Source organism: Xiphophorus couchianus, chromosome 4 (assembly GCF_001444195.1).
Source record: "Xiphophorus couchianus chromosome 4, X_couchianus-1.0, whole genome shotgun sequence".
Lineage (NCBI taxonomy): Eukaryota > Metazoa > Chordata > Actinopteri > Cyprinodontiformes > Poeciliidae > Xiphophorus > Xiphophorus couchianus.
Genome location: NC_040231.1, coordinates 12,929,329 through 13,216,405, shown reverse-complemented (window position 1 = coordinate 13,216,405; position 287,077 = coordinate 12,929,329). Strand labels below are relative to the sequence as shown.

The 287,077-nt window shown below is 38.2% G+C and overlaps 16 protein-coding genes and 1 long non-coding RNA gene across 23 annotated transcripts in view; 7 read left to right on the top strand and 10 right to left on the bottom strand.

Moving 5' to 3' along the window:
• The window catches only part of dldh (dihydrolipoamide dehydrogenase), an 8,380-nt gene extending 6,458 nt beyond the window's left edge, over positions 1–1,922 (top strand). Inside the window, exons 11-12 of the mRNA XM_028015508.1 lie at positions 22–277; positions 382–1,922. Of these exons, the coding sequence (XP_027871309.1) occupies positions 22–277; positions 382–387 (262 nt within the window). The 3' untranslated portion in view covers positions 388–1,922. The remainder of the gene's footprint in view (positions 1–21; positions 278–381) is intronic.
• A 20,350-nt stretch (positions 1,923–22,272) lies between these two features.
• LOC114143460 (uncharacterized) lies at positions 22,273–25,266 on the bottom strand. 2 transcript variants are annotated; one of them, XM_028015531.1, is made up of 2 exons: positions 25,164–25,266; positions 22,273–23,925 (listed from the first exon to the last, which is right to left on the bottom strand). In XM_028015531.1, the coding sequence occupies exon 2, from the start codon at positions 23,864–23,866 to the stop codon at positions 22,826–22,828; it is 1,041 nt and encodes a 346-aa protein (XP_027871332.1). In that variant the 5' UTR covers positions 23,867–23,925; positions 25,164–25,266; the 3' UTR covers positions 22,273–22,825. The 2 variants fall into 2 exon arrangements, with proteins under 2 accessions (XP_027871332.1, XP_027871333.1); XM_028015532.1 differs by having other exon boundaries at positions 22,273–23,920; positions 25,159–25,264.
• A 5,531-nt stretch (positions 25,267–30,797) lies between these two features.
• Positions 30,798–33,024, bottom strand: mis12 (MIS12 kinetochore complex component). Its single transcript, XM_028015587.1, has 2 exons — positions 32,582–33,024; positions 30,798–31,300 (listed from the first exon to the last, which is right to left on the bottom strand). Exons 1-2 carry the CDS (start codon positions 32,984–32,986, stop codon positions 31,001–31,003), a joined length of 705 nt encoding a protein of 234 aa, XP_027871388.1. The 5' UTR covers positions 32,987–33,024; the 3' UTR covers positions 30,798–31,000.
• Positions 33,025–34,824: 1,800 nt separating this feature from the next.
• On the top strand, positions 34,825–47,584 carry ppm1g (protein phosphatase, Mg2+/Mn2+ dependent, 1G). Its single transcript, XM_028015520.1, has 14 exons — positions 34,825–34,975; positions 35,233–35,361; positions 36,561–36,630; positions 37,277–37,362; positions 38,340–38,469; positions 38,557–38,671; positions 38,758–38,948; positions 40,453–40,637; positions 40,734–40,859; positions 42,051–42,153; positions 43,651–43,782; positions 43,894–44,023; positions 44,105–44,204; positions 46,075–47,584. Exons 2-14 carry the CDS (start codon positions 35,251–35,253, stop codon positions 46,243–46,245), a joined length of 1,650 nt encoding a protein of 549 aa, XP_027871321.1. The 5' UTR covers positions 34,825–34,975; positions 35,233–35,250; the 3' UTR covers positions 46,246–47,584.
• Positions 47,585–64,833: 17,249 nt separating this feature from the next.
• rhoua (ras homolog family member Ua) lies at positions 64,834–71,400 on the bottom strand. Its single transcript, XM_028015544.1, has 4 exons — positions 70,848–71,400; positions 70,355–70,413; positions 67,890–68,078; positions 64,834–66,598 (listed from the first exon to the last, which is right to left on the bottom strand). Exons 1-4 carry the CDS (start codon positions 71,101–71,103, stop codon positions 66,314–66,316), a joined length of 789 nt encoding a protein of 262 aa, XP_027871345.1. The 5' UTR covers positions 71,104–71,400; the 3' UTR covers positions 64,834–66,313.
• A 2,841-nt stretch (positions 71,401–74,241) lies between these two features.
• Positions 74,242–80,622, top strand: pdcd2 (programmed cell death 2). Of its 2 annotated transcripts, none has more exons than XM_028015529.1 (8): positions 74,242–74,651; positions 75,442–75,550; positions 75,709–75,765; positions 76,846–76,980; positions 77,063–77,212; positions 78,585–78,685; positions 78,763–78,876; positions 79,859–80,622. In XM_028015529.1, exons 1-8 carry the CDS (start codon positions 74,472–74,474, stop codon positions 80,036–80,038), a joined length of 1,026 nt encoding a protein of 341 aa, XP_027871330.1. In that variant the 5' UTR covers positions 74,242–74,471; the 3' UTR covers positions 80,039–80,622. The 2 variants fall into 2 exon arrangements, with proteins under 2 accessions (XP_027871330.1, XP_027871329.1); XM_028015528.1 differs by having other exon boundaries at positions 74,244–74,651; positions 76,792–76,980.
• A 208-nt stretch (positions 80,623–80,830) lies between these two features.
• Positions 80,831–86,644, bottom strand: tbp (TATA box binding protein). Its single transcript, XM_028015535.1, has 9 exons — positions 86,505–86,644; positions 85,932–86,132; positions 85,097–85,250; positions 84,165–84,342; positions 83,888–83,975; positions 83,622–83,713; positions 83,328–83,495; positions 83,148–83,242; positions 80,831–82,026 (listed from the first exon to the last, which is right to left on the bottom strand). The coding sequence occupies exons 2-9, from the start codon at positions 85,980–85,982 to the stop codon at positions 81,947–81,949; spliced, it is 906 nt and encodes a 301-aa protein (XP_027871336.1). The 5' UTR covers positions 85,983–86,132; positions 86,505–86,644; the 3' UTR covers positions 80,831–81,946.
• On the top strand, positions 86,528–89,644 carry psmc3 (proteasome 26S subunit, ATPase 3). The gene is made up of 2 exons (XM_028015524.1): positions 86,528–87,600; positions 89,202–89,644. Exons 1-2 carry the CDS (start codon positions 86,656–86,658, stop codon positions 89,538–89,540), a joined length of 1,284 nt encoding a protein of 427 aa, XP_027871325.1. The 5' UTR covers positions 86,528–86,655; the 3' UTR covers positions 89,541–89,644.
• A 928-nt stretch (positions 89,645–90,572) lies between these two features.
• Positions 90,573–93,793, bottom strand: psmb1 (proteasome 20S subunit beta 1). The gene is made up of 6 exons (XM_028015585.1): positions 93,586–93,793; positions 93,154–93,261; positions 92,633–92,714; positions 92,126–92,255; positions 91,138–91,244; positions 90,573–91,058 (listed from the first exon to the last, which is right to left on the bottom strand). The coding sequence occupies exons 1-6, from the start codon at positions 93,684–93,686 to the stop codon at positions 90,873–90,875; spliced, it is 714 nt and encodes a 237-aa protein (XP_027871386.1). The 5' UTR covers positions 93,687–93,793; the 3' UTR covers positions 90,573–90,872.
• Positions 93,794–95,037: 1,244 nt separating this feature from the next.
• On the bottom strand, positions 95,038–110,327 carry phf10 (PHD finger protein 10). The gene is made up of 12 exons (XM_028015523.1): positions 110,167–110,327; positions 109,239–109,348; positions 108,984–109,114; positions 108,091–108,174; positions 107,890–108,014; positions 107,643–107,792; positions 106,175–106,284; positions 105,870–106,017; positions 104,783–104,923; positions 98,660–98,768; positions 97,310–97,498; positions 95,038–95,949 (listed from the first exon to the last, which is right to left on the bottom strand). The coding sequence occupies exons 1-12, from the start codon at positions 110,236–110,238 to the stop codon at positions 95,855–95,857; spliced, it is 1,464 nt and encodes a 487-aa protein (XP_027871324.1). The 5' UTR covers positions 110,239–110,327; the 3' UTR covers positions 95,038–95,854.
• A 1,778-nt stretch (positions 110,328–112,105) lies between these two features.
• On the top strand, positions 112,106–119,903 carry rab4a (RAB4a, member RAS oncogene family). The gene is made up of 8 exons (XM_028015601.1): positions 112,106–112,283; positions 113,601–113,681; positions 113,850–113,964; positions 115,489–115,551; positions 115,627–115,781; positions 116,597–116,692; positions 117,439–117,582; positions 118,654–119,903. Exons 1-7 carry the CDS (start codon positions 112,268–112,270, stop codon positions 117,552–117,554), a joined length of 642 nt encoding a protein of 213 aa, XP_027871402.1. The 5' UTR covers positions 112,106–112,267; the 3' UTR covers positions 117,555–117,582; positions 118,654–119,903.
• A 643-nt stretch (positions 119,904–120,546) lies between these two features.
• Positions 120,547–124,178, bottom strand: LOC114143515 (uncharacterized). Its single transcript, XR_003595258.1, has 2 exons — positions 123,811–124,178; positions 120,547–122,230 (listed from the first exon to the last, which is right to left on the bottom strand). It is a non-coding gene; the product is annotated as an uncharacterized LOC114143515 (long non-coding RNA).
• Positions 124,179–124,600: 422 nt separating this feature from the next.
• ccsapb (centriole, cilia and spindle-associated protein b) lies at positions 124,601–131,516 on the bottom strand. Of its 2 annotated transcripts, none has more exons than XM_028015538.1 (5): positions 131,377–131,516; positions 128,768–129,135; positions 128,602–128,685; positions 125,987–126,201; positions 124,601–125,919 (listed from the first exon to the last, which is right to left on the bottom strand). In XM_028015538.1, exons 2-5 carry the CDS (start codon positions 129,117–129,119, stop codon positions 125,737–125,739), a joined length of 834 nt encoding a protein of 277 aa, XP_027871339.1. In that variant the 5' UTR covers positions 129,120–129,135; positions 131,377–131,516; the 3' UTR covers positions 124,601–125,736. The 2 variants fall into 2 exon arrangements, with proteins under 2 accessions (XP_027871339.1, XP_027871338.1); XM_028015537.1 differs by lacking the exon at positions 131,377–131,516 and adding an exon at positions 129,229–129,487.
• A 2,345-nt stretch (positions 131,517–133,861) lies between these two features.
• acta1b (actin alpha 1, skeletal muscle b) lies at positions 133,862–137,791 on the bottom strand. Of its 2 annotated transcripts, XM_028015526.1 has the most exons (7): positions 137,659–137,791; positions 136,643–136,779; positions 135,981–136,305; positions 134,985–135,146; positions 134,706–134,897; positions 134,439–134,620; positions 133,866–134,343 (listed from the first exon to the last, which is right to left on the bottom strand). In XM_028015526.1, the coding sequence occupies exons 2-7, from the start codon at positions 136,769–136,771 to the stop codon at positions 134,200–134,202; spliced, it is 1,134 nt and encodes a 377-aa protein (XP_027871327.1). In that variant the 5' UTR covers positions 136,772–136,779; positions 137,659–137,791; the 3' UTR covers positions 133,866–134,199. The 2 variants fall into 2 exon arrangements, with proteins under 2 accessions (XP_027871328.1, XP_027871327.1); XM_028015527.1 differs by lacking the exon at positions 137,659–137,791 and having other exon boundaries at positions 133,862–134,343.
• Positions 137,792–144,248: 6,457 nt separating this feature from the next.
• On the bottom strand, positions 144,249–156,552 carry abcb10 (ATP-binding cassette, sub-family B (MDR/TAP), member 10). Its single transcript, XM_028015518.1, has 14 exons — positions 155,557–156,552; positions 154,265–154,471; positions 153,389–153,591; positions 150,940–151,074; positions 150,555–150,701; positions 149,433–149,568; positions 149,260–149,355; positions 148,276–148,485; positions 147,091–147,170; positions 146,807–146,987; positions 145,779–145,822; positions 145,502–145,536; positions 145,315–145,373; positions 144,249–144,797 (listed from the first exon to the last, which is right to left on the bottom strand). Exons 1-14 carry the CDS (start codon positions 155,948–155,950, stop codon positions 144,604–144,606), a joined length of 2,121 nt encoding a protein of 706 aa, XP_027871319.1. The 5' UTR covers positions 155,951–156,552; the 3' UTR covers positions 144,249–144,603.
• Positions 156,553–157,168: 616 nt separating this feature from the next.
• urb2 (URB2 ribosome biogenesis homolog) lies at positions 157,169–188,495 on the top strand. Of its 3 annotated transcripts, XM_028015497.1 has the most exons (13): positions 157,242–157,268; positions 157,350–157,400; positions 157,606–157,733; positions 159,150–159,326; positions 160,513–161,549; positions 163,064–163,202; positions 164,262–166,572; positions 167,777–167,937; positions 169,061–169,171; positions 174,010–174,252; positions 179,407–179,503; positions 181,527–181,660; positions 187,680–187,877. In XM_028015497.1, exons 3-13 carry the CDS (start codon positions 157,608–157,610, stop codon positions 187,875–187,877), a joined length of 4,734 nt encoding a protein of 1,577 aa, XP_027871298.1. In that variant the 5' UTR covers positions 157,242–157,268; positions 157,350–157,400; positions 157,606–157,607. The 3 variants fall into 3 exon arrangements, with proteins under 3 accessions (XP_027871297.1, XP_027871298.1, XP_027871299.1); XM_028015496.1 differs by lacking the exon at positions 157,350–157,400 and having other exon boundaries at positions 157,169–157,268; XM_028015498.1 differs by lacking the exons at positions 157,242–157,268; positions 157,350–157,400 and having other exon boundaries at positions 157,608–157,733; positions 187,680–188,495.
• A 3,594-nt stretch (positions 188,496–192,089) lies between these two features.
• Positions 192,090–265,661, top strand: galnt2 (UDP-N-acetyl-alpha-D-galactosamine:polypeptide N-acetylgalactosaminyltransferase 2). The gene is made up of 16 exons (XM_028015519.1): positions 192,090–192,561; positions 230,779–230,866; positions 241,563–241,716; positions 248,340–248,438; positions 248,521–248,588; positions 248,676–248,741; positions 248,835–248,956; positions 253,387–253,474; positions 253,570–253,657; positions 253,750–253,853; positions 256,357–256,483; positions 259,726–259,818; positions 262,001–262,084; positions 263,112–263,238; positions 263,946–264,065; positions 264,594–265,661. Exons 1-16 carry the CDS (start codon positions 192,466–192,468, stop codon positions 264,747–264,749), a joined length of 1,680 nt encoding a protein of 559 aa, XP_027871320.1. The 5' UTR covers positions 192,090–192,465; the 3' UTR covers positions 264,750–265,661.
• Positions 265,662–287,077: the final 21,416 nt, after the last annotated feature.

Below are 287,077 nucleotides of genomic sequence, written 5' to 3'. Positions count from 1 at the left end.
TCTTTGTTGTTCATCCTACAGTGATGGTTCGGAAAAGAAAGCATCGGCAGAGTCACCAGGATGCAGTGAAGCAAAAGATCAGGCATCCTCTGATTTAAACTGTCATACAGCGAGGGATCCTCAGTACCAGTCAACCTGCGACCTCAAATTCCAGCCAACCAGTGAGGCTGTGTACCCTACTCCCAGTGACAGCCGGTACCCCTGTTCCAGCGATACCAAATACCAGTCTGTTTACGTCATATCAGACCAGAAAGATGAATGTATCATTGCTACAGAGGTGAGAACACAGTCTGTTTTATCTGTTTGAGCTACCACACCAGAAAAATAACCTTCCATCTGTACTGGTGCCCCAGGACTAACTTTGTTTTCTTTGTTTTCCAGGTATAATTACGGTACAAGGTTTCCTGTTAGTCCACACACACCAACCCTGAGCAGTAGAGCTCAGCTTGTTTCTGGGAGGTTTTACTCCTGCTGTTTGCTGCTGTTCCCTGGGATTTCCTAGAGGACTTTGAGCCAAGGTGATGATGTGCCAGTGCAGACGCATCACCTGCTTGGCCTTGACTGAGGACTACAGTGATACTACGGGTCAATTTACAATATCCTTGGCCTTCGATGGACGCAGGTCTTTTGGTGACTCTATGCTATGGATGAAGCGCCAGAACAAGGTGCCAGCACTTGTACAGACATTGTACAGACACAAGGCTGTCTCAGACAGTCAAAAACTGCTGGAGAACTGATGAAGAACTTGCTTGACGTCTCCTTGCAGCACTGGAAGATTTACAGCTCATCAGTGGATGAACTGTTCTCTCCTGATAAGCAGCGGAGCATTGACTTGGATATTGACCGATGATATTGTACGGTGATGTACCGACTGAATGAACAATGTAGTACCTTTAGTGTACTGAAAGCCTTTAAAGTACTGCTGTAGTACTGTTACGTGCTGTGGTTTTACATTGCTGTGTAAAATCTGTCCTGGATTTCCGGTAGTTTATGTTCTGCACAGTGCTGCAGAGTAGAGTGTGGAGCTGTTGCAACAGTAGGAGTCCCTGTAATTTTAGGCTGACCATTTTTAGAAATTTATTCAAGGCATCACAAGCAGAACTTTCCATATCCGATTATCTAACTTGTAGGACAGCCGAACACCTTCAACTCTACAGCACTGGCAGATGTAGCTGAGCTGGTTCTCAGCAGGAAACAGAGAACTGAAAACTCCAGTAGTGACTGCCGATCGATCCACCATGGATACTGTTGGGCCATACTGGCCTCTGAGCCCTGAAACGTCTGATAGAAAGGGCAATACTTGGGGTAAGGGATATAAATCAGACCAATACATGCATCATATTTAATTATCAAATCATCTGTTCAACTTAAACCTGACTGTTTGGCTTCTTTTTTTCCTGACTTCGTAATGATGTTTTTCCAAGAGAACAAGGCCGCGCTATAAAGTCTTAACTGCCAAGACCTCATTGCACTATAGAGGTGTGTGTGCAAGTGTGTGTGTACAGAAGAAGTAAATGGCCGCTTTTGGTGTCGATGTATGCACTGTCCTCTCCCGCCCTAGTCTTCCACTATCAGCCAATTCAAGGACACCATGACTCCTCCTGCCGCTGGTTAGAATTTTTTGTTTTGTTTTTTAAAATTTATTTGTTATCTAAAGAAAGATGTATGCATTTAATTTAATTATGTAATTATTTTTGCTTCTTTTTGTTGTGTTGTTTTTGTTAATCTTGTTATAATTTAAGTTGTGCTGTTTTTATTTGGCAGATGATGTATGTATGTAAGTATGTATGTATGCATGTCTTAGGCACTTGAGACCACTGTGACTGTGTTGTATTTAAGAGAAAAGTCGTATGTACAGAGCCTGTCATTTTTATAACTGGAAAATGCGATATTTTTCCAAAATAAAAGAGAAATGAAATCTACTCTGGTGCTGGAAAATATTTTCATGCTAAGGCACTGGATTAACTCGGAAGACGGCAACGAAAGCACAAGCACGTTAAAAAGTTGTCGAACAAATTTAGGCAGAGGGATTTGCCATCACAAAGTGATTGTGTAAGTAGTGTTTGCATGGTGTGTGTGTGTGTGTGTGGGGGGGGTGCCTGTGTGTGTGTGTATCTGTCTGACACAGCAGAAGACTGTCTCCTTGTGGAACCACTAAATGAGACAAAGACACACCCCATAATCATAGACCGCTTAGCAAGCCTCCTCTGAGGCCAAAGTCATTTCTCTGTGCGGATCCAAATGTTAGTCCAAATGTGTGTGTTTCATTTCCTTAATGTGTTTGTGACTGGATCTCTTTTTGTCTATGAGCCTCTTTATTTGCGTACAAGTTCATGTGTGTGATCTTGTTTAAGAAGAGGGGTATTTATAGCTGGAGATAGAAACCACCAGTCTGGATTTAGTCCCAGTTGCCCCTGCCTGACTACACTCTGTATATAAATGTGTGTGTAAGTGTGTGTGTGTCCCATTTAGCGACCACTGAGAGAGTAGAGGCAGCCATCAAAGAAACTCATATGGTTTGAATTCTTTTATAAACACACACCAGATAGGCTTTAAAACTGGATGACGGATGATCAGAACTTTTAAAAAAAGATGAACTGGATTAAGTGTTGACATTCGTCACATTAACACAGAGACACAGAGGTCATAATGATCTGATCTCAAAATAAGAAATAGAAGAAATTAAGGACAACTCTTTAACATCGCTTTGCATTATTTTTGCCAGCAACATAAAAAATAAGTTAACCTTGTGTTGCTCGCAAATATTTTTACATTTTTATGCACTGTACATACTGATGTGACATGTAGTTTACATTTATTCTTTCCTCATTTCATGTCCTAAAAGTCTTCTTTTATATTACAGTTTGTGTCTCACACTTTTAAATGTGAATGCAGAAGGCCTGATAAGACTCAGAGTCATATAATTTCTCATTGTTTTCAAACTGAATCAGTGTAAATCACATTAAAATTAACAAAAGCTTCAAAGTTCTGGCTCATTTTTGAAGTGGGGTTTCAAGCAACTAATATTTTATCTTCTCTAGATAACTTTAAGAACCTGGATGATGTAGCTAACTGCTAGTCTGTAGGGTGCAAAGACCAAAGACCGAACCTACCAACCCCCCAAAAAATATTTTTTAAAACAATTATAAACAGACACTTCAATAAGTACAGCTGGCTAATTTGAGATTGGACCACATTTTGCCTTCTCCATGCCTTAAATCCTCATGTTATAGATTCAACAAGGTGCTGAAAAGGTGACAAATTATGCAAAGGTCACATTTTGCAGGTTTTATACTTTCATTTGGTTCTGCTTCTAAAAACAACCAAAGTTGTTTTTTTTAAAAGAAAAAAACATAAAACCATTGTTGGCCATTAAGTCAATTTCTTTGGTGTGCGAGCAATTAGTTGTTTCAAAAGTCTCCTCATTATTAAGTCACATTTAACAGGCAACTCCAGCAGAGCTCAGCTCTCCACCTAGAAATCCAAGCTGAGCTCCAGCACGTTTGGTCAGACGGTATTACCGCTGTATTCGCTCTACAATGGCTACGGGAAAAGACAAGTGTTTGGTTGGACCCACCAGAAACCACTTGTTGCATTCTTGTTAGTTGTGTATGAGGCTCCACTTCTGCTTTTCAAAGATGTACAGTTGTATAATTGTGCATCTGTTTGCAGGCATTTTCACAAGGCAGTGTAAACATGAAGTTAGTGGGCGTGGTCAACAGCAGCTTATTTGGATTTAAAGTGACAAGAGATCATAAAAGAGCTCATTATGAGGAGCTCAAAATAGGCAGAACTGAGCAGATTGATTTTGTGCAAAAAAAAAATTAATGAAATTAATGTTTTGTACAGCTCATAGACCCATACTAACTTGTTCTAGGATGCATAATAGGTCACCATTAAATACATGTTCTCAGAGATGACCTGAGATATTTTTCCAGTGTTGACTGGTACCTTGGTATGGCCATAATTTACTCTTCTTCTGACTGAAGGGCCATATGTTGAGCTTATGTTGATCCTGGAAACTATGGGTGTAGATGAGGGATGGAAATGAGAAAATCTGACTACGACTCCAATAAATTGTTCAGGGTTCATTGGAGTTACCGTAGTTCATGGTGTCAGCTCAAGAAGACCAAACATTTACATGTTATTATTTACACAATAATAATATCATGGTATCACGTGAAATTCTTTCACAGCAAAGAATTTATTCAATAGTGTACACACTTATGCAAGTAAGTTATTTCAGGTCTTTAATTCATATTCTCCCCCCTAACAGCTTTGTTTGTTTTGTAGCTGAATTCTACTGAACTAGTGTCACAAGTTATATGGAAAAAGTTTGGAAATGTCTCCCATCAAGTCTCAAAAAGCCGTAATTTTGACGGGGGTTTGCAGCTTTTTCAGCGCCTCCTTAACCGAACCGTCCATGCAGCCCATCAGGCTCTGGAGACCAGAACGTTGAACCAGTGACCTGCACACCGGCTGCAGACACGGTGACGGTTACCCTTCTAAAGACTGCCACTGTGGCTGCTCAGAAAGTATTTGCTTGTATTACATGAGCAGCAGGCAGTTGTTAGCACATACCATGCTAAGCTTTTTAACTTAACTTTTTTTCAGTGCCACAATAGCTTTTCGCTGAGTTGGAAAATCACAGGAGACAGGCTTAAAGCTGGCCCTTTGTTGTTGTCAGGCTGTCCTCCGGCCCCCGAAACAGTCGCAAACACTCGTGTCCTCCCTCGCGGCATCTATCTGGTGTCAGTAGTCAGACAAAGCCCTGGTCACTGGCTGCCATATGCTGCCCTGCTGCACATAAAGAGCAGCACTCTTTGAACCTCTGGGGTGAAATCGAAACTTCTTCATGGTCAAATATATAGAGAAGTACTCATTCACTCAACAGAGCTTGCTTCTAATTTTCATCTGCTGCTAATATTTAGCAAGAGCTGAGCTTTTCCCAATGTCCAGGCTGTGGCTTTATTTAAATTGTAGGACATGGAACAAAAACAAAACTAAAACATGGGTAATACTTCAAATAAATCAGACAAGTTTAAATGTTTTAATATATATTTTGTGTGATGATCTGATCTCTCCTCTTGCACTTTTCATTGTGGTGAAGTGTAGGCAGGACCGTGGCTAATCCAGAGAACAGCCTGTTTAAGTGTGTCACTGCTATAATCTGATTAATTTGTCCATTCATGAACCCCTCTCCACTCCTCTCTTGTTGCAGATCTTTTAGAAAATCTAAGTGTGTGTATATGTGTGTGTGTTTGCTGGTGCAATCTGAAATCCCATGTGTAAAAATCCACGTTAATGCCTGCTGGTGTGTTTGACAGGTAACCAGACAAAAGGACAGTCACTGGCCAAGTGGGAACTTCTTTCCTCCTCCCTTGTTACACTCCCAAACAATCTCTTTGCGTCTCTCCCTCACACACATACACACACACATACAAAATACCATGATGAAAGTTTTGTTGAAACTGGATTATGGTTCTGTAATGACAGAAGAAGATTTCTGTGTCTCATACTGTCAAGCAGCATCTGTAGTGACCATGAACCCCAGTTAAATCTGACCTTTCACACACATTTAACTGATTGCTTCTAGCGTTTAGAAAACACATTCTTGCAGGATTCTTAGTCAAAACAACCTGTAATCCCAAGTGACCAGCATCTGTGAAATATTGGTATTAAAAGAAGTCAAAATGCAATTTCCAGTTGATTTCTGGGCGTCGATTTTTTTAATTTTGGCGGATCGTTATTGGCCGATACTTACATGTGAAGCCGATCTCATCCCCTAATCTTATCTTTGTCAGCAAAGGTTTAAAAGCAGTCTCTGTCCTCGTCTGCTCTGCAGTGAGAGGTTTGACTGAGATTTTATACTGTATTTTATTTTATTCTGGAGTAACCTCACAACATTGGAAGCTCAAAACACTATCCTGAGCCATATGCAACGAAATTTCGTTCTGTATACACCCTGTGCATGCAAAATGACAATAAAGTCAGTCTAAGTCTAAGACTGACAGACCGACCCACCAGGTCAGGTCTGCACATTTACAGTTAACAATATTCACCCCATTGTTGCCAACTCAGTGACTTTCTGGCTATATTTAGCGACATTTCAGACAAAAAAATTCATATCAGTCAAAATCAAAATGGGCAAGTCAGGCTTTTTAAAGATCGGTAACCAGGGATCAGCCAGAAAACTGCAATCGGTGCAGCCCTACACACATATTCATGACATTCTTTGATTAAATTAATTTCTCTTAAGCGTTACTCCAATGGCTAAAAATGTAATTTATACCAGGTGAGTTTTTCTCCCTGAGAATGTGGACCAGTACCGGTACTGGACTGATTCTGAGCTTTCAAATGATTTTCACATAAGTTTCACATAACTTAGTAGTTGATGTAAAAATAATGTTTGTTTTAGCCACAAAATGATTTTGCTCAGTAGCAAACAAAATATCCCCAACTACAGCATCAACGTAGTTCATCGGTGTAGCAGCTATGTAGCCTGACGTAGAAACATTTTGCTAAACAATGTTAAACATTGAGAAGTTTTAATTATTATCAAACATTATCAAACATCATTGAAGCCAAAATACCTCAGAAATATACAGAGCCAAGCAGGAGAATCAACTCATTTAAAGTTTAAACTCAGTCTCACACAAACACAAAGACCCTAGCAAGATGTTTGGCCTTTTTGAACTGGACCGTTCCAGGTCGCTATCAAGCTGATTTTCTATTAGCAGCTTTACAAATCTTTTATGTTACATTACCAAGACAGATTAAAACAAACCTTTTTCTTGGCTTTTTTCTATTCTTCCTCTTTCTTTTCTCCCTCCCTGAAGGATAAGTCGTTTCTTGAGACATTGATTTGCTTATTTAACTTCTGACTGGAGCTTTGGATGTTTGGATGCTCTGCACAGCAGCTCATGTTACCGGCGAAGCATGCGGTACCTACCGCGACCACCAGGGGGCCCCAAGATCAATTTTCTTTTTTCTTTTTATCGGTAAAATAATAATTTCTACATACATTATCAAATATATATTATTGTAAAAACAAATCACTTCATAGTGAAATTGTGTGTTTTTGACATTATAATGACAAAAATTATTACAAAAAAATAAATAAATAAATCAGCTCCACTGAGGGGGCCCCTTACTGGCCCTGGGGCCCTAAGCGGCTGCTTAGGTTGCTTCTGCCTTGGGACGGCCCTGCAAGACAGCGGCGACGTAACTTAGGACTCAGCGCTCAATGACGCATCTACGTATTAATATCTATGGTTCCGCCACTACAATTTAGCTGACCTTGATATTTCCTGTGTTTTATTTTGGTCATTATTGTTTTACTCAGTGTTGATATGTGTTTGATAGGTGTGTGTATCGGACGTTTATAGAAATACGGAACAAATCGTATCGGTTCACGCAACATTTAACAGCCAAATAGGATTCCATATTTTAGGGGACGGGTGGCAACACCATGCCCTCATGCTAACATTAGCCTTGTAAATAAAATACAAGGCATTTTACATAATTTCATATGTATTAGCTATGTTTATCATACTGAATGGATTAAGTCACTGTAAATTAACATGCTGGTGCCACACATGTTACAGACAGCATTTAAGCTAACCTTAGCATTTTGAATAATTTTAATTTATACACTAATATTGGCATAAAGAGTGATGTCAGTAGCACGTGTGATGTCACCAGCATGTTTACTTACATTGACTTAATCCATTTAGTATGGTAAATATTGCTAATAAATATGAACTAATGTGAAATGCTTATTTTAGTTACAAGGCTAATGTTAGCAGGATGGCTATCATTAGCATATTGAGTCACCAGCATGTCGATATTGCATCAATTAAGCTAAATTTAGCATTTTGAATCATTTTAATTTATACACTGTTAGCATACTGAATGGAGTAATTTTGTGTTAGTTAACATGCTAGCAATAACCCTCATCCATATGGTAGTATCAACATGCTAGTGACTCAATATACTAATTATAGCCCGTATGCTAACATTAGCCTTGTGCCTAAAATAAGCACTTTGGCTCATTTTTTATTAATTAGCTATCTTTATCATACTGAATAGATTAAGTCTTGTTAAAAACAAACAAGTTTAAAATAACTACTAAACAGTTTTAAAATGATCTAACTAACTACTAAACAACTACCCAACTACTTGTCATTTTAAACAGTGAGTTCTGAGACGTCCTGGTAGACAGGCTAAAGCCAAGGATAAAAGAGAAATGGTCAAAAAGTGTAATAGAAAATACATATCTAAATCTTTCACATTCAGAAAAAACGTATATTTTCAGCAAGTTGGGGCTCGTAGCATCTTTATAGTTGAATACTGACATTGTGAAGCTGAGCTGTGAAACAGAAGAACAGCAGCTCCAGCTCTGATCCTGACTGACCTTTCCTCACAAAATCCCCTGATCTTTAATGCACTTTCCCTCTAACAGTGGTTTCTCATCAGCTCTCTCATTAGAAAACACAGTATGAAAATGTTAGCTACGCTAATAGTCAGTGGTTACTTTGGGCCAATTTAGCTACATAGGAAATATTTCTCTGTTGTTTAGAAGCGAGTTTTTGACTGCAAAGTCAAGTAATTCTGCTCGTAAAAATTATGTTATTTTCTTTCATCCTGTGAAAGGTAATGCCAATGAATCCAGTTTGTATTGTAAAAAACAAGTCTGCACAGCACATGACTTAGGAGCTCTGACCGCTCTACTGCCACATTCAAGATGGCATCGGATACGCATCAGATATCCAGGTGGTCTGGGTCGCATTCGAAAAAAATCCCACCTGTGTTGTTCAGTCTGTCATGAAAAAATCAGATACAGGTGACATTACGGCAAACAAAAACAGAAGTCAGACTTAGGTCATTCAGGCTGCAGTGTGAACACAGAGGTTGGGTGGTTTTTAAGTGCTTGGACTGTTTTTACAAGCAGTTGGATTTTATACATCCAAATAGATCTATAAAATCCATTTGGATGGATTTTTAAAAATGGGCAAAATAAGAATTTTGCATTATAGATCCACTTAAATAATTTTTAATTATGGTGTCTAGCTCCAGCAGTCATTTGGCCATCCTGGACAGGTCGCCAGTCCATCACAGGACAACATGGAGACACACAGAACAAACAAGCATCCATGCACACACTCACTGGATCGTAGGAGGAGGCCAGCGAACCTGGAGAGAACCCAACTACCCAAATAGATCACACCATGAGGAAAGAATATTATGTGGAAATGTTGAAGTAACAATTCAAGCTAGGAAGTTAAAGATGGGCAGAAATTGGTTTCCAAGTTGATAAATGGAACCCAATATATCAGAAAGTAAGTTATACAGATTACACAAGATGCTAAAGTCACTGTTTTGGAGTGGCGTCATAAAGCTGTGGTCTCAGTTCAGCAGAAAACGTGTAGAAAGAGCTGAAAAAGTGTGCCAGTTACACAAGTTCTGCCAGGAGGAACGGGCTAAAATTAGACTAAACTATTATGAGAAGCTTGAGGAAGCATATCCTAAACGTTTGACTCAAGCCATAAAGACTAAAAGGAAACAATAAAGGTTTTGTTCTGGCAATCCCACCTGAACTAAAACAGAAAAGGTCTAGTCTGTTTTAATGTCAGACGGAGAAGAAAACAAACTTTGTTTGCATATTAATAATACAAATATCACCATAAGAGATCATGTTTATAAAATATATGTATACCTAAAAGTGATGCAAGTAATTCAATATGGCTGAGCATAAATAAATAAATGAATCACAAGCATGCACGTGGAATATGTTAATCTAAAAATAATCTATAAATGAGTGCAGAGAAAACTAGATTTAAGTTACTCAGTGAGATATTAGCCAACATGTTCTGAAATACGTTTAACTATTAGGATGTAAAATGTTTGTTTTAATTTATCTGCTCTGTCATCACCAAAATACAATGAATGTTTGTTCATTTATCTTTGAGATATTAATTACAGAATCACTGTAGGAATCAAAACAAACCAATCCAACTCAATCAACTATGAACACAGAACAACTGCACTGAAGAGATTATGGGCTTTTAAATGAAGTGCTTCAACCTCAAAAGTTGTTTCCATTACAAATCTGTTTGTTAATATTCTGCAAATGCCAAAAAAGATACACAATTTTACAAATGCAATTAAAATCACATGTGAATAAGTTTGTGATCCTCCAAACTGTTTCCTGTCATTTTCTTCTTCGTGGTTTGTGAAAGTGGCAACATCCCGGTGTTGATCATGTGATGCGAAAAACAGTGTTTCCATTGATTGCAAAACTGTATATCAAAAAATTTGAGTTTTTTCAAAATTGGCATGTTTCCATTAAGTGAATTAATTTTCGTAACTATGTGGTCAATGTAAATGTATCTAGTAACTTCATACTTCTCGCCATTCTTGTCTATTATTAGCATTTCGATTTGCTATCAGAACAAATCCCTACACACACTCAGCATCCCTGACTAGAGATTTTCTAGGCTAAATCTTGTGGGAAAACAGAGGTTTCTCTCTCAGCCATCCTCCATTGTTGAGTCTGAACAAACGAAGTGACCACAGCAGTCCAAGTCACACAATGACAGACAGCTTATTCAGCTACTTCATCTGTCGCTGCTCCCCAGGGACGAGGCTCTGATCTTTTCCCAGAGCTCCATCTCCTTCACGATTGTCTCTGTTAATATTCACACAATATAATATTCCACTCCCACTTCTCTTACAGTCAAGCGTTTTCTTTTTAAATTACAGGTTGTGGTGTGGTGAATTAGCAATTAGAGCCTTCCTCGTTCCTCTGCTGTCTTTGGGAGAACTGTTTTTGTTTATGTTTTGTTTTTTGTCTCCTCTCCCTTGGGGGCTAAAACGCTTTGCAAAGGACACAGTCATTCCTTCAGAGACACCAGCTCCCATGAGCACCTTCTGGTCATTACTGGTGCATCGTGGGAACAGCTTTTGGAGGACAATGATTGGCTAGAACAATGAAGCTTGGGGGGCAACACAAAGGACACGCCCACTGCATGATGGGAAAGAGCAGCGGAGGAAGCAGATGTTGCTACCGAGGAGGAGGGGACAGAGAGATAGAGGGACGGCAGATGTCTCTCTATCTCTCCCTGATGAGTTTGAATTGTATTCAGCTCTGCTCTTTAGCAGCAGGTGAGCAGAGACAGAAGCCTTACCTGCCTTTCACTGGTCCACAGCACAGCAGGCTACTGGTCAGTCGCTTTCTTTTTGCTGCTTTGAGATCAAAATTCTTTTTCACGGTCCAATCTCCAGAGGTCTCTTTTATAGGTCCTGTCAGACATCAAGCTTGTGACAAATAAAATAGGCTTAACTGATAAATTATTAAACAAGAAAAGGCTGGGATACAGGAGGACAGAGACAAGAGGGGTATTCTCCTGTACTCTTAAAAGATAGTTGAAATCAGATATTTACATACACCGAATAAAAACAAAAGACTCGTTATTTTAGGGTGCATTCACACTAGCCCCGTTTAATCCGCTTTAATAAAACTCTAGTTCGTTTGCATACAAAGTCCGGTTCGTTCATGAAGGTGTGAATGTGCAACCGAACTTTAATGCAGATCAAACAAATGAACTCTGATCTGCCTGAAAACTTCGGCTGAAGTGAACTCTGACGCGGTTTGAATGCAGTGTGAATGCAACCGGACTGGAGACCGCTCCAAAAGCAGGAAGCTCCCTGAATTGCAGGGCCTTCTGGGATATTACTCTTTGCTCTTTGGGTTAGTGGAGATGTTATGCTTGCTGCCATGGCAACGAGTCTACATAAAGCCAACACAGAGAGCGTGGAAAAGCAGAATATAAGTGGTTTACTGTTGTTTTTCACCTGTTTACCACTTTATTATCCCACTACAGCTGTTGTAACTTTTAAACCTTCAATAAACAACAAACTGGACTAATTGCCTCCTTTGTAGAACGTGGCAGTAGTCCTAACTATCATCAAACAGAATGAAATATTTCATAAAGTATAGGAGGTTTGTTACATTTTAATTAGTTTTAACAGCGGGAATTGTGTAATACTAAATTATTGACCGATATAAGAGAAATTTGCTTAGTTCTCTCTTGCACCTTGACAGAAACCAAACTGCTTGTAGATTTATATCAAGGGAGAGAATACATATTTTACATATCAAAACATCAGCAATTTCCTCAGCTTTAATTTAAGCCATATTTATAGAAAACGGGTAAGAAATGAGGGCGCTACGATAATTTTTGTGACAGATTCCTGCTCAACCCTCATCGGAACAGTCTGGTTTTCTGGACAGACTCACCGCGTAGTAATGGCGCCTGCAGGAGCGTCGCTAGCATTAGCGTCGCTAGCATTAGCGGCTAACACGCAATGTTCAAACCAATAATGTATATCAAATCCTACAACCGCTAAAATATGACACAGCTCCATTTTTGTTTACATTTTGTGAAGAAGGAAGTTGCGCTGGTCTTCTTCAGAGGTTTTGTGTGGATTCCTTCAGTGGTTCTTGGTACAGCGCCACCACAGGCGACGGGGGGAACAGCCTTTTCAGTTAGTTTGGGTCGTTTGACACAATGCAGTGAGAATGTGAACCACAGCAGCTGAAAATGTAATAAATGTGGCAACTTTGGCCCCCAATCAGTTATGTTTTGCCATGTTTTGTAAGTTAATGTTGATGTGTTTTGTGAAAGTTTACATCTTTGATGAACATGACTGAACCTGAAACAACATTGGTGAAAAACCAAATGATTTTGTTTTGCTCACTTGTTCCATCTTTTTCTTTTCTTTTTGTTTAAGTTTCATTTCATAGATCATAGAGCCTAGAACACAATCTGTAAATGTATTTATTTTCAAAGCAGCACAATTCAAGTGATTTCTGTCTGTAACTCTGTTACCTCGCCCGTCTGTCATTAAACGCCGCTCTCTCTCCTGCTGCTAGTTCATGGGAATCGTTCTTCTCATCAATGTGGCCATTCATGATCCCCCAGACAAATTAGACAGCAAATTCCCACAATAATACTTGCCAATTCAACCTATGAAGACAAAGGAGAAAACAGCTGATGGGAACAAATCTTTCTGTGTTCGCTCAGAGTGCCACGAGGGAGCAGTCATCACTGGACGGAAAGAGGCGATTGAGACATCACAGGGACGGCAGATTTGATGGACAAAAATTTGGGTTGCCAGGTCTGATCCGCTGAGACGAGAGGAGTGGTCGAGATCAAGCAAAGTGTGCTCTGGGATATGTGTGTGATTAAGGGCTGGGTGTGTGTGAGCTCTGGCTTTTGTCTTGGTGTGTGTGGCGTGTATGTGTGGGAATGGACCCTGGTCTGACTTGTTGATTAATGGCCAGTGTGTGTATGTGTGAAAACGCTCCTGGTCCTGTTTCCATGCTAATGAGCAGCGGCAGATGGGAGAGAGGAGTTTGGAGCAACAATGAACAAACACACCAGCAGACGTACAATTAAATTAGAAAAAAAAACAAAACAAAAAAAACAAACAGAAGCTCCAGTATGGTGAGCTTCCTTTCAGACAATATACTCCAATATTATGTCCTTTCTTCCTGTCTGTGGCAGCATGTAAACAAAGTACTATTTCACGTAGAATATGACGATGACTAGCTGGTCTTCAGTTCTACATGGAGAAAACATCTTAAATTAACATATACCGTTAAAAACAGATATTTGTACGCACCACATGAAAGAAAAAAAAAACATTTTTCTCACTGTCTGAAGCTAAATCTAACTAAACTGTTGCTGTTTTAAGTCAAATAGGGTTGTTTTTGCTAAATAGCATGATAGTTAATGGAAAAAATGCTTATTTTCTTTATGTCAATGTTTTCTATACATTTGTGTTTGGTAAATTTAACTTTTATTCTGTTTGACTTCAGATGTTTTGGTTTTCTTATGTTTCATGCTTGTTGAAATTTTGTCCTATTCCTCCTGACAGATATGATGAAAATGAGTCAGGTTTGCGCAGCTTTTCAGTTCTGCTCACAAGTTTTCTGTTTGTTTTGGTACAGTGACGGCCACTAAAACACATGAATTTTGTTCCCAGTTCATAACTAATTTGACTGCTGTGTATTTGGAAGATCTTTTTTGTTTAATATCTATGAAGGTGTAACCCGTTTATGTTCGTCTTAGGTTCAGTAGGTCGACTTCATGACAGAAACATTCAGGTTTAGTGTATTTATTCTAACAAAAGAGGAAATGAAGTTGGTGGTTAACATCAGTCCAGCAGCTTCTGCCTCTACACATTAAATAAAATACAATAAATAACCTTAAACAAACTACAGAGCAATATCTTCCAATGAACAGTTAGCAGTTGTAAAATTAAACATAGCTAAAAAGCATAGTAACACTTAAAAAATATACAAATCGTAGAAAAATTACTCTTGAAACACTGTATATTATTAAATTTGTCTAAAATATATGTTAATAAATAACATTTGTGACGAAAACACAGAGTTGATCCTGATACGTACCACAGGTACAAATAGCAACAGAAAAAGGGGGGAGGAGCTGTCAGTTACCGGTTGCTATGGTAACCACCAACTACAAACTTCACATCTATAATATTGTTAAAATAAAACCCTGTTACATACGTAGTTAAAGGTACAGAAGTTGAGAGCTGTCGCATGTCTTGACGAAATATATACAATATATGACATAAGGTGAGATTACGTTTCAGTTTCACATTTCATTTAATTTTATTCTTTATTTCATCCATCCATTTTCTTACACCCTTATCCCTTCATGGGGTCGGGAGGTGCTGGTGCCTATTACCAGCTAACGTTCCGGGCGAGAGGCGGGGTACACCCTGGACAGGTCGCCAGTCTGTCGCAGGGCAACACAGAGACAGACAGGACAAACAACCACACACACTCACACCTAGGGAGAATTTAGAGAGACCAACTAACCCGACAGTCATGTTTTTGGACTGTGGGAGGAAGCCGGAGTACCCGGAGAGAATCCACGATGCACAGGGAGAACATGCAAACTCCATGCAGAAAGACCCCGGGAATCGAACCCAGGACCTTCTTGCTATAAGGCAACAGTGCTACCCACTGCGCAGCCTTCTTTATTTCATTCACTCAATACTAAGTATGGATAGCTTATGTAACAACTAAAAGAAATCTTTTTGGAAAAGTAGGAGAAATAAGTATAAACTTGTAACATGTGGCAAAAAAAAAAAAAGCCACAATTGTGTTTTTACGCTAGATAAAGACAAAGACTAAGCAGTGAATTTATATTTTATTTCATTCTGTGAAACTTGTGACTTTTTAAACCTTTCCTTAGGTAAAGCAAAACAATAAATCATGACAAAAACAACCAACGACTTTGCACTTCTTTGGTAAGGTTTATGCTGCTCGATTTGAAGTTCAAACGTTTTTAACCGCATCCTGCACACAATAAAGACTGAAATGGTTTCAAAACAATAACAGGGGGTAGAAATGTGGAATTTGACTGCTTTTAAGTTATCTAAAACAGATATTTTTTACACATATAAACACACACACATATTTTATTTCCTTGTTTCTAATTTTACAAATCACAACCATGTAACATTGTCCCCAATAACAAGTGTTTACTCTTAGCTGTAGAGAATATTTAAATGTGGAAGACATAAACATGTTTCCATAAACTGCATATATTGCAGTAACTGTATATGCATGAAGACAGTTTCTACATACATTTATAGAAGAATGTGTTACTCTTAGAAGCTCGGTGTATACGATGCCATCTGTCAAATATCTATCCTTTCATGATTCTTTTTTCTTGCTGCTAAATATTCTGCAGCACGAAATATTGCTTTTGAACAAACTTTATGGCACAATAAAGTTGTTAGCAGCACTGCAGCAAAATCACAAACTTTATACAGAGGCAAAGGTTCATACCTCCAAACCTTATGCTGCCTTTAGATTAGCTAAAACTCATGTGGTGGTTGCCAGGGAAACAGTAGTTTGGTGGAAGGAAGATCATTTTTGCTTGTTTAACAGGGGTTAGCAGAGAATGCAATATACCAAGATATTTTTGATAATTTCATGCTCCAGTTTAGAGGTGACCCCGTGTAGTTGGAATAGGACTGCGCCAGTCCTGAAATCTATAGAGCTATATTGGTGCCATAAAGTTTGTTGAAACAAAAAAATAAAATAAAACTGAAAAAATATATATCTGTAATTGAAAAGGTATTCTGAAACTGAAAATAAAGATTGAGACTGGAAAGAAAAAAGATTTGAAATTGAAGAAAAACGTAAGAGACTGGAAGAAAAATCTGAAACTAAAAAAAAACCTTGAATCTGAGAAGTAGCTTTGAACATTTTTCCAAGTTGCACATTTTATTTCAGATTCAAAAAGTTTTGTTTCAGTTCAAATATTTATTTTGAGTTTCAAACATTTTTCAGTTTCAATTTTCTTTCTTTTGAACAAACTTTATGGCCCCAATTTAGCTCCATAGAAAGCAGGGTCCTCAAAGACATGCATGAGTGTCTGGTGTTGAGGAACGTGACTGATCTCTGACCTCAACTTAACAGAACGTCTTTGGGATAAATTGGAGCAATGATTGGGGATTAGGCCATCTTGTCCAACATCAGTGTCTGACCTCACGACTTTCTCCTGAAAGAACAGTTTAAAAAATCCCATCAACACTTGTAGGCACAGAATATGGAGCAGAACCATTCTCTCAGACCAAAGTAAGACTTTTGTGCCTCACCCCTAAAAACAACAATAAGACAAAGTAAAGTTTCCTGTCAGACCTCCCAATCAGTCTAAAATTAGATTTAGACCTACAGTCTTTTGCATCTTTTGTAAAATCAGCAGCTTAAGAGAAATGTGGGCAGAGTTGACAGTTTGTCACCTTTACAAATGCAGGGAATACTGCTTCCTGTCCTGGTACAGTGGATTTATGTCGCAGTGAGTCGATCCCTGTCAGAGATGATTCTGTGTGCTGATCGATAATGCTCTGTGTGTCATTTGCAGCACTGCATGGTGGTCCGGCCTTTAAGACAAATATAAACACTTCCCCCTCTGCAAGTCCAGATAACACTGCCACTGATTAGCTACAGGCATATGTGTGTGCGTGTGCGTGTGTGTGTGTGTGTGTGTGTGTTGGGGATCTCCTCTGTCATGCAGGCTTGTGGTATTAACATCACAGGAAACCGTGCCTGTTTCCTGCCAAGAACTTTATATTTTTCATTCTTACTTCCCTTATCTTCACTCCTTCCCCTGTGATTCACCACCGTTCATTTAGAGCCGACATTTTATTAGCAAAACCGTTTGTGCTCAGTTTAAGATTACAAAATATAAAAAAGCAAAAGAAACAAAAATTTTGAGAAAAATAAATCATGCTCTCGAATCCATAAAAAGTCTCAGATATTTTGATTTTCACATTTGTTAAGCTTCTTATTATACATTCATAATTACTAACAAGTAAAACAATCCCAACATTTTTACTAATGAGCAGTGAGCCGTTGTGAAAGTGAGTAAAAAAAGGCTGAAATTCCTGAGAAAAGCTGTGATATCTGTGAGCAGGAAATGGATTTCTAGCGCCAGGAAGTGACTTCGGGGAGAGAGGAAGTGTTTGGCAGCATCCGCCTTCTGTCTGCAGGAGGGGGAAGGAAGGACAGGGTGGTGGAGGAGAGAGCAGCAGGAGAATGAAACAGAGAGTTGATTTTAGGGAGTGTGTGCGTGTGCAGGTGCATCTGAACACCTTTTAAATAAACAAGCAGTTAGTGTTCTTGCCCCATGATAAAATTGTTTCCCGTTTTTTCAAAAATCTACAATCATCTCCTTTATTTTGTAATTTCTTAAGATGAAATAATTTTTCCCACTGCAGGGGATTTGTTTGGGTCTGACTAACTTTTTGTCCAAATCCCCGCAGAACTTTTAATCCTGACAATTTACCAACTAAATCAGGTTTTGCTTGTGCATTTCATCAAACCTGCCATCTTTAAAAATAGAAAACTTTTTCCTTTTGCCATCTGTGTCGTGCCTGACTGAAAAAATGGCAGCCAGATTTACGCGCAAATATTTACTTTTTAAGTTGATAGACTTACAAATGTGAGCAAAATCTTTGTCAACATTCTGCTAATGTTGAAAAAACTAAATTTTGCAATTGCGACGTTCCCATGAAATAAACGCAATAAAAATCACACGTGAATAAGTATGTTCACATGATAATTAAAAAACATGCAGCTTCATTGTCGTCCTGCCACTTCCTGCCGTCTTCTTCGTCTTTTCCGCCAGTAGTGACATCTAGCTGCTGATCACATGACTCGTGTGACGCAAAAAAAAACCAAAATCTTTTTATCAAACATGTTTGTTTTATTTCAGAATTGGCCTGTTTCCATTAAGCTAATTGATTTTTTTATGATTCCAGTTTGTGCAATTTTAAGGTCAATGGAAAAGCAGAAAGTGTCCACAAATTTTACTCAAGTAACAGCAGCAATTCTTTATAATAATAAAATTACTCAAGTAAAAATAAAAAGTACAGCATAGTAATAAATACTCCTCAAAGTAAATTTTTTCCAAAAGTTTCAACCCAACTCTGGTGCTAACCTTTGCAAACATAGAGAGAAGACAATAAACTATTACAGAATACAAAGACATCAAAGCAAATGGTCAATATTGTAATTTTAATGCCATCTTTTTATTTTGTCATAATCAAAAAAGAACAAAAAAAGCCACAAAAAGTAACTTTTTCTACTATTTGTGCTACAACCACAAACTTCAAATGTCTTTACTTGGCTTGTGTAAAACAGGCCAACACAAAGACAAAGCTAGTACAAAGTTTTCAACGTTTTACAAAAATAAATCTGAACAGTGTGGAGTGCTTGTTTTCAGCCCGCAGAGTCAGGAAGGTTTTACAATGAGTCTATAGTGAACATTTCAGATACTGTTCAAATTCAAATGAAATAAAATTTAAATAACATAAAACTATCAGCATTGATTGAATAATAAAGCCAATTGTGTGTATGGATTATAAGCTAAAAAAGATATTTTCTAAGACAAAGTAATCATTTTTAAAAAGTACAATTACGTAGATAAAAAAAATACGTTTTGTTAAAACCTGCATTTGTATATTTAAATTTTTTTTTATGCTAAAAAATTATTAAAATTTACTACTTACCCATTACTGCAACTACATAAATTCCTTAAGAGATAAATATTAAAATTCAAGACTTCTTGCGCGTACCACACTCATATTTTAACATCACTCCAGATGTAAATAAAGTGATTACCTAAGAAAAAGTTAAAGTCATTTCAGTAAATGTAACTGAGTAAATGTAACAAGTTACTCCCCAGCTCTGGTCTTTCTCCAGAGATCAGTCGCCGCATGTGTGAAGTTTTAACATGTGTCGTCCCAGCGCTGCTCACACTCTTAAAAAACTCCCCAGAGAGAGATTGTTGGAGGTGAAAGGTCGGGGGTCAGTACGGTGTGTGTGCATGCGCTCAAGTCTTTCTTGGTAAGTATTTGAGGCACTTGAGTTCAGAGGAGAAGCAGCATACCACTCACACACACACTCACACACACACGCCCACACACCCTGCCTGTTTTGTCATCATGGTGGCATCTCCTGCTCTCGCTCTGGGCCATCAGCAGGACTTTGTCGGCGGTTCCCTGCTGAGGTGAAGCCACAAATCATCCAAAGCTGGATCTCAGCTAACACAGTGAATCAAACACACTTTGATGATTAAACTTATTCGACCAAAACAAAAGCAACAAACAGGAAGGACAGATAAAGCCGTGTGGAAGCATCTTTATTGATTTAAAGAAGAAAGTTTAACGTAGCGTGTGTGTTGGGGGAGATGGCACTCGATGGACAGATGGTCCTTTGTGACTCCTGACACCTGACAGCTGCTGCTTTTCTCCTCCTTACCTCTTTTTTCTCCCCCACCTCTCCTCTCACCTCACTCTTCTGCTTTTCTTCTCGCTGCTCCTCTCTTTATCTTCTTTTGTCCTCACTATTCACTGCAAAGGCATTTAGAAGACAATGGAAAACAACTGCAGCGTGAGGAAGGAGGTGTGGCGCATTGATAGGTGAAAACTCTGATCGTTGACTCTTTTGTCTCTGCACTTGTTACAAATAGGGGACAGGGCAGCATCAGGACATCTGGCAGATACAGCACTCATCCTAAATATTGATTATGACATGCTTCAATGCTGTGTTGAATCATGATTTACCCAAAATACAGCTCTGGAAAAAAAAAACTCTAGGTTTGTGATCTTGTCTGGTTAAAACATGTTTGTTGTTTTTACAGTGAAGTTACTTGCTGTGGGTAAAGTATTCAGAAACTTTACTTAAGTAAGAGTAGTGATACTTCATATTAATATAACTCAAGAAAAAGTAAAAAATACTGTTAATATTGGACAATAAAGACTTAAATGTCAGTTAGAAGGTTGGTGGCTTCAACTCACTCACTCTCTGGTTACCTAGCAACTCACTCATTCTTTGGTTACCTAGCGACAACCTGCTGAGTAACTTGCACAGGTTTGGCCACTGTGCCTTACTTATAACTGCTTAAAAATAAAAAAAAAACAACAGTGTGGATTGAAAACTGGATAAAACAGGAAAGGTTACGTCACCAGTTTGGGAGTGTTTCAGATATTTAAAACAAAAGAAATACTCAATAATGACTGATATGAAATATTTTTTCAGATATATCGTTCAAACCTATACTGTGTTTTAAAACTACTGCTAAAGGAACATTTTTCTAAAAGAAAATTACTCATGTAAATGTAACTAGTTACTACCATCTCTGTTTACAACAGACATCTCTGGAAAAAATTAAGAGTCCACGTAAAATGATAATTTTCTCGGTTTTTACTCTTTACAGGTATATAATCTTTTACCTAATTTATAGGAATCCGGTTCTTCTGGATAAAGCGGAAGAAAATGGATGGATGGATGGATGGATGGATGGATGAATGAATAGGTATATGTTTGAGTAAAATGAACATTGTTCTTTTAAGTCTATGAACTACTGACAACGTGTCGCTGAAATGCAAAGCAAAAAGTTTGTATTTATTTGCAGAAAATGAGAAATGCAAATAACGAAAAAAGATGCAGAGCTTTTAAACCTCAAATAATGCAAAGAAAACAAGCTCATATTCATTTAGAAACAACAATACTAATATTTTAACTCGGGAAGAGTTCAGAAACCAATATTTGGTGGAATGAATATAAAGGTGGGCATATCTCAGCTTTTTAGAACCTGGGTCACAATAGTTTTATTATAGTTTAATTTCATTGTGACTTTTTGTTTGTCTAATTCATTTAGCTTTAATTCGTTTTTAGAGTGTTTGCTAGCTTTTATTGGTTATTATTAATTATATAGGCCCCTTCACCATCCATTTTTAAAACCTGGTTGAAAACATATTTTTACTTATTGCCCTTCAATTCAACTGAACTTTTGTTTTACTTGATTTTTACTGGTGTTTCTGTTTAACTCTGCCATTTTATTGTGTTCTTTATCATCTCTCTTTTATCTTATTACTGATATGCAGCACTTTATTTCAGCTGTGGCTGGTGTTGGAGCTCTTCATAAATAAAGTTGATGAAAGTTTCAGTTTAGTTTTGAATTTTTATTAATTAGAGCAGTAGTTTTAGTTTTTGTTAGATAGATTGGTTAATTTATGGGTGCAGAATTTAAAAATGCCAAAATATTGTTCTGTGATTATTTATATATCTGTTGGGTAATAAATACCTGGCAGAAGATATTTTCACAAAAAAAAGAACAATTATTCAGTTATTGATGAACTACCAACTGACGTGTTTTGTGCCAACTTTTGCTGCCGCCATTTTGTGGACTACCATGAAGTGCCACCAGGGGGAGTAAAGAGAGCTTTAATTTGTGGACAGCTGACGTAAACTCTTCAGTGGTGGGCAAATCAATTTCACATCAGTTCTAACCTAATAAAAAGATTCATAAACATGAAAAAGAATAATAATATATCTCAGTGATTCTTGAGATAAGGGACAAAATGGTTTTAAAATTCTTCCACCAAAAATGTTATTTATTCCTGAAGTTATGTATTCATACATGACAAATAATGTTTTGGGAATGTAAATATGTTAAGGTGCAGGCTCCCAGCTGCAGCATTTTCTTTTAAATTACATTTTTACTGGATCTGACTGAGAAATTTGTCAACACCATCAGACAAAAATAAATTGGTATAAAATTATTTTTTAATGAACTTATGACTGATATTTTTACTCTCTGTGGTGTCTTAATTATTTTAATTATGTCCATGTTTTTTAAATTAATCATACCACAATTTAAACATTTATTTAGTCTGTATTTAATTACTCCAGTTCAATTGATACAAAAAACAATTTTGAAAGTAATCACCACAATGAACAGTGTCATTTATTAGTAAAAAACACATATGCACCAAATACATGAATTCAGACATTTCACAAACAAATGCCTATCAAGAAACAAAATAAATGTTATTTTAAACAAAATGCAACATAAACTACATCTGACAGAGTTGACGGCACATGACGGTGTTGACACAAAACTGATGGTGGTGACAAACTAGTAAGTTAAAAGAAAACACTGAACTTGAAATGACATTTAAGAAGAATTAAATGCTGAAATGTTGTAGAATGTGAAGATATGAAGAAAAAATGTGAAATAACCATATTTAGATTTCAAGGAACATCTAAATTTTTGAGAATGTACCTTTGTCACTGAAGTCATCAACCAGGACGATTTTCAATCAAAATGTAAAAGATGAATACAAACAAAAATATACACGACAGAACTTTTTGAAATATATTGTGAACTAATTCATATCTTTCTAAATCGCTTAAAAGTCAGAATATTTAATCCCCAGGCAATAGACGTGTCACATATTCTCCTTCAATAAAATCCATAACAGCTGGTGAAATGCGGTATACACCCCTGGTGCTGCTTGTGCGGACTGGTGAGGATGGTTTTCTCAGCCTAACTAGGACATCCGAAAATGGCACAAAGCAGATATCCCGACGACCTTGTTTTTGCTTGAAGCTAAGAGTTGGTCCATGAGGATGAAAAAATTCCACTTGTACATCTTCGTGCTCTTTGTCAATTTGTAAGGCTTTAGCCAGCCACCATTTTCCATCATACATCACAACAAGCCAGTCTTCACTTTGGACATCACAAGGATCTATCAGGGTTGTTGTTCCTTTAGGTGTCTTGCTCGGCTCCTTCTCCATTTCCTCCATCAGCATTTCCAGAGGATTTTGAACTTTAGCAGTGGTTGAACTTTCATGGACATCTGGGTCCTGTGTTGTGTTGCCAAAAGAGTGAATGGTGGGACTGAAGCACTTGCAAATCTGTGGCTCTCCGCAAAAACATGAAAGGAACCTACAATGGATGACATTCCCCTGAGCTAGCACTTGGTGAATGTTTCTTGTTCCTGGAATTGATTTCAGGGTTTGCAGGAGGAGAGAGTCATAAGACTGAAAATCTTCATTTGTCACAAATTGCAGCTTGACACCACTTAAGCTGTTGGACACCTTGTCAAAGAATAATTTGCCATCTATGATATCCTGACCTCTCAGCACAATACTGTCAGCACATCTCTTCACCGTCGCCCCAATGCCATCTGGAGCGCCTTTGCCATGTGATGTTGGGAAGAAATTCCATGTAGCTTTCTCAAATCCCAGACGTTGCGGGACAACACAGAGGAGAAAGAAGTTCTTCTTATTTTTATATTGTTTGCTTGGACCATCAGACCAAAAGTGGATAGTGTTTATAGCCGGATATCTGATGTGAATATCTGTGAGGATTTGATCCATATAGGTCCATATGGCTGCAGCATCCCGACGCTTTGACTCCGAGATTGTGCAGAATCCTGCTTTTTGTTGCCCAGTGTAGAACATGCCTGTGTGAAGTGTGATCTGCGGGAGATTTTGTCCATAGTGACAGGATTGTACTTCTGAGCTGAATTTACATTTCCAGGCCTCAGAAAAGTCAACATGAACAATGGCTGTATTTTCATCACAATTTGCTATCATATTCCGATACTCCTTGGTTTGATTTCGAACCAAGTGGACATGAGTGGTTGTCTCATTTTTTAATTTGTCTTGGTAGAGACACATAAGCTCTGACAAGGTGCCAGTATATTCCTGCAGTTTGGTGTGAAAGTGAGTTCCAACTTCTGTTTGCTCCTCTACGCGTTTCCACTGTGACCATTTTACTGGTGTTGTCCCTTTTTCTGGAGAAAGACTTGAGCATTTGTTTAAACAGCGGGAGCAAGCACACAAAAGACAAGACTCACTTGCTGGAGAACAACAGATAAGTTTGAAACTCTCTTCAAGGTTGCTGGTTGCCACAGCATTGAATGATTTCAAGACCTCAAGCATCAACATGGCATTCTCATGGTACTGACACAGACAGGTTTTTCGATCTGAGGCTCTGATAGGTGTGATGTGGAAAGGACGCAAGGCACAGAATGATGAGTAACTAAGCTTAATATTTGGGTTTTGTTGGAGAAATACACCATGAAGGTTTTGCATAGTATTAGTTAGAATCATTCTTTGACGTTTTACTTTATTTCTGGTGATGGTGTCTTGCTTGTCAGTCGTCACCCTTGAATTGTTTTCCAAAAACATGTGCACACTCCGGGAGATGCGCTGGAGAAAGCTAGGCTTCCTTTGTTTTTGCATTTTTTCTCTCAGTGTTTTGTAAGTCAAGCCAAACTCATGAACCCGATGAAGTAGCCGATATTTCTTGAGAATTCTACCAGACAAAGAAAGTTGTGCGTGCTTTGCTACAAGTTTGCTTCTTCTGGGAATATGATGGGCATTGCTTTTCAACTCTGCAGTCAAGGCATGGTGGAAAACTAATGATCTTTTGATTAATGGATTCCTTAGTTTGCTCCCTTGAAGCATCTTTTTGGTCTTAGTCTGAGGTGAGTCTTTTGTTTTTTTCTTTTTACGTCTGTTTTTTTCTTTTATGCGTACAAGTCGCTTTTTTAGAGTGCTTCTCTCTTTTGATAACTTGTGAATTTTGTCTTTTAGTTCTTTGACCTGTCTTGAATGCCTTTTCCTCATTTTAGATCTTTCCCTTTCCCCTGCTGCCCGCTGCCTAGTGCTCCTTGGTTCTTCAAAATTTAAATCTACAGGACTCTGCGGTGGGGTATCTACACTTTTCTGGCCTTCCTTTGCTCTGTTTCTGCGTTCTCTTGCCTCCTTTTGTTTTTGCTTCCAAAGTCTTCTCTTACGTCTCTTATCTCTTTCACCCAGATTATTGATATGTTTTATTTTTCCCTCTTCCACTCTCTGTCTCCATCTTTTCCTTTCCTTTCTTAAAAACTCTTCCTTCAGCTCAGGCTGGCTATTTATTTTTTCTCTCCTTCTTTTCTGATACTCCCTGTTCCTTCTCTTGCGCTCCTCCACTGACAGCTTTTCTCTGGCCATTGTAGCCTGAAATATAGGCAATTATCATCAGTACACTGCTTGTCATGGGATAAACATACCCTTCCCTTACAAAATAAACTACATCTTATTAATTTTAAAGCACTAATAAAATTGTATTAAATTTAAACCATTAAACTTTACAAGTTGCTGAAAATAATCAGAAACATTTTTAAAAAGAAATACATGATGAATGTGAAGTGCTGTCAATTATGTAAAATACAGTAAAATGAATTAATTAAGTGACATTTGTCAACACCATCACTAAGAGAGTCAACACCGTCAGTTAAAAAATCTGATGGAGTTGACATCTGACGGAGTTGACAAAACGCCATGCTAACTTCATTTATATGATGATATTCTGAAGGAGGCCATATTGTAGCTCATCAGTTCTTTTAAATCCTTAAAATATACTAAAATTAAGCATTTATTTAACAAAATTTCATCAAAATTTTGAAAAATGTTACTTATGGTGTTGACACTTTATGGTAGTGACAAACAACTTAGGAATAAAAAAGAAGAAAAAACAAAAGAATAATATAAGCTTACCAGAGCTGCTTATCCCCCCAAGCACAGGAAGAGAAAGGAAGTGGTCATGGGGTCCTCAGAATTTCTGGTGCCCTTCAATAATGCCTGATTTTTTTCACATTCTTTCTATGTCTGACGGTGTTGACAAAAACTGAGGACACAATTTCAATTGAATTTGAAAATACATTAAATGACTTTTAATTGCATTCATTGATAGTTATGAAGTTAGTTGTTTGAATACTTATAAAATAATATATTATGACAACTAAATATAATTATTTTAGTTCTTTTAAACTATGATAATGTATTGAGTTCTACACCAGGACAAGGGCTTTTACAGACACCATTCACCTACTACAATGTTTAAAATAAAAAAATATTCAGCAAACACCAGGAAAACATACATTGTTGTGCTCAGATGACCCAGGTTAGTTTAGTCAGATATTTAAAAAATATATATTTGGTGTATATTTTATTCAAATTTTGTACTTTATCCATGGGACCTGTTTTGTCCCTATTCTCAAGAATCACTGATCTATAAGTTCAGTATGTCTAGTATTATCTTGTCAAAAAATGTCTGTTCTGCCTTTATTTCAATGCTGAAGGGATGTAAAAATTATTTGGATAAAACGGTGGTCGGTCTGAAGGGGTTAAAATGTTTTTGTTTATTTGCGCATCTAAGATAAAAGTAATTCAATTTTAAGAATATTCTAAAGAAAGACAAGTCCCTATGCCCGATTGTTTTCAAGTTATCTTTTAATTTCCACACACCAAAGTTCCTGGAGGGTTTTTTTCTTCTCTCCGGTCAACTTGTGATCATCCAGATCTGTTTTTTCTTCTTTACTGGTGACATCTCATCGAGCAACATGTGTTTAAAGAAGGAAAAGAGGTTCTGCTGCGGTGTGTTGGTTTTCCTGCTGGGTGACACGTGGGTTAAAGAAAGTCTCAGTGGATTCCTGAGTCGCTCTCCCTCTCAGCCTAAGCAAACAGCCGCTCTCCCCTCCTCTCTGCGCAGGACGCGCTGGCGGTGGGGACAGCTGGCCGGCTGGGAGTGGACATATATCTGAGGACGTATGTGTAGGTATCTGGGTCTCCGTGTGTGCATGCCGTTTTCTTTGTGTGATCCCGAGAGGTCAAAGGTGAGGCTGTGGTTCACAGAGAGCCACACTCGTCCCCTCCCAACAGGAAGGAGGGCACTGTCCATATGTTGTCTTCACTCAGACACTAATGTTGATTCACACGCTCAGTCACTCTGCGGCCCGCAGGTACAAGCTCACGATTAGGATGAAGACACTTTCTGCACACACTCACTGAAAAAATGTGCAGATAAACTCATGGTCACTCAGTGAAGCTTGCTGATGCTGCATATAATTATCACCGTCTCTGCACAAACGGCCAAGACTAACAATGTGAGGATTCTCCTCCTCCGTCAATACTTTCAGTTTTAATACAGGAAAACCTGAAGAGTCCACTGCACTGAGCCCCATTGAAAGCCTCCTGGTTTTTACACCAAATATTGATTTCTGAACTCTTCCTGAGTTAAAACATTAGTATTAAATGAACATATTACTAAATGAACATGAACTTGTTTTCCTTGCATTATTTGACGTCTGAAAGCTCTGCATCTTTTTCCTTATTTTGACCGTTTCTCATTTTCTGCAAATGAATAGTTAGGTTGCAATAAGGTTATGTTTTAGTGAACCGAGCAGATATTTGAGACTTACACACTTACATTGTCGCCTAAAAACGTTGTACAAAATCACGTGTCACTTAAAGTGTAATGTAACAAAATAATTTGTCACTCTTCGCCGCTATTGTCGCTCTCCCGGAACGCCCGGTTTGGACCCGCAATGAATTATGGGACATGGTGGGTCGTGAAGGATACACATGACCCATCCTTCAAATGTGGGGAAAAGAAGGACACATTTGGAGGCCGCATGTGAAGGAGTCTTCGAATTCGGACAGGCCTTGTCGCCACGCTATGACGTAATCGGCCTACAAATCCATCCTTCGAAGGATGTGGACCCCGGATTCGGACACAGCTTATATTAAAGTGTGACCTGTTTGTTGAAATCTGCTGAATTTGCTATTTTGTACAAATTTATTTGTCCTATTTTTTTCCATTTCAGTCTTTAAAATATCAGAATTCGTGCATCATTTTAGATTTTCCTCCGACATTTTTAAATGAAGCATAGAATCAGGTATTTTAATCAAATAATCAATCGAGTAGCCTTTTTATAAAATACTTTTTACTATAACTTGAGTAATTTCTTGGATGGTTACTTGAGAACAAGATTTGAGTTCTCTACCATGTCTGATTGTATATTAAGACTCTATAACAAAAGAGTCTTTTTACAACTAAAACTTTTGTGGGCTTTAATTAAACTGTATGTGATAGGCAGATATAACAGTGAAATACAAGGAAAATATTGTGTGGTTTTCACATTTTCACACATAAAAATGTAAATAAATGTCTCAATAAAATGGCACAAGATCAGATTCAAGTAAATACAGCAAAGAATGTGCTCTTCTAAATGTTGCTGGACCAAAGGTGAACTTTTTAGCCTACATAAAAAAAGTTATGGTTGAACACAGCAATCCTCATCTGAAACATGGTGGTGGCTGCATCATGCTGTGAGGAAGCTTTTCTAAGCAGAGTAATGGCTGAGAACAGCTTTCTAGAGGGTACAAAAGATTTGAGCTTGTCTTCCAGCAGCACAACGACCCAAAACATACAATCAGAAGAAGAAAATAATGGTTCAGATCAAATTATATTAATGTTTGAGAATGGTCCAGTCAAAGTCTACAATCTCTAGATGTACAAAGTTGGTACAGAAAACCCCCAAAAGATGAAGCTAACTGTAGTGAAAATCTGCTAGCATTTTCTTGAACGTCACTGTCACATAAAACGTTTGTGGTTGTGACATGACTGAATGGGGAACATTTATGGGGTATAAAATAAATTTAATACCATTGAAATAGCAGACACAAAGATTAAAGAACGACAACTAGTCTAGACTGTGAGGTAATTTTTTTTTTACCAAACAGCAGCTTGTCTGGATAAAAAGTCTTCATGGCTAGGCAGCAAGACAAGAATTTTGATCAAGAGGTTGGAGCGTCATGTAAATAAATTTACGGGAATCAGAGGATCATCAAAAAGACGCAGGACAAAAATAAAACCTTACAGAGTAAGAAGAAAATCTCTGGAACAATTAGATAAAAATCAACAGAAACAGAGAGGAGGCAGAGCTTATTTCTACTTTTACTTGTAAAACATGTTGACAGCTCTGCTGCTGTATGACTGAATCTAAACCAGAAATTATGACTGGATTTCACCGCTGCTGAAAGACACTACAGCATGCATGAATATTTCACCCATTTCTTTTTAAATCAAAGAATGACATTTCATAAACCATCAACTGGCTGAATAAATTTTTACTTAGAGGTTTCACGTCTGAAGAAGAAAAAACAGGGCGTTTAATATGAGCAGTACCGACTCTGAACGCAGCTCTGTGGATTTTACATCCATTAGAGTTGATTTTAAAAGAGTAAAATTAAGCACAACAATTAGTTTATTTTAAACAGTTTATTTTAAACAGTTTATTTTAAACGCCTGCTGCTTGTATTAGATGTTATTTCCAGACAGTCGCTTTTGAATGAGCGATCGTTAGGATGCAGAAAGCTCTAAAAACAGAAAGTGGTTCTCACACCTCTCCATTTGGACTGATCATTTTTCATGTCAGCCACAACTTGCAAACACACAAACAGACCTGAAGAACGCTACAACAAATGCTGCCTGTTTGCATTCGACCTGTTGTTGTTTCTCCACTAAGTTAGTTCTGCTTTACTTGGTTTAGACAGAAAACATGCTCCATCCGCTTTACTAGTCTAACTATCCTTCAGTATTCGCTCAACAAAAGATTAGAAGTTTATCATTAAGTTTGACCACAGTGTTTTTGCTTGGCTTTATTTTTCCACAAAGATGTGACACCGCAGCATTACATTAAAATAAGAGACATGAAAAATACTTCAGTTTTAACTGTAGAAACTTTCATTAAATGAACAAAATTCCCCCGTGCATAAGACATACTACCTTATTTCAAGTCTATTTATTTACACTGAAAAATATAATAAAACAAATAATCATTCCCATTGACATGTCATTTGACATAATTTGTTCAAAAAGTTTCAAATCAGTTTTTTTATAGCCTGAATTTCAATATTTTACTATGTATACAATGGATAGAGTACGCAAATGCTGCCCCCTACTGATGAAAACGTATATATGTTGAATTTTTCCACACTGTGGAGGATCTTTGCATCTCCTCCAGAGAGTATCTTATCTTCTTACCTTGTAAAAATGTTCACTGCAGATCCGCCGTTACGCCGAGGGCTGGCTGCCAGTCATTATCATTAACGGCTGCTATCCGTCACCGCCATATTTTTCCTCATTAAAAGTTATAAAATGACAAGTTTGGTTTTGCATCCTTGTCTTTTTCAACACCCGACCGCGCATCAGCCTATGACCATTTTTAAAGTGAAATCAATAGAAGCGATATTAGGATACAGATGTGTTTTCAGACTAGCTTTAAAGGAGCTCAGGTTGTTTTGACTGCCGTCATGGCGGAGTGGGCGGCATTCTGGAGAGCGTGACGTCACGTGCAAAGGAACAATAGTTATGTCATACTGATGCAATAGTGTATGGAAAAAAATGCAATTATTTAAATTGTTAAAGGAGAGGGCTGTGAACCAGTTTGTAAAATGTAAAAAAAAAATATTCAAATCATCAAAATCCAGTATCTGACGGTCATTTAACTGCAAAATCCAAGTAATTACAACATATTGACTAATTATGCAACATTCTGGGTCAACTGGGAAAGTTCATTTATTTGACACAGATGCATTTCTCCAAACTGAGTAACACATGGACACGGCGCCCCCTACTGGAGAACAATGGCATTTCTTCTTGTGAAAAAATTGACTCAGAAATCAGTGAGCTTCTGCATCTGTCATTTTATTGTGTACATATATAGCTCTCTAAACATTAAAAAACATCCCCTCAATGTTCTATTATTTACATTGCAGCTCAGCTCTCAGCTCAGTGTTTCTGCTGTGGACCAGAACCTCATTGACGGCCTTCTGCAGTTTCTTGACGGACTGCATGACGAGGCGGAAGCTTTCCTGGAAGTTTCCGTTCCCTTCCTTTGCCCAGGCTGCCTGCGTCTCTCTGACCCAGGACAGGATGTCGTCCAGCTGCTGCTGCACCTCCCTCTGCTCCTCCAGCTCGGCCAGCAGAGCTTGTCTGGCACAAACCTCTGCCTCGTAGGCTCTGTGGAGGTCTGCCAGCGACGACTCCAGCTTCAGCACTTCCTGGATGGAGCAGCACCAACAGAGAAGTTAGATTTATCACGTAGAAACGATTGAGACACAAAACAACTACAGATGTTGTCATTATTTGTTGCTGAACAAGGAGCTAGATAAGACCAGAGCCGGGCAAAAAGTATATTTTATCAATTAATCAAAGTTTTGGTTTTTGAACATTTAATTTTTGGAAAATCTGGAATTTTTTTCCATTGAGTTTCCATCATTCAGAGTGATGTCAGCATGCACAGGGCCACCATCTTGTTTTTCAAGCATGTTTTAAAACTTTTATTTTAAATTTAGGTCAATTTTACAATGGAATATTATGACCAGGCTAAAAATTACTGATTAATACTTAATCTTTTAACACATCAGTATCAAATTATTATCAGTAGCATGATTTGAAACGATCACACAAACAACTATTTCAAAGAAATAACCACATGAATTGAGTTGATTAGATCATGTTAACTAATGTTTGTTCTCATAAAAAAACACCTTATAATTTCAATAAGATTTTTCTGTTAGAATTATAACTGTATTCTTGCAATTAAACAAAAATTATTGTAGTCTGGCCCTAATAATCCATTGTACAGAAGGATGATTTTAGAAACCAAGCAAAACAAAAATTGTCCCTATAAGGCAGAGCTTCACCTGCCAGCATAACAACAAACCTTCACACACAGCCAGAGCTGAAATTCAATGGTTTTATATTTTTCAAAACAACCCAAAAGCAAGACTAAAGTTATTAATAGCATAAAATCACAATAGACTAACAAAATGTGAAAAGTATTTATCTAAATTAGTCCAACTTAGGCCTGCCACAATGACAGATATTGTGGATGATATTGTTGTTGCGATAAATGATACTATTGTTGCTTTAAGATATTTTTAGTAATATACCAATGATGGCTTTAACGATACAAGAGAACGCATTCTCAGAGATCAATAATCTTTAAATTCTAGTCAACATTTAATACTGGAACTGGAAGACGTTTTAAATATTAAAAATCAATAAAGAAAACAACAGAAACAACAAATATAATGAATTATGAAGTCTCTGTAAACAAAATTGTCCTTCAAAAAAAAAGGTCTAGTTCAGATCGAAGCACCAGACTGAAAACTTTTGTCATCTAATTTTTGACCAAGTGAAAAAACGATAAATCGTTCAAAAGGAAATTACTGAGCTGGTTTTAATCATGCGATTAATCGACTTATTGCGACAGGCCTAGACTCATATTCACTGTTGTGAAACAGAGACGGTATTTATTAACCCTTCCGTCCCCTCACCTGTACATCCTGGGGGTATTTCTCATGGGGCTGGTCCTCGGGCAGCAGGACATTCGGTGGTATGGTGAAACATCGGCTCATTAGCAGCGCCTCCATCCGCTCCGACAGCTGCTTGAAGCGCTTCTCCAGGAACTGCTGCAGCTGGCGGGTGCACTCTCTGGCCCGGGTCCGGAGCAGCTCCTCGGACACATCCGTCCCGCTCTTCCCCAGCTCCCTGACACACACCTTCTCCACCAAGGCTAAAGTGTCGCACAGGCTTTCGTGGAAGGAGCTGTGGATCCGAACCATGCAGGTCTGAGGGGTGAAGCTGAAAAACTGCGTTTCGTAGAGTTTTAGTGCCGGAGAAGAGAAGCGGTCACTTTCTTCCTCGTCAGTTTTCATATCTGACTCCGTTTCCCGCGCCATATTGAACTAGCGACGACGCTACTTCTTCTTCTTCTTCTTCTTTAGTCTTTAGCGGCAGTTTACATCCATTATTGTAGCACTACTGCCATCTGTTGAATCCCCAAATTGTCGTAATGAGCCCAGTATTTTAAAAAAAACTAAAAATCTTCTCTTTCCCCTCATTACTATTTATCTGATCAACCACATTCTCAAATTTCAATCCCCTATTAAAACCTATTTCGTTTGCAGTAATCTTCTTTGATTCTCATATTTCCTACAACTAATAAAAACATGTTCCAGTGTTTATACAGTATTACACCAACTACATAAACCAGTAATATGTTTCCCCATCTTAAAAAGAGTGCTATTCAAAAAACTTTGACCAGTTTTTATTCTATTTATAATTATCTCCTCCCTCCTGTATATTCCTCTAATTCTTACAACATCAACTGTATTTTGTATCCTATATAAATGACTTTCCATTCATTTCATTGTCCCACCTAATTTTCCATAACTTCTTACTTTCTTTCCAAACTATACTTTTGCCTCTAGATTTAGATAACGTTACTGGCATATCAATATCTTATTTTTTTAACAACCTCCTGAGCCAACCTATCTGCTCCTTTATTACCCAAAATACCTACACAAGCAGCAGATAAGGAATCACTACAAACTATTATTTTACTTATTTTAGTATCCTCCACCCATTCTAAAGCTAGTAATATAGTACATAAATCTACTGCATATGGACTCAGATAATTAGATGTTATTTTTGAACTATTAATCTTTAATTCAGGAACCACTTCAGTTTTTTGATCTTTTGAACCATCAGTATACATTTTTAAATAACAATTATATTTATTCTGTATTCAATTACAAAATTCTTGGCCAATATTTTTGATATTTGTTTTCTTAATATTTGATAATGTATTTCCATGTCCATGTAGGTCTCAAAGGCCTTTATGTGGAGTAAATTCTTTGTTATATACATTAAATCCCCAACTCATCCAAAACTATTGACTTGTTCATTTCCTCTCTCCCAAAACCTTTCTGATACTTTCTTAACTGGATGATCTTCATTAAATTTATCCAATAATTAACCATTATCTGCTGTCTTCTGATACATAATGGCATTTCTCCTGATTCTAATTGTAAAGTACTGGAGTTGACTCATCAGAAATTTCACTCAAGAGTAATACTTCATAATAAAATTACTCAAGTAAAAATATAAAAGAAGTACTGAATAGTAAAAATACTTCTAAAAGTAAATTATAATGGCACAAATGTAACAAGTTACTACCCAACTCTACCAGTCTATGGTTTGACTTGTTGGAAAAAGGGATCTGTTTGGAACAACTGATCAATTTATTACAATGGTGTATTAGGGCCATTAAAAGAAGAAGAGTAAATTCCCCCTAGAAAACTCAGCAAATTTTTTGATTAAATTCAGAAATTTTCTAGAAAAACAAGAAAATTTCAGAGTTTGAAAAGTCAAAAATGTGAAACTCAGAAAGGCCCATGTTTTTTCTAGAAAGTTTCTTAGATTAATCTCAAAATACCTTAGTGTTTTCTAGCACATTTTTGACTTTGTAATCATAAATTTCCTTTTTTTTTTCTTGAAGAATTTCTGAGACAAATCTCAACATTTCAGAGATTTTTTTCCAGCACATTTTCGACTTTTGGAGCTCAGAAATGTCCAATTTCTTTCTAGAAAATTTCTCAGTTATTTGGTCTGAAATGTACTCATTTTTTCTATCTACAATGGTTCTAATACTGCATTACAATTTATGAATATTTTGCGTATTTCACAGTCACTCCGGTAGGTGGCGGTAATGCGCCTTTCAAATGGTTTACCAACCAGCTCGAGGTGAACAGAAGAGGAAGTAAAAGTAGCAGTAGCAGAAGGAGAGGGAGGAGAAGACAGCGGCTTTTATCGCCACACGTGTAATAATTTCTATGTGAATCTACCCTCTTCACCTTTTATAAGCTAAACCTGCTCGGACAGAAAAGGTAGGTTTGCTGCGGCTCAGCGTGCCGCCTCTCGGAGGCTGCTTTCGGGTCCCACTGGAAGTTGAGCCGGTTTGGCTGCTGTTAGCACCGAGCTGGTGCCTTTTTACTTTTTGTTGTGCAGTTGCTAACTGCAGCTAGCTGGTTAGCGGCGGTAACCTGCGGAGCTGCTCAAATAAGACCAAACTTCACCCACTGATACTCCCGTGTCTTTATTAAAGGAACTAACGTGTGCTGTCACCCTCTCTCCCGGTGGGAAGCCACTGTAGACGAAGACCATGGGGGCATATCTGTCGCAGCCGAACACGACAAAGACCTCCTCCGACGGCGGCAACACCAGCATGAGCTACGGCTTCTCTGCCATGCAGGGCTGGCGGGTCTCCATGGAGGTGAGGCAGAAAGTCGTTCACCCCTCAACCATCATGGCAGCTCGTTCACTGAACGATGAGAAATCTGCCTTCAGTGATTAAAAAACCAGCGCATCAAAAACATGTTAAACGCCTGTTTGATTATATCGAGGAGAGGTGTTTTAAAATAAACCCAGGAAAACATTTATTCAGACATTTCACTAAACCATCTGACCTCGTGTTAATAATACCTCCCATCCTCTTAATATCCTCTGTTAGGCAGCATTCATGGACATCAGTCATTCCTGTAACTGGGATCCATCTATTAGACATGAAACATTAATTATTGGGTTATCTTTACATGCCAACTTACATTTAAAAGAATATTGTTGGCAAATTAAAGCAAAAAGTCTGTATATCATTTAATTACTTCAAACAAGATGTTTGAATCTTGAATTTTGCATTTGCAAACATAATTCTCAAAATGTATTAATTTATAGCATAAGAGATGCATTTAAAAAATTTTAATCATTCCTAAAAGTATTTTATTGTCAAATATTAATGAATCACAGACACTTAACATATTATGAAATCACCAGCCTGTCTGGAGAGTTTAAAATATCTGACAGGGTTTCCCCCAGTGTAATATAAGCCTGGTGGGCCACCAGACTACTAACTAAATTTATGTAGAAATGCCAGTTCTTTCATTGCATCACCATCTCTAGGTGTGCAATGGAAGAGGAAATTGATCCATACTTGATCATGGACCCCCATCTAGCAAAACATTGTTAGACTGAATGAGCTCCTTTGTTTGGGTTGTCCTTCACAAAGAATGTTATAATGTTTCCCCATATTGAGCACATGTTTTGCTCTTTGCTGTTCTTGTGGTATGCAGAGAAAAAGTAAGGAAACCGTTATAATGGAAGAGAGCGCGCATTTAATGAATCACATGGAGCAAACGCTAGCAAAACAAACATATGAACCTAAGAGTTGCGCAACTGGGTGAGTTGCACTCTTGCTGTAGAGATAAACAGTCAATACAATGAAGAAAGTTGACCCTAAATTTGATGTAATTTTCATATTTATTTCTGAAGGCTTATGAAATTTAGATTGAGTCTTAAACTATTAGCTCTGTTTTTTTTTTATTATTTATAAAATGTATTTGTCACTTCTGAACATAAAATTGACCCCTTTTCCCCACCAGCCTTTTGTTGATGTTTTGATTCATTTCATTTTTTCAGGACGCTCACAACTGCATCCCAGACTTTGATGAAGAGACGGCCATGTTTGCTGTGTATGATGGCCATGGAGGTAATTAAATTTAAGTATTGTTTTTTTAAGTGTAATCGAAGTTTATACAGATTATATCTCAGTTTTCTTCATTTTGAATGCGGCTACATTTTCTATTTAATTTTATGAAGTTGCTCATTTATTGATGTTGGTTAGTTTGTGTTTATTTTAACTTGTGAATGTTGTTTGGATAACTTCTACTGGCATGTTTCCATCTCAAATGTGACGCACAATAAACCATGTTTATACCATTGAGTTAATAATTTTTAAAAATCTTGTATATTGAAACCACAGGTGCTGCAGATGCTTCAGGTTTTACTCATATGACAAAGATTCATCGTTAGACCAAACAATATAGAAGTGTTATGCGTTTCCTTATTTACAGCTAGTTTTCACTTCCTAAGCTTTGTAAAAACATTTGGTGTGAATTTATACATAATAAATGTTTTTATTATCTGAAACAAAGAAATCTGAAGAAGTGTTGTTCTAAAATGGAATCGGGGAAACTCGTGCAAATTTTATTGTCTGATTAGCAAACTTTGTTTTAGTCTGTTTACTTTATGACAGCTCAGCTGTTTTTCTGTAGTTTCCATGGCGATCTGATTTGTTTGCTTTACATGCCACTCTCCTATCCTGAGGGTTTATACCGCCTGCTGCTGTCATTTAGGTGAAGAGGTGGCTTTGTTTTGTTCAAAGTATCTTCCTGACATCATCAAGGAGCAGAGGACATACAAAGACGGGAAGCTGCAGAAGGTGAGGAGCTGATAAATTGGAAACTAATTAAAAAGTTGTTTAATCTCAAATGAGAACTCGTATCACTTTAAAGTTAAAAACTTGACTTTTTAATCCAGGGTTTGTACGGGTCCTTGAAATACTTGAAAATGCTAAAAGATTAGTTGTTGTAAATGTTTGGAAAATGTTTGATATTTAAATCTTAAAGTTGGAAAACATTAGGTATTTTCATACATCTAATACACATTTTTTTCTCACTGTCTGAAGTTAAATCAGATTAAACTTTTCTTATTTATAGAATTACCAAAATTATTTCTATTTGCTAAATACCAAATAACTTAACAAGAACATTTTTAGAGATTTTTTAAAACTTTCTTTGTATTTTTTTAAATATTTAATTTGAACATGAAAGTTGTTTACCTTTACATGATTATTTTGGAATATTTTATTGTAATTAATATTTGAGTCAATAACTTACTGATCTGTGTAACTGTTGGCTAATATTTCATATATCAAACAACGTTATTGAAATTGTGAAAAGATAAATCTTTTCCAATGCCTTCTCTGTGTTGCCAATGAAGAGATGCAAAAACAACCAATCAGAGCCGAGGGGAGGGTCTTAGCGCTGTCAATCAACATCTTGAACACGCTGCTAAATGTACATACGTCGAACAAACAGCTCTTCGTTACAGAAAAACAGCGATGCTAACTAACCTTAGCATCCACAACAAGCTATTATAGGTGCAGCTTAGGAGAGGGGGTTGATTGACAGCAATAAGACCCGCCTCCTGGCTCTGATTGGTTGTTTCTAGATGGCACTGGTAGAAGAGGAGTTCAAATAAAAAATTTTAAAAATCCAGCAGATTATCTCTCGCTAACAAGTTATGCTTGTTACGCTAACAAGTTTCAACAAATATGTAAAAAACAAAAAATTTATAACGGACACATACTGCAGCTTTAAGGACATTTTCCAAAGTGGACATTATTCATGCTTGCAGGCGCTGGAAGACGCATTTCTAGCCATCGATGGGAGAATAACCACAGAGGAGGTCATCAAGGAGCTGGTGCAGATCTCCGGTCGCCCCGTCGAGGAGCCGCCGTCTGAGAAGGTGGCAGAGGAGGACGACTGTAAGCTCATAAAACCTCTGATGTCTATAAGTCTATAAGTGCAACATCAACACAGTTTGACTGTGATCCTGTTTCTCCTTATGTCAGTGGACAACGAGGAGGCAGCGTTGCTCCATGAAGAGGCCACCATGACCATAGAGGAGCTGCTGGTTCGCTACGGCCAGAACCTCAATGCCGTCAAACACGCAGCGGCAGCCGCCAGGTACTCCAGAAACGACATTCACAGGTTTTACTGCAGCAGAGGGAAGGGAGTCCCTGAAGTTCAGTGTTCTTTTCCATTTTCCTCAGCGGTGCAGCTAAGAAGGCCTCCGCCCAGAACGCAGAGGTCTCAAAGGATAAAGGGGAAGATCCTGAGAAGAAAGGAGTGAATGGAGAGGTGAACGAAGAGGAGGGTGATGGGAAAGTGAAGGAAGGAGCGGCATGTGGGTCCAAACTGAGAGCCTGTCGGAGAACGGGAGGCAGTGAGGGGAGCGGTTCAGGTAAAATTACATTTCTTCATTCATTCAGGGTTCATACGGGTGCTTGAAAATACTTGAATCTCAATGAGGTGTTTGTTTGGAAAGTGCTTAATTTCTGTATGAAGTCTTTGAAAGTGCTTGATATTCAAATTGCACAGTTTTAATAATAAATTGCAATCTGTTAAATATGTTTAGATATTTTCATACACCTAATAAAAAGACACTTTTTTTCCTCACTGTCTGAAATCAAATCAGACTTTTGTTTTAGAGAATTACCAAATTTATTTCACTACGCTAAAAGCCATAAAACTTCACAAGAACTTTTTATTAGACATTTTTTTTGTAACTTACTTTGTATATTGTGTTTAAAAACTTAATTTGAACAGGAAAGTCATTTACATTAGCACAATTAGTTTGGATTGTTTAAATATAATGAATATTTATTCTTAATAACTCAATGAGTTATTGGTCTGTATGTTTAAATAAAGTTTGGCTCTTATTTTATGTTAAACAACATTAATGAAAGTAACATTAATTTTGTGAAATTAGTGTTTTGTAATAGGGTGTGTGAGAGAGACATTTCATTTCCAAACATTTAATTTTATTTTAGTTTACCTTGTCCTTGATGTAGATTGTAAAATACAATTATAAGACATTATTAATAACAGTAATAAATTATATTATGTGTAATCCTTCTATGTTCGTCTCATGTCTAGTAGTTTGACTTCATGACAGAAACATTCAGGTTTAGTGTATTTATTTTAACAAAAAAGGAAATCAAGTTGGTGGTTAACATCAGTCCAGCAGCTTCTGCCTCTACACATTAAATAAAATACAATAAATAACCTTAAACAAACTACAGAGCAATATCTCCCAATGAGCAGTTAGCAGCAGTTAATGTTTGTAAAATTATAATAACAGTAAAAAAACATGCCAAAATTACTCTTGAAACACTGTGTATTGTTAAATTAGTCTAAAATAAATGTTAAAAAATAATATTTGTGACAAAAACAGAGCTGGTTATAATACATATCAGGTACAAATAGCAACAGAAAAAGGGGGAGGAGCTGTCAGTTACCGGTTGCTATGGTAACCACCAACTGCCAAGAGCAGCCTAACAGAACTTAAAGCAACAATAAATGTCTGATGAAACAACTTGTTAACTATACAAAATAAAGTCAGAGAATGAATAAACTAATTTTGAGAAACTTCACTTCTTTAATATTGTTAAAATAAAAACCTATTACATATATAATACTGGACTTATCAACTTTTAGTTGATGATAAACTTAACTTAAAAAGGGACAATACAATTCAAACATTAATGTCACCATTTGATGACAGATTATAGCAAATGCTAATTCACATCTGCAGTTCATTAGTATTTTTTACCTCCAAAGTGTGGTGTTGGGGGAAAAAAAATACCCAAGTGTTTGAATTTTACTGTGAAAGTGTACAAAACCTGTCCAGAGGTCTTCATAAAGTAGAGATTTATTTCTTCTTATTCTTCTTCACTTTGTTGCAGCTGTGAGCGGAGAGTCGGGAAGCTCCAACGGAGAGGAGAAAGCTGGGAAAGCAGAAGGAGACGCCGGGCCTTCCTGCTCCTCTGCGTCGTCAAAAGCTACTGGAGACTCAAAATCCAGATTCTTTGACGACAGTGAAGAGTCTGAGGAGGGAGAAGAGGAGGAGGAGGAGGGGAGCGACGAAGAGGTGAGAAGAGCAGACCAGAATAAACTGCGAAGGTTCACACTGAATCACTTTGTTGAGCTTTGCTTCGACTTTTTCTGTTCTTCTGTGTCCTCTCAGGACGGGAGCGACGAGGAAGAAGCAGACACCAGTGAGCTGGAGGAAGAGGACACAGAGGAGGGAGAGGAAGACTCTGAGGATGAAGAGGAGGAGATGTGTCTACCAGGAATGGATGGAAAAGAAGAGGTCTGTAGAAACATTAGATATTGTGCTCTTGAATTACAATATTTAGGTGGATTCATTACAGATTCACAAATACAGATTGGATAAACTTTGAGGAAGAGTTCATCCACTTCTTAATGAACTCAAATTAGCTACGAAGAGCCTCAGTCTTCTGTACAGACAGATGTTGCTGCACATCTGCTTCCTGATTAGTCCAAGCTGTGATGTTGACGTGTGAGGAGCAGCTGTCTCGTTTTGCCGCCGCTGGGAAGTTACAACATGATGCGCATCACAGAATCAGAAAATGAAGAAAAAGATGGTGTTTCTGTTCAAGAGGCTAAACTACAAGACCCATAATGCAAAGCAGCAGAAAGCCACGTTGGAGGGATTTATGCTCATTCGATCCGTACTGTTAGCTCATTTGCACTGAAGAAATATTTCCAGATTATCCTTAAAGGTTTATCAATTAAAACACTACTTGTTATATGATTACATGTTTCCTTAATTTTCTCGATGAATAGTAATCATCATTAGAATTGTCACAATAAGCAAGAAATCAATTAATTGCATAATAAATTGAAGTAAGCTCAATAATTTTAACTTGGACAACAGTCTTTAAAGAGAGGCTCCCCTTTATTATTGTTGAAAAGCCGCCATTTTGAAAAACAGTGAAAACATTTGACACCTAGCACTTGGTTTGCACTACCTGCCTCTTTTGCCTGTTTTCCTTCTCTAAGCTAAATTATTTTTTTAAAATGCTATTTTGGTTACCACGGCTTCATTGTCCATGTTAATTATTATTGTTTTGGATATTTAAAATGTTTTCCAGTTTCAGTATTAAATATTCTTTAGAAATTAAAGGTTTTTTTTATCTGAGTGGGAATACTTGGAAATTATTATGGAAAATCAACATTTTTATTATGAAAAGATTTTTAGCTCGATAAATGTTAAATGAAATCATCCCTATTTGGATAAGAAAAGGCTGTTGAGAATGTTTTCCCAATCTTTTATCAGTTGTAATTTAAACAAACCACATACAGTATCTGTTCCAGCTAAACCTGAATTACACGCTCTTCATATTTTCACTTTCTTAAAAAAAGCAGATTATTGAAGCAAAACAACTGGTTTAAAATATTTAGACTTTAGTTGACTGGTTAAAATGTTTTTTGTTCTTGTATCTTTAACGGGCCGGCCCGTCCTCCATGTTTGTTTCAGCCCGGCTCGGACAGCGGCACCACAGCCGTTGTGGCTCTGATCCGAGGGAAGCAGCTGATCGTGGCCAACGCCGGTGACTCGCGCTGCGTTGTGTCTGAACGAGGTAAATCCACTCTGCTTTTCAAGTGTTCATGTTGTGAAATGGCAACAGGGAAGCAGGAGTGTGCAGTTAAATGCAGCAACTTGAGCGTTGCCATAGTGACCCTCACCCACCTAAGCTTCCAAGTGCTTCTATATTCTGGATTTTTCTTCATTTCTCCACTGGTTTCTTTTTGTCTGAATGCTATTAGCTGGTTTAGTTGCAAATGTGGAGGGATTGTAACATAAAAATAGATTTTAAGATTACAAATTACACGCAAAGAGCCCTATCCCACATGGAAAACTGATTCCGGCTGTTTAACTCGGAGAAGTCAGACTTAATTTAAAGGTATTGTAAGGATTTAAGGTGGTATTACAGAGATAATGGTTAACTGTAGCAAACTTTTTTCTGAAGAAAAGTTGGGTAAGAAATCTGATAAATGTTTTAAATGGAACTTATTATGCAAAATTCACATTTTTGTACCGTATTTTCCGGACTAAGAAGTGCATTTAAAAGCCTTTAATTTTATCAGAAAACAACAGTATGCCTTACAATCCGGAGCACCTTACATATTGTAATGGAGTAAAACAGCACCTTCTAGTGAACTAATATGGATTTATTCTGGTTGTGCTTTAAAAAAAGAACACCCAGAAGTTTTTGTGCAATTAGTTTTTGATGTCTAGAAAACGAGCTGTCTCAAGTCACAGCACTGTGCCGTTGCATAGCAACCCAAGTGGAGTGCTAGCACATTTGATCAGTTGGTTTTACTGCTACGTGAGCTCTACAATGGCTGCTGGGAAAGTCAAGTGTTTGGTTGTTGACTTACCTTCCAGAAACCACTTGCTGCTTTCTTTTTCTTAACATTGTTTTTTGTCATTTTGGAAATTTACATAGATTGAACATTTATACCCCTTCTAACAAAACAAATACACAGCATCTAGTTGGACAAAGGCAGTTAAATGATAATAAAAGAAGAGCATAACCTAATATGAGTACATCACCATTAAATAAAGAGATGATTACAATAATCATAAATTTGGTGCCTTTTATTTCTTTGGTTAGCTGGTTTTACTTCTGTATTTGTCGTACAATGGCTGCTGGAAAAGACAAGCGTTTTCTTGTTGATTTACCCAGAAATCACTTGCTGTATTCTTGTTGGTTGTGCAGGATGCTCCACTTTTGCTTTTCAAAGATGTATGGTTGCATAGTTGAGCATCATTTTGAAGCCATTTTCATGTGCAAATGGAAATGACTTCAAGTATAAACATTGAGTTGGGACCAACAGCAGCTTATTTGGATTTAAAGTAACAAGACGTCCTAAAACAGCTCAATCTGAGAGGAGCTTCACACAGGCAGAACTGAGCAGAATAAAATCTCATAATCTAAGAATAATTTTGTGCATAAATGTAATGAACATGTTTTGCATAGACCAAAACTGAACCTGTTCAAGGAAGGATAATAGGTCTCCTTTAAAGACTTCCAGCTGCTTTGTATGAAATAAAAAGAGCTGTGTGTCTCCAGGCAAAGCAGTGGACATGTCCTACGACCACAAGCCAGAGGACGAGGTGGAGCTGACGCGCATCAAGAACGCTGGAGGGAAGGTGACCATGGACGGACGGGTCAACGGAGGACTGAACCTCTCCAGAGCCATTGGTGTGAACCTTTTAGATTCAACTCTGAAATTAATTCAACTCTTCTCAAACTTGTTTTTGCCACCTAAAACAAGCGAGTTGGTCAATGTGGATTCTTCACGTTGACTTTCAGGCGACCACTTCTATAAGAGGAACAAGTCGCTGCCGCCAGAGGACCAGATGATCTCTGCCATGCCCGACGTCAAAGTTCTGACACTGAACGAAGAGCACGACTTCATGGTCATCGCCTGCGACGGCATCTGGTGCGTCAAACGTTACAAATGTGTTTCATAGTTAAAACCTGCTTGGAGGAGCGTCTTTAAGGGCGTTTTCTATGACTGCAGGAATGTGTTGAGCAGTCAGGAGGTGGTGGACTTCATCAGTGAGAGGATCAAACCCGACCAGGACGGAAAAACCCGAGCCCTGTCTTCCATCGTGGAAGAGGTGAGAGCTTCTCACCAACGATTATTTTATCAATTAGATTTTTAAAAATTGGCACGATTTCTCATTTAAGCACTTTAAAGATTTGCATCTCTAATAAAATGATTCAATTCAGAAACAATTTTTAAATCACAAACCAATGTCTTTATTGAGGCTGAGATTCTGTTTAAATTATGTGACCCTATATGAAAAGACAGCGTTAACAAATGAAACATTAATTTAAAACAATTAATGTTCCACACTGTATCAAATTCAATCAATTTATGCTCAGACAAAAATAGGTATGTGCTTGAAATTCTGTAGCTTAAATGACCAGTTTTGGGTCAGCTCAGCCGTCTGGCTTTTTATCAAAGAATTATTAAAAATATAATCAGCAGACTGCGACAGACTGGCAACCTGTCCAGGATTTACCCCACCTCTCACCCAGAACGTTAACTGGAGATATGCAGCATCACCTCCCGACCGTGATGGGGACAAGGTTGTTAGAAAATGGATGGATGGATCATAAGCAGATAAAATGGGTTGACTGTTTTCTTTTTTTTTTTAGCATTTTGAATTGATTCAAAATTCCCAGAACTAGGATTTGCAATTTTCTGTAGAATCAATTTATTTCCTGCATCGCTTTTTAGAAAATATATTAAAGAATGTAAAAGTTTAATAGCCTAAAATGCATTAACAGAGCATTTTTTTAGTGAACGTTTGATCATTTCTAGATTTTAATTTTTAAAAAGACGCTCTGTTTATTTTATTTTAATTTTTTACAGAAATTTAACCAGATGAAGTTAAAGTTTTGCCGCTTTGGGTAGAACAGATTTACAAAGATATTTTTTAAAATCTTAAATGTATAATATATGTTTTCTTTTGTTTGCTTTTTTATTTCGTCTTAATTACTACTCAGTGTTATTTTTTAGCAAATAGTCTTTTCAGTTTCTATTTAATCTAACAATTATTCAACTATTAAATTAGTTAATGATTACTACTTCAATAAGCCTTAGTTTTTGTGTCGGGTTCATCTTCCTCAGCATTCTCAAACTGAGAAAGAAGAGAGAGACAAGTGAGTTTTAGATTTACTTGCAAGGAGAACAGACAGGAGCGTGCTTCAGTTACAATCTCCTATCCGCTCTGAAGCAGCTCCTCCCGCACCCTTTCTTTTTATTTCCTTAGGGCGGTCCTAGTTACATAGCCTATTTAATTATCTTGAGTTAATCACATAGCATAGCTGCTTCTTCTGTTCTCTTGAGTCACAGGTGTGTTGCACCTACAAGCTGCCGTAATGTAGAGTGCAAAGTTCAGAGTTCTTGTTTACTTCCTTCTGTAGAAACAATGCAGGAACTGATGAACCCACAGAACAATGAGGTGTCCTGTGTATCCGTGGTCTCATGTACAGTTCCTCTGTCTCTGGTTCATAAACTTCGACCCTTAATCGTCCATTGTTTATTCTGCCACGTCAGTCATCACTCTTGCTGCAGACCATCTGGTATCAGCTCCCAATTTGACACGTTTAGATGTCTTCCTGCAAGCATCTCTCACATCACACATTCCAGAAGCAAACAGACATAGAGTATTTATATTTGTAATTAATTTAAACATATCATTTTGTTTTGAAACGTTTCTTATTTTTGCAGTTTTTGAATTATGCAAACATTAAAGATTCAAAGACAAATAGAAAAAAAGTATAGAAATCATGAAAATGTTCAGTCATTTGGCATTTCTTCTAGTATTTCTTGTTTTTATTACCATTATTATTTAATGAAAAACTCCGTCTCTCCATTGTGTGAATTTCCTTAATTATTCCTTCCAGTCCAAAGGTGTTGATGCGTTTCACTATTGGTGCTGGCTGGTTCTTCACATTGCTCATTTAAATCCCATACAGCTCCTGGACCACTGCTTGGCGCCGGACACGTCTGGAGACGGAACGGGATGCGACAACATGACCTGCATGATCGTGACATTCAGGGCGCAGTCGGACAACACAAAGAAGAGGATGCTGCCGGAGGGCGGCGAGGAGGCCGGGAACAACAGCAAAAAGGCGAGAAGCGACTAAAGGAAGAGAGGAACTCCCCCAGAGGGAGCCGCTGGTCTCACGCTACCACAGACGCATTCTGTACAAAATGAAATCCTTACCTCACCGACATGATTTCCTCCCCGACGCCACAGAGAGCAACATCAGCTCCCCTGAGATCGTGTATTTATGTTTTTTATCACTCACGCTCTGTTCTGGGTGGATCTCCACATCGACTCGCAGTGCAGCCGTTTCGTTTTATCGGTTCAGACTCTTTCTCTGGCCAACTCACCTTTCCTGCTTCAATTAGCTTCAGTTTCCATTAATTTCTCAACTGAAGGCTGCAGTGCAAAGAGGAACCAGTCCACCGAAATAAGATTATTTCTCGACGCTCCAGTCGTTTCCCTGATCGGTTTAGTTCAGACTCGCCTGCGTCTGATTGGTGTGTTACTGTCGGACCTGCCGTTCTTTGTGGCGCTGCACCGTCACAGTGTCCCTGAAGGTGGTGCGGAGTATCCTGTAGCTGCTGTCAGTGAGTGAGGCGCACCATGTTCCGACTTCGGGTCGTTCCGTGTCCGTCTGAATGTGTCGGTTCCGTGTTCCGGGTTCCTCTCTCGTAAAATCCCAACTTGTGGCTCTGGTTTCGCTCATCACAAAGAGAGGGATGGATTATTTGCTCTTATCCTTCGTATATCTATCTTTCCATTTAAGCATCCATCATTCACTAATAATTTTGTTTTGTTTTGCTGATCTTGTAAAATGCCTTTTTCTCATTCCTGGTTTGTTTGTGTTGTTGAAAAGCCTGTAAATGTTCATGTGGGGAAAATGTTGTCGTTTATGAAGCTCATAAAATTTCCACGGCAGAAAAACCGGATCGTCTTCAGCACCTTCCTTTGTTCCCACTGTAAAACCTTTTAAGGATAATCTTTAGGACATGTATTTTAAGTAAAAAGAGATTATTTTTTTTCATTTTTTTTGGATGAAATCAGTCCTGTGGCGAATTTTAAAGAAGGATTTTCTTTTTCGCAAGCACATTCTGATAAAACCTTTGATAAAACCTGCTGGACTGTAGGAAGAAAGCACAAGGTTATTTTTTTGAGACGGAAACATTTTGAGGTTCAGAGCACCAAGGCTGTAACTGTTATTATTTTTCCTTTAGATTTTAATTTTCAGAAGTCTGACTTAAATTGATGTGACTGTAAGTTTCTAGTGTACTCTCTCATCAGCGTAACCTTTTTTCTGTACATAGGTTTTTCAATACTTGCAATCAAAGAAAGAAATGCTTTTTCTTTGTAATTGTGAGTCAGTGTGACATTTTGGTGCATACTCTTTTGACACCAGTATGTAAGTACATACAAATAAATTTTTTTAAATAATCACATTTACTCTGTGTGTTTTATGAATGCATTAAAAATGCTGGTTGATGTTTCTTGTAGAAAATAAAATGAATATAGTTTTAAATAAACTATATTTATACGGAGGCAAAGAGACCGTGGCTTAACAAAGTAATTGCTCCATTTCTCATTAGAATTAAAACCTCATAGACTTCAGATGACAAGACCTGTTTTCTGTTGATAAAAAATGTAAAACTTATCTAACTTTTTATCTGCTATAAGGACAGTCATGGTTATCTTTCCTTCTTGGTCCTTTGGCTCCACACACTGTCTGAAGCTTTTAGAGCTGCAGGTGTCCAAACTCACAGAACAAAAAATAACACATTTTTTAAAACCTAAAATCACAAAAGGTTTAATTGAGAATTTTTTTCTGCACAACAAATTAAGCATGAAACAAAGCAACAAAATAAATGGGCTGTATGTCTTGTAATGTGTGAATTATTGCAGATCCAAACTTTCAAAAGGGTTTCACGTTTTCATTACTGAAAGAATGGTAACCAGTTTACGAGTTTATTTTGAGGTCGAGTTTGTCTCAAATGCTTGCAACTCGCTTTCCTAAAGAAACTGATTTTTAATGGTGTCATTACCTGGCAGCAGAGTATCTTTTATACAGCTCTGGAAAAATTAAGAAACCACTTAAAGAGATCAGTTTCTCTAATTTTACTCTTTATAGGTTTATGTTTGAGTAAAATGTACATTGTTCTTTATTCTATGAACTACTAACAACATGTCTCTAAAATTCCAAGCAAAAATTTAGTATTTATTTGCAGAAAGTGAGAAGTGGATAAAAATGAGGAAAAAGATGCAGAGCTTTCAGACCTCAAGTAATGCAAAGAAAACAAGTTCATGTTATTTAATACTAATGTTTTAACTCGGGGAAGAGTTCAGAAACCAATATTTGGAGGAATAACCAGGAGGTTTTCAATGGAGCTCAGTGCAGTGGGCTCTATTTTCCAGAGCTGTATAATCAACGATGTGCTAATTGGATGCAACAGATCAGTCATTGCTGAGGACTTTTCATTATAGTTCCCAAAAAAGTTTTTTAAAGTAAGTACGTCCTAAAATTGTTCTTGCATGAGAAAAATCAATTGAGATGTCTTAATCCCTTCACTTCTGAAGTAAAATTCACCAAATATTAAAATTTTTCTAACGTCTGGTGAGAGTTGTACTATTAACACTAAATTCATCTAGATAACAGTAAATAGACAATTTTTAGTCATTTGTATTTTTTGTTGTACCTTTTCTGTGTATGCATATCTACTTGTATTTAATATATATTTTTACTGCTGCTTTAGTCACCGGTGAGTTACTATGTCCCTTTTCCGCCACCAGGGGGCATCCCCGGCTTAAGCGTCTCCACTCTGCGCTCTATTGCCTGCTGTACCCAGATTGTTCACCAGATGGCGGTATAAAAAAAAATCATTTAGTTCGTCCATGAAACGCCAACATGTCGCTATGAAGCGGGCAGAGGTATGCCTGTGGCATGAAGGGTGTAGTCAGCAGGTTTCCACCCAGTTAGAGAGCAGCTGTGAAACAAACCAGTCACATCAAACCATTATGAAAAAAACAAATCATGAGTCTCTAAATATCTACTTCCTGTTTCATCAGATATGAAACTATATTATAAAACCATGAGATGTTGGATAGACTAACGCTGCTCCCTGAGGATCGCTGTCGTTGCAGGAACAATAGAAAGCCAAACAGGAAGCATCCACTGTCCTTGGGATCTAAAAATGGCTCCCAACACACCCCAACACATTTCCTTTTACACACTTTTACACTTCCTTTGTTGGTTTTCAATGCACGGATGAGCAATTTTGTTGTTTCAGTGGCATTGTTTGTCCCGATTCTTCCTAAAACAGAACTACAGACATATTTTGGCATAGGTTTCTGTTCCTTCCTATGTAAGAAGGAAGGACCATTGGAGATTAAACTGGAGTAAATATCTGCCGAAAAAAGTCTCTGAGATTTTCTAGACAAAAAACAAGAACATTTCTGAGTTTGACTTTTGAAACTCAAAAACTCCACCATCCAGCAGCTAAAGATATTGTTATTCCCACAGGCCTTTAACTGGGCTGCTACATTTTATTAACTTAATTAGCTTTTTTAAATTGAAGTGGATTCACTCTGGTAGATTTTCTACTGGCCCATTCAGCGAGCAGAAGAGGTTGTGAACGATGACGTCGATTTTCTGCACTGTTTTAGAGTTGTAGTCTGTCTGTAGTTTTAGCAATAGCACCAGAGGAAGTAAACAAAGCCGTTCAGTCTGTGTTGGCCACGCCCCCAAACAATGAGTTAACGCGAATAATCGCCATGTTCAGATCAACACTACTCTCTCCGAGTACACCTCGCTGCAGCAAACAGGAAGGGGCGGGACGGACCACTGTCAGTCTCATACCTTATGGTTGTTCACAGCGCAGGCAATTTCCGGTAAGACGCATACCGTTGAACTGGTGCATCACATACGTCACGGCAAACGTTAGCGACTGGATAAAATTTTAAACTCAAGTAGAGTCCAAGAAGCAATCGTTTTAAACATATAAAGGACCTACAAACGCTTCCCATGAATAACAAGGTTCTGGTTGCATGTAGTAACATGTAGGCTAGCTAAGCTATCTTTGCTAGTTTGACAGACAGTAAGTGCTACAGTAAATATCACTAACATTTTTGTTAGTATTACACAGGCGGGTAGTGTACTCAAAAATTGTAATGGAGTAATAGTTGTACTTATGTTGTTTATTAGTTAGAAAGGGAGGAGACCAGAACTAGTACTGAGCTCGTGGCTTTTTTTATTGTTGCCATAGCAACTTCCTGCTACGGTTGTCAGTTACAAAGGTCACGTAATGCGTGACGTCACATGAGAACTATGTCTGTACGAAGCAATTAGCATAGAGCAAGGGGCTGGTTTTTACCAGGCTAGCAGTTTTTATATTCTTGTTTTTATGTTTGTCTTTTTGAAGCAGATTTTAATGTCTGATATGTAAATAAATGTTACTTACTTTTCTATGCTGTTTCTATGGACAAACTCTAAAGAGGTCCAGCTGTGTGTGCAGAGGAATCTGTTCCCGTCTCCAGACTCTTAAACCTGAATGCGGGTCGGGCTGAACCGCAGGAGACCAAACTGGACCCGGAGTTGTTCATATAACTCTGTGTGTTGTCTCGCCAGCGGGTCTCATATAGAAAGCTGGACCACAATAACAGGTTGTAGTTCAGACACTGAAGGCCTTCATCAAGACTTACAATCTTTTTCTGTCCTTCCTAAAAACTGCACTAACCCTGCTGCCTTCACTCAGCACGGGCGTCAGCAATGCTGCAACCAAGGCACAAGAAACAGACTCATTCCTGTGGTCACACAAGGACAGTCAAAGTACTGACTGGCATTAAGAAGAAGTTTGAGTCCACTCAGCTTCAATCTGGCTGAGTCCTTATTGTCAGGTTTGCATCATTTATGACTGCATGCTGTTTTCCAGTCCTGCATCATTTGGGATTTTCAGAGTGTAGGCACCTCAGGGTCAGCTTTATTTTTATTTCTTATTGAACCAAATGTTTTCACAGGGTGACAGGTCAGGACAACAGGGAGGCTGTTTGGGCCCATGGATTGCATTGTAACGTGACTTAATAATGCTATATATATATATATATATATATATATATAGATATTCGTCTCAGGTCCAGTAGTAAGTTGACTTCACGACAGGTACGCTCAGGTTCACTGATTCTATTCTAAGAAAAGAGGAAATCAAGTTATTGGTTAACATCTGTCCAGCAGCTTCTGCCTCTACACATTAAATAAAATACAATAAATAACTCTGAACAAACTACAGAGCAATATCTCCCAATGAGCAGTTAGCAGCAGTTAACGTTTGTCAAATTAAACATAGCTAAAATGGACAACATTAATAATGAAAACAATAAAACAAATATACAAAACATGGCAAAAATACTCTTTAAACACTTTATTTTATTAAATTTGTCGAAAATATATGTTAAAATATTATATTTGTGACGAAAACACAGAGCTGATCCTGATAGTACCACAGGTACAAATAGCAACAGAAGGGGGGAGGAGCTGTCAGTTACCGGTTGCTATGGTAACCACCAACTGCCAAGAGCAGCGTCACAGAACTTAAAGCAGCAATAAATGTCTGAAGAAGCAACTTGTTGACAAAACTACATTAATTCAAAGAATAAATAAACACATTTTGACAAACTTCACATTTATGATATTAAAATAAAACATAAAACTACAAGGTTGTGGAATTTTAAAATCTTGAATTATGTTTAATTTTTTAAAAGCACTGTGCTCACACTGAGATTTTCAGAAAGTATCCTGAGTCTCTGCAAAACGTTCTTCCACACTCCTCTCCTCTGTGCATGATACACATATAGCATGTTTCTAAACTCCTAAAGCCACATTGTGTTTTCTGATTTTCTCTCTTTTCCCTGTTGTAAATGATCATTTACTTACAGAATATCCACTTGCATGAGTAACATTTTGTTTATTTTTTGAACATGTACAAAAAAACACTAAACACCCTGAAGCATAATATAAAAACTTTTGTTTTACATATTCAGAGGAGTTGGAAGTCTAAACTTATGTTCCCACTCTGTGTTATCAGTTTGGACCTTATTGCTGATGCTTGAATCTGCTGAGGATTCAGATAGCCGCCGTCAGCCGGACGCATCAGCATCATTCACTTCCTGTTGCTGTGTGTTGTCAGCCTTAGCATGCCAGATAAACTGATAGTTGTGGAAAAACTCCCAGAATGCATTTGATCTTTTCCGCTTTCCCGTCACTTGGTACCATCTTTCAACTTTTTATCCACTTCCCGTCTCCCCTTTCCTTCACCTTCTCATCCTTCCTCTGCAGCCTCTAATTTTTTCTTTCCTTTCTGATAACTTTGTCCTCCCTTCCTGTCCTCATGTTCATCCTCTCCCACCAAATTCATCTGACATTTCAGATCACTATCCTGGTAAAAATGCACAGAAAAGAAACCTGTGTGAAAATGTAGTTGCTCTTTTGCAGATTTCTTCTGCTCCAATCAGAGACATTGTAAATATCAGACAACAATAACTTGAGTAAATACAAAATGCAGCCAAACAAAGTCCGTGTTTTGATGTTGAGTTAAATGTCAGCTTTATCTATTTGCCTGGTTTTTTCAACTCTTAAAATGTATTAATTTTGTCACATTGGAAGGCTTCAAGTATAAATCTCAATCAGATTTAAGGTCAGACTTTAGCTAGGCCACACCAAAAAAACATGATCTTATTCAAAACTTATCCTGCCTTTCTGCTCTCTAATGTTTACCAGACGTAGCATTTTGCTTGAGGAAACATTTTGATTCATGTATGAGACATGAATCATCTATGATTCATGTATCATACATTTGATGATACATGATCAAATGTATGATAGATAAAATGTGATAGAAGATCACATTTTATCTTCTATGTGATGAAATGCCTGTAAAAATTGAAATATCTTTGCTTTGTAAACATTTTACTACTCCTTTAAGTTTTTAAGTAAACCTTCGTTCTATTCGTTGAAAGGTGAATTGCTGGTGTGTTTTGAATCATTTTCCTGCTAAATTAGTTTGCTTCAGGGTTTTCTGGAAGACGGTAGAAATTTTTTATTTTAGAAATTACGACAAAGCTTTGGGATCCTGAAGAAGTAAAGCAGCAAAGCAGCTACACACCATAATATTGCCACCACCATTTTTGACTATTCATAATATTTTTTTTCATAATATGCTACAAGATACACACCTTTGAAAAAAAGTTTTCTTTTTGGCTCATTAGTTCACACAACATTTGGTTAATTAGGGACAATAAATCAATAACAATATATATCACGATCGATGCGTGCAATATGTATCTGATATATAGTCACCAAACTCCAATCCAGAACCGCACGGCATTCTGGGAGATGTAGGCAGAGGAAAAACTTTCGCTGCTCAACCTCTCCTGGTGGGTTAAGCTAGGTTGGTGGAATCAATTAACTCACTCACTCTTTGGTTACCTAGCAACAACTCACTCACTCTTTGGTTACCTAGCAACAACTTGTTCAGTAACTGACACAGCAGCCATTTCAGGTTTTGCCCCTTGCCTCATAATTCCTTAAAAACAAAAGACTGTGGATAAAACAGGAAAAGTCACGCCACCAGTTCGGCAGCATTCCAAATATTTAAAACAAAATACTAAATCCTTATTGACTAATATGAAACCCTTCTATTGTGATAAGTTTTTCAGCTATATCGTCCAGCCCTATTGTAAATGTTAGACTGACAAATACATAGCATTCATTTCATTGCGTAGTTTTAGATTCCTTATTGTAATCTTTAGTGGCTTTAAATCAACCATTGTAGAGTTCACCAGTGCAGACCCTAATAAAAACCTAAACCACAAACTTTAGCAAACACCCCTGGACACACACACTCATGCAGTGTATATACTGGAGCTGATGCACTTCCTGTATTGCAGGACAAACCCACACATTCCCGTAATGGTCAGATAAGAGATACTGGGAAACCAGCAGCTGTGTGACGAGTTGACATTGTGTAGCTCTTACATCACGCTACATTTTTCCAGCTTTCCCAGTAAATACTTTACCTGCTCCTGCTTTCTGGATCTGAAAACTTTAGCGTGATTCTCAATATAATAGAATACAGTTTAAAATCATTTTTTATCATTTGTTCCTCACAAGCAAAAGAAAAACAACAATAATTATGTGACTTTGCAATGTTTTGGGGTTTTTTTGTCATGCCATTCATCACTTCTCCTCATTAAAGCTTTAAATGCATCTCGACATCCAGAGATGTCTAGCAAACATTTATGTAGTTTCCTCATTCCTGTCCACTCTGATCGTTTTGGCACATGATGCTGCTGCAGCTTTATTTTCTGTCACATTTTCGTTTATCTCCTCCATTCAGTCTGGTCACGAGTGTAGAATGTGATCATTTAGTGCCTCAGATATGAACAGAAACAACAAAGAGCCTGGGGTAATGTTTACATCCTACAACCTTTTAAAAATATTCTAAATGTTGCTGAGATTTACAATTTAAACAGATATCCACTTTATGAGTAGTATTTTATGTAATGATTTTGGTCTCTAAAACATTAAATAGAATCTTTAAACAAATATAAATTTTACTTAAAATTTATTTTAAATAAAAATAAATTCATTTTTATTTTAAAAAGTTATCTTAATTTGTAGATTGAATCTAATAATTTAATTTACAAATCTACAATTTGTAGATTAATTGTGCAAATTACAGATTTTCACAATTAATTTAAGAGTTAGTTATGCTCACCTAATTTAAACATTTTCAGGAGCAAGCACTTTAACTTTATTACTGAGATTACATCTCAACAGTGAGGTTTCTTTTGTGGTGAAAATGTCAGTGAAAGACACATTGTTCAGCCGTCATACACATTACCACAGAGAATCACAACTTCCTCATTCTGCTGCAGGAAGCTGCTCTGACTCCAACATAGCGCCCAAACAGACCAACACATAACCCATAGACACTCACTTTTACGACTAAAAGACACTTTTTGACTCGAGGACAGGATATTTTAGTCTAAGAAGATCTTGTGATTTGAAAGGTTTTAATTCTGACTGCGGCTGTTTGTCTTGTGACCTGTTTAGAGAGCATCAGCGACAACTCGGTGGTCTATATGCGGCAAAAACACGATCATATGAATAGCTGTCTCATGACAGATGTGCCTCTGATAACTTTAACACTAAAAGTTTTAGTAATAATCTTCAGTAAATGTAAAAGCCAACTGAGTAGATTTATCTTTGTTTATTGTAACTATCGTAAGTTTCTTGTTACGGTAGCTATGGTACCGGAACAGAGTTCTACCGCGATAAACAGAAGCCAGCGATTTCCTTTCCGATCCAATACGTAGTAAAATTTAGTAATTTGAAATATTGCTAGAAAAATTTGACTGTTGTGTTAATCGAAAGAATTGTCCTAATGTATTGAGCTGTGCATAACAAGAAATGACAAAAACAATCGTAATTATTTTATTTGTTCTTATCTAGCTCTTCCGTTGATAAAATAATCATTTGATCATCAGTTCTGACTTTCTCAAAATTGACTGGATTTTGAGAATGCAACAACAGTAAAGCTGCTGTTGCATTCTCGGGTGTGACCAAACTAGGCGTGTCTGTAACAAACCGAGGACTCAGCAGAAACACATTAGACTCCCTGTGTTTTCAGGGATGAGCCCAACTCCCCTCATTCTGAGAGTTTCAACATCACTCCCTTTCTCTCCCCAGCTGCATGCTCTGGGTTAAACAAACAGATTTGAACATCTTGTGAGAAACTCAGATCGCATTCTCATACAGAACATTTTCTCCTCCGGTGTTTAACTTTGGAGAAAAGTTTCATCTGTAGAACTGAGCTGTTGCCATCTATAGCAAAGATTCACCGCCCATAAAGATGTCTTGAAGCACAGCTGAAACTGGGCCTCCTTCTTCTGGCTCCATTATGAGTCCGCTCGCCCAGCTGAAATAAAAGGACAAAGGTTCTGGCCAAAAGCCTGCTGGTCACTGTGTGTGTTTGTGTGTACCAGCTGGTTACATCTGGTCCAGGAGGCCAGAGAGGGAGGCTGCTTTCACCCACCTCTAAAGATCAGTTACTAGTCCCTGTTTCCCAGAAGTCTGTGTTTATGTCAGACGGAGAGAGATTTGTAAATGGGATGTCTTCCTTTAATGCAAAATTCACATGTTGAGGGTTTTTATACTTCCATTTGGATGATTTAGCTCTGTGATAAGAGATTTTGTTTTTCACAGTATGTGACTTTTGGGGGGTTGGGAGTTGTTCTATTGCTTTTATTTTAAGTTGGTGGTTTATTCCCTTTGTCTTTTTTCTGTAAGTCTTCTTGTTTTCATTACCGGTCTGACCATGGGGGCAAAAATGTCCATCAAAACAGCTTTGTTTTCTGTCTAAGCAACGTGTAAACAGATTTGAAAAGAAAAAGAGACGATCAAAAGAAGTTGTCAGATATCTAAATATCACTGGAAATCATGACCTCCATCTTCATGAGACTGTCTTAGAAAAACAGAGTCTTCAGTCAGAGGTTTCTTCAAATTCACTGTAATACAGACTGCTACGGGACAACTTTTCTGCCAACAGCCATCAACATCTACAATAACTATTTGAAGAATTTGAATGAAGACATTACAACAATATTTAATTTCCCTTTGGGATCAATTACGTATATTTGAAAATGAACTTTGTTGGAAAGTTATGAGAGCTGATTAGCTAATTTATGACAAATTTTCAGCAAATGTATTTTTTGGTGATGCTGTAGTATCTTTGTCTTGTAGGTATTTCTTGTTTTACCATGTTACCAACATTTAACATACTTTCATAAACGTTTCACTTCTGTTTTTTTTTTTTTCAGTTACGGATGTCTGCCTATTGAGTTTTATTTTGTCGATTTTACATAGTTTGCTTTAATTGAAAGTGAACACTGCTTTGAGGCAGATTCCTGTAACATTAACTCTTATCTTTAAACTGAACAGATTCAGGCTGACAAACCCTTCAGGAATCTTGACTGAGCAAGAGAAACCGCTGCCTAAGTGCTTTATCTCAGTTCAGTCATTCAAACACACTTTATCTTCTGAGTCCTTCCAAATCTTCTCGCCTCTCTTTTTGCATTTCCTCATGAAACCCCGTCCTCACCGCTCCCTTTCGCGTTGCCTTGTGTTTGCTTTAGGATGCGTGTTCAGAGTTCACATACGGAGTTGTCTGGCTGCAACAGCTTGGGACGCATGCAGAGCGAAGCAACTATTTAACAACAGCTGACTGCTGTGTTTACATTACAGCTGGGGACACAACTCCCTCTCCTACGCGTTTGCTTCAACATAAAAACAAGCTGAGTGAGAACTGTTTTCTGGATCATAACAGCTTTTATTGATTAGTCAGAATGTATTGACTGGAAAGCCTGGAAGCTCAAGATCAATCTCTCAAACGTTTGCCACCCAATGACCTTTTAGTCCATTTAACAAACACTTAACTTGAAATTGCCCCTTCAGTAACACAACATCTTCATATATACAGCCTGAAATTAAAATATTAGTCTCTTTACTCACTTATTGTTGTTTCCTTTGTTCATTTTAAGAAATATTGTTTATGTTTTATAAATGTGACTCGCCACAATAAAGCCCTGAACACGTCAGCTAGGGACGTTTTGAGTTATTTACAGATGATGAAAGTTTGTATTCTTAGCTTTCAAATGATCGAAAACATATGGAAATCAAAAACGTTCCTCACTACAAGTATTGTGTGCATTAATAACATTTTAGGACTATTTGTGATTTAGAAGACAAGAAAAGAAAAACAGACTTAAGTTGTGTTGGCGAAAACAGACGTGTTCTTTCAGCCATTAGACAGCCAACATAAATACCGTAATTAAATTTTAGGTGTTAAGATGCAGTTAGTCAGCATGGAGTGCAGTGCTGCTCACTGCCTCGTTACAGTCATATCTCATTCAGCACAGCCACAGCCCGAGATCTGCTACATATCGTAATGTTCAAAAACAAAAGTTCTGCAACTCACCCTGAGAAACTGTCCAGCAGCATCTTCAGTTTTTCTTTTTAGTGACCTAGTTTTAAGCCATTTATCTATTGTTATTATTTTTAAACACAATAAGTTGATGCGCTAACTTTGAGCCAATGTCATGGCAAATAAACTGATATCTACATGCAATACTTTGCGGACCACTATGGGCCGCCGGCGGGCCGCCAGTGGCCCAGTTTGGGAAAGACTGCTCTAGAGGATCTAACCCTGCTGAAAGTGCAGCTGTCACCGCAGCTGATTTACAGAAAAGCTCCAGACTCTCAAAATAACACCATAGCTGAAACCTGGCGAGGCCTCAAATTACTCGTTTTATATGGTAGGAACAATACACCTAAATTCATTTCAAACCTTTACCATTGATGTGAAAACCCCCCCCAAAAAACTCATTGGTTCTCTCAATATGAAGCGATTAACAGCATAGAGCAGAATTAGCTTCCTGTGCAGATGTTTTCATTTACAGCGGCTGATTTAAACTCTTGGGCTGCGTCTTGGCCAAAGATTGACTGCTTGAGGACGTGACGCAGCTCGTTAATCAAAAATAATGAAAAACGGTAACTTCTTATGTGTAAATTAGGCAAGAGAGTTACAGAAATACTAATCAAGCACAGTCCTTCAAGATAATAGGTTACTAACCCATCACAGCGCTTTATTAGATTAAAAACATATGTTGGAATCATTTTCACTTAACAAAAGGTCACAGTGAACTGAAACATGACCATTTCTACCCCTATAAAGCTGTGAATGACACTAAGTTAAAATACTATAACGTTTAAAAACTTTTAATAAAAACTGAGGAAATGAGGTTCCTCCATTGTTCCTCTAACTATAACAGTTAATTTCATCAGGACACCAGACATGTCTTCAAAAACCGAGCTCTTTGTCCCTGAGGGCTTTTAAACTGTAATCTATTTTTATGTGGCTTTTCGGGTAATTGCTTCTTCCTTTCAGCTCATGGTTGTAGGTGAAAAACTTTGGATTGACTTTTATCAGCTGCAGCAGGACCATCACCAGGTCTTTTACTTTTGTTTTGGGGATGATGTAAACAATGGGCAGAGTACCCAAAAATTATACTCAAGCAATACTAGCACTACTTCAACATATTTTTACTAAAGTAAAAATAAGAAGCAACCATCCACGAAATTACTCAAGTAAGAGTAAAAAAGTATTTGGTAAAAATTCTACTCAAGTACTGAGCAACTGATTAAATTATCAGTAATTTAGTATTTAAAAATTACATAGTCAGACAGACCAAAATATGAAGTTAAAAAAAAATTTATTTTAAGGACTAAAATGACAATAGTTTATGTAAATAACAAAAATAATAAAATCAGGCAAAAGAAAATGTTGATGAGCCTTTAATAAAAACAGCAGGTGTGTGTCTAAGTCTGGTGAATTTTTGATCAAAACATGTTTGTTCTTCCTTCAGTGGGTAGAAATTTTACTCAAGTAAGAGTAGTGATACTTCCTGATAAAATTACTAAAGTAAAAGTAAAACATACAGCGTAGTAAAAATACTCCTAATAGAACATTTAAGAAAAAAAGTTGCTAAAATAAATATAACTGAGTAAATGTAACAAGTAAAATACAACTCTGGTTTTTGGCAATAAGTTGATGTTTTTTGGGGTCTGGAAATTAGGCTTTTCAAAAACCTCATGGATGTAACAAATCAGCAGATACTGCCCCTCACCTAGTAACCCCAGTGAAACCCAACCCGTTACCTAGCAACCCTCGTGAAGTCTTCCCCGTCACCTAGCAACCCAAGCTGAACTCCAACGCATAGGTCAGCTGGTTTTACCGCTGTGTGCGCTTTGGCTCCTAGTAAAGACAAGTTTTTTGTTGTTGACTTACCATCCAGAAACCACTTGTTGCTTTCTTCATTCATAATGTTGAATTAGCAGAAGCTAAAGCTACTTAGTGGAAGCTGTGTAAATCGTCAGCTGTATCGACTGATTATTGAAGAAAATGTTTGCTATGTTTACATGAAAACTCAGTTCCCTTTGGTTAATCGTGTTTTAGTAACTGTTGCTACTTTCTGTTAATTTGGTTGAGTTTTTTTGTATCCTTCATTTCGGTTTCTCCCCTATGTGTTGCTGTCTCCACTCCAACTTTCTTTCGTTACTTTAAGTCGATACACACATCGGCTCTCACACAGCAGCTGCCTGCACACACACACACACACACACACCCACACACACACACACACACACACACACACACACACACACACACACATACGTCGATTGAATTTACAGCTTGTTAGAAAACAGAGGGTTGTATTTCAGCTTTGCTTGAAAGCACTGATGTCACTAAACCTCTTTTTTATATTACGTAACAACACACACACGCCCCCCCCCCCCCCCCCCCCCCCCCCCCGCCACACACACACACCAACACACACACCCCTTCACCCCCACACACCCACACACACACAGAGGCTATAAAGTTATACAATCGGCCAGAACTGAATCTCTAAACTGTGATTTGAATGCTAGCTTTTGCGCAATTTAAATATGTGTGTTTACACTCTATGTTTCCCTTTTCAGAATAAATTATAAAACTTATTTTGTGTGTTTTTTTTCCCTGCCTTCCTGTACATGGAAAAATTAAATTAAAAAAGTAAAAGTTAAACTTTCTGGATAAATATTTATGTATTTTTGAGTTTGGTTTGAGTAATCATATGTTTTATTAAATTAAAGGTAGATAAAATATCTGCAAAGCATGATGTTGGAAACCAACTGTTATGAAAAGATTTATTTTAGCGATTTTGCTGCTTTAGAAAAACTGCAGCATCATTGTGCTGCCTTTAAAGGCCCTTTAGCTTTGTTATGTGGAGATATTATTTTTTTTGGACATTGTAAGTAAGAATGTGTCATTGATTTGTAGCAGATTTAAAAACGCGTAAGAAAAAGTCCTCTTCTTGTTCTTAATTTGTACCAGGGAGCTTTGACTGGAGTTAGAAGGACAGCTGATGTAACCAGAACAAAGTCGGTCTTCTCATGATTCACTGCTGTCTGATAACGCAGTGAATCACATACACACTGCGTCCCAGAGGAAAGACAGACCCCTCACCAAACACCACTGGACAGCCTTCAAAATAAAGCTCTTGTGTAACGACGGAGGCCTAGAAGCAGGGAGTCTCCTCACAGTGATCCAGACTGCAGTCTGGTGACTTTCTGTGTGTGTTTGGTGTGTACACTTGTGTTTGTATCTTCACGTCCTCAAGCGTGGCTTGCATCTCTCCTGATGTTCAGCTGAGCGCAGCATGGTTGTTTGACTTTAAAAAGCAAGCTCCGCAGCACCAAAACAAGTCAGAAGAATCCATGTTTGAGCTAAGAATGAAAGGAAATAATCAAAATACAGCAAAAACACAAAATCTTACCAAGTATCTGGTCTAGTTTCTAGCACAAACATCTGAATATATTTGAAATAAGACCAAACTAACTTATAGATAATCTTTATGCAAGATATAAGGGCGTGTTTTCAATCAATAATTTGTTAATATTGATCAAAAAGTTTTAGTTCCACTGGCAGATTAATTAACTTATAACAAGGAAAAACATCTTTTTATAAGTGAACTTATCAGCCAGTGGAATTAAAACTTTTTGATCAATATTAAGAAATTATTGATTGATTGAATGCTCCTATATCTTGCTGAAACTTATTTCAAATGTATTAAGATGTTTGCACTAGAAACCAGACCTAAAATACTTGTGTTTTTGCAGTGAAGGTGTTTTCTTTAGAAACATTTTACAGGATAATTTCCTTTAGATTAGTTTTTGTATTTTTTTTTTTTTTTTGTTGAGAAATGATTAAGTCATTTTGGTAGAGAAATAACACGTACTGTAAACTTGTTCATCTTATCTCAGTAACATTTTGTAGCTTTCGCTACATGGTGGTACAAGGTTGCTCTGAGCTCTGAACACTCACACTTTGGCAAAGATCATTGTTCAGTAAAGACAGCTTATCTACAAATGTACTCCTTTTTCATAAGAAAAATATATTCACTACTTTCCAAGCTGGCTTTCGCCCACACCTGATTAAAGTTTGGACACCAATGTGGCTACTGGAAAATTGGGTCCAGATTGTTTGATGCCAAACTGGTTCAGATTTCATTTGGTAAACTAGAGCCCCAGCGTGTCATTTTGAATGTTAGCAAATAAAGATCACATGTGGGAGGCTCTAATCTTGGGCCACTTTTATTCAACAGCTCTAACTTCTCCCAGCTTAAAGTGTATTAAAACTTTTGATTCCAAAAAGGCAAAAGTTGCAGATTTAAGGTTAGAGAGCATTTAGCTAATCACCATAAACCAGTAAACATTCCTGACCAAAACCAAGAAAATGTATCCAATTACAGCAGTTATTAAATCACTGTCTTGAGTGTAAATATATTTCAGAGTTGCTTCGCAGACATGAACCATTTAGTTTTCTAGTTTTTTAACAGACTTGGTGATGTAGTGTTCCCAGGACTAGAATTAAAGAAACTGAGATGTGCAGTTAGTTCCTTTAAATCATTTAAAACATTAACCATCTCACCTATTAATGTGTTTTAAATTTGTATTTTAATCTTACTTTCTGTGTTCATTTTAATTATTTTTTATTTCTTAATTTTATTATATATTTTTTGCCTTTTATTACCTTCTATATCATTGGTGCTACAAATCAACCTCCTCAGCAGGTTTCAGCTCTTGGTACCAACATACCACACGTCTTTATTACAAATATTCTTTATTTCTCAGAGTATAACAGATCTGTACAAACACATCCTCCTTTTACTGATATTTTCAGGTTGACGACAAGCTTGAGATGAGCCGATTGCAGCAGCGTATTGTCTGTTTTTGTTTTTTAACCAGTGAAAACAGGAGTGGTGGTTCACACACAGGCTGCGGTCGGCTGGTTTTCTGAACGAGGCTCTGAGCTGGTGGCCCCTGTAAGATCTGTACGTCCTCAGATTAGATATCTGTTTTTGTTTGAACTCACAGTCACAGGACGTAGACTGGGACGGACTCAGAATGGGCTTACAGTGGCGGTAGCCCAGGGCTCCATGTTTTGGGCGCCCCAAAGATTTTTGTAATGAATTAATGTTTTACATTGTAGCTTATATAAAACTCATAAGCCCATCTGAAATGTGTTGTTTTGGTATTTTTTTGATTGATATTAATGTTAATGTATACAACACTCAAATATTTGAAAATTCTGAACTTATAGTGCATCTATTTGGGACAAACATGGGTCCATCTCACATGGGAGGTTTTGAACCTGTTGATGTATAGGCCTAACCGTTCATCACCTGTAATTTTCATGTGTAAGATGCTTGTTTTTTTTGGGGGGGGAATTTTGTGGATAGGGTACCAAAACCGGCTCTAGCCCCGGGCCCTTATCCTTCTAAATTCGGCCCTGGACATAGATGAATACAATGACCAGTTTCATTTTGTGCCCTAAATCAGACGTATTTATGTGTATTTTTGTGTTTCTTTGCTTCACATCCAATGAGACCAAACACCAGCTGGCTGACGCCGCGTCTCTGAGTCACGTATTAAACATACGTACAGCGGAGGCCCGTCACAACAACGCCCAGTAAATCAAAGTCACAGATTTATGAAGTTTTAGCTCTTACACAGTTCTACAAACCTCAACAACAGCAACAAAGAATAATCATGCTTTACTTTCAACAAAACAGAAAAACCCCAACATTCATCACATTTGTTTTCTGTCTCCACGTGCGGATAGCCATCTGCTCTACGTTACGAAGCCCTTCGTCTGTCATCCTGCTCCAGCCCTGCAGCAACCACCTGAGAAGAAGTCAAAACGAGGGAAACCCTCTAACCTTTCATAGCCTCAAAAGTTGGCATCACAAATGAATTTGTGCCAGTGTTGTAGCGCGTTGCATTGCTTAACTATTATCAGTTGGGGTCAGAGTAGCTTCTGTGGTGATTAAATAAAGCAGAATCTACGGGATCACAGTATTTAAAAGTTTATAACGTGAGCATCTCATCTTAAGGTCATTTTAAAATACAAGTCGGGCGTTTTCTGCTGATTGACACGGAAAGACAAGACAGAACAACACGATTAACGCCACTGTTCTGCTAAGACGTTTAAACCGGAGTGAATTAAATACAAAACTAACTTGTTAAACTTGACACAGGAAATGCCAGCTATCATAAGAGTGTGTGACCTTTGGCCCACTTAGCTTCACAAGACAAATAACCTATTATGCCTTTTCTCCCTGCAACACACAAAGCATTTGCTATCAGCAGTTAAACATCGACACAGTGAACCCATTGAGTTGCATCAGAAACAGCAGTAATTAAGCCAAAACTGTACAAAAATATATACATTTGGCATTTAAGATTTTTTTAAAAAAACAACTTTTATTTGTAAATATGTTTTACCCAGAACTATTCAAGTGGCAGGTTTAGCTTCACCTGGTTCAAATTCTGTAAAATAAAATCTCATATTAATCACTTTTTGCTGTCCAATTATTAATTTAAAAAATAGTCAATAGATCAGCTACATTTTATTGATATTAAGTTGATTTAAAAGGGCTGAGCTTTTCACATGCTTGTATTTTCTTAGTTGCAGATGCATCCTTTGCTATAAGTAAAATAATGCTATTACTGCATTTCAGGCAATAAAATGTTTGCCTCTTTATTTAAAAACAAACTGTTTATTTGCGTCTTTTGATGCATTGTTATCCCCTCTGTTGACTTAGAGGAGCTGGGCACAAATGCCCACCGCACTTTTTAGATTTTCATCTGTTGAAACAAACTGAAACGATGATTTACTTTTGTTCTTCCTATCGATGCATCACTGTATCTTGGTTTGTCGCAAAAAATAGAAAACATTAAAGTTTGTGGTTTTCATTTGATGAAATATTAGAAAGTTGATGAAATATTAGAAAGAGAAAAACACCAGGTTTATAGATTATTTATGCGTTATAGACAGAGTGTCAGTAACTAACAATAAAATCCAGTAATATAACAGAGAAAATAGATTTTTCTTAAGAAACAAAGATAGCCAAATGCATTATGAATTAATTATAGCTAATTTTAGATTTAACCATGGAGGATCTGATTCAGCAAACGCTCATAGTCAAGTCTGAAAGGATAAATCACATATAGCAGTGGAAATGTTTGAAACCACTTTGTTTAAGTTACAAGCCAAACACGTGTAGAAGAAATGATCCCGTTTTCACAGCTAACCAACCTGAACCGGCATCGCTCTGTTTTCACTGTCAGTCCTGATGAGTTTGAGAGGAAAAGATGATAAATTACCTTCCAACGTAGAGACATGAAATAGTTTGTTTGCTGCTACAGAAAAAAAAAGATATGAAGAATGTGGGTTGTTTGGAAATCTCAGTTTTGATCAAAGCGGGAACAGTTTGTGTCTTCTGATAGGACAAAAATGTGCATGAGTTCGTATCAAGATTAGATATGATTTGAGCGCTTGCATAAAAAAATTAAGCCTGAATTTGGTACAAATTGTTCTGTTTAAGACCAAACAAAAAGCTGATTCATAATCAAAACTGAACGTGTAAAATCAGGATGTGGTTACTCAACGAGTCCTCTCATCAGAGTAACAATGGCTCTGAATTAAAGTCAGGACGGACTTGTTTTGACTTCATGTGTGTCTGGCGATCTTGTCTGGGTCGTAAAATCCTCCGTGACAAAGTCTGCTCTGAGGGCGACTCTCTTTCTATCAGCAGCTCTTTCTGATCTTATTTTAAACCAGTCCAGAATTGGGAACAATTTACAGTCAGCTGACAGTGTGTTGTTTGGCTTAGATCATCGATTATAATAATTACATCCAACAAAGATTCCAGTTTTCCTCTGGGATGCATAAAAAGGCAGGTTGTTTTGTCTGTTTGTTTATTTTTTCCTTGGTATTTGTGGACCAGAAATCCAGAGAAAAGCAACCTGGATATGACTCTGTCACATCTTTTACTGGTCCCAGAACAGAACTGGTGTTTAACCAGTCTAAGTGAATAAACACCAGAGAATCCTCCAGGCGACTCAAAGCTCAGTAGTAAATCTCATCCACAATATTCCACGTTCCAGTCAGGGTTTTATATAGTTTTCTTTAAAACTCCAGCCCAGAATTAGAGCCGGATCCAGTCCCAGGTCTGCTCTACGCCACGCAGCAGTACCGTTTCCACCAGGACTTGGACAGACTCTTCACCTTGTCCGGGGTCTGCCTTGCCTTTTTTCGGTGCTTCTGTTTGCCTCTCGAGCGTTTCCGTGAGCCGTATTTCTGCAGGCTGGCCAGGATGGCCGTGTCGAACACCTCCTTTAGGTTCTTCTGGGTCAGAGAGGAGCACTCCATGTAGGCCACGGCTCCGATCTCCATGGCACAGTCCCGGGCATCCGAAGGGTCCACGGGCCGCTCCCGGTACTTCGCCAGGTCGATGAGCACCTGGAAGGAGTCGACAGCAGTTACCTTGGAGAATTATCCCCACTCCACAAACTGTTCCACATTTCGTCACATTAGAACCACAACAGTTTGTGACAAGCCCTGAGGAAGGAACAACCTTTTAGTCAAAATGCTAAATGTGGCTAAAAACTGACAATGCAAATTCCAATGGACGACATGACTCACATAATATAAGCATTGCCTATATTGATAATTATTGATTAGTTTTTTGTCTTAAATATCTGAGATACTGCCAGTTTTACAGTTTTTATTTTTAAGCAGTTATAAGGCAGAGTGGCGGAACCAGTTACTCAACAGGCTGTTGCTAGGTAACCAAAGAATGAGTGAGTTGCTAGGCAACCAGAGAGTGAGCGAGTTAGTTGAGCAGCTAAAGCCTTTCCTCTGCCTACATACCAAAAAAAAACTTTGCCTGAAAACTGGCTTCACTACTCCGTCTGGACTTTCTCCCACTGAAACTGATTTCTCCAGTAGAATTCAACCAATCAGCAAACAGAAGGGGAAGTTGTGAACAATGACTTTGATTTTCTGCGCTGACTTAGAATTGTAGTTTGCCTGTAGTTTAACCAGTGGCAGTGTTGGCTTTGTTTCCAAATGTTGAATTAACAATAATGTTTGGACGGACACTTCTCTCTTCGCAGTGGAGGTCAGTTGTTTACAGCTCAGGGAATATCCATTCAGCTTCTTGGCGTTGATCTGGTGCATTAAAGACGCCACGGACAAATGTTAGCAATTGGGTAAAATTTAAAACTTCAACAGAGATCACTATGACAGCGTCTTAGATCAATTTAAAAGAGTAACTTTCTGGCAAAAAATTCTGACATTTTATAGGAAAGAAACTGGGAAATTTTCAAGTTTTTTTCTGAAAACAAATTCTGAGATTAATGTCAAAATGTCTGAGTTATTTTCTAGCAAATTTTTACTTTTCAAATTCAGAAAGTTCCAGTTTTGTTTCTACATTTCTGAGATTAATCTCAAAACTTCAGTTTGTTTTCTAGCAATTTTTGACTTCAATTTTATTTGATTTTTTTTGCTATTTACAATGAGCCTCATACGTCCCTGTAGTTCACATCTCCAAAAAAACAACTATTTCTGTACTCAGCAAAGCATTGGACAAGGGCTGTTTTTTACCAGGCTACCCAAAAATCTATTTTCCAGGCTTTTGCAACTCTAGAGAGGCGTCCAGTTCTCATCCGGATGTGTTTATATTTTAACTATAATACCATTAGAAGCAGTAATTTGCTTGTTGTGTTATCGTTTGAGTAAAACTGCGTACCTTGACGTCTTCTCTGAGGTCGCACTGTGTCCCCACCAGGACGAGGGGAGCGAAGGGGGCATGTTTATGGATCTCTGGGGCCCATTTTTCTGGAACGTTCTGGAAGGAGGCGGGACTGACGACGCTGAAGCACAGCATGAAGACGTCTGCACTGGTGTAGCACAGCGGACGGAGCCTGTCAAACTCATCCTGGAGGACAGAAGGGACGAAACCAAACCACATCAGGCAAACTTTGGTTCAATGATAGAAATTCAGACAAAAAGGTCAGCATGCATCTTCTAGATCTGCATTTTTGTGAAATTAAAATCACACATTTCAATGTATTTAATTGAAACTGCATGTAATAGAACAGCCTTTTCAATTCAATTTCCCCAGTTGCTACAAAATAAAATGCTTAGAGGTGCAAAAAGAGATGTAACTGATATAAATTTGTGCTAAATGAAAAACCAGGGAAATTTAGACTGATCTCAAACCTTCAGATGGTGTGAAGTATGAGAAATGTAAATACTTAATTGATAGCCACAACATGATATTTTTTATTGATAGATGATTAAATTTGATTATTTCTCCTTGCGGTCTCTCAAAAACTCTTCCTCCTCATCCTTTATTCATCTGTGGTCATATTTGTGATAATAATATTGTTTATTCCCTTTATTTCTGTGCATACATCTTGTATTTACATGTTGATAGATTAAACTCTTGTGCCATCATCGACTAGGAAGGATTTCTTTCCATTTCTAAAGCTCTTCATTTCCCCCTGTGAGTTTTAAAGTATTTGTTTCTCTTATCAAACACGTGAAGCTCGGCATCCCGGGCATATCTGAGTTTCCTTCAGCCGAGAACAGCGGTTTCATAACCTCCAACCAGAAGCTGCTTGTCCCACATGATATGGATCTTCTACTATCTTCTAAAGACAATCTGCTGCAGCTGTGGACAAAATGACATCACTTCCTGCCTACGAGGGATTGTTTTCTTTCCAGGGAAAGACCCATCAAACATAGCTTCCTGGACAAGGACTGACCTCACTTAAGACATTTTATAATTCCACTACACTTGGTTTCAATGAACAGCTCTGTTTGCTCTCTAGCAGTAAAACTAGAGGAAAACTCATCTGCCACTGTGTGAAAACGTCCCGGTGGACGAGACGGGGAAAACCATCCGAAAGCACAACCTCACAGTGTCCTATTTCAGCTCCAGACTTTTTTTTAAAATCCCTTCCCTTACGGGTCACACACATCCTGTGTTGTTTCATAGCACCAAACCTTAAAAACTTTAAAATGGAAAAAACCCATAAATGGGTGCCATGTAAGCTCTAACAACACAATAACAGCCCAACAACACAATAAAGTCCAGCACATTTATAAAATCTTGAATTTGTTTTAGAATTTTGTCACATTAAAACACTAAAGTTTAACTTGTTTTATTGAGATTTGATTAGATTCTTTAGTAGTGAAAGGAAAATCAAACATCTTATTAACATGGTTGATAAACCTAAAAAAGTGACTGGACTGTGACAATAACAAATTCTGCTGGACATTACATTTTCCCACAACGTATCGCGATAAATGATAAAACTGTTGTTTTGAGAACATTTTTAAGTAATATAATGATAATGGTAAAATAATGCAAGCTTGCCCTTTCAAATATCAATAAGCTTTTGTAAAGAACACTTAATTATGGAGCTAGAAGATGTTTAAGTATCCAAATAGATAAATACAATTATCAAAAACAATAAATAAAATAAAAACCACACACAATCAAAACAATAAACGAAACCAAATCTCTGTAGACAAACTTCCTGTTCAAAGAAATATTAATTATTGAGCTCAGTTAAATTTATTATGCGATTAATTTATAGCAGCTGGCTAAATGTGAAATGTCTTTGTATTCAGCCCCCTTTACTCTAAAGCCCAAAAATAAAATCCAATGCAAACAACTGACAATCCTAATTAATAAACAATCCACCTTTGAGTAATTTAGTCTCAGTCAGAGAAAAGCAAACAAACAAAAAAAAAAAGCCACAGCAGTCACTGATACTGTGTGGAAGACGCTACCACAAAACATGGTGGTGGCAGCATCATGCTGAGGGGTTGCTTTTCTGCCTCTGGTCAGAGTTGAAGGTAAGATGGATGAGATTAAACACGGCTGGCGCAATTCTGTAAGAAAACCTGTTAGAAGCTGCAAAAGACTTAAGGCTTTTATGAGGTTTTTATGTGTTAGAACGGCCTAGTCAAAGTCCAAACCTAAATCCAAGTGAGAACCTATTCTCACTCGGTGATAAGCTAAAGTGCTTAAAATACATACAGATGTTAAACACATGCCACACTTTTAAGATTTTCATCTGAAAACTTCGTCTACGTCCGTTTTAGAGCGATGAATTAGAAATGTTAGAGTTTGTGGTTTTAATGAGACGAATGCGAAGAAGCTGAATACTTCTGTAAGGCGGTGTGTGTGTTTTCACTCACCTGTCCTGCTGTGTCACACAGCTGCAGCTTCACCGGCTGTCCGTCCACTGACACCACCGCTGAGCAGAAACACAGAAATCATTCAAATGAAGCCAAAAATAGAAAAGTTTTATTAAAGAAATGAACTTTAAATCCAAATATCATAAGATAAAAAAATAATATACCATAATTATTAACACAGAGTTATGATATGTGTTTAAATTCACATTTATGTTTACAGAGACACTGAGGTGTTTGGAGTATTTGTTAAATAATTACAGCTAAATGTAAAATAAAATAAAAAAAAGTAAAAATGTCTGTCTGATGTTGTAATTTGTAAATATTAAATGATTAATCGGTTATTCGAGTAGCTTTTTTCCCCCCAAATACTTTTTCACTCTTACTTGAGTAATTTCTTGGATGGCTACTTTTTGCTTTTACTTGAGTAAAAATATGTTGAAGCGTCGCTACTCTTCCAGTTTTCGGGCTTTCTGCCCAGCTCTGCTCCTTTTACCTGAGAAGTTGTCAAACGCCGTCGGGACGTACTCGGTGGGGTATCCGTTGGTGGTGTAGCTGACCACCAGGCTGGTTTTCCCCACCGCTCCGTCCCCAACCAGCACACACTTCACCCGCCTCTCCGGAGCGGCCGCCCGCCGCGTCCTCCCTCCGGAGCCCTCGTCCCTGCTCCGGACCCTGCGCGGCGGGACGGGCGGCGCGGGGGCCGCCGGCGCCGGCTTGTAGCCCTCCTGGCAGGGAGAGGAGGGCGACATGGCGGGGATCAGTCCACCTCGGTCGGGTCAGTTTTCACTCGGTCCATTCTTTTCCTCCACGGGGTCTAGTGGCGATAAGCTGTCCGCTTCCTCTGGGCTTCCATGGTTCAGAACCAAAAAGCAGCCTGAACTTTTCTCTCTGGGGACCTGAAGTACTGGAGTTACGCAGTTCGGTGATTATTAACCACAAAATCCCGATTTAAAAGAGGAGATTTAACTATCATTCAGTTGCAGTGAGTGTCCGTCCAGGCGTCCGGCGCACAGACCCGTCCCAAATCAAACTCCCCCTCCGTGACATCACTGTGCTGTGCTGTGTGTGTGTGTGTGTGTGTGTGTGTGTGTGTGTGTGTGTGTGTGTGTGTGTGTGTGTGTGTGTGTGTGTGTGCGCGCGCGCTCCCATTTACTCTGGTTGTGAATAAGCCTGTTGCAAAAAGCAGTATACTTAAATTAATCGCATGGTAAATCAAAATGATTTCGATCATTCTGATCATTTCTCGATCATTTCCATTTTGATGATTAGGGTAATATATTTTGAATGTATGACGTCATAATCCGTTTCATACATATATGGTTGTTTGTGGTTTTTATTGTTTTTGGTCGTTTTGTTTGTTTGTTTTGAATATTTAAAATATCTTCCAGAGTTAAGTGTTCTTTCCTCAATTAAAGTTTATTGATATTCAAAATGGTCTCAAAACAACAATATTATCATTTATCGTAATAACTTCTGGAAAATGTATCGTTCTGCTAGGAGTTCCCTAATTCATTCATCTAAATCTATCTCTAAAAATGTTATTAATTAATTTAAATATGAATCATCCAGTCACTATTTATTAAATATATTATTATCTACCACAAAAACCATCTCATTATTTGACTAATTATTTTCTATCTCATCACCAGAAATGAATAATAATTACTGATTAAATTAAGGCCAGCTGAAGATTGGTTTGATTTTTATACAACAAACTCATAATTGTGATCAGAATATTATCTTACAACAACAAAAAAAGACAGAAAGTACTGGACATATTCTGCTAGTTCTGAGCCTACGTGGGTTTGCTGAGTGTGAAAAGTTGTAAGTTAAACAAAAAAATGTGTAACTTTATTTCCATAGCATCTGTGCAAAGCAAAATTTTTGAGCTGGAAGTATTTGTGAAACAAACAAAAGTCAAATATTTAATTAGATACGGTACACAGACAAAATACATCATGTGTTTTATTTTAATAATACCTTCTTAAAATATTTTTTTCAATGTAAGAGTATAGCAGTAAGAAGAATCTGTAATTCATTCTAAGCAACTGAAGATTCATAACACAACATGGGTTTTGCTTTTTTGCCTTGCTAAATGAAAGATATAACTTTTTTTGTTTAATTGTGTGGATTTTAACCCAATTTTCTTGCAGTATGAAATTAATTCTTACTCAAAATTTAAGCTAGTAGGTTTATATGTGTACTTAGATTATAAATAGTTGAAGTAGTTTGTTTTGATTTAAATTTCTTTAAATTTTTCTTATTATTCATTTACTATGTTTGTTTTGCTAAAGATGCTTTAATTTTACACAAAGATTCATGCAGTTTTGTTCTATAACTGTGATGTTTCTTATTTTTGTTTTTCACCTGTCATAAACATTAGAAAGTTTGAGAACAGTGGGTTCCTGGAACTAAATAGAGACATTTTGTATAATTACCCGTTTTTGTTTGGACTTTGGCCGCTTGGCTCATACTTATCTGAAGATTTTTCCATTGTCTTTTGTAAACATATTTCCAACCACACAGCTTTCTTAATTTTCAAGACTATGTGTTTTTTTTGTGTGTGTGTTTTTTCTAATATTTGTTTATTTGCTTGTTTGTTTCATCCAACACTTCACTTTCCCCTCAAAATTTCACTTAAAATTGCTTTCACTCATGTGTTTACTTGCCGGATGTTTATACAAAACGTACACTCAAAAAACACTTTAAATTACAAAATCCAGCAACATTAAGATCAAACTTAAGTTAACTTTGATGAAATTTTGTTTACAATTCAGTCACAGTTTTTTTGTTTCACAAATACTTCCAGCAGTTGTTTTTTTTTTGTTTTGTTTTTTTTTTTGCAAAAATACAACATTTAAGCAAATTTGGTTAACCCTCCTGTTATGTTGGGAGTCAAATTGACCCGTTTTAAAGTTTAAAATATTTTTTTAAATAGTTGAAGTATTCTTTTTTGCATGAAACTTTTTCTATTTGTCTTAATAGGTGCACGCTACAAATAAATTAAAAATTTATTCATTTTACACATTTGTACCAACCCCTAGGTCTACTTTTTACATAGATACTGTTTGGGTCAATTTGACCCGGTAGTCAGGTTAAAGTGCAAAAGAAGATTAAAAAATGTCCAATTCTATATGTTTCCTTGCAGCTATGAACCATATTTCACCACACACACACAAACACAACACATGCACACACACAAACACACCCCACCACACCCCTACATGCGCATGTGCACGCCCACAAGCCGACTTTCTCACTATTCTCTTTACTTCACTAGGAAACTGCGAGAAAGCAGGTGTTCACACAACGTTTGACAGGAATCTTTTCTGTTCACGTGGACAAACTCCACCCACACTGAGTGGACACTCAGCAGGAGTGGAGGAAAACATAAATATTCTCTGCATGACTAAATGATTTTTATCTGTTCTGGGTCCATTTGACCCAGAACAGTATGTGTGTCTCAAGTTAAAGATCACCCATTGAAAAAAAAAAAAGTGTAATATAAAAAATTTTATCAAAGATCAATTTCAAGGAAATTATAGTTTTTTATTTTTAGGTTTTTTTCAGTGGACATTAAAAATGTAAATTCCATTTTTTATGTCCAAATGAGTAAATGAGTAGGTTATCGTCATCGATCCTTAATTTTTGAGAAATAATAAAACATCATTGCACAAATATTGATTGAAATGGTTAGTATTGGAGTTACTAATCAGATACAAAAATGTTTTGGAGGAATTTTTTGGTTTCTGACACTATTGTATGATTAAACACTCCCTGGGTCAAATTGACCCATGAACAATTTGGCTGTACCTCAGAAACGAACATAATAGGAGGGTTAATTAATACTTCTTCTGTGATAAAATGAGTATTCTTTTTGATGTGCGGATTAATTTGATTGTTAAAATCTTCACTAAATAAAGAGAAGCAACGGCGCCATCTAGTGGACGATGCTAATTTAACCGTTCACCGCGGAACTAAACCGCTGCTAATGTTTCCTCACGGAGAACCTTTGCAGTTGCATCAGCATGTGTTGTGAGAATTTCTGAAGAGGAATTTTTGCCTTCTCGTTGTCAGTGGGTTGTTTTGGTTAAGTTAGTTTTTAGAACTGAAAAGTATGTCATCTCCCGAGGTGGTTCTGGGTTTCCTTGAAGAAGCAGAACCGTGGCGGCTTCAGTCTCAGCAGTTCCCCAGCAAGGTCGGAGGGAAGCCGGCGTGGCTCAGCCAGACGGGCCTGCCCCTCCAATCGGATCTGGAGTGTGAGAAATGCGGACTGCCCATGGTCTTCCTGTTGCAGGTCGGTGCCTGGAGGAGTAAAACCTTCCAAGACTCGTTAATTATTGTCATTTTTAGAGAAAGAAGCTGTTAGTTTTTATTTTTTGTTGTTGTTTGGTTGTTTATTTTGTAGATCAGTACCTATGTTTGTCAGTCTGTAATGTTTGTGTTGTATGCACTAATTGGTGAATTACTAATACTAATAACAATAAAACAAAGAATTTAATTTAGACATAAAGAAACATTGTGATTAATCTAAACAGAGAAAATGGTCACAATAAACTCTTTATTTTATAGATTTGATACACAGTGACAGATTTCAAGTATTTTTGTTCATTTTGGTGATTAACACACGCCATTGCTAAAGAAGTCTATCACAGCATGTTGTAGTTAAGTGGAAGGAAAAAGTGCAGGATTGAGAGATTATTATGTTTCCGGAAGATTCACAGTTTACAGATGTATCCAGGACAAAGGCTAAGACTGTCACCTCTGATAGAAATCCACTTCCAAACAATTTAAGAAGCTTACTACAAAGACTTTAATAAAATAAAAAACAGTTTTGGCTCAATTGAATAAAGTCTTTTTTTATTATTTGAAACTACTTTGCATTTCATTTGGAATCAAGTTTCCAGAATCTGAATAAATAATGGAGCGTCATAAGTTGCTTATAGTCCAGTCAAAAGTTTCCACAGTTTAATAAGAAAAAAAGTGCAAAATGTGTCCTGAAAACTTTAGAGGGCTTCTTGCTTTCCTGAGACGAACATGTCATTTTCTCTTCAGTGTTGAATTGTACCATGTGGTCGTTTCTGCAGGTGTACGCACCCATTTCGGGTCAGGACAGAAGTTTCCACAGAACGCTTTTCCTGTTCTGCTGCAAAACTCCTGAGTGTTACTCCCACAACGACAGCCGCTGCTTGAAAGGTGCCTGCTGCTGTTATTACAATGTTTCTATTTTACCACTTCTCACTTTCTCCGCGTTCAACAAGTCGGCGCTTCTTGCTGAATTTCTCTTCGTGCCACTGTTGGTTTATTCAGTGCCATTCCAAGCTTTTTTTTGAATGATTTCTCCTCCACGTCAGTTTTCAGAAGTCAGCTACCCAGGAAGAATGAGTTCTACTCCTACGACCCTCCTCCAGGTTTGTTTGAAAGATTTTTGAGTTTTTATGGTGTTGTTAGGAAACTACATTGGAAAATTAGGGCCTTTTTGCGTGTTTTGGAATGAAAATGAGCCGTTTTAATTGCCTTTCGAATGCCGAGTCATTCTACGGACATTTTGCCGTTACCTAGCAACCCCAGCCGGTGCTATCCCGTTACCTAGCAACTCAAAGGGAGCTCCAGTAGGTTTTGTCAGCTGGTTTTAAGGCTCTAAGCGCTGTTACGATTTGCTGCTGGAAAAGAGAAAAGTTTCCTTGTTGACTTACTTCAAAGGTGGTTGTACCATTGCACATTTTGTGTGCCGCCATTTTCATGAGCAAGTGTAAATGTTGATTTGGGGGTTGTGGACAACAGCAGCAGCTTATTTGGATTTAAAGTGACAGCTCATTCTGAAAGGAGCTCAAAATAGGCAGAACTTAGCAGACTAAACTCTTATTATCTAAGAGTGATTTTGTGATTTTAAAAAAATGGAATGAATGTGTTTTTTTTACAGCCCATTCAAATTCAGAAATGCTTTATTTAATTTCCCCAAAGGAAAATTAAACGTTGTTGTAACTTATATTAATTTAAAATTCTTCAAAACACAGAGGTTGATGGCTGTGGGCAAAAGATCTCCTGTAACAGTCTGTATTACAGTGTATTTGAAGAAGCCTCTGACTAAAGACACTATGTTTTTCTAAGTCTCATGAAACGGACGCTTAGACCTCTTATTTAAATTCAAGAAATACTTTATTAATCCCAAAGGGAAATTACACGTTGCTGTAGCCCATTAATTCAGACTCTTCAGAGTTATTGAAGATGGTGATGGCTTTTGGCAGGAAAGATCTCTTATAGTGTTTTGTATTACAGCGAATTTTACAGTTCAAGGTTGAAGGAATCGTAAAAGATCATCTTTGAATAAGGGTCAAAAGTTCAGGCACTAACATTTTTTCAGTACCTTAGATAACAAAATAATCCCACCCAAATAAATTTTCATCATCTGGAATATTTGTCTCCATTGTGTCCAGATGATGAACCACAGACCGTCTCTAAAGAGGACAACAACATTTTATCCCTCTCAGGAGTCAAGCTGTGCTGGGTGTGTGGTTGCCCTGGAAACAAGGCCTGCTCCCGCTGCCACACTGTGACCTACTGTGGTAAACACCACCAGACTGTCCACTGGAAACACTCCCACAAGAAGGAGTGCCTCAGCGCAGGTACAGGTCCACCCAGCAGGCCAGAACCGACCCCCAGCCTGGAGGATTGACCCGCTCTGCTGCTGTGTCTCTCTGAGTGTAGCGCTGCCCTCGGCTTCTGCCTCTCCCTTCCTGTTCCCCGAGTCTGAGCTCGTGACTGAACCTGAAGAGGGAGGGGAGGAAGGAGACGACGCACAGAGAGGAGGAGGAGAGGAAGAACAGAAAAGTACTGAAGGTCCTTCCTTATCTGACAGTAAGTTTTCAACCGTGTTTGAAACAATTAACCAGGTTAATAGTAATTAATTAATTATTGAAATAATCAACTAATTTAGTAATTGCTCAATCACTAACTGGAGTATACAGGCTCAAAAAAGGCTGTTTGCTGAAGAACATCATATGCAGAGGACTAATTGAGACAAAACAGTACAAAAAATATATATATATGTTTTGCATTTTAAATAAAAAAACAAAAACTTTGTTTTCTATAAATACAGCTCTGTAAAAAATTAAGAGCCCACTGCACTGAACCCACTGAAAACCTCCTGGTTATTCCACCAAATATTGATGTCTGAACTCTTCCTGAGTTAAAATGTTAGTATTGTTGTTTCTAAATGAATATTAACTTGTTTTCTTTGCATTATTTGAGGTCTGAAAGCTCTGCATATTTTTGTTATTTTACCCACTTCTCATTTTCTGATAATAAAAACGAAATTTTTGGTTGGAATTTCAGAAACACGTTGTCAGTAGTTCAAAGAACAATGTTCATTTTACTCAAACATAAACCTAAAGAGTAAAATCAGAGAAACTGATAATTTTAAGTGGACTTAATATTTTCCACAGCTGTTTGTTCAACCCAGAACTTCTCGCATGGCAGTTTTAACTTCACTTAATTCAAATTATTTGTACAAATATTAATAATCAGACCAGCCCCACAAAAATCTCTTAAGCACCTTTTGCTATCCAATCATTAATTGGTGATTTTTTTAAAAATCACCAGATTAGCTCTACACTGTATTCATGTTAAGTCAGGCATGGAGAGCTTTTCACATGTTGATGTTATAAGTATTTTTTTATCTGTAAATTCATCCTTTGCTACAAATGAGCGAGCATTCACTAAACGTTATTTCACTTTAGGCAAAAAAACTGTATTTTTTTAATTCAAAAGACCATTTGCTGAAAGAACGATGCAAGTAAAGCACTAATTAAGCCAAAAATATATAAATGTTGCATTCAAATGTAATTAAAAAAAAAACAATCTTAATCTGTAAATATGTTCCACACAGATCTCTCTACTGGCATAGTGTTTAGCTTCACATAACTCAGATTTTGTCCTATTATTCACCTTTTGTTATCCAATTATTAATTGGTAATGCAAAAAATAGTCAATTAATTAACAAATGATCAAGAGTACATTAAAGGTTATAGCATTTTTGGCAATAAAAGAATTGCATTGTTTATTTACATCTTTTCAATTTATATAAAAATGGATTAAGTGGTTAAATGAAAAATCTGCAGTCGATAACTAAAATAATTGTTAGTTGCAGCTCTGTCTGAAGCAACAAAAAGCAGATCATTTCATATATGACACTACGGATGTGAATAATTGCCTGCTGCTGTCCTGTTAGCTCTGGCAGAAGCAGATCTGGAGGAGGTGGCGTTGCACGAGACTGAAGACAACAAAGTGTTCCAGCGGTTCAAGAAGAAGATCGCCTCAGAGCCGCACCAGGTGCTAAATCAGCCAGGAGACTCTTTTCCTCTGTTTCCCTCTGTGTACGCCTGACGCTGACATTCTCTCACATCCAGGTGATTCGTTACAGTCGAGGGGGCCGACCCCTCTGGGTCTCATCTAGTCACGTCCCTGCAGAGGAGGAGATCCCACCATGCACCTGCGGCGCCAACAGGACCTTTGAGTTTCAGGTGGGTCCTGATGTTGAAACCCCTCATGAGATCTCTACATGCATTTTCTATGTAGTTTAGAACCGCAGATAATGATTATTTTAGTTATCAGTTAATCTATTAATTATTTTTGATGATTAATTAAATTTTTTTTAAACTGGCACATTCCGCAGATTTTTCATTTTGTCTTTTTCATACAATATTAGAAATAAATCAAAGATGCAATTAAACAATTCCCTTTTAAATAAGAAAACAAGCATTTGCGCAATAACAGCATTTCTTCAGTGAACGCTTGATTATTTGTTGCAAAGAATGTATCTCCAGCTAAAAAATACTTCTGACATGAAATTCTCAGCCCTTTGTTTTTGACACATTGCTGATCTGTTGACTATTTTTTGGATTAACGGATTAATAATTCGATAGCAAATAGTGATTAGTAATTTTTTTTGACAGCTAAACTACACCACTCGACAAATTTTGAATCGAACATGTTGACAGACAAATATATTTTTTTTTTAATCTAAAAAAAGGAATATATTTTTTGTACAACTTTGCCTTAATTACTGCTCTGAGTTTTGAGTCTCTACACTCAAGTAAACATTAATATATTGCTAAATTAGTTTACAATAATCAATTAATCACGAATAATCTAGATAATCCTTTCCGCGGTTGTGTAGATTATAGCGGATGAAAACAACTAGGACTGAAATTGAGAAAAAAAATTTTTGTTTACTGAAATAAATAAAAGCGGTAATTAATAGGGACAAACTATAACTAACCGGAACTATATAATGCGTTTATAAAACTCGCTGAATCATATTGAAATTATAGATATAACACCTTTCGTTTTCGTTTCGTCCTCGGCACTTTTTTTCAGCCGTTACAGCTGCGGTAAGGTTATTTTCCGAGCAGTCTTTAAACGCACCTCGAACGTACCCGGACAGACGCTAGCGGTCGGGTAAAGAGCCAGCCGGCTCGGTTCTCAGTACGTTTGTTTGTCCAGGTGATGCCTCAGCTGTTAAACAACCTCTGCGTGGACTCGACCGGAGCCAGCATCGACTGGGGAACCGTTACGGTCTACACCTGCTCCGCTAGCTGTAACCATGGAGACCAGTACCGCTCGGAGTTCGTCTGGAAACAGGACGTCAGCGCAGATCAACTGACTAAGCATAGAAACACGTAGTATAGATATGTTGGTTATAGTTGCAGAAAACAGAAGATAGAGTGCCCAAATTAACTCAACAGTTTCAAGTCCTTTGAGATTTTTTTTAATTTCAATTTAAAAATAAAATAAGCTAGTATTTAACGGAGCCATGAAGCAAACAATTATAAAATTTTATTGAAAACTTTACTTCAAATTGATGTTGTGATCATTTAGATATCCAGGTAGAGCTGGCTGATAAATCGATCTTATCAAAATTAATTTTCTGTTTAATCTTAATCTAATATATGCTTTGGGTTTCAATGTTTCAGAATAATAACTGCCATCTTGTTTGACAAATGTGCTTTACAGCTATTTATTTCAAAATTAAATTCAGGTCAACTCAAAGAATGATTGAAGTAAGAGTTTTTTTAAAGATTTGTATTTTTTTTTAAAGGAAAAAAGTAAGTGGTAGAGACTAAAATTAGAAATATAACTTGCTGTAAAATCTGATGTTCTTCAGGATTTTCTGCCTTCAGTTTTGGATAATGGCTCTGATCGATTTGTAACAATTTTCTAACTGCTAGACGTACAAAATAAAACTTTTCTCTCCCATTTTGAATTTATTTAGATCAGGACATGTTTTGCTTTTTGAAATATTTTAGCCTAGTTCATGCTAATCAGGCTCAGATGTGGTTAATGAACCCCTCCACAAACTTTAACATGTTTTCCATAATTAAATGAACAATGGTTTCATTCACTTGTTATTTTAATAAGAATGTGACTTAATAAAAATAGAGTGTTACTGTAAAGGAAGACGCAGCTTTAACTGGAGGCGGTATGTACAGATTTTATTGTTGCAGAACATTGACAACTTTAGACGATTTGAAAACATTTCTTGATCTATTCTGCAAAACGAGTCAATACATAAATCTGATTCAGGGACTTTGATTCAAACTATGAAGCAAACATTGAGCTTGTTGACAGAAAAACGTTTAGACGGCTGCAGAGTTAAACTGTGTTTAAAACAGACATGAAGCAGGAAAACAACTCAAAATTTCACTTGAATGTCTTCAACATTGGGGAAATCCTCAAACTAAACTTTCACATGGGCAAAAATAGACATTTATATACTAAATATGTAACATTTTGCCACCATATTTATGCTAGGCAGCATGTTTCCTTCACATTTAAACCTTGAGTCCCAAGTTGTCCTTATTTGCTCAAACAGGAATTATCTGCACCCACCTTAAGATTCCACTCACTTCTCTATATTTAGAATATAAAAAAATATGCTTTGCTCCAGTTTACCCATTAAAAATTTCTATGTAAATACAACGATTCCCTCTATTTGACTTGAAGAGGACCAGAAGCTGCAGGACCAACAACTTGGTTTAAATCACTTTTACTGCAACTACAAATACAGAACCCGACTTCAGCATTTGGTTGGATCAAACCTAAAAACATAAATCAAGATTCAAAGATGGAGACTTAAACATCAGGCTGGCCGATTTCAACACAAAGTATCAAAAATTCAGACGTGAGCAAAGAAAGAGCTAAAAACGCAGCATGGAAAAGTAGTTAAAACATTTTAAAATGAAACCAGGAACAGTCCTCTTCTGAGTGCTTCTCCAATCGTCAACAATATCTTACATTTTCTTACAATGCTATATACAAATCAGGGATGTGAGGATGCACTGAAAACCTGAAACTACAGGAAACATGGAAATGATTTTAACCAAGACGTATGAAGACGGCCCTGAAAATCTTGTTTAAAAATTCCTTGGGGATGAAAAACGAAACAAAAAAATAAAAATCAGATGAGATCTCAGTGTGCAGCATCCCGTTTAGTCCATGTAAAGAGTTCAACATCAATGAGTCACTTTGATGCAGCTTAAAAAATAAAAATAAACCAGGTTGTGGAGACTGGAAATAAAATAACTCCAGGTTCTACGTAGTTTTACGAAAACCTTTCAGGATGGGGTAAATGTTTTCAAACGCTTCGTAGATCTCTGCTCTCACCTTGGCTCCTTTAAAAACAACAACAAATACACAAATTAATTAATTTCTCCATGTTTGAGGCACATGACTCATAAAACATAAATAAAAATAGGACTAGATCAGCGTTACTCAAACCGAGGACCACTAAATCAATTTAATAAACTCACGGACCATCTAGTTTTAAATTCCCCCGCAACAACACAACATCTTAATATATACAACCTGAAATTAAAGTGTTAGTTAACTCTTTGTCTTTGTTCCTCCGAATGTGAAGGGTACATTTGACCGGCCAAAATAAAATAATTAACACGTCTACAGGGGACGTTTTGAGTTATTTACAGATTCTGAACGTTTTTAATTCTTAAGTCAAAGGTGCATTAATAACATTTCAGGGATATTTGTAGTGGAGAGTCATAATAAAAGAAGTTGCATTGGCAAAAACAAACATTTTCTTTCCACCAGTAGAGCCAAACATAAATAATTTTATTTTAGGTGTTAAGATGCGGTTAGTCAGCGTGGGGCGCAGCGCTGCTCACCGCCTCTGTTCTGCAACTCACCCTGAGACTTTCCACCAGTATCTTTTTACTGCCCCTGTCTTAAGCCACTTATTCATTATTATTTTTAAACACTGTCCTTTGGTAATCTGGCTGTAGCGTCGCACTTTGAGCTCAAGTCATGGCAAAGAAATGGCTGTTTATCTCTTGAACCAGTAAATTTAAGAAAATATGGAAAATCTTTCATGTAATCCTTGGAAAGTAACCAAACTGAAATGACTGAGCGAAATGGAATAAAATAAAAGAACAGAACCTAGTAAGATTAATATTAATTCAAATAACTAATCTAATAAGAGAGCAACACTAACTAGGTATTAGAGTTGAATGATTGAAACTTTATTTTATTTATCTATATACATGTGTAAATATACTTTAAGCATTGATACTCCCCCACCCCCCCCTTTTTTTTTAGTTGAATTTTATTTTATACCCTCAGTGTTCATTGTGGCTGGGAAGTGTCAATGTTTGTCTGAGTTTAATTTTCTATGTTTCATATATTCAAAATTCAAATATATTGTTTAAAAAAAGTAGGACTAGAGACAATGATGCAAGTATGAACTATGTTTCTCCATCCTTACAGCTATCAGAGTCCTTACCTGTGAGAACGACCTTCCCAGAAACAAAGATTAGCAGGACAATTCGGGGTTTGATCATCCTGTAAATCAACCCTGGAAACAACTCCGGCTCATAGCTGCAAAGCAGAAGGCGGTTTTAGTTCATTTAAAACGGGTGGAAACTTTATAAATGGGTGTTGATTCAAACGAACTCCAGTCAACCTGCTGAACTGCTGGTGTGTGAGCACCAATCCCTCCAGCCGGATGGGGAACTTCACGTCGCAGCTGCCCACCATGTTCTGAATCTTAAAGTCCAGGAACTTGGCAGGAAAACCCAGTTTCTGCACAACGCGAGCGTACTTCCTGGCTGCTAACCGCGACTCCTCCTCACTGGAGAGAGGGACACAGAAAGCAACACAAACATTTAAATAGAAGAGAAATGTGAGCGGACTGTTTTGCTGGAAAGATGTCACCACTAAAGTGTTGAAAAATAAATTGCGTTTGTTGGATTCTGACCTTTTAGCTCCGGTGCAGACCATCTTCCCAGAGCTGAAGATAAGCGCTGTAGTCCTGGGCTCCCTTATTCTCATGATGACGGCAGCAAAACGCTGGAAAATTAACAATTTAGCTTGTTTAAAAGATAACAGTGGTTGGGTTTTATTTAAGGGTTTCACATCATTTGGTTATTCTTGTGGAAAGGGTTAAACAGATTCAGTGAAGATGTTCAACATGCTGATGATAAAGAAAGTCATATTGAATGTTTAAACTTTGGGTTTGTTTACTTTGGGGTTGTACTCTGCATTCCTGGCTCTCAGGGCAATGGTCTTCAGATCCAGTTTACAGCCCAGATTTACAGTAGATACGATGTTTCTAATCACAAACAGGGAAAAAAAAGCTGAAATAAATGAACTCAGAAAATGAAAACAGAAACAAACACTAACTGAGCTTAGAGAGAAAACAGTTCACACCAACAGATATGAATAAAACCAAGGTAGCATTTAGCAGGAAGACCAGAAATTCAAGATCTGATCATGTAAATCAGGTGAATACGAGCCGTACTGCAGCGTCGGCACGATGCCTGAGCTCTCCGAGGCAGGAGTAGCCGGGGTCAGCGGGGTCATGGGGCCGATCGAAGTGCTGTAGAGCCCGGTGCCTCCTGGCAGCGCCGTGGTGGTCGAACCCGCCGCCGTCTGGGAATGATACAGCTGAGGCGTCTGCCCCGATGTTCCTGGAAGGCCTGAAGTTTCAAGGATTTAAGGCTTTAATAATAAACCAAACTGCAGGGTTTATAAAGTTTTCAAGCATTTTCAAGGTAAGTTTTCAAACTTTTCCAGCACCACACTGGAGATAAAAGCTTAAAAAAAAAAGACAGTTTCAATAATAATGTTTTGTGATGATCTACAGTATCACAAGATAAACAAAATCTAACATTTTGTGTTCTTAAATGTCTCCCTTACATAAACAAAATACTAATTTAACAAAAAAGTCTGCCAATTTAAACAATATTGTTTCATATTTAAGATACAAGCCAACCTCTATTTCAACCACACAGATCAATAAGTTATTGAGCCATCAGTAAATATTCATAACAATGAAAGAATCTGAATGAATCATGTTAAGGTTTAAGACCAAACTGCTCAAATTAAACACAAAAAACAAAGTTACAAAAAAAAAAATCTCTAACAATGTTCTAAGTTTTCTGGCATTTGATAAATAGAAATAATTTTGCTATAAATGTGTCTGAGTTTTTATTAGATGCATAAAAATATCTGCTTTCAACTGTAAATAAATTTAAGCTTTTACTTGGGTGTTAGATTGCACTTTATTACCAAACTGCAGTTTAAATATTAAGCACTTTCAGGGACTTTGTACAGAAATCAAACATTTTCCAAACCTTGAAAACCCCTCAATGATTTCAAAGCATAGTCAAGGACTTCAAGCACCCATGTGAGCAATGAACTGATTAATTTTATCTGAGTGATCACAGTTACCTGCACTGGGCTGCTGTTGGTGCTGCTGCTGCTGCTGCCTCTGCTGCTCCTCCAGGATGGACAAGCTGTTTGTGTTCTGCACAGGCTGCGGCGTCAGGCCCGAGCCATAAGGCATCATGGGACTGAACATCGGCATGCCGGGGGTCATGGCACCCTGAACGAGGACACACGTCATCACACAGACGGGACATTAGTGCCTGAATGTTACAGAAATCAATTCTGGGGTAGATTCTATTGAAATATACATTTCTGTAATTGAGTATTAAACTGTAGATGCACAAAGCAATTAAGACAAAATCACACGCTGATACTTTGTATGTTTCGAGTTAAATTTTGTTTTTTAGCACCATCTGAAACAGTGAGTTTACAAAACTGAATTTAAAACCTAAACACCTGTTTTACAGCAACCACATAAAAAACAGAAATGTCAAGAAAAAGGAAAGTTTATCCGTATGTCATATAGGCCTGTCATGATATCACACTTTGCTGGGCAAGTTATTCCGAAAAGCGACAATATTGTTGTTTTGAGACAATTTTCAGGTAATACAATGTCAAAATTACACAAGAGCACATTCCCAAAGGTCGATAAACTTTAAATTTCAATGAACATTTCAAACTAGAACTGGAAGATATTTGAAATATACAAAATTATTAAACAAAAAAAGGCCAAGTTAGAATCTTTACTGGTCTTATATAATTTTCTAATAGTCAGAGAAACTGAATTTATTATTTTTTTCTGTAATCAACAGTTATCAAAATGACATGTGACTGTAATTAGTCTTTTTTTTAAATTATTATTATATTCTAATTTATGGAGATAAATCTGAGCTCTTACCTGAGGGGAGGCCAGCCCCTGGAAGGGCGGTATGCTGTTGTTCTGGTCCATTTCTGTGACACTGCCACCCGAGAGCAGGCAGTCAAGCTAATCTGAAGCTCTTCACGCAGCAGGTGTCTCCAAGCAGCAGGATATCAATGCAACAAAAACCACTAAAACACCCAATCCCAGCGCCTCGTCCTTTACTTCCTTAACCCTCATCTGAAAATGCAAACAGAGACACAATTTTTCTTTAAGAATCTTTACAAGAGCAATACGAAACAATTATATAGCAGTGGCACCAAAAGCGAGCGTTTCTTATTGGTCATGTTTACAGTCTTAAATGTTTTGCAACACTTTTCTAAACGTTTATCGCCATAATTAAGATTATATGGCGTGTCGATGCTAAGGGCTTCCCAGCAGGGTGAGTTTAAAGCGTTAACCCAGTGAAACTCACCAGCTAGCTAACGTTAGCCGCAAAGCTAACATCAGCCAACGCGAAGCCGCAATAACTAATCGCTTTAAGTCACAGTGAAAACGTTGGTTTTATCATTTAACGACGTTTAAATTAACCACATTATTAAGTCGACTTACACACTGGTCGTTCTTTGCATTTGACCGCAGTCTGTAGCCGAAATTAAGTTAGCTTTAGCTCCGTGTCGTCCCCCAGGCTGCTCGTCGGCGCTAACCGGAAGAAGAAGCTTTATCTTCCGGTGAGTCACAGTTGAGCGCAGACACAGCAAAGATGGCGTCGCTGAGTGACAAATCAGTTTGGGATGAAGTGGAAGACGGAATCGGGGAAGAAGTGTTAAAAATGTCCACAGAGGAAATAGTCCAGCGGACCCGACTTCTGGACAGCGAGATAAAGATCATGAAGAGCGAAGTGCTGCGGGTGACCCACGAGCTCCAGGCCATGAAGGACAAAATCAAGGAAAACACGGAGAAGATAAAGGTGAACAAAACGCTGCCCTATCTGGTCTCCAACGTGATCGAGTTGCTGGACGTGGACCCCAACGACCAGGAGGAGGACGGGGCCAACGTGGATCTGGACTCCCAGAGAAAAGGAAAGTGTGCCGTCATTAAAACCTCCACTCGGCAGACCTACTTCCTGCCGGTGATCGGGCTGGTGGATGCCGAGAAGCTGAAGCCCGGCGACCTGGTTGGGGTCAATAAAGACTCCTACCTGATCCTGGAGACCCTGCCCACCGAATACGACTCCCGGGTGAAAGCCATGGAGGTGGATGAGCGTCCCACGGAGCAGTACAGCGACATAGGAGGGCTGGATAAGCAGATCCAGGAGCTGGTGGAGGCCATAGTGCTGCCGATGAACCACAAGGAGAAGTTTGAGAACCTGGGCATCCAGCCGCCTAAAGGGGTCCTGATGTACGGCCCACCTGGCACCGGGAAGACCCTCCTGGCCAGAGCCTGCGCCGCTCAGACCAAGGCCACCTTCCTGAAGCTCGCAGGTCCACAGCTGGTCCAGATGTTCATTGGAGACGGAGCCAAGCTGGTGAGGGATGCCTTCGCCTTGGCCAAGGAGAAAGCCCCGTCCATCATCTTCATCGACGAGCTGGACGCCATCGGGACGAAGAGGTTCGACAGCGAGAAGGCTGGAGACAGGGAGGTCCAGAGGACCATGCTGGAGCTGCTCAACCAGCTGGATGGATTCCAGCCCAACATGCAGGTCAAGGTAAACGAGCTGCCAACCACACAACACAGTCAACAGGAAAACACCCATAAATCGGCCCGATTTTATTCATTTTGGGAGATCGGCCAATACCTATAATCAAATCTTATCTACTTCAGCAAAAGTCTAAACATCAACCTCTGTCCTCTTTTGTTCCACTTTGAGAGACTGACAGACCGGTCCACCAGGCAGGCAACAACGGTCACTCCACTGCCAACTCATTGGCTTTATTTGCTATATTTAACGACATTTTAGACAAAAATCAGCAGGTCAGGCTTTTTGAAGATCGGCAGTCAGCCAGAAAAGTGCAATGGGTGCAGCCCTAAGGAAAACATTTTGACGTCCTGTATATATGTAGGTCTGTCACAATAAATAATAAATCAATTAATTGCATGATAAATTAAAACAAGCTCAATAATTAAAATTTTTAAATCATTTGTATGATTTATTATTTTTCTCTTTTGTCTCTATTTCCACAAAAAACTGGATGATGAAAGTCTTCATTCTGGTCTTTTTGGTCTCAACTATCACTTTTTGTTTTGTTTACATAATTCATTTGATTGTTTTGTTTATTTATTTTGGATATTTAAAATGTCTTCCCAGTTCCAGTGTTAAATATTGATTTGAATTTAAAGTTTATTGATCTTTGAGAATGTGTTCTTGCATTGTTATGCCTTTATCATTATATTATTTGAAGATGGTCTCAAATCAACAATATTATCGTTTATTGAAATAACTTCTAGGACAGTTTATTGCCCAGAAAAATTTGTTATCATGACGGGGTTATGAATAAGTAATCAAAAAGTATTATTGTGTCTATTCTCCAGACATCTATCCAACTACTGGGAGAAAAAAACGTACAATAAAATCTAAATTAAGAAGCTGAAAATACCAGAATATACATAAAAAGTTCACATGTCTGTATTCTATGCTTTTAACATGTTTGTCAATTTAAATTAAATTACAAACTTAACAGTTTTTTCTCTTTTTAAGCCTTTTTCTAATGCCAATAAATTCCTCACTAATTGGCTCCGACACAGTTGAGGCATTTTAGGAATGAAAATTATGGAATAATATAAATATTGCTAATAAAATGTTGAACAAATAACCTTTTTAACTTTTGGTTTAAATCAGATAAATGACTAGTAAAGGTTAATTTATGTTAAGTTTGATTTTGTGGGAATAAAAAAAAAAACAGTCCTGCTTTAAAATAGTTATTCCCCATAAATTGTAATTTAGAAATACCAGTAAATTCTCAATTAGGGTAATACATTTGTCAGATTTTTGATTGTTTTGACCTTGTGTTATTTGGTAAAAATCATTTCAAATATCTTCACCTTCATCAAAAGTGATGATATTCTGCATTCTTTGGCAAAAAATGCCATTGTTTTAGGAAGGTGGTGATATGTAAAGAGTAAATAAGACATTTAAATTGATTTTAAAACTTCTGCAGATCAAATATTGCAGTTTAATCAAACCAAAACTTCAAAAATGTTTATTTTTATCGTCCAAAGCCTAAAAATGGTCATTATATATTTTAATCTGATGATTAAAAAGACAATGCACCCAGATTTGACCCCTATGTGTTTTTTTGTTTTTTTTAGGTGATTGCTGCCACCAACAGAGTCGACATCTTGGACCCGGCTCTGCTGCGTTCGGGTCGTCTGGACAGGAAGATCGAGTTCCCGATGCCAAACGAAGAGGCCCGAGCGCGCATCATGCAGATCCACTCGCGCAAGATGAACGTGAGTCCGGACGTGAACTACGAGGAGCTGGCCCGCTGCACCGACGACTTCAACGGCGCGCAGTGCAAGGCCGTGTGCGTGGAGGCCGGCATGATCGCGCTGCGCCGCGGCGCCACCGAGCTCAACCACGAGGATTACATGGAGGGAATCCTGGAGGTGCAGGCCAAGAAGAAGGCCAACCTGCAGTACTACGCCTAACCGCGTCTCTGTTTGTGTGAGAGAGTTATTATTTTCTGATTGTTGAAATAATTGTTAAACATTTAACTGATTTTCTTGGGTTAATAAAAAGAGGGAAAGACTAACTGGCTGGTTTGTTTGTTCCTTCTGGTTTCCACAGTTAAACATACTTAATATAACATTAATATAACATGTTGTCATAAATGTACAATTATAACACTTTATATAGTAAAATAAGCAGAGCTCTTTTTAAAGCGCCAACGTTTGTTACATGAAGGAAGTGAGTGGTCTGTTTTCTTTACCTGAGCACAAACTGGATTTCTTATCAGATGCAGCAGAAATAATTGGCACATTAGAAATAAAAATATAATTCACAACACCCTCAGGTAAAATAAACCTGAAATATTTTTAATACGATCAGTTCAATTCCCTTCGATCTTTGAAGTGTTTGGACTTTTAATAGTTGGATTCATATCACCATTAGTGGGGTTATACATCAATATTCAAGTTCATAAGTAATTTATTGATCCCAAATGGAAATTAAATGATATTGCAGCTCATTAATTCAGATTCTTTAAAGAGTTATAGATGAGGAAAGGTCTCCTGTAGCAGTCTGTATTACAGCAAATCTGAAGAAGCTTCTGACTGAAGATACTCTGTATCCTCAACAGTCTAATAAAAAAAAATATATTTTCATTGACATTCAGACATTTGACCGTCTTTGTTTCTTTTTAAATCCATTTACATGTTACTTAGAAACCAAAGCTCTGCCGATGGAAAGTTTTACCTCAATAGTAAGTCAGGCTTGTCCGTAACTTTATTGATGAAGAAAATTATATAAATTTAAAACTATAAAATTATATGATATATAATTTTATGGTATCGGTCGATCTTAGTCATCTTAGTCATCTTAGTCAAAGCGGCATCTGTTATGTAAATAAAACTGGGCCGATATTAACAACCGATATTTATCTCCATCTTGTCTGTTTCTGGTCATTTCTTAGAGATTCAGAAGTGAATCTTGAGTGCAAAAATAAGCAGCAGACAAGGAGAGTTCCTGAACTGTTTATATTTATTAAGAATGTAAAAAGAACAGCTGAGCATGTTTCCTTCCAAAACATAAGAAATCATCCGGAGGAAGAGTTTAGGCCAGGTGGGAAAAACAGGAATGCTGATCCAAAAGAAGGCCGGCGACTAAATAAGCAGAATATTTGGGACCAAAGAATTGACAGAAATCCTCCCTTCAGTTTGGAGCCAAACCTACATGGCAACTTTATCAACCTGCGGATCAATTTATGTAAAATGCTGAAGACGGAGAGGAAACTGAAGGCAGACAGAAACACTGTGTCCTCTCTAGTCCTTCCTCAGCGGTATCGTCTGCTCGTTGATGCCGTCCTTCGTGATGACGCAGACGCGAAGGGCGTCTCCGGTGTAGACGTCTCTCTCTGCGGCCGAGATGAAGACGTCTTTGACCAGCTGCACCGCTTTCTCCTGAGTCAAGGGAAGGTGCTGCACACCCTCCATGTTCTTAAACCCGATCTGTGAAGCAGCATTTTGGAAAGAGTCAGACTGTGTTCATAATGAGGATGAATAAAATGGTCTGTGTGTTTTTATCAACCTGGTTGTCTAGCAACGGCTGCAGCATGGCGCTGGCGGACCCTCCGGCCTTGTAGGTGTCTCTCTGGTAGGAGCCGACCGGGTCGAAGCTGTAAACCGCTCCTTTGCCTACGTTGCACATATTCCAGGTTGTACACAGAAAAAAAAAATAAGACCATAAGACAAGCTTTAAGCGTTATTAAAACAAAATAATGTACGTAATAATAAATACCCTGATTACTGCTGGAGACACAAAATATTTCTACTGATACTGATCCACTTGAGAAAAAGTCTGAGTTGTTTTTGGAAGAGTTTGAAAATTATTGTCGTATTTAATGACGCTATTTGATGAAGGATAACTGTTAAAGGGACGGCGTGAAATACCGTCGAAATAATTTCTGACCAAATTCTACAAATTATGAAGGAAAAACTTTTATAACTACAAAATAATAACAGGGCTGCAATTGTTTTAGTAATCTATTAATTCATTAACTAATTGGATAGAAAAAATTTTAGTTAATCACTTTTTATACGATATTACAAAGGAATCAAAATATGCAAATTAATGAAGGCTTCCACAAGAAAATAAACATGTTATTGCCTAAAATGAAATAATGCAGCATTCCTCTAGTGTACGCTTGATCATTTGTAGCTAAGAATGGATCAGAAGGTTAAAGAAAAACACATTAACATTTAACATATTATTTTTTTCTTCAGCTTAATTACTGCCATCAGTGTGTGGTATATCAGCAAATGGGCTTTTATTAAGTCTATGTTAATTGAAAATCATTTTAATAAAAAATTCTTAACGATTAATTTGATGAATCATCTTAGCCAGAGCTTTATTTGCTTAAAGATATGGCAGTAAGATGTGATGTTTGACCCATTTCAAACAATTCTTGCTCTGAAGTGTATAAAATACAACAATGAAGCCAGCTATGTTTACTGTAATATGTATTTCTAACAGCAGAATAGCTGAACGGTTTGTACGCTAGAACATAAGAGCCCACCTTCTTCATCCAGACCCCCAATGATGTTGTAGACGTAGTAAGGGAAGAACCTCCGACTGTACAAGATGGTGGACAACATGGCTGCAATGGCTCCGCTGGTCATAGTTTTGTTGTTTGAGTGTTTGTACATCTGAGAAGAAGAGAAATATTATTTTATAACTGAATGTAATGTTTAAATCAGTGTGGCATTATGATTTATATTCCTTCTTCATCCAAAATTGATTGTAATTTCTACTTGCACAAAGTTGCAAAGGACACATAAACACGCAAAAATGAAAAACTAATGACTTACACTAAAAATGTTTTAAAGAAAAATATCCAATATTTCCAGTTTATTTTATGTGTATTACTTTGGTGCCTAAAACAAAACAGGTGTCTGATTTTTTTTTTCCTCCTCCTCCACCGTCTCAGACAGCATTTTGTGAATTTGGTGAATTCAAGCAAATGCGACAAGTTGTTTATAAAGCAGGGTAATTTAAAACCACAGTGAAACCAAAAACAGCTCACCTTTAGCCTGGCGTCAATGATTTTTGTCAGCGTCAGACAGTCGCCATGGAAACCACTGCAGCCAATGACAGTTGTGTCTGTCCTGTAAGCGTGTGAAAACACAAAGACTGGAATTAGTCATTTAAATATTAACATCTTTAATATAAAAAACATGAAATATACATTTAGCTATATACATGTCCATTTAGCACCAAAAAGATAATGTGATGGGTTTTAAAAGCTTGTTGTTATAACTTTTACTTTTATTTCAATAAATACCACAAAATATTATGTTAAACTTTTAAGTCATAAAATATTATGTTAAACTTTCAAGTCATTTTCACCCATTATGGTTAAAAGGACAGTGCTGCAGCGGGAGAAAAAGCATTTGGTTGGATTTAAGTCCATCTTTATTCTTGCTGGGAATATTAAATGCCATCTTCTAATGAGTCTCGGGACATAAAGACAACATATCAGCCGAGACGTGAAGCTTTTTATTGCGGTCAGTCTTCATAACATCCGTGATCAGAGGAATGACTTACAGCTTGTAGCACTTCGGGGAGTCGCGGCTGTGGATGGAGTAGCCTTCACTAAGCCTGGTGTCTGATGCTACGACGGCAAAATCTTCTCCAGCAACAGCTAGTACGGTTCTGAGAAGAAGAGGAGAAACTGGTTAGCTCCAAAATCCCTAAAACATCAAGAGTGAACACAAACTACTATAGCCTAGCTAAAGGATGCTAACAGAGCAGATTCGAAACTGAAAGTGTTGCGTTTACTCCTTTCTTCCTTTTTATGACTTAACATCATGAATTAAATAAATACATTACTACATCGTGTAACATCACAAATGTAAAGTTTATACTAAAACCTGATTTATTAGCTATAGAACTGGTTTGCTAAAATTAACCGGATAGCATAAGTAGTATGAGCTAGCTTCAAGGCTAATCTGACATTAACAGAAGATTCCCACTGACCCTCCGTTGAAAGCGTAAGGTGAAAATCTGTTCTCTACAGCGCCGGCATAATGATACTCCTTCATCTTGCCAGGGCCTCCAAAACCTTGAGCTGAAAGCATCTCGGAAACAAAGCAAGGGGGAAAACTCAGCTTCCCTCGGCTAAACTCGCTGTATCACTGCAGTATGGCAGTCTCTTCCTCTGCACTCACCAACCGCCCGTCTGGTGAGGCTCACAGCTGACCAGCGCCCCTACAGGGTGATTGAGGTACGACATGCAATTCAGCTACTTCTGGATTACGGACATTTGTTTTTCACAATTACGTCATTAGCGCTACCAGATCTGATTGTCAGAAGTTTTCTGGTATAGCTAAGCCCAATAATGAACCCGTTATAAGTTTCAAAAAAGTTTTATTGAGAAATATCTAAAACTCATACAAACCATCAGTGCTAGTTCTTCCATAATATGAGTATACATACATAGCAGAGTGGGCAAGCCCTTTCTACTACTATTTAATGTAAAATGATGATAGCACTTGATTTTTGGGAGGTAATCACCATTGTTTTTAAGGGACTCTTCTGCTCTTCTTATTCAATGAAAATAACGGTGTAACATTAGCACTACTCATTTTATTAATGAGCAAAATCAGAGCAGATATTTGTGAATTTCAAAAACTTCAACTAATTTTGCAATTAATTGCATCTTAGATTTTGTGCAAATCACCAACATAAACACTATAGCTTTAACGTTGATGTAAAAAATGACTCCATCTCAAAAACTCGACATCATGACAGTGGGTAGGATTTTCAAATATTTTCAATTTTAGCCCAACATCTGTGGATTTTAGAAAATTAAAAGACCAACTGAACACTAGATTATAAAAAAAAAATTTATGGCCACATTGTTTTTTTCTGTAATGCTCACACAAAAGTAACAGCACCTGGCAACATAAACGATGTAGAAACGTTTATATTTTTCCTATTATTGCATAACTCACCCGGTGATCAAACTTAAACATTGTGCAGATCAGTTCAAACAAATATGTAGAATATAAGTGTATACGTCAGATTAACTTCTTATAAATTCAAAACAAGATTATGGGACAAGTAAGCAAAAAATAAAATAGGTTTTATGTATTTAAATCCCAACCTCTCAACGTGTAATTATTTTTCAGTTGTTGGCCACTTTTACCTTATTATTGAACATCAATGTTTATTTTCTAAACATAAAAAGTTACCATTTACTAATATAACATTTTGACTGCTAACTTAGCTTTCATTTTGTTACGTTAAATTCCTTTCAAATCCTCAACATTTAACACAAAGAACCTCGTCAGCCATCTTATATAGGAAAAAGACACAAAAATGTGAGATTTGAATAATTATTTACAAAAACATATTAGTATCAAAGCAGTAGAATTAGCAGAAAGAGATGATAAGGTTTCCAACATGATACATATGAAAAGGGAACAATTAGCCCTTTAAAGTGGATTTTATTGTAAAAAAAACAACAAACAATTTATTTACTGTGACATTAGAGGCAACAAATAACTATTTAACAACCAGTTTAGAGGACAATATAATGCAAACATAAAATAATAATAAAAACTTCAAAACACTACATTTAGGCTGATTTCAAAATCATCAAGTCAATGTAAACAAATGTTAGAATAATTACCTTTAGTGTAATTACAAGTGGTTACAATTGCATCTTACGATTCTGAGAACAGTGAATGTTGGAGAAACTTAAATCTGAAATATAGTTAAAATAAAACTTAAAACTCCAGTGTCCGTAAACACACAGGAAGAATAGCGCCACTTGTTTAAAAAATATTGACCCAGACTGCTTTCTCAGTCAAGGAGTCATTAAAAACACAAACCACAGATAATAAGACGTAAAACACTCAAATTAATTTTTAAAATGTGAATGACGTCAGTAAGTCCTTTAAAACCCTGCATTGAATGAGTTTAAATGAGTTTCAGCACCAGATTTATATAACAACAGAAATATATGGAGAGAAAAAGCATAGTTCACTGGGAACCATAACATTTTCCAGTCATAGAAATTAATTCAAAGTTTTGTAAAAAATAAACTTAGCTCTTCATTACCAAGCAACAGCACGTTAAGCGTTCATTTAATTTTTTATTTTGCTTTTCTTAATTAAATACAGCATTTTAAAGAACACAATGTCCAAACAAAGCTTTATTTAAGAAATAGAAAAAACAATTAACATTTTCCAGAAATGTTGACAGAGGATTTGTGGACAAATTAGCTAAATTTTTACGTTGGTCATTTCTGAGCCGATTTAGACTTCTTCGGTGTTTTTACTCCTTTCTTCTTGGGTGTTGCGAAGTCTTTGTCACAAACCTCACACACCCAAAGACCTGAGAAGACAGGATGAATTGTTGAGCACAAATAAAGACAACAAACAAGCATAAAATGGTTAAAGAGAATGATAGAAAACATTAAAAAATTCGTATTCGATAAAATTCCTAAGGGATCATCAAAAAACTTTGAGACGAGTCACCAGGTTGTTTAAACTTTATGGAAAAACGCAAACATAAAACCTCTTTGTTCAATTTAGCTGAACCTAAAGTCTGAGAGAAAGTGGAGGAAATTATGAAACATTCAAAATGTAGATAAATGTTGGAGAGAAAATCATATTTATGTGCATCCAAATCAACAAAAAATAGTTTTATCAGAAGATGAATATTTTGAACTGAACCCAGAAACTGTTGGGTGATTCGAAGAGACCCCCTCTCAATCTGATCAACAGCAGGGTTTCCCCCAGTGTTTTATAAGCCTGGCGGGCCACCAGGCTTTAGTTGTGCCCCCACCAGGCTAAGCACTACTTATTTAAGTCTTTTTAAAATGTTTGCATTTTTTAAGATTTTATAGTTGGTGTTCAGGTGTTAATCTTTTAATAACACATAATTATCAAGTGATATTTTCAAATTTCCTGTCAAATTTAAATGTTTTTTAACTAAAAAACAAGACGGGCTGCTGGATGAATGACTGCCGAGCGCCTAACCACCAGGCTTAGCAAGTTTTCTGAGAGAAACCTTGAACAAGATGTTTTTTAAAAAAATAAACGTTAAATTTATTACACTATATGGATTAAAATAATCAACCTCTGCCATTTCTGAATTAAATTGTTTTTTTAAAGACTGGCAACGATTCTGCATTCAGGTCACACAGCTACCAAAAGTCTGAAAGAAAATCTAAATATCTTTCAATAAACATTTTCCTGCTTACTCTCATTTCAAGTGTTGAGGTTTATTAGTGATGACAAAAACATCTTTTTATGAGTCAATTCTTCATAATTATGAAAATAAATCCCAATTAGCACACAGACTATTCTCTGTCTAACCCAAACTATCTGGAAATCTTTGCAGTGAAACTGGAAAAGTAGAAATTCAGCTCGTCTAAAAATCCTTTATTCTAAATTCACTGGATTTGAACAGGAACTACTATTGCATGGCATGTAAGAAATAAAATCTACTTTCTCAAAACGCTAAATGCTTTTTTTTGAACTCTCATTTTTCTAGGTAGAGCCACATTGCTCTAACATGCAGCTGCAGAGGCAAACCAGTGAACAGTTGTACTGGTTATGTAAAACATTTATATTTAATCTGACGCAGCCATTTTATTTCGCACAACAAATATCAAAGATAATCAAATTAAACTGATGAAGAAAAACAAAACATGACTGAAACCCCCCCACACAAAGCCGTTTCTCCTCACCTGTAGGTATTTCATCCATGCCCACGCAGAAGGTGTGGTAGCCGCGGTCACACTTGTCACAGAACATCATCTCGTCCTCATGGTGCGGCTGGCGGCACACGGTGCACGTCTTACACTCCATGCACTGCCAGCGGTACGTCTGGATCACGCTCACCAGCTCCTCGCTCATGTCCAAGCAGGACGGATGGCCTGAGGTTCACAGACACACAGACGAGTATGCAGGGCAGAACGGTGGAGGACACAAACAGAACAGAAAAAAAGACGTGTGTGAACAGACTCTTGTACATCTAGTTAAAGGTGCAGCTCTGCTGTTTTAAAGGTGACCTATTATGGTTCCTGGAAAGGGTTAGGACAGGTCTATGGCCCATATATCTATTGCACAAAAATCATTCTTAGGTAACGAGATTTTAGTCTCATTATCCTCCTTCCAGATTGAGATGCTTTATGGCTTCATGTCACTTTAACGCCAAATCAGCTCCTGCTGGCCACGACCTTTAATCCTCAACGTTTACATTCACACATTAAAATTAAAATTCAATTCTAATTCAAAGATGCTATTGAGCCCCAAGGGAAATTAAATGTTGTTTTAACTTGTTTAAAATGGCCGCAAACTGTTATACAACTGTACATCTTTGAAAAGCAGAAGTGGAGTCTCCTGCACAACCAACAAGCATGCAGCAAATGGTTTCTGGATGGTAAGTCAACAACAAAACACTTGTCTTTTCCAGCAGCCATTGTACATCAGTAAAACCAGCTGACCAAACATGCTGGAGCTCAGCGTGGGTTGCTAGGTGACAGCCGAGCTAGGCTGGGGTTGCTAGGTAACGACGCAGTGTCCGTTGTTTGTGACTTTGGCGGTTTTTTTTAAACATCTCATTTTCCAAACACCAAAGAGATTAACTTGCACCAAAAAACGCTTAATTTTTAAAATTAAAAAAAATTTTATGAAGCACTTGATCTGGTTTTAGAAGCAGTTTAGATACAAATGGAAATATAAAAAGGTACAAAATATGAATTTGTATAATAGGTCACCTTTAAATGAGCATATTCATTTGGAGTTTTACTGCAGCTGTAATACCAAAATATCCTTCAACTCTTTAGTTACGATTCCTGCTGAGCAAAAATGTCTAATTCTAAAAAATGTCTAACAAATGTCTACAATAGCCTCATATCAGGTGAGGATTTGAACTAAAAATAGAAAAAGAATTGAAACAAATTAGATTTTAGAGCAAAAACACATGGACTGCTGTAAATAAACACATAAAACTAATAATTTCAGAGTCAAAGCAGAACAGAGTAAAAACACAAAGAGCAGGAAAAGTGGCGTTAAATGGCAGCTTGCAGACTCACCGCTGTTGTCACACTGGGAGCAGTGAATGAGAGCCTCCGGCCTGCCTCTCCTGTTGGCCTCTTTACCCTTCTGGCAAATGCCACAAATAGCATTTGGAATGACTTTAGGCTGCAAGGGCAGAATAACGCTATAAAACCAATCAAACATTTGAATTTTGTAGTCATGGATATAAAGCAGAAGAGGGAAAAAAATATACTTTTTTTTACTATAAAATATAATTACCTGCTGCATTAAAAGTCAGTTTGAAATTTCATTTTAGGAATCAGTTATTTCAATAAAATATCCATGTCAACACAAAAACTCCTCTCTGACCACATCAGTATCTCCTTTTTGTTATAATATAGAAATGCTCAGTGATAATTACAGATGTGACAAATTATCGTTGTCATAAATGCTAAAAGAAAAAGTTCTGGTAAAACTTGCAGCCTAGTTTTTAAAGAACACAAAAAACCAGAAAACTTCTTCATCAATAATCTCACAGGTAACAAGAAGCTTTCCACCTTTTTTCAGAAATCAAATCAATATAATCTACTATAAACATTGTTATAAACACACAAAAACCAAAACAGCAAAGTGCCTTCCTCCACTGAAATAAGAAACAAAGTGAACTTTTTCTTTATATTTACATTTTTTAACAATATGTTGATGCACCAAAGTAATTTAACCCAAAAAATTAAATTACCGTAGCAAATTAAAGGCTTCTATTCTCACAAAACACAAACTAGGAACTTATTCAAACTGATTTAAAATGAATAATAAGCAGTTTGTTGTTAACTTGGCAAAACTGGGTGAGACTTCTAAAAGATTTGCACCTAAACGGGAAAGCACAGTTTGCTGTAAAACAAAAGTACTTCAGTACCAAAATGACAACTTTCAAAAAGCTTTTAGCTAAATCTCCTGCATGAAATATTCTTGAAATGTTGGAACATTTAAAACACTCAAGAAAAAAGCAGTAAATTGAACAAAACTATCCAGGGAGAAACTCAAACTGACCAGAAACAGAAACGTTGAGATGCGTTTTGTTCTTCACCTCAGAAACCTGCTTCACAGTTTTAGTTACAGATCATTTAAAACCACTTTGTTGTTAAAACACTATTTAAAAAGTTACAATAAACTCCAAATATGGAGGATTGTGAAACAACATGAACTAGAAACTGCTTCGGAAAAGAAAAACGCTGTGAACTTTTCCACCTTTTGTCACGTCGCGATAAACCTTAAAGCATTTTATTGGTAATTTATATAATATTAATGAATAACAGTGAAAAGGACAACAACATAGATCATTAGTTAATATATCTTCACAATTATGCATTAATTTGTGTTGATCTATCACATAAATTCTGTATAACGTGATTTCTTTTTTGTTTTAATGTAATAAAATGTGGAAAGATTCACGGTTTGCAAGGCATAATTTGTACCAACACATTATGTGGCAATAATCGGAAAAATATAAACTGAGTAGATTTACTTTTTTTTTTTTTAAACTGGAAAAAGTGTAAGATTTGGTAAAGATAAAAACCAAAAATTTGAATCAATAAAAATGAATTTGAATTAGACAGAAAAGCTAAATATCTTTCAAATTCAAAAATAATGCCAAATTAAATAAATAAACATTAAATAAATAAAATTCTGCTTATTCTCATTTCAAGTGATTACGTTTATTAAGTTAGTCTACATGGATTAGTCTACAGATAATAAAAAACTTTTTTACACAGCTCTGGCAAAAATTGAGATCACTTAAAATGCTCAGTTTCTCTGATTTCAGTTTTTACATGTATATGTTTGAGTAAAATGTACATTGTTCTTTTATTCTATAAATTACTGACATGTCTACAAAAACAATTTTATTTGTAGAAAATGAGAAATGGTCAAAATAACTAAAAAGATGCAAAGCTTTCAAACCTCAAATAATGCAAAGAAAACAAGTTGATATTCATTTAGAAACAACAATAATAATGTTTTAACTCAGGTTCAGAAATCAATATTTGGAGGAATAAGCAGGAGGTTTTCAATGGGGTTCAGTGTAGTGGGCGGTAGTTCATTAAGTATTTATGAATGATTATTAAAATAAATCCTGACACAATCGCATTTCAAACTTTGTGACAAATTATTGCTTTTGGCTATAAAATGCATTTTAATTAACTGGATTAAGAATAAACCACCAACTATCACACAATGGTATAGAGAAGTATTTAGGGTCCTCCCTCATGAAAGGATTAGTGCAGTTCTTAAGGGTAATGAGAAACATTTCTTTGATATGTCGTCTCCTGTGCTAAACTATTTACCTAAAGAGCTGACAAGACTTGTGATGAGAGGTCAGAATCCTGTAAAGTGGAAGATCTCACCAGATCTTAACTAAAGAACATAGAATAGAATAGAATAAAATAGAATAGAATAAAACATCCTCCTTTTGTATTGCTATGCATCTTTCTTCTTTCTCTGATTATATGATTGTGTTGATGTTAGGCTTTAAATATGTCTGTAAATGTTTGCCGACCATTGAAGACATGATTTAACGTGAATGTGACATTGTACGGCGGCTTCCTTTTATTTTTTTTTATTTTGTTTTTCTTTATTTATTTTTTTAAAATGTTTGTTTACTTTTTTTTCTCTTCCTTATCACTTATGTAAGGTGACAGGCAGCACAGTGTACAATTTTCTATTTTCTCTGCTTGTGAAGACACAAAACGAATAATTAAAAAAATAAATAAATAAATAATAATAAAATAATAAATAAATCCCATGCAGCACTCAGACTATTCTCTGTTTGACCCAAACTGTCTGGAGATCTTTTGCAGTGAAACTGGAAAAGGAACAATCCATGAAACTGCATCCAGCTCGTGTAAATATCCTTTATTCTAAATTCACTGGATTTGAACAGGAAATATTGCATGTCATGCACACGTAAGAAATAATACCAACTTTCTCAAAACGCTAAATGCTTATTTTTTTCTTTTTTAAAAACTGCACGTTTTCTAGATAGAGCCACGTTGCTCTGACATGCAGCTGCAGAGGCAAACAAGTGAACAGTTGTACTGGTTAAATAGAAACATTTATATACTGCTGGTGTCACAGCTGGTTGAAAAGTTATGATGTAGTTTAGACATTTAAATTCACATCTATACAAAACTGCTGTAGAGTTATTAAACCAGTTCCTATCATTAGCAGGGAGAAATCAGCAACAAGGTAAACAAAGGCTTTAAAACCGCCCAGTTTTCTCTGGTTGTATGCAGCCTCTCCCCCACGTATTGCTGCACACTGCTAGCAGAAAGAAAAATAAAGTCAATTTTGAGTCAGAATATTATTTAAATCTACTAAACTCTCCAACATGAACATGTTTCTGGTATAACCCAACTCCACCTGCTTTTACGTTTGTCAACGCTACCAGAGTTACAAAAAATCTAAATATATTTACTTCTTAAAACACTATATAGTCTTAAAATATAGAAATAACATCTACCTCCCTTCAAGAGGAAAAGGATGGTGTTGTAGTGACCTTACTTTGAGAAACTTTGACGCACTGAACGCTGCAACAACCAGCCAGAAAACGACCATCCCCACACTACAAAGCTGAGCTTAAGTCAAAAGGACGCTTTCATGTCCTTTATACTCACCTGAGCGCTGATTTATGCACACGTTTTACATGTTCTCCTTTAATTTAATCTAAAAAAATAAAACACAATGACCTGCAAGGGAACACATTACCTAAGCTCGACCAAAGATGTTGCATTTATGAGTGTTGGAAAAAGAGAAGCACATTTTTGGCTCCGTCAATCAGCAACTGCAGCTCAGCTCAGCGACAGTGTGAAAACGGTCTGAAACACTTCAAGAGGACAAATAACGTCCAAACCGAACCGCTGTCTCACACTCATTAACAGTCTAGAAAGAAAGTGTGCTATGTTGCTAATGCAGTTAAACGTAACTCCGACTAGAACGACTTTCATGGCTTATTAGATTAACAATGGAAATAGGCAGTAATTAAAACGACTTAAAATATCTTTCTTTGAAAAATAAATAATATTTTTACTCCATATAGCTGTTTTTTGTATTGCGTTATCCAGCGTAAAGTGAAAATCTTTATGATTTGACCTCCTGGGGAAACATGTAACTTATAATTCAGGCTGAGTTTGTGCCGTCTGTTTTTCAACACAATTAAACGAAGCTCCTCTATGCCATCATATCGATTGGGACACTGCAGACTGGAAATATTAACGAATCACTTAAATTAAAACTGCTCTGGAGTTGTTTTGCCTTTTTGGACTGCTAAGGTTAAAAGCTTTGGCAGAGTTAAAATGGATCAGGTGGAAGATTTTCCAAGGCTAAACCAGGACTAGCTACACCGTAAAAACACAACATCTTACCAAGTCATTTTGGTCTAGGTTTTAGTACAAATATCTTGGTATACTTGAAATAAAACAAAACTAACTTATAAGTTACTTTTCAGCAAGATATAAAAGTTTAAGTAAATAATTCCTTAATTTTGAAAAAAAAAAAAGTACTAGTTCCACTGGCCAATTACAAAATGGAGAAAATGTCTTGTTACAAGTGAAATAATCTGCTAGTGGAACTAGAACTGGGTTGCTAGGTGACGGGCTAGGCTTGGCTGGGGTTGCTAGGTAACGGCACCAGTGGAACTAGAACTATTTTATCAATATTAAGGAATTACTGACTTAAAACAAGCTCTTATATTTTGCTTGAAAGTCACTTCTATGTAAGTTTTGTCTTATTTCAAGTGCACTAAGATATTTGCACTAGAAACTAGACCAGAAATAAGATTTTGTGTTTTTGAAGTTCTAAGCTTGGTCTAAAAATGAATAAAAAGAAAGGATTTAAACTCATATTCGGTTAGTTTTATGATTTTTCCTCTGATCTATATAATTTCTGCAGAAGATCATAACACAGGGAGACAGATGTCTACCCAGGTTATTATATTTGGCTTGTTTTCCTACAAAAACACATCAACATATCCATAACTGAAGTTAAAAATCTTGTTTCCAGTAACAGTTTGTGTTTGGGAAGACATTTGTTAATGTTGACGTGCATTTCTGATCACTAGATTGTATTTGTAATTACATTGTAAATGTATTTTTTCACTTTATTGGAAAACACAAATTATTAACAGACTTCTATGTAATGCAAGGACCAGGTTGGCTATGCAACTTGTGGCCATAAAAACACGGATCTGCACTTTTCTGAAGTCGGTTTTGTTGCTTTTGTTAAGTAGAAATTCTCACTGCTTCTTGGCATCAATAAATAACCGAACATGGAACCAATCAGTAAATAATACGTCTATCTGCTGGGAAAAGCTCACTCCATTCTGATTCAGTAACCAGTTAGTGGGATTTTTACCTTGTTTTCAAGCCATAATGCATTTTATAAGTGAAGTATTTCTAAAACTGTGGTTTAAAATAACATATCACTGATTTATTGAATGTGATTTTACCAAATATGGAATAATAATAAGCCTGCAGGTCGAGGTAGTCGGGGTTTCATTTAATCAGTAAGGATTAGTGTGCATGGCACACTTCAGAGACAGATAATAATATTACCTACAGTGATATACTTTATAAAACCACCACAAAATGTATGCGGCTTATTTTTTCTTTATATCTTTAACAAAGTTTCTTTTCCAAGAAGAGAAAATTAGCAGCCAAAAAATCCACATACTTGTCTTAGAATTTTTTTTTGACAAGTGAGGACAGATAAGAGGTATATGAAGGGCAATCAGGAGAAAAAAAAAGTTCAAATTTGTCTTCACTGAAGAAAAAAGTAAAAGTGCAGTGAAAAAGAAACGTGAACTGTTCCTTTAAAATGTTCTTATTGCTCACAGTTGGGTAAAAAAAAAAAAGCGGGCAGGGGGTCAGGGTTTGGAGGGGGTCAATCATAAAGCCAAAAAAAGTCAAAGGTCAGGACCCCCTGGTGTGTGACTGTGTGTGTGAGGCGGGGTGGACCGGGACATTCCAGCTGGGAGACAGGCTGACCAACTGTAGATGCTGAAGAGAGCTAGGTAGGGGGTCAGGAATGGATGGAGTAAGGAGGTGGTGACAGTAGAAAGAGGAGAAGGGGCAGAAAGTGCTGCTGCTGTTGTTGGAGAAGAGTTTTCAGGTGGATTTGTCCTCTACCTTGTACCCTGGAGTGGCTTTGTGAGAGTGGCGCTGGTCTTTTCCCGGCGTTGACGTCCTGTCTTTGGCTTTGGACTTCTGACGATGTCCTCCTCCGTCCTCCTGGCTCTCCACGTCAGAGGTGTTTCCTGAAGAGCTGTCCTACGGAGAAACAGAGGTGGTAACAAATTTAAGAAAATAAGCCAGAAAATTATCCTTTATGAAAGAAAACATTGGACTTGGCATAAAGACAGCACAGAGCTGCTGCTACGGAGGGATGCACCAACTGCAGTTTTCTGGCCTTTTCTATGTTTTCTGTCTGAAATGTCACTAAATATAGCAAGAAAGTCACTGAGTTGGTAACAATGGTGGACTATTGTTAACTCCAAACATGCAGACATGATCTGGTGGGCCTGTCCATCAGTCAAATCTCTCTCACAGAAGAGGCAGCGGTTGATTTTTAGACCTTTGCTGAAGTAGATAAGATTGGCTTCACGTGCAAGTATCAACCAATCACCGTTCTAACAAAATTAAGGAAATCTGTGCCGATAAATCAGCGATCCGTGCTTTTTTGATGATGCGCAACTCAAATATAAGACGGTTTAAGAACATTACGAATTTAATTTAAGTATCGCAACAGAAATGTACAATAGAAAAATCACACACATGTATGTTTCTCCAGACATTTATTGTTGCTTTAAGTTCTGTTAGGCTGCTCTTGGCAGTTGGTGGTTACCATAGCAACCGGTAACTGACAGCTCCTCCCCCTTTTTTTCTGTTGCTGTTTGTAACTGCTGCTAACGCCTCATTGGGAGCAGTTAGCTAAACAAATCTGGAATTTGTTTAGGGTTATTTATTATATTTTATTTAGTGTATAGGGGCAGAAACTGCTGGGTTATAAATAAAAACAACTGGTTCAACTGGTTTTGAATTTCCCCTTAGGGATTAATAAAGTATTCATCATCATCATCATCATCATAAAAAAAAAAACTGAGAAAGATAAGTTGGTGAGAATAGAATAGAATAGAATAGAATAGACACCCTGTTTTAGCCACATCAGGCAGAGATCATACATTTCTACGTCTCCATCAACAAGCTATTGCCTTACTGATGAATTCTTGTTGTTCTTGTTGTCCTTGGCCTCATCTGCATCGTCCGAGTCGGGCTCTGAATCTGGAGCAGGAAGCTCTGGATCCAGTGGAGGCTCATACAGAGCGGTGTTCAGCGGCAAATAGCGCAACTCATTGGGCGAGTACCTGACATGAAGAAAACGATGATACATCAGGAGGGAAAAAGATGATAAAACAAGAAAATATTAGGATGGCTAGGGTGTCATGTTCACCTTACGGTAAGCAATTACTCTATATACAAGTAAAAAAGAACATGGATGTTGTTCTTTAGAGCTAAATGTACCTTTTGTAGTAATCTTGGAACTGTCCTGGTATGAGAGCCACAGGGTAAGGCCCGGTTTTGGTTAACTCTGGAGCAAGTACCTTGAATCTGCCCTGTGGTACCTGGATAACCTGGAAACATAAAGACACACATTCAGAAACTGATCTTAAAACAAAGTTATATGTGTTCATTCAACACTCAACTAAGGGTTTTTACTAAAGTGCACCGACTGCAGTTTTCTGGCCAATCACTAAAAAGCCTGACGTGCCGATTCCAAATTTGTCCAATTTCCATTTCTTTGATCCCCCAAAGTTAAGGAAATTGTGGCTGATTTAATTGGTGCACGACTAGTTCTTACAGATATCTTAATCTTTGACACCAATTTCTACACTGGAATACTTAAATACATTCATGCAATTGAGAGGACATAAATATCAACCTTAGAGCCTCAGAGATGGATGAGGATAAACAAACGTCGTCACTTCAATAGTACTCGCAGGCCAGAAAAATATACGTTTTAAAACTAAAATCGCCAAAAATATTGTTGTGATTTTTCTTAAACTACTCAACAATAATCTAAACATGAGCTATTTTAAGCAAACAAATAAAGTGCTCGTTTTTTTTTTTTTGTAGGAACGGGATCATAGATCCAAAACTTCAACTGGTATTTCCATGTTTTCCTGGTTAAGTGCAAGGAATCCAGTTTGCCTATTATTTTGGGCATAATGGAAGAAAACAGAAAAAATATTTTGTCTATTCTCAGCAATAAAAACAGGATGTACATTACTCTTCATTTAAAATCACTTTTTATGTTTAGCCAAGTTTTAATACAGCAAAAAAATAAAAAATAAATAAGAGCAGATTTTGGTGCACTAAGATTTACTTTAGATGATAAGTCAATGAGTAGATGTGGTATGATATGGCTAAAAAACTTAACTAGTGTTATATCAGTTCACATTGATAATTATTGATTAATTCTCTTGTTTTAAATATCTGAAATACTTCAGAACTGATGGCGTGATCTCCTGTTTTATTCACACAGTTGCTTTTTATTTTTAAACAGTTATGACTGCACAAGTTACTTAATATGTTGTTGCTAGGTAACCATAGAATGAGTGAGTCAGTTGATTCCACCAGCCTAGCTTAGCTGGCCAGGAGAGGTTGAGTGGCTACAGTCTTTCTTCTTCCTACATCTCCCAGAATGCCAAGGGTTTCTGGATTGTAGTTCAGCGATTATTCTATACATTGAATATTCTATTAGATGTATTATCTATTGATACTGATCACGTGTCTATTGAGATATATGTTGTTATTGATTTATTGTCCAGCCCTATCAGGCCTCACTTTGAACACCTTTGATTTATCGCATTAATAAATAGAAATTAACTTTTTTTTCATATTCCATTTTCTATTTCCATGCTCAGCCAGATCTGGAAAACGTCTCCAGAATGTGCAGTAAATGCTGCCAGTATTGTAAAACTGGACTTACGTGGGTCTGAAGGTCAAAATAAGCTCTCCTCTCTTCCATACGCTCCCTGTTGAAGTTGCTGTTAAACTCTGCGGCTTTTTTCGCAGCCTCCTTTATGTACTCAGGAACCTTGCTGGCCTCGACCTTCTGAGGGTTCTGCTGCTGCATTTGCTATAATAAAATAAATCACATCAAGACAGAATCAATTATGAAGAAGCACTTTCTCAAAGCAGACTTCTGGCGTGATATTTCTGCTGTTTGTGCTCACAGAGTACTCTTTCGCTATTCTCTGTCGCTCCCTTTCTTGCAGTATGACAGAATACTCGGCATGTTTGGAAGGATACTCCTTGATCATCAGATCTATCACTTCGTCGCTTCGCAGAGCTGTGAGGCCTGAAGGCATCACAAACACTGGCGTCAGGAAATGCGTCAATACTTTTGTAAATTATTTAAGGGTTATAATTTTTACCCAGAGTGCACTGTGTCTCCGTAATGACATTTTGTTCTCGAAGATAGAGCTTCTCTTTGTGGGACAAATCTCGCCTCTCCATATCTGCACAGAGATAAAAGAGAAAAAGGAAACTAATTCAGAACAACAGCTTGAAATAATTATTCACAATATGACAGAAGTGTAATTTAACACCAGGAAGAACATGAGTTCATGCTAACCTCTCTGTAATATAACCACATGTTGGGCAGAGCTGAGTAGTAACTATTTATATTTACTTGAGTAACTTTTTGGAAAAAATTTATTCTTAAGGGAATATTACTATGCCTATTCTACTTTTACTTGAATAACTTTATTAACAATTATCACTATTCTTACTAGAGTAACATTTCTGGATTCTCTACCCACTATGAGTAACGTCAACAAAGGAAGAACCAGTTTGTTTTAACCAAAAGTTCACCAGCCATAAACACTCATCTACAGTTTCTATTAAAGTTTCATAAGTTTTATATTGACAGAAACTGATCTGGAAAATATTTGCTGTTGCCTTATTTTGTGATTATTTATATTAATCATTTGCATTTTTGGTGTTTCCACATTTCCACATAACTTTATATTTGGTCTACGTGATAATGTAACTTTTAAATATTAGATTGATGTTTTGAACTCAATACTTAAGTAGACTTTTTGTTAAATACTTTTTTACTCTTACTTGAGTAATTTTTTGGCCGGCTACTTTTTGCTTTTACTTGAGTAAAAATATGATGAAGTTGTGCTACTGCTGTATAATTTTTGGAAGCTTTTAACATTTTACTCCTGCTCTCATCTATACTAAGTCTTTAAAAAAATAAGATTACCCAGTTAACTTACAAGTGAGGAATGAGATTCAAACTTTATGAGACTCTAATTCTTACCAGGATACTTCCTCTTGAATGATGTCACTCCCAGATACTCGCTGACCTGCTCCTGCAGCATGTAATACTCTCCTGTGTCATCAGGTGGCCACTTATACTCTGTCAGGTTCTCAGCTGGAAAATATGTCGCTCTGAACAGGGATGTGTTGGGGGTTTGTGAATTTAGGAGGGGAAACAAGAGGAAACAGGTAAAAACAAGTGAGGCCAAGTCAGACGAAGACAATAGCTATTTATTGTGTCCTCTGTGCAGTTTACCCGAGCTCTTGGCTGAAGGTGTCACAGCTTCGGGAGCTGTCTCCTGAACCCATTCTCCTTCTTTTGGGAGGCTGACTGCCGTCGTTGGAAACCTCATCTATTACATCTTCCTGCAGACAAAAATAAAAATACAAACCATTAATGACACCAAGAATTCAGATCACAAATGCTTAAGAATTTTGAAATGGCATAGTCAGGCTATAATAAACAGACAAAATAAACTTTTGTTTCATTCAAATGTTTATTCATTTAATGAACAGGTTACCAAAAGTTTGAAAAGTTACAGGACTGCTGAAAACATTCACACTATTTCAATAGTTAAAGGTCCTTTTATTGACAAGCCACAGTTTGACAGTTTCACAACATTTTTTGTCTGAGACAAAAATGAAATATAATGCTGTGGAAACCAAACACTAGTGAATAAAGATGGTTATAATTGTAATAATCTACATGTGGTAGGAATAATTGTTGCTTTACTGTTTAAAATAACAACAATTAGATCATGTTATGCAGTTTTTGTTTCATTTGAATACACAGTGGAAGAAAGTAATGAAAGAGAAAATGTAAAACATCATTAGTCAATGCAAGACTGTCAAGCACTGACTTAGGTATTGTATGACAGTCTTAAAAGAATTTGCTTATTAAAGTAAATTAATTTTGTGTATGTTGTGCTCTGTTTAAGCTTTATGAGACACACATTTGAAGTCCCGTTTGTTATTTGCATAAGTTTACTGACACGTAACTGTTTTGTGACCATCAAATATGAGCAGGAAATATAAAATTATCATTTGAAAACAAAGGAGGGACACTAATGTCGCCAACACAACCATCCATAGGGATATAAGGAGCTAGCCGTTAGCTGACATTGAGGTAACGCAGAATTTCAAATTTCACTTATTTATGAAATTAAATGAAGCAAAAATGTCACCTTTAGTGATTGTGCTCCTGGAGTGGCGGGGTTGCTATCGCATGGCGGTCTGATGGGGAGTACAGCTGCCATATTTCAGTAAAATAATGAAAGTAGCTAAGCTAGCTCACTAGCCGTGGCTGTTTCTTCTTCTTCGATAAAGCTTCGGGACGATTTTCAAAGTTAGAGCAGTGACCCCTGGTGGCTCGGAGGATTAATCGGGAATTATTTTGTGTATTCAAAAATATTTTTTTGATACCAAAGGGAAATATACGAATTCAGATACACTGTTTTAAAAAGAATTTTAAAACATGTATCCAAGTAAATTAAAATATAATTGAAAAACCTATTCCAATGGACACAGAGAGATATTTTTTAAGTATCTGAATCTCATAATTTTGTTTATAACGGCTTACATCTGATGAAACCCCAAAAATCAATTCCTAGTAAGTTAGAATATTACATTTAAATATTTATTTTCAGGATAGGATTCTGTATGGCTCCCTTTGCATACATCAGTGTATTGCTGCATCAGTGTAGTGCTACAATGGAGGTTTTAAGGACGTTTTGGTTGCTTTAATACCGTTAGCATGTCTGCATCACTGGGTGTCACTCATCCTCCTCATGATAATGCCCCATAAATTATTTGAGGGTTAGGTCAAACCAATTTGTTGGTTTATCAAGTACCAAAATACCATGGTCATTGATCCAGGTATTGATACTTTTAGAAGTTTGGTCAGGTAGAGTCTGTTCCTCTCCACTCTTCCTCCAAACTCTTTAGGACTTTGGAGGAAGTCCAAAAGAGTCCTAAAGAGCCTTTTAGGACTCATTAAGACTAAAGAGACTAAAGACTCTTTAGTCTTAAAGACTAAAAACTTTACTTTTGTTTTCTCTCAAACAAAAGTAAAGTTTCAGAGAAAACTTTACTTTTTCTCTCAACGTAAAGTTTGACAGATCAAACTTTACTTTCATCTGAAAACAGAACTTCAGATTAACAGGCATTTTGTCCAGTCCCTTTTCTCCTTATCTGGTGTAAGATGCTCCTAACGCCTTCGGTTTATTGGTGGATTAACTAGAAGTGTGACAGTTTTACACCAGGTGCTGGATCCATCTTTGTATGGTGACAAAATCACAGACCCCAAACTTTTGAAAGGGTTTTGCGTTACCCATTCAAACCAAATAGCAATGGTTATTCCTGCTACTTGTGCATCCACTGCAAAAAGACTGAAGTAATTTTGCCTTTGTTTCTAGTGCAAATATCTTAGTACACTAGAAATAAAACAAACTAACTTATAAGTAACTTTTTGTTTAGAGTCTGTAATTCCTTAATCTTGATGGAAAAAAAATACTTGTTCCATTGGCAGATTATTTCATTTATAACATGAGGAAAGTATTTATTGAGACACTCAAATCTCTAAACTAGTAGTTTTTCATCAATATTAAGGAATTGCTTACTATAAACGAGCTCTTATACTGTGCTGAAAAGTTACTTGTAAGTTACTTTTGTCCTATTTCAGGTATTTGTATTAGAAACTAGACTAAAAATAACATTTTGTGGTTTTGCAGTGTCATTTTCTACAACGCTTTTTTCCCCTTCACTTAACTTTCCATGAAGAAACCTTGATAAAGCACTCTGATAAAGCTTCTTCAGCAAAGAACATTGTGAGGTTTCATTTTTGTGGAGGGTGTCAAGCCTCCAGTCTACCTCATGATTGTGAGACCATAACATAACAATTCAACATTACTAATAGTGTTTATTAGTTTTATATAAAAAATTGGGTGGATAAACTAATTAAACAAAAAATGACTTGAAACATTTATTGTGAATATGTACGAGTCCCAGTTTTTACTGAAACAACCGTCAAACAGTTTGAATCTGCTTTGAATCATTGAGCAGTAACAGCACCACCTCGTGGTCATTTTGAGTCATTACATGGAAAATGTTATGGATTCGCCACAAAAAGCTTTTATTTTGAAACAACACACGGGAAATCGGAAGGGAAAATCAGCTGGAATCCACGGAAATCCTCGACGGGACTATATTTCTTTACTTAGCTAGCAATTTATTGTCAGCTGCTGTTTTTCGCTCCCATCGGTTTGCTGTTAAACCGCCACCTTGGCGATGTCGGAGTCCTACGGTAAGCGGGCGGCGTTGTTGCGGAGGGGCCGCTGCTAGCTTGTTTCTTTAGCTGCAGGGAGGAGAAGGAGGCAGGTGTGTCGACAGGGCTTTTTCCCAACGAAAACACACATAGCTTCCAGGCTAACCGAGCCACTTACAAAGCGACTCAAGTCTCTAAGCAAAGCTGTCAGTCTAAATAGATCATACGGTCGAGTTTACCGTGGCGGTTCTTATGGATCAAACTGACCTTTTAGGCTTTACCTGCTTAGAGGTGAACAAAAAACACAAGAATATCCTATTTGGATGGATGATGGCACAGGGACACAATAGAGCCTTTAGAAATCTGTGAGTCTTCTTTTAAAAATTACGCTTTGTGTTGCTTTATTGCTTTATTTTATTCAGTTCATGCTCATCCATATATTTATTTAATGATTAACTAAATGCTGCGTCCTAACGGATCACAAAAAACTTTTTGTGTTATATCTGCAAAACTTTTAGGCAGAAATGGGAAAACTTTACTTTCAAAAATGAAAATGTTAATAACAAATCGCAGCGAAGGAAAACCCAAATGAAACGAAACCAGTTTGTTTCGTGCCTGTAGTTTTTGATGCGACCCTGTTGGTCATAGGAGATCAGATCACAGATCTGATGTGAGATTCCTCAGATCCTTCTGGACCTCCAGGCAATCCCAGACAGACAGGTTGATGTTAAGATCAAGACTCCAAAACATTTAGGAGAATCTGCTTTCCTGCAGTTTGCTTGATAGATTAGAACAAATGAACTCTTAGTCTAGATGAGATGTTGAATTAGAGCATTGGAGATTAGATTAGCATTAGAGATTAGATTAGCATTAGAGATATTGAATTTAGAGCATTGAATTAGTTACTCATAATATTGCTGACATGGCTGCTGTTTATAAAGTTACTTTCAGCTGTTTAATGACCTGTTTAAGGTCCCTTTCAATTAAAGTACTGTGGAGTCACCGGTAATTAATGTATGGTTAACACTGAATGTTTATTATGTCAAACTTTAGTGTGGGAAATGATTACAAAGCGTCTTTTAACAGGGTTTTATTTAATCTGTAAGGCCTCTCAGATGGTATTGCATGATAACTGCTAGCCTTTACTTCACAGCATAAAGAACACCATTAACCTCCCAAATGTATTTACAGAAATGTAAAACCAAACATGACAAACAAACAGATGATTCTTTGTTTTTGCTTTTGTTTCCCAGGCCAACATTCTTGCTCCAAGGCAACAGTACTCTCAAATGCAAAACATTGCAGAATATAAAAACATTTTCTTAAGGTTTTTTCTTTTCTATCTTCCATCTGCAGATTTCCTCTTTAAATTCCTGGTGATTGGGAATGCTGGGACAGGCAAATCCTGTCTGCTGCACCAGTTCATAGAGAAGAGATGTAAGTCAGAAACACGTGGAAGCGTTCAGCTACTCTTACGGTTTACTCTGTTTTCAGATTTCAAACTGTTTTGTTCAGTTTTTTTGGTCTATTAACTGAGATAGTTTCAAATAGTTTAATGACAACAGGACCTGCATGTAAATTAATTTCATGTTCTTTTTCTTCCAGTTAAGGATGAATCTAACCACACGATTGGTGTGGAGTTTGGCTCAAAGATCATCAGTGTCGTCAACAAAACGGTCAAACTGCAGATCTGGGACACCGCAGGACAAGAACGCTTCAGGTGAATCACATCATTAACACGGAGGTTAAGCCTCCAGCCTTTATTACATCAGACCAACCAGTAACGACCATGAGCAACACATCTGGAAGATAACGTTTAAGAAGAAAAATAACACAGTGCATTAGAAAATGTTTGAAACAATAAATGATGTTGCTCTCGTCACTTGTGTTTGTACGTTCATTTGTCCCTCGCTTTAGGTTTGGAACTGACTTAGGATAAATACATAAAACCTTTTTTAATCCAGCATGGTAATCCATCCTGAGTTTAATCTGGTTGGGTAAAATGTTTTTCTTTTACCTTCACAAACCTTAAACTCACCAGAAATCAGAGCTTCCAGAAGCGGAGTCGTCGAGCAGCGCTGATCAGCCAATCAGAAGCAGAGATGGAGTGAAAAAAGTGAGATGTTACCGTAGACAACCAATAATAAAAACAGACTGAATACTTTAACTTAAACTATATTCTTTAGACTTCAGGAGATCAAAAAGGCTATGAAGCTTAAAAATGTAAGCAATTTTCTTTAGGACACACGTGTCAAACCCGAGGCCCGTGGGCCAAATCCAGCCCACCATAGCTTTTTATGTGGCCCTCTAGATTCTAGACTAAACACCAAGTGTGCTTAAATGTTATGTTATCCATCAAATTAATGCAGTTTCTATCAATCAGTTCCTCCAGTTTCTTTAGAATTATCGAGGAAATTCACAGAAAATCAACAAATCCCCAGACTTTTTTGCGCTAATAATTGGGAGTTTATTGCAGATTTTTCTCAAAAATTGTCAAAATCTTTCTTACTTGTACGAAACAGCTGCCTCAGCCTTAATTGATGTCAGATTATAGTCCACAATCTATACAGCGAGTAATAAAAAGTCGCATTAGCTGCCATAAATAAATGCAAATATTTCCAAATTAGTACCACAGACGCTTTGATTTTTACTGTAAAAAAATCACAAAAAGAATCACAAAGTCCTGGAGGATCTGAAAAGATGTTCAATAATATTTAATTTTAAGAATTCATTGATATTTTAACAGTTTGTGCACAAGTTTTATCATTATATTCTGGCACAACCGGCCCTTTAAGAGCATTCAGGGTCCGGATTTGGCCCAAAACGAAAACAACTTTGGGGATCAATAAAGAATAATCTATTCTGTTATTAATCTATTACTCCAGACATATTAACCTCTTTTTAAGGTTGTTATCATTTTCAGGGTTTCATATGAAATAAAGGACATTTGATATTTTAACACCATCAATATTAAGAGTCAGAACTAATCCTGGATTATTTCTAAACTTTCTGAACCTTTGAATAAATCTGATTATTCATTTTTGACTTCAGCTTGTTCAGGATGTGAAGAGTGGTGTTGTTTTGGGTCTGGCAGCAGCAGCATTTTGAAGTGATCCAATGACAAACTGATATCCAGAATCAGTCTTTGATCGTTTTCCTATGACTGGTGACGGTGTTTATCTGTTGATCTCAGTTAATCTCGGCGTCACCGCCTGCTTACTGACCGTGTGTCTGCGTCCGTCAGGTCTGTGACCAGAAGTTATTACAGAGGAGCCGCAGGAGCGCTGCTCGTCTACGACATCACCAGGTACCAGAACCGACCGAACCCATTCGGAGATCTGTTTCTGCAGCTTCTCCTGTTTACTCGTGTCCGTCTCTGCAGTCGGGAAACGTACAACGCTTTGACCACGTGGCTGAGTGACGCCAGGATGCTGGCCAGTCAAAACATCGTCATCATCCTCTGCGGGAACAAGAAGGACCTGGACGCCGACAGAGAGGTCACGTTCCTGGAGGCGTCGCGGTTCGCTCAGGAAAACGGTAGTGGCTGATTCAGAAAGCTTTCTGACCGAATTAAAAGCAATCCGCGTCAATAAATCAATCCACAAGTCTTAAGTTCAGCTGCAGTTCAAAGTGTTTCACATCAGGAAAACGTCATAAACGCATCATATAGTCAACAGCTGAACATCAGGGGCGTCCAGACGTTTTGGATATGGACCAAAATTGTCAAGTCAAAATTACTTGCGAGAAAAGAAAATTTAAAAAATCAGGCAAATAAAGTAGACTCGTTTTTTTATTTTTTTGTTGCTTTGTTTAGTTTTTTTGTAGGAAAGGGAGGTCATTTGTTATAGATCCAAACCTTTAAAATAATTTAGCACATTTGTTCTATTAGAAGAAGGTTGTGTAGTTTTCAAATTGTTTAGGATTTGATTGAACTGATTTATTCTCAGCAGGATTTGGGTCTCTTTCTGTGAAAACTCTTGCTATATTTATAAAAGTTAATAAACTAACTTCAAGCTGATTTGGGCGCAGTAATGTTAGCTTTTCAGTAAAAGCTTCTGGATAGATGTAGTTCTACTTATTATAAAAATACAACTTACTTAACATTTTCCATTGCTATGTCAGCAATAATGTTACGCTGATTAAACATAAGAAGCTTAATGAACAAATTTGTGTCATTCTTGAATGCATGTGGGGGCCATTTCTGGCCCCCGGGCCTCAGGTTGGTCAGCCCTGCTCTACATGGTTTTATGTTACAGTTGGAGGAACTGAATGTGAGCAGATCATGTTTGACTCACTCGTCATGCTGTGCGTAGAAAACCAGAGGCTCTAATCTGTGAGTGTTTGTGTCTCAGAGCTGATGTTCCTGGAGACCAGCGCGCTAACGGGGGAAAACGTCGAAGAGGCCTTCGTCCAGTGCGCTCGCAAAATCCTCAACAAAATCGAGTCCGGTAGGAGTCCGACCCGTTCCCCCAACACAGACCGCAAATATTATTTCATCCAAGTCAGAGTTACATTTACTCAGTTACATTTACTGTATGTGAGTAACTTTTTTTGAACAAAATTACTTTTAGGAGTGTTTTTACTGTGCTGTACTTTTTGCTTTTACTTGAGTAACTTTATTATGAAGTATTTCTACTCTTACTTTAATGACATTTCAGTGGATTTTCTGCCCCCTGAATGAAGAACGAACATGTTTCAATAAAACGTTAATCAGACTCAGACACACACCTGCAGTTTTTGTTAAAGTTTCATATTGAAAAAAACTGATTTGGAAAATTTTTCTTTTGTCTGATTTTGTTATTTGTTTGCTACTTATATAAATTATTGTCATTTTGGTTCATTAAATACCAACATTTCTCACTTAACTTTATATTTTTTTCCATCTGATGATGTAAGTTTTACAAATTAAATGACTGATAATTTGATCAGTTACTCAGTGCTTCAGTGGACTCTTTACCAAATACATTTTCACTCTTACTTGAATAATTTCTTGGTCACTTTTAACTTTTACTTGAGTAAAAATATGTTAAAGTAGTGCTACTCTTACTTGAGTACATGTTTCAGTCTACATATATTCATCAGCAGCTGAAATGGCCTCGTTTTGTTTCTTCTTCGTTATGTAAAATCAACTTGCCTCGGTTCTTCTCGGCCGTCTAACGTTTCCTCTGCTGTCTGGTCGCCTCTCTGGCTCTAGGGGAGTTGGATCCAGAGCGGATGGGTTCAGGCATCCAGTACGGCGACGCGGCGTTGCGACAGCTGCGCTCTCCGCGCCGCGCTCAGCCGCAGGGCTCCCAGGACTGTGGCTGCTAGTGGACTTCGTGCAATTCACGACATGAAGGTGAAGAAGTTTAGAGAACCAGAGGTTTCCAAAGGAAATCAGTACATAAAGTCATTAATTACTCCTTCATTAAAACAGGAGTTCAGATTTAGTGATGCAATAATGTAATTATGGGTACATTTAATTATTTTATTCTATCTATTATTTTGACAAGTAATTGATGAATCAGTTTTTAAAAATTGACACATACAGCATATTTTTTAATTTAACCACCTGAGCCTATTTTACGCAATATTAAAAATACATTAAATGCAACTAAACAAATACGTTTCTGTTTTTAAATAAGAAAATAAACATTTTATTGCTTAATGTGCAACAGCACAGCATTTAGTTTTAGCACAGGATACATCTACATTTAAGAATTTGAACAGGTGAGGCTAAAATGCCACTTGAGGAGTTTTGAGTAGAAAATATTTACAGAAAAATATTTGTTTTTCATCTTAAGTGCAAAATGTATTTAGTTTTTGTACGTTTTTGTTTTAATTAATAGTCTGAATATCTCATTCTTTCAGTAAAATATCCTTTTTGGGGTCTCTACACTCTGGTTAACAATTAATCGATTAGTAAATTAGTTGACCATAACTTTGATAATCGATTAATTTGATTAATCGATTCAGTTCTAATTTATTATAACAGAATTTACACTTTGAGATGTTTATCAGTGCATTCATAATCATAACGTTTCAGATATTTCAACCTGGAGATTTGAATACTATGATACATTTTGAGTACAAGATGCCACAATAACTTGATAATCAATTACCATAATCTGATTAATCGTTTCAGCTCTAATCTATTATTACAGAATTTAAATTTACTTTGAAATCCTAATGTTGGCATTTGCAGTTATAATGTTTCAGATATTACAACCTGGAGATTTGAATACTATGATACATTTTGAGTACACGATTACTTCATATGTGTTTAATCACAATTAATTGTTTCAGCTCTAATTTATTTCTCACCTTTTTGATAACCTTGACTGCCTCATAATTCATCCTTTATGTTTTTTAAATTGCATTGTTGGTTGAAAATGTTTGCTTATTCACCCAGTGTTTCTGTGTGGGGCAGGTTTATAAAGACCTGAAGAAGAAGAGCCATGGAGGACCTAACAGTGTTGGGTTCAGGTTGCTGGCTGGTGACCCCTCCCATGACCTTTGCACGGACCCTTCAGAGTCTTTATTTTCATTTCTGCATGTGCAGAGAGCTGAGAAGTCCTCCTGGCCCTCTCCCCTCCCTCAGACCGGCCATCTTCCCAGCAGTCTGCTGCTTTACTGGACCAAAATGGCCCCCGACCATCCCACCCAGGATGCTAAACGTTTGCATGATTCTCTCCTCACGGTCACACTGTATTCCCTCTGATGCAGCCTGGACTCCACCTTTACTCCATTTAACATGACTAAACAAGATTTGACTGGATAATTTGTTAGTAAAATAGGTTGGTGTTTTGCTCCAGCTTGGATGTGGATGAATTAATGCAAACCAGACGACTTTATCATCGACTCTGTGGCATGGAAACCAAACTTTAACCCCCCTGAACTACTGTTCTCTCTTTGTTTCCCTCTCTGGTTTAAACACTCCACTAAACGTTGCCCTCATTAACACACCCTCAGCTAACACACCCTCCCTTCCTGCTGCCTTTCTTGCATTAATTCCCCTGATTTCCCTTTTTTCGCTGTACAGAGTTTCTGTAAATAGAGAGCGACGCATGTTCTCCCAGATGGAGTATTTTATTATAGCTGATATTCCATCTGTGTTACATTAGAAATCATATTCAGCATCATTTTATGCTCCACTGTATATTTAAAAACACTGGCTCCTCGTGCTCCGTGTGTGAAGGACGGGTCACCATTTTAACGGCTGTGTAACACGTTTGTCCTGCAGCCAGTGAAGTGGCAGATCTCTCACTAATTGTTGCTTGTTTACATGAAAGTCTGACTGATGCTAACCAATCACAGCTGCAGTCTGGATCTTATCTGTTGTGTGCTTTATTTATTTTAACCTTTTAAGGCTAACATGTCACTTTGCTTTAGTTACCATCTTCCTAAGTAGCTTAATTAAAGCCATGATAAGCGACAGAACTCTAAACTTTTCCATCACGGTTCAAACTAGAGCAGCTTTTCAGATCTAGTCTGTGAAATACGACGGCGGCTTTCGCTGTTTCACGTCTGGATGTCGTCATTTTGTGTTTTGTTTGTTTTTGTCACCAGATTCTTTCGTTTCCATGTGTGTCTGTTTTGTCATGAATATCATAGATTTTTAATTTATTAATTTATGATAATTGGCATATGTTTTTGAAATAAAACAAATACATCACCGGATATTTGTTTTTGGTGTTTTATTTCTCTACGGCTTCCCGTCAGCTCTCAGTGAAGGAAACACTTCAATATTTAGAGTCAAACTCAAAGATTTATTTATTTGAATCCTTCATATTCTAATTTGAAAATCATCCAAAAGTTTAGTTTTGTCTGTAATTTGATTCAAAAAGTGAAATTGATATATTCTGATAGATTTATGACATACCCTGCTATATTTCAAGCAATAATGTTTGGTTATTTTTATGATCAAATCATCACAAATTAAAAACCTCCCACTAGATGTCAGTGGGAGATCCACATTTTTTCCTTCCACTAAGCTTTCTATAAATATCCTTGGAAACAGACAGTTTTTAGCAGCTCAGCCTCTTCATGAAGCTGTCAGGTCAGCAGTTTTTCCTAATTTCTGAGTCACGACATTTAATTTTAGGATTAAAAAATGCTTTTTTTAATGGTTTTATATGATATTAAAATTTTGCACATATTTTTGTATATTTTAGGTTTTCATAAGCTGTAAGCAGAGGATCCAAAAACTACTGAAGTAAGAGTAGAACTACTTTGACATATTTTACTGAAGTAAAAAGTAACCGTCTAAGAAATTACTCAAGAATAAAAAAGTATTTGGTAAAAAGGTAACTCAATTACTAACTGATCAAAACAATTCTTTAATAGTTAATAATTACATCATTAGCTGGACCAGAATATTAAGCTATTTTTAGTATTTTACAGACCAAAATGAAAATAATTCATATTAACATGATTACAAAATAAAATCAGGCAAAGGAAGACATTTTCCAAATTATTTTTTTCACTTTCATCATTCAGTGAAGTTACTCACCCTGGATATCTGATACTTTATAATAAAGTAAAAAACACATTGTAGTAAAAATACTCCTAAACGTACCAATAAGTTCCTCAAGTAGTTCCTATTCGCCAATTCTGGCTAATGGAAACAATCTGTGTAATAAATAAATCTCATTTCCACCTCTTTCTTTATTTGGATTATTAAAATAGTCGATACTGATATTTTTTAAAATCAAACTGTTTTATTTAGATGAACCTGAACAGAAAAAACATGTTTTGAAAAGCTTACAACATTAAAAAAAAAAAACTATTTATTTCCTTCGCTCTGCTCATTACAGGCTCGGTCACAGATGTTTAATTTAAAGATTTAAAATGGTAAAAATGATCAGATTTAAAATCTTTGCTGTTTTTTAAAGTGTGATTTTAAGAAGAGGTTGGTATATTTTGATGCTGCCAGTCACAAACTCAACAATTTTCTAGAAAAATGTTTCACTAAAAGCTTCACCTCACTTGACCCAACGTTCATCTTTAAGTCATTTAAATGTTTGTAAAATTGTGTGAAAAACAGAACAAATTGTGAAAGTGTTACAGTGGGAACCGAAACGACAAACATTTCCTGTTTCTCTGCATTTATCCGAGAACATGGAAAATCAACTGATTGTTTTTAAAGTGAAATGCTGCACATAATAATTACAAACTAATAATGAACATGATGACACAAAAATAAAGAAAAAGAGAATAAAACCATCTTCCCGCCGTTTCTAATGTTTAACTTCTGTAAAATATTTGATCAAAAGCAAAATATAGTTTATATTTATGATAGGTTTCAAGTGTAATCATGATTAAACACTTAATGTGACAATACAAACTAGCTTAAGTTAACAGCAACCACCAATATAAATATTAAAAATAATTACAACATTTCATATTAACAGAAGTAAACTATGAATATTTACATGTTTTTTTCAGTTTTCTTTTTGGCTTCAAAGCATTCAGTGACAGAAATCTCAGACTATAATCTCTGATATACTTTGGACTGGATCTAAGCTAACCATATCTCACATACTACACTGATTGTTTTGTTTTTTTCTGGCAAAAAAAAACGTCACACATGTGGAAGAAGATCTACAGTGACCCTGATTAACACCTAGTTGACTGAGTAGAAAACGTTTTACAATCTTTTAGTGTATTTTAGATTTAAAAGGATGCAATCTGCCTGAAGTTAAGCCAGCAGTCTTAATTTATGAACAATAACCAGATGAAGAAAGACAACAAAAAAAAGAGTCGGAAAAAAGAATAAAATCCCTTAAAGGTCAAATCAAAGATGGTGACGATAGGAAATGTTTCACAGTTTCAAGGAAGCAGGTCTGAGTCTGAATAGTTTGTGAGAAGATGTTTAAATAAAACCAGGTGTTCCTGATGCATTCTGGGTATTTCTCCTGCAGACGGAGGAAACTTTCTGTCTCTTTTCTCACCACGTCCAGGACCAACATCGTTACAAGTTGTAATTCTGACGCTTTGAGAAAATCCTGGAGCGAAACAGAGAGAGAGAGAAAAGAAGGGAAATTAGTGAACGGTTTGCAACATGAAAACAAAATCCAAACTGTTTATATTTTCTTTATCATAATTCAAGTTAAACCGCAATAAACAGATTTAGACGCTCTGCAGGTTTTATTACAAATCAGAAACATCCCAGACATGATGCTAAAGTTAAGTTAGTTTAGCTGTTGAAAGATTTCTGAGGTTTGATAAGTTGTGTGCAACATTCAGAGTTTAATAGTAACTAGTTACATTTACTTGAGTTACATTTAGTCGAGTTACATTTTGGAAAAAAAAGAGGTACTTTTGGGAGTATTTTTACTACGCTGTACTTTTTACTTTTACTTCAGTAATTCTATTACAAAGTATTTTTACTTTTACTTGAGTAAAATGTCTGGATTTTCTACCCAGTGAATGAAGAACAAACATGTTTTAACCTAAAATTCACCAGACAAAGACACCTGCAGTTTTGTTTACTGAAAAACACTGATTTGAAAAAATATTATTTTGCATAATTTTGTTATTTTTGTTACTTATATGAATTATTGTAATTTTTGTCTTTAAAATAACCAAATTTCTGCTTAACTTTCTATTTTGTTCCATCTGATCATGTAGTTTCTGTATATTAACTTATTGATAATTTGATCAGTTACTCAGTACGTGAGCAGACTTTTAACCAAATACTTTTTTACTTTTATTTAAATAATTTCTGGCAGCTTTTTTATTTTTTACTTAGGTAAAAATAAGGTGCTGCTCTTAGCTGAATACAGTTTCTGGGTACTCTGCCCACCTTGGCTACGTTTTCAGGTTTTCCACACAAACTAATCTTACTTAATTTCATTTTAATTTCATTTTAATTGTGTTGATCAAGGCTCAAACTTGTTTTCAAACATTATCAAGTTCGTGAATGCCTTCAAGGTGCTATTTGTGGCAGAATGTATCGATAAAACCCATTAAACTTAAAATATGAATAAATATCCGTCTCCAGATTGGATAAGTACTTCCTAACAGATAAATAATGTTGAACATCTTTTGCATATAAAAACTGCTTTAATTTGATTGACAAATTCATATTTTAATGTTATTTTGAAGGTTTTCTAGAGGGACACATAAAAAAACAACAGCGGCTGGGTTCCAGTTTGACATGTAGATAATGAGAATATCTAAATGAGTCAAATTTATTAAAAATACTTTCAGTTAATGAATATTAATCATTTTAAAGAGACAGACTGTTATTGCAGTTGATCAAAAATGTGTAATTGTTTGTTTCCCTCTGAGTTGAGACGTATTTTTATTTGACATTTTGGCTGCTTATTTTTTTTGTTAATACAAGTTTTATTTTGTTGGATGGAAAATAAATACGTTTTTTCAAAAATAAAAATTGGGACTTCTTTGGGAAAGAAAAATTACCGTTTAGAAAAAGTTATTAGAAAATTAGTTTATAGATTGATGGAGGGAAATCAATATTTGAATCATCTTTGATCAGATTAAAACACAGATCTGATTGGTTCTGAGAGGAAAACAGCGCTGTGTGGGTGAGGAAGAGGCAGATGGATGAAGAGCTGCTCACCTTGACGTCAGGGTGAGTCTGCAGGTTGGGGACTGCAGCGCCTCCTGCTGGTCCTCCTCCTTCTCTCTTCTTGGGAATAAGAATTAAAATCCTAAACTAAGTCAAACCTGTTCACCTTATTCTTGTTGTATGCACCGAGTTCCAAATTATTATGCAAATTATATTTTCTCAGATTTTGGAGAAAAAAGCATTTTGCTTTGCAAAGGCATTTCAACAGCTGCTCTCTTAATCCGATGAATTTGTCTAACAGAAACCTTCCTCATTTTGCCTTTAACTGTCACAAATCTCCTCACAGTATGATAACGCTTCAGTTTTTGTTAAATATCTAATGTTTTCATACCTTGTCATACGGCACTACGCTATCTGATGATTTTCATCAGCCGAGATTCTTTCTCTTTCCCATATGGCTTAAAACCTGTGGCCTGCTTAATAATGTGGAACATCCTTCTTAAGTAGATTTCCTCTAATTGAGCTCACCAGACAAACTAATCAACCAGCTCTCTGAAATTAATTATAGTGATTCAAAGAGCCCTGACACACAAAACCATCTATAAATGTAGTAGCACAACAAAAAATGTAATCTTTATGACACCTAAATCCAATTTGCATAATAATTTGGAACACGGTGTATTGCCTCATCATTCCACCCTAACAAAACGATGAGTATGTAAACTTCTGGCCAACATTGAATCCTTGAACTATTGTTCATATAAGTTCGAAAGTTTCTTCAAGAACAAGAATCTTCATCTGATTGTTTTACCTACCAGTCGCTCCCCTGTAGATTATCATCTCCATAACAAAATCGTCCTTTTACTGGATGTCTTAAAGGATTTGCGTCAAAGTATGGCTCTAAGATTCAATGTGAACTAATTTAAATGTCTGGTAACGCTTCATTTGAAGGCACGTGCATAAGACTGAATGTTGTCAAAAAGTTTTGTTTGTTAAATAATTACATTTTTAATGCAAAGTTCAATTAAGACATTCATTAAAAGTCATTATTTACCAAATAAAACTTCATTACAACAGTCATAAACACTCATTAAGTCTCCCTCAGGTTCACACCAAACGCGTTTAGAGCGCCAGGCGCGTCTGGTTTTCTACGTGGAGGCGCATCGAAGCGCGTCAAGTGCTGCGCGATTTGAAGTGTTTTGAGCGTCTTGAGCGTTTGATGCATCCAACGCTGGAGCTGGAAAATCTGAACTTTCGCCGCTCGCAGTTTTGCATTTTCGTGATCTCAGAAAAATAAAACTATGGAGAATAAACTAATTCTAGCTGATTACAGCACCTCTCTGGTGAGGTGCTGTAATCTACGACCGATCGAGCTATGACTACAGAGACAGGAACAGAAAGGACCTGACTTGGGAGAGGATCAGCGACGAAGTTGGAATGTTGAGTAAGTTATAACTATTGGAAAATATTTCCCCGCATTTGAACCATCCAAATCCTTCCAGCAGAAACTTTGAAACACGTTAAATAAACATATTTATTTAGACGAAACATGCAGGAGACGGTGGAAGAGTTTGAGGGACCAAGGAGGCTCCTCTCAACGTACGACTAGAGCGGCTTTGACGCAACTGACATCTAGAGCAAAATGTCAAGCGTCTGACTTCAAGTGCACATGTGTCGAACTTGAAGCGTTTTTGACGTGCGTAACGCGTTGGGTGTGAACGCACCGTTATGCACAGCCCTTCAAATTCAAGTGTTACCAAATGTCTTTATGTGACAAAACTTCAGTTTGTCATAAAATTACCAAAACCTTTCTTCCATGATTGTCCTCCATTTTGTATAAAATCCCTGAGTTTGAGATGTTTTCCATGAAGACAAGTCGCAGTGAGACTCAGGCACGTAAAATGTGCCGTGTGTCTGAACTTCCGCTGTTTCTAGAGGCAGGAATGGCTTTGTTGGTGCTGATGTACTGCCGCTGTCCTATCGGGAGCGAGCGGAGAAGCAGCGCATGTACTCGGTGAGCCAGGGGTTGAACTCGGGCTGAACCGCCATCCCGGCTTTATTTGGGTCCGCTGATTTGGCCCGACGCCGCTCAGGTCGCTGGGACTGGATCTGCCGCTCAACCTGCCGCCTGGTCTTAGCACGCAGAGCCGATTCATGAATCTGTCCGTGAGACAAACGGTTAAACTTCATGTTTAGAGAATGACAGGTACACCAGGCCTTACGTCACCTCAGCAGTAGAAGCTGCAGGACCGACGTTGTGAGTCTTCCTATCTGCGATGTCTGCATCCTTTTCTCCTGAGCCGTACAGTGCGAAAGGATGTCGTTTCTCCTTTGTGTCCTCTTTGAGCTGCCGTACAGGCCTCACGCACTGGGAGCGCCAGGCTGGTCTCGTTGATTCGGAGGGTTTTCTTTGGTGAGGTCGGGCTGCTCTCGTCTCTTTTTCTGGAAAATGAAAAGAAAAACTTTCACAAATCCTAACCTGGGGCTGGACAATAAATCGATAACAGTATATATCGCAATGGACACGTGATCAATACCAACACGTTCGATATAATTACCAATAATTTCATTGAATTCTGATCCAGATTCGTATGGCATTCTGGGAGATGTAGGCTGAGAAAAGACTTTAGCTGCTCAAACTAAAGGTTGGTGGAATCAACTCACTCACTCACTCTCTTTGGTTGCCTAGCAACTCTCTCATTCTTTGGTTACCTAGCAACAACTTGTTGAGTAACGGCCACAGCAGCAGTTTACATTTTCTCCACTGTGCCTCATAACTGCTCAAAAATAATAATAAAAAAACACAACAGCATGAAATAAAAACTGAGAATTAAACAGGAAAGGTCACACCACTAGATTGGCCGTGTTTCAGATATTTAAAACAAAACACTCATCAATAATTGTCAATATCGACTGATATGAAACGCTTATATTGTGACAATTTTTCAGCCATATCGTCCAGCTTCATCTTAGCCTGACATTTAGTTATTAGAGCAATTTATTTATAATTTTGATCTTCTTTTCAATTAATTTTAGGGTAGCAATTAACAATTACTCTGATGATTAATCTGAGAACATTTCAGCCTATTCTGCAGATTTGTCATTGAATCGCTTCAGCCATTTTTTATGCAATATTAAAAATACATTCAAAGATGGAAATAAATAAATAATTTAATTCCTTTTTTAAATAAAAAAAATAAACATGCTATTGCCTAAAAAGCTATTTTAAAAAGTAGTGGATTTGAACCAGGTGAAGGGAAAACTATGCCAATTGAGGAGTTTTGTGTAAATTATATTAAAAATTTTGGCTTAATTAGTTCTCTGAATGAGTTGTTTTTTATATCAACTGGCCTTTTTGGGTCTGTATACTCCAGTTATCAATTAATTGATGACTAAACTAGTTGACAGTAATTTCACTAATCAATCCATCATGACTAATCCATTTAATAATTTCAAATAAATTTTATAAAGTTTTGTTGTACTTTTAGTTTAACATAGATTTACTTTCAATAATCATTTGAGTTAAATATGGATTTAAAAAAATATTTATTTAAATTCCCTTTTTTGTGATTATTTCTCTCGAGAATAAATAAAAAAGTTGTTTTATATTTTATATTAAGAAAGTTATTTTATAATAAAATATTAAAAAACTAATTAAAATGAAAAAAATCATTAATTTGTAACAGAAATTTTATTATATTTACTGTAAGATTCAGATTTAAAAATGGGGCATACGATGAATACAAAATTATGCAAACAATCTCTGAGTACAGAGGAAAAACAACAGGCAGTTTTGAAGCTGATTTTTCTGTCTCAAAAAACAAACATTTACAGTTACATCATCTTTCCTCCTCCTAACATTGTGTAGGTGTTGAGGAGCTGATGAGATTCTCAGTCTGATCCGTTTCCCATCTTGGTTTTGGGTTTTTTTACCCAAAAAGCAGAAAATGTTTCCAGTGGCGAGAGGTTCTGACTACAGGCAGTCAAATATCTTAATCCTTTCCATGGAGTGTTATGCAGAAAATTCAAATTATAAGTCACTTGTTCAAGCCAACATCTACATGCAGGAAAATTTATTTATTTCTCTTATTTTTTTAGTGTGACTATAGCAAACCTAAGGGCTATTCTGAAACAATTTTAAGCTAATTATTTGTTTTCTGGTCTTCAATGAAAGACAACACAGATTTTTGTTACAACCAGAATGACTGTAAACATTATGGCTAAAAGAAAAAGGTAGAAACCTGAAACATTTTCCCTGAAAAGAAGCTTGTTGACAATAACATAAAGCACTGTTATCAGCAGAAATTTTAAATTATCTGATTAATTCAATGTTAATTCAGAGAGATATTTCTGTTCCTACCAACTAGAAAAAAGATTTTTTTTAAATTAGGGGCGCACTAATTTTTTCTGGCCGATTTCTGATTTCAGGTCTTTAAAAAGCCTGACTTGCCGGTTCCAGTTTTGGCCGATACCAATCTCTTTTTGTCTGAAATGCTGCTAAATAAAGCAGGAAAGTCACAGAGTTTATAACAGTGGAGTGACTGTTGTTAACTCCAAACATGCAAACGTGACCTGGGGGCCGCTCTGTCAGTCAAACCTCTGTCACAAGAGACAAGAAGAGGACAGCGGTTGATTTTCAGACCTTTGCTGAGGTAGATCAGCTTAATATGCAAGTAATGGCCGATCACTGATCCCAAAATTAAGGAAAACGGCATTGATAAATCGATGCACCCCTATCAAACATATACTACACTATACATAAACATGATAAAGTCATAAAGCTTAAATTGTGTGATACTTTAGGTCCTCAGCATTTTAAAATGATATTTGATGATAGTTTACCTTTGTCTCGGAGTGGAGCAGAGAACTCCTCTTCCTCTCCCTGAACTGCTCTGTTTGACTCCCTGGTATCGTCACACTGCGAACCTAAACAGTGAATCATATCACACACCATAACATGCAAACATCACAGCATGATGATACATTACTCTTTCAATTTAGCACTTACTGTGTGCTGAAGACTGTGGGTCAGGCCTGATCTGCTCCTCATTCTGGACAGTAGGTCTAGGTCCAGCTCCGGTGGTTCTGGTTTCCTGCTGTCTGTCCGTCTTGACCACCTCAGGCTCCTCTGTCTCAGCTCCGCCGGCTTCAACCTGGTTCTTACTGGGGTGAGGAGGGCTCCTTCCCCCTGAGTCCGAGTCGCTGTCCGAGCCGCTCCAGAACCAGGGGTTGTGTGTGTGCTCCAGCAGCCTCCGGGTCAGCCTGTAGGCCAGCATCTCTTCATAACACTTGGTGTAAGTCTCCCATTTTGGGTCTTTGAACTTCTTCATGTACTCTGAGCGGATCCTTTTAGTCACCATCTTGTCCCGATTTAAACTAAAAATAGAGCAAAAATAAATCAAAGACTTTATCACAATAAGTCTATAGCAACAGTGACAACAGTGTTGTAACAGCTAAAACTCCTCATACCAAGCTCTTTGTTTATCACCGCCAGACATTTAAACCACACCAACAACAGTTTAAACCAATAGCAGCACAGGAAGCCGTTCAAGGACCCGCCTACTTTCTAACTAATGGGTTTACAGCTCGCCTTTCGAGCAACAAAAACAGAACCAGGGTTCGGTCGGAATGAAACTGTGAAGAATGACATCTGCTTTCTAAATCTTTCAAAATATCGGCTACAAGAACAGCAAGGAGTCTGTCCGCCATAACTACGTGATTACCAGAAAGTTCCTGAACGCGGTGACGTAACTCTCAGCTCTTCCTCTGATTGGCTGCCAAGATTACCTTGACAACAGATTCGAAGAGGTTTGCTACCGTAATTCGCCCAAACCCATTTCAATTTAGTAACTGTAAACAAACACTTGAGCAACAATTTGTCAGTCACGGCTGGTGAATATTTGTAATCAATTATAGTAAAGTTACGTAGTTTCTGAAAATCTTTATTTATTATTTCTATATTATTTACGGCAGCCAGATATTTTTTTTACACTAAGGATAGTCAGAATACGGTCTATAATGCAAAACGTTTTCAGGGCAGCAAAGAATGAATACATGGTCAACACAAAACTCCCTCTGAGTCATAAAAGAGAACTCAACACCGTAACCCAAAGACGTTGGGCACAAAACAAAAGCTACATCATTAGTAAAAGAAAAACAGAAAAGGAGAAGCATAAAACATTTATACGCATGATGGCACACTTTCACAAATACACACAATAAATATTTAATCATTCTTTAAAATATAAAATAGCCTTTGAAGAAATCTTTTCACAAGATAGAATAAATGAATAAATATTTAAAAACAGATTAACAGGCATTTAACAAATAAATCTGAGCTTCTTTCAAATATATGAAATCAAACTTTTGAGAAAAGTATAGATTATTACCATTGATAACATTGATTGATTTTACGTTTGTGGGGAATATTTACATAATGTGACAGTAGCTTGTATTTGCACTGCCTGCAGATGATTGTACACAGAGAAAAGAGTGTGACTATCTTGTGTGCCCATGTTAGATTTGCTTAAAAGTTCAAGTTTAAGAAGTTTGTGCATAATTATTTAGAAGTGAAGAAGATTTATTTGTTTGATGTCTGTTAATCTGGTTTTATAGTATATTTCATTCATTCCATATTGTAAAACAGACCTCTGGGTTAGTTATTCATTTGAAACACTTTGTAGAATAAAACAAATGCTTTTTGTGAAGGTAGGATTTCTCTGATATCTCTGATAATACCACAAAATATATGTTCTTATCTGTACGCATCGACATGCAGACGTTCTTTGGATAATTGATAACAAACCAAGCACCCGAGACCATCTCTAAAGAGTATAGTAAGATTATTAAATATCTATTCTGGATACAGATGTTCATTTAATAGATTCCCAAGAACTTTTGCTGTCACCTCTGAAGATTTGGAAGAAATACATTCGCGAAGATGACGCAAAGGTGGCATTATGAGGTACTTTATCTCCAAAAATGTGCAATAAAATGATTAAAAATTCATTCTGGACACAGAATGTGGATGTGGAAGTATGTGTAGATGCCATGCATTTTTTATAGTTGTGCTTCGTTTCTATTTTTATCTCCAACAAAGGCTCCCCCTGCTGATCTATTACCGTAATGCACCATATATGCGCGATGATGGTCTTTAAGAGAGATCTGGCTTGACTTTACATGCAAGTGTCGACTCAGTTGACGCCAGACGACCAGCTCGGGTACGAAACGACCGGAGTTTAAAAGAAATCATGTAGAGCGACTATTTTTAACACATCCACCAGGAACCATTAAACATGTTTTCCACATGACACACATGGACTCAGTGCAGCGCGTCTATGTTCTCCTTTTAAAGTATGCACAGTTTGCTGTCATTAAAATAGCCTGCATGTTGTTCAGCGCAACCTTTTAATAACAAATATATCGCTGTTACGTGCAGCCTGCACGTCAGATTAGTCGTGGCACCACGGGAGCGCTGTAATCGCCTGTCGGCGGCAGCTCCGGTACCAGCTCAGTAAATCCGTCAAACACTCCGTCCAGTCCACAACAGTTGACCCGCTCGACGGGAGCGACTCTTGCCTGCACAGATCTAATTTTGTATACAGTACACATACTTACTGCGAGCTCGGATGTCACGGTAGCGGCCCAGAGCGGATGGTTCTGCTGTAACGACACAGGACTTAGCTCCGCCCACCGGCGAGGACGCTTTTAAAAAGCCAAACACACCCCGCAACAGGTGCTTTATCCCTGCACAGTTTTGTCCGTTTGAGCTTGAAATATTTAAGTGTTAGGTGGCTGATGCTTTGAATAATAATGTTGCCTTTTTTCCCTCTTTTTTTTTGTCTCCTGTGAGTTTAAGAAAGTCGTTTTATATAAGCTGCATCTGTCAGCGCGACGTAGAGATGATGAACCTCGTGTTGTTTCATCTCCAGAGTCTGGTGGTAACTAGTTACATTTACTCGGTTACATTTACCTGAATAACATTTTGGATAAAATGTACTTTTAGGAGTATTTTTACTACGCTGTACTTTTACCTGAGTAGTTTTATTATGACGTATTTTTACTCTTACTTGAGTAAAATTTCTATTTTCTACCCACTGAATGAAAAACAAACACGTTTTAACCCAAAATTCACCAGATACGGACACACGCCTGCAGTTTTTAACATTTTTAGAAGTTTTGTATTGAAAAAAATATATATTTGAAAAAATATAAATTTTGATATTTTGTAATTATGTTATTTATATGAATAAATTTGATCTTTAAAATACCCAAATTCCCGCATAACTTTATATTTTGCTCCGGGTAATTTTTAAACATTAAGTTATTGATACTGTTTTACTCTTACTTGAGTAATTTTCTGGGTACTCTGCCCCTCTCGGATTACCTGGTGAGCTCATATTCATATAAGGCAGAGCTTGCGGAGAGGGTCCCTCTGAACCCAGTATGCTTTCGACTAAAAATGGTCCGGGGTCCAGGGCGGTGCGTGTGGCAGCTCAACGGGATTCCGGAGCGGGTGTCCGGTGTCCCAGCGCTATTGATCCGGGTCAGCTATAACAGCAGAGCCGCTCCTGTTGCGCCTGTTGCCTTTGCGCATTCCTGCCAAGTGCTATTCTGAATGTGCGTGTTGAAGATGTTCCCACTTTTGTGACCGAGCAGTCCGCCAAGCAGAGCCGATGATGACGTGACGCACCTTCATCCCACATATCCGTCTCTCTATCTGACATGTTCGTATCGCAAATGCTACATTTGGTCAGGTTGTGTATTTTGGTGTTAATTATTCTTTCTTTTTATGAATGTTTTCGACATTCATGAAGAAATTTAAACATGTGCAGCTCTGGAATAAATGAAGATCACGCTGCACTGAGCCCCAGTGAAAACCTCCTGGTTTTTCCACCAAATATTGATTTCTGAACTCTTCCTGAGTTAAAACATTAGTATTGTTGTTGTTTCTAAATAAATATGAACTTGTTTTCTTTATATTATTTGAGGTCTGAAAGCTCTGCGTCGTTTTAAATTTCACCATTTCTCATTTTCTGCAAATAAAAACTAAATTTTTGCTTTGAATATAGTTCATTTTACTCAAACATAGAGCTATAAAGAGTAAAAATTGAGAAATAGATTATTTTAAATGGTCTCTTAATATTTTCCAGCGCTATTTGGACACTTATGGGGACAGATATTGTTATTTTTGAGGAAATAAATATGTAATTTCTTATTTGTATGAGGTTAAAATTGAGAATACTCATAAGTCATCAACAAAAATGAACATTTATGTTTAAAGGCTACAAAAAAATTCAATTGCAGACTTTAAAAGGAGATTTTGTTTGTGTTCCAGGGTCGTAGGTGCAGCAGTTTATTCAAACAATGTTCATTTGTGTTGTTGCTAATTTTTGACATTGTAAAATTCAGGCAATAATCAATGTAAATCCCTCCAAAAACAACACATACGATGTCATAAAATAAATAAACACTCAGCAAATTCATTGATATTGGTTCTGGTGAGAATTGAAGTCAGCAATGGATTTTATTGGAAGACTTTTTAATTTTTTGTGCTGCATGTCGCTAATGTAGTTATTTTTGTGTTCAAGGGTCATGTGGAGGAATTGATTCATTAGTTATTGATCAGATTCAGTGTTGATGTTTGATTCTCTCAGGTTCAGATGAAACTCACTTCCACCACAGGAAAGAAAATCAAATCTACAAATATATCATATAGGAAAAAAGAGAAAGTGAGCTTTTGATCGCCAAAACTGGCATTTAAGAGGTGAAAAATTAAGAAAATTTGTACTTTTTTGAGAGAGGGAACTAACAATTTATGAGTTAGAGTATCAAACAATTTATGATAATATGTTTCGCATGTTAAAAACCGAATTTAAGCTCAGGCTTCCTTTTTTTTAAAAAAAAAAGGAAAAGTCACATTATCTTTTTGTGGCAGTCTTTAAAATTTTGTCCAGATGGATCACAAAATGCTCCAAATGTTCAGCTCTTGGTTTAATTTTAGGTCGTTGTTAAAGGAAACCCTGAGCTTTGACTCGTTTTTACTGCATTTTTAGTTTTTCCACCCTCCCCTTTAAGAGAAAACCAAGGCCAGGCGCAAAAATACCAAATAATGGACTTTAATAAATTATCAATATGTATATACACTTACATTCACATGTGTTGGGCAACATGTCGTTGTTATTTCTTTTTTTTTTATTAAAGTTTTTTTGGTGTATGCATGGTTCAGTGGTTGTTTTCACAGCCTTTCTCCGTGCAACACAGACAACAAACAGCTATGAAATATGCAGATTTTAAACCAATATAAATTGCATTTGGATGTCAACGGCGCAGACAGCCAGTCCATTGACAGCAGAGTGTTGCTGTGCCGCAGAGCTCTTCCTTCCTCCTCGCTCGTTCTCCAGGCTGCCGGTGGTGGTGGAGAAGAAGAAGATGGAGGATTTAGAAGCACTTCCTGTGGACAATGCTGGGGCCGGCCTCGTCGTACTCCTGCTTGGAGATCCACATCTGCTGGAAGGTGGACAGGGAAGCCAGGATGGAGCCACCGATCCAGACGGAGTACTTCCTCTCGGGAGGAGCGATGATCTAGAGAGAGGAAGGTGGCGGGAGTTTAGTAAAAAAAAAAATCAGTCAAGAAGCTGAAATTTGTGCGTAAAAAAGTCGTGATCTGGTTTGTTTACCTTGATCTTCATGGTGCTGGGGGCCAGGGCAGTGATCTCCTTCTGCATACGGTCAGCAATACCAGGGTACATGGTGGTACCGCCGGAGAGCACATTGTTGGCGTACAGATCCTTACGGATGTCAATATCGCACTTCATGATGCTGTTGTAGGCAGTCTCATGGATGCCAGCAGACTCCATTCCTGGTCAGGTGAGAACGCAAGTGTTAGGAGGACTAAAGTGGAGTCGTGGTTGCCATTTTAAGACAAAGAAGAATATCTGGAGTACCGATGAAGGAAGGCTGGAAGAGGGTCTCGGGGCAACGGAACCTCTCGTTACCGATGGTGATGACCTGACCGTCGGGAAGCTCGTAGCTCTTCTCCAGGGAGGAGGAGGAGGCAGCGGTGGCCATCTCGTTCTCGAAGTCCAGGGCCACGTAGCACAGCTTCTCCTTGATGTCGCGCACGATCTCACGCTCAGCTGCAGGGAGGAAGATCCATAAGTTATTATTCAGAGAGCAAAAGGGCGGCGGCTGTCAATAAACGTGCGCCAAAGTGAGTCTCTCACCGGTGGTCACGAAAGAGTAGCCACGCTCAGTCAGGATCTTCATCAGGTAGTCGGTCAGATCGCGACCAGCCAGGTCCAGACGCATGATGGCGTGGGGCAGGGCGTAACCCTCATATACTGGGACGTTGTGGGTCACACCATCACCAGCATCCAGCACAATACCTGAGAGGAGGCAAGAGGGTGAGCTTAGTAAAGCTCGAGTGATTCTTTAAAAACAAAACAAAAAAAAAACTTCTCAAAACTACATAACATGATGTGACGGTATGTTCATAAATTTTAAAAGAAATTCTGTGTGTAAACGCTGTGCGTAAAATTGGCTAATCTGAAAAAAATACTCAGGTAATTTGTGTGTATCTTTGTGAGGAGTTGCAGCGGAGAAAATCTTGAATGATCCTAAAAAAAAATCTTTAAACTATTAAACAGAATGTGACGTGTTGCGACTAATGCAGGTGCGTAAATATTCGAAGAAATGTTGTGCGTAAAATGATCCAATCGGAAAAATCAGGAAAATTGTGAGTATCTTTTCGAGGAGTCACAGCGGAGAAAATCCCCAGTGATCTTAAAATAAATCTTAAAATTGTAGAAGGGATGCGACTAAAGTTTGTGCGTAAAGTTATCTAATCTGAAAAAATACTCAAGTAAATTCAGCGGACCTTTGTGAGTCGCTTCTGAGTTGTTGCAAGAAGATTAATTTAGTTAAGACTTAAAAAAAAAATTAAAACAATTAAACACGATGTGACGGGATGCGACTAAAGTGTGTGCATAATATTCAAAGAAAGGTGCGTAAAGTTATCCAATTTGGAAAAACATCCAGGTAAATTGTATGGATCTTTGTGAGGAGTCGCTGCGGAAAAATCCCAAGTCCTCCTGAAAAGAATCGTGATGTGACTAAAGTATGTGCGTAAACATTCCAAGAAATGTTGTGCGTAAAGTTTTCCCATCTGAAAACTCTTCAGGTAATTTGTGTGGGTCTTTGTTTTTAGTTGTGGTTCTCACCAGTGGTACGGCCGGAAGCGTACAGGGACAGCACAGCCTGGATGGCCACATACATGGCGGGGACGTTGAAGGTCTCAAACATGATCTGGGTCATCTTCTCCCTGTTGGCCTTGGGGTTCAAGGGGGCCTCAGTGAGCAGGGTTGGGTGCTCCTCGGGGGCCACTCTCAGCTCGTTGTAGAAGGTGTGGTGCCAGATCTTCTCCATGTCGTCCCAGTTGGTGATGATGCCGTGCTCGATGGGGTACTTCAGAGTCAGGATACCCCTCTTGCTCTGGGCCTCGTCGCCGACGTAGGAGTCCTTCTGACCCATACCGACCATGACACCCTGGAGGAGGAGGGAAGGAGAAGGTTATCCATGCGGGTGGGCGCAGAGAAACGACCTTTGTGCAGCCAGACTGGCTTCGCATAGCGATCATTGCGTAAATGTGCCAAATAACGGCGTGCGTCACAAAGACGGCACAAGTGACAAATTTAGTCTCAGTGACTGAGCCGCAGTTACACGGCTCACTCTGAGAAACTAAACTTAAACCTGATGCTATGCATTAAAATATTTACTAATATCTCTTCTTTTCATGTGGATAACAGGCTCAGGTGTCACAATTGCTACCACCAGTTTGTATTAAAGTCTCATAATTTGGAGGCTTTTCTTCTTCGTTGGTTACCTGGTGACGGGGGCGGCCGACGATGGAGGGGAAGACGGCCCTGGGGGCGTCGTCTCCGGCGAAGCCGGCCTTCACCAGGCCGGAGCCGTTGTCGCACACAAGGGCGGTAGTCTCATCGTCGTCACACATGTTGGCTTCTGTCACCCAGGAGAGAAACAGGAAGATCAGAGCGCACCGAGTCACCTCACCGTGTGGGAATATATGGATTAAATCCACACGCAGCCTTTAAGGAACCCGCAGTTTTCCTTCAGATTAAAACGACTGCGTTAACTCCACGTCTAAATTCTTAAAAATTACTCTAAGGATTACGAACATTGAGAGCTTGATGTCGTTATGGATTCAAAATAGGCTTTAAATGGAAAGTTAAAACACTCTTTCATTGGATTTAATGAACAAAAGCTGAATTGTAAATTTGACTCTGATTTTAGACAAAAAAATGTGGCTGTTTTATTATGCAACTGGACATCATTTTTGCAATTTTACCTTTAATTTGGAGGAATTTTTAAATCAAAATATGGCTTACCTGTTCCCTCGTTGTTGTCTGAGGAAACATACAACAAAGTGCGTTGTATGTTCTGATTTAAAAATTCCTCAAAAGAATTTTTGATTCTTTTGAGGATTCTTTTGATTACACAATTCTTTTTGATTGTGTAATCAAAAAGAATTTTTGATTCTTTTGAGGAATTTTTAAATCAAAATTTGGCCAAAAATTAAGCCAAAATTTTGATTTTGGCTTCATTTTTCCTCAAAACTAAAGGCAAATACAGCGAGGAAACAGGTAAGGCCAACAGTAATTTTGCGCTTAATCAATGCCAATAATTATTATTGAGGTTTAGTCTTACAGTTTCAGATTCTTAGACTGTAAATATTTCCTCCGGATCGTGTGTATTTTTTTTACAAACTATCTGGTCCTACATCTTCCCCGGACGCTCCGCCGGTTCTCTAAGGCCTACAGTCTGCGGCTCCAACCGGGACGAGAAGCTTCGGAAAGCGGCCGATCCTCGCAGGAGTCTTACCTTAGGTGTTTGTCTGCGGCTCGGAGAGAACGACCCAACCAGTGCTGCTGCTGAACCAGCTGGAGTCCTGGCCGCTGCCCGTCCGCCTTTTATAGCGGCCGTCCACCATTCACAAAGCTCAGCACTGGCCCCCATCCCGGCCCTCGGCCATATTAGGATGCTGCCAGGCACCGGCGGCGGGAGTGGGTGGGTGTGTTCGCGGGGGCAGAGGGGTTCTGGTGGGGTGGCTCTCATTGATGGGGATCCAGAGTGACGCTGTGCGCCCCCAGCGAGCAGAGCGGGCGCTCCATGTATGGGCCTGTCGCTCTGACCTCCCTTCGAGCCCCGCAGACCCACCTAGACGGCCGTATAAGGAGCCGCCGCGGGCCGCCGGGGGGTTTCTATGGGAGATGCCAGTTGCTGCCAAGCAGGGTTATAGATTTGCTGCTAGTAGGCCTCATCCGGCCTTAAAATGGGAAAACGCTTCCCTCATGTGAACCGATTTAGGCCGCAGAGAGCAGAGCCGGGATGGTCCCGCTGAGGCGGATGGACTCATGGAAATCAATTGGATGGAAACTTTTAGGGATTTTCTTACATTTCTAATCATGAAATGTAAGGAATTAAACTCCGTCAGGTTTTATGAGACAATTCAAGCCTCTCACTCACTTACTCACTCACTCACTCACTCACTCACTCACTCACTCACTCACTCACTCACTCACTCACTCACTCACTCACCATGCACTGATTTCCTTCTGCAAAGCGAATCACACACATCCCACCTGCATTCACATGCATTTTATCCTCTGAATTAATTCAGCGCTTCACTTTTTAAACCTTTTTGCAGAGCACATGGCTCAGTGTGAGCTGGACCGGCCGCCAGCTGAAACCTTATCCTCCTGCAGAGCCTGTACTCTGCTCTGTCACTGCAGCAGCAGCCGGAATAATTATAACTCTGCTGGAGGTGGTGGTGGTGGTGTGTGTGTGTGTGGGGGGGGGAGAGAAAGACAAATGTGGAGACTGTGTTCATGTGCGCACATGCTTGTTAGTGTGTTGAAGTGCAAAGATGGCTCAGTGTTCATAGATGAGGAGGAAGGACAGAATAATGCTTCATTTTAATTTAATTTAAATTATTGGATTAGGACAGAGCGTATGAATCTACATTGATAGAATCCAGAGGAAAGTAAATCAGCTCAGTTTCAACCTTTACACAAAAGCTAAATTATTCATAGGACGGATGTTATTTGGGAAACTCAACTGGAAAATCTAATGACAGATAAACTCATCAATCGATCTTTACTTTTAAAATTCTTGGATTGTGTATGCCTTTAACTTAGATTTAGGATTGTACTTTGACTAGACCACTCAAAAAAATCTTCATTCTCGTTCATGTTACAATCCAGGGATGCTTATGTTATCTCCCCTGTGCTCTTGGTCTCCCGTTTTATGTCGACAAAACGAGGACAGAAACCTTCCAGAAGTTTCCACTGGTTTCTCATCAGATCAACAAAATATTTCCCATGAGTCTTTGGGATAATCAAGACACTTATTGTGTGTTTATAAGATGAGGCATTGTTTCCCTGTGATTTTTGCCCTGCATGTTTCTTTCCTATTATTAAATCCTAAATGTTGACCTTTAGGGAGGTTCAAGTTAAACTTTGACCTTTGCTCTTTTGGGACTCAGTGGACGTTGTGTCAATTGGCTCTTGGAGTAATTTTGGTTGGAAAGTTTTATTACTGCTCTGTGCTTTCTTCATTTGTGGATGTTTATTATTATTTTACCTCTTCATAACCAGGAAGTACCACTGAAATAAAAACACAATAAATCAGAACTATTCATACAAGTTAAGTTAAAGTAAATGACATTGTGATCCTTTTCAGGAATGTTCTTGAATTTCTTTAAGATCTCTCGGCCTACTTCATGCTGTCAGGCAGGTTCTGTTCTGCTTCTGGCTTGTGAAATTGAGGTTAATTAAAAAAAAAAAATTAAACAAACATAATTCATGATTTAAGAAGAGCAGGTTGCCAGGTAACCTTGGTCTGATGTTAACTTTGATCCATAAAGTCAAAGAGTGACAAAGAAGCACAAACAGGAGAAATACTGTATCTGCACTGCAAAAACCAAACCAAACAAAATATTTTCCAAACGTTTCTAGAGCAAATATTTCAGTGCACTTGAATTAAGACAAAAAACAACTCAGTACAATAAATCAGGTTGCTTTAAGTCAGTAAATCCTGGATTCATTTATAAAAAGTATCAGTTCTGGGGCATGCCGTGGTGGCGTAGTGGTTAGCGCGACCCATATTTGGAGGCCTTCAGTTCTTGACGCGGCCGTCGTGGGTTCGACTCCCGGACCTGACGATATTTGCCGCATGTCTTCCCCCCTCTCCTTCCCCATTTCTTGTCAGCCTACTATCATATAAGGGACACTAGAGCCCACAAAAGACCCCCTGGAGGGGTTAAAAAAAAAAGTATCAGTTCCACTAACAAATTTCTCACTTAAACAGGAATAATGTTTCAGTGAAAGTAGTGCATTTTACCTGTATTCAACAATTATTTAGTTAAATTAAGCTTGATGAGAAGTTACTTATGAGCTAATTTTGTGTTATTTCAAGCGTACGAAGATATTTGCCAATACTTGGTGATATTTTGTGTTTTTGCAGTGTAAGGTTTCTAATCCCGGGAACAGGCGATAAACTCTCTAAATGCTGGTGGATGGGAGCTAAGTGGGTGAGGCCTCCTTTGCACTGCATGGATTAGGAAATGTGTGTTTGCGCGTGGGGGGGCTGCAGAGCCAGAGCCAGGCTGAGCTACTTTTATGCACTTGTTGTGGAGCCGTTCTGAACCCGAGGGCCAGAGAAACGCCTAAAATGTAAAGGGGCTGGCAGTTGTCGGGGAAGGAGTGACGGCGGAGGGGAGGGAAGGGCGGAGGTCACAGGGGCCGCGGTGGGGGAGGAGGAGAGCGAGGCGCTCTGCGGAGGCAGAGGAAGGTGGAGGAGTGTGTGCAGCAGGTGGCGGAGAGCATGAGTTCAGTCTGAGCGACGGAGAGCAGCAGATTTATGTCGATTTAAGCAGGACGGGGAAGAGATTTCCAGGATCGCTGATGCAAAGTGATTTTTTTAAAAGCATGTTTGGTTACTGACTTCCTGTTCATGTCCTCACAGGTTTAACTCGACTGAAGGTTTCTGGACGGACCCTGGAGAGAGAGATTAGAAAGATCAAACCGGTTCTCCTACAGAATCCCATCTCTGTGCAGCATAGCAGCTTCAGTGGACTCTTCTGATTTCTTTCCTTTTTTTTTTTTTTAAAGAGAAATGTATTTTTTGAGGCGTAAATCTTTGACTTTTATTACAGAGGGACTTGGACAGGAATATCTTCAGGAATTTGCCTGAATGACTCCCTGATTATCAAATCAAAATCAAATCAAATTTTATTTGTATAACACATTTCACCATCAATAAATTTGTAATTAATTACATTTCAAATACAATCCTAAACAGGTGGTTTTTAGTCGAGATTTAAAGAAAGTCAGTGTTTCAGCTGTTTTACAGTTTTCTGAAAGTTTGTTTCCAAATTTGTGGTGATTATATTATCGACATGCTAAAAATCTGCTTTCATTTTGTAAATTTAGAATCAGAAACTGTGACAATTTACCTATAAAGTGGGTTTATATTTACTTGCAGCTCTGGAACAATTAAGAGACCACTGAAACTGATCAGTGTGTCTGGTTTTAGTTTTTATAGGTTTATGTTTGAGTAAAATGAACATTGTTCTTTTATTCTATGAACTACTAACACAACATGTCTCTGAAATTCCAAGCAAAAATTTAGTATTTATTTCCAAAAAATGAGTAATGGTAAAGATAACAAAAAAGATGCAGAGCTTTCAGACCTAAAATAATGCAAGGAAAACAAGTTCATATTCATTTAAAAACAACAATACTAATGGTTTAACTCAGGAAGAGTTCAGAAATATTAATATTTGGTGGAATAACCAGGAGGTTTTCAATCAGAAAGTTAAATTTTAGTTTCATCTGGCACTTTGTTTACTGAGAGCCATAACAACATGATTTGTTGTAAACAGAAAACTCCCTTAATCTTTCCACTCCTCCATAAGAAAAAGCTGTATATATTAAGAAATGCCGGTTGTTACTGATAGTGGTTCTCATTTTATGATCTTTATATGTAGAAAACTATAAAAACTATGTCCTTCTTCTTCACAATTACTTTGCAAAAGATTATTATTATTATTATTATTATTATTATTAATAATAATAATAATAATAATAATAATAATAATAATGTTGTGGTCGTAACCTGACAAAATGTAAAAATACAAAAAACTAAACAAAAAACAAAAAATTATTACAATCACTAGATTTTGCAAAAACCTGTTGGGTCTTCAACAAACTTTGGTTCAGTTCCAGATGGGACAACAACATCCAAAATACATTTGTAGAGGATATTTCAGATCTGTCAACCAAGTCTGTTCAGAGCTGAGTTCACATTATGCATCTCATCTCTGTGAGTTTTATTTTCAGACAGCAGCTCCGGGCTGAAAATGGCGCCACCTGGTGGCAGTCTGAGAAATTCCGTAAACTCCTCTTGGTTTTCTGTTTTTGTTAAAAATTAAAAGAGCAGAAGGTAGGCAACTATTTTTAACATTATGGGCCTAAAAAAAACTAATATAAAACACGCAAAGCAAAAAAACTAGAAATTAATATTCCACTTTATTTATTTTTGGAAATAATACTTTATAAAATATGGATCAAATTTAGGTTATATTTATACAGCTTCATATTAAAACCTTTAAAATTAAAAAAGATGAACATATTTGTACTTCCCGTGACAGACATTGATCCTACATTGACAAACAAATCAATCTGATAATTTATTCCAACCTGAAGTGAATCAGATAAACTCGAATTCATTTCCTTCTTTTTAAACATTCACTAAACACAAAAAAGATCAAACAGGAAACTAAAAACATAAAGTGAAAAGATTAATAAACACAATGCAATACTGTAACCTGAATAGAGGCTAAAACAAGACACTTTTAAATTGAAACAGGGTAAAACAAACTACAGAATGATTAATAAAAAACAAAAAACATAAACTGGACTCATTTTCTGCAGCCATACAATCTACAAACTTAAGTCAATAAATATTTAATGACTACACATTTACAAAACCACAAACTAACAGACACAAAATTAAGATTTAGTGAAAGTTCAGCGCCGGATTTGTTCTCGGTTTCCACGTCAATCTCTCTTGTGAACTCAAACAAAAAAAAACTTTTATATTAAAAGGACGTTATTCCGTAACAAATGATCAGAGCAGTTCTGTGATGGCAGTAATGTGTTAAAGGTGCACAATTTTTTTGTCCTTCTTTGTAAATCAACTATAAATATACTGTATATACTAGGAGTTATATTTTTATAGTTCTTCACAGGGGGCACAACCTTATGGCATTTGAAAATGGGGAAAAGCAATAATAATGTTTGATGCTTCCAATTAGGTTTTCATTTAAAAGTCAGATATTACAAAAAAAGAGGGGATTTAATCCAGACTTTTTAAATGTTTCATGGAGAGAATTATTCCTTCATAGTCTGGATTTCTTTACCAGCTGTAATATTTAGTTCGCAAGTGTTCGGAAGTGTTCAGTGGTTTTTGACATGTTTATAAAGAATTAAAGGCTTTCATGATTAAATATTTATATCTCTGAGAGACATACAGTTGTTATGCATCTACTCTCTAATTTGCAACAGAAAACATTTAAGCTACAGTATCCAACTTCTATAAAAAAATAAGTCAGATAATCTCCCTGAGATACCATTGTTGTCTGAAGAAAGGCACTGCTCCCCCAGCAAAAACAACCAATAAGAGGCAGAAGACAGGTGTTAGTGCTGTCAATCAACCTCATGTAATCGCTGCTAAATGGAAAATAAACAACTCATTGTTGCAGAAAAGTTGTTTATCTGCCGTCATCAGTGGTCATGCTAACTAGCCCGATTATTCCTGACAATTGAAACGTAATCAATTACAAATTTATTGATGGAACTTGATTTAATGTCGTGTTTTGATTGTTGGTTCTATGTTACTTTGTGTTTCTGTGTTTGATATGATGTAAAGCAGTTTGAAATGCCTTGCAGCTATAATGTGCTATACAAATAAAATTTCATTGATTGATTGACAGGCTATGTTAGCGCCACACATAGGGTGATTGACAGCGCTAAGACCCGCCTCCTGGCTCCGATTGGTTGTTTCTACTTATCACTGGGAGAAGGCAGAGAGTAAACATTTTTTCACAGATTATCTGTCTCATATTAAACTGTTGAATAGCGACAGTTTCAACAAATATGTTAAGAAAAAATCTTTTATAAAAGTTACATACTGCAGCTTTAAGTCGGTCGATGTCTGATTCTGACGATGGTTTGGAGACTCGACCCGCTTTCGTAAAAACGGTCAAGTTGAGCAGCTTTATAGCAGCCACTTCAAACCAAATGTAAATAACTGTAAATGCAGATGTTGAAGAAAGACAATTTTACATAGAAAACAATTTATAGACCAAACCTTTCCAATGAGCACACGTTGGTCAATAACGTCTTCAGTACAGTGTAAAAACCACATATAGCTGCTTGTATTTATTTAGGCCCTAAAAAGAGCAGTAAAAAGCTTCAAGTTTTCAAGTTCAGACACCAGTACATAAATATACATTTAGCAGTGTTTTTGGCTGATTTGTATAAAGTGATTACACAAAGTGTTTCATAGCACGTGGGAGGGTTTGGTTTAGAAATCAAACATCCAGCGAGTAAAAAGTTTGTCCTCAGATCTTACTCAGATTAAATCGGTGTCCAGGAATAAGTGAATCCCGGCTTCAGTACAAATGTGATCCGCTCTCAGAAAATCTGTTCTCAAACTGCAGTTTCCCTCATATTTGATTCTCCCCTCCTCCTCTTCCTCTCCTCAGAGAAGCGCTCGCTGCTGTTCTTCCTGGAGAAACGCCTGCTTCTCCATCAGCTTCCTGAACAGTCCCTGCCTGTTTTCCAGCAGCTCCGTGGGCTGGCCGCACTCGGCCACCCGCTGCTGGTCCAGGACGGCGACGGAGTCGGCGTTCTTGATGGTGGACAGGCGGTGAGCAATGATCATCACCGTCCTCCCTGTTCATCAAGAAAGGGATTAGGGCTGCAACTAACGATTATTTTAGTTATCGATTAATCAATTATTCTGACAAATAATCAATTATTCTCACGATTAATCGGTTATTCTGACAATCAATTACTCTAAAATGATTACAATATTTGATAATTGATTATTCTCTAAATTAATCTCTAAAATTTGCCATTTAAGCAAATGGCACATTTTAGAATCAGTTAACGATTAATACCTTACTAATCATCATATTAATCAACATATTGATTATTCTGATGCTTAATCGATTAATCAAATTTGGCTCAATTACTGCTCTGAGTATGTTGTTCTTTCAGCAAATTGCAAATTTTAGAGTCTGAATATCCAGGTAATGACAAAAGCAGTTACTAAATTAGTCGATTATTTCAATAGCCAATTCAACGCGATTAATTGTTTCAGTCCTAAGTGTGATTAACAAGAGTAATGATAAAAGAAATGCAGGCCGTTTGCTTGTTTAAAGCTGTAACGACTAAATGAATGGTCTACCTTCCATGAGGCTCTCCAAAGCCTCCTGAACAAGGAACTCGTTCTCAGCATCCAGTGCACTGAAGTAAAGAAGAAATCAAACGTTTTCGTGAACAGAATGAAACAGGAAGTGTTTTAAACCAGAAGGTGTCAGGTAAAAGCCACCACAGTCAAAATACTGAAAACCATCTCAGTCAGTCAGTCTCACCTGGTGGCCTCGTCTAACAGCAGGATCTTTGGGTTCTGAAAAAAAGAAACATTAAAATGACAAATTCGTGTTTTTTAGGAAGAATTTCTCTACCAATTTGTAATTTATGCCCATTTACAGTGATCAATTAGATACTTTAGTACCGTTTCTTGATGTAACCCAACTTTAATCTTCCTTACACCTCTATTCATTACTATGTGCAGAAACAAAAAGCTAAATATAGCCGTGCTTTCCTCTTATGCATTGAAAACAACAGAAAACATGTGGCTGTGGTTACCTTGAGCAGAGCTCTGGCGATGGCTATCCTCTGCTTCTGACCACCTGACATCCAGACACAGATCAATCGTGAGTAAAAGCTGCATGCTAGCAGTGGCAGCTTTAATGTCACTTTTTTTTCCACCAGAGAAATATCCCCAGACTCATTTACGCTTATCTTTTCCAGTAGCCATTTTACAGCACATACAGAGGTAAAACCATGACCACACATGCAGGAGTTCCGCTGGGGTTGCTAGGTAACAGGCCTGGGCTAGGCTGGGGTTGCTAGGTAACGATGCAGTGCTGTGGAATGTGGTGGTATTATGTGAAAGTGACTTTTTTGAGCTTTACATCATGTTATAATGTTATTCCATTATTTTTATGATGTAAAGCACTTCGAAATGCCTTTTTGCTGAAATGTGCCATATAAATAAAATTTGATTGATTGATTGATTGATCAAAAGCATACCTGGAGTGTTGCCTTGATTCATTAATGCATTCATTAATGCATGGAGATTAAATACTTTAATCTGCAGTGGCAACCATTCAGCTGAGCCCATTCTATGAGCCACTTCTCAGTGCAATGCTAGCAAAATGTTAAAGGGTTAACTGAGAGCGATTTTGTGATCACTTCCTGAAGGTGGAGTTTCACAAAATCAAGACTTTTTAAAGAGACAGTGGCCCAATTTTAAGGCGCTAAATTACAAACGTAAATTTCTTTTAAGTCATATTTGAAATATAGCATTTTTTATAACAACGATAACACTGTTACTTGATTGTGCTATAAAATGGCACTATATAGCTGGAAGATACGCAATACTGTCCCTTTAACAATCTGGAGGTTTTGAAATGGCTCATTTTCCAGACACCAAAAAAACATTAACTTATTGCCAAAAAATGGCTGGATGCATTTTTAAGCACTTGGTCTGTTTTTAGAAGCAGTTGAGATCCAATTGGAAGCACAAAAATGTGCAAAATGTGAATTTTGCCTAATAGGTTCCCTTTAAAGCGTGGCTCTTAATCCATCCTGTTGCTGCCCCAGTTCCTCACCTGACAGCAGCACTCCTTTCTCCCCCACCACAGTGTCAAAGCCTTTGGGAAAGCTCTGGATGAAGTCATAGGCGTTGGCCACTCTGGCGGCGCTGTGGATGTCCTGAATGGTCACAGCGTCCGGGTCGATGGCGCCGTATGCAATGTTTTCTCTGATGGAGCAGGAAAACAAAACTGGCTCCTGGAAGAGACAAAACACAGTGACTACTGTATTCTCCTTTAAATCCTGAATCCTTTAAGCTGCTTTCCAGTCTGGTGTTGGGTTTCAACGGGTCTTTAATTACCTGGCTGACAGTCCCAATGTGATTCCTGAGCCAGTAGGGATTCAGATCCCTGATGTCATGACCATCTATAGTAATGGTACCTGGAGAAGAGAGATGTTTCATAAAGATGCAGAAATGTCCATTAACTTGGCAGCAGCACATTCATTCACAGGCTGCACTAGTGCTGCTAAATCGATTTGATAAATTAATCAAATGTTTGGTTTGTGATCATTTAATTTTTGGAAAATATGGAGTTGATTGTAGGCTCAATGTCTACCATCTCTGACAAGCGTTTTTTACAGCTTTATTCATTTGGACTTTGAATTCAGGTCAACTCTATGACGGAATATTACGACCGTGCTAAGGCTATGTTTATTTTATTACAAGAATAAAGTCATAACATTACAAATGTACGGTCGTAAATTTAGGAGAATGAAGAAGTCATTTTATGAGAACTCTAAAATGAAAATGTGAAGTTATACTTTGGTTTTATTTTTTTGCCAAAGTATAACTTAAGTATAGAAATATTTAATCTTTTAAAACATCAGCATCATTATCAGTAACAGGATTTGAAACGATCATGCAACCAACTGAGTCTATTTTGAAGAAAGAGTCATACGGACTGAGCAGATTATGTCATATTTTGTTAATTTTATCAAAACAAAATTTCTTCATTGAAACAACATTTTTCTCGTAATTTTAAGATGTTTCTTTCTGGTAAAATTACATCTTTACTGTGCCAATATTATGACTGCAGTCTCGTAATTTAACAAGAATTCTCGTACAGCTTAACGAAGGGATGATTGAAATATTAACCGTTTTTACAAGTCATTTGTAATTTCTTTCTAAAAAGAGAAAGCGAAAAAAACCCATTTAAATAAAAAAAAAAAGATCTGGTATGAAATATATCAGTTTTTATTTTTAACTCATGTCGCACAGCCCTAAGCTGAACAGTAAAGCTGTAGTTTGCACTTTTGCCTAGTGGCATTAAGGTAATTGGTTTAAAATCAGCCTGGAGTCTTTCTAGCATGTTCTTCGTGAGTATACATGTTCGCCAAAGTCCAGAAACATAACTGCTAGATTAACTGAGCTCGCTAAATTATTCTTAAGTCATGCTGCTTTGTCGCCAACCTTGAAAGATGAGCAGGAAAAGACAACAGATCTTTTCCTGGAAAACACAACAGATGGACATTTATTTACTCTTACCAGCATCTGGGTCATACAGCCTGAGAAGCAGAGACACCAGGGAGGACTTCCCCGAGCCACTGGGCCCCACCACGGCCATGATGGTTCCCGCCGGGACCAGAAGGTTCAGATTCTGGAAAATAGGAGCGTCCTTCCGTGTCGGGTAGGAAAAGGAGACGTTGGAGAACTCCAGCTGGCCTTTCAGGTGATCTGGAGATAGGATCCGTCCCTCTGTAAATGAGTGGAGTAAATAAAAATAGATAACCTGAAATATTGTTAAAAGAAAAGCAAAGTAATGGAGAAGACATTGTTTTTAGCCAAAAAGCACAATGGGCCAACTAAAACCAAAACAGACATAAAAATCACTAATGGACAGAGTTGGGTAGTAACTAGTTATATTTACTCAAATACATTTACTTGAGTAACTTTTTTTGAAAAAAAAAAAGGTACTTTTAGGAGTATTTTTGCTATGCTGTACTATGACTCTGTAATTTTACTATGAAACATTTTTACTCTTAGTTGAGTAAATTTCTGGATTTTCTATCCACAGAATTAAAAACAAACTTGTTTTAACCAAAAACTCACCAGACACAGACACACACCTGCAGTTTTTGTTGAAGTTTCGTAAGTTTTTTTTATTGAAAGAAACTGATTTGGGAAAAAAACATGTTTTTACCTGATCTAGTTATTTTTATTACATGTATGAATTATTGTCATTTTGGTTCTTTAAAATACAGAAATTTGAACTTAACTTTATATTTTGGTCTGATGATGTAATTTTTAGATATGAAATGATTAATAATTTAATCAGTTACTCAGTACTTGAGTAGACTTTTTATCAAATACTTTTTTACTGTTACTTGAGTAATTTCTTGGATGGCTACTGTTAACTTTTACCTGAGTAAAATATGCTGAAGTGGTGCTACTGTTACTTTGCTACTCTGCCCACCTCTCCTAATGGATAAGAGAAGTAAATATGAGAAGAAAAATCTTCTTCTTACAAACCATTTAGAGGAAACTCAGGCTTCCTGTCCAGCAGCTCCCAGAGTCTGGCTCCGGCTCCAAAACCTTTCATCAGCTCTGAATAGAATGAACTTAGACCTGCACACACACACACCCCATCAGTCACAAACACTGTGTGTCATACATAGTGCATCAGAGAGCAGTCATGGAGTTACCTGCGATGCTGATGCCCACCCAGAAGGTGTACATGAGGAAGGAGGAGAGCTCTCCCACCGTCATGTGCTGGCTGGCCGTCAGGAGGCCTCCTTTGTAGAGCACCGACAGGATCATGAGGTTACCGCTCAGACCAGTCTGGGACATAAACAGATGCATCGTTTTACTTAATTACAACAGCATCTGGTGCAACTCACAGTGATTACACAAAGAGAACTTGCTAAAAGTCTCCATGACAAAACTTCCCCTTGATACGACCGACTAATAAAAGTTTACAAAATAAAAAACACATACACACCTAGAGATAAAATCCAGCTGGAGAATGGGTTGTTGTCTAACTTGTAAATTTTGGGGGGGTTTTTGTGTTTGTTTTAAAGGGTGATCTATTATGCTTTGAACAGGTTAGGATAGATCTATGGTCTTTACAAAACATTTTTAACAACATCATTCTTAGATAATACGATTTTAGTTACTCAGTTCTGCCTATTTTGAGCTTTTCTAGGGCCTTTAAACTCTAAATCCAAGTAAGCTGCTGCTGGCCACAACCCCTAACTCAATGTTTACCCTGAGACAAGGATGTGCAGTTATACAGCTGGATATCTTTGAAAAGCAGAAGTGGGGCCTCATGCACAACCAATGCAGCTGGTTTATGGATGGTAAAGTCAACAACAAAACACTTGTCTTTTTCCAGGAGCCATTGTATAGCGCATAAAGCAGTAAAACCAGCTGACCAAATGTGGTGGAACTCAGATTGGGTTGCTAGGTAACAGCCTGTGCTCAGCTGGGGTTGCTAAACAACGGCACAAAGCCCATTGAATATGACTCAACAATCAGGAGGTTTCAAAAACGGCTCATTTTCCAGACACCAAAACATTAACCTGCCAAAAAGTGGCTGGATGTTTTTTTTTTAAGTATTTGGTTTGCTTATAGAAGCAGCAGAAACCCAAATGGACGTATAAAAATTTACAAAATTAAAATTTTACTTTACAATACCCCTGACATGGAAGAGTATTATTTAGTGGTTCAGTGTTGTAAAAAAAACAAAACACAAACACAGCAGAATCCTGTGTGCAATACCTCCTGCTATAACTGTGGATTTGCATCACAATTGTTGCCACACTTACCACGCCAAAGAACCCGGCTCGGATGACGGCCTCCTTCCTGGCCAGGCTCAGGACGTAGTCCGTCTTCTGTGTGTACTTGTCGACCTCTGACAGCTCCTTACCAAAGGCCCGAACCGTCCGGATGTTGCCGATCCGCTCCTCCGCCAGCTGCATGCACCGTTTTATTAGGGCTTATTAAACTTTATCTCCAGTTTTAATTAAGTTACAACAGGCAGAGCGGGCTTTAAATCACACCGATACAAACTGAGGGCTGAGCAAACACTGGTTTGAAAAGGGTCACATTAAAATAAGAGAGAAGAAAGACGTAACACTGAGCATAAAAGCAAATTAATATAAAGTTAAAAAAAAATAACCTGAAACCACCTTCTGCTGCCAGCCTGCGTACCTGTGTCGCTTGTGCAAGTGCATCTTGTGTTCGTTTGGAGATGGAGCGAAGGTATCGGCCATAGATGATAGCAAGAACGGCGATGGGAGGAACGATCATCAAAACAAAACTCGCAAGACTGGGAGAGACATAGAACTGGAGAAAACAACAAGAAAGCTGCAATTAGTGGAAAAACAAACAAAAACAGCAGTATAAAGACATCAACAGACTAATTAAATGCATACTGTGGTAAGATTTTCATAAAGAACACACAAAGATAGATTCTGTATAGATATTGTATAATTCTTCACTTTTCATATTTATATTGTATTGAGTCGGTTTCAGTGCCCAACCCAAACCAGTTTCTTTTACGCATGCTAAATGCAATAAACTGATAATTAAAAATGCATTTGTCCTCACAGACAAGGCATAACTTCCTGAAAGAAAGAAAATTCTCTAGTAACTAAACCAGACCAGCGACTCCTCGTGTTTCAGGTGTAAATAAATCCAACAACATATTATTAATGCCAGTTAGATTCAGTCACACTATGAAAATTAGTTGTGAATTGGTGGGATATAAATAAACTGAACTGGATTGAAGCAACAGAGCTGTTGCTGTGTTGTGAATGTAGAAAGCTCACAGTCTAATAATAATAATCTAATAATAATAAAAAGATCAGTGATCTCCTCATTCCGGCTGCAGGAACTGATAAGTAGTTTCAGGGAATCCTTTCACTTCCTCATCACTGAAAAACATGAGAACAAACCTTGTATTTAATGACTTACTTTCTTTTAGGTGGAAAAAGAGAAAGCAAATAATTTAATAAAGTAGAACAAGTTTTAATACGTTTTTTAAGGAATGAGTTAAAGAAATCTAAGAAATATAAAGCAGGCCTAGCAAGAATGAAAAGGAAATAACCAGAAGCGATCCGTTTCCTTTTAGGTATAATTAGTTTTCCTGTGAATCACTTTACCGTGCCAGAGTCTTTTTTTAGTAACTTGACTGAAACTCGCTTCACTTATACAGGAAGGACATAATGAAGAGGACAAGAAGATGTCAAGACAATGAAAACTATTCCCAATACGGAGCGATTAATACGCTCAGTTTGCTAACTATGCTGCTATTAGCAGAATGACCACAACCTGAACATGTAGGTTGTTTACACAAAATACCATCCAAAATATCACCAAGGCAAGTTTCTCTACCATGCCTCCTTGAACAGGTCAGGTTAGTATACGTCTACGGGTCACACAAAACATGTTCATTACATTTTCATTACAAAATCATTCTCACATAAAGAGATTTCAGTTTGATCAGTTCTGTCGATTTTGAGGTCTGGCGACCTGCCAGGCTTCTAATACACTGGGGAAAAGCAGAAGTGGAGCATCCTGCACAACCAACAAGTGTCCAGCAAGTAGTTCCTGGATGGTAAGTCAAGAGCAAAACACTTGTCTTTTCCAGCAGCCATTGTACAGCGCATGCAATAGTAAAACCAGCAAACCAAACATGATGGAACTCAGTCGGAGTTGCTAGGTAACGGGCTGGGCTCAGTCAGGGTTGGTAGGTAATGGGCTGGGCTCAGTCGGAGTTGCTAGGTAACGGGCTGGGCTCAGTCGGAGTTTCTAGGTAACGGGCTGGGCTCAGTCAGGGTTGGTAGGTAATGGGCTGGGCTCAGTCAGGGTTGCTAGGTAACGGGCTGGGCTCAGTCAGGGTTGGTAGGTAATGGGCTGGGCTCAGTCAGGGTTGCTAGGTAACGGGCTGGGCTCAGTCGGAGTTTCTAGGTAACGGGCTGGGCTCAGTCAGGGTTGGTAGGTAATGGGCTGGGCTCAGTCAGGGTTGCTAGGTAACGGGCTGGGCTCAGTCAGGGTTGGTAGGTAATGGGCTGGGCTCAGTCGGAGTTGCTAGGTAACGGGCTGGGCTCAGTCGGAGTTGCTAGGTAACGGGCTGGGCTCAGTCGGAGTTGCTAGGTAACGGGCTGGGCTCAGTCGGAGTTTCTAGGTAACGGGCTGGGCTCAGTCGGGGTTGCTAAGTAACAGGATGGGCTCAGTCGGGGTTGCTAAGTAACAGGATGGGCTCAGTCGGAATTGCTAGGTAACGGGCTGGGCTCAGTCGGAGTTGCTAGGTAACGGGCTGGGCTCAGTCGGAGTTGGTGGGTAATGACACAGTGCCCGTTGAATTTGACTCAACAATCCGGAGGTTTCAAAACAGCTCATTTTCCAGACACTAAAAAACATTAACTTATTGCCAAAAATTGGGTCGTGGTTATTTTTAAGTGCTTGGGTTTTTAAAATCAGTTCAGACCAAAATGGAAATACAAAAAAAGTATGAATTTTGGATAATTGGTCCCCTGCTTTCAAATTTAAAAACTCTTCTGTGGAATTAACAGCTTTCTTTCAGATTCTTAAAACTGCTCTCTTTCCTGCCCCAAAGTGGCTGCAGCTTGTTTGTTCAGACTGAGACGGGTTTTACCATCATGCTGACGCCGGCCACTGCCTGAGCGACGGCTCTCAGCCCGTCTGACAGGTTGTCCGTGATCGAGTGGCCCACCACCGATGTGTCAGACGACAACCTGTTGATGAGCTCTCCGGTCCTGTTCTTGTCAAAAAAACCCACTTCCTGCCTGAGGACGGCGGAGAAAACTGTGGCTCGGAGATTACGGACTATCTGCTGGCCTGAGGTGAGAGGAAAGATTATTTTGACGATTTATTGATTAAACAGATTTTTAAAAACATTCTGCAGGTTTTTAATATGAGCCTTATTTTATGCAATATTAGAAATACATTAAAACATCGAAATAAACAGATAATACAATTATTTTTAGAAATGCAAATAAACACCTTATTGCCTAAAATGAAATAGAATAACATTCCTTTAGTGAACACTTGATCATTTGTAGCAAAGGATTCATTAACATCAACAAGAGAAAAGCTCAGCTCTTCCTGCTCGACTTAACAGCAGTACAGTTTCAGCTGATCTATTGATATTATTTGGATTAACTGATTAATAATTGGATAGAAAATGGTGCTAACAGGAGATTTTATTTACAGAAGTTGAACCAAGTGAAGCTAAAACTGCCACTTGAGGATTTGAACATATTTACAGACACAAGTTTTTTGTTTTTAAATGCAAAATGTTTTATTTTTTGTTCAGTTTTGTTTTAATTACTGCTCCGAGTGTGTTGTTCTTTAGTTATCTAAATTACTTAACGATTATTTCAATAATCAATTTATCCGATTGTTTCAGCCTTGCTCGACGTAAAACAATGCTGTGTACCTAAGAGGTTTGTCCATGTCTAAGTAATGCACGACGTCTTCAAGCGAATCCTTCATGTGCCGCTTGACTCACCTGACGCTTGCATGAGGTAAACTCTGGCAGCGTTCGCCGCGCCGCCGCACAAGAAAACCCCGGTCAGCATGAGGCAGAGGGACGTCAGAGAGGCCGTCATCGTCTCCGTGTCTGCGCCGGACGCGTAGATGGTGTCTATGACTCGGCCCAGGAAGAAGGGAGCCGACATGGTCACGGCGCTGGAGACGGTGAGGAAGCCAACGCCGGCTGGAGGAGCAAGAAGCCAAAAACATGCAGGAAGAAATCTGGATTAAAATCTAAAGAGTCTAGTGTTTTTCCAGGGAATGATTGCCAAGCAGTGAACACAGGTTACATTTTCTATGCGTTTGGGCAACTGAGCATGCAAAATGTACAGAAATAACTGCTGAAAATTACACAAATTGATGAACTTTGTAGAAGTTGTAGAAAATAAGGGCTTCCTGAAATAAAAATGCCAGCCTCCTATTAACTTCAACAAAGAGAAACAACATTTTTTATCATCAAGCAGATGAGGGCAGACCAGTGCTAAAGGCCTTCCGCCAGCCTCTAACACAGGCTGACACATGCACTTTATATAGGAAACCATAATGCATTAAAAATTATGATAGCATAAGCTGGATGTAAATAACTTTGAGTGAATTCATTGTTTAACTTTTACAGGACAAAACTCAGATATTTTTCCTTGACGAACCTCTTTGAACATTTAGATATATGTTCATTTCATATGTTTTTGTTCAATTATATTCATTTTAAGGTGAAAATGTATGTGGACAATATTTCAAGGCTATAATGTTTAGTAAGATATTACTTCATGGAAAAATGGAGCAAGTCACCCGGGCCAGACTTTAGAAATGGCACTTTTTAAGAGGAGACCTGGAAATGTATTTATTTATTTATGAATGCATTTTTTTCAGACATTGTTCTTCATATAAGTGTCAGAGACCTTTATCAGATGAGTTGTAATAATATTTTGGGATGTTTATGAATATAAACAGTACTCCAGGATTTGAAAATTATGAATTTATAGCATTTTTTGGGAACAACGTGGAGCTTCTGGCCAAGGGATGGAATAAACCCACCATGAGTTCATACTCAATTTTACAGATTAATGCACTGTAGTTTACATTAGTTTTTTTTTTCCTTTAGTGGATAGGACACCAAATCAATTTCTAGCCCAGGTGCCAGAATCGTTGAGAATCAGGTCCCGCAAATCACTGTAATAGTAACTAATATGCTGCTTTTAGTAAAGGTAAAATATGAAGTGATAAATCTATAATCTGAGTCATTGTTTTAGCCTGTTATCTGCAGGTTACCTGCCAGTCTCCATCTCTCCGGGTGAGCGAGATCCAGAATCCGTTTAACATCATCCAGAGGGACGGTGGTCGGAATCCGCTGGCTCTCCGCGTCCGTCTGGCTCTTCGCGGACTCAGCAGGTGTGGAGGCCGCCGACGAGCTGGCAAAAGCAACAGGTGTGTGTGCGACAGTCCGTCCACGGAGGGAAGAGAGTCCGCTGGTGAACGCGCTGCAGGACAGGACAGAGAGGACGGGACTGGGTGGTGGACATGCGGAGGTCTTCAGCCCGGCGGACTGCCTCCTCCTCCGGTGGGAAGCTGAAAGGATCGCCCGGTGCTCCAGGCACAGCAACCTGGACTGGGCCAGCTTTAATTTATTGAAGTGCATCCTGTTCATGCGAATTAAAAGCCTCATTGTCCCAGCGGTGAGACAGTAATTTAACAAATCTGATTATATTGATGCCTCACAGAGACATTCAGAACCACTGACTAACTGACAGCGTCGACGTGGTTCTGATTCGGTCCACTCGAAGCAGAGTCCCTCAGCACTCCATATCCTCAGCAGGGACGCTTGTCGTCGCTACATTGCGGGGTCTTTTAGACCGTTATTGCAGACTTTATCAGCCCCTGACAGTCGCCTTTCACCCAGTTTATCTCTTATCACTAACCAGCTCCCAACACCCTGCTGCTGCCCGTCACTATCATCTGCGCCGGCGGCCACCTGGAGCGCAAACAGCAGAGACCGAAAACCGCCGTAACATCCGGGAAAGCCCCGCGACATTCAACCTAAATCCACCTGGAGTGAGCTGGAATCACACAAACATTAAAGGTGACCCTCTTCGGCTCGCAGGTAACAGTAACTCACGGTATATCCGCCTCGGTGAGGTTGATGATGTAAGAAAACTTTCCCAGGCCGAACTAAACGAACCCAGAGCGAACAAGCTTGAACACAAAAACGGTTCTTCTTATTCCTTTTTAAAATAGTGGTTGCTAAGCAGCGTTTGAGTGCGCACTACCGCCACCAACTGGGATGGAGTGTTATGGAAGAAAGAGTGTGGATGAAGGGACACTTTTTTGGGCAAGGTGGGGTTTAAAACAAGTAGATTTACTTTTACTTGAGTAAAATTATTATGACGAAGTAATACTATCTGAGTAAAATGTCTGGCCACTATTACCCACTTTGACTAACTTCACAAAATGAAGAATAAACATATTTATTTTTATTATTATTATTATTATTATTTTTTGTTTGTTTGTTTGTTTTTTCTTGGTGCAAGTTAAATATTTCTTAATAAAAAGCGCAGAGTATGTATCTCTTTTTTCAATTTGGTCAAATAAAGGAAAATGCAATCAACAATCTTTTTTTAAAAATTGGATCTCTGGAAGCCCAACACATAATAATAATAATAATAATAATAATAATAATAATAATAATAATAATAATAATAACACATAAGTTACATGAAAATTTGAATAATACAAATACATAAAAAATAAATATAAATTTTATCAGCCTATTAACAGGCCGTGAAAATATATTAAATTTTAGTCAGCAAATAATGTACAGAATTCGTCAAAAGATATGCAACGATTAATGTTCATTTTGTTTTTTCATTGTGCATGTTATTAATGTCCATTATTTACGATTAAAGCTTGTCCGATCGATTACATCGACTCTCGACTGGCTGGGTCTGTCTCATGGGGAAATCAGAACAGGCGGAAGACACGTGCAGGTACTGAACTCTGCTGTTATGTCTGTTTATAGACTGCAATAAATAAGTTAAATAAAAAATATTGAACATTTATTCACGCAGTTGACGAATATCGAGAGAGGTTTTATATTTGTCACTTAAAGGAAGCTAGAGGTGAGTGAGTGAGCTGAAATACTGACTCCTACAGATGTAGCTTTCCTTTTCATACAAAATATATTCGTGGCCATTCACGTTTATGTTTACTTAATAAATGTCTTACAAGATTCTCTGATGATTTTAGCAGAGCGTCAGTTTTTTGCACTTTATTTTCATATCTTTTCGCTTATTGGCGCCTTGTCTCTGTTGTGTCCTGCTGCAGCCATGGCGGCCATATACTCAGGAATCCACCTGAAGCTGAAGAGTCCACAGACTCCGTGGGAGGACAGGCTAAAGCTGGCCCGGTTTGCGTGGATCTCCTCCCAGTGTCTGCTGCCCAACAAAGAGCAGGTATGAACACATGAATGTTAACAGGGTTGCTGTGGGGCACGATTCAATCAGTCACAATCAATAAATTAGAATATAATGGACCTTACCAAGCTCCGCAAACAACCAACCCACGTGACCGCGAGTCTCACAAACAAAGCCTAGCAGCGTGTTGTTTCTATGTAAACATGACTCCATTAGTGCATAATTTCTACCGGATTTTCACAATATATCAGCCACTACAATGGACAGAGGAACTAATAAGTTCATGTCATCATCTCGGAGGAGGTTACTGGTTTCTCAGTCACAAGCTGGTTGCAAACCCGAGGCCAGCAGGTGTCAGTCAGTTATGGTAGATCTGACATTTGGTTTGATGACGTCAGTATGAGAAGCTACAGACTGATAGGAGGAACCAAAGAGCTCTGTAAAGGTAAAGGCAAATCTTCTGAAGTTGGGATATAATTCATTTAATTTCACATAATTATCGTGATAGAAGCCATTTGTTTGTTAAAATTTAATGAAATATATTTGTTCTATTTGATGTTTGTTGTGAATGACGTAAACTCACAAACGAGTTTAGAAACTACAGCGGCTGTAATGCGCCACAGCAAAGGTAAACAAAACAAAAACTTTTGTTTTAAACTGATTAAAAATGTGGTCATTTTTAATCAGTTTAATCAAAGTGATCATGTTTAATTACAGTTTGAAGTTAAATCAGACTCCCTAAACCTTTCCTGTTTTAGGTCAGCTAAAATTACCTAAATTATTTCTATTTCCTAAACACCAGAAACTTTAGTGAGTACTTTTTTTAGAGAGAGATTTTTTAATCTCTAAAAAAATAAATGTATTTTAGCATTTAATTCAAGCAGGAATGTCATTTAGCTTAGCACAATTTGGATTGTTTCAATGTAATGAATATTTATTGTTCTCAGTGTCTCACTTGCTCATTGTACTGTATACGTTAAAGTTAATGAAATTGTGGAATTTTTTTTGTTAAATTAGTGTTTTGTTCTCGGATCAGTCAGGTGTATAGGAGAAAGACATTTCAAAACATAAAATTATATTATGTTTTAGTTTATCTTGTCTCTGCTATAGAATATTAGATATGACCATAAAATTATTAATAACAGTAATAAATATGATAATAGTGAAAATAAACACTTTTTAGATCATTTGTATTGTTTTTATTTCCAAAGTTTAAGAACTTACCTTGAAAATGTCTGAATTTAAACTGTGGGAAAAACGTATGAACCCTGATAAAACTCTGATTTCCTAATATTCATATGTAGTTAAAGCACAAACCTTTAGGCCAGGTCACTGACATATTACTCGGTGCTCCAGGATGTAGCTTTAGCTTAGATCATAAGCTAACTAGCTTTAGCATCCACAACATTCTCATGTTTTCTCATGTTTCTTCATCTGGACTTGTTTTGCATGCAGGTTTTGTTGGACTGGTGCACCCACGCCCTGACAATCTGGCACAGTAAGAAGGTGGAGTTCTCCCAGGACGTCCTGGAAGGCTTGTGGTGCTACCTGGATGAAGTAGTTCACAGCAGGAAGCTGCATTCCTTCATCAAGGAGGGGAAGACAGTAACTCTGAGGCTCAACATGGCGCAGGTGTGTAAGTGGTTCAGTTCAAACACCAAGGCTTACCTCATTTACTGTCAGCATTCAGCAATTTACATTTGAATTTTGATGCATTAGAGCATCAAAACTTTAATAAATAAACAGATTTATATATATATATATATACATATATATATATATATATATGTTTATTAACTTTCACCATGTTGTGACTGTATGTTATGAGACAGATAATGTTAGAAAAATTATCTAAGTTCATTTACTTATAAGTTTATTTGAGAGGTTATGTTTTCATATTATTATTTTGTGTGTTGTTTACTTGACTTCTTTTCTCCTGTGGTACATTATTAACTGTTTCCTGAGTGTTTGCTTGGGGGTTAGAAACGTTTATACCTTCCTGTGTTATCAGCTGCTTTGGTCATTAGCTGCCTGTGTTGTCAGCTTCCTGTGAAACTGATTGGGGCATGTCCACAGAAGGTTCCAGAACATCCTGTAGTAAAGGTTTTTGATTAATTCTTTGTGTGACTGTGTGAAAAAGCCCAACCTCTTTTCTTGTAAACATAATAAAAGGCAGTTGGGGACTAAGAGCTGGCGGAGTTGACCCCAGGCAGCGTTTGACGGCGGTTCTCCGCGTCTGGCTCTGCGACCCTCTTCTGCAGAAAAGCAATTTGTGTTTTTGGTTGATTCCTTGCAGGTTAGGAACTAAAATAGACCCCACAGGTAATCTGTGAAAAGATCGCGTTCCTTCACCTCCTCCCTGAGCTACTATAGCTGTGTGAAGAAATGCACCGCTCCCAGTCAAAAACAACCAATCAGCGCTAGGAGGAGGGTCTTAGTGCTGCCAATCAAGCTCGTAAATGCGCTGCTAAAGGGGCTAACGGTGGAGAAATGACTCACTGTTACAGGAAAACTGTTTATTCGCCTATATCGGTGGCTAACTAGCTTTAGCATTCACAACATTCTCTGTTAGATACAGAGAATGTTGTGGCGCGCACATGGACATGATTGACAGCGATAGGACCCGCCTCCTGGCTGTGATTGGTTGTTTCTAGTTAGCACTGGGAGAAGACAGAGGAACTCGATTTAAAAAATTTTTTTTATAGATTATCATGACAAAGTTACAGTTTCAACAAATATGTAAAAATATATATACAGTATATTTTATAAAAGGTACATATTGCAGCATTAATGCTAAGTTTTTCTATGTTTCCTTCAGCTGCTGCTCGACCTCCTGCAGGACTGCACACACAGCCGCCCACCGGTGTCTCTGCCCACCATACTCAGCGTGTGTCGGGGGATTCTGTCTTCTTCTGCCCTTTCATCTGTATTTACCACAAAGTATGAACTGATGGTCAGCCTGCTGGCCAAGTCCTGCCTGTTGGCCTGCCATGAGATTCAGACGCAGTCGCACACAGAACGACAGAAAGATGCTGATTCTGAGCATCTACAGGTGGAACCTGACGCCAATCTGATGATCACTGATGAGTCTAAGACAGACAAACCCTCTTCTAATCTGTTTGAAGTCTTGCTTCAGGTGCTGGTTTGTTATGTATCAGTGCAGCGACAACAAGCCAACCCAAACAGAGTCTTCACTCTGGTCACCAACCAGCTGGTCCAACCTTTAGTTTTGCTCAGATTCTTGCTGACTTCTCAGGATTTTGCTCCTTACACACACCGTCATGTCCGGCAGCAGCTGCGCAAAGATGTCCGCCTCAAGATCGACTCCATCCTCCAGTTGGCTCTGTTCCCCTCCGAGCAAATGGCGTCCTACAAGGCAGAGCTCCTCCCAGCCAAAGAGGATTCTGGGAAACGTGGTTCAGGTTGGACGAAGGGTCCTCTTAAGCCTGTTGGCGCTCTGCTTTCCAAACTGGACGCTCAGGATTACTGCGAGCCGACTCTGCGCTACTCGGTGAAGTCCGACGCCTCGTCTCTGATGTTCAGGTTCTTTCTGGAAAGCTACGGGAAAGGAAAAGGAGAAAGCGACGAGGAGCGGAAGATGTTGTGTTTCTATTTTTTAGCGAGACTGGTCACGATGTTAGAACTTCAGCTTCATGGAGACTCCGCTGAGCAGAAATGTCCTCCAGGTTCCCCACAGAGCTGGAGCCAGGCCCTGCAGGCCGCCGAGTCGCTGCTGAGCCAGGCTCTGTCCGCAGACATCTACAACATAGCTGCAGACAGGATACGACACGGGGAAGTCCAGCTCAGGTTCTATAGAACCGTGGCCCAAACTCTCCTGAATGAAGCTCAACCGAGGTAACATCTCATTTTAATAGTTTATGAAGTTGTTGGTTTTTTAAAATTTATTTGTAATACAGGTGTATGGCTCCAGCTAATGATTATTTTAGTGATTGATTCATTTATTGTCTATTCTGATGACTAATGGGGAAAAATTGAAGTTAACCACTTAATCCAGGGATGTCCAAAGTGTGGCATGGGGGCCATTTGCGGCCCTATGAATGGTCTTGTTTGGCCCCAGGAGGAATTTTTTACAGAAAAATAAAATGTTTTCAAACAATTTTTTAGGTACAAGAGAAAATATTTTTTTTATTGACAATGTTTCTGTTTTCATTGATTACACTTAGGTCTGTCACGATAAGTTTTACTGGGCAATAAATTGTCCCAGAAGTTTTTGTGATGAACAATAATATTGTTGTTTTGAGAAAAATTTCAAGTAATATAATAGTAATGGCAGAGTAATGCAAGAACACATTCAAACTGCAAGACACATTAAATATATCTCTAAAGAAAACCAAAAACAACAAATAAAATGAACTATGAAGTCGCTGTAAACATAAATGTCCTTCAAAAGGACCAGACTCAAGGCTTTTGTTGTCTAGTTTCTGGTAGAAAGAGAGAAAAGAGAAAAACAATAAATCATGAAAATGAAAATTATTGAGCTCGTTTTAATTTATCGTACAATTAATTGATTTATTGTTTATTGCAAAAGGTCTAATTACACCTGGCTAAAAACAGAAAGTCCTGCCCAACTTATTTTGCAAATCAGAAAAAAATAGGAGAGAAAAAATGAGAACAAGGACCCAAAAAGGTTTTGGAAATTATCAGTATTATTTACTACGGCCGCTGTTCTAGACCCTGATTATATTTTGAATCAACAATGATTTAAAGATTCATTTTCTACAAAAATTAGACCTCTTTGATGTATAAAATATTGTTTATGTAGTACATTATTGAAGAGATTAAAACAACTGATGTTTTTGTTCTTTTAGTTTTTATTAAGAAACAAAAATTGTAGTTCTTGAATGATCTCAGCTTGATCACAAAACGTTTGGACACCACTGACTTAAGACTTTTTATACAATATTAGAAATATATTAAAATATGCAGATAATAAGCTGATTCGCTTCCTTTTTTAAATAATTAAACAATTTACATTTGTTGTGTGTTCAGAGCTAAAGGTGGTCCAACAATATAATCGTGTATGTGACCTTTATATTGTGGTGGCGTTTTATTTTGGCGAGACAGTGTGTAACAGCATAAACTTGCCTGTTTACCTTCTGTTTGTTAACGAGAACAAAGAGCCACTTTTCTGCTGTATGTCTGAACTCTGCTGGAGACCTGAAGCAGGAAGGAGTCCAGACAGGAAGAAAGTGAAAAAAACTGCATCTGTTGGAAAAAAACACTTAGCAGATGATGCAGGCAAAAATATGAACTAGGCAAATAAGGATTTTCTGTGTCAGGTTTTCTTTTTGCATCTTTACTTTTCATGTTTATATAAGGTTAACTGCTTTTGCTGTTTTGAATGTCAGCGTACCGTCGTGGTACCGGTGTCTAAAGGTGCTGCTGAATCTCAACCATCTGATTCTGGAGCCTGACTCGGAGCATCTGCTGTCCTCGGCCTGGGTAAACGCTGAGAACATGGAAGCACAAGTTCAACGCGCCAGACAGGTTAGAGCTTTTTACAGGCCATTTTCCCTCTTCCATTCTTGGATAAACATCTAAAAACACACAATCAATGGTATTTTTAGATTGATTTAGACAAATCTGACGTGGTTTGTCTTTAATCTGCCAAATCACAGGATGATAACTTTTTACCCGTCAGTATTTTCACAACAAAAGCACAAAATCTTACCCAGTATTTTTTTGTCTACTCGTAGTGCAAATAGGGGAGAAGAATCAATCAATATCTATAAATAACATGATAAAAACGTGATCAATATCTATCATTGAACCACACAGAATTCTGGGAGATGCAGGCAGGGGGAAGGCTTAAGCTGCTCAACATCTCACGGCCAGCTAAGTAAAGCTAGTGGAATCGAGTAGCTCTCTCACTCTTTGGTTACCTAGCAACAACTAGCTCACTCATTCTTTGGTTACCTAGCAACAACCTGCTGAATAACTGGCATAGCTGCAGTTTAAGGTTTCACCTTAGAACGACTTGGAATGAAAACTGGATAAAACAGGAAACGTCACACAGTTTGGTAGTATCTCAGATATTGAAAACAAAAAACTAATCAATACTGGTCGATATTGACCCATATGAGAAGCTTATATCGTGATAAGTTTTCCAGTCATGTCATCCAGTCTTAGACGTCTTGAAATAAGACGAAACTAACTTACAAGTGAGCTTGTTTTAAGTCAATAATTATTTAATATTGATGAAAACGTTCTAGAGCCACTAGCAGATTATTTCACTCAAAACATGGGAAAAATGCTGTTATAAGTGAAATAATCTGTCTGTGGAACTAGTACTTTTTAAATCAATAGTAAGGAATTATTGACTCCAAACAAGCTCCTATGTCTTGCTGAAAAGTTACTTGTAAGGTAGTTTTGTCTTCAGCTGTACTAAGATATTTGCACTAGAAACTAGACCAAAAACACTTTGTAAGATTGGGCGTTTTTTGCAGTGTAAATTTGATTTATCCTCATCCTATGCTACATCTAAAATGTGGAAAATAAACTGCTTGTTTTTACTCAGAATAACAGAATGTGTTTGTGTCTGTCCAGCTGATGGTGAGCGCTCTCCTCCAGACCTACGCTAAGCTGCGGCAGCTGCCTCATCTCTTCTCTTCGCTGCTCTCTGTGATCTGCCAGCCAGCTCCGGACCAGCGCCGCCCCCCTCTGCTCTCCGAAGGCGTGTCTGCTTCTCTCAGGTTTTGTCTCCTGGACTCGTCGCCTTCTCAGGTGCTGGAGATTTGCTCGTTAGTGTTACAGAACGTCAGGACCCATTTACTGCCCGACTTGGTCAATGAGGAGTTAGCCGAAGAGGAAATGGAGATAGACGGACACCAGAAGAAAGAAGCTGCGTCTCTCAAGCTGCGCTGCCTCTGTCAGCTGCTTCATGTCGTTTTGATCAACCTGAAAACTCTCGATAACTCGTCTCCGCTTCTTCTAGTCAGGCGGAGCAAAGCCTTCATGGAGGAGATGCAGGAGATGATGAAAGATCTGCTAAATATGTCTTTAAAATCCTCTCCAAAAAAACGTAAAAATAAAGTACCAAAATGGGAACAGAATACCCAGGAGGTCATTCTTCTGCTCAGATACACCTGGGTGGACGTGGACGCTCTCTTCCACATCCACTGCAGCAAATACATGTCAGTGGATTCATTCCTGACTGCTGTGGACGGGACTGAAGGGTCTCCACTGCTAACCCACCTGGAGGCACTGATATCAGGTGCGTTCCTACCGACTCGTCTCCATCCGACTCCGTCCTGCAGCCCCGTGAGCTGCTTGCTACTCAAACTCCTCACCCTGCAGCAGATGAAGAAGGTTTTACTGGACAGAGCCTTACTGGGTGAAAGCAGCACCACCGCCCTGCTAAAGACGGCGGTCCGGTTTATCGTGGCCAAGTCGGAGTTTGAGGAGGAAACCATTGGAGATGATGTGTGGGACGGTCAGATAGGCGGTGTGAACGTCAGCACTTACCCTGCTGCTCACTGGTTTGTTGTTGTGTCAAACTTGCCTCTACTTGTTCTCCACATGAGCGAGGAAGATGTCAGAGACGTAGCAGACGTGTTGGTGGGCTCGTTGATGCACAGAGATGTGGAACGGTCCGGAGATCAGCTTCCTGGAAGTCTGAGTTTCTCCTCCGTTTCCTCGCAGCTTGCGTTGAGCAAAGTTTTTCCAGAGCTGCCGTCGGTCTTCTCTGCTACAGTTCGCTCCATCGTTCGGAGGATCATTGGCGTTCTCAGAGTGGGACTTACACCCAAACGTAAACCTTCATTTGTGATGGTTTATGAGAAAGAAACCGGGTCAGTTCCTTCTGGATCAGATCCTGTGTTCTCGCCGCTGGTCGCCGAGGCCGTAGTTCAGGATATCTCTGCGTCTTTTAAAGCTGGAGAGGTTTTAGTTCTGCTGACAGACACGCAAACCAAGGAGCTCCTCGACTTGATCCAGATCTTATTCAACCTCAACCCAGACGGGATGAACTCTGAGGATCTCTCCTCCATCTTCCTCCTCCTCTTCTTCACGTTTACCTCCACCTCCGTGCGTCCAGAGCCTCCTGAATCTGGAGGGGACGCTCTGTTCTTCGGGAAGCTGCTCCGAATTCTGACTCGCCTGCTGGAGGGAATCGGCTTCCCGAGTGTTTTGAGGCTCGTCCACGGCGGGACTCTTCTACAGACCGCTCTGGCTTCTCTCCTGCGGCGCTGCAGAACACCTGCAGTCATAATCACCTCTGATTGGCTGGATTTAGTCAGCGCGGCGCAGGGCTTCATAAAATCATTAGTTCAGCTGATTATAACCAGAAATAGCAGCGTTAGACTCAACCTGGACCAGGTTGGTTCCTACTTGACCAGTAAAGAAATGTTAAACGAGCAGCCCAGTTCTGGAGCGTCCATGTTTGTTCATCTTTTCCTGGCTTCTCTGACTTCCTTCTCCCAAGCATTGATGTCTAATTTGGGAAGAAACAAAGCAATAGATCGGACTTTAACAGAAATACTCACTAGGGTCACTTCTTTGCTGGGACCAACTGTGGAGTCTGCTCTGAAGCCCCAAAGTGTCTTTTCCGAGGCAGTAGCCCAGCCAGCCAGCGCCCTCGGTCAAGCCTTTGTTGTAGAAGTTGTGACGGTGATGCTGCGGAGTGAAGTGGCATCACTGGAGAACAACGGTACGCTGACACACGGTAACCTTTATGAAGCCATCTGCCAGCAGATCCTGAGAGAAATGAGCTCGGCTCCGAGGCCCATGGACTTCCTGGTGTGCTCGCTCCGTTTCCTGTCAGCGTTTTATAAAGCGATGGAGAAGATGAGAGAGCAAGAAGAGGCGATGGAGGAGCTCTACGTTCAGATCATCCAGAATGTGGACCACCTCCTGAAAAGTAAATGGAACAAACAGTAAAATCTTGTATCAAATGTAAATTCAAATGCATAGAATTGTGTCGAATAACAAAAGTTAACGACTGTAGGCTAATTTTTTTTTTATTACAGCTAACAAACTCTCATCTCATGGTAATACTTTAGAATGAGATGTACTTTATTGATCCCCAACAGAAAATTGCTTATTTGTTGACAAACTAATCCATCCAAAGTATTAAAAAATTAACCATAAGTGATATAAAATTTATTTTAAAAAAATGTAAGTTTGTCATACTAAATAAGTCACTAAAGATGACTTATTATTCTTTCTTGAACAGGTTAGGATAGATCTGTGGACTGTACAAAACATGCTCACTACATTTTCTTCATAATATAATTCTTAGATCATGTGATTTTAGCTGGAGTTCCGTTTGGGTTGCTAGATAAGGACTGAGTTCAGCTGGGGTTGCTAGGTAACAGGCTGGCTTCTCTGGGGTTAGTAGGTGAAAGGTCAGTGCCTGCTGTTTTGTGACTTTACACGAAAGTTTTTTTTAAGCGCTTGAGCTGATTTTAGAAGCAGTTGAGACACAAATGGAAGTACAAAAATGTTAAAGCTACTCAACATTAGTAACTTTTATTTATTTTTTAAAATTTATTTAATGAATGTGGCCTAATAAATGGGTTTCTGTGCCAAAAGAGATTAGGATAATATGGCAAACAAAAAATTATGACAAAATGTGTTTTCTAAAGGAGGAACTTCTACTACCGCTTACAAACGCAGTGGTTTTTACATTTATTTTAATTCAAATTGACATGCTTTATACCAAATGATACCTTGATTGTAACATTTTCCGATTACTGTTTTTGGGTTTTAAATTACTGGCTGAAGGCAGACCCATCCGGGAACATACGACCCTTTAGAACCTGTGCTTCCTAAACTGGGTCTAATGTGCCAAACAAAGCCCTAAAACTCCTAATTTGATAAACATTTTCAACCAAATTAAATATAATCTTCATTCAATCTAGAGGGCTGGTTCTATTTTTTAACAAGTTCCAAGAGATTTTTCACAATACAGAAGCCAGTTTTAGCCTTGTATCTTATTTTAAGTGGAACCTATAGATAATCAGACCCAACAGCTATTCAATCAGTTTCAAGGTTAGTTCATTCCACTCAAATGTCTAGGTTATAAAAAAGTAGAAAATAATTGACTTTTTACTTGTTTTCAGCTCCGTGGTTGTCATCCACTGATGCTGCTAAGCTGCAGCCAGAAGTGCAGGACCTGTTGCGCCACCTGGTGGAGAAAAATACCACAAGTCAGTTCAACATGCTTCTGCTGATGATCAGAGAAGGGCTGGATGTTCACAAGCTGAGGGCTGGAAACTGGAAGGTGAAACTGAGCAGAAAGAGAGATACAGTACAGACCAAAAGTTTGGACACACCTTCTCATTGAATTCAGTGAGAAGGTGTGTCTAAACTTTTGGTCTGAACTGAGTGCAGACCAAAAGTTTGGATACACAGTTGTGTCCAAACATTTGGTCTGTATTGTACCACACATTGGTGGTTTAAATTAGTCTTGTTGTCATTATTGCACATTGCAGCTTCTTAAATGTAATGTTTTCTCGTTGATGTTAGACAGAGTGGGTTTTCCACCTGAGCTAATTTAACTGTAAATATCCCTGATATAAATTAGATAGGTTTTATTTTTCTATTTTGCATTTAATCCGCTTTAACTGTCTATTGTCATAAATCGAGATTTTGTGTGATTGGCTAACACTTGATCTGAATACAGAAGTATGACTGCAGCTAATGATAGTTTTAATAATTCATTATTGATTAATCAGTTTAAAAAATGGCAGTTTTTCATGTAAGCCTTTTTTTGTGCCATTAAAAATTGATGTAATTCAATTCCTTTTAAATAAGAAAATAATGATATTATCTGAAGCTTAATCATTTGCAGCTAAAAAATATACTTATAAGATCAACATGTGAAAAGCTCATTTCTGCTTGACTTATCAGTCAAGCATGTTGAGCTGATTAAGCGATTGATAATTAGATAGCAAAAGGTTATAAGAGATTTTATTAGCAGCATTTGAACCAGGTGAAGCTAAAACTTTCCCACTTGAGGAGTTCTGGGAAAAATTTACAAAGTAGTTGTTTTTTATCTTAAATTCAAGATATACGTATGTTTTTGACTTAATTACTGCTCTGAATGTGCTGTTCTTTTAGTAATTGGTCTTTTTTGAGTTAATATACTCCAATAAATGGGTCGCCGTAAATCCGATTAATCGCTGCAGCCTTACTCTATTATTTCAGAATTGACATTTTCTTTGAAATCTTTGCAATCATAATGTTTCAGATTTTTCAACCTGAAGATCTCTGTTGGAGTGTTTATTTTTATGTATTTGAATGCAAAAGCATATTTTGAGTAGAAGATGCCATGCACTAAAACTTTCCTCAAATATTCAAAAACTCAAGTTATTCGAAGTTTTGTTTTTTTTCCTGTTTTGCAGGAGGTGCTGTCAGCAGTGATCACCGTTGAGCTGCTGTCCAGCTGTCAGCTGCCAGAGACCTGCTCCAAAGCGCTGTGGCTCTTTGCGCCGCAGATCATTTCTGCAATGGTGGTAGGAAAAAAAAACACATAAAATCTGGCTCCGTAGAAAAACAAAATCTGAAGGAATAATACATTAGGCATGTGAGAAAATCACAGCATCCAAAACCAAACCTGAAGGTTGTGACCAAAGACAAAGAAGATGAGAAACTTTATAAACGTGTAAATTAAATTTTAACGTTGGTGCACAAAAAGCCAGAAAAGCAAACTTTATACACATTTTTTTAAATGAAACTGTCTTTGGTGTCACATTAGACAGTAAGGCTGTGACAATACCCTGAAATTACGGTTCTGTGCATAATCAGGTTGCAAAGTAAAAGATTGGTCTGATTTTAGAGAAGAAGAAGAGGAAGTAAAAGTAAAAATATAAATAATCCCAAAATAACACAAAAATATCAACCTGCTGTGACTTTTATATATATTTTTATTTCTTCTGTGCCTTCTGTACATGTAGACTATATTGAAAATTGTGGTTAATTTGCAGATGGTTTCCCATAGATAACATATAATAAATAATTAAAAGTTTTTCATAGGTAGGTGAGTAACTAGAAGCTAGAAGAAGTGAAACTGCACTAGGAAGAGATGTTACATATGAGGATGGATTTCATACATGAGCTGTTTTAAAATCTTTTACCTGAAGTCAAAAGCGTTTAGTTTCCTCAGAAGGTGAGTACTTTGAGTCTTTTTGTTGATCTGGTTCACATGCTGAGAAAAGCAAAAGAGAATCTTCTCCAGGTCTTTGCTGAGGTATTTAAAGGACTGAACCTGATCCAGTGGCCGGCCAACATGATAATCAAAACATGACCAGGTCATGTTGACGAAACACTCTGCATTGCGGATGATGTTAATGAGGAATTAAGACTTAAAGGTAGTTAATGTCCTTAGAGATGCTGTTCCTAAGAAGTTAGACATTCAAAATAAGAATATAAATATATATGTAACAGGGTTTTATTTTAACATTATAAATGTGAAGTTTGTCAAAATGTGCTTATTTATTCTGTGAATTTATTTTGTTTAGTCAACAAGTTGTTTCTTCAGACATTTATTGGTGTTGCTGTTACGCTGCTCTTGGCAGTTGGTGGTTACCATAGCAACCAGTAACTGACGGCTCCTCCCCCTTTTTTTCTGCTGCTGTTTGTACCTGTGGGGCAGAAGCTGCTGGACTGATGTTAACCACCAACTGGAGCTATAATGAACCTGAATGTGATACATCATATTTTATACAAATAATTAAATGAAATCAGATAATCAAAAGTTTCTGTAAGCTAAGTTTAATTTTGTCTATGGTTAGTGTTATTGTCCTCTTAGAAGACCCATGTGCAGCCAAACAGCCCCACAATGTGATGCTGCCAGTGCCACCACCATACTCTGGTAAACAGAAAATCCTGGGTTCAAATTATGGCAATGCCTCCAAATGTAAAAGTCCTGAAAAGGGGAACAATTCAATAAATGAGCCACAAACATGTTCCTTCCTTTGCTATAGTGTGTATTGAATGAGTTACTGTTGCGTACATGCATACCAGTGACGCAGGTGTCATTATGGAAAAATAATATATAATGATAAAATAATTTATATTGCTTTTTTCAGCCTGTAGTTTGTACTATGAAGTATTTATTTTTCATTTAGCTTAACCAATTTTGATTTTTTTTTCTTCTAAATCGCTGAATTTTCGCAATTTCCCATTCAAATGCTCGGAAGCGCAGCAGGTGAGGCAGCAGCGAGCTGAGCCTCACCTGGGATTGATCAACGTCTGGCTAACTGCACTGGCTGCCATTCTATGGGAGCATGTCTGTTCGTTGCCACTGTTAAAAACGGTTAAAAACACTTAATATATAAACAGATTTTTATGGTTTTCTCCTCTTACCACAACAATCATTTATTAATAATAGCAAAATAAACATTACGCCTAAAACCACACTACAGATTGAATGTTCTGCTCTTTGAGTGGGATCATTCACTTGATCAATCCAGTGAATGATCAATGAATCATTCACTTAATTCACTGATCAAGTGAATGACAAACGTCATGGAAGTCAAGAAAGAGAATAAAACTATTTTCTGATATTAAATCTGAGTAGTAAGACAAGTGTTATACTATCAATTATATGGCTTCCAACCATAAAATCATGTTGAGTTTCCTGAAAAACACCATAAAGCTCTCTGCAAAATGGAGGAAGAGGTTGTTAGGTTAGCTATGAAATCATATTCACCTCTTTTATTTGCTTTGGTGATCAATTTTTGGTTAGTACAATTGCTTTATGGTCTGTTAAGAGTGTTGTCATAATTTCTGTTTGGCAATGCTGCGATTGTCAGCCTTTGCTTCGGCAATCTCCTGGTCCTTCTGTTTTAGCTCCTCAGAGACCTTATGATTGAGTGCAGGTTGGCATTCAGTTTCAGCTGTCGATGCATCCAGCTCATTTTTATATCTTACTTCATTTAAAAAGAGCTTGCGTTTAACTTCGTCCAGTTCCCTCTGTAGCAGGTTCTTCTGGGCGTGGAGGAATTTGGCTCTTTTACCATTACGTATCTCAACCTCCGCATGTCGATATCTCTCATCCCTGTGTTCCTGCTCCATTGTTTGCATTTGTTCTCTAAGGGCTAAAATATCGACTTCATACTTCTGAGCTATTTCCAGACTTGCGTCTTTGGCTTGCTGGATGCATCTCTCTGCCTCTCTGGAAGCGTCTTGCATCGAAGCCATTTTTTGACAAAAAGTTTCATTCTCAGCTTGTAGCTCTGCGTAAAGCATTTTGTTGATTTTCGCCATCTCAGCATGAGATTCTTTGTCGTCTTTCAGCTCCCACTCCAGATGTTTTAACCCGTTTCTTAAGGGTTAAAACATCTGTTTCGAATTTCTTGGTCATTTCCAGGTTTTCCTCTTTGACTTGGTCCAGCTCGCTCTGGAGACATGTCTCTGCCTCTCTGGTGGCATTTTGCAGGGATGACAGTTGTTGACGAAGAGCCTCATTCTCAGCTGCTAGACCCGCATAAAGTGTCTGGTTCATCTTCAATACTTCAGCATGAGCTTCTTTGTTGTCACTTAGCTTCTTCTTTAACGACTCTGCTTGTTGTACCAGGACTTTAACAGAAGTTTGATAATTGCTGTATAGTTCCTGGTATGACTCTGTCATCTTCTTCAGCTCTTCCTGTAGATGCCTCTCCTTCTCTGCAGACGTCTTTCTCAGCAGTGCCATGGCCTTCTTCATTTCTGTACACTGAGCTGTGTTTTCACCTTTTATGATCTTAAAAAACTTCTTGTTCGTCTTTGTTTGAGAGTTAGCTGTTCTTTCTATTTCCAGCTCTTCTTGTAACGTTGCCACCTGTTCTGACAGATTAATCATATCAGTTTCAAGCTTAGCAAGGACTTCTTGATTTAAGGCCGTACTTTCCTGCATCTCTCTCTGTAAAAGTGCCTCTTTTTCTTGAGAAGATCTTAGCTGATGTTGGAGGGTTTTATTTTCCATGAGGAGCTCAGAGGATAGGATGTCTTCACTGGTATTTGATCCTTTTTTTTGCCTCACTGCATACGCCAATGTCATTTTCATTAAACTTGCATTTTTCTAGCTTGAGGTTTGCGTCATGCAGTTCTTTTCCCAAGTCATTTGCTCTTTGGTGTACCTCATTGAAACAGTAAAGTCAAGTGATGCGATATATTTATGGTTTTCTCCTCATATATATATATATATATATATATATATATAAAAAACCAGGTGTTTCAGTTTCATTGTCCAACCCCTGTATATATATATATATATATATATATATATATATATATATATATATATACACACGTATATATACACGTATATATATATACAGTACAGACCAAAAGTTTGGACACACCTTTTAATTCAATGAGTTTCCTTTATTTTCATGACTATTGACATTGTAGATTCACACTGAAGGCATCAAAACTATGAATAACACATGTGGAAATATGCACTAAACAAAAAGTGTAAAACAACTGAAATACCCCTTATATTCTAGTTTCTTCAAAGTAGCAACCTTTTGCTGTGATTACTGCTTTGCACACACTCTGCATTTTCTTGATGAGCTTCAAGAGGTAGTCACCTGAAATGGTTTTCACTTCATAGGTCAACCTGCCCTGGCAGGTTAATAAGTGGGATTTCTTGCCTTATAAATAGTCATGAAAATAAAGAAAACCCATTGAATAAGAAAGGTGTGTCCAAACTCTTGGTCTGTACTGTATATATAATTTCTTTCTGAAGAAGAAAAAAATAATTTTTTGAATGTTGTATTTACATATGTATTTAATACAACATAAATATAAAACTTTTCCATCTTTTCTCCTGTGTCTGTAGTTGTGACAGTTTCATTAATAAATTCTGTCGTTCTAATGGGAACTAGAAGGAAGTTATTCAAACTTCTGTTTCACTCAGGAATATGCAGTCATGAGTTCAGAAATCTGGCGTAAAATCAGTAAAATGAGGCTTTATTAAGAACTTTTTTAAGGTGAAGTCTGAAAAAATGATTAAAAATCTTGCTGCCTGAGGGTTTTTTTGGGTTAGACAGAAGTAAAACCACACAGAAAATGACACCACGGAAATAACTGACAGGACTCTCAGATCAGCAGTGTACTGGAAACGCAGAAACTATTTTAAATGACACAGCAACTTAATGACCTAAACATTTTTGTGAGTGTGTGTGTGTGTACTCATTGACCTTTCCTACTGAAATACAGACACAAATCATGTAGATTATGTTTTTTGATGCTTTTGGATCGTGTAATACTTTTAAGCTGTGTAAATAAAGTAAGGAGTAAGCCTTGACTGCTGAATATTTTTCTTTTATTTATTTTTTTACAGTTCTTGTCTCGTTCTGTGTTGCAGTTCTTGGCGAGATCGGCCAGCCAGGACCTCGCTCTTACCCTTTGTTTTACCGTTCCCACGGTGACGGCGCTGACGTCACTGTTGCGCCAAGGCGAGGGACGCATCGCCAACCCTCAACATGTGACTCTGGTTCTTGGAGCACTGCAGTCGCTGCCTCTCGACCACCGGAACCCAAACGTTTACCACTCTGCCTTCCTGGCCGTCCACGAGGCGCTGTTCGCCATCATCAAATGTCATCCCCAGGTAGACGGACACAAAACTCTGTGTTTATTGACTTTAAGGAATAAAACTAGTTATCAGGTAGATCTAGACAATATGGCTTAATAGTAAAATATCTTTCTTACCAGATCTAAAAAAAAAATGTTACTCAAGGCTGAGAATCAGATGGCTGATTTCACACACTATTAAAACTATGTCACATAAATGTTTACACTACAGGGCAGTTTCTCCTGTCTGAGTCTGTAAGGACAGGGTGAGATGTGGGTAAAAGAAAGAAGAAAAACTGAACCAAAAAACCTGATTTTAATTTTAACTGATTTATTTTTCTTCTTCTTTTTGTTCATTTTAATTAGTGGCTTTTATTTCATTCATCCCTTCTGTTCTACGGCTGAATATGAGGGCCAAGCTATGATAATTTTTGTTTAATTACAAGAATGCAGTCATCATAATAGCAGAAAAATTACAAGAACATTTTATTTTAATGAGAAAACAGCTCAGTTATTCGGATCTGAAGTTACCATCTCAGGTCACGTGGTTCTTTCTTTGAAATAAACAGTTGTTTGCGCTATTAAATTCACATTTTGCACATTTGTATACTTCCTTTTGGGTCTCAACTGCTTCTAAAAAAAAAGCCCAAGCACTTAAAAAAAAAAAAAAAAATAGAAAGAAAAATCATCCAGTCTGTTCTTTGGTGTCTAGAAAATTAAAAAAACTCTAGAACAGGGGTCCTCAAGGGCCGCAGTCCTGCAACTTTTAGATGTGCCTCTGCTGCACCACCTGAATAGAATAATTAGGTCATTAAGGCTCTGGAGAACTGATCTACACAAGGAGGAGGTAATTAAGCCATTGCATTCCAGTGTTTTGTACCTGTAGCACATCTAAAAACCGCAGGACAGCGGCCCTCGAGGACTGGAGTTTGACACCTGTGCTCTAGAATGAAGCATCAGAAATCAGCAGGCAGTGCCCGTTACCTAGCAACCACAGTAGAGCTCAGGCCATCGCCTAGCAACCTGAACATCAATACAAAGCAGGGCTGATCTGTGGACTATTTTTTAATTAACTAACTAATAATTGGATGCTTAATAGATTTTTTTGTGCAGAGTTAAATCTGGTGAAGCCAAATCTGTCACTTGAGGAACTCTGAGCAAAACATATTTACAGACAAAGAAGGTTATTTTATCTTAGATACAATTTTAGAGTAATTACTGCTGTGTTTGTGTTGTTCTTTCAGCAAATGGCTTTTTTTTTGGATCTGTATAGTCAAGTTAACAATCATTACTAAATTGGTTGTTTGAATAATCGATTAATCACGATTAATATAATTAATCATTTCAGCCCTACACCACATGTTCTGTAATGAGCTGTGCTCAGAAACTTGTGGTAATTTTCGCGTTTCCAAGTAATCACAAGTCAAGTTAGGCCCGCTTTATTCCTAAGTACATATTCTGCTGTTAAACTGAACCCGCTGCACTATGAGCACCATCTGAAACAATAAGCAACCCGTTTATTTTGGATGTGGAGAGAATTTCAGATGAAGAAATGCTGCAGGTAGTACAGACCTGTGCGAGTAACTTTGTGTGACAAAGATAAACAAGACGGCACATGAGGCTCACCTCCAAAATGAGTTTCCACAGCGCTGGACTTTCCTCCAAACATTAATGAAGTTGTTGCCAGGAAACAAGGCTGAGCATCTTCCTCTTACAGCAGGGCAGAAAGGTTGGAGAAAAGAAAACAGGTCTTTGTTCAAATTTAGTTGTTACTTGTGGTTTTTGCACTTTCTAAGCACTAATCAGTTTCTGCATCTAGATTTCTAAAGTTTATATACGTTTACAGCTTTGGTCCCGACTGTGGTGGAGTTTAACACTGATGCTGTAAAAAAGTGCCGTCCAAGCGTTTAATCTTTAGGGCTGAAAGGTCAAAATTATAATTTATTCTCCCAATTCAAATTGACAAAAATAATAATAAACTTAAGAGGCCAACCTTATCTTATTTTAGGTTAGTTAGAGTTACCAACATTATTTAAATTTGCTAAATTCCAGAAAACTTAACAAGAAAAGTTTTTAGAGATTTTTTTGTGAATTTCTTTGTATATTATGTTTAAGCTTTTTATTTAATTTAACTTGAACAAGAAGGTAATTTACCTTAACAGGATTTGTTTGGATTATTGCAATATAATTTATATTTATTATTCCTAATGGTCTTTGTATTTGAAATAAAATCTGGCTTATATTTTATGCATTAAACAACGTTACTGACGTTTCGGGAATTTTTGGTTAAATTAGTGTTTTCTTTGACTCGGGTCAATAGGGTGTGTTTAAGAGAGACTATTCAAAACATAAAATGTTATATTTTAACTTTAACTAGAGAATGTGGAAAACTTTCAAAAGAAATTATTAATGATATCCAGAGGCGCACCGATTGCAGTTTTTAGGCCGATCGCGATTATTGATCTTTAAAAAGCCTTACCTGTCGTGTTCTGTGTTTTCTGTTTGTTAATTTCGAGTTTTCGGTGTCTCTGAGTCACTTGTTGTCTTGTCCTCCCCTTGATTGTTCCCAGGTGTGTCTCGTTTCTGTGATTACCCTCCCGTGTATTTAATGCCACCTGTGTGTCTGCGTCTCTGTCGGGTCCTTGTCGAATGTGCGTGTAGTCCTTCGTCTTGTCCATTGAATTTACCAGTTGCTACCGGCGTTGAGCCCTGGCTTCTGCTCAGTCGTGCTGCCTGGTTGTGTGGACTTTGTTTGGGACATTCATTATTAAAATCATTTATTCATCCTGCCTGGGTCTACAAGCGTCTGCCTCACCATCACCTCAACACCACTGTTTCATGACATTACCTGCCGATTCCATTATTTTTCTTGTCTGAAATGTTGATAAATATAGTAAAAAGTCGCTGAGTGGGAAACAGTGGAGAGACTGTCGTTAACGGCAAACATGCAGACATGACCTGGTGGGCCAGTCAAACCTCTCACTGTAGAGCAGAAGAGGACAGAGGATGATTTTTAGATCTTTGCCGAGGTAAATAAGATCAGTTTCACGTGTAAGTATCGGCTGATCTCCCAAAATTAAATAATTCGGCACAGATAAATTGGCTGACCGATAAATTGGTGCACCCCTTAAAATAACAGTAGTAAATTTTATTGTAAGCAGTGAATTAAAACTCTGTTTTTTGTTCATTAATGTTGTTTTTTTTTGTGTGGTGCTGGAAAAGTACCTTGAAAATGCTTGAAGTTTACGAACTCTGAGGCGTTATCCTCTCCTTAGAGACAGAACCTGGTCAGATTCACAAATCTCTCTTTTTAGAGATTAATTGTTAACGTAAGCTTAAAAATGTCTGTGTTTGTGTTCTTGATGTTAAGACTCCGTGCATATTGCTGCATTCTGCATAAGACACCAGTCGTTTGCTCTCATGTGTTGGAAGTGAATTTAGGTGCTTTGAATCTATAATATGATGAAAATGTGCTATGTGTTGCCGCTGAGCCCTCAGGACACTCCACTCAGGAATTTCACTTCCAACCAGAGGATATTGCAGCTCACTACAGTTGCACTTCACCAGCATGGAAACCTTGTGATGTTCACATTTTCAGCTCCTCTACAAGTTTGCATTTTGCCCCAAAGGCTCAGTTAAAAAGAACATTTTCCCCTGAAACTGAAACATTTAGATTATAACCACACACAATAGCTTTTGTTGCCTTTGTGCTGATAGGATTTCTTTTTTTTAAACTCTATAAATAGTTTTTCAAAAACAAGAACTGAGCAGAATTGAAACTATGCAGCTGCTATGAATTAAATGGGCCAGGAACCAGTTAAGTGTTGTCAGATGTTTGCGAAGAGAAAATACACCAGAAAAGGAGAGGAGAAGAAAAGAAAGTGGAATAATTTTTAAAGAGGAAGAGATGTGGAAATGAGGAAGGAAGCCGGAGATGAAGGGTTAAAGTGCTTGATTGGATCAGGACACAGAACAGGGTCTGGTCCAAAATGCAAAGTATGGGCGTGTTGTAGAGAGAGGAGACTGTAGTGGGTTGGCATGAAGCATGTTTAAGTCAATGGAAACCACTGCTGAGCTCCAACCTGGGCCGGTGACTTCATCCTGGCCTCGTTTATATTCTTCCTGTTGCTCTTTACCTCCATCTGTCACAGCAGGAATGAGTTTACAGCTCGGTTTGGGCCAGCAGGACACTCTCGCATCCTAACTTTAAGTAAAAATACCAACGTTTCACTGTGTCAAAGTATTTTGTTGTCTATTTTTTTGTGTTTAGTCCTGGTTTACAAGCTAACGAGGATTTGTTCAATTGAATATTTTCCCACCACTTCTACAAAATCCTGCAAATATTAGCGATATCTGTTTAGCTCTTTGTTAAATTGTTATAGTTTTTAACTAAAGAGGAGAAAAACATTAACACTAACAAAGAACAGTGCACTTTGACTTGTCACGATAACACGTTGTACTGGACAATAAATTATCCCGGAGGTTATTGGGATAAACAGTAATATTGCTTAGGGTTTCCCACAGTGAATTGTAAGCCTGGCGGGCCTCCAAGCTTTACTTGTGCCCCCACCAGGCTTAACATTGTTTATTTATTTTAGTTTGTTTTTTATATCATTGCTTTTTTTAAAGACTTTATTGTTGATGTTAAGGTATTCATCCTCCAGTCTTCCAATAACGCATAACTATCATGTGATATTTTCAAATTTCCTGTCAACTTTAAACATTTTTTAACTCAAAAACACGACGGGCCACTGGATGAATGTCCTAGTGCCCCGAGCACCGGGGTTAGTAAGTTTTCTGGGGTAAAACCTGTTGTTGTTTTGAGACCATTTTCAAATAATGTAAAGTTAACAGCGTAATAACACATTCTCAAAGATCAATAAACTTTCAATTTTCATGAAAATTTAACAGTGGAACTGGGAGACATTTTAAATATAAAAATAAAACAACAGAAACAACAAATAAAAGTGAATTATGAAATTTGTGTAAACAAAATTATCCTTAAAAAAAAGTGATAATTGAGACCGAAGCACAAGACTGATGACTTTTGTCATCCAGTTTTGGGTATGAAGAAGGAAACAATAAATCATGCAAATTGGAATTATTGAGCTTGTTTTAATTTATGATGTGATTAATTGATTTATTGGGACAGGCCTAGATGCAGTAAATTATTGCACTCGTGTATCTCCAGGTGATTTCCAGGGCCGCTCCATCCTTCCTGAATGTCTTCTATCGGCTGGTGTCGTCGATCATGCAGGAAGGTCGGCAGAGAGGAGACACTGATCCAGGTACCTGAACCCGATGTCATTCACACATCGCCTTTCAAACGCAGGACACATTAGAGGCGACCTATTGCACTTCTTTGAACAAGTTACAGTTGTTTAAGGTCTATAGCTTAAACAAAACATGTTCAGTACATTTTTTGCACAAAATCATTCTTAGATAATGAGATTTTAGTCTGATCAGTTTTTCCCATTTTGAGCTGTTTTAGGGCCTCTCATCACTCTAAATCTAAACAAGCTGCTGTGGGAACCATGACCCCCGACTCAACATTTACACTCCTGGGAAAATGGCTGCCAACACATGCGTAACACACAACCGTACATTTTTGAAAAGCATAAATGGAGCCTCCTTCTCAACCAACAATAGTGCAGCAAGTGGTTTCTGAATGTTAAGTCAACATCAAAACACTTGTCTTTTCCAGCAGCCATTGTACATTAAACGTGCTGGAGCGCTGCTTGTGTTGCTAGGTAGCAGTGGAGTCCCCATTGATTGTGACTTAACATTCAGGAGGTGTTTGAAATGGCTCGTTTTCTAGACACCAAAAGTCATTAATTTGCTGCCAAGAAACATCTGGGTGTTTTGTTTTGTTTTAAAGTGCTTAGGCTATTTTTTGAAGCAGTAAAAACCCAAATGGAAGTATAAAAATGTGGAAAATGTGAATTTTATTTTAGGTGTTTAGATGCAGTTAGTCAGGATGGGGCGCAGCGCTGCTCACCCCCTCGTTAGATGGTACTCAGCACAGAAATCTGCTACATATTGTAATAATGTTCAAAAATAAAAGTTCTTCAACTCACCCTGAGAAACTTTCCTCCTGTATCTTCAGGCTTTCATTTTTGTGATCTGGTTTTAAGCCATTTATACATTATTATTTTTAAACACAGTCCTTTGGTAAGCTAGCTGCAGCGTAGCACTTTGAGCTAACGTCACGGCAAATAAATGGTTTTTTACGTGCAGTACCTTACAGACCACCAGTAGTCTGACTGACAAGCCAGGCAAGAAGAAGAATAGTCAGAGAAATAACTTAAAGGCCACACTTTTCAGATTATCCATCCATGCATTTTCTGGTCCTATTTCATCAATTAAAGTTCATAAATGAATTTATGTGCGCGACTCTGTAACTGATTACTGTGAAATGATGTGATGTTCTTCCTGCACAGCATCACAGACTAATGTTCAGCTGCTGCTTAAACATGATTTATCCAACCACTAATTCAGGCGTTTTCACTTGAGAGTTTGATGAAAAGCTGCTAGCTGCTGAGGTAAATCATGTCCTCAAGACTTCAAGGTGAAATTGTTTCTTTTGATTTGAAGCAAGTGAGCTGCCAGTGAATTACTCACACAGTCCTGGTCTGGCCTGTGGTTTTCTGTTTATGCACTTACCGCAGGGCTGCTGCCTCTTTATTTTAAGAGAAATCTCTTGTTAGTCGCAGACATACCGTTTTTTATACGCACAAGTTGGAGTACGTATGAAACATACTGAGAAAGTATTTTCTAATCTTCTACTTTTGAAAATTGCATGACTTAACCAGCTGTGTTTGAGTCTTTCACTGTGATTTTAAACATTAGAGGACCTACTTTACAAGATTGGTACAATTCAGATGCTTGAAATCCTTGAAAATGCTTGAATTCCAATCAGGTGTTCTCAAGGTTTGAAAAGTGTTTGATTTCTGCATATTCAAAATGCTCAGTTTTATAATAAACTGCATTCAAACTCTTGATTAAATCTGGAAACATTTTCTCACTGCCTAAAATGAAATCAAGATTAATTTTTTGCTGTTGTAGCTTATTAGGTATGTATTAGGTATTTTTTGTCCATTTGTATTATTTTTTTATAAAGTTTGGTGCTGGAGAAGTTTTAAAACTTACCTTGAAAATGCTTCAAAAGTGCTTGAATTTTGCTGTGTGAAAAGTGACTTTGACTTTAAGAAGAGGAATCCTCTGAAACTTGATTTCTCAGTTGCTTTAGCTAAAAATACACGTTTCATTTCACTCAACCCAGTTAGAAAATAAACATGTTTCTTTCTGCAGGTGCGGACGGTGACGTGTATCTGCAGTGCTCCAGGCTGACGGAAAGGATGTTCTCTCACATTGCTGCCACACCTGAAAGCTTCACTGCATTGCCAGCCTTCATGGTGGCTCAGTACGTCACGGAGCTGCAGAAGGTATTCACTCAACCAGCCGAACACAGAATAACATCTTCTCTGCCTCGAAACAGGATTTACTTGATATATATCTCTATTTTCATGATGTAGTAACAGTTTGGTAGCTACATGCATACCAAACTGGTGATCTCTGAACAGGTTAGGATACGTCTAACGTCTGAAACAAATCACAAAAAAGATTTTGTTCTGCCTATTTTGAGCTCCTTTCAGAATGAGATGTTTTAACTGTAACCTGTAACAATAGAGCAAATACTTTAAACTTCTGTCAACATCTGAGTCATAGAATAGAAGAAAAAACTAAATATCCTTTAAATCCAAGGGAGCTGCTGCTGGCCACACAGCAGCAGCAGCTCCTCACCTCAACATTTTGTGAAAGTAGCTGCAAACGGATGCGCAATTGTACAACGTAATATCTTTGAAAAGCAGAAGTGGAGCCTCCTGCACAACCAACAAGAATGCAGGAAGTGGTTTCTGATTCTTAAGTCGACAACAAAACGCTTGTCTTCCACAGCAGCCATTGTACAGTGACTACAGCAGTAAAACTAACTGACTGAATGTCAGTTAGTTTTACTGGAGCTCCTCTTGGATTACTAGGTAACAGCAGAGTGCCCCTTGATCTTTGAAAAGCAGAAGTGGGGTCTCCTGCACAACCAACAAGAATGTAGCAAGTGGTTTCTGATTGAACCGTTGTCTTTTCCAGTAGCCATTATACAGCACATTCAGCGGTAAAACCATATAACCAAATGTGCTGGAGCTGCTTTGGTTGCTAGGCAACAGGTGGAACTCCACTGGGGCTGCTAGGTAACAGGCAGGGCTTTGATGGGGTTACTCGGTGAACGGCAGTGCCTGCTAATCTCTGATGTTACATTCAGTTTTCTTATATGGGTCTTTTTTTCAGACACAAAAGAACACGAACCTACGGCCAAATAACAGCTGGGTGTTTTTTAAAATGTTTTCAGAAGCAGCTGAGACCCAAATTGAAGCACAAAAACATGCAAAATGTGAATTTTTGTATAATAGATCCCCTTTAATAATACAGTACCAAGCCAGCGCAGTCTCATCCGTTATAAGTTTTAACAGACATTGGAGTCTTGGCAGCAGGATCTCAGCTGATCTGTTCCCTCTGAACTGAATAACTGAGACGCTGACGCTCTGAGGAAGAGAAGGGAAATATTCCCAGTAGCCAAAATTGTAGATGTTGACACAAGCCACTGAGCGGGCCCAGGATTACTGCTACATTATGTGCAGGAATGAAGCTTGAGGCTGGATGTTCCCTCAGTCCGGTGAGTCACGTCTGGCCTCAGAGTGCGGCTGCCGTCTGCTGCCAGGCTGCTTTTAACGCGACGCCTGAATCAGCAGTTTCCATCCCAGAAGCACATCAACGCATTATGAGGAGTTTCTGTCAGACAGGAGAAAACTGGAACATGAAGGTGTTGGGGAGTCTTTAACCAATTTGTTTCAATAAGTAGGAAAAAATTTAGCTAGTGCATTAAAACATAATATTCTCTATGTAAGTTAGAGGTAATTTAATCATCTGTTTTTAAAATCAAATCCCAATATAGCAGCCAGGAGTCATTCTATAGTCTTTATGTTAATCAAAAGTTCTGTATTTTCCCACAGAGGGAAAATTCAGCAATATGTCAAAGCCTGTGAATTCATACGAAGGTAAAAAATACATATATAGACATAAAAACTGGAAAATAGGAATAGGAAAGTGTACAGCAAAGGCAAATTTACAACATGTACAGTTATTAAAAGAAGAAATGTGCAACTGAATAGGATGATTTAAAGAAAAAAATGCACAAAATGAAAAAAACAAGGTCTGTACAAGAAATGAAAATAAACTGCAAACAGTAGTGATGTATTTATATCCACTTTCACGTTTCACAATTTGTCGCATTACAACCATATGGAATATATTTTATTTGATAGCTCGACACAAAGTACCGCAAAACTGAAACAAAACAAAAACTAAGCATAGTTTTTCTTTTTTTCTGTTACACATAAATGCCAACTTTACTCTGATATAAATACAATCCAGAGCAACCAATTATTTTCAAATGTTGACAGATTAATTGTCATCTTGTCACCTAATGTTTGCAGCAGATTTTATTTTAAATTTTTACTTAGAAGAAATTGGTAACAATTTATTTGATGGGTTGTGAATAAGACTGTCATGACACCGTCATAAACATGAATAAGTCTGACATAAATTTGTTATAAAAGTATTACTGATTAAACTTTAGCTTTAATAACATAAAGCTACATAATTTTTAAAGTTTAATCAGTAATACTTTTATAACAAATTTATGTCAGATCATGATTTCTTGGTTAATGTCAAGTTGTCATAACAAAGACATTTTGAAAAATGTCAACTTTGTGTTTAAAGTGTCATGATTTACCAAATGACACTTTATGACAATAGTCATAAATATTCATGAAGACTTACTCATGTTTATGACGGTGTTATGACATGTTTATGTCGGTGTCATGTTCATGACGGTGTCATGTCATGTTCATGACTGGGTCATGACATGTTTATGACGGTGTCTTGACATGTTTATGTCGGTGTCATGTTCATGACGGAGTCATGTTCATGACTGGGTCATGACATGTTTATGACGGTGTCATGACATGTTTACGACGTGTCGTGTCATGTTCATGACGGAGTCATGTTTATGACGGTGTCATGTCATGTTTATGACTGTGTCATGACATGTTTATGACTGTGTCATGACATGTTTATGACGGTGTCATGTCATGTTTATGACGGCGTCATGACATGTTTATGTCGGTGTCATGACATGTTTATGACGGTGTCATGTTTATGACTTTGTTGTCATGTTTATGACGGTGTTATGTCATGTTTATGACGGTGTCATGACATGTTTATGACGGTGTCGTGACATGTTTATGACTGTGTCATGTCATGTTTATGACGGTGTCATGACATGTTTATGACGGTGTCATGACATGTTTATGACGGTGTCATGTCATGTTTATGACTGTGTCATGACATGTTTATGACGGTGTCATGTCATGTTTATGACGGCGTCATGACATGTTTATGTTGGTGTCATGACATGTTTATGACGGTGTCATGTTTATGACTTTGTTGTCATGTTTATGACGGTGTTATGTCATGTTCATGACGGTGTTATGTCATGTTTATGACGGTGTCATGACATGTTTATGACGTGTCGTGTCATGTTCATGACGGTGTCATGACATGTTTATGACCTTCATGACATGTTTATGACGGTGTCATGACATGTTTATGACGGTGTCATGTCATGTTTATGACAGTGTCATGACATGTTTATGACGGTGTCATGTCATGTTTATGACAGTGTCATGTTTATGACTGTCATGACATGTTTATGACGGTGTCGTGACATGTTTATGACGGTGTCGTGACATGTTTATGACGGTGTCATGACATGTTTATGTCGGTGTCATGACATGTTTATGTCGGTGTCATGACATGTTTATGACGGTGTCGTGTTTATGACTTTGTTGTCATGTTCATGACGGTGTTATGTCATGTTCATGACAGTGTTATGTCATGTTTATGACGGTGTCATGTCATGTTTATGACGGTGTTATGTCATGTTTATGACGGTGTTATGACGGTCTTATTCACAACCCGTCAAATAAAGTGTTACTGAAGAAATACACTTATGCATTTTTTTACTGAAAGGTCCTGATTTTAACCTCTTTAATGTTGATTTATTGTAGTTATTAACATTAACCTGCCTTCTTTAATAAAACCAGTCTTCAAAAACCAGTCTTCAAACGATGTTTGCATATTTAGTCTAGTTTTAGCTTATTTTGTATTCCAAGACAGGAAGAAATGAAATACTGTTCAATATTATGCAATTTTCTTATCACTTAGAAAGCTCAGTTATCATAAAACAAAAATGCAGAAACACCAGGAAACACATTAGTGAGTCACACTGGTGAGAAGCTGTCACCGGAGTAATAACATAATGATGCATTTGGAGATTCCCTGAACTCCTCATCACATTTCATCAGCTGGTGCTTGTGGTGACACATAACAGGTTGTGTTCCTCATAATGGGAGCCTTGCTGTTTAAATCACTTAGCATGGGCGGCTCCGAGCGACAGCCGTGTCTCACAAATGTCTGTGGCGCGGACCGCGTCACGGCGGACGCCACCTGAACCCTCGATGAGTGTAATGTATCTGAGATGAATAAGCAGAAGCTATTAAATGTCCTGCTGCCTCGCTGGTTAGGGTTCACCGATCACGATGATTGTTGTTCGACCGGAGTGTGTTTACCTGTCGTTGCAGAAAGAAAAGCTCGCTCTGTCTGCTTGTTTTGCCTTTGTCTCACATGTTGAGCTGCAGCTCAGCCTCGTGTGGATCAAAATATTCACTTTAATAAACAAACTGTGTCTCTAAACAAAGGTCCAGCGTCAGTGCTGCAGGTTTGTAAATGTAATAGTACAGGACTCTGTTCTGGGTTGCACTGCAAAAACACAAAATCTTACCAAATGTTTCTGATCTAGTTTTTAGTGCAAATATCTTAATACACTGGAAATGAGAAAAACTAACTTGCAAGTCAATATTCAGCAAGATATTGGAGCTTATTTTAAGTCGATAATCCCTTAACATTAATGGAAAATACTGCTCCAGTTGGCAGATTGTTTCACTTATAACACATTTTCCCCTTGTTACCAACTGAGCTAATAATTTTTCATCAATATTAAGGAGTCATTTACTCAAAACAAGCTCCTGTATCTTGTTGAAAACATACTTGTAAGTCAATTTGTCTTATTTTAAGCATACCAAGATATTTGCACTAGAAACTAGACCAGAATTACCTGGTAAGATTTTGTCTTTTTGCAATGTGCTCTGCATCCCCAGAACCAGAACCAAACGAGGAGAAGCAGCATTCAGCTTCTACACACCACAAAATCTGGAACAAACTTCCAGAAAACTGCAAAACAGCCGAAACACTGAGTTACTTTAAATGTAGACTAAAAACCCACCAGTCTAGAGTTACTTTTGAACCATAATAAAACAAACATTGGCCAACTTATTTGATGTGAATGATTTTGATGACGGCTCTCATCAAACTGTTTGTTCAGTTGCTGACTGCATAATGTTTTGTTTATAACTTTGTAATTTTTTTATTTTCTTATGTAAAACATCTTGCTGCTGAAATGTGCTATGCAAATAAACTTCATTGATTGTTTGAAATGTGAAGGGAATTAGAGCTGAAACGATTAATCGTGATTAATCAAATATTTAGATAATGGTCAACTAATTTAACATTTGATTAAATAACATTTACTTTAAACAAACATATATATATATATATATATATATATATATATATATATATATATATATATATATATATTTTAAGTTAAAATCACTTTTGTCTATAAATATGTTTACCCATACCTCCTCAAGTGGCGTGGTTTTAGCTTCACCTGCTTCAAATTCAGTAATATAATGCTATGTTATTGCATTTTAGGGAATAGAATATTTAGTTTCTTATTTAAAAAATTATTTAATTATTTGTTCATTTGCATCTCTTGATATATTTCTAATATTTTATAAAAAAGGCTCAAGTGGTTAAATGAAAAACATGTAGAATATGCGTATTATTTTACCTGATTAATCGATTGTCAGAATAATTGATTGAATATCGGTTCCTAAGGTAAGCCTTAGTTGCAGAATAGGTACAAAGTAACATTAATCAACCACTTTATGTTTGTCTGTCATAGATTATGTAAAAGTTTGATGTAATCTCAAAATATTGAGGAAACATGAATGAATACTTTATCAGCATGACCGTGAAAATAAGAGACTATTAAAGTGTTTCTGTAAGGAAATGTGAAAGCTTGGAGTAATAATTTTTATTATAACCAAAATTAAACTTCATAAAGTGAAGAAACTGTGATTTATGAAGCGGAAACCTCTCTGTGCCTCATTATCTCCTCCTCCGTCTCTTCTTTTCCTTTAATCTGCATATTTTCTGCCTCTGCAGGTCACCCTGCGGCCAGACGTGAAGCTCCACCTGACTGAGGGCGTCTACTGCGTCCTGGACCTGTGCCTGGAGTCGGACATCAAGCTGCTGAGAGCCGGGCTGAACGCCGGAGTCAGAGAGGTGTTCAACGAGCTTTACAGCGACTACACCCACTACCACAAAACACAGAGGCAAGGAGAGGACAAGTACACCGTCTGACCCGAAACAACCGGATCCAAAGTGATCGTGATCAAAGTCACTGAAGACTTTAGTAGAGCTGAAAATTAACTGCTTAAGTTTTATTTCCTATCATGAGTTTTATAAATCTGTGTGCTTATCTTGTTTATAAGGTTTTATATCCAATGCAAAAATAAATTTATGAATAAATTTCTGAGATGTTTTGCTTTCCGCACCATAAAGCTTTCTTCTGTTTGTGATTTTTTTTTTTGCTTGTTTGTTTAATCACACTCAAATCTCTCAGATCATCAAACAAATGTTAATATTAGACAAGAATAATCTGACTAACTATAAAACTCAATTTTCAGGTGACCAAATAATTTATACAGAGAAATAATTTAACTTTAAACTTTAATAATTGGTTTTGACACTTTGGTTGTGTTTGATATTCGCATCACTTTTGACTTTTTTTTGCAGAATTATTTTAATTCATCCACAGTGGAGGGTATTCAATCATTAACGTAAGCATCTCAATCAGATTTAAGTCTGGACTTTGACTAGGCCAGTCCAAAATCTTTTCTAAAGCCATTCACATGAACTTGCTGGCGTGCTTTGACTCCCTCTGCTCTTGAATAAATGAAATATTCCTGAAGTCATAAACTGACGGCAGAACATCCTCCTTCAATCTTGTGCAGGTTTATGTGTTAATTTTAAAATAATTTGTCCTACTTCATGTTGTCGGACAGGTTCTGCTCAAGTGACTTCTTGAATCTGACGGTAATTTGTTTACAAAAACAAAGATTTAATCTTACTTCCTGATTTAACACTTTTAAGTAAAATCATTTGAACATTTCTTTATGCATCTCCACAGCTTAACTTTGCACAATTAAAATTTGCTTAATAATCTGGAATATTGAAGTGACATATTTGAAATATACTTTCTGGCAGCGCTGTATAATAATATCTTAAATTATGCAAAGATTACTGTATTTTATTTAGGAGGATTAAGGCTTTTTTTCTTAGGGTGGCAAATGAATTACTGGAAGTAATAAATTGTTTAGAGACTCAAATGACACAAAAATAATTAAATTAGAGACACAGTGGTGTGGCTGTTTAATAAGAAACTATTCATTTACTAAATGTAGAACATTTTAGGGATTTCAGACGTTTTAAGATTGTCGTACTGCTACTGAGACTCTTATCAGCTGTTACTACAGGAGTTTTTATATGCTTTGAATCAATATTTGCACATCATGATTTAAAGTGACAGTTGTTTCATTATCACAAATCATTTTCAGCATCTGCAGTTTCTGATTTATCTATTTTCTGGAAAAGGAGTGCATGTTTTTTTTTTTTGTTTGTTTTTTTTGCTATGGCAACCCAGCAGTAGACTGACGGATTGCAGTTCTTGTTTGAATGCTGCCCTTGATGAGCCTCTCCTAATTTGATTTACTATTCAAAGTACTGGATTCACGATGCGGCCTTTCAAAATAAAACAAAAGAACTAAGAATCTGTGTTTTCAAAAAGATTTTCAAATTAAACTGTTGGTAGGTGTTACAACTGGCTCAAGGTCATAAAAATTGGAGGAGACCATGCAGTGGTTAAAGTGCAGAAAAAGGAATATTTATTAACAAAAACTACAATGGATTGTGGAAGTCAATGTCAGTGGTGTAAAGCAAATGCTTGGATGTGTTGTATGAGTACATATGGAAGTGTTGAAGTGCAAAAACAAAGACAAACTCAAATGTGCAACAGGGGGGGGACTGAGGCCGACAGCAGAGCACCACAAGCGGCAGAGTGGACGCCGAAGGCGACCCAGAAGGTGGAAGCAGCCAGGCTTAAATACTCTGTGCTCCAAATCAACGGGCCAACAGCACCTGCAAAGGGGAGGAGCACAAAGACAGACAAAAGCACCTGCAACCCAGCCCACAAGGCCCAGGGCCGTAACAGCAGGATTCTTTAATCAGACCAAAATATTTTAGCCATTTCAAAAACACTTGATTTCTCCGAAAGGATCTCCTGTAGCAGTCAGTGTAGCAACAAATCTGAAGAGATCCTCTGACTGAAGACTGTCATAAGCAGCCAGCAGCTCAGCTTCCAGGCAGCGGGGACGATATTCACGTTCTGGATGACACCATCAGTTGTTGGCAAGCACTGCTAATCCACCTCATTTGCTTTGGCCACTCCCCTTTAAAATGAATATGATTGATGGAAGATATAATATAAACTTCCTCTTTCTCTCTCTACTATTTGGTCCTGCTTTGCATCCATGAAGCCTCTCAAATATATTTCTATATATTCTTTGTGTGTGTTTTAAGGAACAAGGGCTTTACTCTGTAAGTGTTTTGAGGAGCCTATATTTAGCATAGAATAATCCAGTTTAAATTAGATTTTGAACCAGAACTCATCAAACTCAGTAAAGACTAAAATAAAAGAAATCTTGAATATGATGCTAGCTCAGTTAGCTAACAGGTTAGTGTTTACACTCTGCAGAATAAAGAGGGAAATCCACTTCCTGTTGATTGTAATCTGTGATTAGGAATAGTTATCATGCAAACCCCCAGACAAAGCACCCTGGATAGTGAGCCGTAGTTTAAAATTTTTTTTAAAAACCCTCTGTAGGCAATATACTGAGGTTACCGTATCAAACATGTCTTTACATCATACAGAAATATTTCTGTTAAATGGGTTTTTAACTGATTTGTACTTGTTTTCCGATTTAACCTTTAGACTTGGATACAATAAAAGTAGCTGACTCATGCCCTTTACAGAAATGCATTTCTTAATTTCTGTAAAGTTTAACAGGCTGATTACAAAGTTTATCTGCAGGTCATGTTTGCCTTGAAACTGGCAGTGAGCCGCTGAACTGAAAATTTCCAACCTTTGACTCATTCACTGACTAATCACGTCCTGAGATTGGCCCACAGTACAAAGAGAAATTCCTCCTTTTTACAAGGAACAGGAGGTTTTACGATCCATCTCTCAGATGTTTGAACACCAATAAACCAAAGTTTTGTTTTCCTGCATCTTGACTGAAGTATTTGTGACACACAATCTATTACTGAACTAATATTTTGCTCTTATTTCAATATAAACAGTTATTACAACCATTTATCATTTGATATATGCATACAATTACAACTACATCACTAATATAAAGTGTATTTGTATTAATATTTTGAACATTATTCAGTAATTTCAGATTATTTTAGAATATGACTATATGGGAAAAGTGTCATATTCTGACACCTTTCTGGAAAAACAATTGAGGTTTGAAAGATTCAACACTGCCAGATTGACAAAGTGGAGAATTTCTCACTGATTATTCAGTGTTTTAAAAAAAATGTTCTCCAATACTGATGTCACACATTTGGTCTTACTTCTACAAAGAAAAGAAATAGCCTTTATTGTCCCACAGAGCGGAAAAGCAGGTGACATCAAGGTACACATTTCAGCAACAAGGCAGTTAATAGTACTTTAAATCATAAAAACACACAAATAAAAAGTCATAAGAACAACATACAGTCACTAATTGAAAAATCAATAACAGACATTACATTTTGACGTGTGGCATCATCAAAATCATCAATACACATCAAATATGTGGGTTAATGTTCCAGTGGTTATGGGTCGACAGCAACTCTAAACAGGTGGGTTTTAGCCTTGATTTAAAGGAACGCAGTATTATATGTTTACATTTTTATAAATATTTAATGTATGTACAAATATTTTCAATACAATTACTGACATGGAGCTCTAGAACTGATCAACAAAGGAAATTTGTCTTTTTATCTTCCAATAATTGCCCCATTTCTTTTATAATAATAATTGTTATTATTATTATTATTTAAAACTTTACATTTCTTTAAATGTTTTAATTTCAAGAAATGTAAAATTTTATATAATAATAATAATAACATTTATAATAATCAATTTATGATTAAATAATTATTAAAATTATAATATAATACCAATTATTTTATTACATTTATTATTATATAATTATAATAACAGTAATATATATTTTATTATAAATTTATGATTATTAAAATTATTAGTTTTAATTATTTAGATTAATAATTATAAAATATAAAAAATATATTCTCGTCATCACTAATAATTATAATCATCAATAATCAATGATAAGCTGTTTTAGGTTCATCTGAGGTTCTTCTTTGCTCTCATCTTTTGTTTGCTGCTTTTAACCCGGTTTAAAGTGTGTCTAGCGCCCCTATCGGCCGCACATGGAAACTGAAACAGTGTGATATATTTCCCCCCTTCAGCCACATCTGAACCTTTCTAACAATTCGCTTCCCAATCGGGACTTCCTCCACCCCCCTCCGGCACGGAACCGCACGGCTCGACTCGCCGCCGACCCCCCGGCCCTCCTCCAGCGCTGCCTGAGCCGGTGTTTGATTGGATTAGAGTCGCTTAGCCTTTGCCCTCTAACCCCGCCGATGTTGGCTCGCTGCTTCCTGCTCTCTCCGCTCCCCCTCACCGACTGAACGAAGGCTGGCGAAGCCGCACGGCGAAGCGACGCGCTCCGCACCGGACACAGTGCTCGGCTTCAAGCGGGGTGTCGCGGATCACGCAAACCGGAGAGAGAACAGCGACGCGAAGCTCTCAGCCATGCGGAGGAAATCCAGGGTGTTGCTGTGTTTTGCGGTGCTGTGGGTGCTGGGAATAGCCTACTACTTCTACTCGGGGACAGCGATGAGTCGGAAGGTAGGGTTTCCGTTCCTCGACTGCTTTTTCCGGCGGCACGGTCCGCCCCAGCCGGCGCCCGGGTGGATGTTCCCTCCGGGACAAAGCCACGGCAGCCACGGCGTGATTTGTGGCTGTTCTCCCTGTGTTTTTGTCTGTGGATGTGAGCCGTGTGATAAAAGGCCTGCTACTATCAGTGGGCAGGCATTGATTTGGTGGAGATGCGTGTGGACAGGGTGGCTGGTCCGGCGTGCACGGAGCCCCCTACCCGGTGCCGGTGGTCGCCGTCAAGCGGCTGCCGGAGAAAAGCTGCCCCCCATCAGCAGCTTTTCTCTGCTACTTTCTTTATTTTGGTCTTTTTGAATACAGTAAGTGTGCACGCATGCAGAGCAGCGGTAATCAATATGAATGTGCCCGGCCTGGCTTTCGGAACCGGGGGTGTTTAAGCCTATAGAGCACGTCAGCACAAGCTGCCTCTGCTGCCTCCTGAGCAATAAGCAAAGATCAGGAAGTGTGCAGATTAACGCTGCTTCAAATCACTGACATGCCACAAGCTCTCACAAAGTGGCTTTTTAATATATAATTCAATGAAAACAAACATTTCTAACACCACTGTTCCACATATTTCAAAGCTACATCGATTATTCTGACGATTAATCAGATAAAAATGAGCACATTCTTGGAATTTTTCATTTGACACATTAAGGATTTTAAAAGTACAATATTAGAAAAACTTTTGTAGATGTAAATAACAAACAGTTTAAATCCTAGGGTGCTGATCCTGAAAAAATGACAAGTTTAAGCTGAATGTAGTTTAGTAATCAATTAGATGATTAATTTATTAATCGAATTAAAAAATAGATGTACAGCACAGTTTTCATTTAACTACTTAAAACATTTTTATACCATATTAGAAATACATTAAATATCCAAATAAATCAGTTTCTTAATATACATAATAAGAATATAAACATTTTATTGCCTAAAATGTAGTAACACCGCATTCATTTAGTGAATGCGTGATCATTTTTTGAAACAAATAATTCATGTGCAGCTAAAAAATACACATCTTGATCTGACATCAAGATGTGAAAAGCTCAACCCTTTCTGCTTGACTTAATATTTATCTGTTGATTAATTTTCTGAATTATTGATTGATAATTGGTTAGCAAAAGGTGTTTAGTGGGAGATTTTATTTTGTTTATTATTATTATTTGTATTATTATTATTGAAGAATTTGAACTGGGTGAACTGGGTTTGTCACTTGAGGAGTTCTGGGACATATCTTCGTTTTTCTTTTATAATAAATACAAAATGTATATATTTTCTTTACAGTTTTGGCTTAATTATTCCTCTGAGTATGTCGTTCTTTCAGGAAATGGGCTTTTTTTTCATCATATTCTCCAGTTAGCGATTAATCGATTACTAAATTCTCCATTTTTGTTTACATTTCATGAAGTTGTGTTCATGTCTTCTTCAGAGGTTTGTGTGTTGCTTCATCTAGTGTTCTTGCTGCAGCGCCACCACAGGTGAAGGGAGGAACAAGTTTTTTTTTAACGTTTTGGATCGTTTGACACAGTGGAGTGTGAAAGCGAACCGCAGCTGAAAAAATATAACAACTGTTGCAATTTTGATTTTTTTGATGAGGAAAATGTTTTAGATTTTTCAGTATTTGAACTATTGGTCACCGATCAGAGCTAATGAAGGGAGTTTGGTAATCTATGATCGATTAACTGATTGAGGGAAAAAAGGCTGAATATTTAGTTGGATTTTAAGTAAGAAAAAAAAACCCATTGGGATTATTCAATATTTTAGACTAATAAATGTGAAACTTATTTGTAATCTTGCCTAATTTACTGTATCCTGCTGCTTATAGTAAGGATGCACAAATTAATCAGAAGTGGCCAATTTTACTTTGGCTTTCTCTGATCTGCAGGTCAAATGTTAAAAATCTAATTTTTTCTTCATCCTATGAATTAAATGCATCAAAAGCACTTTATTAGATTTTTTTTTTAATCACTAAATTGGTGTTGGCCAAGAAAGTCCTGATCGTTGCATTTTGATGAATGAGAACATTACCTTGAAGCTGCAACTTGTTCTGACATTTCATAGATTAACTGAGTTCCCACCTGGCAGATTAATCAATAATGGTGGTAATTGGTATTTGAAACCTTATTTCAAACACCTGAGGTGAGTCGGATGGAGTGACCCTCTCTGTTTGACCTCCCTGACTCAGACTGGATTAGTTTTAGCCCAAACTTACCTAATAAGTCAGTCAGTTTTCCTCACATGACAGTGTTTTCCGTTCACATTACACCCAGCCTGTACATGCAGAAGTCATAAAACGCAATGTGACGATGCATGATGGCTGTTTCCTCTGTGTGTATCCAGGTTGTGTGCTCAGTAAACTAGATGAGGCCGTGTGGACATCCTGTGTGTATTCCACCTGTCTCCCGTCTTGTCCTATCTGTCTCTCTGTGTTTGCTCTGCTCCAGTCAACCACAGCAAGCCTTTTTACTTTTCCATTAGGCTGATAGCTTGGCTCGCTGTGTGTGTTGGTGAGGTTCTCAGAGGGGTCAAAGTGACACACCCAGATAAGCAACTTTCTCCAGGCATTAGATTTCCAGGAGCATTAATATGGATGAGGGATGCGCCCGGCAGGTGTCTTTACACAGCGGGACAGTTAATCAGTTTAAACAACACCGCTGCAGCTCGGGTAGAGTGTCGCTTTCTGTCACTCTCTTCTTAAGTCTGACAAAAGCATTTGATGACATATTCCTGCTGTCATGAAGCAGATTTGACAGAAATCTTGTTATGAGCCTAAAGTTAGCTGAGTTTTGGGGAACTCGTTTTAGTAGATGTGATTTACCTAAATAATTAAAATTGATTCATAAATGGTTCTTAAATGCCACTTTAAATCCAAATAAGCTTCTGCCGGCCACGCCCTCCAACTCAACGTTTACACTCACATGTGAAAATGGCTGCAGACAGATGTGCAATTATATAACCGTACTTCATTGAAACGTAGAAGTAGAGGCTGCTGCACAACCAAGAAGAATGCAGCAAGTGGTTTCTGGATGTTAAGTCAACAAGAAAACATTTGTGTTTCCCAGCAGCCATTGTACAGCTCATTCAGTGGTAAAACCAGCTGATCAAATGTGTTGGACGTCTGCTTGGATTGCTAGGTAACGGCAGACTGCGCCTTAATCTTTGAAAAGCAGAGGTGGGGCCTCCTGCACAATCAACAAGCATGCAGCAAGTGTTTTCGGAATGGTAAACCCCTCGACCCTAGTCTTTTCCAGCAGCCATTGTTCAGCAGTAAAACCAGCTGACCAAATGTGCTGGAGCTGCTTTGGTTGCTAGGTGACGGGTGGAACTCTCCTGGGGTTGCTAGGTAACGGGGTGGGCTTCACTGAGGTTACTTGATGACGGGCAGTGCCTGCTTATTTGTGACGTTACATTCATGAGGTTTTTGAAACGGCTCATTTTCCAGACACCAAAAAACATTCGCTTATTACCAAAAGTAAGGTAATTTTATTTGTATAGCACATTTTCAGCAACAAGGCAGTTCAAAGAGCTTTACATGAGTTAGAAGGAAATACAAACAAACCAACAAGCCAAAAGAAAGACAAAAGGATAAAAGTATTAAACAAAATATTTGTTCCCCATGTTTAATAAGAATAAGTAGTCCATAATGTATGAACTATTGGGTGTTTCTCTGGATTCTTGTCCTGATAAAGCTAAATGATGGTTCTCCATGTTTTATTCTATTAGTAAGTATAAAACTTTTAAACTGGTTTTAGAAGCAGTAGAGACCCAAATGGAAGCTAGAAAACATTCAAAATGTGAATTTTGCATAATGGTTCCCCTGTAACATCCATCTGCACTCGGCCCTGAACTCCACTCACCTCTTATTGGTCAGGGAATCGCACAGCGCCTGCCTGCTTCCATTCCGCCTGACAAAGATGAATGCCGGCGTGTCATAGCTGGCCCCGATCACTCGGGATGCGCTCGGTCACGGCAGCTGACTCAAACGGCCTCCTCTGAAGGAATCTCAAACGGCCCTGTCTCTGCGAAGAGAATTAGTTCAGCTGGCTTCTTCGTCTCTGTCACACACCGCTCACGCTCCGCCTCCGCGGATCAAAGCGTGACACTCCAAAGCCTGAAACTTCCTCTGCTTGGGAGAACTCCTCCTCAGAGTGTGTAGACCAATTTAATGAGGCTTTTTGAAACTAAACTGTTAGTCGGTGTGTTCTTTAGTGGGTTTCTTCTGCTATAACGACAAATAAATAAACAAAAAAAATTGTTTAGATCTCATAAACTATCACAAAATATTAGGAGGGATTTAATATGTCCTATTGCTTTGCAAAATAAATAAAACATTTAAACCTTGTGTTGCAACCACAAACCTCAATGTACTTTATCTGGATTTCATGTGGTTGTCCGATGCAAAGTAGGGAGTGAAAGTAAATCCCTGACCTTTGTTACATCTTGTGACATTGCAGCTGAAACCTTTATTCGATTTTATTGGGTTTTTATGCATAAAGGCCAATACAAGGTGCTGGGTTATTGCAAGGTCTATAAAAGGCTTAAAAGTTGTCATATCAATTTTAGATAAAAGGTATAACATTTTTGAAAATGTCCAGATCTTCCATGTTTGCATAATCGTTCCCCTGTAGTTTCTAAAATCATTGCTTTATTTTTGACACATGCATTATCGAAAATGTCAAGTACATTTAAAATAAAAAAACGTTTTGTTTTTCTTCTAAATAACACTATATTATATTGTAGGGCTGAAACGATTAATCAGATCAATCGTGATTACTAAAATAATTGGTAACTAATTTAGTAATCGATTAATCGTTAAGAGTATACAAATTCAACAAAGGCTATTTGCTGAAAGAACAACACACAGAGCAGTAATTAACCCAAAACTATAAAAAAAAAGAGAAGCTTTTTGCATTATGATGCAAAAAAACGTTATTTTTCTGTGAATCTGTTCTACCTTGAACTGCTCAAGTGGCAGTTTCATCTTCACCTGCTTCAAATTCAGTAAAAAAAAGTGCATTAAACGCCTTTTGCTATGCTATTATTAATACAAAATATAATCAACCGGTCAGCTCAGCACTATATTGTTGAGCTTTTCACATGTTGATGTTACAGGTGTTGTTAAAATAAGGTATTTTAGGTGACGAAATTTTCACTTTCTTATTCAAAATATGAATTGTACCATTTGTTTATTTGCATCTTTTAACACATTTCTAAAGTGGTATGAAATGAGCTCAAGTTTTACAGGAAAATCATGCAGAATCTGCCATTTTCTTTATCCAATTAATTGCCAGAATAATCGATGACCAAAGTAATCGCTAGTTGCAACCATAAAATCATCTAAGATGGTTCTTGATATGAGGTGCACAGGGTAACATCTGCCTCAAGATAAACGGTGTGATTGTGCACACACTGCTCTCACCCAAAGGGGAAGCCGAGCCTCAAGCATCAGGGGAGACTGAGTGGGTTTTGTTCAGGTTTGCATTAGTCGTCTGTAGGTGGCAGCTGAAGTTCTGCGAGTTCTTCCTCTTTCAGAAACCCGAAGCAGGGAGACGAGCTCAGTGGGGAGTCAGGCTGGTTCAGTGAGCTATCTGCAGCTCTAGGCCTTCAGCCTCCACCTGTCTCTGCTGGTAGCAAAGATTGGATTTGTGGATACCACCGTCTTTTATCACACACAGCATGGCTTCTCTGACTCTGCATCTGGCTGGTTTTAAAGCAGGAGCTTTTTTTTTTTTTTTTTTTGGAGAAGTCGGAGTGAAAGTGAAGCTGCCTCGTTAAGGGCGTAGATGAGTTTTCTGTTTGGTGGTTTACAGAAGAAATGGGAGATTGGAGTAGGGCTGAATCGATTAACCGTAATGAATTGATTATTGAAATAATTGTCAACTAATTTACTAACTGATTAATCGTTAACCAGAGTATACAAAGTCAAAAAAGGCCATTTAAGATGCAAAAAACTTATTTTTCTGTGAATCGGTTCTATCTTGAACTGCTCAAGTGGCAGAAATCCATTATTTTAATAATGGATTCATCACGATTAATCTGATTAATAGTTTCGGCCGTACAATATATTCTGGTTTTATTTTTAAGAATACCTGCAAGAACAACGCACTCAGAGCAGTAATGAAGCCAAAACTGAGCAAAAATGTGTATATTTTGCTTTAAGAAAACGTACAGAACTCCTCAAGTGGCATTTTTAGTCAAATTCTGTAAACAAAATCTCCTATTTGGAACCTTTTCCATCCAATTAATTGGTTAATCCAGTGGTTCCCAAAGATTTTCTGGACCCCCTATGGATTACAATAAAATCTTCCCCAAAAAAGAAGAAAAAAAAAAAAAATCAACTGGGCACACACATCGTTCAACCAGACATAAACCTATACACATATTTTTTTCAAACTCCATTGACGTTTACTGTATTTCACACTTCAGGTTGCAACAAAACACATTTCAAACCATCTTTACAGTGAAACACTTTTGTGTAACAATTTGGGTTTTTTTCATTCATCCATAGCGCTTCTCCCCCTGCAATGGCACTGTAGCCCCACTTTGGGAACCACTGGGTTAATCCAAAAAAAGAAGAAAAAAAAAATCACAGATTAGTCCACACTTTAATGTTAAATCAAGCAGAAAGGACTGAGATTCTCACATGTTGGTAAAGTATTATTTTTTAGCTGCAGATGCATTGTTTGCTACTTATGCAGCATACACTAAAGGAATGCTTGTGTTATTGCATTTTAGGCAACAAAAAGTTTATTTTTCATTGCATTATTTATTTATTTGCATCTTTTAAGGTATTTCTAATATTTTACAAAACTGCTTAAGTCATTAAATGAAAATTCTGCAAAAGGTGCCAGTTTTTTATCTGATAAATCGATTAATTGTCAGAGAAAGCGATACATGAATCGATTACTAAAACAATCGTGAGTTGCAGCTCTACATTGGAGTGTGAAATTCCCAGATTGTTCACATTTTCACCCATAATCGGACCAAAATGTATGACTTGCACCTTTTATTGCTGTGATTTCTGTCCTGAAACCTGTTCATACGCTGCTTTACTCATAATATTGATCGCACATGTAGGGGTTTCTGCTACAGCAGGGCCACATCTCTTCAACACCGACGAGGCTTCAGCAGCTCGATAAGTTTACGCTGCCAAAATATAATATAATCTCACCCTCTGTGCTGTTTCATTGAGCCAACCCCAAGAATCAATGACTCAAATTAAGCAGAGAATCTCTGGATCATTTTTATATGAGATGTTCAACCTAATCCGTCCGGAAGTTTAGAAATAATTGCTCATTAAAGTTGGGTTGGTTTTTTTTAGCTGGAGAAGGAGTTTTTAAAAAAATTTTTTAGCCAATAATCTGCTTCACGCTCTCATTAGAGTTGGTTAACTTTACCCCTGCGAGTGTCGGGGAAAAGACGTTGCTGCTGTGCTGCAGCAGCGCCGCAGATGTGCGAGTCTGTGTGGGTGGTTTTAGGGTCAACAGCTTCTTTTCTCTGGGGACGGCTGTCAGTAAATCTGGGAGGCGAGAAACTTATCAGTGCAGCATCTGGATCTAGAAAGGAGAAATTAACACAGAGGATTTACAGTAGTTGTTATAGTTTACATGAAGGAAAATGGCTTCCTATGTTTGTGAACTTGCACATTGTTGAGTTGTTTTAAAATGAAGGCGAAGTCAGAAACTAAAAATTAGTTTTTCCAAGTTTTTTGAGTTTTATTTCAATGTGGAAAAGACTAACTAAAGGTAAAAGTCATGCTGGTATTTTCTCATTCTTCTTTCTAAATGGAATTGTACTAATTTATCAAATCTACCATCAAACATAATTTAAATTCCTTTGTAATAAGATGCGAGAAAAGTGTAGAAATGATCCGTTTTCTCTGGACGTTTCAAGCATAATGCGATGGAAAAAGGTCGAATGCATTTAACTACAACAGTTTCAAATTTTACATCAGAGGATGTACAACTTGATCTAATTGCTTTTATTTAAATTAGAAGATGATATAATGCTTATCATTTCTATAACAATGTTATCTAATAATCATTTATCGCTTTTTTGTCGCTTAATTGCTGCTTTTAATTGCTTATTATGCAGAATAGTTGAACTACTTGCCACTTTCCCTGTTACAAGAACAAGGAAAGTGCTTCCTTAATATTTGAAGGATAATTGATTTGGTAGTCCTGTAAATTTTCAAAAAGCTTTGTAATACAGAAAATTAAGTTTGCCAAATGAATTTTCCTGCTTTTATAAAAGGTTGTTGAAGCACAAATGTCCTACATTTGCATTGGCCTTTCCAGAGCTTTTTGCTTTTAAACCTCAAGTTGAGTTTACTTGACTATAAACTACTTAAATCTGGAACTTTTAAGATGGAGAGGAAGAAACTATAGCAGAAAAGGACTGATAATGGGACTGCAGTAGATCCCAAACAGGAGAATAAATAGTAATATCTCCTTGGCTGGCTTTATTTCTAGCAGCTGTATGCAGTTTGTATGGAGCCTCTAAAACCCAGTTACCATCTAATGGCACCGCTACAAGGAGATGGAGCCTGAAAAATGGCCAAGAAATCTTGATGCCTGACATAAAACCTCCTTTCTGTGTCTGCTTTTCTTCTACTGTACCCCCTCTGTCATTTAAGCCCTTCTGCTTAATCGCAGCAACATGTTGGATTCATGTCTAAGTTTTAAACTGATTACTTTCCTCTTATGTCATATTTGTTTTGTTTTTTTCTTTCTGCCAGATAACAAACTTTAATGGGAAAGTTGAAAGGAGCGATGATATCTATTGTTCTTTGAGCTCATGCAGAGGGAAAGTTTTCAAAGAGATGCTTCTTATTATCACATCAAGAGAAAACAGAACAGCCCTCTATTGTTCAGCTTATTGCAGAGCGCCGTATTGATGTAGCCGTCGCAGCTTCACAGTCGGGGTGACAGCAATCTGTGCTATCGGGATACATTTATAAATTTGCAGCTTATGTGGTGCACGAGTGGTCACGGTGTTTTGCCTGTGACCTTTCCACAGCAGAGGCATTCAAATACAGAGAATTACCTGCTCAGCGCTGCTGTGATAAGGCTTTATTGGGTGTGTGAATCCTCACAGCTGTAAAGTTTCAGCCTTTAACAGAAGTCTAGGTTAGAGGACAGATATTGCCTCTTGTTTTCAGCTTTTTTTTTAAAAAACAAAAAACAAACAATCCTTACAAATCCAAGGAGATAAAAGACAGACTGCATTAGCATATGTGTCGGATATTTACATTTTACACTTTGGCATCTTTTTTTTTTAAGCTACTCCATCTGCCCCATTTCATCTGTTTGTTCCTGCAGATAAATCAAACAGCAAACATAGTCAGAATAAATTAAGGTGCATGAAAAACAGGCATCCTGTCCACCCACCTCCTTCTCTCCCTGGTAAACAAAGCAAATAAATGTGTGATCTGCCATATTTGGGTCACAGGATCCCAAGACTGACTTTGTTCTTCTACCTTGAATTCAGATAAGATTCATGTCTTTGTTCACTGTTTTTGTGCCTAAGCAGGAAGACATTTAAACATAAAGTGTTGCTTTAAAATAGTTTGTAAAGCACTGCAGATGCAGGATGCTTTTTTGTTTGTTCCCAATTAAAGCTGGGCAATAAATTAATAGCAACGTATCAACACATGATCAATATCCATAGATAAAATGTCTAATATTCTGTAATTTCACTGAACACTGATCCAGAACCGCACAGAATTCTGGGGAATGTAGGCAGAAGAAAGACTTTAGCCACTTAAACTCTCAAGGATGGTGGAATCAACTAACTCACTCTTTGGTTACCTAGCAACAACTAGCTCACTCATTCTTTGGTTACCTGGCAACAACCGACTGAGTAACTGGCGCAGCCGCAGTTTAATGTTTTACCACTGTGCTTCACAACTGCTTAAAAATAAGAGAAATAACAGCGTGACGTGAAAACTGTGGATAAAACGGGAAAGGTCGCCTCAGCAGTTTCACAGTATTTCAGATATTTGAAACAAAAAACTGATCAATTGTATTGATATCGACCGATATGAAACGCTTGTATCATGATACGTTTTTCAGCCATAATAATGTCTAACTTGCACCATTTTTAATTCCAAGCAGGAAGTTGTGGTTGTTTTTGAAGCAATCTAATTGGCTGACTTAGGTTTTAGCTTTACGCTACACTGCCCCCTGTTGGTTTGGCATGTTTGTTCGGGTTCATTTGGATGAAAACTTTTCTGAAACCGATCCTGTGTGTATGCTGGTGTTATATTTTTACATTTTGTGACAGAGATAAGTCTGTGCAAGGCCCAGATCGATTTGTTTCTACGTGTTGTCTCTAACAACAGAGCAAAGCTTCTCTTCTGTTGATATTTAAAGATTTTTCTGGCATGAAATATTTCCACATCCATCTGACCTTTGTTCATTTTAGCTCTCTTGTGTTAAAATGCCATCCTTTGAAGCTCCCATCTGTAATTCACTGTGAATGCCACATCCTTCTCCATTTCTTAGCTTTCATTATCTGACTCCAGCCTTTCTGTGCCAGCACTGAATGAATGAACAATGTGCCATTTCTTGTTGTGTCACTTTTTCGGGTTTTGAAAGCAACATGAAGGACAGATATTACCAGTTCAACCGTTGGGAACAGACACAGAAGAATGCGGTCAGGTCATAAAGCAGGTTGTATTTTTGTACAGATGCAGTCGAGGTTTTTTGTTTTTTTTTATCTTTAAAACTGGAAAGATAAACAGCCTTCTTGTTCCAAGCAGGCTGTTTTCTGTGATCTCAAAACCTTTGTATGATGATGAGGCAGACTGAAGTGAACACACACTCACAGAAAAGCGTAAAAGTTTTAAAGTTATGGTCCAAGTTAAAGGAAAGGCCTGTAAAGTTTTCCTTTTACTGTATTGTGAAACGAGTTTCAGGAAGCAAAGTTGCTGATGCGGTTCTACTGGCCTTTACTGCTCCTTTTTAAAAAAGGAGGAAGAAACCTAGATGAATAACAGCCACGGGAACAAACATGTGACGTTTGTTGTTTTAGATAGAAGGAGAAGGCTTAAAAATACACGTAGAAGTCCAACAATTAACCTTTTAGGTTTAAGACGGATTCTTCCTTGACCTTTGAGTTTATGTTAAAAAATAATGTAAAAATCCATAAGTGGAGTTTCCTTTTAAAGCTGCTGGAGTTCTGACGAGAAAAGCATGAATGGTGCGCATAAAAAGACTCGTTGGATGGCACTGATACTCTGCTGTTGTGTAGGACTCCCTGTTCTGATGGAGACCTTGGTTAGTGGTGTAGGATAATTAGACCTATTTAATGTAATGTCTGTTATATTTGGCTCGGTTTTAAACCAAACCCTCAATTTTAACACAAATATGTTGAGCATCCACAGAGATGCTCAACATATTTGTGTTGAGCATCTCTGGCTCGGCCATTTTCAGGTTTTTGTAAAGCTGCAACCTGCTGATTCTGATTTCACTAACGTAACTCTTCAGATGTGTTGCCGTTGTAATTTAAATCAAAATGATGTTAATGACTTTTCACTGTAAAATACTAAAAATTCTTTCGTCAGGAAATCGACTAATATCAATCAGGCTTTTTAGCATACAGATATGTTTTATACAAATAACATCGAGCTGATTAGGAATACTGTACACCTTGCTAGGCGTCTACTTTAGATCTTTGAATGTGTACCAATGCAGCAAGTGGTTTCTGGATGGCAAGTCAATAGCAAAACGTTTGTCTTTTCCAGCAGCCATTGTACAGCATATAAAGCGATAAAACCAGCTGACCAAATGTGCTGGAGCTCTGGTTGGGTTGCTAGGTAATGGGGCTGGCTGGGCTGGGGTTGCTAGGTAACAGTACAGTGACCAGTGAATGTGACTTAAAAATTTGGGAGGTTTTTGAATCAGCTTTCAAAAACCTCAAGTTTCAAGTTTGCATAATATGTCCCCTTTGATATAATAAGTGAAATTAAAAGTTGAAGCTGTCTTTAAAATATTTTATAAGTGAGTGAGTTTAGGCTGTATATAGCATTTTTTGTGTAATCGCTCTTATTTTGTCTGAACGATGCTCTATGATACACATAAATAACCCTAAATTAAGCTCCTTATTTTTGTATCCCCCTTCTAGCGCTTACGTCTTTTACTTAGTTGTATTTGTATAATTTATGATGAACTTCCGGTTTTTGGTTTGGTGCTTTTATTTTGATAGGATAACTTCCGCTTTATGTGTTATCGAACGTCAGTTTAACGACAAAGGACGGAAGACGAGTTGTAACGGAGTTGAAGTGTAACTTATTAGCAGCTCCCTCGATAGAGGCACACAAGGTATGTTTATTTTGTAAATAAGTATATTTTTAATATTTATTTTAAAACTGTGATTCTTTTTTTTACTGTATGAAATAAGTAGAGTATAGTTTTGAGATATTTTTAGTTGTAAACGTTATTTTTTGAGTTAGCAACGTTACGGTTAGGTCCTGTAGCTTACACTGCGTTTGTGTGTGTGTGTGTGTGTGTGTGTGTGTGTGGGTGTGCGTGTGTGTGTGTGTGTGTGTGTGTGTGTGTGTACATACAGTACAGCTCTTACGGTGAAACTAAGGGTTTATTTTCGTTTTATCTACAATACATACAGGTTCACTAACTGAAGGGCTCCAACCCAGCAGGATTTTGACTAGCTCTAGGTCTTATGAAGGAAGAAAGTCGAATAAATACCTGCATTAAACCTGTAAAAGAACCAATAGAATTTTATAGGCTGACTTTTTAAAAAAAATAAAAGTTGATTTATGTGCGTTTCTTCTGTATGCTGGAATCAGTTTCCGGTTCACAGTCCTCTGTCTGTGCCAAAGACACATGTAATCTGCGCTCTGGGAGCGAGGCCAGGCTGTGCACATGCAGTGTCGTAACTCTACTTAAACAGATTGTAGGATTTTTTTTTTTTTTATCAAGTCAGACGGACAGCTGGTTTGAGAAGAAGAGAAAGTTTCCTCCTCGCACTACAGTAATGAAAAAACTTACAGGGTTTTTATTTAAATTTTTTAAATGCAATATTAGAAATACATTAAAATACGCAAGTAATTACATTCTTTTTTTCAGATAAGGAAATAGATATTTTATTGAAAGTGAAATAACAGCATTAATTTAGTGTGTCTTGATCATTTGAAGATACATCTGCAGCTAATAAAAATACTTCTATCAATACTTTCTGCTTGACTTAACATCAATACAGGGTAGGGATACTCTATTTGTCTATTTTTTGGATTAACTGATTAATATCAGATTTTTCTTTTTTACTTTTTACAAAATATGAACAGGTGAAGCTCGAACTATGCCACTTGAGGAGTTTTCGGTAGAATATTTTACAGACAAAAGGTTTGTTTTTTTATCTTAAATGCAAAATATATATACTTTTCTTTTACCTCTCCAGGGAGTCTTTTGTGGGTTCTAGTGTCCCTTATACGATAGTAGGCTGACAGGAAACGGGGAAGGAGAGGGGGGAAGACATGCGGCAAATGTCGTCGGGTCCGGGAGTCGAACCCACGACGGCCGCGTCGAGGACTCAAGGCCTCCAAATACGGGTCGCGTTAACCACTTCGCCACCACGCCAAAAATATATATACTTTTTGTACAGTTTTGGCATAATTACTGCTGTAAGTAAGTTTTTTTTCAGCAAATGGCCTTTTTTGAGTGTATACTCCAGTTAACAATTAATTGATTACTAAATTAGCTGATGATTATTTTAATAATCTGATTCGATTCGAATACGATTATTTTTTGTCAAATAAAAGCAACTGGATTGGGCTAGATTACATTTACTGAATTTGAAAAATACCCGTAAACTGTGGCATTTTAACTATACTATACTGTAACAGTCTCCTATCAGCCTTTGCACAAATGCAGGCCTTTAAAATTCACAAATAAATCCAGTTTTTTTTATGTATTTGGTTCTTTTAAAGCAGCTGACCGCTGTGGGAGCCCATTCGCCTACACTTTACACCTCAGATTTTACAGACCCAACAGAAACAGGCCTGTGACTGACTTTCTGCCCAGTTAATCCAAAGTTTCAGCAACCAAACTTATGAAAAAAGTTGTAATAAACCCAAAGCTCTTGGGTTTCTTGTGCTTTTTTCTCCCTTCTGTTGCTGTGTTTCAGCTATAAAAGGTTGGTTTGATTTATCTTTGCTTTCAGCCTGGTGTGGGTGGAGCAGCAGCCCATCAAGATGAGCTAAAAATAGCTAAAGGCATCCAACACCGTCCCTTGGATTGGTTTGAAATGGCTCGTTTCACGCTTTCCCAGTTGCCTGTTTAAATGAACCCGAGTCCAACGTCACGTTTGAATCGCAGCCAAATCTGCTGCTCCCTCTGCTGCAGACGAAGCTTCACTGGACGGGCCCAGGCTGTGGGAAGCAGTCGGAGCTGTGGCCCCCTTGTGATATTCAAGGCTGTGTTGGTGCTTCCTCCTGTCTATCTGTGGAATATGTGGATTGTTTGTGTAGATCATCACAAGCTGCTGGCTGTCAGCTTTGTTTGCTCCTGACGCGCGCTGTCTCACCTGTCATCCTTCATCTCTTCTCTACGTCTCTTTCTCGCGGCCACCCGTTAACAAGATGGCAGCCGCAGACTGTGGCGATGCTCTTACAGGTCAGAGTTCTCCTGTCGGTGAATGATTGACTCAGCAGTGTGTAAACAGAGCAGCGCCTGGATATCTGCAGCCTTGTCTGGTAATTGGTGAAGTCAGGATGCTGCTCCTGTCTGCCGGCTAATTAAAATGCAGGAACACGGCAGAATGAAATTACACCGTGAGAAGTTCAGTGGCAGGGCTCGGACAAACTGTGACAGCAGGCAGGTCTGTGACTCCACTCTGAGGCTTTTCAGTCTCTTTGTTGTCTGACTACTGAGCTCTCATTAGCTTTTACTCAAACAGAAACGGTAAAATGTGACGGACAAATATTATTTGATATGTTTAAGCTGAATCCCATGAAGTAGATCTAATTTCTAATACTGAGTGTGCTTGATTACTGACACACACGATGATTTAATGATCGTGTGTGTCACTGAGGACTGAAGAGATGAAACATGAGGGAACTAGGCCTGTCACGATAACAAACCTGGCTGGACGATAAATTGTTCCAGAACTTATTGCGATAAACGATAATATTGTTGTTTTGAGGCCATTTTCAGGTAATAATGAGATAAAAATGCAAGAACAAGTTCTGGAAGAGCTTAAATTGTAATGAACCTTTAAACACTGGAACTGGAAGACATTTTAAATATCCAAAATAAATAAGGAAACAACAAATAAAATGAATTATGAAGTATCTGTAAACAAAATTAACTTTCAAAACAAGGGATAGTTGAACTCAAAGCACCAGACTGACGACTTTTATCATTCAGTTTTTGGTAGAGAGAGAAAAATAATAAATCAAGCAAATGGAAACTATTGAGTTTCTTTTAATTTATTATGTGATTAATTGATTTATTGTTTATTGTGACAGGACTAGAGACAACATATTCTGGTGACAGACTTTTGTTGGCCAATGAGAAAATTCATTCATCGTTCGTCGTCTAAATTTGCACAAATTAGTTTCAGTCAATTTTTGTTCATAAATAAGAGCAATGCTGAAAAGTGTGGCATGCAGCTGCAGTTTTTTGCATAACCCCTAAACTTTGCATATCTAGAATCTGAAACTTTTGCCTGTTCTGTTGCAAAATAGTCCAACTTCCGTCGATGGAGAGCATCTGTGATCATAAACGTTAAATATTTGCCACATATTACCGTTAGCCTCGTCTCACATGAAAATAAATGATCAAATTTCCTTACCATCTCTGCCTGCATATATGGAGTCGTTGTCCTGGCAGAAAGTTTAATCCACTCCACTATATTTTGCAGCTTTCTGCAATGTTTTTTTTTTTTTCAACATTGTGTGTTTATTTAGCTCCATCCTAACCCTACTAAAAATATTATATCACTAAACCGCACACAGTAACTGCAATTAGTAATATTTTCAAATTTAGTGCCTTTTTTGGAGGGAGAGAAATAAGGAGAGAAAATAGTAAAAAATAAAATTTCCAATAATGTCAGTTTTATTAATACCCTTAATTGAAATATATTGAAACAATGTCAAATCAAAATTGTCTCTGGTGGACTCTGTTTACTCACTCAGTATTTGAAGGCCTGTTTGTTGCTGATTTTATTTAGGGAGTAAAGCTGACTGAATACAAATGATTACACAGGATTTTTATTTTAGTTCCTTATTATTCATCACTTCCTGTTTGCCTGCCACATAAAATCCCAAATGATGGCATTGATGTTTGTTGTTTTAATGTGAAAAAACACAAATTGTTTGAACACACTACAAACTAATGACTGCATAAATATATATTTTTATTCTTCAACATACAACATTCCTTCAAACTCTTGGTCATTACTAAGAAAGCTTTCTCCTTCTCTCACAGATGAGTTTTAGGGTGAGCGTCTGTTTCAAAGGGACTGTACGTCATTAAAAATGTAAACTTTTATGTGCCTGAAGGGCTGCAGAGCAGGAAGCAAAGTGGCTCCTCAGCCTTCATTAAAACTCTTCCATCTGCTTCTGTAAGTGCAGCCTGTTGAACACGTCAGTGAGGTTTAATGCAGAGCCGACTTTTGGCCGTCATGCATCTCAGGACTGACAGGCTGCGTGTTCGGGAACTCAGCAGCGCAGCAACGTGACGCATCCGTGCATCGAGGAGGGCCCATCAGGACCAGGCGTCTGAATGACACATAACAAACAAGCCGTGGATCGTGATGACACAAAATCCAGTGTTTTAACAGAGAACGAAAACATTCCAGCTCCCTGTGGGTTCTTTAAACACATCACCAAACATTAATGTCATTTTAGAGTCGTGTAGCAGCCAACTCTGAGCTGCTGCTGCTGGAAGTCCTCTGATCAGGAAACTGCAGCCAGAGGTGTGTTGAAATTTATTACTGCATGACGGAGGGAGCAGTAATAAACTTTTGATTAATTACCAGTAACGAGCATGACAAGAGAAAATGATATGAGAGGAATCCTTTATCGGCTTTATTTTTGGTTTATTCTTAAATAAATTGAACCTAAATTCACTCTTTGCTGGCTTTTATACTTTTATCTGGATCCTATCTGTTTCTACAAACATCCCAAGCGCTTTTCTGGCAGTAAGTTGCTGTTTTTTGGTGCCTGTAAAACTTCCCAAATGTTAGTCACATTTAAGGGGCGTTACCTAGCAACCCCAGCCAATCCCAACCTGTTACCTAGCAACCCCAGTTAATCCCCATTACCTAGCAACACAAGCTTAGGTCCAGCCCGTTTGGTCAGCTGGTTTTACCTCTGTATATTCTGTACAATGGCTGCTGGACAAGTCGTCTGTTTTGTTGCTGACTTAATATTCAGAAACAACTCGCTGCGTTCTTGTTAGTTGTGCAGGAGGCTCCACTTCTGCTTTTCAAAGATGTACAGTTGTATAATTTGTGCATCTGTTCGCAGACATCTTTACGTTTGAGTGTAAAGGTTGACTTGAAGGGCGTGGCCAGGAGCAGCTCATTCGGATTTTAAAGGGGCAGTGTTATGTAAAATTGACTCTTTTTTTAGCTTTATATCACGTTATAATGTCTTTCCCTCATCAAAAACATACCTGGGGTGTTGCTTACGTTCTTTCATGCATGTTTGAGAAATCCTTTAATCTCTATGGCAACCATTGAGCTGCAGTTTCCGTGTTTCCGCCTAACAGAGCAGCTTTTCCCCGTGTCCTTAACACTCAGCTCCTTCAGACCAGCAGCAGCAATTAGCAAACACATCATACCAGCTACTTCTCAGTGAAACGCTGGTAAAAACGTTGTTAAAGGGTTAACAGAGGAGCCATGTTGTGACGACTTCCTGAAGGCGGAGTTTCAGAAAGAGCAGGAGTTTTTAAGGAGACAGAGACCCAATTTCAAGGCAATAAATTAGGGAGTAAAATTTCTTTTAAGTCATATTTGAAATATTTACAGCATTTTTATAACCACTGAAGGTAACACTTAACAAATTGTGCTATAAAATGGCAGTGTAAACAGATAGTACTAACACAGCTCCTTCTGAAAGGAGCTCAACATCGTCAGAGCTGACCAGACAGAAATTTAATGATCTAAGAATGATTTTGAGCACAAACTTTAATGAACATATTCCCATCCTAACCTGTTCAAGGAAGAGTAATAGGTCACCTTTAACTGAACCCTATAAAACTTGGCTCCACAGAGGTTTACTTGTTTACAACGTTGGTTTAAAAGCTTGTAAAAGTGAAGGAAGCAAAATGCTTAACTTTATTGATTGAAATAAAAATAATTATAGGAATTGGTTTTCACCTCTGCTTCTTCTTACCCTCTGGGTTTTGACTAACTCTGCTGCCTCAGAAAAATCAAACTGATACCCGTTTACAACCCTCAAAGCTAAATGCGAACCTTGACCTCTGCACTGACGCTCCCTGTATGCTGACTTTTAACCTCTTGATGAGAAACCAGAACTTTGCACTTTGGATTTTTATGCTCAATACACGTCAAGTACTAAAATGATTTTGGAAGATCTGTCAGGCGTGTTTCCTCTGAGGGTTTTTTGTTGCGTTGGTGTCCAGAATAGATGTTCGAGTTTCTGCTTTGCATGAAGCATTTTGGAATAGACCCACAGTTAATGTCAAAAACTAAAATAGTGGTTTCTAAAACCTTATTCATAAATGAACTGATAACAAATATTTTTGTCTTGTTTTGTGGCAACCTCTAAATCCTATCTTACCCCGTCTTTTAACAACCCTGTTTTGTAAAGCTTATTTTTCTTCCTGAACTTTGATTCAAGCCAGACTTCTAATTATTCATGCGGTTTTAATGTGCAGAAGTTTTTAATTATTTCTTAATCAGCAATTCTTCAGGCTTTCTGAGAATTTTCTTTGCACTTTGACTTGTTTTTTGCTCATTTTTCAAAGCATTACTGACCATGACAAACGAGTTTGAGCTTAATAAATGGTTAAAGTGGGGGAGAAATAAAATAATTAGATGTAAAGTATATTGACAATAACATCCTTGTAGAAAAATATTCAGAAAAGTATTTTTTTGTGATGTCAGAGGCTCTGTGTCACAGCTGCTGTGCAGTTTAGTGACATAAGTTACACTTTTTAAAGTAAGTGGCATCCAAACTTATAGTAGATGATGCTTGTTGCAAAAAAATAGGCAGAACTGAGAATGTATTTTCAAGAACAGTATTTGTGTTTGTGGTGCTGTGGATGCTGTACCAGGCCATCACAGCCATGAAGTTGCATGAAAATAAGCAATAAATAGATTTTTCGATCATAGTCTTTATTGTTATACTAGTACCACAAAATAATGTGACCTGTGTTATCTACCCCTACAATTTATGATATCCCTTTGCAATCTTTTAGTTAATTGTTAGATTTAAAGTTTACGTTTACATCAATGTCTGGTGAATAATGAAGTCGTTTTCTGTTTTTATATTTTCATTGTTTGTGTGTAGGATCCAGTTCTTGCTTTTAGCTCGGCTGTGTGAGCCGACTTAAACCCAAACGCATAGATTACCCTCGCTTCCTCACAACCATATGTGATTCCCATCAAGGAAAAACACTCGTTCCCCTGCTGATTTACAGGAAGCTGTTCTCCTTGTAGGGTAAAGAAAACATTTATAGACCTAAAGCTCCCTCTTGTTCCCTGCACACACACCAACACACTCCTGTTTTGTGAGATCAGGGTTGGTGTGATTTTTAGTCTTTATCTGAAATCGGATGATGTCAGTGTTGTCGTTTTTATCTGCTTGCCTCGCCTGATGTACCTCATTAGATTCTCCTTTTTAAAGGGACCTCTTATGCAATATTCAGTTTTTGTACATTTTAATGCTTCCATTTAAAAAAACAACAACCAATAAGCTGTTTTCTGGCAATAAGTGAATGCTTTTTCTGGTGATTGAAAAGTGAGCCGTTTCAAAAACCTTCTGGTAAGTTATATTCCGTCGTTGCCTAGCAACCCCAGCCAAGCCCAGCCTGTCACCTAGCAACCCAGTCAGAGTTCCAGCGGTAAAACTTGGCTGGTTTTACCACTGTATGCTGTGTACAATGGCTGCTAGAAAAGACAAGTGTTTTGTTGTTGACTTACCATCCAGAAACTACTTGCTGCATTCCTGTCGGTTGTGCAGGTGGCTCCACTTCTGCTTTTCAAAGATGTCCAGTTGTATAATTGCTCTTCTGTTTGCAGCCATTTTCACGTGCGAGTGTAAGCGTTGCATATTTGGATTTAAAGTGACAAGAGGCTTCTGAAATTAGCTCCAAATGACTTAGAAGGAATTATTTTGTGCAAAATGAATATAATTTGTATAGGCCATCGACCTATCGTAACCTGGTCAAGGTATCCTAATAGGTCACTTTTATCACACCTGGCTCTGCTCTGCAGTTTGATCAAACGACAAACCTTTGTGTGTAATAAGCTTCATGATGACATGTAGTTCTCCTTGTAGCTGTAGTAGAAATGTTAGTATTGGCTGTAGTCAGTGGTGACTGAGGAGGGACTATCAATTACTGTTGGCAGCGAGGAGGAGGAGAAGGAGGAGGAGGACGGCTGAAGGAAAAGAAAGGAGAGGAAGCAAGTGGTTGATGAAAGAGTTTGTACAACTGAATTGAGGATTTCAACAGCCTCACCCGCTGCGCCCCATCACCCTGACCTACTTTCCTCCTCCACTGACACGCACTCAGATGATTCAGCTTTTCTCCCGTCTCCCTCCCCTCTCCGTCTTTCAGCCTCACCGTTCCTCCTCGTCTCCCCGCGTCCTTTGTCGTTTTGTAAATTATTTCTGGTTTTGTGTTTCCAGCTGGGTGTTCTCTGGTTTTCTGAGGGTTTGATGTGAACTTGGCCTCTGCCAAGAGCTGGTTGTTTGAATTGATTGTCCCAGACTCCCACCATGTAACAGGAGAGGAATGAGCAGCTTTCACAACGCTGAACAATCACCATCATATCAACATTTGGCATTTTGAAAATCGCACAGACTGGACTCCACATTTCTTTTCAAAGTGGTGATTCAGTTTTTGAGTGGATTGAGTACACGACCAGATGATGGTGTTATGACTCCGAGTGCTTGTCACTCAACACATGGTGGATGTCTTTACTTTTTTTTTTTGTCTATTTTGTTCCTGGACATTTTTTCGGACTTAACTTTTCTATAACTTTTGTTTTTATTGAGGCAGTTGGCCATTCAGTTTTGCTAACTTATGTGTTTTGGATGACTTTTATTATTTTTCTTTGAAATTCTGGAATCTGTGTCCCATTGATGTTTTCTTTATTATTTTTTATTGTTTTGTTTTTTAGTTTCTATTCTATAGTTGATTTTTTTGCACTGCCCATTACTAAAATATTCTCAAACTTTCATAATTTAGGACGGTTAAGATTACTAAAGTAATTTTCATTTACTAAATGCCAGAATAATGACAGATGTTTTTCTTCTTTGTAAAAGTTTTATTTTTGTTGGATTTAGTTCAGATGTTTTAGGTTTTCATCCATTTGGAGGACCGATTTGTGAACAAGCTTTTACTTGCTGGCTGAGGTTTTGAGACGTTGCTTTCCACACATTCCTATTTTCATCCTTCCATCTCTTTCGGGAGGTGCAGATAAATGCCCCCACATCCTGATGCTGCCATCTTGACACTTCAGATTTGTCAGACTACATGATGTATCTCTACAGAAAAACAAAATCTTACCAAGCATTTTCTTGTCTGAATTCTAGTGCAAATTTCTTAGTACATCTAAAAGACAAAACTAGCTTACAAGTAACTTTTCAGGAAGATATAGGAGCTTATTTTATGTTAATAATCTCTTAATATTGAAGAAAAAGTACTAGATCCACTGGCAGATTATTTCACTTATGACAGGGGAAATATGTCTTATTATAAGTGAAATAATCTGCCAGAGATCTAAAACCTTTTCATCAATTATTGACTTAAAACAAGCTCCTATATATTGCAGAAAAGTTACTTGTAAGCTAGTTTTGTCTGTTTTTAAGTGTACTAAGATATTTGCTCCAGAAACTAATTCTGTTTTTGCAGTGAATTCTTGGCCTCTGAGTGAATTTGCAAACTGTTGTTTGTGCTGCTTTTGGAATAAATAGCTTCTTCCTCTCTAAGTGGCTTATTGTTTCTGGACTTGTTTCATTTGGGATAATAGTAAAATGAGCTTTAGTCAGCATCTTCAAAAGGTTTTCAGCTTTTGTTCTTCAGTTGATTCACAGATTTGGCACCCAAACGCCTTGAAGAAGGGCTGATGGCTAAAATCTGCATTTACAGCTCATAGATTCCAGAATCAAATGCTCGTTTATTTTTATTTCCAGTTTCTCATCGAACTCCTCAGCGTTCTGCCGGCCGCTTTGAATAAGCTCTGCAGCGTTATTGTCCGGCTGCACCGCTGGGCAGAAACACAGAGGCTGCTGTCTGTGGCTCTTCTCACTGAAACATGAAAAGACTGGTTCCTCTCTGCGTGTCTTGTGAAGGCTTGCGGCGCCGCAATATGTGTGAATGGCACTGTAGCGTCAGCAGCGCTGTTTACTGTCGAGAAATGAGCAGGCAGTGGCGCTTGGTAAACTTGACTAGCAGGCCGTTTTAAGACTCGGTGAGTTTGTTTTTCCTCCCTTTGCAATGCGTGGCTGCTATCAGCGGTAACTCCCACCTCCGCCTCAGCCCACTCCTGTATTTGCATTTAATTGTAGGCGGGTATGAAACGATTGGTGCATATTTTAATTTTTGCTTGGCATTGTCAGTGTTAGCCATATTGGAGATTGTTTGTTGTAGATATGCAGCCAACATTAACAAAATGCCTCCATTTGCTTCACATTGTGAAGCTCCAGTGATTCAGTTTAGTTGCTTCTTTAACTTATTGTAAGTACAACTCACTTCAAAGCAACTATTAAGTGAGTTGTGAATACTGTAAAAGTGATAAAAATGCTTGAATTTCAATTAGATGTTTTTGAGGTTTGGAAAGTTTTTTAGTTCTGTATAAAATCCTTGAAAGTGTTTAATATTCAAACTTTGAAATAAAGTGCAATCTAACATTTGATTAAAAGCCTAGATTTGGAAAATATTTTTTACAGTTAAAACCAGATCTTCTCATAAACCTAATAAAAAGACAAACACTTTTTTTTTTGTCATTGTCTGAAGGTAAATCAGACCAAACTTTAACTTTTCTTGCTTTAGGTTAGTAAATGCCAAAAACCTTGGTGAAACAAAGTTGTTGGTAAACAATTTTTAGAGATTATTTTGTAACTTTCTTTGTATTTTGTGTTTAAGTATTTAATTTGAGCAGGAAGGTAATTTACCTTAACATGATTTGTTTGGATTGTTTCATTGTAATTCATATTTATTATTCCTAATGGTTAAATGCATTATTGTAATTGAATTAAAGTCGAATTACGTTAAGCAATGTTATTGAAATTGGGGGATGTTTTTGTTAAATATGATTTTTAGTCCAATCCGGTCTATAAGTTGTGTGCGTGAGATGTTGAGACATAAAATTTAGTTTCACAAGACATTATTAATGACAGTAATAATGATTTAAAGTAGTGAATTGAAACTAACTTCTTTAGTCCATTTCTATTGTTTTCATCTTAAAAGTTTGGTGCTGGAAAAGTTTGAAAAGTGCTTGTATTTTATTGTGGGGAAAAGTTTGTAAATCCAGTGACTGTAACAAAGTGAAGTGTTTATCCTGCAACAACCTCTCACCCTTTTTAAAAAAATAGCCTTAATCAACAAAACGTATCTCTATAGAAAATGCTTTTTTTTCTCTAAAACCTTACAGCAAACTTAATCTTTCCTCTGATTTTGTATTTAAAAACCTCATTGAAACTGAAGATGGCTCACTTTGAGTAACTTCCACACTGAAGAGTGTCGTTCATCTGTTGGCTCTGGTGTGTGTAGGCGATACTTCTCCACTTTTTTCTAATAGACCATAAAAATCAAACACACACACTTTAACTCCAGTAAAGCATTAAAGTGATAATTATCAAAGTTTTTTTTCTTTTGCTTTTTGAATCTGATGCCGCAGATTTGTTCAGCTTTGAAGAGACAGAAATAAAAGTCTGTCTGGAACAGGAGCTGTCCAGGCATTGAGCTGCAGCTGAGCAGAATCGGTGACTAAAAAGCACAGCTCAAATCTCCAGAGAGAATCCTTCCTCCAACCGTGTGAGTGCTTTGTAAATGATATTTATAAAAACTATTCAGAAACATTTGTTTTATTGACAGTAAAGCATCAGATATGTCAGTAAATAGTGAGAGTTGCGTGTGCAGAAACTGTGACTGGGATGTTTGGCAGACTGACAAATTAAAGTCGCTCACTTGATTGAGACTTCAACTCCGTTAAGCGGCGTTACGCTGAGAAAAAGGGACAGGAACTGATGTTTATGTAGTAGATTTGATGCTTTGTTGGAGTTTGTCTGCAGATCTGTGTGTGTACCTTTCTGTGCACGAGTTGGTGTGTGAGGAGGATGCAGATGGGGTTTCGGGACAGAGTCCAGCAGGCACAATTGTTCCTTTGAGAGAGAGAGAGAGTCTAGTATGAGAAAGCTCAAACACACACACACACACACGCGCGCACACACACACACACTGGTGAGACTTGTCACAGTTTGCTCAGTCCAATCTTAATTCTGAACCAAATGAAGGCTTCAGGGATTTCTTAGGGACTTTACTAGCCGCTCTTTCCACATTTTTGTGCATTAACATTTTTTTTTTCTATCTAGACTTAAAAGCAAAGATAATTTATTCCTCTCAAAAAGTACTATTGGTGCACACATGTTTAAAGCATAGCAGCTATTTTATGCAGAAATAAATCTGAGGAATGTCTCTTATCAGCTGCACTAGATTTGGAAATACAGCTAATCCCCAAATGATTCATTCCCCTGAAAGATTTAGACTTGACATGATCTTAATTTTACCCACATTCTTTCTTCTAACACAAAGTAATCCTGACTTTGTAACAATAAATGGTCAGAGCACTCAGCATTTATAAGCTGGGTTTGATTGCTAAAATGTCAGTAAAGAATTTTCCATTGATTTGAATGATTTTTTTCACCAACCCTTTTGAAGAAAATCTGAATAAACAGATCTATTTTTCCAAACTTATTTTCCTTTTGAGAGATGGCGGTTTCATTTCCAAACAAACAAACAAAAAAAAAAATCTGAAAACGTCACCTAAAATCTAAATTCTGGGCTTAACTGTATTTGTACATCATCACTCCTTTGTTTGCTCTGATATGTACAGTCAGATTGTAAAACCTTCATTTTTCTTTGTTTTACACTGGTAGAGATTGTAGATGAAGACTCTTTAATGCAACAAGAGGAATTATGTAATAACACACAGTCCACTCGTTCAATATGTTCTTCTTACACCTACATGATAAACCTAGAAATACTTGAGTGTTTTCTCCTTTTTCTCAGCTCTGTTGTGTCACTCTCATCCTCATTTTGCTCACGGAAGGTGAATAAGTTCACATTGTTCTGCTGTATTTCCCCGCAGCAATATTTAACTGGGAGCAGTTATATAAAGTCAAATCTGGCACAATGTGCTTCACAAAGAAGCGCTACGCTCTCACTCGAGGAGGATATGATGCTGATGCGTTTTTGATAGCATTGTGCTGTTTATCAGGTAGCAGTGGGTGCTGCAGCGTCCTGATGAAAGCTGAATCGTGAAAAGCACGCGATGGGAGAGCAAAGGGAGGAAAGTTGAGAATTGATGAGAGAGGAAAAAGAGATGTGTGAAAATGAAGTTAGAAGACACAGAAAGAAGGGAGGAAAACGTCAGTAATCTTCAAGGTGATCTATTAGCTTTCCTTGAATAGGTTAGGATAGATCTATGGGCTACACAAAACATGTTCACTACATTTTTTGCAAAAAAATCATTCTTAGATGGTAAGATTTTATTCCTCTCAGTTCTGCCTGTTTTAAGCTCCTTTCAGAATGAGCTGTTATAAGGTCTCTTGTCACTTTAAATCAAAATAAACGGCTGCTGGCCACGTTCCCCCAACTCAGCGTTTACGCTCAAATGTGAAAATGGCTGCAAACATGCACAATTATACAACCGCACATCTTTGAAAGTGTAAATGGAGCCTTCAGCATAACCAACAAGAGTGCAGCAGGTGGTTTCTGGATGGGAAGTTGAGAACAAAACTCTTGTCTTTTCCGGCAGCCATTATACAGCACATACAACAGTAAAACCAGCTGACTAAACATGCTGGAGCTCTGCTTGGGTTGCTAGGTGACGGACTGGGGTTGCCAGCTAATGGCGCAATGTACCGCAAATGTAAAATTTTTTGAAACAACTCATTTTCCAGACACCAAAAAACATGAGAATGTTTTTACTTTGTTTTTTTAAGGACCCAAAGGAAAGTATAAAAACATACAAAATGGGAATTTTGCATAACAGATCCCTGTTATGATGACATTTTATTCCCCTTTTAAATTTACTGCAAAAAGGGGAAAAGTCAGTTAGATGCTGAACCGTATTGAGTGAAATGAGGGCAAATGCCAGCAGCTTTAGTCTGCCTCCTCCACCCCGTCACATATCCTCGCTGTCCCACTGCGTAACGACACCCCACTTAGGGCTGTTTTCAAGGCCTTGTTTCCTCCAACAAGCTTCTTTTCTCTGCTTTCATCTCTCCAGTTGAGCCGCTGCCAGAAGATGCTATTATAGCGTGTTCTCTGCGTGTTTGTGGGCCTGAAGACAGAGCTGTGATTAAAAAGAAGGAAAAAACATGACTTGTTCCCAGGTTCTTTCGTCTCTTGTTCAAGCAAATTTCAGCAAGAGCTGGAGGCGATCAGATCACAGCGGGGAGCCTGAAGTATGGATATTAACCAGGGCACACTGAACTCTTGCAGCTGATTCACTCGCGGAGACAGAGCAGTCGCATCATTTTGCAGAAAATGCATCCTGCACTAACTCTGTTGTTCTTGCGCTTCCGTTTTGGAGAACATTAAGGGTGCGTTCACACCAGCCCAGTGTAGTCCACTTAAGCAGAACTCTAGTTTGTTCACTAGATAGTCCAGTTCGCTTGTGGAGGTGTGAATGCGAAATCCAACTCTGATGCAGAACAAAAAAGCAAACTCTGGTCTGCCGAAAAACCTAGGGCTCTGTTCGATTAAATTAAACTCGGTTGTGAGTTCACCTTAATTGCATTCTGGGTAAATGCAACCAAAGGAAACGCGCTACTCTAGTGCTGAAGGGAGAAATGGCTTGTGGTGTTTGGCGAACGACAAAATCTCCACTAAAATCTGACGCCGCTCAATTTTTGTTTACATTTCGTGAAGAAGGAAGTTGTGCTCATGTCTTCTTCAGAGATTTTCATGTTTTCTTCAGTGGTTCTTGGTGCAGCGCCCCCATAGGCGAGGAGGGGAACAGGCTTTTCAGTTAGTCTGGTTCGATGACACAATGCAGTGTGAAAATGTAACAATTGTTGCATTTTGAATTTTGGCTTCCAGACTGTCAGATGTGAAAACACCCTTAGTTAGCATAAAGGCACCGACTGAAGGTCAGGATCGGCATTTGATAAGTCAGAGTTTGGTGATTTTTTCCTCTTATCTATGCTATCAGTGCCCTTCAGACTTATTGGCACCTCTCGTAAAAATGTGCAAAACCCCTTGAAATATCCTCGGCTTTTGTTGCTGCAGCAGTTCCATCAAAATAATTTTGCAGGTTTCTTTTGTAACTTCTACTTTTATTTTCTTTAAGTAATGTTGGTTTTGACATCTGTACTTGTTAACACATGGCATCTTTTTTTTTTTATGTGCAATGAAAGTACAGAGGCATTTTTCCCGTAGCTACTCATTAAAATGGGTAACATGAGAGAACATTCTGTCCAAGAAAGGCAGATTGGTGGTGATTGTTAAGTTAGAGAATAGTTACTAGAACAAAACTATTCGCCAGTACTTGATCATTTATTCAGTCGGAGTTATAAAATGTTTAGGAGAAGCCTTATCTGAGGGAGAAGAAGAAGAAAGGGCCGCGGACTCTGGAAATATTTAAAAATCTTCCTCATTATAGTTGTCTACCTACGTGTATGTATGTGCTCAGGATTTCTCGATGCTTGCATTTCAGCAGACTCTTTCGATTTGCAGTAGAAACATTATTGTGCAAATATTACTTCTTTAAGTGTATTAATCTCGTTGACAATGTTCTGTGGCTAATTATGCTTCTTTGAACAGGGTTTGGCCTAAAACCTGTTTACTACATTTTGTGCACAAAATCATTCCAGATTTTTGTCTGGTCAATTTAGCCTATTTTGATCTCCTTTCAAAATGAGCTGTTTTAGGGCGTCTCTTCACTTTAAATCAAAATAAGCTGCTGCTGGCAACACCTTCCAACTCAGCGTTTATACTCACACATTATACAAACCTCTTTTCTGAATTTATTTCAACAACAAAGCATTCGTCCTTGCTAGGAGCTGTTGTACAGAGGTAAAATCATCTGATCAAATGTGCTGGAGTTCCATTTGGGTTGCTAGGCAACGGGGCTGGGCTAGGCTGGGGTTGCTAGGTAACGGGACAGTGCCCATGGAATGTGACTATAATTTTTTTGTCTTTATTTCTTATTTATATTTAGTTTTTGTACATCACAAATAAACTTGAATAAACTACTTGGAACATCAGTGGGGGAAAAAAATTAAAACTATATTTGTGAAATTGGATAATTACTCAAAATCAGATCTGACATGTTGGACATAATTCAACCATTTTGTCCAACAGTTTTCCAATTTAATTCCAGATACCAAAAAGCATCAACTCATTGTCAAAATATGGCTGGTGGGGTTTTTGGTTGTTTTTTTTAATGCGTGGTCAAAATGTGAATTTGCAGAATAGGTCTGTTTTGATAGGAATTGTCAGGTAAGAAGTTAACTGAATTTAATGATTACGTTTGGGTAATAGCAGGAGAGAACATTTGATTTCTGTAGATTCGTCTTGAATTGGCCGGGTTACGGGGGGTTGATGGCTGTTAAAAGGATCCGTTTTCCACTCTGCTACCGGAGGTGGTTGATGGCTGTTTCTGCTGTGGTGGAAAGTCATTTCTGCTGCGTTTTTGATGTTTACCCCAGCAGGCAGGCTGGTTAAACACATCCTCCTTTCAGTTCAAGTGGCAAGGAGAAAAACAAAACAGACACATCTTGCTTTAAGAAGCCTTTTCTCTGGAAAGCTGTGGTTTGATTCACAGATTTGTGACTGTGCTTTGAGACTCTGTGAGATTTTCCCTCTTCTCACTCCGTCGGGAAGTCAAAGTTGGCCTGAGGCTGGATATCATATCTGTCTGCATATGGGGACTTCAGCAGGACAGATGCTGGAAGTCGTCAGGATTTGAACCTCAGCGGAGGAGATAAAGAACCGGATCAGAACCGGCGCTCAGCCTCCAGGCGAACGCCTTCCACAGATGGCGTTTCCCTCTTTGGGCTTAGTCATTATTAACACATATGACACAATAAATAGGACTCCTAGACTACCATCTTCATGCAGCATATTGCAGCAAATGTAATAATGCCGATGTGTTGGTGAAGGGTATTTAAAGCATACACATTTGCTGGTTGTCATGGACTACTTTTAATGTTTGCACAGTGACTAAAAAACAATTTATTTGATTAATTCAAGCTTCAGAACTGCCCTGAAGTGTTTCAGACCTGGTTACACGGCCCTTTCAGTAAACAGCTCTACAATAGTTTTCTTTCCAGATGAAGAAAATAATGTGTTTGTTTGAATTGGTGCATGAAGCCGTACAACTAATCAGAATATAATTAAAAAGTTCATGTATTCCACTAATTCAGTTCAAAAAGGGAAACTTTTATAATAGATTATATAAATTAATTATTCAGTTATATTTCAAGCATTTATGACTGCTTCTCTGACTATGCTTTATAGCTAATGAAAACAAAAAAATTCTTTTTCAGGAAATCTGAATATTACATAAAACTAATGGAAAAGTTAGATTTAAAAATAATTCACATTATGGACATGTTATGTCCTACACTATCACTGTAGTGCAAAGACCTCCTCCCCAAGTTCACAAATTGTTATTCCTTAAAGAAGCCGCTTGTTCAGGATGCTGAATATCAATGGAAAGTTTAGTGGAAGGAAAAATGTGATGGGGAAAAAAAAAAAAGGAACAGAGAAAACCAAATCATTAACAGGATGGTGAAGCAAAACCGGTTCTCAGTAGTCTGGGTGAGGTCCACAATTCACTACCTAAAGGAATAAAAGAAACAAAAAAGCCTCTTTTTAGACACTAATCCACTTTTTATGCCAAAATTTAAGAGAGAGAGAATGAATTACAATGTCTGTTTGTTCAAATACTCTCATGCTTTCATATTCACATTTCAAAAACGGGTTATACATTTATGAATTTGGTTGTTTTGCTTTATTTCTCTCTTCGTTTTGGTGGGTAATATTGCAGAACAATTTTGGTTCTTAAATGAACAAAAAAAATGCAATTCCCATTTTTTTTTCTCTGTTTAGACATTTGCAAACGTGTCCAAATTTTATTTTCTCGCATTACTGGATACTTGTGTCCATCAAGTCGTTGTTGCAACCTGACAGTTTATCTGCTGCCTGTTTGTCTTTTGCTGCTGTTGTGATGGATTTAATCTACAGAGAAAATCCCATCATTGGCACAACTTGACCTGTCACACATGATGTAATCTGATTTAATCCGATCTGTTTTGGTTGAATGGGAATGCTCAGTAGCCATATACAGTTTATCTGACTGAACTGAAGACGTTTAGTCAGAAAACAGTTGTTGGGTGAAATAGAGAGTCTTTAGTCAGAGGCTTCTTCAAATCCGCTGTAATACAGATTTTCTACAGAAGATGTTTCCTGCCAACAATCATCACTGTCTATAATGGCTATCTGAGGAATTTGGATTGATATGAATTACAATAACATTTAATTTCCCTTTGAGATCAAAAAAGTATTTTTGAATTTGAGTTTGAAATACCTGGTTTCAACAGTATGAACCGTCCCCACAGCATGATCCTACCACCACCATGTTTGATAGCATGATTTCTTTTTAGGACAGTCTGGGGTTCTTGTGTCTTTCTTTCACTCTCTCTTCACTCTGTAGCTCTATAGTTAAGTTGTTTTGGGTTGGGTGTGAATAAGCCCATCACCATAAGCAATTAATCAATTAATGGCATGATAGATAATTTCCATCCAGATCATTAATATTTTTTGATGGGCAATTTTGTAGATGGTGACATCACAATCCATTTTATTTTTGGTTTTGGTTGTGTTTTATTTCTGTTTTGTTTATTGTTTTTGGATATTTAAAATGTCTACCAGTTCCGGTGTGTAGTATTTGTTTTAAATTAAAGTTTATATATGCCATCTATAACGTGAAAATGGTTTCAAAACATTATTGTTTATTGCAGTTATTATCGGGACAATTTACTGTCCAGCAAAATGTATCATAGCCACTAGTATGTTTTATCTGCAGTCGCCGTCTGTCGCTGGTGAACTCTTGACTCGTATCTGCTGTAATCTATCAGCGGATGTGATCAGATTAGAGTGGATTATTCTGATTATTAGGAGCTCAGATAAGACAAGTCGACAAACAAACATCCCAGGTAACAGACAGTTACCTGGGATGTTGAGCGTATGAACCCTCACCTGGCAAATGTAGTTGTAAAGAAAAAATTCCTGGATCTGTGTGTGTGTTGTGCCGTTCATTCACTTGGCAAAGAAAAAGGCTTAGACATTTAATTTGGTTTCAGTCGACCTGAAACAGGAGTGATTTCTGACATATGAGCGCATTTTCAATGTTATTATTTCCTATTACATTTCTTATTAAGTCAGTTGTCTTCTCACTTCTTTCAATTTTCTACCCCATTGAGTTAAAACATGAATTTGAACAACTCTACAACTGCTCTTTCTTTTTTGGCCTACATAAATTTTCTTCTTCTTTTTGCGTCTTCTTTTTTGTAACGAGTAACTAAACCACACATTGAAAATGTATCGGAGTAAAAGTACGCAATTAAGTTCGGAAATATAGTGAAGTAAAAGTGAAAGTCATCAAAAATTTTCATACTCCAGGAAAGTATGAAGTACTCCAAAATATACTTAAGTAAAGTAGTGAAGTATTTTTACTTTGTTACTATACAACACTGGTTCTTGACCACAAACGTTAACACTGGGGTTAAAGTTCAGTTTTTATAAAGGCTCACTTTAAAAATACTGGGAGCGATTTGATTTTATACTTGCACACTGGTGTATACTGCAAAAACACAAAATCTTACCAAATAGTTTTGGTCTAGCTTCTCAATACACTTTAAATAAGACAAAACTAACTTACAAGTAACTTTTCTGCAAGATATAAGAGCTTGTTTTAAGACAATATTTCCTTAATATTGATGACAAAGTACTTACTCTATTGGCAGATTATTTCATTTATAACATGGGAAAATGTCCTGTTATAAGTGAAATAATCTGCCAGTGGGACAAGTATTTTTTCCTCAATATCAAATAATTATTTACCTTAAACAAGCTCCTATATCTTGCTGAAAAGTTAGTTGTAAGTTAGTTTTGTCTTATTGGGGTATATTTAGTTATTTCCACTAGAAACTAGACAAAAATACTTAGTACAATTTTGTATTTTTGCAGCTTAGGGCACAAATAAACATGAGCAAACAATGATTTGAATCTTCACTAACTTTTATGCAGACATACATAAATGTTTCAAAGGTTATTTTCTAATCTACCCAGTTTGCTTTTTCACCCAAGCTCTAAAATTGTACTTCTATTTATATTTGCTTTGGCAGCAAAAATCTAGTACAAATAGAGTTTCATGGATTTGGATTTGTCCTTGCACAATTACTAAGCCTTATTTTCAATGTGTGTGTGTGTGTGTGTGTGTGTGTGTGTGTGTGTGTGTGTGTGTGTGTGTGTTTAAATCAGTCCAAAATATTTAAATGAAGTGAAAGGGGGTTTTTTTATTTGCCTTTATGTGCCGTGACCATCTGTGAGATTGCAGATCCACCATAGATAGCGAAGCCAGACAACAGAGGGCAGAAACGTAGAAAAAGACAAACAGTAACTGCTAGATGGTGGGATGAAAGAGAGATGACGATTAAAAGTACACCAACCTTAATTGTGAGCTGGGTAGCAGCAGCGATTCCTCAGCCAGGACTGCAGAGAAGCGGCACAGAGAGGTTTTTTTTTTCAGATTTCAGCAGATCTTCTTTATCCTGTCTTAAACTCCCTCAACTGAAAAAAGGCATCCCCCACAGCATCATGCTACCATCACCAAATGTTAATATTAATTTCGAGACGTTGCTCCCAAAGTAGGGCTGGACGATACAGCTTAAAAACGTATCACAATATAAGTGTTCATAGCATTTGACATTGATAATTGTTGATCAGTTTTTCTTGTTTTGAATATCTGAAGTACTGCCAAACTGGTAACGAGATCGTTCCTGTTTATCCACTGTTTTCACTTCAGGCTGTTGTTTTTTATTATTATTTTCAAGCAGTTATGAGGACAGTGGAGAAATCTTAAACTGCTTCTCGTTCTCGTAACGAGTTACTCAGCAGGTTGTTGCTAGGTAACCAAAGAATGAGTGAGTTGCTAGGTAACCAAAGAGTGAGCGAGTCCGTTGATTCCACCAACCTAGCTTAGCAGGCCGTGAGAAGTTGAGCTAAGGTCTTTCCTCTGCCTACATCTGGATCAGAGTTCAGTGAATATTCTATAAACTGAATATTAAGTAATATAACTGAGCAGAGGTTTTACACACAAAAGTACCAGAAAAGTTTGTTTTAGTGATCTACCTGAGTTTTTATGCAACATCTTTAGAGGATATTCACATCAAATAACACAAATGGTACAACACAGTAAGAATATGACTATTCTTCTTATTCTTTACATAGCTACAAACTATTCTTTCTGAATGGAAGTGTATTCACTTTTTTAATAGAAATGTTATGTTTACTTTGTTCTAACACTTAAAAGAATATATAAAAATGTTTTTCAGTTTTTCACTTAGTCATAAAATAAATTTTATGTATTAGGTATTTTGTGTAATAGGTGTTCCTAAAACACATAAGTTTTGTGTTTCATTTTTTTTGTTAGTCTCTCCCATAAAGTCCCAGTAAAATCCATTGAGATTTGCAGTGGTAATATCCCAAATGTGACGAGGTTAAGAGCGTGACAACCAATATTTACATAATTTCCCTAACTCTTAACATTTGGACCTCACATGTTTCTGATTATTTGAGCACTAATAAAATATTAGAAATGGCATCATAGATTATTATTGGTTGTTAAGATTAGCAATAGCTGAGGAAACATTTATTTTAAGAAATAAGCGAAAACATAAATTTGGAGACAGTCAAGTTTTTGTTTTTTCACTTTTAACGCCAGGAGACAGAACTGATGAGAATCTAAGCTCTTACTGACCCACTTCTGACTGGAAGTAACCACAGCAGGGTGCCCTGAGTCCAAATAAAACAACTTTTACTGTTTAACTGTTTGTCTTTTTTTTTATCAGAGCTTCGTGTTAGTCAGGCTTATTGTTTCAGAGGCAGCTGAGGGTTGGACCGCTCATGTGATGCCTGTTATAAAAAATTACCTTTTTGCATCTGCTCCTTGTTTTTGCCCCTTTAAATCATGATTCAATCAGCATTATTTATTACATCCACATGTTGGTGAAGCACTGCATTTTTTCCCCTTCATCTCCTCATGTGTTCTGTCCTGTTGTTCTCCGTGTTGAGCTACAGTTTCCCACAAATCCCGGCGCTCACAAAAAAGCACGACCTGCTTTATATTGCAGTGATTTTCTCTAGCTGTATGTTTTTTATTAGTGTCATTGCGTTAACAGACTGTACCAAGGATCCAGTGATTACAGGAGTCAAACTGCTGTAACTCCTGAGCCGCCGCCGCCGCCTCGTCCCATTAGGCTTTGCTTCCTCAGTCAAACGAGGCACTGATGGTAGCATGACGCTCTTGGAGTCGATTGAGGTTTTTAATGTGCGGCGGTTTTGCTTCTGGATTGCAGGTCTGACTGAAGGCAGGCTGTACGTCGCAGCAGGAGGAGTAAATAATTAATTTGAAATGGCTGAATGCCATTTAGCTGCATCACTCGCAGGGTCGCGGTGTTAATGCTGCAGGCTTGTTTTCACGCAGTCATCATTTACCGACAATCAGCAAGAGCAGAGTTAATGTTGTTAGTCACAGCTTGGCATTTCCTTCTATATATGGGGAAAAGGCTTGTAACTCGTGCTTCTTAACTGGAAACGTGATGCATGCAGGTTTTTACCTCTCTCTCTTCTAACTTAGAGGTGGTAAAGGCCTTCTATAAAGTCGTACACCAGCGCTGTTTCATCCCGGACATTTCTGAATGTTGGCTTTGCACTTCGATGCAAAGATTTCATGCATCTTGAAGGATGTTTTAATGAGAAGCTGTGTTTCTATAACGGAGGTTTAGTGTGGAGTTTCCTGTGTAGTTTGACTGAGCCGTGGGCTGGGAAGCTCCCAGGGATTTAAAGAGACAAATCCGCTTTTGGACGGACAAAGGGAAACTTAAGCAGGGCTGAGACTATTGGTGATTAATCAGTTATTGAAATAATTGTCAACTAATTTAGTAATCAATTAATCATTAGGTGGATATACAAGTTCTTTTGGTGAAAAAACCCAACATATTCAGAACAGTGATTAAGCCAAAATTTTACAAAGCATATACATTTTACTTTTACGACAAAAACCATTTTTGTCTGCAAATATGTTTTACCCAAAACTCCTCCAGTGGTATTTTTAGCTTCAACCAATTCAGATGTACTGTAGTGAGTTGTTGAGCAGGCAAAACAAACAAAAAAAAATTTATAATTTTTTTTGGCCTACCAGTAGTTTAATTTTCCCAGTTTTGACCCCCAGGGCAAAAATCTTTGGACACCACTGGTGTAACCCATAATAATTACAATAATGGAGAAGAGGATATTTTAATTTGTTAAATTTATTATTTAACTGTAGTTAAATAATAAATTTAACTACAGTTAAATCCACTGAGTGGATTATTCTGATCTCACAACTACATTAGGAGACGTTTTACTGGTTTAATACTCATAGCTATGAACGTTAAGCACCAGCTGTAACACTTTAAAGCAAGATTGTTTTGTAAAAAGTTAACTTTTTATTTGCAGCTTTTTAAATGTTTGTCCTCTTTTCCCCTTTTAAAATGGCTGAATCTGACAAACACTAACAGTTTTAATTTTCATCCCACGCTGAGCCTTTACCATCTGTCTGACTCATCTTTTCTAAACTCTCAGAGTCATTATGTTTGTGTAAACATTTTGGTGTATGGTTGTTTTGAATTATGTTCCCACACTTTGTAAATGTGGTGGTTTTGGACTGAGTGGGCTCCGGCTCTTTCCACAGAATGGGAAATAAAATAACTCAGACACAGAATCCAAATGATGAAGCGCTTCTTTTTTTCTCTTGCTGGTGTTGAAAAGGCTTAAAAAATGATGAAACTGAATAAAGAGAAGAAAATTATTTCTCAGAGTAAATACCTGCTGAACACTGCAGTGGTGGCATTTAATCGTCCTGTAGCAGTAAAAAGTAAAAGAATGGATCAATAAGACATTTGGAAAGAGGGTGAAGGTGAAAATGAACTAGTGGGTAAAAAAAAAAAGTTGAACCGCAGTTTTATTAAACTGAGTGCATCAAGATTGAACAGGGAATGAATGGTACTAATTGCTCTGGCTCTCTGCTTATTGATCCACTGGATTTTAATGTGGATGCAAAGATGGATGGCTCTGTAACGGTGTATGGTAAAGACAAAGGCAAAGGTGTCCTGTTGTATAATTCAGTGAAGGATTATCTGAAACATAAAGATGTCTGGATTTTTAAGGATTTAGCTCGTATCCATGACAGTATTACACCATAAATGAGGTGAAATCTGATAGATTTATTGTCTAAGGGGTAGAGAACTGAAGTGATGACAGAATGGGATAATTTATTTTTAATTATAGTCTATAGTCCAGGGTATGTTTATGTGTAGCCTTCCTATGTTCATCTCAATTTCAGTAGGTCGACTTCATGACAAACTACAGAGCAATATCTCCTGATGAGCAGTTAGCAGCAGTTAACGTTTGTCAAATTAAACATAGCTAAAATGGACAACATTAATAATGAAAACAGGTTAAAAATATATACAAAACATGGCAAAATTACTCGTGAAACACTGTACATGATTAAATTTATCTAAAATATATGTTAAAATATAATACTTGTAAAGAAAACAGAGTTGATTCTGATACGTACCACAGTTACAAACAGCAACAGAAAAAAGAGGGAGGAGCTGTCACGTACCGGTTACTATGGTAACCACCAACTGCCAAGAGACAGAACTTAAAGTCTGGAGAAACAACTTGTTGACTAAACAAAATAAATTCACAGGGTAAACACATTTTGGCAAACCTCACATCTATAACGTTGTTAAAATAAAACACTGTTACTTATGCTTGAATGATTCACAGTACAGGAGAGAATCAAGTGGTTTAAAAAGAGAACGTTTCAACTGAAATTCATCAGACATCAAATGAAAAAGTAAAATATTCAAGGAAGAAATTATTCAAGCTAATAATGTTCAACAGAGTGTTACTGATGACTGATGATGAATGAAAGAATAACTGCAGGGAAGGATGGAGCTTGAGATCTGTTATTTTTATTTTTATCCTACATGCAAAACTAACTCAGTGAAAACACCGTCCACATCATGAAACATGTTGATGGCAGCATCATGCTGTAGGGAAGGTTTTTCTTCAGCTTCCCAGAGTTGATGGGAAGATAAATGGAGCTAAATCCAGGGAAATCCTTAAATAAAACCAGCTGAACTACTGTGTGATGGTTAAACCTGTCTTAATAAATGAATTAATCGCATGAAAAAATGGTCTCAAAACAACAATATTATTGTTTATTGCAATAACTTCTGGGACAATTTATCATCCAGCATCACTTGTTATCGTGAAGATCTAATCACATAAAATAAACCATAGTTGGAGATTGAATGTAAAATGTTCAAGGAGTACGAATATTTCAGACGCTGTACTTTTTCATTCACATTCTGTTTTAAATCAAACTTTTTGGTCTACTCAGATTCTCATAGCAATCTGTTAAATATCTAAGTGGAAATGTCTGTTTTGTGTTTGCTTTCAGGATGAATGGAGCTCCAGTTACTCGTCCAGCCGGGGAAAATCTCACGGCGCCGATGAAAAGGCGCACACCATCGACGCTCTGCCACCAGGTGGGACGACACACCTCCTCAAACGACCTCGCCTCAATGAGCTCACAGATCATCTGTAGACCGAACAAAAACTGAGCAAGAGAAAAACGTGCCAAGCTGTTTACATAATGGTTATTACTTTCTTAGAATTAAAAAAAGAAAACGTATCTAATGTTCAGCATCAGTTGAAGGTAACAGTCTTGGTTCAGCCCAATTGTAATTTTTCTAAACCTCTTTGTCCTTGCACTTTGAAATTCCGGTGCTCATCTTATTATGTAAAATCAATCTTGATTACCTGCAGGTTTTGGTGCAATCTGATAAAGGCGAGGCTGATGAGAACATTTGTTTCCACCTACATTTCCTTCATGTTTTTATTCAAGCAAGGCTCGGTTTAAATGAATGCTGTAGCTTCAGTTGAAGTCTTGATAGATTTTGTGCAATTTTCCCCCACACACAGTTAAATAACAAAACATTGTGTCACAAGTTGAAAGGACGTGTTGGCAGGATGCAGTTCAGTAGCTGGCATCCATCATGATTTATATCATTTATATATCAACATGGTTTTTATGTACAAGATGTTAAACTTCAACTGGGAATTGCTACACATTCTTGAATATTTGTTGTTTATTTAAAGAAACAAATACAGTTCTCTCAATGTTACACCACATTTCTCAACATTTTCATGTCCAGTTATTTTTATTTGCGGGATGTAAGTTATAGTTATTTATTTTTTAAGTGTGAGAGTGCCTCTAGTTTGTGATGAGACCGGTGTAGACAGAATTAAAACCACCCTGTGATCTCAGGACAATTGTGCAATTGTTGCTGGATAGCATCATATTTGGGAAAACATAATTTCAGCATGAGGGGAATCATGAGGCTAGTTTCTTTTTTTTCCTCTGCTGCTTTTCTGACTATTTCACCACAGTTCTACCCCCAGGGGATCAGGCTTGCATTTGAATGTTTCCTCATTGGTTACAGATTTTTCTTCCATCAACATGAGAGATTTCGGTGCATAAAACTTCTCATATCAATATTAGTTTCAGTCCTTCTGTAGTGCAGAAAACATCCCCGAAAATCATTTTTATTAGCAGTGACTGAATTTAATTGCTAACCACGTGAGCTGTGTGGTTAAATAGAAGGCTGTAGTTAACTAAAATGTTCTCTGTTGATCGTCAGTAACAAACTCACAGGTGTGTATTGGCTAAAATAATCAAGTAATAATAAAGTTAGTTAAAGTGATGTCAATAGCACCTGGCTGTCACTACGATATTGACAACTAACATTTACTTAGTTCGTTCAGAAAGTCAAGTATAGTATTTATATCAAAATTTGCTAAAATGCTACTTTAGATTAAAATGCTATCATTAGCATGAGGGATATCACTAACATGATGCCCTCCAGTAGTGTTCTCCATGTAGTATGCAGACACTGGAAAAGCTAAAATTAGCTAAAATGCTAAGGTTAGCATGTGGGCTATGACCAGGATGTTGACTAATATTGACTTACTCCTGATAGTTTACAATCTGCCACAATTGGCCACAATGCTAAGGTTAACTAAAATGTTTTTTAATTACATGTGGGGAATCACAAGCATGTTGACAATCATTAACTTATTCCATTTAGTGTGTAAAAGCTAAAATTGGTTAAATGCAAAGGTCAAATAAAACGCTTTCAACAGCATACAGCCCATTTCCAGCATGTTGACTAACATTCAATTACTCCATTTAGCATGTAAAGCTAAAGCTAGACATTAACATTTTAGTTAAAATGTTAATGTTAGCTTAAATGAAAGTATGTAGGCTATTGCGATGATGTTGCCTGACATTGACTTCCTCATCTAATATGCAAACTGTTGTCTAAGCTAAATTAGTGAAAATGTGAAGGTTGGATAAAAGCCTTTCAATAGCATCACTAGCATGTTGACTAACATTGACTTACTCCTTTCAGCATGTGAAGCTTAACTTTTACATGAAAATTAGCTAAAATGCTAATGTTAGCTTAAATGCTACCGATATAATTTTGGATGTCACTATGATGTTGACATAAACGTACACCAGTCAACATACAAACATTATAAGCTAAATTTAGCAAAGATGCTATCAGTAGCATGTGAGTTATCGCTATCATACTGATTAGCATGATATGCTAAACTTGGGTATTATTTCAAAAATTAGCTAAAATGCTTATTTTAGATAAAAGGGTAATAATGTCAGAAAGTATTGGGTATCCAGCCTGACCTGGGAAACATTATATCAGATATTTTGGCATATAGTAGAACTGAGAGTAACAGCTGGAGAATATGGCTGATTGATTATCTCTCATTACCACTTACACTCAGCGCCACAGTAGCCTGTTCGTATCCCTCACACGACTGAGACCTGCATCTGCTGAACACTTTCATCTCACCCAACCGTAGAAATCAGGACGTTTCAACTTCAGGGAAACTTCACGCTTGAATTTGTTTCACGTATAACTTTCAACAGTAACTCACCTAAAAAAAGCAGAGATAAGCAGAGAGAAATGGGGGAAGAGAAGGGCCTGGAAATGAGGTCTGAAGATTAAAAGATGAAAAGATTAGGAGGTGAAAAATGTAAAGATGGAGCATTTTCCTCATGCTATTAATAAATGTGTCGCTCTGGAAGTCGTAATGCACTTAAAGTCCTCACACTAAAATATTTAAAGCAGATAAATGAACTAAACCAGCACAGTTACCATGTCATAATTTTTGAAAGCCTGTTTCCTGAATGGCTGATCATCTTTATTCAGTGTAAGCTGAGTAGCTGTTTTGGTTCTCACACACTTCACATAAATGTTTAATGGGATTCAGGTTAATGCTTAGTTAAAGGTTAATGCATGCTTTTTGAAACCCAGACCAATATTTGTGTAATGTACTGCAGACATGAAGGAAACTTATCCCATTTCATACTTCAATGGTTTGTTGACTTTCTTTATTACAATCTCTCACTTATTTGAACTTTTACTTCATTTCATTGAGGTGAACTTTGACCCCTTCTATACGTTCATTGTTTTCTTTTTCAGCTTTTTTGTTGTGTGTTTGCATTGTGAGTTATCCAATAAGAAATATACTGCTCATATATATTAATTTCTTGCCATATTAATTGACACTCGTCCTTGGTTATGATATCATCAAATGTTTGTATCCCTAAATGTCTGCAAGGTGCCATAGTGTTTCCCACTTGTAAATAATAATTCTTACTTTAGAAAGATGGGCTGCAACAAGTTGATCATCTATGAATATTATGATGTATAAAATTAGAAACCATCTGTTTTCTTCCTAGGCTCCATTGATTTGTGTTTTTTAGCTGATTCTGGCCCAGATGTTAGTCAGTAAGTTCTTTATGAACCAGGTTTCCAAATACATCCCTGCACAAAAAGGAACGATGCAGCTGTGATGCAACATCTGGGCCCTCTAATGGAGCTTGGAATGATAAATGTTCTCCTTAAAGATCACATTTTATCATACACACATTAAATATAAATAGTTTAACTTATCTTTTAATGTGTTTTAGGAACAGGTTGTTCATCGATGATCAGGACTTGTCCAATTCAGAGGTTTAAATGAAGCCTCACACTTGTAGTGCAACCCATAATTCAATATTTTATCATAATTTTGGCACAGATGTTTTTGGGGGAAAAAAAGAGTGTTAGCCACTGAAAATCTCTAAATGATGACCATTTTTCAAGATGGCTGCTATGGTCGGCAAGGAACAATTAGTTTTGCTCTAAAACTGGTTGTGCTGCCATGTGCAGATCTGAAACCTCTGATTAAAGAAGCAAATTTTAGGTTAGCATCAAATGGATTGAATTTTAGCAGTAAAACAAATTTTGAGGTACATCAGTTTAATGTTCTGACCTGACATTTTTGGGAAGCTCATTTTTAGCTTCACTTACCATACTCAGGTCTGATTCTAGTAAACATGTAATTTATAGAAAACATTATCTGGATGATTCTCAAGACTCTGGAGAAAATATTCTGTGGACTGATGAGACGAAAGGTTTTTTTTATTCCGTTAGGCATAACACAAACATCTTTTCTAAAAATAATGCTATGAGAATCTCCAGCCATCAGTCACTGACCTTTAAACTCATTTAAATTATACAACACTCCAGCAGGTTCACCTCTGATTGGATCAGATAAGATAAAATGAAGGTTTTAGAGTGGCCTAGTCAATGTCTGGACCTCCACCAAACTGAGATACTGTGCCATGACCCTAATCAGGTCGTTTTTGCTTTAAATGCCCGAATTTAGCTGAAATAAAGCAGTTTTGCAAAGCAGAGCAAGTCAGAGTTACTCCAGTTCCAGTGATGTCAGATTCATCGACATTTTACGCAAACACTTGATGGCAGTTGTTGCTGCCAAGGATGGAAAAATGTTTATGTGTCACAAGTTAGACACATTAAAATGTGTCTCACTTGTGAGAGGGCAATATTTATCCCCAGAAATGTAAAAACTGAACATTATTGTTCATTTATTCTGATGGAGTGCATGTTTTTAATCTGTCAGTATTTATTTAGCTATGTATAATCAGTATTAGACAAAAATGTGTACCTTTGTGTGTATTTTTCTGACTATAAGCGGCTTCTTTCTTCCCACGTTTTAAGCCAAGAGAATAAGAGAATAAACGTTTTATTTCCTAAAAGACAATAACAGCATTCCTGCGGTTAATGTTTGATCATTTGTAGCTAGAATACATCCAAAAAAAATGTATAACTTGTCATATATAAATTTTTGTACTGATTCCACGTTTGTTGTTCTTTCAACAAATGGCCTTTTATGAGTTTGGATACTCCAGTTAATGATAACTTTATTACAAAATTAGTTGACGATTATTTTAATGATCGATTCATCACGATTAATTTGATTAATCGTTTCCGTCCTAATTGCTTTGAGTGGTTGCAAGTCTATCTTAACATTTTCATATTTCCCTGCTTATAAAGGACAGTGAACTTAAAACTCCAGTTGAAATAAATATGCACCATTGTTCAGTATTTGTGGTGTCACTTTAGGACAGATGTGTATTTATGTTCAGCATTTCTGAACATAAATCCTTCATCTATTGCTTGGAAACACATCAGCGTAGCATGACTTCCTGAATGTTTTCAGTCTGGAGCATCTTAGTGAAGAGAGGCAAAAGAAAGAGAAAGTGTTCAAACATCTGTGAGGTTCCACAGATCACACTGCAGGCAGACAAGTTCAGACTAACGGAGATAATAAACTGCTGACTTAAACTAGACGGATGTTTCTCCTTGGACTTTACAGAGAAGGGAAAATGTCAAATAAATAAACTTTCCCAGCAAGAAAGGGTCCATTAAAATAAGAAAAGTTTTCAGAAAGAGAAATAAATCGTCATAACTCGTAAATCCTTTACTAAGTGGATCATCTTATGAAAATCAGAACTAAGATAATGCAGATTTGATTCAGTGGGATAAAAACTTAACAAACAAAACACAAAGCTAACTTTCAATTAGATTACTTTTTTCCAGTTTTGTTTCTTTGTGAATAAAAATAAAGCAGCAGAAGAGTAAACGTCAGAGTTTTACATTAATCTATAAGATCAGCTGCATTCAGGTCAGCTTGCGTTCTGCTGAAGTATTCATATGAGACAATATAATCTAGAAAATATTAATAATGTTTTAAGTATGTTTCAAATTATGTATGAAAGAAGTAAAAGTCAGGTTTGTAACATGACGCTTTAAGCAGATCGGAGGATACAGCAGACCAAAGTCATGAAACCATTGGAGAACAAAATGCTTTTTATTTTTTTAACATTATTTCTGCACAAAGTCAACATTTATAGGTGGGTGACATTTTCTATTTGCTAATTTGAAACAAAAATGTAATCTATGCCCTTATTGTTGCCTTCTCACTTTGTAAATTCAGTCCCATTTATGCTAAACCTGCAGCTTTCATATCTTATAAGAATGTTTGATAAGACTGAAGAAATCTTAAGAGCTGAACGTTTACAGCGTTTCAGCAGAGCTGCACAATTTATTACACATTTATCGCCATAACGGTGTCAGCATGTGCAATGTAATGTTTGGACTGCAGCAGAGCGGCACAATATGTTGCTGCTAAGTTTCAAGTTTTACAAATTCTGCATGCCAGTAATATACTGGCCCTGCTGCTTGGAGTTTCACTGCTGATGAAGACGCTAAAGAGAGGCTGGGACATTTTGATCAAGGAAAAGAATAAGAATAGTCAAGAAAATGTGCTTTAACTTTGATAGATATCTTTATTGCACACTGCAAAATCACAACCTCTGACCAAGTATTTTGGTCTAGTTTCTAATTCAAAGATCTTTGTACACTTGAAATAAAACTAACTAACTTTTAAGCAAGATATAGGAGCTTATTTTTTGTAAATGATTCTTTTATATTAATGAAAAAGTTTTAGTGTTATTGGCAGATTATTTTACATATAAGACATTTTCTCCATGTTATAAGTGAAACCCTGTGCCAACTTAAAACAAGCTCCCATTTCTTGCTTAAAAGTGACCTGTAAGTTTGCTGTCTTATTTCAAGTGTACTAATATTTATATTAGAAACTACACCAAAAGACTTGGTCAGATTTTGTGTTTTTGCAGTGCAGCAAAAGCATCATGTGCACTGATTATATTCCACGTGTGGAGAACTCCTCCGCTGCATGTTTCCCCTGTTGGATGGAGCCACCAACTGAACACAGATGATTCCCAGGAGGCTAAAGGTCACAGGAAGAGTTGGAAGCAGATTAATGTCTGATGAGAAAGAGAGAAGTGGAGAGAATATGAATTTAAAGTTTAACAACTTTATCACCACTGTTCAGTACAAAAACACGTTTTCAGGCTTTGTGACAGTCTTTGGACGTTTGCTGACAGTTTATCACTCCTAAATTAGTTTGACTTCTTCTTTAGCTGTTAAATATGATTGTGTGGTTTTCTTTCTTGTCAGTCGACATTTAGAGTTTAAAAAATTGTGGTGTTTTCTGAAGCTACAGATAAGTACAGAATCCCATAACTTTGAAAAACTGACATTAAGATTGTGAGCATGCTAACACTTCAGGGACATTCACGTTTTAAAGGCTGAGGGACGCTGTCGACGTGGGATGAAGGACTGACTAATCTGAAAGGTTCTCCACTGGTATTTTGAAGTTAAATGGTTAAAGCTTTTAAATGTAAAGTACTTACACGACCCTCAATGTATTTGAATGTTTATATGATGTTCTTTGTGGAGTTTAACAACTTTAAATTCATATTAAAGATGAATAGATGAATTGTTGCATCTATTTATGCAACAATTAATCGTTTATCGTTTCTGGCATATCCACTTTTCACTACACTGTAAGATTAAGGTGTGAGACATATTTACTGAAAGGCTGTGTTGTTTTTTATTATCATTACTGTCTCATGCATTTATTCAGGTGCAACTTTACAAACTAAGTGTTGCTGTAATGTTCCTTCTGGAGAGAAGAGACTTTCTCCTTGCAACCCATAAAAAAGACAAACGTGTTTTTACTGTCATGAACTCAGGAGTATATTATCTCAACTAATATACTGAGATTAACTCGTAATTGATTATTCTGTCAATTAATCAGATTTTAAAAATTTGCGACATTCTGCAGATTTTTAATTTAACTACATAAACCTTTTTATATATATTAAAAGATGCAAATAAACAAGAAAATAAACATTTCTTTACTGAATGCTTGATCATTTGTAGCAAAGAATCCATCTGCAGATAAAAAAAAAATACAAGACAGTGAAAAGCTCATCTTTCTGCTGAACTTAACATCAGTACAGTGTAAGAGTAATCTGGGACTCATTTTTGGATCAATTGATTAATTATTGGACAGCAAAAGGTGATTAACAGAAGATATTTTTTACCGAATTGAACCAGGTTTAGCTAAAACTGCCACTTGGAGAGTTTTAGCTGCAGAAAAAGAGTTTTTATTTTGGCTTGATTACTTCCCTGACTATGTTGTTTCAGAAAATGGCTAGGTTTTTTTTGTTTTTTTCTTGTCTGCATACTCCATTTAATGATTGATCGATTACTAAATTAGTTGACAATTATTTCAGTTCATCACGATTAATCGTTTTTGCTCTTCATTTGATTGAGGTTTATAACCTCTGCATTTCCACCAACAGTCCAGTGCTGCAGGGAGGAACCCACATGCAGGTCATTGTTGTTTAAATTTCTCCACACTGATTAATTACTCCTCCTTCCGACATATATCAGCAAGGACATCGCAGTCGCATGCTACGGCGTCTCCAGTTCTGTTGTATATCATTCTTCTAATTAACATGCCAGACACATGAATGACTCGCTCTCCCCTCCTCTGAGAGTGGCTCGTTTCTTTGTCTGCAGCACACACGCTCATCTACGCCGAGAGACGCTGTAATCTCACATTTCCACATGTTTCCCTCAAGTAACCAGCAGCTGAACTGCACTAATGGGTCGTATTAATATCTGTGTTTTTCTGCGCGTCATTAATCCACGTTAAACTGTGAAATTAAATGTGACAACTCAGTTTGCAGCGCAGTTCGCTCCCTGAAATCTGGTCACACTGCATCTGAAGACACCATAATAATATCTGTTCTTAAAAATAAACCGCACTTGTTGGTTTGCATATTGTTTAAAGCTGCAGCAAATGTGCGAACACGAAGGTTGTTTCTTTTCCCCCCCGACTCACAGCGGTTCATGATGTGTCCTCGCTCTTTTCCCATGAATCCTACTCAGCATATTCATGCATACATGCAGCATAAATTCTCCGTCAGCCTCTCTGAGCGCCGCCTTGTTGAGCTGCAGCTCTCACTGCCTCACTTGATGGAGTCTTGCATCAGACGGGCTGCTGCCCCCAGTTCTTACTCCCAGTGAAGTATCACCACTGTTCAGTACAAAAACACGTTTTCAGGCTTTGTGACAGTCTTTGAACGTTTGCTGACAGTTTATCACTCCTAAATTAGTTTGACTTCTTCTTTAGCTGTTAAATATGATTGTGTGGTTTTCTTTCTTGTCAGTCGACATTTAGAGTTTAAAAAATTGTGGTGTTTTCTGAAGCTACAGATAAGTACAGAATCCCATAACTTTGAAAAACTGACATTAAGATTGTGAGCATGCTAACACTTCAGGGACATTCACGTTTTAAAGGCTGAGGGACGCTGTCGACGTGGGATGAAGGACTGACTAATCTGAAAGGTTCTCCACTGGTATTTTGAAGTTAAATGGTTAAAGCTTTTAAATGTAAAGTACTTACACGACCCTCAATGTATTTGAATGGTGGTATGATCTTTGTGGATTAGACGCCTTCCAATATATCCATCCGTCAATAAAACATCTTCCCAAATGTCTGGCACACGTGAGGAGGAACCCTTTTTCATTTCCTAAATTATGAAAACTGATCTTAAAGGGGACCTATTATGGGAAATTCACTTATGTTTTTATTCTTCCATTTAGGTCTCAACTGCTTCTAAAAACACACCAAGCTCTTAAAAAACCCCACCAAGCTGTTTTTTGGCTATAAGTTAATCTTGTTGCATCGTTACCTAGCAACCCAAGCTGAGATCCCACACATTTGATCAGCTGTTTTACCACTGCATGCTCTGTACAATGGCTGCTGGAGAAGACAAGTGTTTTGTTGCTGATTTACCATCCAGAAACGACTTGCTGCATTCTTGAGGGTTGTGTAGGAGGCTCTACTAATGCTTTTCAAAGCTGTACGTTTGTGCCAATGTTGTCTCACAGGTTCTGTTTGAGCTGAGGCAGTAGTCAAGTCTGGGTTTGAATACTGAAGTTTAAATGTTATATTTGAAACATTTAAGCAGGGCAACACACCACAAAACAGAAGAAAATCTGCTTAATTATTCTGGTCTTAGATTGATTTTTTTAAACTTATAACTTGTGAGTTTTGAAACAGTTTGACACATTCAGTTCAAATTTATTTAATCAGGGACAGCACTTTAAGCAACGTTACGTGTTGAGAACAGAGTTGTAGGAGCTATTTCTCCATTTTTAGTTAAATCTTAGAATTTAGATTATTTAGTTTATTTGTATTTTTTGCTTATTTTCTAGCTGATTTATAAGTAGAATTTTTGTTTAATTTGTTATTTAGAATAGGTTTTTGGCTAGTGATTCACTTCATTAGTTAATTAATTTCAGTTTGGGACGTGGGTGTTTTACGGTATAAATAGGTAGCTCTTTATACACGTGGGTGGTCATATGGTTTTCTGTCAGTAAGCCAGTCAGCTGGCCAGCCCGGAGTAAGAGCAGTAGCAGAATCCTGTAACCTGTTTTGTCTGAACAGTGAAATAAAACAAAGAAAGAACTGCATTTTGACCCTTTTTGACCTTTTGGGCTGCGTAAGCCAGAATCCATGGTGCATCAGTGACTATTTGAGTTGAATTCACTTTTTGTTTTGATCACGTTTAAGTCTTTAAGTTTTTTGATTTTTGAATTTGAGTGTTTGGACAAATAGTCATTACAAGAGTAACCGTTTTGTACATAATAATTTGCAAACAAAGATAGAGAAATTAAAATGAAAGATTCCTGTCTCACACACACTGAATTTCTGCGACTATAATATAAAAATGTATAAAGAACACTAATTCTGCAGGTTTGTCTTCATCAGTTTCACACATTTTTGTTTTTGTTTTAGTCATTGCTTCACCTGGAAACTAAAAACTTTAAGGTCTGCTACCATTTTTACTGTGATTTTTGTGTGCAGGTAAGGTGCGCTGGCAGGATTTCAACCAGAACCTTTACATCGGCGCCACCTTGGTCCGACCGGGTCAGGATCCTTACGCCAGGAACAAGTTCAACCAGGTGGAGAGCGACAAGCTCCAAATGGACCGAGCCGTTCCCGACACCAGACACGACCAGTAAGCATCCGCTGTATAAGAGGAGAGCCAGTGAAGGCCCCCTGCTGTTCCTGTTAATGACATCTGCTGCGTGTGTGACTGTGTTTCTTCATGCTGCTCTTTGTCGCCTGTCAGCTTGACTAATTGGTACCAGACTGGATACGATCTCCTGGGAACTCCCTCCATTGTTATCTGAGAGATAAAACCAGGAAGTCTCCGCTGAGCAGACTCACTGATGTTTTATGTCAAGGGCATAAAGCAACACAACCCCCCTCCCTCCGCCAGTGATGGCTGCAGATTGTTTGGTTTATAGGAGATAAAAACGAACTGACATACCGCTGACTGAATTAATCAGAGTAAATTATCTCTTACTAAGCCAGAATGCCATGCCCCGCTCATCCCATTTAGCCTTAACATTTGAATGCAGATAAACTGGTATTAAGCTCTTTTTGGGCTGAATCCCATTTACTAGCCTGACCTCTACACAACCGCTTTCCCTTAACCTTTAATTTGAAATCACAAGGTGTAACAATTACATTATTCCACTGCGAAATGGGCTCCCTTTAGGAAGCTAATAGTCACTTTACATAAAATAAGTGACATTAGCAGGCCCACACAGGAACTTGCAAACTCTTGATCTTTTGCTCATTTTTCACATTGCGACCACAAACAGAGTAATTTATTACGATTTACAGATCTGGAAAAAATAAAGAGACCCGTTGAAAACCTCCTGGTGATTCCATCAAATACTGATTACTGAACTCTTCCTGGGTTAGAACATTAGTATTGTTGTTTCTGAATGAACATTAACTTGTTTTCTTTTCATTATTTAAGGTCTGAAAGCTTTGCATCTTTTTCCTTATTTTCACAGTTTCTCATTTTCTGATAATACAAACTAAATTTTTGCTTGGAATTTCATAGACATGTTGTCAGTAGTTCATAGAATAAAAGAACAATGTTCATTTAACCAAACATATACCTATAAAGAGTAAAACCAGAGAAACTGATCATTTTCAGTGGTCTAATCCTGTTTAAATCTCCTCACATTTATCTCTGAACTACGATGTTTTCTTTGACCTTTACTGATTCTCCTCAGCAAAACTCTTCACAGAATAACTGTGTAAATATTGACATAAAGTTGCACAAAGATGGACTTTATTCACTAATTAAGTGACTTGTGAAGGTTATTAGTTGCACAATTTTATTTATGGGTATTGGATTAAATGCAACTGAAATGAAATGCAATTTTAAATATTTTTTTATTTTTATTTTTTAATTTTCACTACTTTGTTTTTGTGTTTGGCATAAAATCCTTATTGAGTACATTACAGTGTGTGGTTATAGAATTAAAAATAATAGAGGTCTGAATTCCCTCTGTATATAAAAAAAATGGAATGAAAATGCTGAGGATTTTTTTAAAACAAAATAAGATTGTTTTGTAAATAATTTGACTTTAGAAGTTTGACATTGTTATCCAGATTTTCACAGTAAGTCACATCAGATTAAAATGTTTTTAACAAAAAAGTGGAACCCATTGTTGCTATTTTTATGGTTGCTAAAAATAATTAGATTTCACATTAGTGGTTTCTTTAAGCCAGTAAAAATATTTTCACAAGTGCAACTGTTTTTGCAAGGGCAGCTCATAACTCTTTGCTTCCCAGCACAGCGCTGATAAATCAGACCAGACGGTTATCGCCTCGTCTTCCTGTTAAAAGACAAAAACGAACCGGGGAAACACCGACTTCCCTGCACTAACACACACAATGTAGGCGGGTTCACGTACATATCCATTGTTTTTGATTCAATATAACAACTTAGGGCAGAGTTTCTCAAACCTTTTCAGGTTTCAGGACCTATTAGCGTATTTAACAAACACTCACAGATCACCTAACTTGATATTGCCCCTTCAATAACACAACATCTTAATATGTACAACTTTAAACAAAAATATTAGTCTCTTAACTCACTTATTGTTGTCTCCTTTGTTCGTCTTAAGAAGGGTGGCGCCATTTTGTAAATGTGACTGGCCACAACAAAACCATAAACAATTGGGGCTTTTTTTAGTTATTTATAGATTATGAAAATGTGGACATCAAACACATGGAAATCAAAAAATAAGTTCTTTGCTTCGAAGTGTTGTGCACATTAATAACATTTTAAGGCCGTTTGTAATTTAGAAGCATAATAAAAGAAAAGAATAGACTTCAGTTGGCAGAAATAAAAATCCTCCGCTATTAAATATAAAAATTATCCCCCACTTTTTATTAATTGTATTTATTTGCTGATTAAATAAAAATAACAATAGCTGTTGACGTGTAAGCAGAGCATTGTAAGCAAGCAAACTCGTAAATCAAATAACTGTTCCCACCAACTGAGACTCGGTCTCAGGCACAGAGCCGTTCAAAAGAGTCGAATCACTCATGAATGACTCATCAGTACTCAGCAGGTATGACTTCCTCCGATCATACAAGTAATCCTGGCATTGCTTTCTGTCCACCAGTATTGTCAGTTTTTCATCTGAGTGACCCGGTGCTCCTATCAGATTATCATACGCTGTCAGAATAGGATACATGCAGTGAGTACGCATGCCTGCGCATGCGCATAGAGGAGGTGTCAGTTCAGCATACGCGACAAGTTATGACGAAAGTAAGTCAACAAATTGTTTTCAATGATAACTAGATAGATATACATGCATTGTCGTAGTTTCAAAGTGTATTTAAAGCAGGGTCTAGCTGCAGTCAACTACAACACACGCCGTGTGAAACTCGCCTCCCTGTTGCTTGGTGATGGTCTGACTAGTTAACCACCAAGTCAGGATGTCATACAGCTGATAATAAAGTGTATGAGGATCTACGTCATGATTCTATGTTGCTGATTAAATAAAATCATATGGTAATGACAGCGTATACGTGTCTGACAGAACACCGGTTTTAAGCCATTTATCCATTATTGTTTTTAAACGCAGTCCTTTGCTAAGCTAGCTGTGGCGTCGCACTTTGAGCTGACGTCACGGCAAATAAACGGTCCTTTACATGCAGTACCATGCGGGCCACCAGGGGGCGCCCGCAGATCACAGTTTGAGAAAGACTGCCTTAGACAACTGAGAAAACAAAACACTACCGAAATCTGGTATTTAAAATCTGATAAAGTTACCAGAAAAAAAGAGCTATAGAGAAGTTCAGCTGAAATATAAGGCTGGATGGATAATGCTCAGAAAATCCATCCAATGAAATACATTCTCCATCTTCTCTGCCTCCATCTTGAAGGTTCAGGGTGGGATTTGTTTGTGTTTTTGTTTTTTTACGCTGTTAGATCAAGCTGAATTGAGGGGATGTAAGAGACCCCACTCACCCAGAAAGCCACCTCAGTCTGTGAACATTTCTCAGGAAGAAAATTTGAAATCTGTTCTTTATACTGCTCATTTTTGTTGACAGGAACGTTTGTGGAATAACACCACTGTTTGTCAGATAGCCATCTCTGCTCTGTGACAACGTTACCTTCCTCCAATATTTCCATGATACTTTAGTTTCATGTAACATTCATGTCTGTATCAGTTATATTGCTGTCTGTAACTTTCTCAGATGTAGAAAAACAGAACAAAAACCAGATTATGTTGCTGATTCTTTGTGATTAGATGTTCTCACACTGTTTTTCCATCTTCATTTTTCTGTGATGCTCAAAGATTTCAGGTTCAGCTGTCACAGTTTTCTGGCTTTATTTGATGCTCTTACTCTGTGTTGATGCCGAGTATGATGACATTCTGCTTTACTCTGAAGAGACGGGAACATTTTATGTCCTAGGGAATGAGAATACTCTGAATCAATCATTTCTATATCTTTTTTATTGTTAGCTTTAAAATCTGGACCAACTTCACTGACTTTTTGCATCATTCTCTTGCTAAACTTACATATTTTTGGTGTTTATGAAGTTTATAGAACGCTATAAATTACAAATAAAATCATAGCAATACAATAAACAATAAAACGAGTGGGTAGCAGCATAAACTTATTAAAAACAACTCCTTCTCCAGCAACAATACAAAATGATGTCACCCTATTTATAAGTATTTCTCTTCCAGATTCTTGACTAATGCAATACATTCAATGATATGTTAATAGTAGCTCTAATAGTATTAACAACAATAATAATTATGACATTGACGCTAACAATGCTATCCAACAAAGACAGTTTATCATATTTAGTGTCAACCATTTTCTTGTACAAAGGTTTGAATTGATCTTTAAACACTGCAGAATATTTGTGTCTTTGTTGGAGAAATGCTTAAAGCTTTTCATCAATAATCAAGTGAAATGTGTTTGTTAATTTCTTTACCGTTCATCGGCTCTATGGACCGTCTTCCCTTTGAAACAGTGACGTGTAAACGCTGCATTTATCATCCTAATGGAGCAAGTCATTAAATCCATTCAGTGGTTTTATGGCAGCAGCCTCTGTTGAGATGTGCTCTGTGATTTTTGGGTTGTTTCTATGAACACAGACATGCTTGCTCATATATTGACCTGACTCAGACCGTCTGGGCCATTAGCCCGCTGACGGCGCTGGGTCGAGTCCATTGATCCAATACTGATGTGTCATTTGCACAATGTGCATCAGTTCTGATTGCTTCCTTATTGTTGGTTTAATCCAGGGTCACAGCACTTTCAAGACCAGATCAAAAGTGCTTTTAGGCTCGACAAAGGTTATGGTAAAGTGAGATTATGTATTTATGCCATTCCAGTATAAATGGAACCGGAACGGCTTTCTGCAAGATTAATACAGGCGGTTTAAATGCTAAAGCTCTTCTGAATGTATTTTTGGGACAGAAGGTTGGAGCATTAATACTCTCAAACCTCTGATTGTTCTTGCATCACCTGTCAGTAGTTTTAATCAGGACTGAAACAATTAATCAGATTAATCGTGATGAATTATTTAAATGATCGTTTATTAATTAACTGTAGATTATAGACTCAAAAAACATTTGTTGAAAAAACAACCTATTCAAAGCAGCAATTAAGCCAAAACTGTACAGAAATTATACATTATATTTTATCAGTATTTTTTTAGATGCATCCTCAGCTACAAATTAAGTATTCACTAAAAAGGAATGCTCTTTTATTGCATTTTAGACAATGAAATGTTCATTTTACTTAAATTGATTGAATCATTTATTTGCATTTTTCAATGTATTTCTAATGTTGTATAAAAAGGCTTACATAGTGAACAGATTTTTTTTCTGTCTGATTAATTGATTAATCATGAGAATAATCCATGAATTAATTGATTACCAAAATAATCATTAGTTGCACTGAACAGTAGTGGAAGGATGGTCACATAAAATTATATAAATATGCTGATGACAAAACGTGAAAGAGTTCGGAGTGTGAATACTTTTGCAAGACACTGAATCATTTGTTCTAGCAATTTGTTTCAGCAGGAAGATAAAGTTGCACAATTGTTAAAAAAATAAATTTAGGAGCAGTTTACACATTTTATACTGGCTGAACATCTGGAGTTAATCATGAAGTGTGGTTGCTGGAAACCATCCTCTATCTGAACTGGGTCCAGCACAGTATTCAGTGTTGTCACAGGGTTTACTGGACTCACTGCTTCCAGTCTGCATGGTGTCACTGGTGTTACTGGGCAGGATTTCTTCATCAGAGCAACAGTCTTCACGCTTATGTTGTGTGTTTTCATGCTTCGTCTCCATGCCTTTATGGGCAGAATCAGATCCATCTGGATTTAAAGGGGACAATTTTTTGTGCCTCCATTTTGGATCTCAACTCCCTTCTTAAAACACTCTAAGTGCTTAAAAAACACTCTGCTATTTTTTTGGCATATCACATCTGGAAGCCGTTTGAAAAACTTTTAAAATTAAGTCACATTCCATGGGCACTGTGCCGTTACCTAGCAACCCCAGCTAAACCCACGTAGTCACCTAGTAACCCAAGCTGAGTCCCAGAACATTTGGTCAGCTGGTTTTACTGTATGCGCTGCACAATGACGTCTGGAAAAGAGAAGAGTTTTATTGTTGAGTTACCGTTCAGAAAACGTTTCTTGTTGGTTTGACTTTATTTAGTGTTAAAAAAAAGCAAAGTTATATACAAACTAGGTAAATTTAAAACAAATACAAAAGAAGAACAGTAAAGTATATCTAGACGTTCAAAGTGTTATCTCTACACCCAGCCGTTTTACATTAGTAGCATCATCTGATAAATTACTATTGGTTGTGCAGGAGGCTCTACTAATGCTTTTCAAAAATGTACTGTTGTGTAATTGTGCATCTGTTTTCAGACATTTTCAGTGCGACCATAAAGGTAGACTTAGGGGCCAGCAGCAGTTATTTGGGTTTAAAGTGACAAAAGGCCCTAAAGCAGCTCATTCTGAAAGGAGCTTAAAACAGGCAGGACGGAGCAGACTAATATCTCATTATTTAAGAATGAGTTTGATGAATATGCTTCATATAGCCCATAGATCTAAGCTAGCCTTTTCAAGGAATCATAATTTGTCACCTGTAAGGATCTGTTCAACAGCCTGCCTGGCTTGTACATTCAGCAGTATGTTTGTGTGTAGAAGCTAATATTCAGGTTAGGGCATAAAAAAAAAAAGAGGTGTGTTTTCATCTTTGTCTTGTTTGGTTTTGCATTCAGCTGCAGAAGTAAACAGTGGAGGTCAGACCTGCCAGCCTCCAGTGTTGTCATCACCTTCCATAATGAGGCTCGCTCTGCTCTGCTGCGAACTGTCATCAGGTAGAGCTGTGCTCTCTACGCTATTATTCTCTGATTTATTGACTCAGATTTATTCATCTGTTTCATGTTTCTCTCCGTTTAGCGTCTTAAAGAAAAGTCCTCCTCACTTGGTCAAAGAAATCATTTTGGTTGACGACTACAGTGACAACCGTGAGTCATCTGCCCCGTCACTAACCATTCTGTTTAAATCAGAGCGTAGAAGTGAGTAAAAAGTCTTAATTTATGTGTGTTTTCCAGCGGAGGATGGAGCCCTGCTGGGGAAGATCGAGAAAGTTCGCATCCTCAGGAACAACCGCAGAGAAGGTACAAAGAAATAAATAGAAAATGTCAGCTGCTCGTTCTGTGGTCGACAAGATGAGACCGTTTTGTTCTGATAAAGCGTCTTCATTCACTCAGGACTGATGCGTTCGAGAGTCTGCGGTGCAGATGCTGCCACAGCGCCAGTTCTCACCTTCTTGGACTCTCACTGTGAATGTAACGATCATTGGCTGGAGCCGCTGCTGGAGAGAGTGGCTGAGGTAATCTCAAACACATTCTTCTCTAAAACCACCTTTTAATCAAAGTTAAATTCCCACTTGCATTATTTTACTGCCATGTATAATGTTGTTATGGGTGCTTGGGATCCTTGAAAATGCTTGAAATCCAATTAGGTGTTTTCAAGATTTGGAAAGTTCTTGATTTCTGTATAAAGTCCTTGAAAGTGCTTGATATTCAAACTGCACAGCTTTGAGATAAAGCGCAATCTAATATTTGATTGAAAGCTTAAATTTAGAAACGGTTATTTACCAGATATTTAAAGATAATAAAGAAAAACACTGGCACATTTTTCACACTGTATGAAGTTAAATCAGATCAAACTTTTTTTTGTTTTAAATGATTTATTATTGTGCTAAATAACAAAAAATGTATCAAGAACATTTAGAGTTTTTTGTACCTTTATTAAACCAGTCAGGTGTATAAGACAGACATTTCAAAACTTACATTTTTGTTATATTTTAGTTTACCTTGTCCATGCTGTAGAATGTAAAATATTATCACAACATATTATTAATAACAGTGATAAATGAGATTGTATAACAGTGAATTCAAACTGTCTTCTTTAGTTTATTTGTATTATTTTTATCTCCAGAGTGTGCTGCTGGAGAAGTTTAAAAACTTGCCTTGAAATTGCTTGAACGGTTCTTGAATTTTACTGTGAAGAAAGTAAAATATGCATATGGACTTTGAACATGTGAGCCAACAGTGGTTGTTTGAAGAAACAGAAACATTTAATTTTCAACAAAATGTTAATATTGTGTTATATTGCTTCTAGCCTCTTTCTCTTTTATGCACTAATGGCACTAACTGTTTGTCTTTGAGCTCTTAGAGAAGTGTTAATACCTTACATAAGTGCTCCAGAGTATATCAATATCAGTGTGATTAATATTAATATTTTAAGAGACTGTTATGCACACCATAATTGTTAGCTAAGAGCCGTGATGCACATTCTGCATGTGAAAATGATAGTCGGCCCATTGGTTGGTGTCTCACTGCAGTAGATTCCAGAGACAAAATGTCACAGGGCGCATTCACACCAGTCCTGTTTGGTTTGCTTTAACCAAACTCTAGTTTGATTATCTAGAAAGTCCGGTTCATTTGTGGAGGTGTGAATGTGCAATTGGACTCTGATGTGGACCAAACACACAAACTCTGATCTGCCTAAAAACCTTGGTCTCGGTTCAGTTGAAGTGAACTCAGTTTGCATGTATATGTGAACACCTAGCAGAACGAAGTCGGCTCCAAAAGCAGGAAGCCGTCTATTGAAGGGCATTCTGGGTAAATCAACCTAACCTTTTACCAAAAACTAGGGTTGGTAGAGTACCCAAACATTGTACTCGAGTAAGAGGAGCATTACTTCAACATATTTTTACTCAAGTAAAAGTAAAAAGTTCCCATCCAAGATCAAATTATCAAACATTTAATATTTAAAAATTACATAATCAGATGGACCAAAACAAAGTTAAGTGGAAATTTAAGTATTTTAAGGACCAAAATGACCAAACTTTTTATAAGTAACAAAAAATAACAAAATAAGGCAAAAGATCTTTTCAATTCAGTTTCTTTCAATAAAAAAAAAACGTATAAAACTTTAAAACTGTAGGTGTGTGTGTGAATTTTTGGTTAAAACATGTTTGTTTTTCATTCAGTGGATAGAGAATCCAAAAATTTTACTCCAGGAAGTGTAGCGATACTTCATAATAAAGTTACTCTAGTAAAAATAAAAAGAAATGTGTAACCCACAAGAAAGGTTACTTCAAATACCTCTGATAGTTAGTAGATGGCAGGTAAGTTAAGTTACTTCAATGACTAAAACCAACACCACACACTTACAAGGGATGTTGGACCTGATCAGAAGATTCTGGATGGGCTCTTTGCACGTACGGCTCTGACGTCATATCCGCATGAGTGAAACGAGCCATTACAGCTAGGAAAGACGAAGTCGTATTTCAGAAGCAAATAAAGCAATACTATTAACATTGTTGTCTTCCTGATATAACGGGCTTTTACGTTTTCATGGATTTCCAACCGATCCTGATTTAAGAAGACGGTGGCTTGTAATTATTGGTCGCTACAAGTGAACGCTGCACTGCAACGTTTGCAGCCTTCACTTGCTACACGACGCTACACTGGGATTTCCGGGCTTCTGCCACTCACTACGGAAGCTTTAACGGGTTTACTATTTTGAATTATATATTGTGTGTAGCTGTTTTAGTATTGCTTTTCTTACCGATTTCCAAGATTCTTCATTGAATTTTACAAGGACGTCCGGGCTATTAGCGGCAGCAACCATCAGCTCCTAGCTCTCTGACGTGTCTGATGAAATCTGAGCGAAGGGGCGGGACCATCAACCTTATTGGCTGATGTGAAATCAGACTGCGCCAGCTATTGGTTGTTTAAGCCATCACTATAAACGATCACTAAAGGCGTATTGCACAGTTTTTAAAAGATTTTTAGCACTTTTTACATATATTTCTGAACTTATTTTTAATTTTATTATTTTTTTTAAAATCTTATTGTTGAATAATACATGTAATATATTTATTTATACTTTTTAATCTCATTGTAAAAAAAGATATTAAATCAATATTTATTCTTGCTTGTGTTTTTTACACTGGGTTACAACAGAGTAGTAAAAATACTCATAAACTACATTTTTGTTTACATTTTGTCAAGAAGGAAGTTGGCTCATGTCTTCTTTGTGTGTCGTTTCCATTAGCAGTTCTTGGTGCCGCACCACCACAGGCGACGAGGGGAGTTAGACACAGTTCAGTGTGAAAGCAAACAGCTTTATCTGAAAATATAACAAATGTTGCAACTCTGATCCCCAATCAAACCCAGTCTACTGGACAATAAGCTGTTAAAAAACACACAGTCTAATTACACCAAATATTTAACATAATTTTTCAAATCAAATGCTTTCCTCATATTGTGCAGATGTATTTCTTACAATATTTGCAGATCAGTTATCAAACTAAAATTACATTACGCTGTGATTCCGACAGCCTCATAAAAAAGCAGCACTAAAATGAAACAATCTCTAAATACTAATCTCATCCCATCCAGAGCCGCTTGACAGCTTGAAGGTTTGTGTGATCCAGTTTCTCTGCTGAGAACAGGTTGAAATGACATTTACATGTGTATCTAGCACAGTTTTGTTCTCAGTTCACAATAATCAATGAAGGTTTATGTTTTGTTTTCAATCAATTTCTTTCCATCAACAGAGCACGTATACTTCAGGCTGTTATTGATGTGTGAAATGTGTTTATGAATGGATTTTGAAGTAGTTTCATGTAGGAGAAAAATGTAGAGATCCTGTTTTGTTTCCTTCATTTTATTAAAAAATAGCTTTCACACAAAAATGATGTTTATGTCCCCTTTTTCCTACAAATAAAGATCAGGGTCTCTTTAACAAAAAAGTACAGAAATGTTTCATTCACTGTTCAAAACCAAAACTTATTTTACATTCACAAACTATTCCTCTGAAACAAATGTATAGACTTTAACACCATCAAATGCGAAGAGCTGCCAGGTAACGTTTTAAAAAAACGTTCATAAACGGTTCTAAAAATGTTCTTCAGCATAGAAGATTTGGTACTATTAAGTTGCTTTAACTTTTTAAAATGTTTATTAATCAATCACACTCGACCTTTCCAGTAAGAAGAATCAAAAGTTGTTTGTTTATCTTTTAGGATTAAAATTTACTTACAATAAATCACACATAAATAAAGTTAAATTAAAGATTTCAAAAAAACTTAAAATGAATCCAGACAGCTAAATCAAACTTAAATCTGTTCCTTAATAGGTAAAAGTGAAAGAGAGACACAATTAAATAAACAGGTTTTCAAACAAATACAGGCGTTAATTGTCTTCAACAAACTGCTAACTAAACTGATTAAATCTGAGAAATTGTTCAGTCTCTAAAAAGCCAAAAGAAATTAACTTTACTGCTTAATGTGGTGTGTTTTTTGTTTGCAGTTTGCTAAAACTGTTTTATTGTTCTCTTATTTGGTTCATTAAATAATAAAAGAGGATAGAAACAGCATTCCTTGTGGTTGTGAAATCACAATACAATAAAGGATCTCCTTTAATACCTGGAGGTTTGTTTCTGTGTTTTTGGGCCATGTGTCCAGTGTTTTGTCTGAATCTGTTTTAAACCAGCTGAGTCTCACTGCACTGAAGCTCTGCTGGGAATAACGAAGCTGCACAGCTTTCCAGCTCTGAAACTCAAACAGAAAGTAAATTCAAAACATAAGCGCACGAATCAATATTTTGAGTGGAAATATTTACTTGAACTTTCTTCATCATGAGGTCTTTTGATTTCTGATAAATATTTACTGATGCGCCAGATTTCCTGTCATTGTTTAGCTGCAGTGGAAAGAAAATAAATATTTTTCCGCCTGTGTTTCAGGATAAGACAAGGGTAGTTTCTCCAATCATTGACGTCATCAACATGGACAACTTTCAGTATGTGGGCGCCTCGGCCGATCTGAAAGGAGGTCATTTCAGTTTTCACATCTCTCACTATGACTTGTGTTACAACTTATTAAGTGACTGATGATAACCGTCGTCTTGTTTCTGGTTCTGTTGGTAGGCTTTGATTGGAATTTGGTGTTTAAATGGGACTATATGACTCTGGAGCAGAGACGAGCCAGACAAGGCAACCCTATCGCCCCCATCAAGTGAGTTACACTCACACCCTGAAACAAAATGACTGTTTTTCACCCCAGTGTTTGTTGTGAACCCCTGACCTCTCTGTTCACCACACCTGTAGGACACCGATGATTGCTGGCGGTCTGTTCGTCATGGATAAGGAGTATTTTGAGCGACTAGGAAAGTACGACATGATGATGGACGTCTGGGGAGGCGAAAATCTGGGTGAGTTCCCAGAGTTAGGGTGAACACCCCCACTGTGGGTCAAAAAAACACCAAATGACCTCACTTGGATATGAAATCCAGAAAGAAAACAACATTTAATCTGATTTCTTACATAGTTGCTTTAGATAAGTGTGACCAGTGAACTTCTGCGTCTGGATTCAGACGCGGTTTCCGTTTATTCAACCTGATATATTAGCATTAGCACATAGCATGTTCATCCCCTTCTGTACAAAATAATAGTGTTAGCATACATTGCACATTGTGGTCATAACAAAACCAAGCGTTTTGTTATGACCAGAAAACGCTTGGTCTTTTGGTCATAACCAAGCGTTATGACCACAAATGTTGTGATGGTGTAATAACAACTTAAGTGAAAATATTCAAACGCCCATCATTATTACATGAAAAAAAAACAACAACATTTGAACAATATACATAAAAGGATTGCAGTGCATTATAAAACTTGCCTCTTCCCAGTGCAATAAATGACAAAAGGGTAGAAGAAATTAATAACTTAGTATTTATGATGGTCCAAAAGAAGAAAAAAATGAGGTGGAGCTGGAGGACCACACCCTGAATGATAGACGTGAGGAAACACAGGAACAGTCAGGTATAAACAGACAAATGCATTAAAGAAACACATTTTGTGTAATTATACAACTATTAATACATACCCAATTACATAAGCCTAGTATGGGATTAATTGTCGATTAATAATTTATTAGATTAAAATTAGTTCCAATCGATTAACTAATAATGTCCGATTAGATAGTTTTTTTACTGTTGTAGTTTGGCCGCCGTCCAGCAGAGGGCGACGCTCCTGATCCTTAAGCAGAGCCGTTCATACAGGAACCAAGATGGTGGACCGTTTTACAAAACAGAACCTTCTATGGGTGGTTCTGTTTTGAAATATAAACGCTTGACAAACTCTTAAAGTTTGACCTTAATATTGATAATTCAGCCGAGCTGCATGGCGGAGCGGCGTCAATGTAGTCAAAAAATTTCTGATGTGCTAAGATACGAAGACCAGGATAATCTGACAGAAAAGTGGAGAAAAATTGTACAATGATGGAAAAAGTCATGAAGCCAATAAGCAAGGTAGAATTTTTCCTACTCTGTCAGTTTCATGTATTTTGATTCATTTCAGTTCATTTCAGTGCTGTTCTCTATAGTGCATCGTAAATTAATGCAAGACCCCAAGCAGAGAGCTATACGTTATGTTCAGTGGAAGTTTATTTCATAATCTGCCGCCCTGCTGTAATCTGTGTTCTTTTTTTTTTGGCTCCCACTGATTACTTCCCACTCATTAAACTCCCACTCTCCTGTGCGATGTTTACTGATGAAGCTCTCTGCTTGTTCTTCATGCCGCCTCGGGAAATTGTCTGCATTTCCATGCCAAAAGCAATACGAGCAGAAAGCCATTCAGTGATTATATTCTCAGTTTAGAAATGACAGCGGTGCTTCGATAATAACACAACTGAAACACTGCGTAAAAATAACTGGTCTACACAGTGGAGATCATTTGCAAACTGTGGAGTGATATAATTGCAGCTTTGTCTCCCTGTTGCCTTTGTTTTGGATTCAGTTGGGAAGCGGGATGAGCTGACAGAGCGATTCACGGCGCTCCCTGGGAGGTGCAGGCAGAGACTCAGAGCTGGATTGACAGTCCAGACTCATTCAAACCCAGAGGATGTCACAAAGCTAACTGCAAATTATAAACACATTTCAAACATTTAGAAGGTGCAGGAGACTAAATTAGTTGTTCTTTTTACACACTTTTTGTTATAAATTACAGAGCCCCTCCAGGGAAATGGGGAAACAGTTTTCTTTTGTGTTGCCTCACAATAAATGAGCAAATACACCCTGTATTTATATACACCCTGTATTTTGTATACAGTCACAAATGTCACACATTTGAAAAGCCTCAATAAAATTTGTTTTTATATTCTTAACTCTTTGCTGCAAAAAGCGGATCGAAATCTATTTATTCACCTTTTGTTTGTATGTTTGTGTAAGGTTGAGATAAAGCTGCACATGAAAACGGCTCTTTTTCAGACTAACAACACAAAAAAGACACAATCAAAACTGTTAGATGACTTATTACCCCGTGAAAATAACTCAGAAATACTCCAAATAGTTTGGATGTATTTTTTCTTTCTTTCCTCCTTGCAGAAAGTTTCTGTTTGTATCTTAGAAGGGATGGAAAGTCCATGTTTGACCTGTTTTGCTTTTGTATTTTGCAAATAGGTTTGTAGTGCATTTATACCCTAACTGAGGAAATATAAAACTTCAGACTTCTCACAAACGAGACAAAAACGTACATGGAAAAACCTTTCGAAAACCTTATTGTAGCAGAAAAACTTTCAGTATTCAATCATGCCGCATGAACTGACCAGTAAATTACTGCGAGGTAACGCAAAATAAAGACAATCCTCCATGTTCCCTTGGCGGCTCCGTTATAAATAACAGACTGTGATGGGCGTTTGTTTGGTTTTTTTTTTAGAGATCTCGTTTCGTGTGTGGCAGTGTGGCGGCAGCCTGGAGATCATCCCCTGCAGCCGGGTTGGCCACGTCTTCAGGAAACAACACCCCTACACCTTTCCTGGAGGCAGCGGGACTGTGTTTGCGAGGTAATGCACCACAAAAAAAACGCACACTGGAAACTCAACGTTTTGTGTCCTTTATTGACGTCACACCGAAATCTTGGCTGCAATCAGCAGCAACAAAAATCCACAGAAGAACCATTTCCAAACTACTCCAGTCCACCTATTAAAGGGTTTTATGCAGAACACACAGTAACCACAGTCTTTTCTCAGCTCTCCCTCAGTGTGTGAACGTGCTAATTAGTTGGTACAGAAGATTTTTTTTTTATCTTGGCTTTTCTCAGAAAACATAAAATAAATTTATTAAGAACCCCACCAATCTGCAACCCAAACTTTAAAATATCTCAAATAAGGCTAAAAATGATTCAACCTTTTCTTACGATTCCCAAGGTTTTATCATCGTTCTTATTTTATTAGTAACCATTAGGCGGCACATACCTGCCAGCTGGTTGTTAGTGAGCGATGCCAGAGAAAAGCCTTTTCTGTCTAATCATCACAAACGTGTAGTTTTCAAAATGCTGCTGTGTGCTTTGGTGAGATTAGAATAAGATCTGTTTCACTTTCAAAAGCCCTGAGAACATCATTGAATTAGGGATGAAACAGTTATTGAAAAAAAATCAGCTAATTTAGTAACCGATTAATCGTTAACTGAAGAATACAAACTCAAAAAAACCCACTAACTGAAAAAACCCTAACATATTCAGAGCAGCAAGTAAGCTAAAATTGTACAAAATATATGTTATACATTTTGCATCTAAGATAAAACAAAACCTATGTCTGTAAATATATATTAACAAAAACTCCTCAAGTGGTTTAGGTTTAACTTTGCCTGGTTTTAATTCACTCTGCTATTGCATTTCAGGCAATAAAATGTTTATTTTCTCATTTAAAAAGAACATAAACATTTCTTGCAGGGGGTCTAAACTAAGCAGAACGTGCCAATTTCTTTTTCCAATTAATCACCAGAATAATTGATTATTAAAGTAATTGTTAGTTGGAACGTTATAGTGCATTTGCATCATGAACTCTTTTCTTTTTCCACAGTCATTTCAGGGTCCTTTTTTTTTTTTTACAATCATCTCATGAGAGATTTTTTTCCCCCTCTGTGATTAAATGAACAAAAATTAAATGTTGAATTCTTCTCACTTTGAGATTAAGCATCATGGTCATGATTAAGGATATTTGAGGACATCAACTAGCAAATATAACAAAATGTTGACATTACTGCGACTCCCTCTTGTCTTTACCGGAATGTTTTTAGAGTCGATCATCATTATCTTTACTATCTTAGTTTGAAACGAGTGAAGAATCTTCAACAAGGAAAAAGTTGCTCCCACAGCAGCACAGTATGGAGCTGATAAACCCCAGTCTTCTGAACCATGGGTTTAAAATAACGTATCCAAATCTAATTTTGTTTTTCTCAGGAGCTACAAACTCTGTTTCAATAATCGCTGTTTTAAAATAAAGCTAACACTTAGGAGACTCAATCAGAAGTCTCAGTATCACAGCAACTACTATAGTTTTAGAGAAAAAGAGGATAAAATATAAAATCATCTTTTTTTACATTATACACTATGTAACCCTTTTAGAAATACCTTAAATAAGACTACAAACTTTTGGAAACCAAAAGTCCATCTGTGGATATTAGCTATGTAAAACTTGATGTAGCTCAGCTAAACTAAAATAAATTTACAGAGGTCTGAGTTTTGCTTTTGGGTGGGTTGACACATCTCCTAAACTGGAGATTTATTGTGTTTAAGCTTTAAAACTCATTTTACACGTCTAAAATTGCTTGTTTTTTATTTTTTCTTTAATATCCTCATATGTTTTGTTTTTTTATCTAGTTATAATAGAACAATAAGAAATTGATATTTGACTCCCACTCAACTGTAATATTTGAAAATCCATTGTAAAAAAAAAAAATTAAAACAAATTTATAACATTTGGTTTAAAACCACCAAAATAAATCCTTTTTTTTGGCAGTGCCAGAGCTCCCTACAATGTCTTTTTGATGATGACTGACGTCTGTCCTGCCCTTGGGCATAAACTTAAATTCTCAAATGCTTTTTATCAGCTTCTAGCCAAGAGTCTGACATTTCTGTGGACACTTTATACGTCTGTGTTTAAATGAGGGGAGGTGCAGTAATGAGTGTGGGGAAAAAAAGTTCAAATCTGTGACGCTTGGCAAGTTTTTAGATGTCAGACAACACACAGCAGTTGGCTACTCATGATGCGATGGATAAGAGGCGCTCTGGATGGTTCTTGAGCAGGATGAAAATAAACTCTGTAGATATGGATGAGCTTCAGCAGCAGAGTTTAAGCATCTCCTGTCAGTTTCACTCCCCGTGTCGTCTCAGCTGAAGTGTTTGAGTCCAAACGGAGAGCAGCAGTGCAGCGAATAGCAGTGCCAACTGCATGTACTGTAGGTGGCTGCGGTTCCCCGTCTCGCCCTTTAAATAGTCCCAGACAGTGTCCCGGAGCGTCAGGACAGACATTGTTTTGTGAGCCTGGGTGAGTTTGTAATTGTCCCAGAGGGAGCAGCATTTCCAGCACAGCCAAGCAAAAATGGGCTTTTTGAGGCTGGGCCAGCTCACACTGACTGTGAAGAAAAGCACCTAAATAAAGTTCAGATGAACATTATCTGTTGCTGTCCTCTAGATGGGCATTTCTAAGAAAACGTCTTGACTGCAGACTGAAACCACTTGCACTCTTGGACCTTGGAATAGATCATTTTTGTAATCAGCTAACTGAATCTAGTTAGAAATATCTGGAGGTACATTAAGAAAAAGAAAAACAACAAAATGATTTTCACATTTATATATTTTCATTTGAGCTTCAAATGCTTCTAAAAACAGTCGAAGTGCTTAAAAAACTCACCCAGACATTTTTTAAATAAGTTGATTTTTTTTGTGTCTGAAATATGAGCCATTTCAAAAACCTCTGGAATGTAATGTCGCAAATGAGCAGGTACCCCACGTTACCTAGCAACCCAATCTGAGCTCCAATACATTTGGTCAGCTGGTTTTACCGCTGCATGCACTGTACAATGGCTGCTGGAAAAGATAAGAGTTTTGCTGTCGACTTACCATCCAGAAATGGTAAGTCGACAACTTGCTGTTTTCTTGTTGGTTGTGCAGGAGGCTCCACTTCTGCTTTTTAAAGATGTAACATTGTCTAATTGCGCATCTGTTTGTCGCCATTTTCACGTTTCTCTGTTTTTAACTTTTTAATTTCTGTTCAAATGGTTGAGCTGTGCCGTTTTTCCTCAGGAACACAAGACGAGCAGCAGAGGTGTGGATGGACGAGTATAAGAACTTCTACTACGCTGCTGTTCCCTCGGCGAGAAACGTTCCCTACGGGAAGTGAGTCCAGTCAGATTTTAAATAAACGCAGTAAACAAGGTTCCTAGATCACATCAGTCCACAACAATTAGGAACAAGTAAATGGAAAATAACTTTTTCTAACAAGTATTTCAACTCCTACACATTCAATTTCTGTTGGGAAACACATTTGGAAAGCTTTAAAGTGAATTCATTTTATTATAGCAGCATAATCTGACACTGGAAAATATGAAATCCCACATTTAACATTTGTTCAGCAGGAACGAACCTGGTTAAGATCTGCAACTTAAACACAGGAGACATGTGCTGATCTTTATTAGCCATTAAACGACAGCAGGAAAAAGCTCTTTTAATGTCTTTTTCCAGTTGTTTAAAGTTTAAAACAACTGGAAAAAGATAAACAAAGATTGGAATGAGATTTCCCAGCAAAGGGCAAAGGAGGTGTGATGCTGCGGGTCATTTTTCCAAAGGCCCCTGGACGCAGCATGAACTCCTTAAAATAGCAGGAGATTGTAAATAAAAGGCTGCTGGATGTTACCAGTAAACTGTTATTTTGTAATTATTGGTTCTTTAAGCAGGAAAATGATCGAAACTTATCAACACAGAAAAGGCTCATTGAACTAAATGAACCGTTTTTCATGGTCATCTTAGTTCCCAGACCTGAATCTTAAAGAGCAGGAACAACTTTTGATTTTTAGCAGCAGACATAGCCAAACTTTGTTCATAAATGGAGAAATTGTGAGAAAACAATTAAAAAGCTATTGGAGATGTTAGTTTGATGATCATACATAAGCAATGTTTGTGCGCTGCAAGGCTGGTGTTTTATGGGTCAGAAGCTGAAAACCGGAGAGCCTCTCATCTAAAAGGATAGAAGCAAGATTATGATAGTAAATACCAAAGTAAATAAAAGAAATGAGATAAAACTTCTAATCTGCGTGGAAAGTTATTAAAAAAAAGTGTGTTGTGTTGCTCATAATGAGGCAAAGCCGTCTGGGTTACTAATACGACCATTCATCATTAAAAATGCATCAAAACCTGCAGGAGGATTTAAGGCGCCGTCTGCTAACTGTCTGTCCCGATGCAGGGGGTCTCCAACCCGTGGTTCCAGAGCCACAAGTGGCTCGTTTAGCTCCTCGTTCTGGGCCTTCCTGCCTCTGACCAAAATCGTTTGAAATGACCAATATTTGTATACAGGGAGATACTTTTATCAGACCTTTATGTGTTTTCATAGCAAGGAATTTCCACAGAAAGATGACACTTATTGGTACAGACAGGTTTATTTATTTAATTATTTTAATTTGTTTGAATGTTTGTAATTGTTCCATAAATATGAAAAAGAACTAGCTTGTTTTTCCCTTGTTGTAAAGTTTTTAGGGTTTTCATTGCTTTGAAGCCCAAGAAACAAAAGATGAATGTTTTCAGTTACATCCAAAATACGAGATTTTCATGCATTAATTTTTTAAAATTTGATAAATCATTTATCCGTTAATCCTTGAATGTTCAAACGTTCTGTCAAAAGGACTCATGGGCCTAAACAATAGGGGAGAAAGGAAAACCTACCTCCTCAAAAATAAACCAAGTTGCAATACTTTAATTAAATGAGTAAAATAGTACATTTTCAAGTTGGATGTGTTAATTATTGTAGATCCAAAATGATGAAACGATTTTCCAGGTTTGCCTCATAAAAAAAAAGCGTCCACTTTGTGAATTGTAATAAAACATTTTCTGTTAATTTTCGAGCAATAAAATCAAGATTTAGGTCACCTTCATTGAAAAGTCTGTGGCTAAGTGTAATAAATACATTAAGATCAGATCTGAGTGCATCAAAGTCTCACAAGAGGAATTTGTATTTTCTTGAATTGGAGTCGTATAAAATCACTAAAGAGGTCGGAAATGGCCCCCGACCCGCACTTTGGACACCTGTGCTCTTAAGGTTGATGAAATTTGAAAGAGGTTTGACACATCTCCCTTGTCTTTGTGCCTCCAACACCGACAGCATGGAAATGGTTGTTATTTGGACTTGTGGGAACAAAGCTGGTGTATCAGTGAGGCTAAGCGGTTATTTTCCCCTAATGCAGCCAATCAGACGAGCCTCCACTTCCTGCCCTCACCGACTATTACTTTGATCAAATCAAACCCCAGAAACACATTGAAGACCTCAAGTTACCATCGTCTGATTGTATGCGATGTCTGTGTGTCTCAGTATCCAGAGTCGCTTGGAGATGAAGAAGAGGTTAGGCTGTAAGCCTTTCAAATGGTACCTGGAGAACGTCTACCCCGAACTGAGGTAAGAACTTAATCAATCAATCAATCAATCAATCAATCAATCAATCAATCAATGTATTTATAGAATATTTTTAGTCAAGTGTAGGGATGGAAATCCTATGAAACGTGTACAATACATTATCTCGCAAATATGCAGGACTTGCATATCCAAGTAATTGAACTACTGAGAATCGTAAAGCAAACGTCTTGACGAATCTGCTTATCGGTGCCCGTAGCGTGACGTATTTGCGTGATGACGTTATAGCACACGCTCTGTATTTTGCTTTAGAAAATATCCAAGATGGCGTCGCGGCAGAAGCGATCCAAAATATGTTTATATTTCACAAAAAAAGGCGATACGAGGGCCAGTTGCACTATGTTCAGTACTTTAATCACAATAAAAGAAGGAAACGTCCTCAAACAATTGGCCACACAGCATGCAAACGATTTGTGTGAATGTAAAGCGTTATTACGTTGCTTAGCAATAGCGGTGCTAAGCAACCGAGGGCGGGGCTTTGAGCGCGGTGTCTCCTGCTATGAATGTCCCAGGTAACGTTAAACTGGTTATTATATTAATGTTATCGCCATACAGCATGAATAATCTCCATCTCACGTTAACATTTACAGTCGTATTTAGTAAATTATAATATATTTAACGAAGAAGCTCGTTTATTATACTAAAAACAAACTGTTGTGCAGAAAGTTGCATTTCATGTTAAAATGTTCTTGTGACAGAAGGATTTTTATTGTTTATAGAAGTTTTAATTTCGTTTGAATCGAATAAAACATGGTGCATGTTTTGAATTAAAGAGTTTATTTCCTACCTCAATGGGAATCGATAAGCCAGATTGATAATGAAATCAGTATCGATAAATTCTTATCAATTCCCATTCCTAGTCAAGTGTAACACAAAGTTCTTTAGAGTCGTTTAAAATGTAAGAATGACATTTGGCCCCAATACAGACTCACGATGAAATGATGAAATCATGTAAACAATCAACACCAAGTCAGAGCAGGAGGAGTCCGTCACCTGGTTCTGGTGTTTTCAGGGTTCCAGATCATCAGGACATCGCCTTCGGAGCGCTGCAGCAGGGAGGAAACTGCCTGGACACTCTGGGGCATTTTGCAGACGGAGTGGTAGGCGTCTACGAGTGCCACAACGCCGGAGGGAATCAGGTAGAGATTCAATAACAAAACACACAGGAACCCTGGGAGGACATGAACTGAAGGAGTGTGGTTGGATTCTGTTAGTAAAACTGGTGATTGAAAAGGATAATGTGTAGATATCTCCACAAATGTGCCAAGTAAGAAAATCTCCTAAGAAAATTTATAGGGTTTTTGTACAGAAATGTGCAAATTCAGCCAAAGTTTTTTGAAAAGCGTACAACTTTGTTAATTTATCATTTTAAAATAAAATAAAAATAATAAAGATGATTTTGTTTTCATCAATCTGAACACATCAGACAATTTAATGAACACATTATATTAATTAAAAACTAATTAAGGATAAAATATCTTTGTGATAACGCATTATATCTGGGTTGTGCCTTTTTAGGAAGTTTTCCTGATGTTGAACTATTCAGACTATTGACTCCTGAATCTGTTCTATGGAGCTTATTCTGTTTTTAAAGATGTTTGGTCTGCAGATGCAGGATAGTCACCAACATCAGTATCGGACGATTGTAGTCATGTTTTTCTTATCAGTATTGGTTCGATATATGAAACGGGATTTTTTCCAAAGGTGTTAAAGGTCATAAAGAATATTTCACTGGGATAAGCTGAGGACATGTTGATCCATAATATAAATTAAATCCCTCCCGTTGTGATTGTCCTGTATCAAACCACTAATCTTATACATTTATTTATTTATTTATGTATTTTAGGAATGGGCCCTAACCAAAGACAAGTCGGTGAAACACATGGACCTTTGTCTGACGGTGGTGGACCGGACCGCCGGCTCCCTAATCAAACTACAAGGATGTCGAGAGAACGACAGCAGACAGGTACTGATGAAACACACTGCATTAAAAAACAAATAAGCTTTTATTTCTCATTCTTTGACATTACATCAGACAAAACGTTTCTAGTTTTAAGTCAGCTAGGATCTCTAAAATAATTTCTGTGTAATAAATGCAGAACAAGGAGGGATGACTTGTTTGACCACTTTCATCAAATCAGAGGTTCACCTACATTTCCTTAGTATTTGGCTTAATTCCCCTAACGAGCTCGTTTTTATACGTCCATCTGGGTCTCAACTGCTTCTACAAAAACAATCCAAACACTTAAATAAACACCCAGACATTTTTTGGCAATAAGTTGATGTTTTTTGGGGTCTGAAAAATGAGCTGTCGCAATAACTTCATGACTGCTAAGTTGTATTCAACGGGCACTGCGCCGTTACCTAGCAACTCCAGCCAAGCCCATCTTGTCACCTAACAACCCAATCACGTTTGGTCAGCTGGTTTTTCCGCTGTATGCTCTGTATAACAGCTGCTGACAAGTAATGTTTTCTTAATTTTTAATTTTTACAGAAATGGGAGCAGATTGAGTCCAACTCGAAGCTTCGTCACGTGGGCAGCAACCTCTGCCTGGACAGCCGCAGCGCCAGGATGGGTGGGCTAACCGTGGAGGTCTGTGGGCCGAACCTTAACCAACAGTGGAAGTTCACCCTGAATTTACAATCATAGGAGGCGCTGCAGAGCCCTGGATATCTGACTGAGACACAAAAAGACAGACATACGAGCAAAAGACTGGAGGAGCAGGATGGACTGGAATAGTCCTCGTCCTCCGCAGAGACGCAGCCAGTTCTCTCTACACCCCTCTCCCCCACCACTCCCCTCCCTTAAACGTCGAGCCACGCCCCGTGGGGGAGGGGCTTGTAGACGGCGTCGGAGCGAACCGGAGACTGACTGCATGCGGTGGACGGAAGCGATGAAGAGGATTTAGTTTCCAACGACATACCTCGGCGTTCTGTCATTGACGGTTCCAGAGAGATTTCCTTTTTCTTCTTTAATGCTGGTTGAAAACAAACTAAACTCTTTGGTGGATTATTTTTATTTTTCTTATGCATATTTTTTTTAAAATTCTTGAATCTCTGCTGAGAGCTGCTGGAGCTGGTTCTGTTCCTAAGTGATTCTTGTTGGGGCAGGTGGAGGTTTCCTATGGGGGGTTTTGGGTGTCGAGTGATGATGGGAGGAGGAACACGGACTCGATTCTTCGAGCTGTTCTTCTTTTGTTCTCTCACTAGTTTACAGAATTGACAAAAAAGATGGAGGAGGAGAAAAGAGAACTCTGTATTTTACTTTCTGTGCGTCTGATTCCAGTCCGTTGTCCTTGGGAGGAGCGTCTTTACTTCTTGACGGAGGGTTGTGTCTGAAACAGAAAGACCGTCTCTAAGGTCTTCAGGATGTAGCGCTGGCTGCTGCAGCATCCTTACTTCTTCACTTTGTTGTTTCTTAAAAACTGCACAGAAAAAAAACAAAAAGATCATAAGTCTTTGTTTTGTTTACTCTTGTCAACATATGGCACCAGATTTGAAAGAAAAGTTTGTTTTAAGTTTCAGGAGGACCAGAGGAGCAATTAAAAACAGTTTTTCCTTACATACTGTGACTGTTCTCTGACTGCTCCTGGTGGTCTGTCTTCACATCTTTACATTTACTGGTTTAGATATGAGATGGTATGATCAACTTCACTAAATTATATCCTAAATATTTTGACAATATTTAAAACTGTTTCACTGCTTTATCCAAAAACAGAGGAACAGAAATTATTTCTATTTATAAAATAACATCCAATGATTATTACACACTTAATAGTAATTAGCACTCACAAATATTTATTTTATTTTAATACAAAAACAATGGTGACACCTGGTAAATTTAATTGTAGCTTTCAAGTAAACATACAGAATATTTGTATTTAGTTTCTTTGCTCTGTGGCGGCCTGGTGGTTTTCACTACTGGAAGTATTTTCAAACAGCTGAATTTACCCTTTTATAGAAGCAAAAGTTAAAAACGAAAGTTTCGAAACTATCTGTTGTTTTTTTAAGCCAGCTGACCAACAGTGTGCAGCAACAGGTGAGGGGAAGGCAGCACTGCAAACATCTGAAACTCTCCAGTTTAGCACTTTCTCTGACGCCTCGTTAAAGGAAAGCTTTAAGCAGCAGGGACAATTTTATGTTAGTTTTAATAGTTTTGAGCCCATAACCTTTGTTTTTGAATACATTTCACTTCTTCTTCAGTTCTGATCACTCAGGCTTCACTGTTGGAGGCGACTTGTGATGCAAAATTCACATTCTGCCTGTTTCTATACCTCCATTTGGGTCTCAACTGTTTCTAAAAGTAACCCAGTGCTTAAAAATAAAAGGTAGTAAATGTGTTTTGGTGTCTGGAATGGGCGCTGCGCCGTTACCTAGCAACCCTAACCGAGCACAGCCCTGTTACCTAGCAACCCAAGCAGAACTCAGGCACATCTGGTCAACTGGTTTCCCCACTTTATGCTCCACTAATGTCTTTCAAAGATGTACGTTTGTATAATGACACATCTGCTTGCAGCCCTTTTCATTTGTGAGCGTAAACATTGACTTGGGGGCGTGGCCAGCAGCAGCTTATTTGGATTTAAAGTGACAGAACGCCCTAAAACAGCTCATTCTGAAAGGAGTTCAAAATAGACATAAAATCTCATTATGCAAGAATGATTTTATGTAAAAAAAAAAGTGATACGTTTTGTGAAGCCCATAAATCTGTCCTAATCTGTGCAAAGAAGCATAGTAGGTCACCTTTAATGTGTTTTAGTTCAGCTCTCTGGATTTCTCTTTCCTAAATGATTCAGAATCTACACAAAGTTATGAAAACAGAACCTCCTCAGAGGTTCTGTTTTCAGTTCCTGGTCCATGTCTGCTTCTTTTTCTGAGGTTTACTGTCAGCATTGAGTCTGATGGGCAAATAATCACTAATATCACTGAGGTGTAGTTTCAGTTTTTCTACTTTCTTATTGACAAAAGCATCAGAGGTGTTCATTTCGCTGAGAAGCCTCCATCAGCATCCTGTCATCACACAGAACCACTGGGTCGTTTGAGTCTTTTGGTTTTCTGCCTGTCAGAAGGACCGTCTGTAATAAGTTTGCAGTTAACAGGGTTTTACTGATTGTCCTCTCAGTTTCTGCGTAAGCTTTGCAGATTTTTCTGATAACTCAGGCATTGCTGCTCTGTTCATGCTGACCGTGGTTGAAATGGGAAGCCCCTTCTTATTTTACTCCAACAGACGATCCAGAGCAACAATATTTTGGTGTCACAAATCAACACAGTGGCGTTTTTCCCCCCCATCTGCAGCAACTAGATAGTTTTACAGAAGCCATTTTTCGTTCATTTCTCTTTCTATCGTAATCTGACTCCCTCTGCGTTTTTTGAGCATCTTCATTGCATCATATTTGTTGTTTATTCTCTTCAGTTCTATATTTTTAAAAACTGCTGATGCAGATTGGGGAGAATTAGCTCTGAATACGTTTGGAGTGACGCATTAATTTGGAAATTCTTATATCGGATCAAGCAAAAGTATTTGCAGTCCTTGAACTTTTATACATTTAGTTACATAAATTTGAAAACATGTTTTAGTATTTAATGTGATAATGCAAAAGTTTTAAAGGAAATGTACATGCTTTTTCCAAATATTTCACAAGTAAAAGTGGTTGGGTTACACTGCAAAAACACAAAATCTAACAAGTATTTTTGGCCTAGTTTCTTTGAATTAAGACAAAACTAACAAGAAACTTCAGCTAGATATGGGAGCTTGTTTTACGTAAATTATTTCCTAATTTTGATTTAAAAAATGTTACTGGATCCAATGTGCGATTATTTAATTTATAGGAAATTGTTTTGTTAAAAGTGAAAAACTCTGCCAGTGGATCTAGTACTTTTTAAAATCAAGATTATTGAATTATTGACTCAAAACAAGCTCTTGTGTCTTGCTGAAAAGTTGCTTGTTAATTTTTTCTTATATAAATTATTTGCACCAGAAGTTGGACCTGAATCCTTTGTTTTGTGTTTTTCAGTGTTTTTAAAACATCTGAAGCTCTAATTGTCTCTGGATCACTGTTGAGTTCTACTCAACACTGGGAAATGGTGACGGCATTATGACGCTGTGAGGAGGTTTTACTTCAGGATGGCCCGGGTGAGGGGTCAAAGGTCACGAGAAGATGAATGAAGCTTTGCACATTTAACTTTTTTTATGTCCTTTTTTTTTTTTTTGCAAAATGTGCCAATTTCAGTCAGCGTAGATGGAGAGGAACGATCAGCAGCTTTCCCATCCCTGCTGAAGAAACGCATCCCCACAGCATGATGCTGCCACCACCATGTTTCACTGTGAAGATGGTGTGTAGTGTGTGGACAGTCCTGTTTACTGTTTCATAACCCTGATTTCTTCATGATGCCGTCGTCTTCCCCGTCCGATTTATTCACCACACTGGACACTTTTCAAAACGAGCAGCTCGGCTTCGGCTGAGATAAACTGGAAATTCGACTTGACTGCCGATCTTAAGACCATAAATTATTTCTTTCTCTGCAACTTTGATCAAACGTTCCTGTTTACATTTCCCGTTCCACGCAGCCAGCGGACGAAGCCAACATCTGGAGTGTTGTCTGATACTTTGCTCTGTGCCCCCCTGATCTTTGTTTCTCTCTCCTTTTGTGTTTGTTTTCGCTCTGCGTTGTGTTCGGCTTTTCTTTTCAACTTTGTGTGACGGGAGGATCTGCCGCCGAATCACAAATTTAAAAAAAATAATTCAATGGGTAAATTAGATGGGGTAAAACCTGCTAGAGGCCTTTTAGGACAAAACTTTAAAACGTACATTAATGTGTTTTTAGTTGGTTTGTGCTTTATAGGGGACAGTTTGGAAATCTGATGGAAAAATGCTGATTTTTTTTTCTTTATAGTTTTGAAATTTTCTACCTAACCCTCAGAAGTTCCTTCATTTTTACTCCGGCTGGATCTCTTTTAAATATTCCCATAGAAATATATACTATCATATAAATTTTTCTTTTTATTTGTAAGAAAAAGCGCAGAAAATTTATTTTTAGTGTTTTTTAGGGGGTTTATTGCTGAGCTTTGAAGTGAGGAAACTGGCAGCAGTTTTATTTCTCCACCTGAGCTGGTGAAATACTTTTTAAATCTTTTATTCAAGGTTGCTATAGAAATATCTTAAATCAACATATTCTCCCATTTTTTTATATGAATTCTTCATTTTGCTAACTTTAAATCTCTAAAATCTTTAGCAATTAGTCGCAAACTTTAATTTTCAGAGCGGTTAATTTTCTAGCTTGAGATCCTCTCTGAAGCTTGCGAGGATCCAAAAACAGACCCTGCCACAGCAACAACTTACCGCTCACAAAAAAAGTTTCTTTTTTATCCCAAACATTCAAACTGGTAGGTTTAATGAACACAAACAAAAGATTTTTGTCCAGTCAAAGAATTAAGTGTGACTTTTTAAAAGGATTTCTGCCAGAAAATTAATATAAATCAAGAAATTGTGTGCTTAAAGAAGTAGTGCATTTTAAATGTGTGTCAGTGGCACAAAAATACCAAAGGGACACAAGTTGCTCTAATTGGTTTAAAAAGCACATGAAAGGGTTAGGTCATAATATTAATTTCCAAAAATGAAGTTTCCTTTGGTTGAAGATTGTGTTTGAAATCAGAAGAGCAGAAAAGCAACAAATTTTATATCAAGTTTGCTACAAACGTCGCATTTATCATTTTGGGACCTTTTTTGTTTTTTTATTTTAGGACGCACAAAAAACGGCCCTGTTCTAACAAACAAAATTCATCTTTTTACTTTTGAGCACAAATAAACGTAATGTCCGTTATCCTGCAATAGCTAGCCCCGCCCACTTCGTCACAACCCTCCGGGGCTGACTACTGACCAGTTCTCTGTCTAACAGGTCCGGAAAATCTCTAAGACCTGGGTATTACCCAAAAAGAGATCTATAAGAGATAATCTATTTAAACTGGTGTCGAAAGCGATTCGTCTAGCTCTAACTACCTCCAATCCAGAAGTTATGACCCTTTTCAGTTAAGAAACAATCAGCTGAGTAGCCCTCACAGCTGCATAATTCCAATAACCACTTCTGTTAACGGTAGCTCGCTTTCTAAAATATAACTAGCTCTTGGAACCGACTAGACTAGATTTAGTGACTTGGATGTAAGTCCCTGGGTCATTATTTTACTCTCACCAAAGGAAATTATGAAGCCTCCTCTTTACTAGAACCATGTACCTTAGTTTTACCTTTATTAAAAGAACTGAAAAATGAGTAAATGACTCAATTAATTCCAATGTCCACCAACCTCATTAGAATTTTAGAGTATGAATTTATTAAGCAAGCTTAAGCAGGGATATGTGACATACAAATCAATAATCAATTGTATATAATTCAAGAGCAGTGTAATAAGATCAACATATACAATCATACCCTACTGTCTCTTTTCCCTAACCTATGTTGCAGATTCTGAGATAGCTTTTTAGGAAGCAAGTTCAACTCATACCCAGTTTGTGGTGGATCTTTAGCAACAGGAACGTCCAAAAACCTTGGTCTGAATCTTTGTCCTTTGTGTGGAAAATCCTCTTTAGAATAGAAGCAAAGTAGAGAGGGTTCAATTGTTTTGAAAACCCAACTCCTTATCCCTCCGGAACCTTTGTCTTTTCTCCAAGTCTGTTGCAATGTTTGGGTTGAGGTAAGACCGACGATCGAATCAGGAACCCGGGTTGGATGATTGGAACTTGTCTCCCTTTGGCGGCACGAAGCTTCAGCTTTTCCCGTGGCTCCAGGGTGTGGTCTGCTGTTGTTTCCTCGATCTGCTTCTTCGTGTTAGCTCTACTTCGGTGCCGCAGACAAAGAACAAGAACTTCTCCTTTTCCGTCTGCTTTTATACAGTTCTCTGCCATGTATGTGTATGGGGAGTGTTAGTTTACGTGGTTTCCTGAACATCTGCTGATTTCACGGAAACCCCCGTCGGCCCCTCCTGTCTGCTGGCTGGGATGGAAAGTACCGTCCTTTCCTCAGCGTGTTGTTCTTAGCCAACCATACCGCCCCACCCATCCTGTGCGTCTGGCCATCTGTTCAGAACTGCTTGCGACAGCAGGAACTCACAAGTTCCCCTTCTCCTTTTTCCCCTTTTCCTTTTAACATTAAAAACTATGTGCTTTTCTCTGATTAACTTTTAAACACAGTCAAATATTAAAAACTATGTGCTGATTTCCATTAAGCATTAATCATAAGCATTAATCACCTCTTTCACTTATTATAAATCATCAAACCTTAATCATTTCATTGTTGTCATGTTGTTACAGATCATGATTCGTACACTTCAGAATCATTCAGTGATTACTTACATACAGTCATTTTACCTATTGTATTCATACATGTTCAACTTAATCATTATCAAAACACTCAATCATTATAAATCAAAACACAAGATTGCTTTATTTCTCTCAGGCTTTCATGCACCTGTTTCTGCGTGTACCTGGATAGATCTCAAACCCCCTACCAGTTTTCTTGACACCCCCTCCTTGAGATCGGACGGTGCTTCGCAGAAAACACAAAGTCCGAAGTCAAAAGAGGTCAAGTCCATCACCGCAATCAGCAGTCAAGATGTCCTGTTCGTAGCAGGCAACCGGAGATGATGATGGTGTCCAGGTATCCACAACCTCATACTCCGTCAGATTGGACGGCGGAGAAATCCAGCACTCGGCGTCCAACTGTGGAGGAAGTGGAGATCCTGCTGATCCGGGAGGGCTAATGTCCTCCAGGGAAGATTGCAGAAGCGAAGACAGATCCATCTCAGAGTCTGGCAGTGTCGGTGGGTTGTTACAGTATCCCTCCAACTCAGTCAGTAGATCCTGAAAATCCATATCGGTTGAAGGCGGATCTGGTGAAGGAGATGACACGAAGAGGGTGTCTTCTGTCTGGCACGCTTGGTGAGATGAACTGAGAATCTCAGTTTGGGTACCTTTTCTGTTAGTCGCACTGCTGGTTTGGCATCCGACATCGATAAACATATCCGGCGACATGGGACACGCTGGTGGAAGGTACTCGCCTACTGCCACAACTCGTCCATCGATAAGGTGTAGAGTTGGCAGGCATTGTCGAGTAAGCTGGTGTTCCCATAACTTCTGAATCACGGGCAGCAGGAGTCCCGTGTGCATTGGAGATGTTGTAAGGTCGTCGTCTTCTTGGCCAAAGGCAGAGGTCCACACTATTTTGTGCACCCGTTCCAGGGATCGAGATGTGGAGGCCGCTATGTAAGGCAAATCTCCTTGCCCTGTGGCGCAGAGAATTGCCGTTACATCGGTGATACGGCTGCTCACGCAACGGTGACACCAGCGGGAGGACGATGCAACCCATATGAATCCATAGGACTCTGCGGCGATCCCACATCCCACACAGCAGGTTGGTGCCTGAGAAGAAACAGCAACCTAGGTAACTTCACGATTAGGGGTTTCGGATTAACAATAACACAACGAATATGCAAAAGCGAAAGCGGAGAGTGTAGCTGGTTTAAGCTCGTGTGCCTGCTTGGGCTGCCAGCCAGGGAGAATTAATCACAGGAACCGGAATGTCATGATCTGGAGCTGGTTCGCCCCGATCATAGACATGAGCTGAATCATGGAATATTGCAGCATAGGTCATCATCCATACAACGATGGCTAGGTCTGAGGTTTCCTGAAGCCAGTAGAGGACCACCAAGATCCCCCAAACCGTTGCCCAAAGAGCCAGAACTATCCACTTTTGTAGCCATATGCGCCTGCCCCGACCTTTGATGGACAAGGCTTGGCGCGCTAAGTAGACGAGGATAGATACTGCGAAGAGCCCTTCTAGAATAGCTGTGAGGATCTTAAGTGGGGCGGTTCGAGTGGCTTGATGGCCCCCAACGACCAACTCCAGTATCAGGGCTGTGGTGTCGGTGACGAGCCATAGGCAGACCACAACGCCCCTGCGCCAGTTGATGCGGGTACGGCCCATCAGGTAACAAGCGAAGAGGGATGAAGCTAACCCCCATTTCTGGAGGATGATGGGTCGTAGGATAAGCTTCACATATCCTTGTAGCGCAACGAAGATCCTCGTGGGATGTCCCCTGGGCCAGGAACCAGTGTGGCAGTAGAGTACCCAGGCCAGGGTAACCCCTAAGTGCTCAAAGGTACTCACTTGAAGTGGTGCAAAAAGTGAATTGGGGTTTGATGAGTTGGTGGAAAAGTTAGATGCCATGATGTCCGATGATGGTTCCTTTGGTTCCGGTCTTGTTGGCAGCGGCGGGGAAGGTTGAATGGCTCGTAGGCACACGAGAGCTCTCTTTTATGCAGAAGTAGGCTCCTCCTTCGGGGGGAGGGGCTGGTACTCCCTCTTTTTGCAACGACAAAGTGCTTTCAGCCACACCTCCAGAACAACTTTGCCGACGATTAAAGCCACGGCCACTCCCAGTAGGCCCAAGATGTATGGCCACAGCAGGCTCAGAGCATCTAGCAGCCACTGTCCGACGATGTGGAGGCCTCCCTCTACAATGTTAGCAACTCCTTCCACGACGTCGGTAAGGGTGGTCACGATAGCTGATCCCAAAGTCTCGAACCAGTAACATTCATGTTGGTCAGATCCTTTTCCACATTTTTCCCAAATTTCCTTAGAGATTTGGCAGGTGAGATTGGAATACAAAAGGTTAGGCCCGACCCAATCAAACCCTGGGTCTGTGTGCCCATCACACAGATTCTTGCGGAAAGCATGTCCTTCGGCGATGGCCACCAGGGGATTTGGGATGAACGGAACTGGGAGACCCAGAATGCTCTTGCGCTTCTGGAGATGGTATCCCAGAATTGCGTCGGTGCAGGTCCGTCCACTTACTATAGCCCTCCGCCAAGTACCATTGATTTTGCGCCAAGTAACTTCAGAAGAGTGAGTGTCATACTCATCGGCATAATGTTGGTTGCAGTAGCTTTCCCAACCTTGGACCTCGTGGCAGGGTCTTCTGGCCAAACTGATGACACATTCAAGGACATGCCGTGTGTTGTTTTTACAAGTCATGCGCCAGGGTCTCGGGTTGACGTAGTTTTCAGGTCTCCAAAAAATTCCAGGCCAAATCGCGCGGTCCTTAGAATAAACTGTGGCGAGATACTGGTACTTGATTCAATAATTGGTGGATTCACTGAGACATGGTATAACCCAGGCTTGAAGTTCTTCCTGTTGGAGTCCCCACCATTCCCAATCGCAATCTCGATAATAATCCTCATAGCAGGCTTGTAGAGCCCATTTAGCGGTAGGAAAGGTGTCGGGATCGGGGCAGTGATACTTCCATACGGAAAATAAAGTATGGCTTTCTTGTAAGAGGTCACATCGCGGTGAAGATAGGGTTTTCCTCCAATAAGTATCGTTGAGGCTGTCAAAGATCCTCTGGGCGACACTCTTATCAATCTTTGCAAAATCATCCTTAGGAGCGTTCAGAAGATCTTCAGGAGTTGGAAGGCGTTGGGTACGCAAGTTGGCAATGTGTAGCTCCTCTAACCCAGCAGGAGAGCGAACCGCTCCCTCTGGGAAGTCTCCCACAAAGAACGTTTGGTCCGTTGCTATATATGTCCATGGGAATGTGTTATTCAGCCAAACTTCAATTTCTGTACGTACGGAGCGTACAGAGTGCCATAAATCCGTCCAGTATTCTTCTACTGCTGTCACAATGTAATTTTGGCCCCTGCATTTGACAAACTTATTCCAGAGGCAGGCATTCAACCACCTAAAGTGGTGCGTATAACAATGTTGTTGGTCAGCTTGGTACATAAACCGTGTCGGACCTTGTCGAATCAGGAAAGCCGTAATATTAGCCAAACTATTGTTGGGGGGCGGCCTCGTGACCCAGTCACGAAAGTCGTTTCGGGAGGTTATGTTGATCCGCGCTCGCTCTGTGATGTTGGCATCTTCTCTGCAATTTAGGTGATAGTCTCCCCAAAACTCCCCTCGTGGGAGCCAGGTTCGACAGCCTGAGGACCTGTGCGGGGCCGGGTATATAACTTCGGTATCCCAGTATCCCTGTTCCGGTAAAAGTAGTAGCGACCGACAGGCCATATTGCAATGCCATTGTGGAAAGCCTCGATCCGGGTGAATCCAGTTGCATCTCACGGTCCGTCGCTCCTGGCGCTGTAGAACCCGTATCCAGCAGAGCGCTCCGGTGTCGAGGAAGTCATAGGCGTAGATCTCCCAGGTCCGATTCAAAAGGTCGTCTAGGGAGGAGTCGTTCAATTTGTAGGCTCGGCGTTCCACATACTTTTTGCCGTTGTCTTTGGCGAATAATCCGGTTCGATTCTGGGCAGAAGTTTCGTTGTCCCATGGCACAAAAATAGCCGTGGTGCTTGTATTCCAGCAGTTGAAGGTGGCATACTTGGAATGTCCATAAGTGACCTTTGTATGCGTAAGGTACCACGGTCCAACTCCGATGAAGTAGAAGATCGTAGCGAGAACAGCAGCAGCAAATAGCAGAGCAAGAAGCGTCAGCAGCCCTTTCAGGCAAAGGGATTTTCCTGTTATCGTAGTCGTTTTCCGTAGCAAAGGTTCGTTAGAGGTGTCCGAGTCGTCGTCAGCGTCGATAGAGCTGTCCGAATCCGATGTTGAGTCCAGCCAACCCTGGTCTGTAGGCTTGCGCCTCATGCCGATAGCATCCATTCTGGCCAGATTAGTGATTCTCTGGGATCCGGTGCATCAGGCTTTGTACAAATTTTTCTTAAAGCCTTAATACAGCCTTGGTGAGCAGGGTTCTTCGCAACCCGTCTGGTGGCTCTTCTCTGTTGCAAGGCTGTAAATATAGGAGAGGGGTAGGGTAAGTCGGGCTCCAACCCCCTCCACACCCACTTCCAGTGGAACACCCTCCAATAGTGCGGCCGAGGAAACGGGCCTTGGGCGGTGCCGTTTTTCAACGCCTGGTCATACCAAGATTCGTGATTGTACCCTATTGGGGCGGGTACTGAGATGTAGGTGTACAAAGGTTGCCCATGCAAAGTTAGTCTGGTGCGATACCCCCAGGTTGACGGGGTAAAAATCCTCTGGTGTGGTGGATTGGGGTAGACCCTGTCTATTTCCAATTTCAATGGAAGCCTGGTGTTATTAAATATATAACATTCTGGATTCATTTCCCTCTTTACTATGGTTTTTGCCATACTTGGTGATGTGGTCCAAATAATCATGTCATTAAGTGAAATTTCACAATACAGTCCTTGCAGTGGTTCAAGGTAATGGGGACCCCACCTTATCCGTAGTTCGATCCCCTGTACCCTGTGATACACTGTATTAAAAGTCCATGGCAGAGATCTTGGGCACATAGGTGAAATTGATGCATAATGGACCGTGTTATTGGACCCTCGTCCTTGCCAAGCAGGCGGTGCGGTAGGGATGAATAAATGTGGCTTCGTTGGAGGGGGTGGCGTGTACTCTTCACTTTCCCCCACCTGTTTTGTACACTGGAAATTAGTGGGTCGAAGATATATGAGATACTTGAGAAAATATGCTTCGGTGAGCGGATTGGAAGGAGTGAAATCTTCTCTCGGCATATCAAGTAGTATAGAGGTAGTAGGGAGTCTTAGAAACGGACCTTTATCTGATAGTCCCGACGAGACTCCAGCTCCTACTTTGAACATTTTAGTTACAAAAACCCTTGTACCTTTCCGTCTTGTGAGTTTTGACTGACGTTGGGACTTGGCGACTCGTTTTCCCCCTTCCGGTTTATCCGTTAGTCTTGGTTCTTCTTCCTCCATGGAAATGCTGAAGCGAGCTTCTGCCAGGCGTGGGTCTTGGGTTTCTTCTTAGGAGGCTCCGGTTCGGTGTAGGACACGGTGGCGTAATTTTGCTCGTCTGGCACCACTTTGATGGCTGCTCCGACGGAGTAGATTCCTTTAAAGGGGACGGTGATCATGCGCACTGACAGCTGAATCTGGCAGGAGGTGCTAGGATCGGAGGGCGTACCCGCTCTGTGGGCCACGCCTCCCGGGTGTTGCAATACTCCATCCCGAAACTGAGACTCCGCTGTTATCCAGTACAGGCAAGACTTTTCCTTAGGTCTTACCGCATTGCTGCCCCACCCATCCACCTCAGTGGTGTAGTAATACATATCTGAGCAGCGTACCCCATCTTCCCTTGGCACGTCCGGTAAATCCACCACAGGAATTGTGCAGTCATTGATGACTTCCAAAATCAGATGTGCCCATGTGGTCAGCTCCCAGGGGCCTGTCCAACCCCCATTAATGGCTTGGTCTCTGGCGTCATCTGGGAGTGTACTTAGCCCCTCAGCTGATGGTTGATACGCGTGAGGCCGATGCACCCGGAAGATCACAGGGGAGTGGCTGGTGTTCAATGGTGGAAATGACAGGGATGCTCCGGCAGCTTCATATGGCCAGGCAGCATGAACAGAATCCCACAGGACATCATGGGGCCCTTCTTCCCTCCTCCACACCCATGGATCCGCTTCTTCCGGGGTGTTTGGGGGAGCTGAAGGTCCCGGTAATATTATTGGTATGGGGCTCCCGTGATTTGGTTGCACTTGTCCATATGTTCTGTAATATCGCAGCGAGCTGTAAAACCTCGTCACCTGCCATCCCTCAGCCTGACCTGTCAAAGTCAGTTCTCCTCTCCCCAGCTGGTCTTCGCAAGTAGAACAGTGATGGAGATCGTCCCCATCCCAGACGCAATAACAGCTTTTTGGTTCTTCATTCTGCCAGCTCCATTGGGTCTCCAACTGAAGTCGGGGCAGGTAACCTACCCGGCAGTTCCCACAGATGGTGTTGTTCAAAACCGTAACCGGAGAGACGCGGAGATGTTGTAGTATCTCTGCGGTGGCTCCTTGTTGCCTGGGTTTCTCACGGCCCGGTCCCTCCCAGGTGATGGGGAGTGGGTTGTTTACTAAACAAACCGGACAGCGACTTTTAGCTCTTGCCCATATCAGCATCTCTCGCTCCTCCGACAAGACTCCCTTTTTAGCCCAATCCAATTTCTTCAGGGCTCGTCCTGCCCAAATCCCTGAAGGTGTTCTTCTAATTATAACCACCCCTTTCACGGTGGCCAGTCCGATATAGGGTGGAATGGTACATGATTCACTGGCCATTTCACCGGCTTCTGTTTCACTTTAGTCAGGAACTGGCTTGAGCTGCTCAACTCCTTGAATCCCTTTTCTTTTCAGCAATACTGTGTTCCTATCCAGTACTTGCTTGACGATGTCAGTGGTCTCAAACTTGGGTTTTACTGCTGCATTTACAGGTTGCTCTCTTGCTTTGACCCACACGCGCTGTCCCTCTCGGAATGGCACTCTGGGCGTCAGCTTCTCCTTTTTGTCGCTGGAGCTCCGCCCCACTTCCTTCGTGGTGAACGGCCGTTGGTTGAGCTCCATTGCAGGGGCGGGCCTCTCGGCTCTGCTTCTGTCGTTCAGGGCCTGCCCTATCTCCACCGCCTGTGTGCTCCAACTGTTAGTGTTAGCATTTTTAGCTATCCAGCTTTTCACTAACCCTATGGCTCGTTCCACCACTCCGTTAGCTTGTGGGGCATAGGGTGGTGAGTAAACGCGCATCACTCCAAACTTCTGACACCACTGGTCAACCTGTGAATTACGGAAATGAGTCCCATTATCCGTGCGCAGCTCTTTCGGGATTCCCAGGGCACTGCATACTTGTTCCAGCATGCCGACAACACTATTGCCGTTTGCTTTCCTGGCTGCTTTTGTAGTTACAAACCCCGACATAGAATCCACCAGCACTAAGAGGTACTTCTCACCTCTTCTTCCTGTTATCCCCATGGGGCCTGCAACATCCATGCAGACTGAACCCCAGGGGACCGTGCTTTTGATGGATAACCCCTCCATCCGCTGCCCTCGGCGACCTGCGTTGTGTTGTCCACATACTTCACAGTCCCTTAGCACGCGTTGGACTTGTTTTACTGGGATCCAAAGATCCTGCTCCTCCAGCTCCTTACGGGTAGGTCGTACGCCTGCATGTCCAAGGGCCTCATGCACGCTCCGCACGACCTCAACCACGTACTCTTCTGGGACCTCCCGTCCTCTGGGAGTGTTGTCCCACTTCTCGGTACCGACAAAGACGATCTTTCTTTGCTGGACATAACAGTCCACTTCATCATTCCCACGCCAATGAGCTCCCTCATGCGTGTGTGCTTTTTGATGCTCAACATCTATTTCCAATTGTAGTTTTAGCTCAGCAATCTTTTTCCACAAGTCTCTGTGTGCCACTGGCTTGCCCTTCGCTGTCTCGAAACCATTTTCTTCCCAAATGGCCAAGTCTTCTCTAAGGGCTTGAGCGCAGTAGTAACTGTCGGTTACTAACCTGGCATTCTTGATTTTCCTTTTCACCAGCTCCAGCAATCCTTCCAGTACGGCCGTTACTTCTCCGGCTTGAGCACTACCGGGAGCTTTTCCTTTCTGACGGCATTTTTCCTTGCCGTCTTGCTTCAGAATAAATCCCCAGTATGCCGACTGGTCGGACCCCTTTCTGGATCCATCGGTGTAGATTGTCCATTCCGGTTGTTTTGGCTTCTCAGATGTCTCTGGCGGTTTCTTCTTACTGGTGGGTTGTGCTGGCCCAATCTCAAGCTCCGGGTCCAGCAGGATGTCTTCCCATCTTCCCCACCGTGTGTTAGTTGCTTTAGTACTTTCCACGGTACCTTTTCTTAGATACTTATGAACTTGGCTCTGTGTGATGACTTTAACTGGTTGTCCTTGTGCTAGATCCTTCAGCACACCCCAGTAACGAGCTAACACCGCTAGCTCTTTCTCCTCCTGCGGATATTTCCTCTCAACAGAAGTCAGGGTGTAACTCCACAGGGTAACTAAGCCTCCATTTTCATTACTCACTTTGATCATGGCATCGTCATTCTCACAGCTGATTTCTGCCACCAGTCTTTCTGACAAACTTCTTGGCTCCAGTCTCACAGCTGCTTGAATGGCTTTTCTCAATTCTTCCAGGTTCTGTTGATTCACTGCTGTCCAAACCCAGGGTCTTCTTCCGTCCTTTTCGTCCTCCTCACTCTTTCTCAGGCATTTGTACAAAGGCTTGGCATACTTCTGATAATTGGGTACGTGGTCCCGGACGTAGTTGCATAGTCCTAATATTTTCTGTAAGTCATTCTCTGACTGAGGTGGTTGAATGTTCGTCAGCTTTTCTCTGTACCCTTCTGAGAGTCCCAAGTCCGACGTGACTTGGAAACCCAAATAATTCACTTGGAACTGTCCAAATTGACATTTCTTGAGGTTAAGCTTCAAGCCTGCCTTGGTGAGGTTTTCTACCACTTTTTGTAGTCTTTGTAGGTGTTCTTCTTCTGTGTCATCAGCAATAAAGACATCATCAATGTACACAGTTGCACCTACGTCCCCCAGTACTTCCATCACTGCTGACTGGAACACGTTTGGGGAGTTCTTGTATCCCTGGGGTAACCTTTGCCACACATAGCTCTTGCCTTTGTGGGTGAATGCAGTTTTACCTTGCGATTGTCTGGCGAGGCGTAGAGAGAAAAATCCATTGGCTAGGTCGATGCATGACTTGAACTTCTTGACTCGAAGAGTTTTCAGCGCTCCTTGGGGATTGATTAGACTGGCTCGGTTTGCTATTGTTCTCCGATTCAGGGCCTTGAAGTTGATAACTGGTCTCCAACCCCCTCCAGCCGATTCAGGTTTCTTCACCGCCTGGATGGGGCTGTTGGTGATCGGGTTGAGCTCCTCTCTGATGATTTCCAGGGCGCTCAGCTCCTTCACGATCTTGTCCATCTCCTCGACTGCTCCCGGGTTCAGCGGGTACTGCCGGACAGGTGGATGAACCCCACCTTCGATGTGATGAACAAACTTTGGACCCAAATCCCCACAATCGTTCTTGAACCGTGCCACTTGCGCTGTAACGATGATCTCACGCAGCTTCTCTTTCCCAGCCGGGGAGAAGTCACTCTCTGCGAGCTTCTGTTCTGTCACCGTTGGTATGTCAATCGGTTTGTACCAGTCCTGCTGCCCGGATCCGGTTTGGGTCGGGCCGACTTTCACCAACCTTGCTTTCAAGCTCGTCAGCCTTTGCTCTAGTCGGCGATGTGTGCCTTTCTTTTTACTGAGTTCATCTAAGTCTTTTACTGTGAGTAGATTGTAAGGACCTTTCACCCACACTACTCCTTTCCATGTCCCGTATGGCATTTCTTCTATTTTTCCATTAGCAAACTGAACCTTCAGGTGTCCTGCTGTTTCTAGGTCTTTGCAGGTCATAGACACCTCCGCTCCGGTGTCCACCAGGTAGGGTACTCCCTCCACTTTGGCGTAGATTTCGTCCCCTTCCCAGTAGGCATTTTCTAAAATGACCCGCGACCTGGACGCCATTACTTTGGTGACCCTCCGGCCCCGGCTTTACGGGACTCACGGAGGGCCGTCCTTTGTTCTGGGCTCAATTTCCTATATTCCTCATCCGTCAGGAACTGACCTTTCCCTGGCTGATTTTGTGAAGCCGGCGGGTTGGTCGGTCTTCCTTTTGGTCCTGGTGGTTTCTGCTGGAACGGCCGGTTTTGGAAATTGGATGGTGGTGCTCCCTGTTGAAACGGCCGGCCCTGGAAGTTGGATGGCTGTGTGCCTTGCGGGAACGGCCTGTTCTGGAAGTTGGATGGCTGTCTGATGTTGACCCTTCCAGGTGGCTTGGCTGGTTGGCTAGCCTCCTTCTTCCTTTTGTCCTCGTAGTACTGCTGCTCCAGGTCGAACCCCTGCACTGCCACGTCCATCTGGGCCACGGTTGTGCTTCTCACTGGCAGTTTCACAAACACAATCTCTCCTCTTCGTCCCTTTGTCACCTCACGCAGTACCTTCACATACCTCGCGGGAGAAACGGTTTGCTTTAGTGTGTGCCAAAGCGGTTCCAACCGGCTTCCTTTGTCCAGCCGTCCTCTAGCCCTCTTCACCTGGGACTCTTCGTCGTCCATGTCCTCCAACACTAATCTCTCATAGTTGCTCTGTGCTGACTCTGTTCCAACCATCGGGTCCGCAGTCACGCTGGTCAGCCACAACTTTTTGGCTCCTTCGTGGTTGGTGGTAGATAGCACAGTTGGCCAGACATCTTTCAAATACTCCTCATTATTTTCGTCTGCGTTTTTACTCCGAATCACCAGCCTTAGATTCTTTAGTTCTGCGTATGCATCTTGTCCGGTAGTAGTGGCCGGTGGCTGGGCTGACACTCCTTGTGGTCCCCGCGAGATCTGTGGTCCTGGCTCTGAAGACGTCGCCTGCGGCTCCTCTTCATCAGCCGACACCTCGTCCAGCTTCTGTCGAGTCTCCCTGGAGTACTTGTAGGCCGCTTTCTTCAGTCGTCGCAGCATCACATCATACATAATTCCCATGTATGCGTTCCTGAAGTTGGTGGTCAGGGAATAGTGTGCTGTCAGGGTAGAGCAGGATGGTGTCATCAGGATGTTAGCCCACTCCCCGACTGTCGCTTCTACCTCGAGCAGCACCTTGTCTCCCAGCCTGCTGGCCCATCCTGCTGGAATCTGGTACTCTGTCTGACCGACCTCTGGTACATACGTACGCCGTCCGTCTTTAGCCTGTACGGGGCCCCAGTTCACGTCTCTCGCCAGTCTCTCAGAAGAACCCTCGATGTCAAAGGTTTCTATTTCTTTCTTCTTTCCTCGGTGTTGTCCTGTTCGGAGTGTCTTATGCCCTGTCGGTGGTTGCTTTGGGTCGGAGAAGATGCTGCCGTGATCACTCTCTTCTTCTTCTTCTTCAGAATGTTCGATCTCCTGTTGCTCTTCTCCTTCCTCCGAGTCGCTGATGTCCTCATACTGTTGTTGTCGAAGAGGTTCCCTCCTGGGGGAGTTCAGCGGTTGAATCTTGGCTGGTTTCATCGGTCCTACTTCTCTCTGGACCGTCGGCTGCTCATCCTTGACTCTGTCCGCGTTGGGTTGCCTCAGTTCACTGCTGCTTCCCTCGAATGAGAATTCTTTGACGTATCTTGCTGCGTGGGACTCTGGCCCGACTGGTGCTTCCCTTAACTTTATCCTGAGTGGCTCCATAACCTTGGCCTTGCCGGTCTGGGTGGTGTTTGAAACTCCACTCTGGGGTATTTTTAAGGGATATTTCTTGATCTCCTTTGCTGGGTGGCTGATGCGGCATTGTTCCTCCATTTCAGTTGCCATTCGTACACCTTGCTCCGTACGGAGTCGATGCATACGGGGGTCAACCACCACCACTACCTCTTTGAACACAAAGAAATGACTGTTGGTCTTGGCTATGTTCACCACTCCATTCTCTGTGACCGATCTGGCGGTGTCCTTTGGCAAATCTGCCGATCTTAGTCCCTGCACGCTCACCATAACCCTTCTCATGCTTTCGTTGCTGGCAGTCACCAGGCCCCTTTCGAGTCCGTGCCACATCTTCTTCCGATACTCCTCCAGACTCTCTCCTTTCTTGTAAACATCAATTGGGACCAGGATTATGGCACCATAAGGAAGACTGTAGCCCTTCATCATCACTACGTCTCCTCTAGTTTTTTCACTACAGGAAGCCTCCAACACCTTTGAATCTTTTTGGTAATTTTTCCCAGCTTGGTTTTCAAGGCTGTGTCGAAACTTTCGATTGTGGATCTTGTATTTATCATTGGTGAACACAATCAGCCCGTCACCTTCAAGGTCCCATATTCCTCCAATAAACTGGTAAATCATGAGCCCGGATTGCAGCCTTAAGCTGATGGTCTCTGATGGTATTTTGGCCAACTCTCGGGTGCTCCTCCAAACATCCGACTTTTGGGTCTTCTTTTTAGGGCGGCCGGGGTCCCATAGCTCCTCATCCGATTCCTCCTCGTCCTCGTTGGAGCTGCTGCCCGCTGGAGTCTCCGTAGGTGGCAGTGGCTGCCTCCTTTCCGTGCTGTGGACTCGGGGATGAAACCCGAACTCCTGACCCCGTCGAGGGGACCAATCCCTGGCCGCTTGCTCCAACTGTTCCTCAGCGAAACCGTCGATGAGCGATCCCTCGTGATTTTCCTCTTCTGACTGCTCAGAGGGGATCTCGTCGTTCCGCGATGCTCCCGGTCGAGCTGGGATGTCGTCATCGCCGTCCGTCAGGTCTATCAGGTCCTGCTGATCTTGCTTCGGCTGGTTAGTCGGTGTTGTGGCTCTGCTGGGCAGTCGAGAGGGGGCCTCAGCCACCTCCGATTCTGCCTTCTCCGGGGCTTGCTCCTTTCTTTTGATGCCTTTGTAGGTTGACAGTCTCTGCAGGGCTTCTTTACACTCTTTGTACTGGCTTACCCCTCTAGCTAGCTGTTCTGTCAGGATCCCGTCGATGCCCGCTGCCTTTGTGGCTGTCTTCACTACTCCGTCATACTTTCCAGAGGGGCTGTAGACAATCCGCAGCTCACCAGCGGTCCATCCCTCAAGGAGCTCGGCGAACCATTCTAACCACTCTTTAATCTCCAACTTCTTAGCAACTTTCACTGGGCATTTGACGACCCCCAGTCGGTGGCCATCGTTAAGTCGGGAGCAGTAGTATATCTGGGTCTGTATCATGTAGTTCATTATATCCTGAACTTTGTTCTCGTGGGTACTATAATGAGATTCGAAAAAAGTCCTTTTCAGCGGCCCAGTCCAGGAATCCAATCCATCACCGAGTAATATCAACATTACAGGAAGTTGTGATATAGTAGTTTGGGAAAGACGGGTTTGATGATCTTCCCCGTCTTGGCTGATGTTGCTTGCCCCTTGTCCCTTTGCTGGCTCTTGCAGGGGATCCAGTTCCCCTCTTTCTTCGTCATCCATAGTTGTCTTTGTCTTCGAGTTGCCTATCCCCCAAAGCCTCTCTTTGCGCTCTTGAGTAGGGATGGGTCCAGGCTGTGTTGGCTACTGGCTTCACTGTCTGGATACTATCACTTATCCTCAGTAGAAGCTTTCCCTCACCTGCGTGCTATACAGTTACTGCAAGGGTTGTGACTGACGGCCTTATCAGTCACCGTTAACTCTATTCCCTCAGAGTTAACCATCCAAGTGAGCTATTCAGAATCACACTTCTGTTTTTACTGACTTGGTTTATTAGGGCCCGCCTACATGGCGCCCCCACGTTGGGCGCCATGTCCGTTATCCTGCAATAGCTAGCCCCGCCCACTTCGTCACAACCCTCCGGGGCTGACTACTGACCAGTTCTCTGTCTAACAGGTCCGGAAAATCTCTAAGACCTGGGTATTACCCAAAAAGAGATCTATAAGAGATAATCTATTTAAACTGGTGTCGAAAGCGATTCGTCTAGCTCTAACTACCTCCAATCCAGAAGTTACGACCCTTTTCAGTTAAGAAACAATCAGCTGAGTAGCCCTCACAGCTGCATAATTCCAATAACCACTTCTGTTAACGGTAGCTCGCTTTCTAAAATATAACTAGCTCTTGGAACCGACTAGACTAGATTTAGTGACTTGGATGTAAGTCCCTGGGTCATTATTTTACTCTCACCAAAGGAAATTATGAAGCCTCCTCTTTACTAGAACCATGTACCTTAGTTTTACCTTTATTAAAAGAACTGAAAAATGAGTAAATGACTCAATTAATTCCAATGTCCACCAACCTCATTAGAATTTTAGAGTATGAATTTATTAAGCAAGCTTAAGCAGGGATATGTGACATACAAATCAATAATCAATTGTATATAATTCAAGAGCAGTGTAATAAGATCAACATATACAATCATACCCTACTGTCTCTTTTCCCTAACCTATGTCGCAGATTCTGAGATAGCTTTTTAGGAAGCAAGTTCAACTCATACCCAGTTTGTGGTGGATCTTTAGCAACAGGAACGTCCAAAAACCTTGGTCTGAATCTTTGTCCTTTGTGTGGAAAATCCTCTTTAGAATAGAAGCAAAGTAGAGAGGGTTCAATTGTTTTGAAAACCCAACTCCTTATCCCTCCGGAACCTTTGTCTTTTCTCCAAGTCTGTTGCAATGTTTGGGTTGAGGTAAGACCGACGATCGAATCAGGAACCCGGGTTGGATGATTGGAACTTGTCTCCCTTTGGCGGCACGAAGCTTCAGCTTTTCCCGTGGCTCCAGGGTGTGGTCTGCTGTTGTTTCCTCGATCTGCTTCTTCGTGTTAGCTCTACTTCGGTGCCGCAGACAAAGAACAAGAACTTCTCCTTTTCCGTCTGCTTATATACAGTTCTCTGCCATGTATGTGTATGGGGAGTGTTAGTTTACGTGGTTTCCTGAACATCTGCTGATTTCACGGAAACCCCCGTCGGCCCCTCCTGTCTGCTGGCTGGGATGGAAAGTACCAGTCCTTTCCTCAGCGTGTTGTTCTTAGCCAACCATACCGCCCCACCCATCCTGTGCGTCTGGCCATCTGTTCAGAACTGCTTGCGACAGCAGGAACTCACAAGTTCCCCTTCTCCTTTTTCCCCTTTTCCTTTTAACATTAAAAACTATGTGCTTTTCTCTGATTAACTTTTAAACACAGTCAAATATTAAAAACTATGTGCTGATTTCCATTAAGCATTAATCATAAGCATTAATCACCTCTTTCACTTATTATAAATCATCAAACCTTAATCATTTCATTGTTGTCATGTTGTTACAGATCATGATTCGTACACTTCAGAATCATTCAGTGATTACTTACATACAGTCATTTTACCTATTGTATTCATACATGTTCAACTTAATCATTATCAAAACACTCAATCATTATAAATCAAAACACAAGATTGCTTTATTTCTCTCAGGCTTTCATGCACCTGTTTCTGCGTGTACCTGGATAGATCTCAAACCCCCTACCAGTTTTCTTGACACCCCCTCCTTGAGATCGGACGGTGCTTCGCAGAAAACACAAAGTCCGAAGTCAAAAGAGGTCAAGTCCATCACCGCAATCAGCAGTCAAGATGTCCTGTTCGTAGCAGGCAACCGGAGATGATGATGGTGTCCAGGTATCCACAACCTCATACTCCGTCAGATTGGACGGCGGAGAAATCCAGCACTCGGCGTCCAACTGTGGAGGAAGTGGAGATCCTGCTGATCC

Excerpts from the sequence above, each read along its gene's own strand:
- LOC114143460 (XM_028015531.1), bottom strand. The coding sequence starts at position 23,866 with ATGTTCTACACTGGGCAACAAAAAGCAGGATTCTGCACAATCTCGGAG.
- mis12 (XM_028015587.1), bottom strand. The coding sequence starts at position 32,986 with ATGGCGCGGGAAACGGAGTCAGATATGAAAACTGACGAGGAAGAAAGT. Across the intron at positions 31,301-32,581 it reads AATACCCCCAGGATGTACAG|GAAGTGCTGAAGCTGGAGTC; the intron begins GTGAGGGGACGG and ends TGCTCCATCCAG.
- ppm1g (XM_028015520.1), top strand. The coding sequence starts at position 35,251 with ATGGGGGCATATCTGTCGCAGCCGAACACGACAAAGACCTCCTCCGAC. Across the intron at positions 36,631-37,276 it reads TGTGTATGATGGCCATGGAG|GTGAAGAGGTGGCTTTGTTT; the intron begins GTAATTAAATTT and ends GCTGTCATTTAG. Across the intron at positions 38,470-38,556 it reads GGTGGCAGAGGAGGACGACT|TGGACAACGAGGAGGCAGCG; the intron begins GTAAGCTCATAA and ends TCCTTATGTCAG.
- rhoua (XM_028015544.1), bottom strand. The coding sequence starts at position 71,103 with ATGTCGCCCTCCTCTCCCTGCCAGGAGGGCTACAAGCCGGCGCCGGCG. Across the intron at positions 68,079-70,354 it reads TGTGTGACACAGCAGGACAG|GATGAGTTTGACAGGCTCCG; the intron begins GTGAGTGAAAAC and ends TCTGTCCTCCAG. Across the intron at positions 66,599-67,889 it reads ACCTCAGAGAAGACGTCAAG|GTGCTCATCGACCTGGCGAA; the intron begins GTACGCAGTTTT and ends GACTCCTTCCAG.
- pdcd2 (XM_028015528.1), top strand. The coding sequence starts at position 74,472 with ATGTCATCTCCCGAGGTGGTTCTGGGTTTCCTTGAAGAAGCAGAACCG. Across the intron at positions 77,213-78,584 it reads AGGTCCTTCCTTATCTGACA|CTCTGGCAGAAGCAGATCTG; the intron begins GTAAGTTTTCAA and ends CTGTCCTGTTAG. Across the intron at positions 78,686-78,762 it reads TCGCCTCAGAGCCGCACCAG|GTGATTCGTTACAGTCGAGG; the intron begins GTGCTAAATCAG and ends TCTCACATCCAG.
- tbp (XM_028015535.1), bottom strand. The coding sequence starts at position 85,982 with ATGGACCAGAACAACAGCATACCGCCCTTCCAGGGGCTGGCCTCCCCT. Across the intron at positions 85,251-85,931 it reads AGGGGCTGGCCTCCCCTCAG|GGTGCCATGACCCCCGGCAT; the intron begins GTAAGAGCTCAG and ends GTCCTCGTTCAG. Across the intron at positions 83,714-83,887 it reads ATGCAGAGTACAACCCCAAA|CGTTTTGCTGCCGTCATCAT; the intron begins GTAAACAAACCC and ends TTAATTTTCCAG.
- psmc3 (XM_028015524.1), top strand. The coding sequence starts at position 86,656 with ATGGCGTCGCTGAGTGACAAATCAGTTTGGGATGAAGTGGAAGACGGA. Across the intron at positions 87,601-89,201 it reads AGCCCAACATGCAGGTCAAG|GTGATTGCTGCCACCAACAG; the intron begins GTAAACGAGCTG and ends TGTTTTTTTTAG.
- psmb1 (XM_028015585.1), bottom strand. The coding sequence starts at position 93,686 with ATGCTTTCAGCTCAAGGTTTTGGAGGCCCTGGCAAGATGAAGGAGTAT. Across the intron at positions 92,256-92,632 it reads TCATTGACGCCAGGCTAAAG|ATGTACAAACACTCAAACAA; the intron begins GTGAGCTGTTTT and ends TCTTCTTCTCAG. Across the intron at positions 91,059-91,137 it reads AGCCGTTGCTAGACAACCAG|ATCGGGTTTAAGAACATGGA; the intron begins GTTGATAAAAAC and ends GCTGCTTCACAG.
- phf10 (XM_028015523.1), bottom strand. The coding sequence starts at position 110,238 with ATGGCAGCTGTACTCCCCATCAGACCGCCATGCGATAGCAACCCCGCC. Across the intron at positions 104,924-105,869 it reads AGAACAACAAGAATTCATCA|GACAGCTCTTCAGGAAACAC; the intron begins GTAAGGCAATAG and ends GTTTCTCCGTAG. Across the intron at positions 95,950-97,309 it reads CATGGATGAAATACCTACAG|GTCTTTGGGTGTGTGAGGTT; the intron begins GTGAGGAGAAAC and ends CTGTCTTCTCAG.
- rab4a (XM_028015601.1), top strand. Across the intron at positions 113,682-113,849 it reads CCAGTTCATAGAGAAGAGAT|TTAAGGATGAATCTAACCAC; the intron begins GTAAGTCAGAAA and ends TTTTTCTTCCAG. Across the intron at positions 115,782-116,596 it reads GCGGTTCGCTCAGGAAAACG|AGCTGATGTTCCTGGAGACC; the intron begins GTAGTGGCTGAT and ends TTTGTGTCTCAG.
- ccsapb (XM_028015537.1), bottom strand. The coding sequence starts at position 129,257 with ATGTCTGGCGGTGATAAACAAAGAGCTTG. Across the intron at positions 126,202-128,601 it reads TGCTCCACTCCGAGACAAAG|AAAAAGAGACGAGAGCAGCC; the intron begins GTAAACTATCAT and ends TTCATTTTCCAG. Across the intron at positions 125,920-125,986 it reads CTGCAGCTTCTACTGCTGAG|ATTCATGAATCGGCTCTGCG; the intron begins GTGACGTAAGGC and ends TCTCACGGACAG.
- acta1b (XM_028015526.1), bottom strand. The coding sequence starts at position 136,771 with ATGTGTGACGACGATGAGACTACCGCCCTTGTGTGCGACAACGGCTCC. Across the intron at positions 136,306-136,642 it reads TCGGCCGCCCCCGTCACCAG|GGTGTCATGGTCGGTATGGG; the intron begins GTAACCAACGAA and ends CTCCTCCTCCAG. Across the intron at positions 134,898-134,984 it reads CTACTCTTTCGTGACCACCG|CTGAGCGTGAGATCGTGCGC; the intron begins GTGAGAGACTCA and ends TCCTCCCTGCAG.
- abcb10 (XM_028015518.1), bottom strand. The coding sequence starts at position 155,950 with ATGAGGCTTTTAATTCGCATGAACAGGATGCACTTCAATAAATTAAAG. Across the intron at positions 150,702-150,939 it reads CACTTGCACAAGCGACACAG|CTGGCGGAGGAGCGGATCGG; the intron begins GTACGCAGGCTG and ends CGGTGCATGCAG. Across the intron at positions 147,171-148,275 it reads GCTGTATGACCCAGATGCTG|GTACCATTACTATAGATGGT; the intron begins GTAAGAGTAAAT and ends TCTCTTCTCCAG.
- urb2 (XM_028015498.1), top strand. The coding sequence starts at position 157,608 with ATGGCGGCCATATACTCAGGAATCCACCTGAAGCTGAAGAGTCCACAG. Across the intron at positions 157,734-159,149 it reads TGCTGCCCAACAAAGAGCAG|GTTTTGTTGGACTGGTGCAC; the intron begins GTATGAACACAT and ends TTTTGCATGCAG. Across the intron at positions 159,327-160,512 it reads TGAGGCTCAACATGGCGCAG|CTGCTGCTCGACCTCCTGCA; the intron begins GTGTGTAAGTGG and ends TGTTTCCTTCAG.
- galnt2 (XM_028015519.1), top strand. The coding sequence starts at position 192,466 with ATGCGGAGGAAATCCAGGGTGTTGCTGTGTTTTGCGGTGCTGTGGGTG. Across the intron at positions 248,742-248,834 it reads CAGGAACAACCGCAGAGAAG|GACTGATGCGTTCGAGAGTC; the intron begins GTACAAAGAAAT and ends TCATTCACTCAG. Across the intron at positions 262,085-263,111 it reads AACGTCTACCCCGAACTGAG|GGTTCCAGATCATCAGGACA; the intron begins GTAAGAACTTAA and ends TGGTGTTTTCAG.